We start from the raw sequence: 288,358 nt of genomic DNA on the forward strand, positions 1-288,358 counted from the left end.
TGGTAAAAAATGCTTTTTTTCAAATAAGCTAATGAGCCACCCTCGTTTCATTTGAAAAAATTGAGATATAATTTAAAATACGATTTGGTCATCTTTTAATCGGTCAGTACAAGACACGACAAACATTAGACGATCAAATCTATTTTGCCAAGGCTCCTCGATTAAAAATTAGTGTTTTTAACACAACTATGGCACCCTAGATTGAAATTTAAAATACAATTTTTTAAACGAAAATGTTAAAAGTTGACATATTATATGTCATTCTATTTAGAGTGCCATTTTCTATCGAATAAAGTAAAAAAATACCGAGAGTGCCAATTTAAAATCAAAAGTTGTAGTAATTTCCGGTGAAACAGGAAGTGACCAAAAATACTTGAATACGGCAATCAGTCCTAATTTATGTCACATACCAAATATGGTTTTTTATCTGAAAAAAAAAAGTTATAGGAGTGAACCATTTTTAAGCCGCACCCAGTATAATTAATAAGAGACATCCCATATTTTTCGGACTATCTGTGACAGTCTGTCGTATATCGTAAATTAAGTATTCCTTAAAAGATAGAGTTGGTATTAGGATACTTTTTACCAAAAAATACGTATACATTTTTTTTGTTTAAAGGTAAAGAAATAAACATTAAAGAATCATCTATCCATATGTAAAATATACAAATATGCGATCTATTTATGTGACCTCATCAAGACTTGCTTGTCAAAATTGTTAAGCCTGTATCTTGATGTAGGTCAGTGAAGGACGTACGGATTGCATGGTCCTAATCGCTGTAGTACCATCGGGCTAGGTCACAATCTAAACGATAATTGTTCGTGTTAAAAGAGGACACCCATCGTTCTGAATGGCTCATGTTGACCAATCAACGCGAATTATATTTGCAACCTTTTGTCACGTTTTGCGAGTAAAGTAATAATGGCTTTATTGCGGACGATGCAAAAAGTGCAATTTCCTTTTATAGAACGTCAGTGTTACGCACTTTTACTCCTAAACCTTTATATAAGTGTAAAGATTCTCCGATTATTCATTTAAAATGTGCTTTACTGCTCGTATCGCATCGCGAGCTCTCTTTTAAAAAGTAGAGTGGATTTATTGTTATGGTTTTAATTATTTTGAAATATTTATGTAGTACTTTTGTAAAATAAGGAATCGTAAGTCTAGTGTTACGTAGGGTATTGCGTTCTTTTCAGACATGCAAAATAGGTATTAAATTAACGCTGTGTACTTAATATCGTTATTTTTAATTAATTTTCGATTATACAGGGTGGTCCGAATTGTATTCCGGAAACTTCGGCAACATATTCAGCAGATTAAAATAAGTAAAAAAGTTCGTATAAAAGTATGTCCTAAAATGCTTAGTTTCGGAGATAGAGGGTGTAGAAGTTTTATTTTTTTTTCGATTTTTTCCAAATAATTTCTGAAGTATCGTCAATGTTTGGGTGAAAATTTGAGTCTAGGAGTTTTTTAACATGAGAAATTTGATTTTGATGTCAATATGACTCCTACTAGTAGAGGGCGCCACCTACATATTTTTTAACTGGTTTGAAGAGTAATAACTTTTCGTCTGTACGTGTATAAAACTACTGAATAACAAAATATACATTTAGGACGTTTTTTTACGTGAAAAAGGTCTCTTGGTAAAAACCGATACGAATAATGGTTTTCGAGATATTTGGAATAGAAATTATCAATACCTGTCATCATTGACCTAAATTAAACATGTTGACTAAATAGTTATTAGACTGAAATCATAAATTTGAAATGTTTTTGTTCAATGTTCAACAGAAACTGTTTTATCATCATTTTTTTGCAGAAAAATATATGATTAATTAAAAAAAAATAAAAATTTCGCAAATTTATTATTTCAGTGAAATAAGTTTCTACTCTCGACGTGTTTAATTTTTCGTCAATAATGACATGTATTTACTATTTTTATTCTAAATATCTTAAGAACGGTTGCTCATAGCGATTTTTACAAAGAGATATTTTTACGTAAAAAATCACAGAGATGTATATTTTTTCACTCGGTAGTTTTATACAGGTACGGACAAAAAGTTATTACGCTTCAAAATAGTTAAAACACACGTAGGTGGCGCCCTCTACTAGTAAGAGTCATATTGACATCAAAATTAAATTTCTCAGGTCAAAAAACTTCCAGACACCAATTTTCATCCAAATATTGACGTTACTTCAGAAATTATTTCGAAAAAATCGAAATAAAATTGAAATTTCTACACCCTATATGTCTGAAACTAAGCATTTTAGGACATACATTTATACGAACTTTTTACTTATTTTTATCTGCAGAATATACTGCTAAAGTTTCCGGAATACAGTTCGGACCACCCTGTATATTTCATTGTCTCATCCTCACTCCTGTTAAAACCAAAAGCATAAAAATGTAATATTATCTTATTTAGTGTTTTAAAAAAATTAAATTTATAATAAAGTAGGGAGGCTAACTTTGTAAGAGATATTTTTTTTGTCAATTCTGTGACACGAATGACCGAATTATCTGGAATAACTGGGACCAGCCTATTTGACAGTGCTTGTCATTTGTTCTCTAAATTTTTGTTTATACTTTGATTCAAGTATTTATTATACAGTGTGGTCCTTTGGGTGAGCAACATATAGAATTTGGTTTGGGTCCTCCTCCTCCTAGGTACCTTCTCGGTTAAGGATGGCGATCAATATGCAATATGACTCTCTGCCAAAGCTTGATGGATAAGGGTGTTTCCGTCGGTGTGGGTCCAATCTCTTATATTATGCAGCCATGACTTCTTTTTCCTCCCTATGCTGCGTTTTCCATCGATTTTTCCTTCTATTATCAGCTGTATTTTTATATTCTGAGTGCCGCATTAAGAAGTCTCTTTGATTTTATCTGTGCCTGTTAGGTGTGCCACGAGTTTTAATTTTTTTTAAAACCTCACATTTTGTTGTTTCGGGAGGTCCAACTTATCCTCAGCATCCGTCGGTACATCCACATTTCAAAAGCATTAAGTTGTTTGTTCGCCTGTTTTAGTGTCCATGTACCATCCATATTGAAGCAGGGGTCATATATAGCATTTTAATATTCTTAACCTCGGTGGTATAGCTATTCTCGGATGGAACAAAAACTTGTGCATGTGGAAGGAATCAGCCCTAGCTATTTCGATCCTTCTTCTGATTTCCTTAAATTGGTCTAGCTGGCTGTCTAATTCCCTGACCAGGTGAATATATCTCTGCGTGATTTCCAGTTGGACGCCGTTTATTATTATGTCGGTATTTTCATTGTCTGTTGAAAATCATAGTTTTTGTCCTAATGGTGTTAATCTCTAGACTCATCCCCCCTGATGCTTTCTTCTGTAAGTTTGTCCGTTAAGGTTTGCAGCTGGTCTTCGTATTCTGCTAATACCACGGTGTCGTATGCGTATCTTATATTGTTTATAATTTTTCCGTTTATTTTAGCCCCTTCTGGACAATTTTGAAAAGATATTCGAATTATATATTCGGCGTATACGTTAAACAATATGCATCCCTGTTTAACAACTCTTTGTATGTCTACGTATCTTGTATTGCCTTTTTTCTGTTCTGACACAACCTTTAGGATTCCAGTATGTGTTCCTTATAATGATGATATCACTCTCATCTATCCTACTTTAGTGAGAACTTTTAATTATTTTTCGTGTTGTATTCGATCAAAAGCTTTTTTGCAGTCAACGAAACATACGTACAGCTTTCTTTGGACTTCCATATACCTCTCTGCGATTAGCATTAAACTCAGTTTTGGGTACTCGTATCTAAATAGGAATACTGTCAAAGGTTAGTACATGTGCGATAATCATATCAGCGGAACTTAGAATGACTGCAAGTCAAACAACCTATAGAGTATGCCAAAAATACAAAAATCTTTAAATTATTCCTATTATTCACATGTTGAGATTGAGTTAAGTATCTCCAAAAAAATCCTATATGGGTTTTTCGCCACTTCAAGAAAATCTACAAAATAAAATAGTTATTTTATGTAAACACTTTTGCGTTAATCCCAAACGGAAACTACTTGTCAGAAGTTACGTTTAAAGATATACAAATTTAGGATATAGAATTTTTCTTCCATATAGGATTTTTTTGGAGAGACGAATCCGCCCCATAGATATAGACATTTTTTAGTTAATGAAGTATCTGGCATATGGAAAAAAATATTTTAGAAATTCTAAGCATAAATTAAATCCTTAAAACAGTAATACCATACGTTATGCTAGAAAAAAAACATTATGTATATTATAAGGGCCTAGCTCGGATTGTGGCCGGTCGGGACGTAGCGCCAGCAGTTAGTGTGTCGATCTGCGGGTCTCTCAGCTAGTACGGTCGCTTTATTTATTTAAATAAAAATATTGATTTATATAAATAGAGCGACCAGCGAGCCGCCACTTCAAGGAAGGCAATGGCAAACCCCACCTTGAGTATATTTGCCTTGTACAGCCTCTCAAATAATGCCATTCGGATTCGGCGATAAACTGTAGGTCCCGTGCACATTGGCATAACTACAGGGGAGCCCGGGGGTGCCCCCCCCCTGTCCTGCTGGGCACCTCCCAGATTAATCCTGAATTATGACTCTTGGCTACGTATTAATTTTTATTTGCTTGAGATGTAGTAAAATTTACGTTTTCTAGTTTTATTTAGTTAATATTATTTTGTTGTATTCAAAAAATGTGTTAATTTTTTTTAGAAAATTTATAGGTATTTAAGTAATCTACGGGAACACGGTTTGATAACCAAGTCTATGAAATGTATTGATAGAGAAATTCATGTAAACGTTTTATTCAAAAAATGTGTTTTTTAAAATTATTTTTCATTTTTAAAAAAACAAAAGCCCTAGGCCCCCCCTGGGCTCAACCCCAGGCCCCCCCAGGATAAATTGCTCGTTACGCTAATGCCCGTGCACTTCTGAAACACTAATGACACATATCACAAGTACATGCGAGAGGTAGCCGACGCTCTGTATAAAGTATGGCACTGTAAGAAGAAGCTCGGATTGTCACGGGGTTTCTAACAGGACACTGTCTCCTCAACGAACATCTCAGTAGACTGAAGCTGAGAAACAACAGCGAATGCAGATTCTGTGGGAAAAATGGGGAAGCACCAGAACAACTTATCAATGAGTGCGCCGAGACGACAACCGTTCGTGCCATAAACTTTGGTAAGGTTGATGTCGAAGATGGAGAGCTGGCCTCTGTGGAGCCGTCTCAGATACTGGCTTTTTTTGTCATAGTTTTGAGACTGTATGATGAGTTATAACCCGTTATACATTAGATAGGGAACACACAATAGAGGTCGCGGTGATTAACCCTCCTCCTAAACATTCTACATTCTGATTTTAATAAATTTAATTTAATTTTAACGCAAGTATACGCGGAACATCAAAAAATTGCACTATACGAGAAAGCCTTAAAATTTTATGATAAATTTTCATTTTTCACGTAAGAGGCTGTGAGATTGTTTTTAGGCTTATCTTTTAATCACAAACATCTCTTCTTAATACCAATTTTCAAAATTCTTTCAAATAATGGTATTTTACTCATGAACGGTTTTCTTATTTTTGGTCTACCCTGTAGGTTGTTAGACTTGCAGTTATTAATAAGTACCGCTGATATGGTTATCGGACATGCATTAACTTTTATGATAGGACTTTTATTAAAAAATCCATATGTTGCATACTTAGTGAACGACACAGAAAAATCTGAGGATATCAATTGGATATCCAACGTGCTATAAGCCAACGTGATGTGAGCTGCCAACTGTGGATTATGGCGTCTCAAATTTAATTTATTTAAAATTTAATTTTTGGGGTCATGTTTTTCCGTGAGCTTTTCCGATATTTTAATAGTTGTTCTGAGAGGCTGTTTCATGCCGCAGAAGATAGAGGACTCTTCAATGATAGTCATGGAGATCGCCAACGCCTGAAGACAGACACGGCACCCCAAGAAGAAGAATAGTTGTTCAGCTATTCAGGACGGAGACAAAATCAACAAATCAGAGACCATTAAAATCGGTCCAGCCATACTTAAGTTATAAATTGTGTAACTAACTCGAATTTGTTTTATTTATTTAGTTTAGAACTATTATTTACTCGAAATCATTCTCCAATATACTCCATATTTACTCCAATCAAAGATAACTTTATAATGTTTTATTTCTGAATTTATACCATTAGTTTACTAAACTTCATAAAAGATCTGTTTATTATTAATAACACGTTACTACATTAACAAAATTCTCTATAATAATATAGTTTTTCTAATAACCTACCGCAACACAGAGGTATGGAGCATACACCATAATTTTTTTGTAATTTTAAATTTTTAAATTTAATTTCTATTTCTTTACTATTTAAATATCAATAAAACGCACTAAAATTTTATTAAAAATATAATTTTATTTCTAACAACAATGTACCTACAAATCAATATGATTTAATTAAAAATACTACTTCCTAAAATGTTTGACTAGAAATTTACTCAGAACAAAAATAAATAAATAAATAAAATAAATATTTGGCAACAAAAGGGTTTCACGTTAGGTTTTATAATTAAAAAAATATTTTTTCAGTTGTTTTCACCTTCTTTGCAATACATCTCGTATCCATGGAATATATTCAGAAACTCTGGTATATATTCCAGGCAAGTATGGTCTAGCACACCCAATTCCAGTAGACACGACGCCAACAACCATCATTTGGTCATTTGCATCAATCATTAATGGACCACCACTGTCAGCCTATAAAACAAGAAAAACGATTTAATTGTTATATCTAAGTGACATTAATATAATTGAACTCAGCAAAAGCATCAAAATATTATAGTTCTTTTTATAAAAAAAAAACTTTGACTTCGGCATTTGTTTAATTAACTATTTATTCTTTATCCTTCAATATCTTATTGTATATTTATTATTACCAGTATTAAATATTATTCATTAACAGTTCAGTCCCTTAAAACTTTTCTACAACTTTTTGTTACAAGTCCCAATGAATGCTGGCTCATAGCGAGTTCTCATGTGGGTCTCACTGAAGTGCCCGGTGTTACCAAATGTGTTACCGGTGGTGTAGCCAGATAACATTTTCAGTAAAAATGACCAAACCACAAAATGAAACTTACTTCTATTTTTGTTCATTTAGACTGAACAATGAAATAGTTATCTTCGAATCTACATTATTGTCAAATTATATTTATTGCCATATACATCCCTATTTAACATAAATATCTAAGTATTAAAATTAGACGCCTTTAATACACATCTAATATATCATTGTTAAATTTTTTACGCTTTTTAACCTTCAAAGATAAAATAAATGAGTTATTATTATTATAGGTCTCTAATATTTGATTTTCATTTAACTCACATTAACATTATAAAGTTGATCTTTGCAAAGTAATTATAATAAATATTTTCTTTCAAATGTTTTATTTTATAATGCTCTTGACATATTTTAATACGATTTTCAATAACTTTAAAATGCCTCTTACCCAACAAGCGTCGATGCCACCTTGTTCGTATCCAGCGCATATCTGCCCTTCTTGAATTTTTGTTTTCTTACCCTGTGATTTATACCATGTCCTGCATTTTTCAATTTCTATGACGTTTACCTTAGCTTTCTGCAGGATTTCGGCTCTACCACCTGGAAAAGTTAATGTTTATCTAGTCGTTTTAGGAAATATGTCGTTTTTAGTAGGTACCTTTCCCTCGTTCTTCATTGATCCAACCCCACCCAGCAACTGTGGCTAAATTATTGTCGAATGTAGAATAAGCTTTTTGTTCAGAACCTGCTGGTAAGCAGGCTGGAATAATACTAAAAAATATTGTAATTTGTTTAGTATAGTAATAAAAAGCATTTTACCGTTATTTTTATATTGAAAAACACTATTTTTTTTAAAGTTTAAAATAAAATATTTAGGTATATTAATTGTTTCAGATTTTTGCAAATTTCACATAAACAAAATCATATTGTAATAAACATATTTGGATTATTTTATAATATGCTAAGTACCTCTGAGACCAGATAACTTGCTCGTTCAACTCCAAAATAGCAATGTCGTCTTTAACCTTTTTACATGAGTATCCTGGATGAACTATAATAGATTTTACGTTCACCACTTGAGCATCCGAACTTTCTTTGGTCAGGTCATGTTGGGACAGTGTCACTTTTAAACTGGCTGGTGCTAAGTGGTCATTGCCACTACCACTGAAATCAAATAAGTCTTTTAACTTAATATATCCCAAACTAGAATACAGATATTATTTGGTTCTATTATCTGTGCTATAGAGAATATTGAGTTGGCTTAAAAAATAATAAAGCCTTTTTTACTTTGTTACTTGGATTATTTATTTTAATACACTTTTTATATTCTTTTTATAAAATAAAATTTCCCAAGTTAAGTAAAATATATATTTGCTGGTTTCAAAAGACATTTTAAGAAAGAAAGTTTATAAAAAAATATGTTCTAAAAAGCGTAAATTATAAATAAATTTTAAAATATAATGGTAAACTATCAGTTTCGATTAATATGTGTATTTTTCTTACTATAGTAAGTTTTCTGTGTAAAGCAATCTATTATGTTATCAATCTTAATGTTATTTATATTTAATACTAGCGTGTACCAGCGACTTCGTTCACGTCGAATTAATCATTTGTTATGGTGATGATAAAGCAAAGCAAAATAATTTCCATTAACATACAAACTGGATAAAATTTTCTCACATTTATGTCAGCATGAGAAAAAACAATATGGCGATGTTATATAACTTGGTAATATTTGAGGGGTAGTTTTATCTCGTTGGAATTTGACTTCCGAAAAATCTGTTTGCCAAAAATAAGCTTTTTACGTCAAGCAATTTAAGCAGAATCGTGGTTAAGAAATTACCCAACTTTTTGAAACACCCTGTATGATTTTTTAAAAAATTTAAAAATATGTAAAAAAAATCAAATAAATTGTGCTTGTCCAAGCGTTTTCCCGAAAGACTAACCGTTTTTTAAATAACAAATATTGTAATATTTGAGGGGCGTTTTCACCCTCTTGGAATTTGAGATTCGAGAAACTCCTCCTTATCGAATCTTTACACCCCACAGTCAATCCGTTGCCAAAAATCAGCTTAAAAACGTCAAGCATTTTAAGCAGAATCGTGATTATTCAATGGTCATATTTTATGAAACACCCTGTATTAATTTATAAAAAAATCTTAAAATATGTAAAACAACAAAATAAAACATACGTGTTTAAGAGTTTTTCCGAAAAACTCACCGGTTTTTAAATAATAAATATTTAATATTTGAGGCATAGTTTCACAAGTTTCACCCCCTTAGAATTCGAGTTTCAAAAAATCCCTTCTTATCGAACCTCTACACCCTAAAGTCAATCTGTTTTCCAAAAATCAGCTTTTTACGTCATGCGCTTTAAGCAGGATCATGATTAATCAATGACCAGATTTTTCAAAACATTAATAAACATTAAAAAATCTTAAAATATGTAAAAAAACAAAATAAAATATACGTGTTTAAGCGTTTTTTCGGAAACTTGACCGTTTTTAAATAAAAAAATATTGTAATATTTGAGGGGTGGTTTCACCCTCTTGAAACTGGAATTTCAAAAAATCCCTCTTATCGAACCTCTACATCCTAGAATCAACCTGTATGCCAAAATTGAGCTTCTTAGGTTGAGTGGTTTGAGCAGGATCGTGATTAATCAGTATGTCAGTCACTTAAGGATTTTATATATTAACTGAAAATATTGATACATTAACTGAAAATTAAAAGAGATACTTTTTATGCAGAATTATTGAAGTTAATACAAATCATGGAACAAAATACATAGGCAAAACTGTATTATGCAAAAAGATATATTGCTTATGTTGCTATCTGACCATTTACTGTACATCAGTACCTTTAATAAAATTAAGAAAATTCGTTTGCTTATTCAAACTTTCACTTTCAATTTATTTACCACCCTTTAGTTCAAAATTTACATCTTTTAAAACCAGAAATTTTGAAAATATAGCAAAATATGTTTGAACAAAATGTGGGAATCGAATAATTTATATACACGGTCAGCCAATAGTGCGTCGGGCATGTGTAGCTCCTAGAATAAAAACTTAATAATTTTGTTTAAGTGCAAACCTAAAGTATTACGAGGTGTGCATACTGGATACAGGATGTTTCATTAAAAAAAAAACAAGAAAAAATTAATTTATATTGTCGAAAGTTTGGCGTAGAATTTTGAACACCCTGTATGTTTTAAGATTACGATATTTGTAGCAAAGTAAGTACAGACCATCTGAAGTAGAACTTAATATAGTTTTGCTTTCAGGACAGTTCTTGTATATTTGTAATAATTTTTTTAAGAAAGGTTGAAAAATATATATATTTTATTATTTATTTACTAATACCGTATGATCGAAAAAAACGGCGTCCAGTTGGCTGGGAAATGACGATCGCTGAAATTTTCCATATAATTTTACATATAAAACCTAAAGTATGTATTAGGATGAATTTCAGGAAAATATTTTCACTTCTACAGGGTGGCTCAAAAAAGTTTAAGTGGATCTGGATGATTTTTTTAAACGGAACACCCTGTATATTATTACATTTTTGGCTTCCTTTCAGATCACTTTAATTAACCCTAAGATACGAGTAAATATATTTCGATAGTTTCACAGCTATTAAAAAATATATATTTTTCAGAACTTCTTAAATAAAATATTAAAAATACAAAAACTGTTCTGGAATCAAACTATATTAGGTGTTTACTTTAGATGGTCTGTTCTTACTTTGCTATAAATATGGTAATTGTAAATTATATAGGATGTCCAAAATTCTATGTCAAACTTTCTAGAATAGAGAATAAAATTTCTTTGTTTCTTTTTAATGGAACACACTGTATATTATTTTTGTAATTATAGTATTTTAAAATCTTTAATGGTTTCGCAGATACACGCTGTATTATTTTATATGGCGCTTTCAATGGTAAAATACGAGAGAAAAATCATTGAGTGGCTTTGATAAAAATTTACTGCGGAAAATGCCATATGAAATATAAAACCGCGAATATCTGTGAAACCGTTAAAAATTTTGAAATACTTTAAATATGAAAAATGTCCATTTTTCATTTCACAAAGTGTTATAAATTTACATTTTTCTGCATTTAAAAAAAACGAAGAAAAATTATTTAATATTTTAGAAAGTTTGACGTAGAATTTCGAACATCCTGTATGATTTACGATTTCCATATTTATAGCAAAGTAAATAAAAACCATCTATAAATTAAATACCTAGTATAATTTTCATTTCAGGACAGTTCTAGCATTTTTAATATTTTTTTAAGATAGGCTAAAAATATATATTTTTAATTTATTTATTAATATCTCTGAAACCATCGAAATATATTTACTCATATCGTAAGCTTATATAAAGTGATCTGAAAGGAAGTCAAAAATGCATAATATACGGGGTGTTCCATTTAAAAAAGATAACCCGATCCACTCACACTTTTTTGAGCCTCTCTATAGAATCTAAAATATTTTCCTGAAATACAACCTAGTACAAGCTTTGGGTAATGCACTTAAACAAAATTCCCAAGTTTTTTTATTCTAGGAGCTACCGACGCACTATTGCCGGACTTTGTAGATACATGTGCAAACTTTATAAATACTAAATACTTTCGAAAGGCGGAGAGTTATTGACTTTGTTGCCTTGAATCAGATGTAAAATGTAGAATATATAGTGTGATATAGGTTAATCACTGTGATCCTTCAGATCTATTGTGTCCTCTTTCTTGAGTTATAATACATCATTCAGTCTCAGGGGTTTGACATAAGCCAGTATCTGAGACGGTTTTACAGAGGTTAGTTCTCCATCTCGGGTACCAGTCGTATTGATACCGGAGATTGAATGATTTTATTATCTTATTAATTACTTAGTTTGTTCAGCTTTTTTGGCATTTTTTGACCAACTTCGAATTAATGGTTACTGAGTTGATCGCTTTTAATTCTGCTTGACTATCGGCTAATATGGTTATTTCTTGTTTTTGATAGGTTATATCTAAGATAAATTGTATGCATCTTTCGATAGCATAAATTTCTGTCTGAAATATGCTGTGGTAGATGCCCATTGGTTTGGTGAGGTCCCTGTCCCTGCTTTGGTTTTGGAAGCATCAGTATACCACGTTATGGTATAGTCTTTTATCCGCTGGGCATACGTTTCTCTCTTTCAATCCTTTTTATTGCTCAATACTTCAGTGATGTGTATCTTGAAGTTGTACATTCTTGGTATGCCATCTACTGGGAGTTCTGAATCAGTTATTTAAACAAAAAAATTATATTTCTTTAAAAACTAAAAATTTATTAAATGAATCAAAATTCATATTTTTATTCACAAATTAACTGATACTAATTATAATAATTGTGTTCGAATACACGTTTTTCAATTCTGTCAAAAATGTCGATAAGCCGATTATGAACATGAACTTGTAGACAGCTGTATACGGGCATATGAATAATTCTTTATTCAAATTAAATACCGTACTGATGAGCAAGTTTAATGTCAATGGCAAATCGTAATTAATGCATAGGAAAACAATGAAATGCAGTTTAAATTTGCAATTTAAGGTTTTCAGTCAATAGAATAAAATGAATTAATTACAGTTGTTATATATATTTATTATTTATGTATAATGTGATTTGTAATATTTTTTATACTATGTAACTTATATTTTAATATATTAAAAATAAATATGTTTTGTATAACCGTTATTTGTTAGTTCTTGAATATACTTTTCTATTAAAACATAAAGTTAGGCTGATAAAAATTATTTATCAAACAATTTCATATACAGGGTTCGGTATAGTGCTTCGGTGATTCTAAGAGCTACAGATGCTCCTAGAATAAAAAACCTGAGAATTTTGTTTACATGCAAACCTAAAGTATTTACGAGGATGTATTTTAGGAAAATATTTTAACTTCTACAGGATTGCTCAAAAAGTGTGAGTGGATCGGGATGTTTTTTTTTAAACGGAACACCCTGTATATTATTGCATTTTTGGCTTCATTTATGACCAATTTTCATAATCCTAGAATATGAGTAAATATATATCGATATTTTCAGAGATATTAATAAATAAATAAAAAGTATACATTTTTCAACCTTTCTCTTCTTGTGATAAAATTTTATCCTTGTTTTTTTCAATGGAACACCCTGTATATTATTTTTTAAGGAGATAGAGAATAATTATAAAATGAAAATTTTTTGTATCTAAAGTATTTTCAAAATTTTAATGGTTTCGTATACTATACACGCAGTATTATTTCATATCGCTCTTTCAACGGGAAAAATAAAATACGAGGGAAAAATCATTTGGTGGTTTTGATAAAAATTTACTATGGAAAATGCCACATGAAATATGGCCAAACTAAAACCGCGAATCTGCAAAACCGTCAAAAATTTTGAAATATCCTAAATACAAAAAAAATTAAATTGTCCGTCTATTGAAAATATAATGCAAGGAAACAGAGTGTTCCATTTAAAAAGAACGAAGAAAAATTATGATATATTTTAGAAAGTTTGGGCGTTTGGCGTAGAATTTTGAACATCCTGTATTATTTACGATTACCATATCTAATAGGTTGATATAACGTTTTAACTTAAGCTTATTTAAAACGTTACACTTTGAGAAAATACTAATTACAAAAAATATAGCGATTCTCTTAGCCAGACAATTTGTTACCTTCCTTTGTCGATGAACTTATAAGAACATAACCTTACTCAATATTGTTTTTATTAACAAAGCAAATAATACTTGGTAATAATTTCGGGTTATTATACTTTACGGATATTCATGACATGTCAATATTAAAAAAAAAGTCATGGATACTTTTTTTTTCGTACTAAATTACTGTAGTAGTAGTAATAATAATAAGTAAAGTTTAAATTTTCCATTTTTTTCCAGATCCAATTTTTGTAATAACTTGAGGTAAATATTGCTTTATATCACTTTATAAGACTTATATCTACAAATGCATTAAATAAAAATTAATTTAGTTTTTCTTACGTGCACAAGCAATGTCCTGCTGTCATTACATATTTCTTGTTGATCAGGGTACCGCCACAAAAATGGTTTCCTCGCCTGGTAATTGAGACTATCCATGGAAATTCGGCTTTTGCGGCTGCTTCTCCACCAACAACTTTTGCTTTGCGATCATTTGTTCTTTGACCACACGGTACATCAGCAACTGTTTGAACATATTTAGTAGCGAATGACTAAAGACATTATACCGGGTGTGTCTCAAAAGTGGCTCACCTCTGTAACTTTTTTATTTTTTCAGATAAAAAATCGAGATTTGGTATATATTTGGTAATAAATTAGGATTGATTGACGTATTCAATTGTTTTCCGTCACTTCTTGTTTCACCGGAAATGACTACTACTTTTGATTTTTAAATGGTACCCCAGGTGTTTTGTTGCTTTATTCGATAGAAAATGACACTCTGAATAGAATGACATATCATGTGTCAAAATTTGACATTTTCGAATATGGTTTATTTGAAATTGCAACATGCGATTCATAACGACAATTTGACTCGAAATACCAAGTGTGTGGTACCAAATTATTCGCAAAAAAAATGCTTTTTCCAAATATGCTAATGAGCCACCCTCGTTCTATTTGAAAAAAATGAGATATGATTAAAAATGCGATTTGGGCATTTGGGCGTCTTTTAACCGGCCAGGACAAGACACGAATAACATTAAACGATCAAATATATTTTTCCAAGGCTCCTTGACTAAAAATTAGTGTTTTTAACAACACAGCTGATTGGAATTTAAAATTCAATTTTGTTTTAAGCAAAAATGTCAAAAGTTGACATATGTTATGTCATTCTATTCATTCATTTTCTATCGAATAAAAGAAAAAAAATACCGAAGGTGCCATTTAAAAATCAAAATTTGTTGTCATTTTCGGTGAAACAGGAAGTGGCCGAAAATAATTGAATACTTCATTCACTCATATACTAACATACCAAATCTCGTTTTTTATCTGGTAAAATAAAAAAGTTATAAGGGTGAGCCACTTTTTAGACGCACCTGGTATATTCTAAGACGATATATTTATCGAAACATCCACCAAGCACAAAATAAAAAACCTGTGTTTTATTTTGACTCACATCCAAAGAAATATAAAACGACTTTAAATTACGTATTATCGCAGATATTAACACAGTTAAATCAGAACAATCAATTTATTCTATATGGAATATGATTGTTTGTTCTGATAAAGACTATTAACTATAGTCTTTCCAGTGGAAGAATATATAATTTTGACAAACCTTCAAAAAATGACATAAATAATGAAAATACAATATACTTTTGAATACAATAAGAGGCAACGTCTCTATCTCTTACATGCTTTTTCACTGAATAGACATAATTTTGTATTTGAATGCAAACAACAAGTAAGAAAGGATTGGGATATGACTAGAACGCATACTTCAAAAAGCGACTAAGATCGGAGAGCAAAGTCTGCTGCTTTGGTGGCAAAGTACCGGTGGCAAAGTAATATTCTGTGTAGTAGAATTTCTTAATAAAAAAATAAACGACGAATGATGTTAAGAAAGATGATTTTTACGGGAAATTTTCAGAACGAAAGAATGTCTGAACTAAATTTGCAATAAAGGATACTTTTGTTTTGGGGCTAAAGACATTCAGACATCATCTTCAGAACAAAGGGCATGGGAGTTTATTACCTCTTTTAGTCTCTTCCTCTTCAATCGAAAATGGGATGGAAAGAATGGGGCATAGATGTTAGAAAAGGTATGTTAATCTGGGACAGTCTTAACTTCATTTTTAATATCCAACCTAGAATATAGTATAGGTATATTTCGGGTTAGCACATACAAAGGGTCTGCTATTGTTCTGTGGGACTTTAAGAATGATCTGCGTTCAAGAGATTATAGGAGATCCGGTATAATATACAGATTACTCAAGAAAGTTGAAAACATAGTACCTAAAACAGGAAATAGCTTATCCAAGAATGTTGCAATTTTCCAAAACGGAGATAATGGCAATTCATGAGAAAAAATAACATGGCAGCAAAGAACACACCTTTCAGTTGCCATCTTCACAGATAGCCAAGCAGCGCTAAAGGCACTCGGTTCCAAAAAGATTAATTCTAAAATAGTGTAGAATTCTGTGCAGACTGTCACAATTTGTGTGACATTCTCACAAATGTGGGGTTCATTGTATTGGGCAATGATAAGCCATTGACAAAGACCTACATGAAGAGTTCTCCAAGTTATTAGATTTCTTTAAATTGATGAATGAAACCTAGAGATTCGAAGAGGACCACAATAGATCTGAAAAGGTCGCAGTGGTACAAGCCGATAGCCATCTCAAAGTCTAATCTAATCTAATAGAATATAGAATGAAAATGGTAATGGATAACACTATAGTAGAAGCAAAATTACTCCTAAAAGATTTGAAGTATTATGATTGGATTTTTTCTTAGTTTAATAGAAGACGTAAATTTCTCGAATTAACAACGCTAGTGCAATTTAGTAACCAATAAAGGAAACGTACTGAATATAGTACCACAAAACACGAAAATAGAACATCGAGCGTAGTTTTATTGAAATATTTCAACTACCTAGACTCAGTATTACTTAGATCGGTTACTGAAAAGTGTCTAAATTAAGCAACAAATGGAGATATGTGGTGATTTTCAAATGGAATAAATTTAAACTAAATATCAAAAAATGATAAATAACGAAGTGACAAAGTAGAACAGAAAATATACATTTATTTAAAAAAAATAATTAGTAGGCTTTTTTTCTGTGGTTTTGGTTTAAGAGAAGCAAAATATTTGTGGAGGTTACTTACAGTTATTTAGAGCAAATATTCCATTAATCGTTGATAATATCAAAAGTATGAAGATCATGGTGTTATTTTTATGCTTATTCTACTTGTGATTGTACTAGTGCTACACCAGTCTTCCGGTAGACCCGGTTAGTCTATCGGAAAAGCCGATGGAAGTACGAATGATGATCCCAGGAAATAATTTCCATTATATACAAAAAAAGATGTATGCACCTCGGAACTGACTGGTAGGGACGACACCCTTCGACTCGCCAAGTGTAAATCGTCTCCAAGGGTGCAATATTCAAATATTAACCAGTAGCATATTTAAATTCGGTACTGAATCGTATGGCGGTAATGAATATGTTTCAGCGATAACCTTGTCGCTTCGACAAGGTTCGCATTGTTCAAACACGGAAATGATCCCGGCAAGGTTCTGTCATTATTAATTTTTCGAAATATTATCTCGATTTTCTGTATTCATTTAATTGATAAGAACAATTCTAGGAGAAAATTTTGGAGTCCTTGTTTATGTTTATCACCTTGCTTTCGTTATATTTATGAAGATAATGTGTTAATCTCATTTTACATCATTATTTTACTTAAGTCACCTGATATTTAATTACACACCGATTTTCAAGCAAGGTTCTTAAATATTAAATATTTTCAAATATCATTTCTATTATCTCATATTTATTATTTTTATAGAGAAATTTATTTAATATGATTTTTCATATTGTCTGTTAACAAAACACTATATTGAAATAAAACAAGTAGGTACTAAGAAGTATGTATGGACGATGCACGACGGATGTATAATATCACAGCTGTAAAGTCGTTTTTCAGTGAGAGGGCGTTCTTTGACGAGTTATATCTCATTATAGTATATATTTAATCATCATCACAATCATACATCAAATGATATAGTTCATATTAGTTGATATCATCCATAGTTCCTCTATTTTTCAAGCAACGTTAATATAAAACGTTTTCTGTCATTTCATTGATCTTCTGGAATCGCAGTCAGCTGCGTATATATGCGACATTTCTATCAGCGTTTATGAGTTTTCTGGTTTGGAGTTTAGGTGATTCTTCGTATGTTTATTGATAATTATTTAAATAATTGGTTAATTATCTTTTCATTATTTAAAGACCTTTCCATCCATAGCCGCTAGACTTTTAGGAACACTAAGTACAGGTTCTTGTTCACAAATTATACCTGGTGCGTCTCAAAATAACAACGATAAAAAAAACGAGATTTGGTATGTTAGTATATGACATAAATTAGGATTAATTGACATATTCAATTGTTTTCGGTCACTTCCGGTTTCACCGGAAATGAATACAACTTTTGATTTTTAAATGACACCCTCGGTATTTTTTTACTTTATTCGATAGAAAATGACACTCTGAATAGAATGACATATCATATGTCCACTTTTGACATTTTCGCATATGGCTTATTTGATATTACACCATGCGTAACATTATTACAACCACCCTCGTTCCATTTGAAATAAATGAGATATGATTAAAAATACGATTTGGGCATCTTTGAACCGACCAGGACAAGACACTAAAAACATTAGACGATCAAATCTATTTTTCCAAGGCTCCTTGATTAAAAATTATTTTAACACAGCCATGGCACTCTAGATTGAAATTTAAAATATAATTTTGTTTCAAACGATAATGTCAGAAGTTGACATATGATATGTCATTCGATTCAGAATGTCATTTTCTATCAAATAAAGTAAAAAAATACCGACCGTGCTATTTAAAAATCAAAAGTTGTAGTCATTTCCGGTGAAACAGGAAATGACCAAAAACAATAATTGAATACGTCAATCAATCCTAATTTATGTCATATACTAACATACCAAAACTCGTGTTTTTATCTGAAAATATAAAAAAGTTATAGGGGTTAGTAGTTCAAAGTTATACACTTTTGAGACGCACCCGGTATACTACTTGCATATATGTATATTTCAGCGAAATGTATATACAGTGTCCGGCAATAATGCGTCGGGAATCTGTAGCTCCTATAACAAATAAGTTAGGAATTTTGTTTAAGTGCAGACCTAAAGTATGTAGTTAGGATGTATTTCAGGAAAATATTTTATAGGGTGGCTCAAAAAAGTTTGAGCGGATAGTGATGATTTTTTTTAAATGGAACACCCGTATAATATTCCATTTTTTGCTTCCTTTTTGGTCACTTTACATAAAGCTAAGGTATTATTAAATACGTTATGATAGTTTCGAAGATATTAATAAATAAGAAAAAAAAAATTTTTTCGGCCTTTTTTCAAAAAATTGAAAAAACAAAAAAGAATTGAACATCCTGTATGGCTAAAGATTACGAGATATTTGTAGCAGAGTAAGTACAGACCCACTACAGCAAATACCTAATATAGTTTTGATTTAAGGACATATCTTGTATTTTTAATAATTTTTTCAAAAAAAGATGAATAATAAGTTTTTTTTACTTATTTCTTAATATCTTTTAAACTATCAAAACATATTTAATAATACCTTAGGATTATGTAAAAAGTTCAAAAAAGAAGCAAAAAATGCAATAATATACAGGGTGTTCCATTTAAAAAAAATCATCCGTATCCACTCACAATTTTTTGAGCCACCCTGTAGAGGTTAAATATTTTTCAGGAAAATATATATAAATACATCCTAATACATACTTTAGGTTTGCACTTAAACAAAATTCCTATGTATTTCATCTTAAAAAACTTAAGTACTCAGTACATTTTTCGTTATTGGGATCAAAATTAAACTACATTTCTTTAGTAGCTTGTAATTCGTATATTTAACAATATACAATGGAGATAAACATACATACAATTTTTATTGACTGGACATTTTAACATTTTATTTTACAATGAGCATTCATTCTTTACTTTGTAGTATAACAATTAAAAATCAACATTATAAAGTCGACGCTGTTAAAATCACTATTTTACACCCTGACAGAGTCATTTATTTCTTACGATATATCCCAAAATTATTTGATTTGTCTGACAATTTCATTATTATTATAGCGTCCACTTTAAAATATACAGTTTTCAAATACAGGAATATTCTCATTTTAATTAAAAATGAACCTATTTCCGCATTTGAACAGAGTTGAGTTACATTATTCATTACAATAGACACCAGATTATATTTAGTAATTTATTAATATGTACAATAATTTAAAGAATTCGAAATGCTTAAAAATCATTACAAATACTTAACAAGTTTTGACTTTTTGAATTTTCGTTTTGATATTTGGACCTAGGTTAGGTTAGATCATTTCGACAATCTTGCAAAAAGTTTGATTTGTTGTTTTAGATTTTAGATTATTCAGTCTCATCTGAGCTATTTAGCAAATAAAAATATTACAATAAACATACAAATTCGTGTATAGCCTGGTTTTGAGAATACTTTTAGGAACCGTATACTAAAAAAACAGTAATAAATATATCAATTGTTTTTGACTATAATTCAATCATTAGAAAGAGATCTTGATTTGTTTGATGGTCTATTTCGAATATAGAGTCCAAAACACCACTATCTACGCACGTATTGGCAGATTTCTCAAAAATTTAAAGGCACTTTTTACATTTATTAATAATTATAAAATTATTAGATTTGGCAAAAATGGAAGGTTTAGTTTCACATAACATATTATAGAGCATGCCCTTAATACCATTAATTCAGATGAATCAATTTTTCAATAATCAGAATTCGTGTTAATGACAAGCTCTGTTCTTATTTTACATTATTTACATTTGTTTAGCGTAAACATTTTTTTTCAATATTATTTATAATCTAATGATTATGAATATCACTAGGAATACTGTTAAAATCTGAAGTAGTGAATGACAAATGACATGACTACTCTAATACTACTCGACGATATTACCCTATTTGTCCGATTTAAATAAAAGAAAAATACACTCAGAGAAATATTGCAAATTCTTGAAAAACTATTATTTGAATCTTTAATAATTTTTAATCTCGTTTGATTTTAGTTTAATACCAATTTTCTATATCAATGTTAGTACTCAATTTTATTTTCTGTTTTTATATTTCAGTGCTGAAATAAACCAAGTTATAAACTTGATACAAAGGCATGCAAACTTTTATTATATATTGTTTATATGCCCTTTAGTATTATTATAGATATAGTGCTTTCATTTTATAATGCCCCACATTTAACTGTAACTTTATTATTTAATTAAAAAATCAGATTAAAACATTAAAAACTGTTTAATTTTATAGCACATTTCTGTCTTGTTTTAAAAATATACACATATGAAGTCTAATAGATAGGTGATCTCTGATACCAAAAAAAGTTATCAAACTTCTAATATACAAACAAATATCCACAAAAGTTTGACATTTGACACTCATATCATAGGATTATGTAAAGTGATCTGAAAGGAAACCAAAAATGCAATAATATACATGGTGTTCTATTTAAAAAAAATCATCCCGATCCACTGATACTTTTTTTAGCCACCTTATTAAAATCGAAATATTTTCCTGAAATACATCCTCGTACATATTCCAGGTTTGCACTTAAAATTCTCAAGTTTTTTATTGTTACACATACAGATATATGCAGATGCCCGAGGCACTATTGCCGCACCCTGTATAATATTTTTCACAAAGGTGTTGCATATGATTTACGCGAAGGCGGAGTGATTTACTTTGTATTGTCTCTAATTGGATTCTAAAGACTGCATATTTGCGAATCCTCGACGTAGTCTCTAGGCCGCAATGACTGCATGCCAATGTCGCAGTGTGTAAGAAAGAGACAGAATATTAAAAGTATCTCGTGATTTAATTTAGCCATCAATCAGCCACTGCTGGGCTGTTATGCAAACTCTGGACATTTCTCTCCAATTTAGAGAAAACATAGTATTAGATCATTAGTTAATTAAGAAATAACTATTTTTATTTTATAATTTTGCTAATTTTTGCCTACCCTGTTTTGATTAGTACTGCCCGCTACTGCCTATATATTTTTTTAATTAATATTCTCCAAAAACAAAAAAATTGTTAGTTAAATGTGGTACAAAACAAAATGCATTCCGACATTGATATAAATATTTAGTAAATTGTGTTGTAAAATGAATGCATATTTTGCATATTTTTTACTTCAAGTTCATCGGTAAGTTAGCTGCTATAAGATTTTTCTGAATGCAATAATAACTAATCAAGCGTAAAACAATTAAACAAACAAAATAAATGTAAAATAAAACTTTTATTTTACTAAAAATAAAAAAAACTACACTGAATAAGTCTTACAGTAAAATAATATTAACAAAATTAGGGCAAGAATAATAATTACAAAACTAAAATCATACTGTACAAGAAGTAAGCGAAAAATGTGCAGAATAAAAAAATACATAATGTAAGAAATTTCACATTAACGAATACAATAATGAATTAAACTTTGGTTGTTTGATTGGACTAGTTAAATAACATTTTAATTACAGTGTTAAAATACTTACAAATATACTATATACAAAACAATTAAAATATATCTACACAAAAATATGTTTATTAACAATTAGGTTAATTTAAACAAATAAGACTTTGTCTTCTTTCGAACAAATCACTTAAATTAAATATTATTTGCAAAAATAACAAGTTGTTACTACTAATTTGTTTACTATCTAGGGATCACATAGATATCTTATATCTCAACAACTGATTATCAGTTAGCAAAATTTATTTATAGACAATGTCAATTTCAAATTGACTCTAACATTGAAACATGTCTTAGGTAATTCCTTGAAATTGAGGAAAATAGAAGAAAATATATATATTTAATATTATCTAATTATGCGATTTTTAGACATAAACCCTTTGGAACAAATATTTGGTTAAATTTTTAAAGTATATTGCTTTATATTTTACATTTGTAATATCAGTACAAAAACCCCAAATAAATCAAAATTAAAAAAGGACATTTCAAATTACAATAATTCTTTTAAATTGTAATAACATTTATTTAAATTTTGTAAGAAAATTTCAATATATTTTCTTCTATAAATAGTAAGTTATAATCAGTCTCCAGCAAAGGAGATTATAGATTGTTTTCCATTTATCTTTATTTCAAAATGGTTTCAAATTTATCAATACAACTAAATAAGCTCTAATTTTAAATTTTTGATAATAAATAAATATTAGAATATTGGATAAAGTCATTTTTATAGTCTAATAATTTAAACAATTTTTTCTCAAAACATATAATGATTTGTTGAGAATTGTTTTTGACTAAAACAGTTTAGCTATTTCTGTGTGCATCCAGGGTTAAGAGTTTATGACCAAACATTCCCAGCTTCTAATCATTAGAGCAAATTAGTTGCATATTGAAAATGAATAAAATTTTGACTCTAATAAAATATGTTTAGTAAAGTAAGTACAGAATATTTAATTTTTAAATATTGCCATGTAATTTTATTTTTAATTAACTAAGTCATAATGTAGTAATGCAGTTATTAAGTATTTTCAGAAAATGCGTAGTACATGTTATGTTACCTTAACAGAATAAAAAGGAAACATTAGACGACTAGTTGTTTAATATCTTACCATAATTATCATAAAGAAATGACTACTGTTTGTAGTATTTTGTGGTAGTACTAAATGTTGTATATTTTTGAAAGAATACCTCTCTTAAATGTACAGATGTTCTCTTAAATAAATTTGCAATTCAGTTGAGTTTTGGTTTGGTCAATCAGAGTTTAGCAAAAAAAGTTGAACAAAATTTGTTAAATTGTTATCTTCTAGAAATATTTTTCTGTGAAACAAAATATTTAAATATTAAAATATTTTAGTGTAAGTCCATGAAGACAAACTTCTTTGAAGCTCTTAACTTTAACAGATATTTACCTAACCAACAAAAAAAAACACATTAATCCTCATCAAAAAGAAAAAAATAAATTTATTATTTTAAGTACATAAATCAACTGAGACAAACTAATCTGATGCTCCTTTTACAAATACTTCTGTTAATACTTCTTTATATTTTCTTTCAATTTTATTTCAAGAGGATTGAAGTTATTAACCCACTGTAAAAATATGACAAAATGTACTGCTATAAACTATTTAAAACATATGACAATAAAATTACGTAGCAGTATCTATTAGTATAATATAAAACACATTTTAAATAAATTAATATTTCAATACAATAAATTATGTCAGTACATAAACAGGAGCTCCTCGTATCCAACTTACACATTATTTGAGCTATATATCCGGCATTTATTTTCAGTTTTTGAGCCCGCAGTCACAGTCGTAGTAGATAGGTACACGTACCGAGGTTAGCATACCACATAGGTATCTATACTCATTACCATTTTTACAAAACGTACAAAATGTCGAAACCGTCCCTGTCTCAGACAAGATGTCCCTCCTGCTCGTTGACGCCGTAACCGTTACCGAAACTGGTCAGTTCGCGTTTCTGCGCGAGCGTCTGCGCCTGCAGGATCTGCGCATTCTGGCTGGTGTTGTGCAGGACGTCGGGTGGGGGTACGTGACGCTGGTGACGTAACAGGGAGCCGTTGGAGGGCAGGGGCGGCGTGGCTGGAGTTACGGTGTGCGCTAAATGAGGATGAGCGGGCACCGGGGGCGGGTTCTGGAAGTCCAGTGGCGGGGGATACGAGAGGTAACGGTCGGAAACGTTGTAGTAGCTGCCGTCGGCTGGGGGTGTGGGGGTTGGTGCGCTCACGTATGAAGATTTAGCTAAAAAGAAAGAAGAAAAAAAATAATATAACAAAATAAAAAGTAAAAAAAATCATTATACAGTATGTCCCCGGATTGTTTTTACAAGGGGGGAAATTTCTTTATTATTGACATTTTGAGAAAAATGCATTATTCATAAAAAAATGGATAATAGTTATCGGAAAATATGATACTTTAACAACAGCAAAAAATATAATATCAAAATTAATAATAACTAGCTATCAAAGAATTAAATGGAAATTATATTACCGTAGAATTACCTACTGGTTTTTAGGACTTTCTTTTATAAAAAATTCATTCAAAATAATAAATCATAATAATATTTTTTTTTAATTTTCTCTAAAACGGTATGAAAATTTGAAAAAATATAAACGGTATTAACAACTTTAGAACAATTTTATGAAGAATTATTTTTTTTAAATATCAATAAAAAAGTGTTTCCTCTTGTAAAAACAATCAGAGGATAACTACTACGTATTTTTAGAATCAAAATAAGTTCAATGGACACAATTTAACTCTATATAGAAGTGCTTTGTTTGTCCGGTAGGAGGTGTCAAACATTAAACAAATTTATACGTTTCTTAAGATATTTTAAGAACCGTTATTCCAATTTTGATGAGAATTTGGATGTCTATAAGGTATAGAGTTTGTTGATTTTCATAAAGTGGTGGCTATGGTAAAAAACTTAATGTTAAAATCCAGAACAAAGTCCAAACCGCTTGAAAACAGATGTTCGTTTGACTTTTGTTTATATACATTTTTTTTAATTATGCAAAAATTCTTGGGAATGCAGTTCACATTAAATAATAGACATTATATTATGTCATATTATATTTTTCTAAGTAAAAAATATGACATAGATATAATATCTATTATTTAAACTGTACTGCATTTCCATGAATTTCTGCATAATTTATAAATATTAGAGTTCAAGAAACAAAGCTAAATTAATAATTTTTTTTATTTATAAAGTCAAACGAACAGCTGCTTTTGAGAAAGTGGTTTGGATTTTGTGGAGTTGGCGAATATACTAAAATTTATGTAGGGGTATGGGTTTTCACCCTTCCCGTACTTATTCTTGATTTTTGTGATTGTCAAATGTTACCGCACTTAGCAAAACATGGGCACATAAAATCTCATTCAAACCCGAAAAATGTTTCTCAAAATATCTTAAAAGTTTTATACCTCCCAACGGACAAACAAAGCACTTTTATATAGAGGTACATTGTGTCTCATGAACTTATTTTGATTCCGAAAAATACGTAGCAAAAAACATATATAGTAAAGTGTGTTTTATTTATTTAAAATGTTCTATTGAAAAATAAAGGACAACTCCATAAAATATTTAAAATCAGTTTCACCCGTTTAGTATTTATCAATGACTAAAGAATACAAGGGTCAGTAAGACCCCAGACCAAATTTTTACTGTCTTTTTACAAATTGTCTCCAAACAATTCCATACCACAGGGTTAATATAAAATATGCAGAACTAAATAAAAATTGGAATTTTAATTGTTGTAATTGAACAAATATTTTTGTTCGGATAGTTACAAAATTTAATTTAGTACTTACTGTTACGCTTATTAGACTTATTCAGTTATAAATAATCTATATTTATTTACATTTTTGATACATTTTTCGCCTAGGTCTATGGTGGATTTGCACTGTGTAATAGTCCGTACTAGATTTGTACGGCATACCTATATAACGGTTAGTTGGCATGATATCGCCTAAAGAAGCAGCATTTTTTAGGCCATCATCATCATTATCATCATCATTTTCAGCTTATTCAACCATTTCCAATTATGCTGTAGCCTCCCTCACATATTTAGATACTCTTTTTGTAGCTGGGCCCATTGATGTCTATTGTTGGCTATGCGGGCATAAGTTATCGCTGCTAATTTCCTAATATCATGGTCCCATCTCAGGTTTGGTTTTCCTCTAGTCCTCTTGATTCTCCGTGGGTACCATGCTGAAATTTTTATGGTTCATCTGTTTTCCGTCCTTCTTGCCCGGCATTCTGCTCATTGCCACTTGAGGGATTTAATTCTGTGGATGACATCTATTACCTGTGTCTTTTGTCGTATCCACTCAATTTTTTTACGATCTGTCTTGGTTATTCCCAGTATATTTCGTTCCATTGAGCGTTGTGCGACCTGTAGTTTCCTTATAATGTTCGTTTTATGTGTCCAGGTTTCACGTGCGTAGGTCATGACTGGTAGGCCAAGGATTTCTTTAGATATACTTTAGATAAAGTGGCATACTAGATTTGAATATGATTGAGTTTCTTCAATAAGTGCTGTGCTTTATGTAAACTTAATCCTTCTGTTGATTTCTGGTAGTAGAGATCCCGAGTTGTGTATTAGTTTGGACATATCATAGTATAATATCAGAAAAATTACTATGAAATTCAAAGAAAACGCTAAAAAATGGAGTGGATTGTTTATTTATCTATGACACTTAAACCTGGCTCTTACTTATCGTTGCGGCTTTCACACTAAAGCTGAACAGATCACCATCCTAATAAAATTTCGCTAAAAGTTCGCTACACCACAAACTATTAATAATCGCTAAAATTGTCTCTATTCGCACATCCGTTGTCTCCAAAAAATGGCGTCTAATATCACAACTTTAGCTCCAGCCCCCATATGCGCGTTACGCGTCCTTGTATTCTTTAGTCGTTGGTATTTATGGGTTAGTTAAGCATGCAAAAAACTTAATGATTATGTTGAAAAATCAAAGCAGCGTTAATAGAGAGGCTATGGCGTTAATAGAGGCTGTTAATAATGGTTAAATTCATTAGTTAGCACACACCTGACATGCCCGTGCCAGGACCGTACTGCCCGAGACTTTGGTCGTCGCGCGACCTCGGTCTCGTGTCGTGCATAATATGATGGTGATGGTGATGGGGGTGAGGCAGGGTGTGGGTCTTGTGGGCCATAGACACGGGTCCCATCTGCATCTCGTACACGGGGTACGCACCTGGGGGGTAGTCTACCGGCGGCGGCTGCTCGATTATGTACGAGTTGGGCGCTTGCTTGCTGCGGCTGTCATCCTGAAAGGAAAATAATAGATTAGTTGAGTTACGATTAAGAAAAAAAGTAAATTTGGTTTGGTTCATAGGAAACTTCTCTGAAAAATTAAGTATTTCCTAAGTTATATAATGTATATTATAAGGTTACCGTATAGTATAATAAATAAAAAAGAAAAAAAAAGGGTTCTGAAAAAGCTAATATCAGGTAGCTTGATTAGAAATTGTCACTCGACTCAAATATTTATATCATAAAACATATTTTAAAAATCTCTTCATAGATATTCATGTCGATTAAAAATATTTTTATACTTAAATTGTATTTTTTAGAGAAGGCTGTAAAAAATAAAATATTACTATTTTTGGATTAAATTTTTTGCACATTTAAATCTCTCGTAAAGGTATAAAGTCGAAAATTATTGATGAGTTTTAATTGGAAATATTTTTTGATAATAATACTTTTTAAAACTAACTAGGTATGCTAATTATTATGGCATATTATAACGTCGTTATACATGGGCAACTAGATGTTGAATTTTACTTAACTATTTTAGATGTGATACTCATTATATTATACTATAAACAAACGTAGTTTTAATCCAACTTTATTATTTATATATAACAACTCAAAAAGCCTAAAAGGCTCATGGCTTGATTGGTTATCTTTCTCCATTTGTTTCTGTCTTTCGCCTTTATTCTCCACCCATCCACTCTTATCCTTCTCAGGTCCACTTCAACATGTTTTTTCCATCTGGTTCTCGGTCTACCCCTCCTTCTCTTTCCATGCATTTCACGTTTCATTATCATACTAGAAATTCAGCCATTTTTTCAATGTGTCCCAGCCATCTCAGTCTTTGTGCTCTTGCTACTCCCGTTATACTCGGTGTCCAATATAGTTGCTTTTTTTCTTCATTGGTTCTTCTGGTCCATATGTTGTCTACCTTCTTTCATCCAAACATCTTCCTCAGTAATTTTCTTTACCAACTCTAGCCTCAAACTTTCCGTTGCATTGAATGTCCACGTTTCACATGCATACAGTACTATTGGTGGTATCATTGTTTGATACATTCTTCCAGAGACGTCCTTGTTTCTATTTCTGCCATTATTCTTGCCACAATTTCCTGAGTTACATTTGGTTTCCTTAGAAATACGGTTCCTAGATATGTGAGTGTATTTACTTCCTCAGACTGGTATCGTTTCCCTCTCTGAGAATCTATTTGTAGACATCTTTCCTTCTCAAAATCCCTATCTGGCCACTCCATAAACTTCGTTTTCTTCTCATTAAACACTAAGCTTACTTTTTGCGCTTGATCTTCTGGTCACCGATATCAGCTCTTTCCGATCTCTTGCTAAGATCTATAATAATAAATAATACAGCCCTTATATTATACTAATAATAAAATTTATTAGTTAATTAATATTAAATTCTTGCTTTTGACAATGTAGAAAATTATAATAAATAATAAATCATCTGCAGAGACTAAGCATTGGTGCCTTTTTGTATAGAGAAGGCCCTCTCTGTTGATTCCAGCATCTTTCCGTCCCTGATTATAATTTTTTCCGTTCTTGTCTTGTTTACTTCGACTTCATTTACAGTCGTGGTTATAAAATCCCGTTTAAGGTGGGCTGGTCACGTGTGCAGAATGCAAGAAAACCGCATACCAAAATCTCTGCTTTACGGTGAGCTTGTAGACGGTAAGAGGAGGCCGGGTGGACAACTCAAAAGATACAAGGACAATTTTCCACGAAAACTTAAAGGGGATTAACAGAATGAGGATTAGCAGAATGGGTGGGAAGAAGCAGCTCACAATAGAACTCAATAGAGAAGAATTGTAAACTCAGTTAACAGCGACAACCAAAAAGTAAAGAGGCAACAAAGCAATGAGATTTTTGAATGTCCGGAGTGCGGTAGGCAGATAACATCACGTAGCGGGCTTTTCAGTCACAGAAAAGCTCATGAAGGAAAACGCCTTGCATGACCATCTTCTGATGCGTGTCAAATACTCGTCAACGAGTAATGGCAGTATGTATGTTGACTTCATTTACTGTCTCTTGGAGCGTCAATTTTATCATCTTGGTCAGTTTCTTGCTAACCCCTATTTCTGTTAATGCTCTAAACACCTTCGTCCTTTTAACTTTGTCATAATATTTGACTTGCTCATTTATGATTTGGAAACAATTTTTATTCTAAATCCATGTCATATTTCTTAATTCCTCAAACATAAAGATAATTGAAAAATTAGTTAGATGATTTCTTGATAAAAATCTTTGGTGTGATTTAGGTATTCTGTTTATATACCAAGACATTAAGGCTATTTTAGTATGGTTAGTGTTAAACTGTCATCAAATATTTTCACGGTTTAGCCACGGTTCAGCCACGTTAGACGATGTAAGTAACGTCGGGTAATCGTCAGGAAATTCTATCGTTCTGTTGTTCCATGGCTATATTGTATAATGTATTGATACGCACTGCTCATTTACGCCGTTTAAACGCCGGATAAGATCAGATATCATGTTAGTGTACATCCATATAGACCCGCTGCGGCTTTCCGCTTTCCGGTCGCCGGCTTATATCGCGGCAGGTTTTGGCGCTTTTTTTGAGGTAGCCATTGAAATAGGTAGTGGCTTTTAAAACCGCTTGCGTTAAGCGGAAATGCCATTTGGCATCATGGAACTATCCCGTGGGGATCTATTATGTCTTTTTATTAGCTGGTGCTATGTTCATATTAAACTGATACAATAAAAGTAGTACTCGTGTTTATAAAATTAATCGGTCTCATTTTGAATTTGGTAAATGACCTCATAGCCCACGCTCAAACATTTTAAGAATATTTCCGCATGGAGAAAGAACGGCTGCAGTATATCTTCAACAAAATTGCAAACGGTTGAAAAAAATGCTACAATTTTCAGAATATATAGATGCACACAAGATGGTTATGAGGGGGGCGAGTTGAATGGTTTCAAAAGGGGTAGCGATGATAAAACTGTTCGATATCAACTATAATTCATTCAGCAAAAAGCGGGGAAACAGTTTAAGCCGGTTGAAGCTGGCTGACTGGCCGCACTATGGCTACACATATACAGTTGTTCCTCTATTTTTCACCGCTAGTCTGCAGCGACAAAACGATAAGCGGAAAGCCGGTGCACTATGGACGTACGCTTAGAGTCGATTTAGACACTCGCTAGGACTGCAGTTCGGATAGCCCCAGCAGGAAAAGGAATACTTTAAGTCAACTTTATATTTAAAATTAAATCAGTTTTAATTTGTCAAAGTGTGTAATAAAGTTAATAAATGCTAATTTTTTGATAAACAAAATAGCATTATACAAGTAACCAGTCAATTAAAAAATTACTAATGAAACGTTAGCATTGTAAAGAATTAAAAGGAGTTCTGAGTTCTAATTATGTTTGTCAGAGAAAATTTATTTCTGATTAATTAATTTCGTTAAAAGGTAGCTTAAAACTAAACTACCGTTTAAAAGCTACAGTTTAAAACGGGACCGAGTTGGAGGGAATTATAAATAAAGAGAAATAAATTTCAACTGGACAACTTTTGGGAGTTTCTCAAACAATAAAAACGTCTCGTGGGCGTGGGGATCAATAAAGCTTGAGAACTTATTAATAAACAAGAAAAGAGAAACGAATCTTTAATTAAAAACAACCAGAGAGAATATTATGAAAATTTTAAGGTAATATATTTATAAAGAAATGTCGGAAAATAAATATATTAAAATCGACAGTAAAATGTTTTGGATCTTTCCTTATCTCATTAAAAGGAAAATTTCATATTACAGAATATAAAGAGATTTCTGAGGTTTATATTACAGGTAATTTTTTTTAGTTTCTTTATAAATTTTCCTTTTTGTTATTTATAACGATTACTTCAAGTATACCAACTATGGTGTAGTATTTGTTTTTAAATTTATTTTATTAAAGAAAGACACACATCAATGTAAGTTTCTGAGACTATACTAATTTTCTTGTAAAATCTTGTACTGAAGAAAAAATCGGTATTTTTTTGTATTATAGTAGCTACATACCACGTATTCATTATTGCTACCCTCGTTGGAGTAGGTTTCGCTTTTTTCACTGACAGAAGATAATGTTTCCCCCGTCATTGTGTCATTGTAACTGCTAGGGGCATACATTTCAATTGTGGCCGATTTGCTTGTTTGGTTGTTTTGTTCTGTGAAAAAAAGGAAAAAGAATGAGAATCTCAACAAAATATTTTGGGCAAATATATAATAAAGCTGGAAATGAGTTTTATGATCGAGTGGGCTTTGACTCTGACATATATAAGAAAGTGATGTAATTAAATTTAAAAAAAATACTTCTATCATCATATAAAGCACACTTGGTCATTTTTTTTATCTATGACATTTTTAATATATACTATTTTTACTAAAACTCGTAGAAAATATTTTTTTGTCATTCTTTCATTGAGAAATTATAATTAATGTTGATATTTATGATATCAATCAAAAATTAAAATACTTATAAATACTTTACATTATTCTTACCAAATAGGAATCATAACCGAAAAAATATTTAGCGAAACATTTGAGTTTTCAAAATATTTCGCGCGAAATTACTAAATACACCAGATAAATTCAGTGATTTAGATTTAATATACTTTTTAATATTCATACTATGTTAAATAAATTTTTGTGCATTCTGTAAAATTTATTTCAATTGACTTGTCGGGCTTTGCATTTATCCAGGGTGTCCCAGGCTGAGCGTGCATTAGAAGTTTCTAGAGAACTACAATATCAAGCTCGGAGATTTTTTGCACATCATAGTTTCACATCGAGATCTATCGATTAAAAATATTTTCAATATGGTGGCACTTCCAGAAACACCGGAAGTAGACAGCAACTTTCTTATTTTAAATGGTTGCCCCCATTTTTTATTACATACTTAAATTCTCTGTAAAAATTTATGAATTTTGATATTAAACACTCTATACCTAACATTGACCGTTTTTGAGAAAAAAAATATTTAAAATTTTCAAACGAAAAAAACTGCCTGTTAAAAATATGTGTATATCATAAACGTCAAATTTAGTGATTACCACAGCCACTGTGCCATAAAGAGAAAACATGTGGCTATCTATTTCAAAAATTAAATTGTTCGCATGTCATCTAATAATGGCCGCAGCTGTCATTGAATTGAGCGATTAAAAAATTATCATAAATCATTTTTTTCAAATGGAAACTCACCTTTTTTATGTCATTAGTGAAAAGACTTTTCAATTCGTTACTTTTTGACTATACATGTTCCTCTACCTAAAATAAATCGTTTTTAAGTTATTTAAGATTTAGTTTTAAAGCATATATTTTTCTTGATTTTAACCAGTAGCCTATGACTTTAAACGTCACGTGATGTAAAACAATAGATCTGGCCGTATCATATTGTGACGCTTTGTTCAAAAAGCAGTATCATTTCCGAGCCAACTTTGCGCTGTTTTTTTTCGATCATACGGAATATTATTAATAAAATCAACTACTAGATATAACTAAAGAGCGAAAATACGAGATATATTTTTATAAATACACTTTTTAAACTCTTAAGCAGGCAGTATTTATAATATAGGAAATTCAAATGACTCGTTTTCTGACAGACGGAAATAAATTGTCTGAACGTTTGACACTTAATGTCAAAGGAAGCTAGATAAAATGAAGAAAAATACACGTTTTCAAATTAAATCTTAAAAAACTTAAAAACGATTTATTTTAGGTATAGGAACATGTATAATTAAAAAGTAACGAATTGAAAAACCTTTTCATCAGTGAAATAAAAAAAGTGGGTTTCCATTTGAAAAAAATGATTTATGATAATTTTTTAATCGATCAATTCCATGACAGCTACCGCCAATATTATATGACATTTGAACAATTTAATTTTTGAAATAGGTGTCCACATGTCTTCTCTTTATGTCACAGTGGCTGTGGTAATCATTAAATTTGACTTTTAGGCTATACAAATTTTTTTGATAGGTAGCTTTTTTCGTCCAAAAATTTTAAATATTTTTTTTTCTTAAAAACGGTTAATGTTAGATATGGAGTGTTTAACATCAATATTCATAGAATTTTACAGAGAATTTAAGTATGTAATAAAAAGTGGGGGCACCCATTTAAAATAAGAAAGTTGCTGCTAACTACCGGTATTTCCGGAAGTGCCGCCATATTCAAAATATTTTTAATGGATAGATCTCGTTGCAAAACAATGATGTGCAAAAAATCTCCGATCTAGATATTGTGGTTCTCTCGAAACTCCTAATGCACGCTCAGCCTGGGACACCCTGTATAACCTGCACATAACCTGATATTATGATTTTAGCTCCCATTGAAATTGCCCAGGTCGGGTGTCCCGGTTTACGTTTTTTATACCCCTAAGTAATACTTAGGGCCCACCCCAAAATTTTATTTTAATTTTAGGGCAATTTTTTTATTTTTATTTTTTATGATGTGGCATTAAAAATACATACAACCCTAAATTTTCACCCTTCTACCATCAACCCCTATTTTTTAATAGCGATATTAGTAATTCAATAATTTTCAACCCCGGTCGATAACTGATCAATTGTCACTTGGCCAGTTACCCTGCTAGACGTAATCATAGAAATAATTTATATGGCACAACAAAGTTTGCCGTGTCAGCTGTTTTTTATATAATTTACATGTTCAGAATGTTAGCAAAATAAAACACTAAATCACCACAATACTTCAAAACACTTTTATTTTTACATTGGATGTGCGTTTCGCTAACCATGTTAGCATCATCAGCAGATGATTAAAACTTTCTCCAGTTTTAATCATCTGCTGTTGATACTAACATGGTTAGCAAAACGCGCGTTCAGTGTAAAAGTAAAAGTGTTTTGGAATATTGCGGTGATTTAGTGTTTTGTTTTGCTGTGTAACACTAAAGGTTCTAACCCCCAATAGTAGAGTGCTCAGAGACTGGAATTCAATTACTGTGAATCTATTAATGTGAAACCTTCTGTATTGTGTTTTATAGATAAAATACGAAAATGTTTATCCATTTTTTGTCTTTGCTTTTAATTTTTTATTTTAGTAATTTTAGTAAATTCTTAATTATTTTCTTCTTAATTTTTTTATTTTATTAATTCTTTTTCTAAGTAAATTTATTGAAATAAATTAATCTAATGCATAAGCTATCCCTATTCTGCTTATATTCTAATCACTAAAATTTTGATTGAAATCGAATTAAACAGGGTGGCGCGTCATATACGACGCGGTTTTTGCAAGGAGGACAAAAGTTTGTATTGAAGTGAAATTTTGTGAGCTTATTTAAGTCAATTTAAAGCATTTTCTAAAATTATGTAGAGTTCTACAGGGTGTCCCCAAAAAAAGTTACACATCAAAGTTTATTAATTGATTTTTGGATGAAAAAAATAAAGATTTGTTTCATTAGAAAAGTATATGACTAAAATGTATATACCTACATTCACCGGCACGAAAAATGGGACCTTAGAACTTGGATGAATTTTAAAGGTAAATATATTTTATTTTAATGGGCCGATTTTGATGATTTTTTAAGCAGTGTGTAGCCAAATTATTTGGGTTTTTAGTATCTTTTTCTAAATTAAAAATGAAACTCTCCATCTGTTCATTATACGAGGAAAAACAAAATGTTGATATTTTGGTGAAAGTTTGAAACACCTTGTGGAATATGTTAAAACAGCAAAAAATTTAAAAATCATTTTATTATCTAGATACATCCTTTCTCGATGGTTTGTTTTTTGGTTTATCTCCTTAGCTTTATTTTTGTTGGAAATATTCGCTTTTGAAGAAGACACTAACATTTTTTCGTAATTTTTACATTAAAACCATGTCTTTGCATTTGGGCCTAGTCAACACATCTAGTAAGTTCGGGTCCCGAAGCAGGCCTTCTTGACATAAGATTTGCTTCATTTAATCTTCTTCTTATAGTCCGTTAGTAAATATGTACGTTCCTTAAGGGCAATTCATTATCAATTTGAAAAGCTGGCAAACGGTGGTTTCTTAACGATAAACTTACAATAAGTCGATCGTCTCGAATAGAAGTTCTCATACGAAGGTTCCTGGACGTCTAGATTGACGTACGTGGTCATAATTCAAAAACCACTTAGTATACTCTATGGTATTAAGGTATTTTTGGAACCGGAATTTTATAGCAAATTTACTAAACTAAACAAATATAGATATATATTTGACTCACCTTGTATATCTATAAAAATATTTTTGAAATGTGAACTACCATTAAACACATATTTTTTGAAGGTTTGGAGTGAAAATCTCAAATAGGAATCCTGATACAGAGCTTTTCCGGAATATGGAGCCATCTTGTATGTATGCATTTGTATATGTGTGTTTATTTAAATACTAAAGTGAAAGCAACGAATTTAAATGGGTAAACTTTGTAATATATCTTATTAACAATACAATGCAAAAAGTTTTATGAAAATTCGTTCACAGTAAATGAATTCCGAGGTTTGTATTCCATAAGGGCTTAAAGCACTCCACTACAACTGTAATCTTCAAATTGTTAATCTAGTAGAGCTTTACAAACAATAGTTTTCTTTCAGTAGCGATATCTACAAACATTTGCAGAGCTAACACTGTCAAAACTGTATTGACATTACTTCTAATATATTTACATATATTTTCGTTAATAAATATACCTCAATTTTCTTAATAAATAAATCTTATCTAAAACAACAAACCTCTGATCCTTTTCGCCCTTCTCTTGAGCATGCACCCGGCCACCAGCGCTATATTGATAAACAGCAAAACCACTCCGATCACGGACACGCTAATAATTACGATCCTTGGCAAATCCTGCTTCTCCAGCAAATCTTCGGGTAGGACTTTTTCCACGCGATCGTCGCCGTCGAAAGCTGTCACGAAAGAGGGAGAGAAAAAAACGAAACGGTGAGAATTAATTACCTGAGGAGGGGCGGTGTTTCTTGGCGCGGCGTCTGTGCAGACAGCAGCCGATTAGCAGGACGTTCATGAGGATGAGCAGGGTGCCGACTATCGTGCCGACGATGATGAGGAAGCCGGGGAAGTTTTTCAGGTTGCGCTCGTCCAGGCTGGGACTGGAGTAGGACGGCGGTATCTTGTCTGTGTTAGTCGTGTTAGTAAGAGAGATTAGGGTGAGATGGGGAGAAAGCGTAAAAACGTAGAAAAAAATAGAGAACTGCTTTTTTATTCAGAAACTTTGATTTAGTTAGTTAATTATCTGTTTTTTAAATATAGGTAATATCAGCAAAAAATAGAAATGTGATTTTATCACAGAACTAGTTTTTTATTTATTTCTATTTCTGGTTGATATTGTTTAATCATCATGTTTATACGAGCGATCAACAATAGTTGAAATAGTTGCCATTACTGTGTTATGTTAGAGGATTTTAGGATTAGTGTCGGCACTGACGTTAAAACAAACTATCAATCAAAAAGTTTTAGCAAATTATGTTATTGGATTGTCTTTGATTGTCAACTTTTTGGTTTTTCTTTATTTTCTCGAAAATTTAAACTTTATTTGTGAAATCGACAGAGTTCATTGGCAAACATTACTATTTGTCAATGCCATGCCATGGGCTCATGGCAACTATAGTGTTCAACGTAGAAAAGGAATACTCACATATTACGGCTTATTTCCATCCCAACTTTTAAAATAAAATTAGAAATTGAACTTAATCGGGGTAGTAAATTTTAATCAATAGAGAATCGCTATTTTAAGCACAGTATAATAGTTATCATTTATCAAAAAACATGTCAGGTGTTTCTCAAAAGTGCCTATAACTTTTTTATTTTTTTATATAAAAGACGAGATTTGGTACGTTAGTATATGATACAAATCAGGATTGATTGACGTATTCAATTTTTCTTTGGTTAATTTCGGTATCACCGGAAATGAATACAACATTTGATTTCTAAATGACACCTTCGGTATTTTTTTCCTTTATTCGATCTTTTTATAAGTCAGCGGCGTGCGGTCCATGGAAGCGGGGGAAGCACCGCTTCCCTAAAATTTTTAAAGATAAACAATAAATAATAAACAATAAATAGTTAAACGTTAATAATACTGTTATTTTATAACAAAAGATTAATTTAATTTGTTAAAATTATTTATTTGAAACCTTACATAAACGTAGTAAATTTATTTAGCCTGTCACTGCATGGATGCACGCCTGGAAATCGCCGCCGGTCGCCTATCCCTCCTTCGTGTAGGTGTTATTAGAGAACAACGGCCTACGGTCGAGTCGGCCGCTGCTGGCACATATACGTAGACGTAAAGAATCTTTTACGTGTATAAAAAATAAAAAAATATAAGAAATGCGCATGCGTACGTAAACTTAAACTTCCCCTAGGAGATGCAAGACCTTGTCGTTGGTGGGGAAGCTCCTGGTCAGGTGCTGGGGGGAATCCCCCCTAGCACTTGGCTTGGTCTAAGAAGCATTTCACTCATCGTCTGGTCCCTGACTGTAGTGTCCTGGCCAGGGAATTGCACGAAGACATACAACGATACCGGGCGGTGCTACGGACAGCCTCAACCTTGGGGCACCCCATTGTATTTTACCCCTTACTTCTACATGCGGGGCTCTGTAGAAGTGGATCGACTGTCCCTAGCGACTCATAGGAACACTATGGGATCTGGTAATAATAGTAATAAAAACATCACCGGTGAAGCTGTGGGGAAACCCCCTAGCGACACTGGGAACAGTAACAATGACAGTTCCAAGGGGCCAAAGCCAAATAGAACTACAGGAGAGGTGGCTGACACTTGCGTGAGACCATCCTCCGCAAGTGGCATACAAGCTACCACCTCCTCCAAGGGTCGGAAGCCTACCTCCTACCTCTAAACCCAACAGGCGACACAAGCTACCGTTTCGTCTACCCGGCCTGGGTCGTAGCTCCTCGACTGTGAGGGACACGGGTCTCCGTAGGAAGTCCTGGGACTGTATGATGAGTTATAACTTAAGAAAGGGGGACACAATAGATCTCTAAGGTCGCAGAGATTAACCCCCCTCCCACTTATTCTAAATTCTAATTCTAATGCGTATGTAATAGTTTACGTGTTTTTAGTCTGTGCCGTTGTTCTCTATTGACCTCGAACGCAAACGACAAATTTAAGCCGGAAAATCGCTTGTCTCTAGCCCCAGCAAGGCAACTATTAAGCTTGACCAATCACATTAGAGTTTTTGACAAACGCGGATGCAGAACAGCTGTGGCGTACTATATAATTTATTACAAACAAATAACGAAAATCAATGAATATCTAAAAAACAAATATAAATTTAAGTAAAAACCAACCAACCCCACCAATGAATTGGCACCCTCCAAATAACCACGCTAACCTAAGCTTAAAAGTTGCCTTGCTGGGGCTAGACACAATTGGAAAATCGTGCACAGTTGCTAGCCACGGCAGCGATCTTTCGGCCGCCTTCCGCGACTTTTAATTTATCGGGACTCTTGCGATTTTATAGATAATATTCTATTTTTTCGGATTTAACTTAGTGTTTACTGTTTCGTTTGTAATGGACGGTCAATCTTCTGCTTCTGCTAGGCGTGGACAATAATTTAGACTTTGTTTGTGTTGTATGCGTGTTGATTGATTTTCTAGTCGAAATAGGGTTTTTTACCGATTCGCTTCCCCGCCTATAATTGTCACCGCACGCCGCTGTTATAAGTATTCCATATGACAATCTGAATAGAATGACATATCATATGTCAAAAAAAAATAATAAAAATTAATAATATTGTCTATTTTTAATTAGTTTTGATATATAATAAAATTTATTAAATTTATTTCCAACCAAACGAGTAAAATGATAATAACCAACTATTTCAATCATTATTGATCTCCCCGTTTTAAAATCACATATATCAGGACAGTAAATGAACTTTTAGGATCATAAGTATAAGAGTTTTTGTTATGTGAAATATTATATTATATTCTTAACCACGTATAATACTCATAAGTAATAATTATTATTGAATATTTTGATTATACGGATTTGCTTTTTTTACTTTAGATTTATGATTAGCTACAACAATGCTAAATTCTGATGAAGACTAAGTTTAAAGCATCTTCTTATGACAGCTAAATTCATATAATTAAAATAACTCCGGATTTATTTTTTTAAGATGTTATTTTGTTTAATAATAATATATTAAGAGACATGTATTTGTATGTCTTTTAAATATGATATTGTCATTATTTCATACTCTGAATAATATGGTAAGAAAATTTTCTACGTTGTGATAAGAATATAACTTGTTAGTAGAGGGTATTAATATGAGGAATAATTTTATCAAAATGTTTGGTAATCTCAGTAAAGAATGTTGTGAAATAAACAAAATTATATTAGCGCATTTTATTTTAAAGCGTAGCAATCATTATTTATGTTATATTCAATGAATCTTTGAAATTAAATAAAAAACAAAAATAACAAATATTTACTACATTACTTAAATTTGGGAATACATAATGATTTGTATAAAAGTATGCTCAAAGTAATATTCAATTTCTCTAAAATTTTACAGCATCAATTTGGTCATGTAATAAAACTATAATTTTCATTAGATGATCATTAAAACATCTTTACTGAGATGATTAAAAAATCACGTTTCAAAATTAAAACTCACTTGAAGTTTTTGCCGACAGTAAATCAGGCATGTAGTTACTGCTTCCCAACTTATTTGAGGCCATTATCGAAAAGATATATTGTGTATCAACACTGAGCCCTTTTACAGTGTAAGTCGTTGCATTGCTGGGGACAACATCTTCGTATTTGTAACCATCATCATTAACCTGAAACACGATACAATATAAAATAAAGAGCCGAAAAAGATATTTTGACTTATTTACCTGTCGGTATCTTATCCGGTAAGATGGTTTCCATCCACCATCAAAACCAGGGGTCCAACCCAAAGTAACAGTGTCATGGGTAGAATTTAATACAATTAGCAATGTAGGGGTGTCGGGGGCAGACGTTACTTCTAACCTAGGGGAGACTACTGAAAATCCGAGATCATTCTTTGCCACGCACTCGTAGATGCCGTAATCGGCCGATGTGACGTGGGATATGTAGAGGACGGACTCGGAGGTCAATTCGTCAACCTAAAAAGAAAAGAACATCTTAAGAATTTTATTTAAAAAAATATATCCAGCTAAAAATTCATTGCAATGGGGAGTAATTTTTATAAAAAATAAAATATATAACACAGCATAAGCCTCAAATTGTAAATATTTAATAACTGAAATAAAATGAAGTCAACTGAAAGAATTAAGAAGAGCGAATATTAAGTATTCTTCATTAAAAATAGAAACCCCTCCAGCAAAATTAATTATTATGAATGCGGAAGTAATATTTTGCGAAATTGTCGTAATACAAGAAATATTTAATTTTTAATTCCATAAAATTGTATTTAATTGTCCAAATTCTTTATATAAATTTATAATTACATACTTTAATACAAAAAAATGTGAAAATTTGGCATAAAATATACACTATAAAGTATGTTAAAATAATAATACTGTATTGGATAATAAATAATGTACACACCACTACAATGTATGTTAAAATTAAAATACTGCATTGGATAAGTTGATAGTAATAGGATATCTAGTGACAGTTAACTAATTCAATATCAAAATTCTTTTGACCAGAAATCAAAGAGCAAATTATTGAATACCAACAAATATTAAATGTCCAATAATAATAGTGAAGTAAAATGTGGATTAATTTTACAAACTTTTAGTTAGCATTCTGAGAAAATACATTACGAAACACACATTGCAAGGTAAAATATTGGATTAACAGTGCTGTTTGTGGGTGGCTTCATATGTTTTACACAGTGAAATAAATTGAGAATGGTGAATAGAGCTTTCTGAAATTATTCGCCATTTTGCTTGTCCACACTTTTTGAAGTATCCTGTAAGATATTGGGTACTATTCTTGTGATACAAAATATTCGAATGAATACATAAGTCAGACTAAAAATGTTCTCTTATCTGTATCTTTTAGTATTGGTGTTGTTAATAGGTACTGTAAAATATATTTATATAATATGTATTTAAAACTAGGTACTTTAAATACTTATTTTTTGATGATTATTAAAACTAAGAATTTTCTTGTATTCTAGCAAACAAAAGACGACTAGATTTTATTCATTATCATTAGTAATATGTTGATATAAATATTTTTAGTAGAAATATGTAGTGATTTTTCAAATAGAGAAAACATTGAGAAATTATTTCAACTTATTTTATTATAAGATATTAAAATATTTTTAAGTAAACTTTTTTTTATCATGTTAGACATTAGTGATTTAAACCTTTATTTATAAATGGACTAATGTGATTCTGGTTTTAACAAATAAATTATTATTATTGAATGTACTTTACCTGTCTGTAGGTAGTGTAATATTTCCCTGTTGTGTTAGCACTAATAGAATTTCCATTCCTCGCCCAAGAATATCTTGCCAAAGGAGACGCTCGACTTCTACAAACCATCTTTGCAGTATCACCGGCATCGCTAGCAAACTTCAAAAGAGCTGGTTGTTCATCCATCTCAGGTTTATCTGGAAAATCAATCAATTGAAATATAATTTGGTTAATTTAAATAAAAAAAATCTTACGCTTAACGATCAGCATAACTTCCTTCATTGTGGAATTCCCTACTCCGTTATTTGCTATGCACTGAAAATGACCTAGGTCTTCTTTGGTCACTTGACTGATCCTCAAGTACGACGTTCCATTTTTATCGTACATCACCGACGTTCTAGCGTCAAAGTCCGGAAAGTCTTCTCGTTTCCATGTGATTGTGTCGTCAGCTAGAGGATTACTGTCTACTGTACATGACAATGTAGCATCTTCTTTCGGATTTACTATGACTGCACCGCTTGTTTGGATAATTGTAGCTGGATCTATTAAAATTAATTTATGTAAATATAATATTAAGTATTAAGATGTAATTAGAGTAACTTACATTGCACAGTTATATTTACAGTAGCCATGCTACTTCCCTGAGAATTCAGAGCTTCACAATTATAAGTTCCTGCGTCATGTTTACTTAGACGTGTAATGTTTAAAATTGGACCGTCAGAAATGATACGTTCCATACCATTCGAATTCGAAGATTGCGTTATGGGTAAGCCATCTTTTGTCCAAGTATATGCTATACTTTCGGGGTTACCATCGGCTTTTAAAGAAATCATTAGGGGTTCGTTTTCGATACCGGTGACAGAATTTTCGTTGTTTTTATCGAAAATTGGTTTATCTGAAACAATCATAACAGTGAGTTGAAAGTAGATGAAGCAATATACGAACAAAACTGATAAAAATGCATATAATGCATTAATAATTAGTATAATAATCCCTTTCCAAGAAATGTAGATAAATGCCATTTATGTATTACTCAAAAAAACTTACAAACAACTCAAAAAAACTTACATAAGACTTGCAGTGTTATGGAATCGTGGGTACTCCTTTGTAAGGCCTCGTTTTGAGCTTGACAGGCATACTGAATGCCATTCATGTCTTCGGTTACGTTAACCTTAATTTCGATGGATGATACAGTTCCTCCATGAAGGCCAGGTTTTGAAGTATTTTGTACTCCTTGAACAGGAATTCCTTCTCTCCACCATGACAATTTAGCTGGTGGATTGCTAGAGCTGGCGTCACATATGAGAGTGGCTTCTTCGTTGGGTCTTAGTTCTGCAGGCTCTTGCCGAATTCTGACATGTTCTGGTGGATCTAAAAGTAAATATTGTTTAATATCTCAGTTCATGTAGTGAAATACTATATTTCGTACAATAAACACTCATTGTGATTGTTTCAAATAATGGAATTTCAGTAGCAGAGTTAGCTGCTTCACATCTGTATCGAGCTTCGTTGTCAGTGACGTTTGTAAGTATCGTTATTTCTGCCGTTACTGACTTGTCTGTAGTTTTAACAGGAGAGTGTATCTAAAATAAGAAAAATTAGTTCTGTAATTTAGTTAATAATTTTGGAAATGTATGTACCTTCTTGTCATTTTTATACCACGTAAGAGTTGCCAAAGGATTACCACCAGATGATGTACAAGATATTTTTTGAACTTCACCGGCAGTTACGTGAGTTCCTTGTACGTATCCATGAATAAATGGCTGACTAGGTGGATCTAGTATAAATATTAGATATTAGATAGTGACATATTTCAAACCCTTTATAAACAAACTTACATAAAACATTAATTGTATGTGTCGACACTACATTTTCAGTCAGTTGCATGTTGAGTCCGTGACAAATAACTACTAAACTTCTCCTGTTTGGTTCTACAACAGCAGTAATGTTTGAGGTAGTAATCCAGCCGCCTTCTGGCGAAACTACTGTTCTGGACGTGGCATTGCGAACTTGTCTACCAGCAACCTAAAGTAAAAGTTTTATAATTTCTAATTATTAAGCCCATATTGAAGATTACCATCCATTTAATTTCCGCTGGTGGGTTTGAGTTTGCTGTTGTACATGTCAGTGGTACTGGATCACCGACTCTAGCTTCTGTAGGACCAGAGATTGTGACATGGGACGGAGAAACTAAAATACAAAAAAATAAACTACTTTTGCAAGGATATAAAATAAACATCTTACATAAAACGGTCATATCAATCTCTGCTTTTAACGGACTCTTCGACATTATATTGCTGGCTTCGCATTTGTATCTGGCTTTATTGTCACTAGCATCCGCAGTAAAAGTGTAAACGTTTTCTGACACTCGGCCAGCAGTTCGGTAAGCCATTCTAATTTGTTCTCCATTTTTGTACCAAATTAGTTGAGCTGGAGGATTTCCTCCACGACTTCTACATACTAATTCCACCTGAAAAGGAAATATAATTATAATATAGGTACCGTGCAGCTTTTTTATTGATATATACGCGTATGGGGTTAAAGCTATTTAGCTCATATTCTCATTTATTAGCACTATTAATTAGGGAGGGGTGGTCTGAATTGCATTCGGGAAACTTCGCAGTATATTCTGCAGATAAAAATATGTAAAAAAGTTTCTGTAAATTTATGTTCTAAAATTCTTTGTTTCGGAAATAGAAGGTGCTGAATTTCCTTTTTTATTTCGATTTTTTTCAAAACAATTTCTGAACTAATTGACATTAGTTGAACATTTGGATGAAAATTGGTGTCTGGGTGTTTTTTGACATGAGAAATTTGGATCTACATGTCTATACGATTCCTACTTATAGAGGGCACCACCGACATATTTTTTAACTGGTTTAAAGAGTAATAACTTTTCGTCTGTACCTGTATAAAACCACTGATTAAAAAAATATATTTCTGATATTTCTTTACGTAAAAAAGTTCTCTTGATAAAAATCCCTACAACTAAACGTTCTCAAAATATTTGGAATAAAAATTATCAATAAATATCATCACTGACAAAAATAAACATGTTCTCTCTGGATAGTTATTTGATTGGATTGATAAATTTGAGAACTCTTTATTTTTCTTAAATTAATCATTATTTTTCCTAGAAAAATTATTATGAAACTTTGTTTCTGTTCGAACTTTGGCACAAAAACATTTCAAATTTATGAATTCAGTTTGATAACTATTTTGTCATCATGTTTAATTTTTGCCAATGATAAGGTGTATTGATTATTTCGATACCAAATATCTGGAGAACAGTTACTCGTAGCTTTTAAGCCTAGACTAGCCTAGAGACTTCTTTTACGTAAAAAATGGCGGTAATATATATTTTTTCACTCAGTAGTTAAAGTTATTACTCTTCAAACCAACAGTTAAAAATATATATGTTGCACCCCATCGTTCCTCGTTATAACATCTCAGAATAAATTAAAAGAAGATTAATTAATTGTATTTTAAGTGCCTTCTATTTTTCTTCTTGCCAATATGGACTTCCCTACCTTAGAAAAAGTAAAAAAATCAGAGATCACTCTTGGATTCTATAAAGTGCTGTTTACTTTTACCTTATTTATTTATTCAATCTTTAATTCAAAACAATACTCCAACGAATAGCTTCAACAAAAAATTATGCAAATCGTTGTCAACCCTTTTAGCTCTTCACTTATGGCACTCTCCCTCTCTTACGAGGACAAAAGTTTAATTTCACCCTTACCGCTATTTTGCATAAAGTTAGTCAACCCTCACGCACGCATCCCATTTATCGCGAATCTATAGTTTCGCTTTATTTTACAACTCTAACTTCGTTTAGGTGTTAGTCGGAGGCAATTTTCGCTCGTATCGCGATCTGATAAGTTTTAAATTAACTAGATAGGATGGCTTCGAACTGAGTAGTAGAGCAAACATTTCAGTATACGTGAAATGGAAACCCTTTAATTTGTTTTAACGACATCACATATGAATAAATACATATTTAACAGATTATTCACCGTTTTAGTTTCACGAAATTCAAAATTCATGTTATATTGATTATACCAGCTGCTTACAAACTACCAGAGCACAGTAATCCTACCAAATAAATAGAACAGCTAAGATCAGGTGATAAGAATTTGGCAAAACGATTTCTCTAAGGGACTACAAAACTTTTGAATGCGGATTGCTTCATGCAAAACAAAATTTAGTTAAATTAAAACTAAAGGTTTGAATGATATAGATCCGGCAGAACTGGAACCTGGATGTACGTTCATGAACGTTGATGTAACCCCGAACCCGACTCATTCAAAATACCAGACTACCCATCTCTAGAACAGAGTAACTCTAATCTCTAGAGTAACTCTAATCTTGGGACAGTGTGAGATTAAGTATGATGTAAAATTTGATAAATGTAAATACATAATTCGATTCTCAATGATATTAACACAGCACAAAATTTTGAAAAAAGTATTTAGGAAAAAAAAACTAATTTAAAAATCGACGAATCAAATCGATCTAACTCTTATCTCTGATAAACTGTTTCTTTAACTCGATATAAAACCTAGAATGGGATTGTATGTAATGCTTTAAATATATTGGAAGGAAATAGCAATATATACGTTAAGATGTATCGGAGTACAAGGATCACAAGAGTATCGAAAAGGTAGATAAAGCCAGAGAAGGTTCATCAATGCTGTTCACTGCTGGCTGCAGTATCCATTTGCGGTTGTGCAAAAGCAAAAATAAAAATGACCACAAAACTCTGAGTGGTCAACATATCTCAATGGTGGATAAATTCACCAAGACAAAGGCAAGCAAAACAGTTCTAAGGAGAACACTGGGCAAATTTTAAGGTAGACTGATTAGAAAAGACAGAAAAACTGCCAAAACTACAATGGTTCTACTAACAGAGCATTGTAAACTCAATAGGCATTTTAAGCTGACGGAATTGACAGACACAATGATGTGTAGACTTTGTCAAACAGAAGAAAAAACGCTTTTATTGTCTCAGTGCTATAGTCTTGTTAATGTGAGGTTCTTTGAACTAGGCAATGATAAGCCATAAGCAAAGAACTGGATGGAAAGTTCAGTCTCCAAATCCTGAAATTTTCTTTAAATTACGAACTGGAGGATGTGACTTAGATATAAGAAGATGTCCTCAAGAAATCTGCAAAGCTCGCAGTAGTATTATAGGATAATAGCTAGTTTAGCAATCTGATTTATCTACGAAACCTAGTACTGCATATTTTCTGTTCATTCACTTACCTATTCACTTTGAAAAAATAAAAAGTTTCTATATCTTAAATAAGCTTTATATTCTTTTATATAGAGCATCTCGGTTAAAACTGATCCAAGCCTCTTCTCACTACCGGTATCTGAAGCAACTTACTGTTTGGCCCCGCTTGATTGTTTCGCCCTCCGTATATCCCTCGATATACGGTAATCCTGGCGGATAGAGAACGCTGAGTTGCACCGTCGCCCTCATGGGAATATCTGGAGATAGAGCCTCGTGCCGGGCTTCGCACGTGTACTCTGCGTAATCGTCTTCGGCGGTCGGTTTTAAGGAGATGCGGGAATGGGTGTCGTAGCGGGTGATTCGTTTATTGTTGTTCTTGCCCGGAATTTCGATGGTCTGATCTTCTCTGTTGGCTGCAAAAGAAAGCAAGGAAAAGGTTATCAAAATCGATGTTGTAGAATGTAATTGTATAATCTGTACCTTGCTAGGTAAGGTACACACATATAGGTCTGGTGCATTTTAAATGATTTTAAAAATACATACTGCAGCACTCTCATACGGCATAAATCACAAGTTTTGGGCTCTGTATTCACGCAGTTCCGGTTACATTTCATGTTGATCGCATTAAATAATGTTAAAATCGCGGCTTTGTGTCGCGAAAATTTCAAATGTTAATAAAATTGCCATAGGTACCCGGTGGTGTAGAGGTACAGCTCTCGTCTACCAATACAAAGGTTGTGGGTTCGAATCCCACACCCGGCATTTCATCAGCCGACTATTTTTAATTAAATAAAAATAGTTTGGGTACCTAGGTCGATTCAGCTTTAAATGAGTACTTGAAATTCACAATCCTGAGGTAATAATAGGCGGTTGAAGCGTAATGCTAGCCACGTTACCTTCCTTGTATACCGAACCGCTCTAACATGGCAAGCTGTACCTTGCCTACTCCCAAGGCGTTAAACGCTATATACGGGAGCTTATTATTATTATATAATAAAATTGCCGTAAAAATGTTACACATAACTAATGTAACACATAAAGGGGGGCATAATTACGCGGTTGTTGGGTGCAATACCATTCAATAATTCATCTCTCCCGAAACAACATTTTGTAGCTTCACAGCTTCCCACACCGATTTGATCAAAAGCAAAAATGGGTTCAAGCAGTTCGACAAAACAAGTGAGTAAACAAAGTGCCCATTACGTATTAAAAAAACTGAATAGGCATATTATATGAGGATAAAATATAATTAATCAATACTAATAATATACTTCTTTTTAATCAACTAGTGCTTAATTTTGTTATGAACGTCTAAAATTGTAATTTTGTGCGTTTAAAAAATTTTGTTAGAGCCCAAATAGCCCCAGTTATGTCCCACTAGCAAAACCGGTACGTAAAACTATGCTTCTTAGCTTTTAATAATAAATTATAATGCCAAGTTAGACCTTCTTAATATACCAGTTTATTACTGCTTTTACTAAAAACCCGCTGCTTACACTATTCTCCGATGGTGGCAGCACCGGCGGAGAATGCACCAAGCCTATAGTAGGTACATTAGTACAGTAGTTTTCCTATTGAAAAAAACAAAAAAAATATTTTAGGATAACGGAAGTTGGTGGCTGAAGCACAACCACCAAGAATAATCACCACTAGTTCAAAAATAGTAGTCTTTTTCTAGGATATACAAATACCATTTTTCTCCGATAAGTATAAACTAACAACGTTTTAAAAATTAAAAACTCCGCACTTTGACTTGTCTCAAAATTAATCGGGAATACATGAAAATCATGAAATAAAAAGATTAAGAAAAAAGTATAATGACTATTTTTTCATTAAAGGCGATTTAAACATTATGAACAGTTCTGTTTGACGTTACTATTGACATATTTGAATTTGATTTGAAATTTTGCAGATCTGTCTTCCTTTTCTGAGATTATTTTTGTTATTTGTGATTCATTTTATATTAGGTTTATTATAATTTTACAAATAGCATTTGTTGAAAACATAAACGAAATCAACAACTTACTGAGCCTACCCCCCATTATATTTTATACGTTTCAAATAAAATGATTTGTCAGTGCAAACCGGAATTTAAGTCGGCCATATTTTTAATACTCCAATGCGTTGAGTTTTTTAATATGCTCCTTCTTTAATCTTGTTATTCAAAGAGCAACAGCTCAACTCCGTCTACGGTTCCCAATAGATCACCCAAGTTAGACGATGCGAGTAGATGGACGGGTGACTCTCTGGAAACTCTGCCTTGCTGTTGTTCAATGGCAAAAGTGTAAAATCTATTGACACGCACCGATAATTCATCGCGGTTCGAGGCCGGATGAGATGAGAACGAGATATGTTAATAAAAGTCTATTTAGACACTGGCCAAGTCGATAAGCCACTGACAATGGTATGTCCGAGAACCTCGGTTCAGATTCCGCATAAAAGAAAGTAGGCCCGGCCAGATTAGTCTTAGCAGGAGATGTTAATTTAACTTTTTACATTTACTTTTACTTTTTATTCAAAAAGTCTAAGTTAGAAATTACATACATATTTATCTTCTCGACTTCTTATCTACATTTTGCCTAGTAACCAACGCATTTTCAAATAATATACAGGAATCAAGTATTTTAGATCTAATAATGCAGAGACATATATACAGGGTGAGTCATAAATAAGTGCAAATATTTTTAGGGTTAGTATATTTCGACCCCAGAAACACGATTAAGAGGTTTCTCTCGCAAAAAAAAATTCTAATTATTTTTAGTTTTTAGTTAAAAAATATAATTTGTTTATTATTATTATATGGCAACATAGGTAGCAAATTAAATTTGCAAAAAAGAAAATCCAGAAAAGATCCAGTGGTTCTCAAAATTTTAGCAAAAAAATATTTTTTTTTGGAAATTTTCAAAGTAAAATTATCTCGGTTATTTTAGAATTATTGGAAAAACGGTAAAGAAAAAATATGTTTATTTTATCGAGACCTACCAGCCCTGAAAATATTATACAGCACTTATTTAAGACCCACCCGGTGAAATATATATTTGAGTCCTATCGGAGAAAAAAAAATGTTTAGAAAACCGTTGACTTCTGAAAAATATAAGGAATATTATAAAGAAAACAGTTAATTTATGACGCATATTTTTATAAATATTTTCATTTTCAATAAAAAATATAAAGGTAAAAGAACTACTAATAAATCCCGTATTATTATAAAACCTAAAGGTAAACATAACTATACCATTAAAAATCTCATCACGCTTTGGCGCCTCGCTCGGTTCGTTTCCAGAAACGATACCTCCGACGTCGAAACTGCCACGCAAATAATTGTAAATGCGGCCTTATTTACCATATTTTTTGTTCGAATGTTTAAGGCTTCTAATAAAAGTCATAAAAGTTGCAGTTCTGCAGTCTGAATACCAAAAGGGTTTCTGTTTTGGAACGTTTACCTCGAGTTTTCTGGAAATGTTGGTTTGTTTTGTGGGCGTGCATGTACTGGAATTGCACTTAGATATATATTTTAAAGAAATGCATAGTTAATAGAATGGTGTATAAGACATTAACTTTGGAAATACTCGAAAAAGCAATACTCGGCAGTGATTTAGCTTATACAGTACTTTTAAATATAATTTTCGTTGGCTTTTATTGATTTATTGCATCAACTAAAGTAGTTTCTTAATATTTAAAAGCATAGTATTATCAATAAAAGAAGAGATGCCATGTTTTAAATTTATAAATACATAGAAAATACACTTTTTTACTTTGCTGTAAAAAGTGAAGCTAGTTTTAATTGAATGTAGTCCTACAGGGTTCTAAATAAACGATAATGTCTGGAAAAGTTCAGTTATTGCACCCAACAACCACGTAATTACGCCCTCCTTTACGTGTTAACATTTTATTAACATTTAAAAATGTCACAACACAAAGCGATGTCCAATTCGGTTTTTTTTTTCACTTAATTTTTACTACTCGAAACAACTTTACATTACACAAAAATCGTACTTGAGCATTTTATAGTTTCAATAACTGCACTATTAAAAACCAAAATACTTAAATATAACAAAGCCACGATTTTAATATAATTTCAATGTGATCAACATCGGAATTACATCAAATACAGAACCGAAAACTTCTGATTTCTGCCGTATCGAACGCTACGGTACGAATTTTTAAAATCATCTGAGGTGCACCAAGCCTATACAGGGTGGTCCGAATTGTATTCCGGAAACTTCGGCAGCATATTCTGCAGATAAAAATAAGTAAAAAAGTTCGTATAAATGTATGTCCTAAAATGCTTAGTTTCGGAGATACAGGGTGTAGAAATTTCATTTTTATTTCGATTGTTTCGAAATAATTTCTGAAGTAACGTCAATATTTGGATGAAAATTGCTGTCTGGGAGTTTTTTGATATGAGAAATTTGATTTTGACGTCAATATGACTCCTACTAGTAGAGGGCGCCACCTACATATTTTTTAAATGGTTTGAAGAGTAATAACTTTTTGTCCGTATCTGTATAAAACTCCTGAGTAAAAAAATATACATTTACGACGTTTTCTACGTGAAAAGGGTCTCTTGGTAAAAATCGCTACGAGTAATGGTTTTCGAGATATTTGAAATCGAACTTATCAATACCTGTCATCATTGTCATAAATTAAACATGTCGACTAAATAGTTATTGGATTGAAATTATAAATTTGAAATGTTCTTGTGTTAAAAGTTCAACAGAAACTGTTTTATCATCATTTTTTGCAGAAAAAATTATGATTAATTAAAAAAAAATAAAAATTTCCCAAATTTATTATTTCAGCGAAAAGCTATCAATTCAACGTGTTTATTTTTCGTCAATAATGACATGTATTGACTATTTCCATTCTAAATATCTTAAGAACGGTTGCTCGTAGCGATTTTTACAAAGAGATATTTTTTATGTAAAAAGTGTTGGAAATATGTATTTTTTCGCTCGGTAGTTTTATACAGGTACGAATAAAAAGTTATTACGCTTCAAAACAGTTAAAACACATGTAGGTGGCGCCCTCTACCCGTAGGAGTCATGTTGACATCAAAATCAAATTTCTCATGTCAAAAAACTCCTAAACACCAATTTTCATCCAAATATTGACGTTACTTCAAAAATTATTTGGAAAAAATCGAAATAAAAATGAAAATTCTACACCCTGTATCTCTGAAACTAAGCACTTTAGGACCTACATTTATACGAACTTTTTTACTTATTTTTATCTGCAGAATATGCTGCCGAAGTTTCCGGAATACAATTCGGACCACCCTGTATAGTATTTCTAATCATATGATAATTCATTTTTTTAGCAAACCATAGAAATAAATTCTGTAATAATGATTTGAAATAATTCTGAAACTTTATCTTCTTTTTGTTAAAATTGTTCTTTTTTATTAAAAAAGTATCGAAAGGCTGATTTCCGTTTGAATTTTACCAAAAACAACTTATTTAATTTTTAGATTTTTGTGTCAAACATCCACCACCTTTTTTCAGAATTACACATTATATTGGGTTAAGTGCTAGTGATTTTTAAGCCACATTTCGCTTATTTAATTTTATTAAATAAAGTTATTATTATAATTATTATATATTATATATGTATGTATATGATAATCCCTCTATTTGGAAGACGGTATCTAAAAACGTAACAGTAGTTTCCTAATATGAAAAACATGTATTCTGTAAATAGCTCAAATCATATATAATTAATAATTAATCATACGTAAGGTTATTATTACAACAACTCAAAACTGTTGATGAATTCTCGCTTTCAGTAATATTGAAAGGTTGATTTACGATGTTTAAACAAGCGGAATTTTATTTTTTAGCACAAATTCTATTTTAAATGCATATTAATCAAAAAAAGTGATACCCAATTTTTGAACAACCTTTGATATAAAATTCTTTATATACTTTTTAAACAATGGCTAAAATATCCTTTTTAGAGTTATATTGTTGTCCAATTTAATAATACCTTTAATCCCCTAGACATTTGCTAGTCAATCTATGATAGTAAATGAAAACTATTAATTTTTTTATTTTAAAAATTTTGCTTAAGAGAAAAAACTTTCTTATTGACATTTGCTTGTTAACAACAAAATGTTTAAAATAAACAAAAATTCTTTTGTAAATGAGACGATTCGAGGACACACTGTATATGCATTAATGAAGCATTAATCTGTCAAGCCTAAATATATTTGAAAAATTATTTGACTGAGTTTATAAAATTAATTTGACCTGTTATTAATCGATTATATTAAGTTTATCTTCGTTAATACTAAAACGTTGTATGTCTAATATAGCTATTATGCGTTGTTATAATACTGCTTATTTTAGTTTATTTGCCTATTGCCTAATGGGCAAATTCGTCTCGCAAAAGGCTGATTTGATTTCCCCTTGGGTCTCAAGTACTGTACGGTGGAGCCCCAACTCGTTCTGCGGCCAACGAAGGCATATTCAAGAAGGTGTGAAACTGAAAGCGAGTGTTCCCAGATTAAAATGTGTAATATTTATAATACGTTTTATTGACGAAAATATCTTTGTATGCGGAAAAATCCGCGTTTATGTATTGATAATTTAATCGTGTTAAACATAGAATAAACAAAAATAAAAATCTTTTTATAGGTACTGAATATTTCGTATGATCAAAAAAAGTCGTTTAGTTGGCTTGGAAATGACGACTATTGACATTTATTATAATATTTGACAAACGAAATAACAGCGATCTTCATTTCCAAGCCAACTCTAACGTCTTTGTTTAATTAATTATATAATCTTATATTAAATTTTTTAATGACAGAAAATCCGTATTATTAACCTACTGTACCCAAAAACACTGTCTCCGACAACCATCATAGCTGTCGACTGAAAGCAGAACTACGGCACAGTATTCTTTATCTGCTGCGCTGTAGACGACTATCAGCACGCAGAGCTAAACTAATTCTCGGAGAAGTTGACTAGCAGCGACGGTATCTTCAGCTATATCCCGGACAGGTTTTGTGCCACGAAATCGCCCATAAGGTTGCACATTTTCTTATTTCTTCAATCAACGATATTTCATATTTTGTCAGTAGTTTATTACTTAATATAATTTAAAACTTGAGGCCGTAGAAATGTCGTTTTAATGTTCTTAACTATGTAATTTACAAGTATGTACTACTAGACACAAAAAAAACATGTAAACCTATCTCTAGTCTCAAATTTATTACTATGTACTTACGTATATTTATCTCCACATTTCCTCTGTACCACACGATCTTCGCAGCCGGCTTGGCGTTCCTCACCCGACACTCCAAATGAAACTCCTGGTTCTCCTTTATTTCGATTTTGGAATTGTGACGATGGTCGAGGATTTCCACCGAGGACGGAGGAGCTGAAACGGAAAAATTCACGTCAGAACGATTATTTGGGCGGGGATTTTTTCGCCCGGAAACGCACACAGAAAAAAGGCGTATTTATTTTGTCGGAAAGAATATTTGTCAACGGAGAAAAAATATCTCCAACGGTCCTAAGTCATTTACGGGTTTCTAATTGAATTAGTTGTTTGTGAGAAAAAGAGTAAGCCTAAAATATAATGCCTTTGGCTCGGGAAAAATTTAATGTAGACCAAATACGGAAAACAGTGTCTTAGAGAGGGTAAAGTTGTTTTAATTTTCTGTAAAATGTTAACAGATATTTTTGTGGTATATGTGGTACAACCTACGTAAACCGTAGATGAAGCTAAAAGCAAGGCAGTGTTCTATATAAAATATACATAGTATACCGAAGCGTAAAAAGACCTTTTATCAGACGCAATAAGTCCATCAGATCAGTCTTACGCTTCTGTATATTATGTATATGTTATATGTATAGAACCCTACCTTGCTGTAAGCTCCATCTACGGTTACGTAGGTGAAGCAGGCTTGAATTCCCAGCAGGCCGCTTGTTATATTTAGATAGGTGCGGCTGCCGCTAGATGTCGAAAGCATCTAGCTCTCGCCATTGTAGTAGTACATTTAGTACTCAGATACGATTTCTGTAGTTTTTTTCCGGTCGTTTCCTTCGGTCTCATGAACTTAATGCAGAAGTTGGCATACCTGTAGGGGTTAAGGCATTTTCTATGCTTTTCTATATGTATATAGTACATAAATATAATTAAAGAAATAAAAGATATAAGAGAAAAATATAATTTCATTATATTATCGTTTGCAATATTGTCGGAGATACACTTAACCACAATATTTTTATAGCGTTTAGAACATTACCTATCACGGTGATGAATAAATAATTCCGCAGTAAACAAACTGTTCCCAAAAAGAGCAAAGAATTACAAACCCAGGAAACGCTACAACGAAAGGAAATAAATTATTCCATACAACCAATCTCCGTTCTCTAATTACAAAACATTAAATTCTGCTCAAAGAGAAAGAGGAAAAAAATGAGCAGCTTTGCGTCGGAAACCGCAACGAGCTCTATCGAAACGGGCTGCTCTATATTTACGGCCAAAACTACTAAAAGGATTTAATTCCAGAAATGAAATTTTGCATCTGCACGGTTTTTCTCCCTTTTTAGTAGAATTAAAGTTAGAAAGATTGAAACGTATTAGCGCATTTGGTTCGGTTCATTTTTAACGGAATTAGTTAACAGTATATTTTGCTGGGGTGTTTAAATCCGATATTTTTCATATTACTTAAAAACTTACCTTTTACAATTTTGTGATATTCGATTTTCCAGTATATACTAATTTGTTAAATTCTGTTATAAAATGTGCATCATGTCTCTATCAGTTATGATATTTTCTTTTTTCATACATTAAAAATATTCCTAGGACGATAGTTCTGTGGTCGAACCACTGCTGATAATATGTGTATTTTACATAAATGCAATAAACAGTTGTTGTCAAGCGACTGTTACCTAGTGTTTATCGTGCGTTCAGCTTACCGTGCTTAAGCTATACAAGGTGTCCCAGAAATAAGTGCAAGTATTTTAACTGGTAGTATAGTTCAACCTCAGAAACACGCTTATGCGGTTTTTTCGCGAACATTTTTTTTGATATTTCGGAATTTTTGGAAAAAAATTTTTGGAATTTTTTTTAGTTTTTATTTAAAAACATAATTTCTTGATAATATGGCAACATAGGTAGTAGTATTAGTATTTTAATAAAGCACGCTTTTAGATGTTTCAAAAAACTTTTAATAAGAGTAACTTTAACTCAACATATATGTTTCGGCTTGTTAGGCCTTTTTCAAGAGTTTTTAAGAACTAATCGTCTAACTACACTGTAACTATATATATTTACTATGGGGGTGGGTTCAGAGAGTTTACAATAGGGGTAATAAAAAATGTGTTTAGAAATCCTTGTTGGTCGTTAACATTATTTTCGTTTTTAACAGATTTTAGTATTTCTAACTGTTCAATGTAATTTAAGCGTCTACCTTTTGTTTCTCTGTGTAGTAACTTAATTGAGTTTTCATTAATTTTGTGATTATTTACTATACAATGAGTTGCAAGACCAGAACTATGCTGGAGATTATTAATAGACTTTACATGTTCTTTAATCCTTATATCTAAATTTCTACCTGTTTGGCCTATGTACACGGCATCACAATCATTGCAATCCACCCTATATACACCCGACTTATTTTTGACATTAGTTTTGTCTTTATTATTTAATAAAATTTGACCTAAATTTCTTTTATTTATGTTAATAGTTTTACATCCTATTTTATTGAGATTATTTGATATTTTGTTAGTTAAATTAGGAATGTAGTTTAAAAGTCGATAATTGTTATTGTCTTTAGAATTAGCGGAATAAAAATTTTTCATTAATATTTTCTTTTGTTTTTTCTTTAGCATATTATCAATAAGGGAACACTTATATCCATTGTTGATGGCGATTTGTTTAATAATATTTAACTCTTTTTTAAAATTCTCTGGGCTCAGTGGAAACATTACTAATCTATGAATTAAACTATGAAAGCAAACCCAAATCAAACCCATCTTTCTGTTACCGATGGGTTCCCCAATTTCACCGTTATTCGCAGAAATATTTATGGCAGATTTTGAAAAGAAGCTATTTAAAAACAAGAGTAGTTTAATATCAAAAATAAATTATTGGGCAAGATATGTAGATGACATTTTTTGTATTTGGTCAGACACCGAGAGAAATTTAAACAGTTTTTTAACATTATTAAATTCAATTAACCCGAGAATACAATTTACTATTGAAAAAGGTATTAACACCATCAATTTTCTTGATGTTACAATTATAAAACAGTCTAATAGATTACAATTTGATATTTACAGAAAACCCACTACCACAGACACTGTAATACATAGTCAATCACACCAATCCTGGCAAATCAAAATGTCACCCTTTCATAGTTTAATTCATAGATTAGTAATGTTTCCACTGAGCCCAGAGAATTTTAAAAAAGAGTTAAATATTATTAAACAAATCGCCATCAACAATGGATATAAGTGTTCCCTTATTGATAATATGCTAAAGAAAAATCAAAAGAAAATATTAATAAAAAATTTTTATTCCGCTAATTCTAAAGACAATAACAATTATCGACTTTTAAACTACATTCCTAATTTAACTAACAAAATATCAAATAATCTCAATAAAATAGGATGTAAAACTATTAACATAAATAAAAGAAATTTAGGTCAAATTTTATTAAATAATAAAGACAAAACTAATGTCAAAAATAAGTCGGGTGTATATAGGGTGGATTGCAATGATTGTGATGCCGTGTACATAGGCCAAACAGGTAGAAATTTAGATATAAGGATTAAAGAACATGTAAAGTCTATTAATAATCTCCAGCATAGTTCTGGTCTTGCAACTCATTGTATAGTAAATAATCACAAAATTAATGAAAACTCAATTAAGTTACTACACAGAGAAACAAAAGGTAGACGCTTAAATTACATTGAACAGTTAGAAATACTAAAATCTGTTAAAAACGAAAATAATGTTAACGACCAACAAGGATTTCTAAACACATTTTTATTACCCCTATTGTAAACTCTCTGAACCCACCCCCATAGTAAATATATATAGTTACAGTGTAGTTAGACGATTAGTTCTTAAAAAACTCTTGAAAAAGGCCTAACAAGCCGAAACATATATGTTGAGTTAAAGTTACTCTTATTAAAAGTTTTTTGAAACATCTAAAAGCGTGCTTTATTAAAATACTAATATTTCAACGATGTTTCACAAGGAACCAACCACAGCTTCAGTACAATTTATAGGTAGTAGATTAAATTTACAAAAAAAAATCCAGAAAGGATCCAGTGGTTCTCAAAATTTGGCCAAAAATCATTTTTTTTTTGAAATTTTCAAAGTAAAATAACTCCGTTATTTTGGACTGAAAAACGTTAAAGAGAAAATATATTTGTTTTATCGAGATCTACCACCCCTCAAAATACTTGTACTGTTTTCGGGGACACCCTGTATAGGCTTTCTCCGCCGGTGCTGCCACCATCGGAGAATATCGTAAATATTATATAATATAATAATATACGAAAAACGTATTATACAATTATTTTAAAAGTGTTGGGAAATATAAATATGTGAAAATTCGAAAAATAAAAACAAAAAAGTAAATATATAATAAATATTTGATATCTTGAGAACGTCTAACTTGTATTATAATTTATTATTCAAGCTAATAAAACTTCTTAGATGACTTCAATTACGGTAACTACCATAGTTCTATGCACCGATTTTTAACACTTGTTTCGTCGAGCTGCTTGAATCCATGTTTGCTTTTGATTAAATCGGTGTGAGAAGCTGCGAAACTATAAAATGTTGTTTCGGGAGAGTTGAATATCCGGAAACTTGAGTTATTTAATGTTATTTTACCCAACAACCACTTAATTGCGCCCTCCTTTACGTGTTAACATTTTTAGACAATTTTATTAACATTTGAAACCGTCGCAACACAGAGCGAAGCTATCCGAAACAGCGTTACATCACACAAATCTGAGTGTTTTATAGTTTCAATAACTGTACTATTAAAAACTAAAACACTTAAATATTATGACAAAGCCATGATCTTAATATTATTTCAATACAATCAATATCGAAACTGCGTGAAATACAGAGCCGAAAAATTCCGATTTCTGCCGTGTCGAGCGCTTAGGTCGGAATTTTTAAAATTAACTGAAATGCACGAAGCTTATTCCGCATGCTCTATATACCGCTATTGGAATATATTTCGATATATATAAAATTGCCATAAGAATATTAATTCCTACTTACATCATCGTATCATAATATATTAGTACCAATCCTCATATCTTTACAAGAAAATACACAATATGTTTATTTCGCTTATTTATTCAGTAATAAAAATAAAATAAGATAAACTACTAATTTAATCAAGGCGAAATTATTGTTGTTTGGAAACTCCGAACAAAAGTTGGATTACGACGATAATAAAGTTGATACATAAAATACAGGAATTAAATAATTTTTATAGGTTTTATTTATTTATTACTTTCTGTTATTTATATAGAACAGCAAAATTAATAAAAGTTTATATAAAAGTGTAATTAGAAAAGGAATAAAATACTCAATTACAACCAAAACAAAAAAAAAACAAAGAAGGAAGAATTACAATGTAAAACTTTAGAATTTTCCAAGGAGACCTATTTCCATTAACTGGAAGCTTTCCAGTTGAAAATTCAATTGACTTAATGAAACATTCACACACACATACACATAGGTTTAATTAAAACAGCAGCGTCTCGAACAAAAATAATAATTACCGGAAACAAATATTCATTACCGTTTTCTTGGCGTCTGACACGGAAGGAAAATTGGTCCACAGCTAATTGGGCTCAGCTCTATACGACTGCCAGTAACTATTTGCCCCGAGACGTTTATTGAGATTGTCGCAGATATACCGTTAGTTTAATTGAATATTTAAACTTTACGGCTTTTTTACGGGCCGAATTAATTTTAGTCCAGACATCGGCTGCAAGCTTATTTTGTTGGAGCTGACTTTTCTTATTAGCTATGGTATTTATAAAATGAAACAGGATAAATCTCTTTTATTCGAATTTAATAGTTCGATTTTATTACTCGTAAAACTGTTTCTGTTGTTTAGATTTTGCTCTAAGTATCTTTTAATCTCACCGAGACTCAGTCAGTTTTTAGTAGGTATATTACTTGTGTTGTTTTATACAACGTATACCTATTGCAATTAAGTATTTGGTTAAAAATGTTTTTACTGAGTTTTTTTCTCTTTAGAAATCTTTGTACAGGGTGTCCCATTTTTGTATGATATATAGGGTTTCTCTCATTCTTAAGTAGAGATACAAAGATGCGGTTATCACATCACTGTGATACTTTTTATGAAACTGAAAACGCTACAAACAGCTTTGTCTTTTATAGCCCTCTTAAAACCTTTCCGGAACCGTGCTACAAAAACTTACGTTTCAGGCCGCGTGTGGGGTAACAATGATACTCCACTAAAATATCTCAAAAACTAATAGAATTTATCATCAGTCACTTAGGTAAATTATTAATAGTAACTATTTGTGAAGTTTTATAATGAAACGTCAATAATTTAAAATAATTTAAATAGTTTGTATTTATTTAATTTAAAAAAAAAACATTTAATTTTAAAACTAAACTGTTATTAATGTTCTACACATTAGTTTGGCAGTCAGGGAATAAAAATGGTTTACATTAATTGTGGTGAATATTTAAAATATATTTTCTTACATGTACTACATGACGTTTTTCTGTCACGTGATCTGGTACAAAAGCCGCATTTTCGGTTTGAATTTGGTTGAATCTTTTTAGCAGGATTTTCGGGCATGTGGCATTGCTGTGGCATTGCTTTCGACAAGAAATAAATCTATTGCTGTTTATACAGTTTAAGTGTATAAACATTAAGTGTTACAATCTTCAAATTTTGAATTTTAGGTAGCATTAAACTTATAATGGAAGGAAAAAATTAAAAATCTCGAAATATCCTTATGTATTAAAAGTTAGCTGTTTACCCGCTACAGGTAACTAACTTTCCGGCGATGGTAATAGAAGAACCGGTGATAGGATTGTTTTGAAAATGCGGATTTTTATATAAAGGCACCTGCTTCATCTATCTAAAATATTATCAGCGTTATAGTGTCGCCAGATCATTTGAAAAGTGGTAGCATCTTTGTTATTTTAAATAGAACACCCAGTATTATTACAATCTTGAAAACTAATTTCATATCGGATAATTTTTCTGTTATACTAACCTATACCTATCTCTTAAAGTTTTCGAAATATAATATGTGTAAAATTGACAAAAACATGATTTTGAATAAGCATTGGTAAAATCATGCCTTGAAGATTTTTAAAGTTGAAATTTGGTTTATAACGAAAGTTGGAAATACAAGAAGTTAGAAAACTAGAATTAATCCATTTGATATTATCTGATTTTATACAATAATTCAAAGTTTATGAATTATTGCTAGACAAACTTTTTTAATATTATTTTGAATTATATATTACCTGAGAAAAAAGTAGGAGGATAACCTACAAAAAGAAATGAGATTCCATCAAAAACATAGAATGTAAAAAAATCCAACTCTGGCAATACAATTCTTCCACTATAAAAGGTTGTGAGATCTAATGTAAAACCAAGTCAAATTATTTTATTTAGTTTCTCTTTAAGCACCCATTCGACAATTTCGTTACAAATTGTTAATATCAATATTAGGCATCTTTATTTCTGTAATAATTATATTAAAGAATAACAGTGTTATTCTAATAATAATTCTATAATAGCTATTATTCTGCGTTCATTTTTCGAACAATTATATTCCAGGATACCCATCCAGCCCAAAAAGCTGTATTATACGTTCGAATCCCGCACTCGAACATAAAAATAAATTATTCCGAGATATTCGGCCGATTCCGAGGTTGATTTGTGTTATGTGCCGGGTGAAAAAAGAAGCTTTTAGAAAACCGCAACTGCAAAAACCGGCCCTTAAATCTTCCGAAACTCTTTTGTTCGCATGTAAACGATTCTAATACGACCCCATCGGGGATTCGGTTCACGTAGCCGGGGCGCCTTCGGGATACGTTACACGGGATAAATATAATTCATAAGTGGCTACAAGCAGCCTACGCACGTAGGCTCGCACAGAATAAATCTACATGTGAAAGGTTCCGTCGCATTATGAAATACGGGTCAATCAAGACAGCTGTGTCACATGTGTGTAAAGGATAATAAAATTTGGGTTTGAATTCGGTGTTGTAAGAAGAAACTTTTTCAAAATTTGTAAACCATTTTTCAGCTATTTCTAATAAAACAATTTTTTTTTGGAATCAATTATTATCTAGTAATAATTGTTTTTGTGAAGCTTAACATCACGTAATGTCATTTTAATCTGCTAAAAACTAAGTGTTTTTGAATAGTATTTAGATATTTTAAATAGTTTTTTCTTTTTTTACTTCTGACGACGGAAAGAACGGTTAAGCATTTTGTCAGAAAATTTGTTTTACTATTAAAATACTACTGACAAGCTGGGTTTCATTTGGATTCAACGCAGTGGTGTTCACAAAAAATAACTATTTAAATTTGTAGATTTTATTTAAAGTGGCGAAAGACCCAAACTTTTTTCATGAACACAATATGATATTGTAAAGTAATAGTAGTTATCATTCTCTATACCTATTTCTTATAGTTATCGAGATAAAAAGTAAAAACTGACTAAAACATGATTTTGAATAAGTATTGGTAAAATAATGAATTTTTCATTGGTAAAATCATGAATCATCAACATTTTTAAAGTTGAAATTTGGGTTCTTAGAAAAAAGTTGAAAATAAAAGTCGTTAGAAAACGAGAATTAATCGATTTGATATTATCTGATTTTATATAATAATTCAAAGTTTATGGATTATTGCTAGTCAAACTTCTTTAATTTCGATAGTGATTCACTGACCGTCATTAAAATTCTAAGGAGCTTCTAGATGTTTCACAAATTTCCAGGGCCAGCTAGTATATTATCATAGAAATGTAATACCTGAAATATTATGCAAACTCCATTAATTACGTATAAATTTGTAAAATAAGTTGCTAAAAAATACGCGAAAAAACAAAAACTCGTGTTATATTTCAAGGAATGTTGTCTTTACGTGAAACAAAAGCAAAGAAACTAGTTCGTAGTTTTCTTGGGAAGGACAAATAGACGAAAATAAAATTATAAAGTGGCAACGGGAAAAGCAGTTGTAAAAGTTTTATTCTCTTTCGGTCCTCTTCAGCGCTCAAACTCGATATTATAGTTTTCAGTTACAGAAACTTTCGGTGTCGCAGCGTCGTAATATTAAATATCTTCTTGGGCTATTAATTATAAATTGTCCTTCGTCTGGAATAACTGAAGTTCTAGCGTTCTGGATGGGATGGAAGGAATCCAGTCAAAAAAGAAAAATAGTTTAAAACTCGACAAAATCTAGAAGTCATCTTTTTCTCGTTGACTAGCGAAAAATTCTCTTTTCTGAATTATAAGAAAAAATCACTGTTGCTACAAAAATAAAGACAGATATTTAACACTGGATGTATTTTTTTCTTCACTTTGTTTAGGAGCTGAATGGTAAAATACTATTTTTCATAATGGCTGAAGACTTGTTCAGGATGAATGCATCCAAATTACAATGTACTCAACTTTTATATCAGTATTAACAGGCTAGTACAATACTTTTAGTAGTACAGATCTTCCACTAGAAACTCACTTAATTGAAAACAAATAAAAAGTCAGTGGCCTGTAACACATACTAAGGCTGGAAGATATGTTTGTTCTGAGATATCTGTTGTAAATAATGTTTATATCTTTATGGTTGGTTCATCTCTTGAAAAATAATACACCCTAGTATACGTTAAGCATTTTTTGTTGGTTAGGTTAATTTTTAAGCCAGTTTTTCTTCTGGATTCTACGCAGTTGTAGGTATTGAAAAAAAATATTTTTAATTTTTTATATATTTTTTCAGTGGCGAAATACCCAGGTTTTTCACTTTCACCAGAAATCACTTCTTTTGTGTGTTATCAGTTTCTTAGACTCAATTTGCATCATTGTAGTGCATTTGGTTGACATAAAATGTTGAGATCCCAATATTTTACTTTACAGTTAATTTCGAATATCACAGTTCAAGATGAGTCTAGATAGGGGTGAATTCTGTATTTCTGTTTTGGACACCTGGGTATTTAAGTAGAGTCATTCTAATATATAGGCTAGAGTGACTCTACTGTTAGCTGATATGACCTTAAATGTGACTCTAGTTGAAGATATATGTGACTATATAATATGATATATTTACCAAAATAGAGTAATTCATTATTTCAATTCTTGTTTGAAATTTATAAATATATCGTCAATATTGTTAAGTAATTTTTAAAATTATTACTAAATTGTACCTACCTAACTACTAGTAAGACTTAAATTTAAGCAATTTATTTTTTATAAAAACTTTTAATGCCATAAAACTATGACCTTACTGGGAAACGGAAAAAGAAGTTTTGAAAATATCTAAAAACTAAAAATATACCGCCTACCAAGTACTACCCTGTAAATACGATTCATACATTAGAAAGGCAAAACATCCTCTCAATGTACGATTTAACAAATACAAAATACATATACAAAGATGTGAAACAATGAAGTTAGCTTTTGTAGACTATGTGTGGTCCAAGCAGCACAATATAAAGTGATCGGCGCTCGGGTTGTCCATAAGGAACCTGAATCTCATTAGATAAAACGTCAAATCAACGTTTTATATCAAACAATTACATCTACAGCAACCCAAGTATGGACATTTCCACCATATCGTAACAACTCATCAAACAGACCAATGCTGGTATCTTTAGCGGAAAACCACGTGCTTGCAGCCAACTTTTTCAAGGGTTAATGGATTTCTGTAGTACATGAGCTCAGTAGTTTTAGAATTTAGATTACCTTACACATGAAAATTATGCAAGTTAGTTATATAAGTTAAGTTAAGACAATGAAAGTCCGAAATTCTATTAGTATCAATACTGATCGTTTTCTACCAGATTGCTCGATCGTATATATTGCGTTTTTTTAATCTACAGAAACTTTTGAGGAACTTTAGTATTTCCTTGTGCTTCAATTTAGCGGCATAACTTGACTTATAGTTTTCAGTCACTGAAACTTTCCATTGTCGTCGCGCCGAAATATTAAATAACTTAGATTATTAATTACGATTTGTTCCTCGCTTGGAATAATTAAAATTAGAACGCTCGCGGAGCTGAAAACTGTCGAAAGATGGAAGAGATACTCCCAAGGGAGAGCAAAAAAATATTTCAACAGCCCAGAGCTCGTCATTTGCTAGTCCGTCCTTCTCGTTTCTCGAATTATAATAAAACTCTCTGTTGCTGTCTCGGCTCGAGCTATTAATCTTTGGAAGTTTCAAATTAAATATGAAAGTAAATATTTGCCGATGTCTAAATTTCGATATTAATATTTCTTCGTGTGTGTTGACGAGCTGTTTTCCGCTCGATTTCACTTCTCTATTTGGCAAATTAAATTTCCAGCAATAATAACAAAATTATTTTATTTTTGTATTTTGCTCCCTTTCATTTTTTTTCGTAAAGCTTTCATTTATAAACATTTGTGTATTATCAGCATTTAGACGTAAATATTTGCTACCGGAGTTGAAAAAACTGTTATTTTTAGAAAACCGTTAGAACTCGTACTGTTATTTAAAAATAACAGTTTTGTATTTTTTTTAGATTTTATTGTTAAAGAGTAAAAAAAATAAAAGTAATGAGTATATTTTATAAATATTTTTAATGTGACAGTACAGGCACCAAACTATCTGCATTTTTTTAATTATTTAGAAACAATCGCGCCTGACAATAAGAATAGATAGCAAAAGACAGATAAAAATAAAATAAGTTCACAACCTGCAACAATTACTACTTTAGAACAAAAACTGCAAACCCATATCTGCTACGTGTTATTCTTTTGATGATATAACTGTTATTGACTAAATAACAGCGCTAAAATATTAGATAGTTATTTATATTATACTAGCTGATTCGGCTAACTTGGTACCGCCTATCAGAGAAGTGATTTTTTTGTCATTTTGATCATTCGATTTGACATTTTTTTTATTTAATATCTATATTTTAGTTTAAATTTCAAAGTTCTTTTTATTTATTTCAATATCTTTCTAGATTTGAATATGCTATTTTCTATTTTCTATTTTTTGCTACTCGTATTTTTGTTTATTTATATTACCTAAGCCTTCTTAGCTCCATCTACGGTAACGTGGATGAAGCAAGCATGTTTGTCCAGTAGGCCGCTGGTTTTAATTTTGGCGGTACGATCTGTAATTGCCACAGCTACCGCTAGTTGGCGTAGAGCGTCTAGCACTCTCGCCATAGTAGTACGTTTTGTACTCAAATGCTATTCTCTGCTTTTCGTTGGTCAGATCGAGGGTTACGGCAAAGTCGGCCTGACGATAGAGAAAAATCTCCGAAACCGGTCGTCGAATGGCTGTTCCCTTCGGTCTGATGAACTTAATGCAGAGAATAGAATAATATGTAGGTTTTTTTGGCCCCTTTTTTTCCTACTCGTATTTTTGTTTATTTAAAAATTAATTGTTTGTAGAATTTTTATCTGTTTTTCAATACTTTAATACTTATTCTTTTAAATTCAAGTAGCTAAATAGCTATTAAATTTAAATTCATTCCATATTATGATAAGAATGACTCTAAGCTAAAAGTAGACTAACATCTATGTCAATTTATTTCTGTTATCTCTAAGTTCCGAGAAAGTTTCGAAAGAAAAATTCGCTCCCTTAAGTAAAAAGTTGGCCGTCGTATAAATTTAAATTAAAGCGTCTTCATTTTGTCCCTTCATTTTCTAAACTAGCACAGAGGCCCTTGCCGACATCTCTCTAAACTTAAAATTATTCACTTTCCTTTTCGGGTCCAGACTTTACCAAAGAGGATGGAGTTACTTTGAGACTGCCAGAGAAAGTTTTAAATTATACATGAGTTTAAATATTGACTAACCTTTAAATTTTAATGCGGTATTAACTTCGGCCAAAACTGTTGTGGGGTATCAAACATTTATGGAAGGCGTTAGTTAGTTAATACAAAGGATAATTATAGATTGAAGGAAGTAAGAACCTAAATTGTAAACAGATATTATATTCTTGCGGACTATGCCGACAATTGTTTCTCCTTTTCTTATATTACGCAACTGGTATTGGGGACTCTAGGTCTAGATTGCAAATTAGAGCTTTATGTGTGTCGCTCACTAGACGGAAGCGCGCCGGAGCGCAAGGCAGCGCGGCGAAAAGATTATATATAATCTTTTCTTAATATATTATAATACATAGTTTTAAATGGCAACGCGCTCACTTGGCGGAAACGCAGCGGTCGACAGCAAAACGATTTAAAACTATGTATTATAAAAAATCCTTTTCGCCGCGCTACCGTGCGCTCCGGCGCGCTCCTCTCTAGTGAGCGCCAGCCTTTATGCTCCCATTTGCTCCTTGTATTTTTTTTCCATCTCCAAGTTGTCATCTTATAACTTGGATGCTTTTTGCATATTTTTCCGCAATATTTGTTTCTTCTCTTTTGTGTTGTAACTGGGTTAAGGATATTGTGGCGGGATGTTGTTGGCTACAAAGACCTCGGCCTGCAAAGACCAGAATCCTGGGCTTCTCTAGGTCTAGGCTGCAATTTGAGGCTATATGCTCTTGTGACGAGAATCCCGTTTGCTATTTGTATTTTTCACTTTTCTATCTCCAAGTTGTTTTTTACTTTACAACTTGGATGTACCGTACTGATGAAGACTATAAGACAGAAGTACATGTCTGCGGTTATCACTTTCCTGTTTTTGCCTGTAATTCTTTCTTTTTGCTAATATCTTTTCGTATTTCTTTTTTCTATTATCCTCCTAAATATAATCACAAAGTTGAACTAATTATCTTGTTTTTTTAATATGCCAGTAGTTTCTTTTCTAACACTATACCCAGTCTTTCATAAAGAAAATTTCGCAACCCTCGTAAAGCAGGATAAAAGTCATTTGCTATATAGCTGACAATAATTCAGTTTCTTTCTTCTTTTATTTGTCTCCGAGTCTGTGCCGAAAAAGTTTGGCTTTAAAGGTGCACACATGGTGTTTCCTTTTTACGGGAATAGAATCAAAAGTTGGCCTCTCGCAAAAGTTTAAATCAAATTTCGTTCGACAGCAAATTTGTCTTCTATAAAAGTCAACAGTAATATTTGAACTTTCGCGCGACATTAAGACTTCTCCGTGTAAGGGTATATTTTGTTGTATTCGAAGATTATATTGTTTATTTAGAAAAAACTCAGTCATCATGAGTAAATGTAACAATTATTGGAGTTTTCAAGTTATTTTGATTTCTTAAATTTTTGCTATAAGTTCATTGCAGTTTATTGTTTTCATATATGATTAAAAGCAGTGTACTTTAGTACCTCAGTATCCAAAAACAAATCACTGTACTTTTATCGACAGAAGTCAGTTTTTGTGTCACACATTTCTATAACCTCATTAAGTACAGAGTTGTTCACTATTTGGATCATCGTGATTAGTGATTCTTGAGTAAAGAAAATAATTCGAGTTCGGCAACTTTTAAGGGAAGAGACTTTTGGCTACTATGAATTAATTGTCGAATTGTATAAAAATGTAAAAAGAACAGCAGCGATCAATCGATCTTTAAACTGCCTTTATCTGTTTAATATTCTGTGAAATTCGTCTGTGGAACGATCGAGAGATTAGAACTCCGCTTTCCTTATGCATATCCAAGAACAAATAGAACTAGAACTACGTGTCTATTCGAGAATGACTCGAACGATACTTACTTTGGAGTGGAGTATCCATTTCGGAACAATTTGGAAAATCTTTACCGTCAGCCAGATAGTAAAATCTCGTCGAGAGCTGCGCTCTCAGAACTAACTTTTAGAAACGTTTCTGTTTGAGTTTAGTTGCTTTTTTAAAGTATGTCGAAATTAGGGTGAGTGCCGAGGCGGAGTGTAATCGTGGAAAGTTACAAAAAACTTTACACATCTCGCATTTTAGTTCTATCGAGCGAAAAAAAAACATTAGTTGGCTAATTTCATTTAGTCAATATGTTAGAGAATTGTTTCCTTGTTTCTGTTTATTTTCTAACAAAACTTTGACCTGATTTATAAATGTCACTTTTATAATGATGAAAGAAATGGGGGAGTGTGTACTTAAATATGTCAATATATTCATGAATATGACAAAATAATAAAAGTTAAAACTTTACTGGCTCTACTAACAGGAAATTGCAAGCTCAATATATATCTAAAGTTGATAGAATTCATAGACCAAACCACATGTAGATTTTGCAAACAAACAAAAAAGAAATGTTAGACCAAAATTTATGCCAGTGGGATGGTTTGGCAAAAGTACAATTCTTTGTATTAGGCAATGATAATCCATTGGCAAATGAATATATGGTAGGTCCAATCTTCAAGTTATTAAACATTTTGAAAAGGAAACGACTAGAGAATGTAACCTAGAGGCCAGGTGAAGACCACAATAAATTAGCAAAGGTTGTAGTGGAATAGGCCAATAGGAACCTCAAATAATTGTAGAATATTATCGAAAATAAAACGGTATTAGCCATGGCTACGAAATGAATATCGCTGTAATTTTTATGTAAAATTATATGGGGGAATATAATTGATCGTTATTTGCAACTGGACGCCGTTTTTTTTTCAAACACATGATTTAATCTACACAGTGTGTTCACAGATCATTCGCAGAAATAAATCTGTATAATAACAAAGATCAGGATATCTTTGTAAAGGACTCACAAAAATCGAACCTAACATCAAAATTACACCCGAGAGAAATAAAAAGAACAATAAGGTGTTCTAACCTCTACGATGGGCCTACGATATTAAAAGATATACAGAAAAAAGATGAAATGACTGTGTTTAACTGTAGAACAAAGTTGAAAATTGTGATAATGACGATAATGTCGTTGACAACATCACTGTTTAAGAATTATGGCAATGTTAGTAATCCCTACAAAAATATTGTAGTGTGTTTTTTCTTCTGTGGGAACCTTTGCATAGTCAAGGCTTCTTTAAATATATGCTCTTTCCAGTGAGGGTCCACCTTATGATATAATGATTGGGATATACATGATCTGCAATACCTAACTTTATTGTGTATGTTTTTTTGTGTTTCTTAAGTCATACATTTATTGAAAATTTAGTCTTCCAATGTACAACGCTGTCAGAATATTCCTGGTAGATGCGCCTTTTTATTTTATTGGTGGTCGATAAAGAGAGATAATTTGCATGGAGAAAGACAGATAAAAATTTTGAAGAAGGGAAGATAAAGATATAGGACTTAAATTAGTTCAAGAAACGTTGTGTAAAATTAGAGATAATACCAGTCCAAGATATTTTATTTCATAATTCATCAATGCATAACACTTTCAAAAACAGTTAATAGAGTTTTGGTATAGAGTGTTTAATTGCCAATTCTGTCAAATTTTCCAGTGCCGACTGTTTGAAACATTCTTTTACCTAACTATCTGGTTGTAATATGCTCCAATTTAATTTGTGGTGGTCTGGAAACTTCTAACGAGCATCAGTCAGGGACAGCCCGTATATTAATAATATGTTTCATATAAAAACATGAATCTCTCAAAATTATTCAGTAAATACTCATTTTCCAAAATCTTTAAACAGCCGTATGTTCTATGTATTTCTGACTATAAAATGAGTCATATATCTATTAAAGAGTCTTATAAACCGTCACAAAAAAATACGTTTCCTGTAAACCAGCTATACAGTGCAAACCGATTAATTTTATCCTGGGCTCTTTATCTTCCACCAGAAAAGATTTATTCAACTATCGAGATAGGGCAGAGGGAAGTAGGTGAAAAGCCGTACATTTTAAAAGTGAAAAATGACCGGTTAAAAATCGGCTTCGGACGAACGAAAACAATTGACGTAATGGAAAGTCGAAATTGGGGAACGGGGCCGATAGTTAGCACGTGTCACGCCGGCCCGTGAAAAAAAGTCAATCGGGAAAATGAGTCGGTGGCCGAAAATCGACTAAGATTGATGCGACATTTGCGAAAAGTCATCGCTTCCCGGCTTTTACTTCTGCTTCCGCTATCGCGAACGTCTATCGGGCCTATCGCGGAGAGATTAAAGGTTAAGACGTTCTGTTTCCGATAGTCGAAAAATAAATTGTCTTGTTTCCAATCATCAATTAGACCGTATGGCATTCCGACATGTCTTTTTGTCACTAATCTATAACTAGCATCAATCATAAACTAGACGGTATTGTCAAATACTATAGAGGAAAGTTAATAATAAAATCGATGCATCGTAACCTTTAAACGCAAATATCTTGAAAACCGTCCACGAACCAAACAAACAGCACCTTTTTTTCATTAAAAAATCCTAGCTATTTACGCTATTTGTTAAAATTAATGTCTAATCTAACTCTATATCCTAATGGAAAGTACCGTTTTAGGGCTGTTACGGAATTATACACGATCGCCTTTCGCTTATGAATTATTTTTATTTACCTTTTCGAAACCCGTAACTTCTTCGGGAAGCAAATTAGAGCATATGCTCATAGAAACTTTTTGTTTTATTTTATCTGTAGAATTACCCACCAAAGTTAGTAAACAAAATTCACGAGAACACATTGTAAGTACTATTATTTATTTAAATTTTGTTAGAACAGTTTTAATTACGGTACTGATGTTTAAAACATAAAATATACAAACTGTATTCCGGAAACTTCGGCAGCATATACTGCAGATAAAAATAAGTCAAAAAGTTCGTATAAATGTATGTCCTAAAATGCTTAGTTTCAGAGATACAGGGTGTAGAAATTTCATTTTTATTTCGATTATTTTCTAATAATTTCTAAAGTACCGTCAAAATTTAGATGAAAATTGGAGTCTGGGAGTTTTTTGACATGAGAAATTTGATTTTGAGGTCAATATGACTCCTACTTATAGAGGGCGCCACCTACATATTTTTAGCTGGTTTGAAGATTAATAACTTTTTGTCCGTTCCAGTATAAAACTACCGAGTTTAAAAATATACATTTATAACGTTTTTTATGTAAAAAAGGTCTCTTGGTAAAATTCGCAAGGAGTTGTGGTTCTCGAGATATTTGGAATCGAAATTATCAATAACTACCATCACTGACATAAATTAAACATGTTGACTAAATAGTTATTAGACTGAAATCATAAATTTGAAATGTTTTTGTGACAAAAGTCTAACAGAAACTGTTTTATCATCATTTTTTCGAAGAAAAATTTGTAAATAATTAAAAAAAAATAAAATGTTCCCAAATTTGTCATTTCAGTCAAATAACTATATACTCAACGTGTTATTTTTTGCCGATAATAGGATTTATTGACTATTTCCATTCAAAATATCTTGAAAACGGTTGCTCGTAGCGATTTTTACCAAGAGACATTTGTTACGTAAAAAATCATGGAAACGTATATTTCTTCACTCAATAGTTTTATACAGGTACGGACGAAAATGTATCACTCTTCAAAACAGTTAAAACACATGTAGGTGGCGCCCTCTATAAGTAGGAGTCATGTTGACATCAAAATCAAATTTATCATGTCAAAAAACTCCAGACGCCAATTTTCATCCAAATATTGACGTTACTTCAGAAATTATTTAGAAAAAATCTAAATAAAAATAAAATTTCTACTAAAAGTTCGTATAAATGTATGTCCTAAAATGCTTAGTTGCGGAGATACAGGGTTCTCCGAAACTAAGCATTTTAGGACATACATTTATAAGAACTTTTTTGCTTATTTATATGTGCAGAATATGCTGCCGAAGTTTCCGGGATTCAGTTTGGACCACCCTGTATATTTCTAGTAATATACTACTAGTAAAGTACCAGTAATAGTACTGATATTTATAATATATATGAAATATATTTAATCGTAAATTTTAATTTTTTATAAATTTTACATTCCTTTTGAAACTAATCCTCAATCCTACACAATCGTTTAGAAAATTTAAAAGAGAAATGGAATTCAGCCGAAAAATAACCAATATTCTACATGACTACACCAGAAACCCTTTGCCATCATTCATCCTATCCATACCGGAACAAATACTAAACTAAAATTGGCATTATTTCGTTTCCATATATCTACCCTCATTCCCCTTCGGCGTAAATATCCGTATGCGGCTGTCACTACCGTAAATCCCGAGACAAAAGTGTTGCGTTTTGCAGTTAACAGCATTTTATTTGATTTAATCTGAAATGGGAAACATTTTCGAAGGAACGACTCCGCGCCGCTGCGAAACAAAGATGGGAGTTTTAATATCGCGCGCGCAAATCTTGTTACTCGAACTGTGCCAACAAAATATATATGGCAAGAGCGATTTACAGACGACACGTAGACATATTTCTTTTTCTATTCGAACTGACGGATTTATAGCGATTTTAAACGGTTCCTTCCGGACTTTTTTAGAAAAATACTCGTTCAGTTTTTGCCGGTTTAATCTGATGGTTTCAAGTTGAATTGTCGATATTAGACTTTATCGCCGGACTATCTAAATCGTCTGAGACTAAAACTTTTGTTACAATTGATATTTTTTGCAGGGAAATGAAGGTGGAGAAAACAGTTCAGTAGCAAACGGACGTATATGCCTTTATTAGAGCAGAGAAACCCAAGATAACATAAATAAGTTGAAGATGAAAGACGCTTAAGTTGCAATAACATAAAGTAAGTTTTTGGAAGGTGGAAGCCATATTTAATAATTACCTGAGATTTTTTGTCGTTATGGGGTGGAACCCTAGACTATCAAATCAACAGAAAGGTGAAAGGTAATTAAATTTGAAATGTGGTGCTACAGGCGAATACCTTGGGTAGCTAGATGAACTAATTGTAATATAAAAGCCAAAGCAATAAGACTCTAAGTCTCGGTGTCAACATTATTGGTTGGAAGAATAATGTTGAGACCGAGACTTAGAGTCTTATTGTCAGCTATCCATGGAGCTCAAGACAGTGTAAGTAGCCTGGAAAGGACTTCATCAAACCAAAAAGTATTTTCATAAAAGTCACGATCCCCGGTCACGAAGAGTGATTGGAGAGAGAGTTTTGTCATTTAGATAAAACTAATTAGAATTATAACTATTTACTAAGTAACCATTTATCATTTAGATTATATTTTATGAGGTTGATTTTGGCCTATTTCACTGCGATGGTTTTATGGATCTATCGTGGTCCATTGATATCTAAAATACTTTTACATAGTCTACTAACATTCAAACTGTACTTTCCAAATAAACCATTATCAGCGACTTATCGTCGGCTAGTACGAAAAATCGTACATCTGCCATGCTATTATATTGACATGTTCTGCTAGTTCGTGTCGGACAGAATTTGCACGTAACTTCGTCTCTTAAACCTATCAACTTTAAATGTCTATTGAGATTTAAACGTGCTTCAGTTTGAGAGTTCTCCAGTCTTTGCTTATCAGGTCAAATTTTAGCGAGTGTTTTAGTATGTTAACTCCACCATTCTGGGGATCTGTTGTTAGTCCACTGTTTTTTGTCCATTTCTTATTATTTGTTTGTCAGAATAGCAGAAGAGTCCGTCTGACTAACTGCATCAATAACACTTGTTTGATTATTTCAAGGGAATAATTTCTCATTGGAGAGTTTTTCATAGAGTTTTACACTTTTTGCACACGAATGTCTCTTTAAGATAAGTTGCCCTATCCCAAATTATTTATAATTGTCGATCAGGAAATAAAATTATTAAAAAGAAGTGTAATTTTTGTAATATGTATATGTTTAAAATCATGTTAATTTTAGAATACCTGCAATAGTTTGTTCTTGTAACTAAATATTTACTAGAAATAAAATATGTTAAAAATATTTTTAAGACGCCTCTTTAAATAATACTTAATACAATTTTAAAGCAATATAAGAAAATATTTAGAAGCAATTTTCACGGATTTACAGATACCCAAAAACTTTTTAATTAGAGTTGTTTAAAAAGAACGTTTTCCTAATTTCCGCCTCGTTTCTGTTTTTAGATTTAAATTTTGCTCTCAATCAGAGCATTTATTAATTAATGCTGCTCCTTTTCCCAATTAAATATACATACCTTTTCGTATTTAGCAATTTTATAATAAATTTAGGAACAGTTTAAAAATAAATGGTTCGATTAATTATTTGTTTCTAATTAGTATAAATTAAATTCGGCAATATTTTTACTGTTAATATTGTTACGGATTCCGTGGGTCCACTAATTTAAACTCACGATAAAATACTTAACGAATTTATTTTCTCACTTTATACACAATTACTAACGTATAACACACAACAAACTAACTATTTATAAGATTCCTTCACCAAATTGTCCGATTTTCAATTTTCACGCGGTATATTCAAATTTCAAAAACTGTCTCAGTTGTCGATGGCTCCGGCTTATATACTCTATTGACTGCTTCTCGAAATTTCCCCAATTCTCGGAAAGCGTACTTCTTCATACCAGACAATTCCATTGTCTGATTCCCTTACTTCTCGACTTGACTAAAAGATGGCGCCTGAAAAAGTCTTTTAATTTCTGGCGGATACGTTGCGGTTGTGCAGGCAACCAGTAATACATTTTTAATTTCTGGCGGATACGCCATTTTTCTTGACATTGCCCCTTCTCAAATTTGATCGTCCCGATCAAGGTTTCCTGTCTGGTATCTCTTCAATCGATCCAGATGAACTACTTTCATCTTACTTCTAGGGCTGCGTTGAATCCGGTACACAACATCATTTATCCTCTTGATGACTGTATAAGGACCTTCCCATGCTGGAGTTAACTTTGGGGACCTCCCTTTCTTGCGCTGTGGGTTATATAACCATACCATATCGTCCTGTTGAAATCCCGTAGAATTGGCTCTGAGGTCGTAACGAGCTTTCATCCGGTCACTGGCTAGCGTAATCTTACTTCTTACGGCCTTATGAATTTCCATTAACCTTTCCTTCAGTTCATCCGCGTAGTCCTCTACATTTGTGGTGCCGTCGTCTGGTGATCCGAACACCAAGTCACAAGGCAACCGTAATTCTCGACCAAATAAAATCTTCGATGGTGAAAGTCCGGTGGTGTTGTGAACTGCACTTCTATACGCCATTAGGAACAGCGGTATGTGTTGATCCCAATCTCTTTGATGTTCGGCCACCATTTTCGAGAGGTGTTCTTCAATGGTCTTATTGAATCTTTCGACCATCCCATCAGACTGCGGATGTAAAGCTGTTGTCCTAGTCTTGTGAATACCAAGCAGATCACACATCTTCTGGAACAGTCTTGACTCGAAGTTCCTTCCTTGGTCAGTGTGAAGCTCTAAGGGAATTCCAAATCTACTGAAGACATTATTGACTAATACTTCAGCTACAGTCGATGCTTCTTGGTTTGGAATGGCAAAAACTTCTGGCCATTTACTGAAATAATCCATCGCCACTAAAACGTACTTGTTGCCCTTGTGCGTTTCAGGGAATGGGCCTGCAATGTCAACAGCGATTCTTTCGAATGGCAGTCCAACGTTATATTGTTTCATTTTTCCCCTAGATCGAGTGCTTGGTCCTTGGCTGGCTGCACAAATTTTACATTGTCGACACCATTTCTTGACATCTTCGCAATAATCCACCCAGTAAAAGCGATCTCTCAGCTTGCTCAAGGTCTTGTTTACCCCAAGATGGGCTCCAGTTTTACCACCGTGAATTTCTTCCAATACCTGGGTAACTTTCTTCCTTGGTACCAGTAACTGAGTTGTTACTGTGCTGCCATCCGCACTTTCCCATGTGCGCTTTAACAATCCATTCTCAATAACCAGTGAATTCCACTGAGCCCAGAGAGCTTTGAAAACGAGCCCTCTGTCCGCAATATCCTGCCACGGTGGTCTCTCGCCGTTACCTTCCTTGAGCCGTAGTATTGCTCCGATGTCTGGATCTTCCATTTGATCTTTCCTCAATTGTGTCGTCGTCCACTGTTCATCGGTTCCAAGTTTAAACTCCTTATCATGACAGTGCCTTCACGTTGTTCCGTTTTACAGCAGTGCTTACAATCGGTTTGACAGGGTCTTCTGGATAAACCGTCTGCGTTACCATGCATTTTTCCAGCACGATGTTGGATGGTAAAGTGATACTGTTGGAGCTTCTCGAGCCATCGTGCTATTTGACCTTCAGGTTGTTTCATCTCCATAAGCCACTTGAGAGCCGCATGATCTGTCCTAATTAAAAATTCTTGGCCGTACAGATATTTATGAAAATGATCAACTGCCTTCACAATTGCTAGCAGCTCCTTCCGGGTAACGCAGTAATTCCTTTCTGGTTTGGATAGAACTCGACTGTAATATTCTATCACTCGTTCTTCGCCATCTTGCACTTGTGATAGCACTGCACCTATGCCGATATTGCTGGCGTCGGTATCCAGGATATACCTCCCTTGTTGTTGCGGGTAGGCTAGAATAGGACTTGAACATAAAGCCGCCTTAAGTCTTCCAAAGGCTACATCACAATCGGTGTTCCATTCGTAGCCGACTTCATCACCTGTAAGTCTATGTAAGGGTGCAGCTATATTGGCAAATCCCTTGACAAATCTTCTGTAATAGGTGCATAAACCCAGAAAACTTCTAAGTTCATGTTTGTCGCGAGGTTTAGGCCAATCCTTGATTGCAGCGATTTTCTTCTGGTCAGTGTAAATTCCGTCTGCTGAGACTACATGGCCCAAAAATTCCACTTGTCGCTGGAATAAGCTACACTTCTTCGGGTTCAAGTACAGGTGAGCATTCCGTATGCGGCCGAAGACTTCTTCTAGATTTCGCAAATGCTCCTCAAAAGTTCTTCCCATAACCAATACATCGTCGAGGTAAACCAAGCACGTTTTCCAAGTTAATCCTCTTAACACCACCTCCATGAGACGTTCGAAAGTGGCTGGAGCATTGCATAATCCAAACGGCATGACCTTGAATTGGTATAGTCCGTTTCCTGTAGAAAAAGCCGTCTTTTCTTTGTCTTCCTCGTCCAGACCAACTTGCCAGTATCCACTCTTTAAGTCGAGAGTGGAGAACCAGCACGAACCTGCCAGTGTGGTTAACGTGTCGTCTATACGTGGCAGTGGGTAGCTGTCCTTCTTAGTGACGTCATTGAGCTTCCGATAGTCCACGCAGAATCGTGTACTACCATCTTTCTTCGTCACCAAAACAACAGGAGATGACCATGGACTCGATGATTCTTCGATAACTCCATCTTCTAGCATCTTATCTACCATTGTCTCCATTTCTTGTTGTTTGGAAAGGGGCACCCTTCTAGGACGTTGTCGAATCGGCTGAGCATGACCAGTATTAATCCGGTGCTTCACAAAATCCGTTTCCCACTGTTGTTCTTCTCAAAAAATACTGCCATACTTTAGCAGGAACTGCTTGGCCTTCTGTTTCTCCTCAGGTGTTAGGTGATCCCATGGCTGTTCTAGATGTTTTAGTGTTTCTTGGGATGCCTTTTTGTGTAACAGCTGACGACACTTCATCACATCGGGTGACACTTCTTACAGGTTCGCAGATGGCTATCTTGTCACCTTTTGGATCTTGACACAATTCGGGAAAACATTCGCAATTCTGATCGGTATATTCTTGTCGGTGTTAACCAATGATTTTCCTACTAAGTACCTATCCTGTTTGTTGTCGCTACTTTGTACCAGTCCAACACAGCACCCAGCGATTTTCTCCACTTTACCGAATACGATCTTCTCGGTATTACCAGGTATCACCACAGTTTCCGCTGATCTTACATCCATTCTTCCTGGTCCCTCGTCTGGAGATAACATAAACTCTTCATTTCCGATATTCAGGATATTTCTCTGGTGATCGAACGAAAATCCATGTTGACGAATCACATCCATGCCCAAGATGAAGTCATCTTCAATATCTGCCACTAAGACGCTATGCTGAAACTTCAAATTTCCTAACTTCAGTTCGACGATAGCCTCTCCCCGTACAACGGCCATTTCCCCCGTAACTGTACGTAAACACACTCTTCTTCCCAGAGGCATCAGCTTCAATCCTTGCACTGAGTTAGCCCGTACCAACGATACCATAGCGCCAGTGTCCACAGTCATTCGGATTCCCTTTCCATTGACTTTCCCGTCGATCACCAAACTGTCAGCGGTTCTTCCTAGACTTCTAATGGAAAAAATCCTGGGGGCTCTGTTCTCCCCAGTCAATACTCGCCCCTTAGTATTGACTGATTTTAGTTTTCCTGGTGCCTACGTTCTCTGGATGGTGAACGGGATCGCATTTGAACGCGGCAATCCCGTTTGATGTGGCCATTCCTGCCACATCTATAGCACCTTATGTCCTGGGATCTTCTCTGGTTCTCTGTCTGGTTATTGTTGACTCCCTTGTTTATTAGTAGCTCACATAGTTTGTCGAATTTTCTACACATCTCCTCCAAACTTCTGTGGGTACTCTCGGGCTGTTCCTCTACCGTTACCGATCTTATCTTCGGTCTAGGGATGGCGCTAAAAGCAGCTTCGATTTCCAGCGCCCTGACCAGTGCTTCGCTGCTGGTAGAAAATCGGGATATTTGCAGCGCCCTCTGTAATTCGTTGTCCCTCAGTCCGCTGATAAAGCACTGAGCAGCGAGTTCCTCCCTAAATCCTTCCGGTGCTTCAGGATACGCTAGGTGTACCAGCCGACGTAAGTCTGCTTCAAATCCTGCAGACTCTCTCCGGACCTCTGCAGGCGTGTCTTGATCTGTGCCTGGTAAAGTTGGCGTCGATGTTGGTCGCCATATCTTCTGTCCAGTGCAGCGACCAAAGTTTGGTATTCCTGCTGTTGGGCTGCAGGAATCGTTTGCAACAGTTCCAGGGCAGGGCCACGCAGCGCGATGACAAGTGCCGCTGCTTTCTCCTGGTCAGTCCATCCGTTGGCAGCGGCGGCTGCTTCAAACTGACGGTGGTACATTGTCCATGTCGTTTTTCCATCGTAGGTCGGGGCCTTAAGGTTCGCTGTTCCTTGAACGCCAGGTGTCTTTACTTGTACCTTGGTCTTCTGTAGGTCCATCTCCAATCTTTCTATCTTCTGCTGAAGGCGCTCCTCCAGATCTTCTACAGCTTCTTGGAAGTGGTTCTGTTGTTCCTGGCAACGTACTTCCAACATTGATTGTTGCTTTCTTTCCATTTTTTCGAAACTTTTCTTGATACGGTCCTGCTCTTCAAGCTTTTCTTCTTGTCGACGCACTTCAAAGCCTTGTAAAATTTTCTCGATCCGGTCCTGTTCCTCTTGTCTTTCTTTTTGATGACGCGCCTCTAAGCCTTCCAGAATTTTCTCAAGCCGGTCCTGTTCTTCTTTGTTTTCTTTCTGGCGACGCACTTCTAGATTTTCTACAATTTTCTCCAACCGTTCTTGTCTGATTTCTTGATTCTCCATAAGCATTTTCTGTAGTTGGTCTTGTTCTTCTTGACGTCGTAGTTTTTCCTCTTCTTTTTCTCTTTCCAATCGGGCTCGTTCTTCTTCTCGTTCTTTACGGAGTCTTTCTTGATCTTCTGCTTTTCTTTTCGCAGCCTCTCTTGTTCTTCTGCCTTTTCTCTTCTCATATTCTCCATAAAATCGCCCAATAATTTGCTTACTTCCTCCATTTTCTTCGCTTGCTGTCTCGTACCAACCATAAAAATTCCCAAATTCGGTGTAAAAATCGTCCAATCCACTTAATTTCTTCTTAAAATCCTCTTGAATCCCACTTCTGACACCAATTGTTACGGATTCCGTGGGTCCACTAATTTAAACTCACGATAAAATACTTAACGAATTTATTTTTCTCACTTTATACACAACTACTAACTTATAACACACAACAACTAACTATTTATAAGATTCCTTCACCAAATTGTCCGATTTTCAATTTCCACGCGGTATATTCAAATTTCAAAAAACTGTCTCAGTGGTCGATGGCTCCGGCTTATATACTCTATTGACTGCTTCTCGAAATTTCCCCAATTCTCGGAAAGCGTACTTCTTCATACCAGACAATTCCATTGTCTGATTCCCTTACTTCTCGACTTGACTAAAAGATGGCGCCTGAAAAAGTCTTTTAATTTCTGGCGGATACGTTGCGGTTGTGCAGGCAACCAGTAATACATTTTTAATTTCTGGCGGATACGCCATTTTTCTTGACAATATGAAAGATGTTCGTCGCTGCACATTTCAATCTCTTTCGAATTTTGGATCTTTCGACACTTGAAGACAATCTGCAAAATATTAAAGTTATTTTTGTAAATATCATGGCACTGAATCCAAACGGAAACAATTTTGTTAGTGGTTTTTACAGGTAAAACAAAATATCAATACATCTGTGACGGATTCATCTCTTCAAAGTAACCACTTAAATTAAAATTAATAATTGAAATGTGCTCCAGTTTGACAGTTCTTCTGTTTTTGCTTATCAGGTCTAATTTTAGCGAGTGTTTTAGTTAGTAGCTAACTCCACCATTCTGGGGATCTGTTGATAATCCTCTCTTTTCTGTCCAAAAAATGCTTAGCGTTTCAGGAGGTATATGTGCAGCCCAAAAAACACCCAAAGAAAAACACTATTTAAAATATTTAAATACAGCTTTGCAAAAACACAGTTTTTAGCAGCTATGTTTATTATAAACCAAAAAAGAAAAAAAAATCGAAACCAAACCAAACCAATTTAACGTTAAGCATTTTTTGTCAGTTAGGCAAATTTGTTTTACTAGTAAAATATCACCGTTAACTGGTTTCTGTGTGGATGCAATGCAGTGATGAATACTTGTACTGATTTTAGCTTGTAGATTTTTTTCCTGTGGTGAAAACCCCATAAATGTTTTCAGGAAATGAACCCGTTACAAAGGTATAATGTAATATAATATTAAATAAGACTAGGGTTTTCAAACAGGTATCAAGAAAATCTCGAAAAATTTAGAAGCCCAATCTAAAATAATCAGACTTTATACAGTTTAGTCTTTCTAAGATCATATTTTATTTATACTGAGAAGAACGTCAATATCTAGAAGTTATATTTCCGTGTTTGCTATATTTTATTTGTTGTAAAAAATTGTATTTTTTTACTCACTAAATATGAATGTTAGTTTGTTTTATCTATTTTGATAAAACTCATTTCTTATTTTCATTTTGATATTACTGTTAGTGACTAGTTTTTTTCCGCATAGAATTTGAATTTTATTAATATAGAGTGTAATATGTGTTATAGCACCAAGTGGTAATATTTGAAAGTACCTAATACATGTGTCTAGCTGTAATTGATAGTCTGTGAATACAGAAAGTCGTTTGAGAGAGTTTAACCTAGGCGTGCGTTATAAAATTCAACATTATCGTTATATTTTGGACAATTCACACAATATCTTTATAAATTATAGCCTATGTGTTATTCTGATGTACTAAGGGCTGGCAAAGGTTAGTCTTGGGTCGAGATTTCCGTATGTAAGAAGAGTACAATGCGTTTATAATGTACTGAACAAAGAAAGAACAGTAAACACGTTGCCAAACGCACAAAATAAATCGAGAAACTGCGCACATTGCTAAGAGACGTGGAAGGGGATATAGCAGATTTGTCGCAGTCCACCGGTCGACCCAATCAGTACCACAGTACAACATCAGTGCCTAAAGTTTTAGGGAAAGGTGTACATAATGCGTTCAGTTTCACGATTTAATTACGTCTCGCGATACTTTATTTGTTTATTTATTAACGAGTCGTTGTAATTTTCCCCAGAGCTTGAAAAGTTTTAAGTGCAAGTTAGGAACACTTTTCTCATTTTTGGTCTCTCGCATTTTTGGTAAAAATTAGTGGAATTGAGTTGGTATTCGACAGTGGTTGCGCTATTAGATCTCTGAATTCAAAATGAATCGATATCTCAAAATCTATTAAAAATAATTGATTACCCTGACGATATTCTTATAATTCTATTTCAGATGCTCAGAAACATTTATAATGATTTTATATAGTCATATTTTCGAAAAAAAGTCGTTTAAAAATAAGCGGTTTGCGATCGTGATTTTACTTTACCTGATAGGGAAAGGCGTACCGGCAACGCCGCAACAGCACACCGTGGCCTTTCTCTCATTCCGACTTAATAAGATCCCTATGCGATTTACTTCCACACATGTAAGTTCCGAGCCAAAAGTAACAGTTGACAGCACGGTATAAGCTACATTATTGTAAAATTTCTTTAAAATCCATTCAGCCGTTTTTGCGTGAAATAGTAAGAAACGTCCATACATCCAAGTTTCGGGTTTAAAATATTAGTAAGTTAGATTATATTTCTCATTCTGAGAGTCAATTCCGGGATCCCGGTATCACAGCTTATCCCGGAATTTCAAAACGGGATTCTGATCCCGAAAATTGGAAATGCCAGTATAGACATTATTTATTGTTTGCTATTATTACATGTAATATTTATTGTATGTTGTTATTATTTGTTGAATATGATTTATTCAACAAATCTTGTTATTTTTTTAATAATAAAATCTCAGTTACTGATCTTTTAGATAGTTATACACAAATTTACAATATTCGTGGTTTCTGCATTAATCAGTTGTAATAACCAATATCCTTTTTTTCAAATTTAAACTTACATTCAAATGACACAGTATTCTCATTGGTTCAGTGCTTATTAAACAATCTTTTTCAGTTTAATGACACTTGAATTGGCATTGCGTTCAATCGATTGTACGTTCCGACAAATACGCCAATTCGTACATTCGGCCTTTTAACGGTGTATCAGATCCTCCGGAGAATTCGGGTTCCATTAATCCGTCCGATATAATATTCAAATTTTAATGTGATATTCGGCATTTGCATAAATTATAAATGGGGTTGGGGAATTCGGGGTTGCGGAGGTGGGCGGGACCGCCTCCCTCCAACTAATTTCCTACGGATGCCGGGCCGCGTTGCGGTATTTTCGCATTTAACCGGATTAAAGGCGACTAGTTTTGATCTAGCTTATTCGGCCGATAGCGTTTATCTATTTCGGCGACGGCTTATTCGATACAATGACAATTATTATGGCCACGCTTTAGAAACATTGACGAAATCGCGGTAAAATGTCACACTAAAACGGCACGCACACGATAGAATCTGCTGTACAGTGTTGTCAAAACTGGCCTCTTTAAATATAGAAAACCTATTTCTACTAGATAGATCAAAACCTATTTCTTAGACAAGTTTAATACCGTATACCGCCTGTCAATATTTCCATTGTGAAGCATGATAATAAGTTATTTTTGCATTTTTGACCATTTGTATTTTTTTCTTATTTTACGGAATAATAAAATCTTGTAAAATCATTCTTAAGCACAACCCAGTGGCGTAATCAGTATTTTTCTATTCTTCTTGTCAGACACAACCATTATAATATTTTTTAAATGGAGATCATAATTGTTCAGATTTTCATACATATTTAAATTATTATAGTAGTTTCAGACAATTTGAATAATATTAAAATTTAATAATTGAATGACATCAGTAATTTGACCACGATATGATACAAATCAAATAATAGATGCATGTGATCGTTTCAAGGCCTGCCTCAATGTTTAAAAAACATAATAGTTCCTTCATTTTTGAAAATAGACACCCATCATTTTATGTCGTTGGAAAGGGCTAAATACGGAAATTTTTTGAAGTCTCTTTAGACTTCAAAAAATTTACGATTTCCGTTTAAAACAATAGTATATTATTTTATTAGGAGTGAAAATGGCACTTTTGTGGCGAGGCTGTACGTTTGACATACAGCCGAGGCATTTACTCCGAATAGAACATGTTTTTTTTTTCAAACGGGACAAATAAGTTTTTATACAATTTCAAACGTTCCAAATAATAGATATAAAAATATTTAAAAGTCATACCTTTATATAATAATTATATATCGAGAAACTATGGTTACGACCGTTGAATTTTGACACTTTATGTCAGTTTAGTAATATATTTTCGTACTTTTATGCTTAGGCTTTTTTATGTTGTCAATCACGTCGCAAAAATTAATACTTTTGTGACCTTTAAAAAAAATATTTGTGTATTTCTGTCAAAACGCAAAGTATAGAAAAAACTGATTACACGACTGGCTTGTAATTAAAAAATGTCTTAGGAATTTAATACATTCCTAAAACCTAACCTAACAGAATTTAATTAATCCGCAAAATAAAAATATTACGGGTAAATGTCAAAATGGTCGAAAATTCTAAAAGACCCTGTATCTCGGTTTGCAGTAAAAATGTCGACGGTATATGTCATTAAACATGTCTAAGAAATCGAGTCAATAATATATATGTCGGTTTTGCTCAATCTAGTCAGCAAATAAGTTTTCACTGTTGAACAAAACCCATTTCGATCACACTGTAGAATAATGTATACGGTTCTATCACTTAGACCGTGCACACACGGATCGTCTCAGACTCGAACCAGAAGCATCTCGAACTTTGAACAAATCTCTCTCCACTCTACTTCCTACGTAAATAATAGTAGAGCCACAAACGGGTCGTTTGGCGGTCGACGCGGAGTCGAAGCGATTGTTACTATTATTTACCCACGAAAGTAGAGTGGAGGGAGCAAATGCTCGGAGTTTCAAGGTCATTGTTTCAGAGATAATACAAACCTTTCAAGTTTGTGACAAGACCAACTAATTCAGAAAGCTTTATTTCTATAAAAATACCTTTACCGTATATTCGTTTTCATTTGCTGTCACCCTCTTCACAATTAAGCGAAAACGTATAATAAATTGTTCCGTACGAGGAACGAAACAATTTTTTCTCAACGATCCATAAAATATTCGGTATAATTCGTTTAGCTCTCGAAACAAATTATCCATAAAAATTACGACATTGTTGTTGTGGAATAGGGCAAGGGAGAAAATAAATGGAGCCGGTAACACTTTCATTAGGCGTTGTTGCGCGCAAAACATAACACAAAGCAGAACAAAACGCGCCCGTAAAGGTAAATTTAATAAAGTTTTCGTTCGTTTTCGAAAAGAATCGAGTGAAGACATGAGAACAACTAAATGCGTAGAGATGAAACGATCAGATGCAAGTATCGATACATTTATTTTGTAGATCGATGAAAAAAATATCGATAATTACATGGTACTAGATAGATAATACAATGTGACAAAAAACAAGTATGTTTTGGACGATTATATATATATATATATATATATATATATATATATATATATATATATATATATATATATATATATATATATATATATATATATATATATATATATATATATATATATATATATATATATATATATATATATATATATAATGAATTTCAATGAATAAAAAAGCATGGAAGTACATGCTGCACAAATAACAAATAAACTCTTACTAAAAAACAAACAACTCTTTTTGGAGCCTCTTTTTAAGATTAATATTAATCATGTCTCAATTCAAGTCCGGTCTCTACAGATTTATACATTTTATATATTAAAACTGATTTGTTCAGTTTCAAGTTTTCAAATTCATTTCAAGTCTATAATGTATGTATATAAAAATAGTAATTAACTCTTTTCTCAGACTTTTTATTAAATGTACAATTCTTATTATATGTTATCCAACGGTCATTCAAAAAAAACTTGATCAAAATATTTATAATCTTTTAATTATATATTAAAGTATCATTAAACAGTATAAAACGTTGAACTTGATTCACATTCTGCTGTCTCACTTATTACTATTATTATTACTATTGTTTTTCGAAAAACATCTTGCTGAAAACTATTCATAATATCATGTTATATTTGACATTTTATAAATTAATTAAAAAACATTTAAAAAACAAAAAGATTTCTACACCAGAAGTTCTTGATATCGAAAAAATAGTATTCGCTTGTATTTTTTCCTCTCTACAACCATACACCCTTTCTTGGTTCTCCCTTACGTTTGATCCACCCCGCTCATCGCCGCCTTGTTGCGAAACAAGGTTATTTTTCCTTTCTTTTATTGCTTATTATTATTTTTATTCGGGATTTGAAACAGAGTTCGCTCGTATTGCGCTAGTAATGTCTCGCGAAAAACAACCTTTTAAATAAGGGTTTTATTGCTCGTAGTAGGAAAAGCAACGATAATACTACATTCAAAGGATGAAAGAATAATTTATTGGTACTTGCGACTCTAATGTACTCGTCAGAATTCTGGAAACAAACAAACAGATTTTAAGTTATTTCTTTAAATCGAATATCTTTACATAATTTATTTATTTATACCCTATTGGAAATGCCAGATCGAGAAAGATATATTTTATCTTTCTCGATCACTTTCTTCAGTTATGTATTTCGAAGTATGAAAAGCGTTGTGTAAATATTATAACTTATCTGAATACAATTTATTATACAGTGTCGATCATAGCCTAATAAGTTATGAAATAATATTTTTTAAATGGGAGTCTTGTCTATTACGTCCTAAAAAATTAAAAATATAGTGACGCAATGTCAATAACTAATAAATACTACTACTGCTATTACTCGCTGACGAGTATTTGACACGCATCAGATGGTTACGCAAGGCGTTTTCTTTCATGGGCTTTTTTGTGACTGAAAAGCCCGAAACGTGATATTATCTCTTTTCCACAATCCAAACATTCAAAAATCACATTGCTTTGTTGCCCCTTTGCTTTTTGGTTGTTGCGGTTAACTGAGTTTACAATTCTTCTCCATTGGGTTCTATTGTGCTCTGCTTCTTTCCACTAATTCTGCATGCTTATCCTTTTTAAGTTTTTGTGGAAAATATCTTTGTATCTTTTGAGTTGTCCACCCGATTTCCTCTTACCGTCTACAATTCCACCGTTAAGAAGATATTTTGATAAGCGGTTTTCTTGTATCCTGTATACGTGACCAGCCCATTTTAAGCGAGATTTAGTAATCATGACTTCAATGCTCTAGGAGCTAGATTCTACAAGGACCGATACGTTTGAAACATGGTGGAACCATTTGATTCTTCATAAATATACATAAAATAACTTTTTAAAATTGTTGTCAACACATTGGTAGAAAGCAATCACCAGAAACTCTCTATTGCCGAACACTTTGTAACTTTCCAACTTAATTAATATTAACCCATGAGATGGAATAATTCAGGGAGCAAAGTTCCTTCCAAGATGGAGTCAAAATAAACAGATATTTTCGAGCGAGAACGAGAAACACAAAAGAGGGAGAGCCGAGACTGTAGACGAACGAAGATCCAATTTGAAACTTTTATTTTTAACATTTGACTTCTAGAGGGCGCACCGCTAAACCTATCTAAAAATTCGGAGCTGAATAATAAAAAGGGTGTCACGAGACGATGTTTTAAAGTTTTATGAATCAAGAAATGGAGCGGCATCTATAATTTATAAGACGCACCGGGACGAAATGAAACTTTGTGAACGTTGACGGTAACTGAAACGATGTGAAAGCGTTCTAAGACTGGGAAAGCAAATTGTAAAGCGGACGTGTAGTTAAAAATAATGGGGATGATGTTTATTTATTTAAATATATTACTCCACTTACACGAGCAACGCAGAATAAATTTTGAGAGTAAAAAGTGATAATTATATATTTTGTGCATTTATCATATGTATTTAACCATATCATAAATATTATTTTATTTTATTTATATTTTATCAATACTTTTTATGACAACACTGTGTAGTGGAAAGTACATAATATTGTATGATCGAAAAAAAAACGATGCCAAAGACGGCTGAGGAACGATTGATGATAATTTTAGCGAGGTCAATCTCTGGACGTCATTTACTAAAAACTGACATAAAACTTGTCAAAAATTAAGAGTAATTATAAAAAGATTAAAAAAGGATAGGACATTCGAGATACACAAATCTATTCCCCCAAAAAAATATGTTCTCCAAGTTTTAACTACACCATTTAAAATCATTTATACTCAATATAAAAATAAATTACAGTAACTTGCGAATTGGAATTAGGCGCCATTAAAAAATAAAGAAGAGTACTGGTCAAGTAAATAACATCTAGGGCTTGACCTTGCTAAAATTATTATGGATTGTTATTTCCCAGCCGTCTTTGATGTCGTTTTTTTATTGTTATAATAGTTACATAATGTTGTAGAGTACATTATGTAACTATTATATCTATTATCTATATTACAATAATATGCTATTCTTTAGTGTTCATTTTTTAGTTTCAGTTTAGTGTGTGAAATTTTATAGTTAGTGATTCTGCTAGTTTCTAATTTTAATAATTCTATATACTGTCAAATTGAATATTATTAATATTTGTTTTAGAAGACTCTTAGGCAATTTTCCTAGTCACCTAATTATTTTCATATACTTTTAGTCAAGATATTATTCCTCGTGCTGTCTGCTTACGCAAACGAGTTACTTTCTGAAATCCCCTTTAATATATCTCCTCATATTGATGTAGATGCCATTTGTAAACCAGTTTTAACTCAAAATAAAACTACTGAAATAACTAAACAAAAAAAATACGACACCAAAAAGGTATTTCAAGGACTCCTGTAGATTTTTTACATAAAATGTAAAGAGAGAATATCCGACTTATTGTCAAACAGCAAATTATAACTGATTTTTTCTTCTAAAGGAGCAGTATGTTTAGTTTTGGTCCATCTTATAAAGTAGTTGCGGGTATTAGAATATAGCCTTATTTTTTTTATACTAATACAATAAAGAAAAACTTGTCTGTAGGGTACTGCACTGAAATCATTTAAAATGAAAATATTTTTCTTAAGGACAATAACAACATTTTTAGTTAATCAAGAATGGTTCTGATACAGTCAAAAAAGTTTAACGCTTAAACGTCTCGTGTCTAGATTGTATAGTTTAACAAGTTTATCAAATAAGACGTATATCACATTTAGACTTTCAAGTTAAGGTAAACTATTTCTATTATTACCATAAAACTGAAGATTAGAAAAGGAAATAAAATTGACTGCAACAATGTTACTAATTGCACTATAAATTCTCTAATTTGAAGTCGAGCTAGAATAAGAACTATTTCTCAAACGTTTTCGGAAATAATTACGTCAACAACAAAACTCAATATAGCGCTTAAGTTTCTTGGAGGCGAAAGGCGGTGAGACGTAGACGCGGAGGCAACAACCAAGCATAAAGAGCACAAGTTCCAATAAAATTAAAGTCAATTTATGTTAGTAAAGTCTTTTCGTGTAAACTGTAGGCAGAGACGACTAGGCATACGCTACCGTATTTAATAAAAGGCGTCGTTTCGAGCCGCCGGATGGAGGGAAAGTTTGACATTAAATATCTTTGCTGTTACATATTTCACTCTATTTTGTTCATATTATGCGAATTTTAAACGGAATATAGCATAAAGTTGTTTTGAAAATAAGACCGGCTAAAGCGTGTCCCAGGCAAAGAAGCTTTCCTTCCTCTATGATCTTTTGTGATTTTAATTTCAATCAAAATGGATTCTTGTCTTTTCATAGTATTAAGCAACGTTATTCAGCGAGATGTTGTATAAAATTATAAATTTAAATATTAAAAAAACGTGAGTAAGAACAAAAATCATAGATTTTAGTACTTATTAATATATTTAGATTTTAATAATATAAAAAACTATTTTTAGAAATTGTGTATCATAAAATGATAAGTTATGAATTTATCACATTTTATTCCTATTGCGTTATGTAAATTAATTTAAAAATTTTATAAGTAATTTTATTTTTAATAATTAATAAACTAAATATATTTTGACAAATCTTAGTAATATCATTAAATTATTATTGAATTAATGGTAACTTTGTAAAGATAAATCAACTAAAAGCAATTTTTTAGAGTAAGGAGCGTTTCTTTACTGATTTATATGATTTTAATTTTGATTAATTTTGGTCTGTTCACCAAATTTTACTTTTTCCATGTAAATTTTTAGTTTTTTCTAATTCGTGTTCTTGTTATTTTAAAGCATTAGCTGAAAATTATTGTTTTTAATCAAATACTAAGTTTCAGACACATTAATCAATATATTTATTCTGTCTGTAAGTTTTTTTACAAATAAAATTTTTCCCCCAAAAAAAATAGAAAATTTGAATTTTCAGTTAAAAAACATAAAATCTTTTTAATATATAAAAAATAGGAACGAATACATAGAGAAATCCTGCAGGTCTGAAAATCTATACAAAAAAAGAAAAAAAAAAGTTGCTTTTTTTCAAACGTCACAAAAGTATTAATTTTTGAGACGATATATATTGACAATATAAAAAAGTCATTTTAGGGCCTAGCCATAAAAGTAAAGCACTTTTAGGCCTAAACTTAAAAGTACGAAAACATATTATTAAACTGACATAAACTGTCAAATTCAATGAGCGTAACCATAGTTTCTCGTTATATAAGGTATTTCTTTTAAATCTTTTTATATTATTTGGGACGTTTAAAATTGTTTAAAAAATAATTTGTTGCGTTTGAAAAAAATAGCATGTTTTATTCGGAGTAAAAATGATTTTTTGTCGGACTTGATGTCGGACTCGCTGACGCTCGGCTGTCAAACGTAAAGCCTCGCCACAAAAAGTATCATTTTTATTCCTAATAAAACAATATACTATATTTTAAGTTTTCAAAATAAAATAACTAAAATTGGACATATCTGAAAAAGGACACAGAAAAAATATATTTAATTTATTAAAATTTACCAGCCTTGAAAATATATGCCTTATTTAAGACTCACTCTGAATATGATTACGGATGAAAGCAACAAAAAAATGTTTGATATTTATTCACCGATCCAATTCAAAGCTTGACGATACAAGTGATAAAAAGTAATTCGCCGTGCCCTCCCAACTAGCACGAGCTTACTTAAAAGCGGGAACATTTTAAATCGACTCCTTATCGACCAATATTAGTTTTTCCGCTGCCAAACATCGCACAAAAGAATAGGTCGATTGCCATTTTGCGTTTCAAATAAAGGTCGATATTAACCGGTCTCATTTTTGCATCCAAAAGGAATCAGAATTGAATAAATTTCCAGTTTCTCAATATTCACCGAGGCGATGATGGCCAAAAGGAGGGAAAAAAGATGGGGAGGGTACTAAATTTTCGTCCCCCTTTATCTTTGGCAGCGATGGAATTTATGATTTTTAGAAAGATGTTAAACGGGCCAATTCTAAGTTAAGAAATTGAGTTTGTGTGATGCTACCGGGTATAATTATTCTCTGTATAGTCTTATATATATATATATATATATATATATATATATATATATATATATATATATAGTTATATATATATATATAGATATATATATATATATATATATATATATATATATATATATATGTTATATATATAAAGTATATATATATATATATATATATGCCTGACCTGGTCATTTGATTACCGTGTATAGATTTAACGTGTAAGAGAGAATAATATAAATGACCGGTTGATTATTGTGAGACAGACTAAAAGGCCGGCGAGAAATAAAAGTGACCGATACAGTGTTGCCGGTTTTACGGGTGGGCAAGGTAAAGCATAAGCATGGTGGGAGCAGAACGCATTGAGAGGGCGAAAGTTTATGTTGCTGTTCGTATTCACTATCCGAAAACAAAGGAATGAAATTGGTATATTTGGACAGCAAACCGCATGCGGCCGTTCGCCATTCGGTCTGCTCCATCATCCGTTTTCAGTCGGTATATCAGAGACATTCGCAAACGAATGAAAGTTATAGAACCGCGCGCGAACAAGACTGGACGTTCGCCTGCTGGGATAGTAGCATTCTGCTGTTCGATAGTGAATACGCACCTTTTTATGTAGATGAAAGGTGGGGGAAAGGAAGATCTGAGATCCAAACTATTTTTGCATCATTCTTTCGCCTAGCTGTTTCGGTATGTACGTTAAGTGTTTCAAAATGGCTATTTATACGACCGAAGAGAAGGTGCAAGGTCGTTAAATGGTTTTATTTCGTCTAGTGGAAGAGGTCATTGGGCGTTTTGTGTTCACCTTCAAGATCGCCCTGTGCCTTGTGCCACAACTGTACGCAACATTGTCCATAAATTTGAGCAAACAGGCTGGCGTGCAGAAATTGTGACAATAAGGAAGCGCAGAGAAGGTGATTCCCGACAAGGAAATTAATATTGTGCCGTGGTCGAAACAAGCGAACCTTGTTCAAGCCGAAATATGCAGAACGGTGCGCAGGGTTTTAAAAGCATGGATATAAGTCCTACAAAATCAGTTCACGCAAGAAATTTTTCCCAGATTGTAACAGACGTCTGAGTTTGCGGAAAGCTGTAAGAGAAAGAGCCGATCGAATAATTTATTTTGGAAAATATATTATTCTCAGATGAAAGCTGTTTCCCTTTACATGGCTACCAGCTAACTTTTGAGAGGTATCGTTATTGGTCTCGAGAAAATAAGCACCTTTAGTAGCGGCAATTTGGTGGACACAATATCCACAATAAAAACTAAATGTTTGGGCTGGCATGCTGCAAAATCATATCATTGGGCCTTTTTTATTGATGGTATGTTAACAGCTGCCGCTATTTGATAAAGAACCAAATTGTACCAGCAGTTCGAAATTCTGCTAATCAATTTTGAGGAAGTGTGGTTTCAGCAGGATGGCTGTCCGCGCATAATGCGCGGAACGTAACAGTTCAGAGTTTTATAACTAAATATATATTCTTGTGTCTGATTTAATTTTTTATAATTATTTTGCTAATTGTCCTTTTTAAAGTTGATTTTTAGTCACTTTTAATTGTTTGTTTGAACTTATGCTGAAACAAACAAAAACATGAGCAGTATAGATAAACCGGACGTTTAATTATTTTATTGTTAAAAGATCGTCTCGAGATGTATGGATAACCTTCAAAATCGTAAATATATTGTAGAATGATGCACTCCAACCCCTTTCAAAATCCGACTGATTTGATTTCTGTCTACCGTTCTAGGACTTCGATACTGTCAGTAAGCAGATGAAGTTTCACTTCCTGAAGCCTGGTTGGCACGGTCAATCAACCAACAAAAAATATTCTTTAAAATATTTATCTGATGATACCTTAGAATGCCAAGCTTGAGAAAACAAATTAAATACACACACTAAATTGTGTCCAAAATATGCTTTCTAAAAGGTATTCCTGGATAGAACCTTAATGTTAGGGAATACTCTAGACCCGGCATCTACGGCCATATTCTCTCCCACCACTTGATTTGTCTCACCCCGCCTCTCGAAATGTGGAAGCCATGCATATCTTCGCACGTGTCGCCACCCAAACCAAACCAAACTCTTTGAGTCATAGGGCGTACTAATATTTTATTTTCATTTAGATTTAGTATTACAGCCAATTTTAGTTTAAAAGTTTTGCTTATGAATTCTGTAAATTTAATTTATTAGAATTTTAATAATAATCTTTTATGACAATGTTTAAGATGCAAACAGTGGAACAACGCCTTCACCACGCTGCTTCTTAAGCCCCATACATACTCAATATAAAAACTCATCGACATGATCAAAAGTTTTATGACTGCTGGTTTGTATCAAAATAAAAAACAGATAAACAATTTTCTTATGTAAAACGATCTTTAAAATTTAACATTATAAACATTATGTAACTGTTGGCGGCAATGTTTTTATGATTCTAATTGTGCTACACTTTAAGGGGTGTGAAATAAATTACTTATTTATAATGATACTGAATTTAGTGGGGTGGTATAACTAGTGTTATAACGGTTGTAGCTATAGTATTACGGGCAACCGACGTCCAGCTACGTCGAAACACCGGTTCCCATTAGAACACCGGGAAGGCTTAATGGGCGATACTAGTGGGATAGACGGGTGACCAGTTCGAAACTTGTATCGTTGTTGTCCAAAGGCAAAAGTGTAAAATATTTGACACATCACCATTCACGCCGGTTCAAGGCCGGATGAGATCGATATCCCGTGAGTAAGAGTCGATTTAGACACTTGCCTGGTCATTGACCGAGACCGTCTGGATTCCGCGTAAACAAAAGTAGGCCCCGTCCAAATTAGCCCCAGCAAAAAGGGAGATGTTAACTTCAAATCTTACTTTACTTATAGTATTACATTATAACATTATCATGTCATAATATTATGAAATAATATTTCCTACTACCAATTTTTTTAATATTACAGCAAACTTATCAGTATAAAGTTTTACTTATCTTTTTATCCTTTTTATTGCTATTTATAATTCTGAATACGAGGGATAAGAAATTTTAGTTTTCAGTACCTATGACCGAAAGTTGAACGGTCTACCTCACATCAGCGGCCATAATTACGGAACTAGGATGAGTAATATAAGACCATAAAATTAATAAATTTTGCTGGTCTGCTGTAAACACGTAAAGAAATATTTGCTGATGGATCATATGACAGAGAAGTAATAAAAGGCTGCTTTATGAATAACAAATGGTATTTGAACATCATAATATAATCATATTGAATTGATTAATAGATTACTTATCAGCTATCCGCAGAAAATTGACAATAATAATAAAAACATGACACATGGCAATTAATATAATTCCAAATTAAAAATGGATAAGAGTTTTCATTCATAATAGTAATACAGATATATTTCAAAGAACTTTACTTAAATTAAGTTTTTTAATTTGTACTAGTTTATAGCACTTGGTGGTATAACTTGGACAAAATAATATCAATCATTAAATAAAGCATAAACGAACCAATAAATAAACAAAAAGGTTAATTTATGTAATAAACGTACAACGTACGGCTTTATATGCCGATTGTCAGTGTATTGAAGAATAAAGTCAACGTTTGTTCAGTACAATACGATATACTGAAAGAGAAAAGACTATAAATACGGGAAAAATGAGAAGTTTATTACCTATCCACTTAATCCGATCGTCGACAATAGAATTTGTATATTTACAACATTATGTAATTAATTGATTATCAACCTATTATGTAACTGAGGATGTAATGTAACTAAGCAATAGAGCATTATTTTTTTGTTATTTATTTAATGAAGCGTACACACGGCTTTGGTTGCTGATTCTCAAAATCAACGTGTTCAGTACAATACGATATATTGAGAGAGATGCTGATGCACTATTACGTGACGCGTACATCCTTTGTTGCATAATAAGACAGATAATCTATTAATTCCAAAACGTACTAAAAAGCGCAAATTTGTTGAACAATGCATTTGTAGATTACAGATTAAATAATTATGGAGGTGTATATGAAACATTAAACCATTCACTGTGTTTAAGTTAGTACCACGTAATTTAACAAAAGATCAATCATTTAATGTCTCTATTTCACACTGGCTCAATTCTATTATTATTTAATACTGGATTAGAATGGTCGACAATAGAATTTACAATTACTTTACTACGTAATACAGCATATTTTTTTGGTTAGTTTATTTAATGATATAACGATAATGTACACACGGCTTTGGGTGCCGATTATCGCACAGAGTCTATAGACTCTGTGATTGTATAAATGAACAAAGAGAAAGAGCAAGAATTTTCCTAAGCGTATGAAGTTGAGCTCCGATTATGGATAGGTAATAATTTTCTCTCCCCCGACTTACAAAGATTGCCATAGTTGATTCAATTTCTTTAGACATGTAGGTAACATGACTAAAATAAACGACCCAAGATTTTCTTGCCGACCAGTATATTATCGTAGTCTTAAAGAAATTAGAATAAATAAACTATGTTAAATGTTCATGTATACTACTGAAATGAAGATAATATATTTAAGCCAATGTAATCTATTACAGTTGTAGTAAAATAAGTAACTAATTGTTGAAAATCCAGATCCAACCCTGGGAGCCACATTTAGCAATTCATCATGCGGTTTGAAATTTTGATGCAGTAACGGCACAATGCCTAGAAGAAATGTTCCCACCCATACCCAATCTAGAACTTTTTTTTCTTTAATATTTGATTTGCCATTGGGCTGCCTACATCACTGTCTTACACGTTAAAATCCTATAAGCCAGAGTTGACCTGTCCCGATGTATATATATATATATATATATATATATATATATATATATATATATAAATAAATAATATTTTGTTTTAGTTGTAGTATTTTTCTACTGAAAATCAAGTAGAGAAAAAATTAAAAAAAAATAAAAAGTAAAAGAAAATTGTTTTGCTTGTCGTGCTGGGGAACCAAGCCCCACTCCCACAAACTGGTTTCTGGCCTACCCTTCAGGTGGGCTGTCCAGGGGCTGGTTCTCACCGATACGCAAGCAAAACTTCTTCTATATCTACAGACGATGTCGTAAAGTGTCGGTGAGATATTAGTGCATCTCCGTCGCGACGGTAAAGAGCAAGCTGCCCGCTCAATATAGAATGAACAAAATTTGTTAGTTAGCAAGAGATATCAGTCATTTTTAGTTGCATTTTTTTGCCTGAAAATCGAAAGTAGAGAAAAATTGTGGGCCAAAAGTAAAAAGAAAATTGCGGTTAATGGGACTGCCTTCACTTCCACTGCCAGGTGGCACAGGGCTGTCTCACCGACAGCAAAACTTCTTCTTACTCCACAGTCGGTGGCGATCTCCGTCAAAGAGCGAAGAGCGCTGGCCCGTCATATGAAATGAACAATCTAAGAGCTTTTGCGTATTATCAGTCGGTATTTCTGCCTAGCTGTGTATTTTTACTCGAAATGAAAGTAGAAATTGTGCAAAGAAAATAGCTTGTTTGTTGGGAACTGCCCACCTCCTTCAACAGCTTATTAAAGGGCTGAGTTCACCGATACGGCAGCAAACTTATATTTAGAGACGACAAAGTGTCGGTGAGATATTAGTGCATCTCCCGTCAAAAGATGGTAAAGAGCGTTTTTCATCTGCCCAAATATATGAAATGAACAAAATCTATGCTTTTATAAGCAGTTATTAAATACATTTTCGTTTTAGCTGTGAGTTTTTTTCACTTGAAAACCGAAAGCAGAGTGGCCTGTGTAAAGAGAAGAAGCGCTGTCAACAATCATTTTGCCTACCGGTGGTCTGTGCTGGTTCTTCACCGATACGGCAAGAAGACGATAGTGTCGGTTATAAGAGTGCGTCTCGCCGAAATGAACAAAATCTGTTGTTTTGCGCATATTTTTGCCCAGCTGTGTATTTTTTCTACCTCGAAAATCGAAAGCAGAGAAAATTTGGTGTCGTGCAGCAGTTTGCTTTCAACGCTCACCAGGGCTGTCTCACCGATGTTTCGCGCAAAAACCAGACGATCGTAGTGTCGGTGAGTACCCTCCCGTCAGGCCCGCTCAAATATGAACAAAATCTTAGCTTTTGCGGCTTGCTTTTGCTGTGTATTTTTCTACTGAATGAAAGTAGAGAAAATTCAAAAAAAAAAATAATAAACCCCCTACGACAAGCAAAACAATTTCTTTTTACTTTTATTTTTTTTAATTTTTCTACTTTCGATTTTCGAAATTAGAAAAATACAATAAGCTAAAGGCAAGAAAAATATTATTTATTAATATACACTAAAGCTGTAAGATTTTTGTTCATTTCATATTTGAGCGCCGAAAAACGCTCTTACCATCTTTTGACGGGAGATGCACTATCTCACCGACACTTTACGATGGACGTCTGTAGATAAAGAAGTTTTGCCGGTGAGAACCAGCCCCCTGGAACAGCCCACCTGAAGAAGCGGGTAGGCCCAGAAACCGGTTGTGGGAGGGAGCTTGGTCTCCCTTAACACAAAACAATTTTCTTTTTTACTTTTTATTTTTTTTTTAATTTTTCTCTACTTTCGATTTTTCGAAATTAGAAAAATACACAGCTAAAGGCAAGAAAATATTATTTATTAATATACACTAAAGCTAAGATTTTGTTCATTTCATATTTGAGCGGGCCGAAAACGCTCTTTACCATCTTTTGACGGGAGATGCACTAATATTCACCGACACTTTACGACATCGTCTGTAGATAGAAGAAGTTTTGCTTACCAGAGGCCGGTGAGAACTGGCCCTGACAGCTCCACCTGAAGAAGGGTAGGCCCAGAAGGGTTGTGGGAGGAGCTTGTTCCCTTTACGATTGGGCAAACAATTTTCTTTTTACTTTTTATTTTTTTTAATTTTTCTACTTTCGATTTTTTCGAAATTAGAAAAAATACACAGCTAAATGCAAGAAAAAATATTTATTAATATACATTGTAATTGTTTCACCGATACGGCAAAGGTAACTTAACTTGAGCAGACAAAGTGCTCAGCCTGGCAAAGATAAAGAGTATAGCCTGCCAGTCATATGAATGAACAGGGCTTCCATGTTTAGTGAGTTAAATAATATTTCAGCTTTTTGCTGTGTGAGTTTTTACTGTGTCGAGTAGAGAAAAAATTAAAAAATAATAACCCCCTTACGACAAGCAAAACAATTTTCTTTTACTTTTTATTTTTTTTTTTAATTTTTTCTCTAGCTTCGATTTTTTCGAAATTAGAAAAATACACAGCTAAAGGCAAGAAAATATTATTTATTAATATACACCTGCCAAAGTTGTAAGATTTTTGTTCATTTCATATATTTGAGCGGGCCGAAAAACGCTCTTTACCATCTTTGACGGAGATGCACATTCACCGACACTTTACGACATCGTCTGTAGATATAGCTACTTTGCTTGCCGTATCGGTGAGAACCAGCCCTGGACAGCCCACCTGAAGAAGGGTAGGCCCAGAACCGGTTGTGGGAGGAGCTTGGTTCCCCCCTTACGACAAGCAAAACAATTTCTTTTTACTTTTTATTTTTTTTTTAATTTTTCTACTTTCGATTTTTCGAAATTAGAAAAATACACAGCTAAAGGCAAGAAAATATTATTTATTAATATACACTAAAGCCAAGATTTTTGTTCATTTCATATTTGAGCGCCGGAAACGCTCTTAATACCATCTTTTTGACGGAGATGCACCCAACATTCACCGACACTTTACGACATCGTCTGTAGATAGAAGAAGTTTTGCTTGCCAGAGGCCGGTGAGAACCAGCCCTGACAGCCCACCTGAAGAAGGGAACTGTTGTGGAGTGGAGTTTGGTTCCCCTTTACGACAAGCAAAACAATTTTCTTTTTACTTTTTATTTTTTTTAATTTTTCTACTCGATTTTTCTGAAATTAGAAAAATACACAGCCAAAGGCAAGAAAATATTATTTATTAATATACACTAAAGCTGTAAGATTTTTGTTCATTATATTTGAGCGGGCCGAAAAACGCTCTTTACCATCTTTTGACGGGAGATGCACCAATATCTCACCGACACTTTACGACATCGTCTGTAGATATAGAAGAAGTTTTGCTTTGCCGTATCGGTGAGAACCAGCCCTGGACAGCCCACCGAAGAAGGGTAGGCCCAGAAACCGGTTGTGAGGGAGCGGTTCCCCTTTACGACAAGCAAAATAATTTTCTTTTTATTTTTTTTTAATTTTTTCTACTTTCGATTTTTCGAAATTAGAAAAATACACAGCTAAAGGCAAGAAAATATTATTTATTAATATACACTACAAGATTTTGTTCAATTTATATATATATTTAGGATTAAACGACCACCTGTAAGGAAGTTCAATCCAAATTATACGAAGTTGGACATGTCCTCCTAGATCACCCTGTAGTAATACTTCTGTCACTGTTTTGAGCGCATGTTTAAAGAAAATGATTCACTGCCTCCCATATCACACCACTTTTGTGTCTCATTATACTTCTGAAGCATTCTTGATCGCCGTTGGGTCGGCATGTATCTATCATAGGTCGTTTACCTTTGATAGTGATTCACTTTGTGAGACATGAGTGGTGGTTGATAGATGTGTTCAATTCGTATAATTTGGATTGAACTTCCTTACAGGTAAGTCGTTTAATCCCTAATTATACTTCAGTTGGACACGTCCTCCTAGATCACCCTGTAGATGTTTAAAGAAATTTAAGGCGATCTGCATGTAAATTTGCTGCATTTTAAGAAAAGGCAAAACAAAAATATCTGTTAATTATAATAAGAACTTGATAGTATGTAACATTTATGGCATTTCTCGTTACGCTATTTTTCTTATTATATTATAATAATTATATGAACATAATATGTATAGTAGCTTATTGTTTATATAAATCATACTCTAATAAACTACTATGACAAAACTCATAAGGTTTTTATATTTTAATTTTCTATGTAACGACGAACAATTAACATTAAAGTATACAGGACTTAACAATCTACTTCTTATTTTTTGTTATTAATAATGTCGCTTATGTAATTAGTAAACGACTGCTCTTTCGCACTTATTATTGGTTTGTTATAAAATTTACAAAACGTTAATGATTTTTCGGACCAGCCTGCTGCGTTGCTAATGGTTTCAATGGTTACCCCCATTCGCAACGCCGCAGAAGTCGCGGCATGTCGTGTATTGTGACCTTTAAATTTGTCTACATTTACACCACCTCTTTTAAAACCCTCTTTTATCCACTTACTTAAGGACGGGTGGAGACCCGTCTGTATGGCTTTTTTGTTGTTATAAATAAGTATTGTTCGTTACCCCTAAGGTTTTTGGTACGTTCTATGTAATGCAAAATCGTGGTGGCAGCACAAAGATTGGGGTTTTCAGCAAAAAAAGAAAACTTGAAGCTTCTGCTGTGCAGATTTTGGGGTAGATGTTTTTAACATATATTTAATTTTGATGGTGCAGTCCTTCTTCTCTATGATGTATATTCAACCGTATACTTGATAGAGTTTGAATCCTTTGTGCTGTACATAAGGCCAATAAGATTAATTTTGTTGATAAAAATTTGTCAAGGTCATGTAATGATGCTAGCCTTCAAGCATTACTAACACCGGGTACGGATCCCACTTTCATATTTGGGGAATGATGGTCTACATTTAAATATACCTCTCTATAAGCCTTTCCACTGATTCGCCTCCTGCATCCGTTAAGATGTTAAGGGCTGATCGCTGAGCGTTAAGGGTGTTATACTTTGGAATTATTTTGATATTCTTGACCTAAAAATTTTAAATGTAATGAGTAATTGGGTAGGAAAAATCATGTTTAACTGACAAAAGACCTTACCATTTTTTATATGTTGTATTATACTGTTTGATTGTGCCCAGAGAAATCTGGCAATGGTTTGTTTAGATTGCAGTTAGGCCTAGGCTCCTTTCCTGAAATCATTTCCAAATTTTAGTAGTGATAAAATTACAGAAAAAATTAGTTTTACACCTCCATTCCTATCATATGATATTCTTGGTCTCAAAACCTCTAGCGTTTAAATAATTTATAATAAATAATATATAATAAATACCCTAGCCCGATTTTGATGCATCAATACTAGGTTATTGAAGTACATTTAGGAAGCATGTAGTTTTGACCTGCACATTCTATGTTTCTGAGCCACCAGTCGTAAACTTCAGAAAAAAAACTTGTTGGCGCAAAGAACGCGTTATAATTTTCATTATTTCGCTTAAGGGCTTTGTATTGAGCTTATTCAATTCTCTTAATATCTATAAAGCCAGCTGTACTTATCTGCGGAACAAAAAGAAATTAAAGTGCCTATAAGTTGCGAATAAGCAATATTATATATAGTATGGATACATACTATCTATATTTTTTGGAAAATTTCAACACTAACTTTTTAATCTTAAACTTCTTTTGTCTGTAGGATACATTTCCATTAATTTTGTATTTAAAATAAACTCTAAATATGAAATTTCTTGAGTAGGTATGAAAAGACCGTTTTTTTTAATTTATGTTTCCAGTACATTCCGCTAAATTTTTGTCTAATAAAAGAACATCATCAAGATTCGTAGTCATTCACACAGAATGTTTTTCCTTAAACAGTTAATTACAGTGTTTCAGGGGGTTGAAAAACATATGTTGCAATTGCAAGAAAAATAGCTTAAAATTCATATTTTTCCGTGAATTTGAACCTTACATATATTTATATTTTAAAGGTTTAATTTAAATTCCAGTTTGCTGCAATGAGAGTTTCTCGATAACTATATTGTTTAGGTTAGTCTAAAAATTTTGGGTTTAGGCTCACTAGTTTAGACCTAAAATGTATTTTAATGGCAGCCTTATTTATTATAACCTTTATATAACTTAAAAGAAGTTTGTTATGTGTTATTTCCAACCATTGCCTGTAAATAATCAATTATACCAGCATATTTGTTTGAGAGTTCTAACCTGAATTATTATCTCCAATACATCCTGCCTCTTTGGAATTTTTGCCCCCGCCCCTTGTTCTGTTATAATGGCTCTTCTAGAATTTTCCTCTTATCTTTTCATTATTCTGTCTGTGGACCTTTCACCTGGATCTCAAAGCACCTATTTGTAAGTGTAGTAAGGTTTCTGGGAAATAAGCCTGCTAGTATTTTTTTTTCTGGTATTGTCAAGACTCTTGGTTTTGCAATTTTCACTAAAACTTTACTAAAAGTATTATCATTGCTTATTTGAGTATTGCCACGCTTTTAATTTTACTATTAAAGTGTGAATTTAATAAAAACCTTACGATAGTTCGTACAGTAGGATGCTCCTAACATAACGGTTTCCCTAAATTTATCAGATTTAAGGGTAACTATCTGGCTATTTTCTTTGAAAGTTCCAATTAAAACCTGTAATTGTTTGGTCTAGTGGTGACATTGTTTTTCCTAAACCGTGCTGTAGGTCTATCAAAAAATATATTTCTTACTTTCTGTCGAGTTACATGATTTGGACCTCCAGATTTAACCTCGGTCCTTATAATATACTGCAATTGCTGGAGGATGGGAAAACATTTAGACTGTCTTTTTGTTTGCTATATGGCAAACCAAAAGGCCTCTTTAAATTGCAACCCTGTAAGACAAATCCTAATATAATACTATCTGAATATGTACTTTAATAAAAGCAAAACATTTTTAAGAAAGCGTTTAAAATATTTTTAATAAAATATTTTATAACTCAGCCTAAGCCTTGTATATAAAAAATATATAAACAAGGGCCTAAGGTACATTTGTACAACTTAAAGTTCCTCGTCCCATAGCATATTTAGTTTAAGAACAATTACTTTGCACTTAGTCACGTACTCATTTTGTAAACAATAGTTTTGTGCTTTTATTTTAAACAGATTCAGATTCGTTTTGACCTGTCTAAAAAAATATAGTTCATTATTTCCAATTCAAACGAACAATAAAATATTTACTGCAAAGTGAGCAAAAAGCAATACTAGAAAAGGTAAACAAACACCAATGTTGCGTCACCCTGGTGCTGTAGAAACCATAGAGTTAAGAATTAAAGAAAACCACTCCATTCGGCGTTCTGTGGCTGGTATAATAAATATATAAGTTACCTGTTTTGTACTTTATTTACTGAAAACTGCAAGGCATATTTTCAAATACAGCCACAAAATAAAGGATCCAAGATCAGACTATTTTAATAGTTCTCAGAGTACTAGCATGCATAAGTCAAGTGACTATGTTGGGTTACAATGTTATATGGAGATATGTTTATATCCACAAGGTGGATTACCCATTAGTAAATATTAGACAAAATCATAGTATTTGTCTCACCACTCTCCAAATCTAGCCGGAAAACAGATCATGTTGTTAGTTTTCGGAGACATACGTGCTAAGTCAAGGACTATGCTGGGTTACAAATCAGTTTTCCTTTGCCTATTGATATTTATACGTATATATAATTATATGTGATTAACCCAGTTAGTAAATATTAAACAGAATCATAATATTCGTCTCACTATTATAGATAACCATATACAGGGTTGTCTAAAATAAAAAAAATTATGTTAAGGATAATGGCTTAATTGTATTTCCGAACACATTTTTGTTTTTGGGCTGCCAAGGTGACTTTGGGCTTTGGCCTTTTACCCTAATTTCCTAGGCACATGAATATTTAGCAAGTGCAACTAAGATTTTGAACTGAATATTTAGCAAGTAATCTTAGAGTAGGAATTGACGCTCAATGGGTGTTGCCGGTACTTGGATATTTAGCAAGTACTTTATTAGCACCCTGTAGGTGTTACTGACACTTGAATATTTAGCAAGTGCAACTAAGATTTTGAACTTGAATACGAGCAAGTAATCTTTGTGTATATTGACGCCCAATGGTGTTGCTTTTTCGGTACTGGATATTAGCAAGTACTTTATTAATAGCACCCTGTAGGTGTTACTGACACTTGATTATTTAGCAAGAGTCCACCTTTTTATGCCCAGAATAACGTTTAGGTACCGTTAAATTTTAATATAGGTTTACTTCATCGAGCAGATAAGAAATTGCTTATACTGAATCGACAAAAATTGTTTATTTACCGGATTCGATAGTGCTATGAGTCATGAATGGTATGTTTTAAGGCAGGCACGGCTGCCGTGTCGCCGAAAGCTGCGTCAATATAATTTAGGCAATGTGGGTGTAGAATAATACCACACCCCTAGATCATCTCATAGCATATTTCACTACCCTTTGTTTACTTGTATGAACTAAAAAAAATAATTAGGGAGTTAAAGGTTATTTACTTACTTGATTCATATGTATGAGTTTCTTTCAAGTTTCTTCTTTCTTTTGGCCCATTTCCAAGTGAATTTTGTACAAAATTTTGTCTGCTAAATTTACACTGCTGCTCGTGCCAGCGCAAGAAGTATAATGAGACACAAAAGTGGTGTGATATGGGAGGCGGTGAATCATTTTCTTTAAACATGCGCTCAAAACAGTGACAGAAGTATTACTACAGGGTGATCTAGGAGGACGTGTCCAACTGAAGTATAAATATATATATATATATATAATTTTTTGGTTACAACTTATGATGCTTGTAATTGCTTAATAAGTAACTAAAAGTTCGCTACCTCTTGGAAATAGCCTGGGCAATTTACCACTAAAAAAGAACTCGAGGAAAAAATTGTTTAGCAAACAAAAAATCTTAATAAGGAGTTCATAATTTCATTTGTTTATTAATTAGTTTTTGTTAGCTAGGCAAACTATCTTACGTTTCTGTTTTAATCTGCCCGTAGTGTAGCTGGTTTGCTTTTGAAAGTGGGTTCCGTAACGTGTTAGGGGAGAAGTGAGGGTAGAGGATCCAATGAGCAAATGAGAGATTATTATAACATGTTTTGTTTAAGGATTTGCTTTACAAATAGATACAAGAATACTTAGCTTTACAAATAGTACAAAAGTTCAAATTGTGTCCCTTGAGGATTTTTTTTGAACGATTGTTCTGCAACGTCATTCTTCTTTCATTTTGGACAATAAAATAATTTTTCATCTGCACATGGTACTGGATATTTTTTTTACAGAATACCACAGACATAGAATAAATGGAAGCTTATATTGGCGAGACAGTTTCCAATACTCTAAATATCAGAACTTCTCTTTATGTTGTTTTCACTCTCAGATTTGCTTTTTTGATTCCTGTTTTATTATTTTTACTGTTTCTTTTACTGTTTTTACTATCTATTTAGCTAGTTTGTATTTAAATTTATAGAAGTATAACAGTGGTGAATAAAAGCATACAAAAATATAATAGAACATAGCAAAAAAAGGAAAACAAAACAATAAGAACAATAAAACTGATATCACGTAAAGTAAATATGACAGTAAAACATAGTGAAACAGAAGCAAACTCAGTAAAATTTGCCTGTCACTCATAAAATATAACTCAATAATATTTAATTATTTTATACATAGTATTATCAATTTACAGTTAAATTAAATAATGAGAAAAAACGATGTTATTTATCTGGCTCTATTATATTTATAAAAAAATAAAAAATAATTTGTTATTGAACCAGACGCCTATATTAATTTGCAAATCATACACATTACATATATTGTATGTGTGTATGCATACAAGCAATTTTCATTAACTTTATATCACTATCAAATCAGGAGCTCATAAAAGCAAATCAAACTTTGAAATACCAAAAGCAATTAGGAAATTCAATCTAGGGCCTCATGAAGCAATAATGCAAATAATTATTAAACCCGAGCTAAATAGAAAAATTAAAACGGAAGCATTTCATATTCGTACATATGGAAATTAATTTACCAAACCATATGAAAAATAGTATATCTAGTTTGGTATCCAATTCATGGGCGTTTCTGATTGAAGTATTGTATTTACTGTATAGGAAAAATCAGGGTCAATAGCCAAAACAAAACAAAAATATATTAATAAATTTAGCTGTGAAATTTAGATCAGCAGTTCATGAAACTCGTAACTTTAACAAAGAATATCAAAAATGATCCATATCTACATACTTCTAAGTTTCTGCCTAACCATTTAAGTTGTGTTATACACTTTCAGATATTTTCATCGGTAAAATGCCAGACAAAGATCATTAGGTGGCTTTGATCAAAATTTACTGTTGTAAAGGCCATATATGTAATATAATATCGTGAATATCTGCAAAACCGTTAAACATTTAGGAACACTTTAAACACAAAAAAGTTTTTTTAATTCATCTAAAGAAAAATAATATACAGGGTGTTGTATTTAAAAAATTGAGATATAGCATATTAGGCAATTAAAAATGCGATGTGGGCAACGCTATAAAAACTAGCCTGTATAAGATAATGTAAATTGTTTTTCACGGGTGTATTATGTCATCCTTGGTATTTAGGATAATAATGATTAGGGTTATTAAAGTTTAAATCACTTTTGTTTTTAACTACTCTTCGGAAATAATGTTTTTAACTAAAGTTTCAGTAAGTATAAAATTAGATGGCAACACCGCATAGTGTAGGAAATAAACACAGGTACTATATCCAAAATTTTATGCTGAATCCAAATCTGAATAGAAAGATTTAAAAAAAGTTAAATTTTATTATAACTTTTTTTAAGACATCCTGTAAATAACAATAATATATTCTTAGGACATGCCCCTTTATAAACATCTGTATATTTTTTTTATATCTCCGACAACGACGACGATATTGGACTTCCTCGGAGAAATGGGCCACCCTGTATATTATTTCTTTTTTATAGCTCCTAAATTGTTGTATTTCATTTTTCAAGCCAATTTGTTTACGTGTTCAAAATTCAAAAAAATAACGAAACAATTCTCTCCGTTTTTGTTTTGTTTAAACAAATGTTTCGTTATGTCAAAATGTGTGTATCATGGTACGAGTTAGAAAAATGAAAAATAGAAGAAAATTATCGTGAAAATTTAAAAAAAAAATAAAACCTGAAATCCAACAATTATTTATTGTAATTGGAATATTTATTAACTAATATCTATAGGGAAATTAAAATATCTTCCGTTGCACATCATAATACGACCACCACTAAACTCCATAAGACGACGCATGGTGTCATTGATGACGTGCAACGGAAATTGTTCCAATTTTCCTATATGTATTTTATCTACAGGAGTAAATGTTATACCAGAAAAAAAATATGAAAACTATTATTAATAAGTTAGTTTAGTTTGTTCAGTATGTTTACACTTAATGCGCCCCCGAATCGAAACCAATTAATACTACGCCGGGGCACAGACAAAAGGAAAACAACCGCTCGTTTTCCAAACACTCCGCAAACAAAACACCGTTCAAAAACATACACACACGCGTACGACACACACCCTCAGATCATTGATATTTCGATGTAAATTACGAACCTATTACAAACCCACTCCGTCCCTTTAAAAGCTCGAAACAAAATCGTCAGTTTGACATCATGGCAGAGTCCATACAGAAAACGTTTTCGCCTACCAGCAAGGGCCACTTGAGATGCTGCTGGAGCGGCGGTTTTGTTTGCCGATCCCGCTCCCGTATCGGCTATTGTACGCATTAAACCGGATCGTTTTGAGAAGAGAGAGTTAAGCTGAGATTTTAATCTGCCCGTAGTGTAGCTGGTTTGCTTTTGAAAGTGGGTTCCGTAACGTGTTAGGGGAGAAGTGAGGGTAGAGGATCCAATGAGCAAATGAGAGATTATTATAACATGTTTTGTTTAAGGATTTGCTTTACAAATAGATACAAGAATACTTAGCTTTACAAATAGTACAAAAATTCAAATTGTGTCCCTTGAGGATTTTTTTTGAACGATTGTTCTGCAACGTCATTCTTCTTTCATTTTGGACAATAAAATAATTTTTCATCTGCACATGGTACTGGATATTTTTTTTACAGAATACCACAGACATAGAATAAATGGTAGCTTATATTGGCGAAACAGTTTCCAATACTCTAAATATCAGAACTATGAATCAATACGCGACACTATGGTAGACCGTATAGCAGAACATAATATATGATTATGAAGCAATCAGCAAATGATTTTGTGGTTAGCCAAATAATTAATAAGGAGCAGCACTGCAAAAAATTCAAGGTGATCTACGGTACGTCCCGGATTGTCTTGACGAGAGGAAAACTTATTATTATTGACATTAAGAGGAAAATTCATTCTTAATAAAAAAATTTGTTTGTTCTAAAATGGTTCATTCCGTTTACACTTTTCCAAATTTCCATACCGTTTTAAAGATTATTTAAAAAAAATATCCTATTATCATTAGATCCTAAATCATAGATTTGTCTATAATCCTAAAAATGAAAACAAGCTTTTATGGTAATATAATTTTGTTTTCATTCTTTGATAGATGATTGTTAATAATTTTGATTAACGTCGTATTACTAAAAATTAGTAAAAATTCAACCATATATTCAGTATTTTTTTAATTTTCTCTAAAACGCTATGAGAATTTGTAAAAAGTATAAACGGGATTAACCATTTTAGAACAAGCAAAACATTTTATAAAGAACGCATTTTTCTAAAAATGTCAATAATAAAAAAGTTTTTCCTCTTGCAAAAAGAATCACGGGACATACGATATATGCGCAAGAATCTGAATTTTAGTATCAAGAACATCCACTTAGTCACACACAAGGCATCAACTTTTTCAGTGAATACGCACTTTTAGAAACAATGCCAGTCTGCGAAGATATTATATCGAAGATATCAAAACAGATTCTTTACCTAGTCCAAAATAGCTTATAAATTGGATATCAAAATTTGAAAAAATAAGAATATTAAAAAATTAAGTGGAATATGTAATATATTTTATTAAAGAATTGCCCCTAGTGAAATTATTACTTTGCTATATGTCAATCAAAATAAAACCTATGATAAAAAAAACGCCATAAAGTAGGCTTGGAAATAAAAATCTATGACATTCACCATATAAATTTACAAATAAAATCACAGCAGTTCCCATTTCCAAGTCAACTCTAAGTAGCAGTTTTTCGATCGAATTGTATTTTGAGGTACTCTATATTGAAGCGTTTTTTTTATAAAAAATTGTTGAGTACATCAAAATATTATCAGCTTACAAAAATCAAAATTTAAAAATTCCACCGTTTTTCAGTAATACAACAATAAATTTTTAATAAATTTCATTCCCCGACGGACAATGCTTTTATTGTCGTACATTATCCGATATTGTCGCTATCGGCCCTATACATCGACGGATTGGCAGTAAAAAATCAAACAGGACGTAAAATTTCACTAAACAATAACCAGTTTGTATCGTCCGCAATAGGCCATATCCGCTCTAAATCCAAAAGCTCATATGGTAATTTTTTTTTTTCGATATAGAGAGACAATTTACGAAAATCAGAAAGTTCCGTATCCGATTGAAGACATCGAGTTAATAAAACAAATATTTGCGTCTATTTACCAAAAAAAATGTATGTTTAAACAGTATTACTCATAAAACTATTAAATAGACTAGTATTTTTTGCCAGTTATTTTAAAATATCCACTTTTTGCTTTTCACTAAATAAATATTTTTGTTTTAGCATATTTGGTCCAACTAGCATAATAAAAAAAATATATCTCCAAAATATCTAGGTGACGCTTATTGAAAAAGAATCATGTGTTCATCAATTTTCAAAAAATGAATGAACTAACTAAAGGCTAACGCACTTCATCTAGGAGATGCGAGACCTTGTCGGTTGGTGGGGAAGCTCCTAGTTAGCACTTTGCTCCCCTCTGATACTTTGGCTGAGTTTAAGGAGCATCTCATTGTCTTGTCCCAGACTGTAGTGTCGTGGCCAAGGAATTACACCAAGACGTATAACGATGCCGGATGCTATAACTCAACATGAGCTATAACTCACGAAAGGGGATACAATAGATCCTTAAGGTCGCGGTGATTAACCTCCCCCCTCATACTACTTGTACATTCTACAAAGCCTAAAGTAAGATCTTTGTCAATTTATATGTAAAATTATATATGAATGGCAACGATCGTCTTTTTAAAGCCAACTGTCATGTCCAACATACTTGTAATACTCTGATGGCATACATCAAATATAACTGCCTAGACGTCTACGCTCTGTATAGGTCACAATACTATAATTAGAATAAAAACAGTTATACTGTTATTCGGATGAAGAAGGATTCATAAATCAATAGAACTAAAGAATCTTGTAGAACAAATTCTTGTAGAATATACAGTGTGTCCACGGATTGACTCCCAAAGAGGGAAAACTTTTTTATTCGTGGGTTTATGAAAAAAAGTTATTCTTCATAAAAACTCCTGCTTGAGCTTAAACGACCAACAGGTATATTATTTTTACAAATGTATATACCGAGTGTTAAAAAGTTTAAAAAATATGGAAAACGCTAAGAACAAAGTACTTGTATATGTAAAAATACTATGAAAAGTTATTAATAAAAGTTCTAGGGATTGAAAAACTACACCACGTTACCAAATTTTATCTCACTACCTAAATGTACAGGGATTGGTAAAATATTCCTCTCCATATAAAATACCATTTACTCTAAATTAACTGAATTTTTTTTGAATAACACCTGCTACAACCTGCCTTTAATATCTATTATTTGTTTGCAACATTATTTTATTATTTTTCATTAGTTTTCTAAAAAAAAAAGTTTAATAATTAATCGCGTACGAGTTTTATTTTATAGCCTCCATTGGTTAATTTAAAAAAGGGAAGTAATGAAATTGTGTAAAGGTAAACAAGGATTTAAATGTTATTCAAAAAAATTAAGTTAATTTAGAGTAAATGATATTTTATATGGAGAGGAATCTTTTACCAATTCCTGTACATTTAGGTAGTGAGATAAAATTTAGTAACGTGGTGTAGTTTTTCAATCCCTAGAACTTTTATTAATAACTTTTCATCGTATTTTTACATATACAAGTACTTTTTTCTTAGCGTTTTCCATATTTTTTCAACTTTTTAACACTCGGTATATACATTTGTAAAAATAATATGCCTGTTGGTCGTTTAAGCTCAAGCAGGAGTTTTTATGAAGAATAACTTTTTTTCATAAACCCACGAATAAAAAAGTTTTCCCTCTTTGGGAGTCAATCCGTGAACACACTGTATGTAGAAATTAGATAGATAAAAAAAATATATTAAAAAAAATAGAAAATTTATGCAGAAAAAGGCGATATGTTGGCTTAAAAATAGCGATAAATAATATTCACTATACAGGGTGAGTATTAAATAAGTGCAAATATTTTCAGTGCTGGTAGATTTCGATAAAAGAAACATATTTTATCTCTACCATTTTTCAGATAAGTCCAAAATATCCGACTTATTTAAGTTTGAAAATTTAAAAAATAAATATTTTTTTTTAATTTTGGGAGCCACCGGATTTTTTCTTTATTTGTATCCCTTTTAGTGCCGTAACCATGGAGTAAAGCCATAACTATGGTAATATCAGAGATTAAGAAATTATACCGTGGGAAAATTAGCGGTGAACAGGCAGTTCTAAAAAGTTTTCGAAAAATATACAAGGCAATTAAAAGATAATCCACGACTTTCAACATTTTCTCATAGACGTGTTACTGGGGTCGAAATATACCACCCCTGAAAATATTTGCACTTATTTGAGACTCACCCTGTATAATTTTACATTAACAATGTCGATCGTGTTTTTGAAGCCAACATTGACGCCGTTTTTTTTTTCGATCGTATGGAATTTAATAATTCATTAACGGAAATAATAATATACCATCCGGTATTGATCATGAAAAAGTACAACTTCAACAATGTTCAAGTAATTTCTACTATTTTATTTTCAAGTAAAATAAAAATATGTGCTGGAGTAATGACGATTACTTTCTTAATATCACCTATTAGCTTCACAACCCTACGTCAGAAACTATACACCTTTCAAGTTATCTAAGAAATATATCCTGGTAGATTAAAATATGACGTCTGCCATCTCGCAATGCGTAACTGCTCCTTCTCACAGTACAAGCTTCCCCAAAATATTACGGTAAATACTGTGTAGATTCCCCTTGACAATACGTATTTCGTAGGCTTAGTTGGAAATGTTCTTAGTTCAACATTGCTCCCTTGTAATTCCAGTCTAATTCGCCTCTAAGGTAACATCGTGCCGTAGTTAATTGTTAAGACATTCCGGGGATATTGAAATCCGGGACGTTTGATTTTTTAAGAGGAGGATCTGTCTAACTGGGCTACAAGCGTGTAGTTTTGGAAAACTTGATTATATTGTTAGAAGTGTATATCTCAAGATTTATACCTTATTCCTATTTGAAAACTATTTAAACTTTGGCCAACGAAGAAACACTTGATAGCGACAGTTGTTGTAATTTTAATTCAAAAATAATTATATTGTTTTCTTAGGAGCAATAATAAAAAATACTACTACGTGGCGAGGATGTACGTGTGACATTACAGACGAGGCACAAAGTCATTTTTCTCACTCCCAATAGGTTATGGTATTTTTTTAAAACGTCAACAATAATTTTTTAAACAATAATATAAAAAGATTTAAAAGTAATACCTTGTAAGTAATATATCGAGAAACTATGGCGACATTCGTTGAATTTGACAATTTATGTCAGTTTAATAACATATTTTCATACTTTTTGTAGCGTAGGCGTAAAAATGCTATAACTTTATGCCTAGGTGTCAAAATTACACATTTTAAGTAATTTTTTGGATGCCTTCTGTAAAAACGGTCCCTGTCGCAATAGAATGACTTGACTTAGTAAATATATAGTCCATTCTTTGTTTGATAGGTCATTTCGTTCGTTATTGTATCTTTCTTAAATAATTGTCAAATAATTATTTTTGACATACTCGTATACAATACAAGCAAATATATATACAGTTAAAAATTAAATTTTCAAACATTAACACACATAACATAAACACAATTTCCACTCATTTTACACATTTCAATATTGTATAATTTAAGATATAAATCTAATACAATAATTATTTTTGGTTTAAACTTGGTATATATGTTAATCAAATTAACTATATTTTTTCTATCTTTGTTTTGATCTCACTTGATTTATGATCTTTTAATTTTTTATCAAATAAATAGGTCACATTGTATGCAAAATTAACTTGCATTAAACATTTTCGTTCAATAATCCAGTGGGTGAAATTTCCTGTGAAACCTACGTTCATTAGCATAAATTAATATCTATTCTAATAAAGGCATTTACATTCATGTAGAATAAATCAACAACTGCAACGTAAGATTATTAAGATTATTATCTCCTTCCTAGAGATTTTTACGGATATATTCATTGAAACAACATATTGAACAAGAGTGTGGTTAGCTAAAGCTGAATATCTTAACAACAATAATTTAAAGGATATACTGATACGTATAATGCTTTATTTATTTTAAACTTTTGAAATATTTTTAAATATACAAAATATATCTTTTCATTATTAAGTGTTTTAATATTTTGCTACTAATATTAAACGATATATAAAATTCACAAAAAAGACCAAAATAAAAATGAACTAGTTAACCACAATACACCCAATTGGATTATTTTCATTTCTTGGAAGAGACCTAGCCATCTTATTACGGTTTCAGATGAGAAAAAATGGTTGCAGCTATGGTAAATGATACCATTGAACAGGTATAGGACACATCATACAGTAACAACCCGATTAACGACCTAAAATCACAAGTTAACAAAGCCTCACTAATATCGGGTAGCCTTAGACTCACCTAACAAAACCCCCAGGAAAAGTAGGAAAATATACAAAACCTGCATCCTATCGGTACTAACTTATAGTATCAAGACTTGAACCGATAAAAATAAAACAATAAGAATTTTATGAACAGCAGATAATAAAAACTCTAAAAACCATCACCAGAAAGACAACAGGGTGTGAAATAAGATAACCTGCAAGATGGAAGATACAGTTAGATGGGGAGGAGATATTGGTGAAACCATGTAGGATGAACCAGGACACACTGATATACATCGCTAAGAAGAGAAAACCAAGAACACAACGATCGATAAAAAGACAAACCAATAGATGAATAGACAGCTGGACCTCTCTCCCCAGGAAGGTAAATAAAGTTAAGGTGGCATCAAAATTACCAAATCTTTTAGCTCTTCTAGACGCTTAAAAACATAAAGAAAATGAGTTCAATGACTTTACAATGCACCTAACAGAGAGAATGGCAAGAATGTTTCTAAAGATATGTATATATCATACCTCTACCACTTCAATCGAAGGCATATAAATATCGATCCAAGACTCTTGCTAAGCCTCTCTGTATATTTAGTTTTTTTTTTATATAAGGATATGTGACCTATTTAATTTGTTTTATATGCCTTCTAAGGCAAGGTTCTGGCGCATAACTGCAAAACGCGATAATGGTAGAATTTACGTTTTCAAAACGAAATAAATATATAATATACGACTCGGTGATAAATATCGACCATTTTTCACAAGGATTATGAAAATATACGATGCAAATATACTAAACTATAACATTACCGCCACATTATAGAGTAGCGCCAGTCAAGAAAAATATAATAATCCCGTGATTTATTGCACCCGTCGCCGGTTTCAACGCCGGCTTTCTTCTGGCTCCGTACGACACAGCGCCCTATACCTAATTCGATATCTATTTATTTTTGTAAAATACCGAACAAGAGCTTTCAAACTGCACAAAAAAGAGTTTCGAATAGGAAAAGTTTATGCGATAGATTACTTATTTTTACAACTTTGAATATCAATCATAAACTGATCCTCCAAATGGATAGGCAAAGAAAAAAAAACATAATATATCAAATTGATATATTAAATAGAAAACAAATTTCTTGCAGTATAGGTATATAATAAAATTATATAAGAATTCTTGCCACTTAACTGCTGATATAGAAATTTAATTCTACGCTGTGTTCGTCATAACGTGGATCAACTAGCCCTCACTACCGGTTTTGGAGCCCTACTCCATCATCAGGTGAGCTAGGGCAGATCCACAAAATGACAACCACAGCGCAGAGTAGTTCATTCCGACTTGTCGGAAAATATCGGTTAGACTATGATAGTTGCGCCTCGGTGGTATGAAAGTACTACCATTGCATGCAGGCCGCTATATCCCGTTTGGGACTTATATCTAACCGATACTTTCTAACTAACCTAACCTAACCTTTCCGACAAGTCGGAATTAACTACTCTATTTTATAATTTGGCTTGCCTGAAAAAAAACCTTTTACCATCCTTTTGCTATCGATAGTTGCGTCTCGGTGGTACGAAAGTACTACCATTGCTCGCAGGCCGCTATCTCCCGTTCGGGACTTAATATCTAACCGATACTTTCCGACAAGTCAGAATTAACTACTCTGCGCTGTGGTTGTCATTTTGTGGATCTGCCCAAGCTCACCTGATGATGGAGTAGGGCTCCGAAACCGGTAGTGAGAGCAGGTTGATCCACATTATGACAAAGACAGCGTAGAATTAAATTTCTATATCAGCAGTTAAGTGGCAAGAATTCTTATATAATTTTATTATTGATATTATACTAATAGAGGTATACATTTTATAAATCTATTTTGTAATGACTGTTTGAAGTCAGTGAATAATAATTTGTCTCTTGGTTAACGGGGTATGTAAGAGAAAAAGAGCAACATAAAACACTAATTCACCATAATACACTAAAACACTTTACTTTTGCATTGGACGCGCGTTTCAAAACCAAACCAAACTAAACTATGTTAGCATCATCAGCAGATGATTAAAACTGCACGAGGAAATGAATTAATAATTGGAGTTTGTTTCCTTTCAATCTTAGTTAGAAATACTCTGCAGTATCCTAGATTCTTTCTATTTCTACCTATACATCTGAGACATGAACCCTGAAAACTGCAGATCGAAGAAAAATAGATGCTTTCGAAATGTGGACCTACAGAAGAATTCTGTGAATTTTAAATACAGAACTACGGACCAACGCGCAACGTTTCAATTTCAAGCATTGAAAGTGATCACACGACTTTCAACCAAAATAAACCAGTCATACTTTAGGTACTTTGGACACATTTCGTGAATAAGAGTTGAAGTGGAAAAACTCATCTTCGAAGGAAATTTTAATGGCAAACGACCTCCGGCGTGCTGGGTAAACCAATATATAGAAAGCATTGGCCACGGTTTACAAAAAGCTTCTCTAGTGGCTCAAGATACAGAAGGACATTGAAGAACGATTAATGCAATTGAGACATGATGTCACTTACAATATCATCGAGTGGACAGGCTTGCAAAAAATCGGAAATGTTGGTTCACATAGCTGCAGACTGGAAAAGCCTATGGAAATTTATATTTCAACATCCAATACTAGTTGATATCCACTATAAAAATAAGATGCACACAAAAAAGACCTAATAAAAATTAGCAAATTCAATACAATTTATTTTGAGACTTTTGACAATCCAGCCATGATCCAGCGTTTGAAATAAAGTGCTTTCGTGTATTATGGTAAGTTTGTGTCATTTTGGTACACTCACAGTAACTTTAAAATGCATAAACTAATTTCTATGTAATTTCGGGAATCAGCGTACATATTTACCGCTGCGCCAGAATTATATATTTTTATTTTTAGTAGTTTTTTACATAAAAATATCAATTTGACATTTCATTAATGTTTCTTTTATTAAGAAATCTTTTTGTCTCTAATTCAGGCATGGCTATTTAAGCGTTGACGTCCTGACAGCCATCTTTACCTAATGAAATGTTATCTTTATCTAATAAAAGTCAAAGAATGTCAATGGTTAAATATACTTCTCTATCAGCAAAAGCTAGAGAATTGCTTTGGACATTAAGTGGTTTTTGTTGGTTTAGGAAATTAGATCACTTAATTGAGGCAAGGAATAAGTGAACTTAAAAATCAAATTCATTCATTGTTTAGAAGTTTAGAGGTTCTACAATTTTCTATTTCAACAACTTATTCTCTATCTCTCTATCATTCAGTTTAATTTTATAACATTTTACAAAGGCAAAAAATAAAATTTATAAAAACATAATTAAGACATTTCAAGTTAAAGGGAGTTTCAGTTAACTTTGGTAGACGAGGAAACGAAAAAAAAGGTTTAAATTGAAAGATTTTTTACGCTCGGTTAGAAATTAAGCGATTGTCTGAAAAAAGGGGGCGCTGCTCTTTGCCCCCAGAAAAAAGAAGCGTTCTGTTCGAGCCAGTGCCCTCTGGCGGAGAAAACAATTTTTGTCTTAACCGGGCAATAAATTACTGGAAAAGCGGTTGGTTCCTAAGACGAAATGCAAAAGCTTTTAAATTGAAAGAAATAAAGGGGTCGGCTACGAACAATTAAACTGCGGAGATAGAATTGGAAACATTCGACTATATAACATCTAGACATATCTTTTGGCTGGTATCGTGTAACCAGCATTCTTTAAAAAAAGTCGGATATGCTTAGAAATTCGTCGTCTAATTTACGTTTATATTCCGTTTTTTAAATCGACCGTTGATAAAAAATAATTTGGGATCTTACATAGATATAAAGCCGAATGTTTTTTGTTAAAATGTTTTTCACTCTCTGGTACTAGCTGAAAATGTCTACAAATTTCCGTATTTTACTTAATGCTATCAATATTGTCAAACTTGGGAAAAATCATATTTCAGTAAGGGCCAATTTGATGTAAACCCAAGGGAATTGTTTACGTATACGTCGACCTATAGTTCATATCAAATAAACTTTTACTCACGTGATTAAGCTTGACCGACACAGTGTTGTCCACTTTTACATATTTTCTTTTAATCAAAATATTTTAGGAAACAAAAATAAATTAATTATAAATACAGGGTGAGTTTCCTACGATGTTCTCTATGGGTATCTCGGAAACTACTGGAGATAGAGAGTCGGTTAAATGGGGAGAGAATTGCAGTTTTGTGGGGTCATAAATATGCGCCTTTCAGATTTTTGAAAAAAGTTCATGGCTTACTAAATATTTAAAAAAAAACAAATTTTGGCTATTTTAAAAATTGTCCCTAATTCCATTATAATCTATTTTAGACAAAAAGTTTTCAGATAAAAGCTGTAGATAATCACATCCTTAATGAGATTGTATCTTCTGTTTTTTTTCTAAAGCCTGTCATTTTTGAGATATGACACAAGTATATGTTTTTTTAAAAGCGTCATTTTTTAAGCTTATTAGAGATATAAGCTATAATATGTTTTCTTTGAAAAATTACTGAGTTGTAACCAAATCTTATCATTTTCAAACAATTTCACTTAGTTAGCCATGGAAACAAGTTCAATCGCCGTTGCTCTCAGAAATGTGAAGATGTCACATCCAAACTTTGTAAATTAAAATAAACAAAGATTGTAAATATGATTTTTTCAAATGAAGAAAAGCGTGTAGGATCATTGGTTCAACTTTTCTTGGCCATACATTTTCGAGGATACGGTTATACGATTTTTATTTTTGTGTTATACGGTTCGGTTAGTCAGCCCGGCGCCGAATATGTTCATGGTTGGCAACAATAAATTTAAAAATCGCACCCTCGATTACTTAACTAAAAGTTCAATTGGTATCAAGAATAGATGACCTTTATAATGTTTATTATAAAACATTATTAATTAAAACAATTAAAATCAGGTCGATGTAACGTGATAATTCAAGATATAGTTTGTTGCATACATCGGCAGTAGAAATATTCAACGAGGAGAGTCAATAGACAGTTAATAGTCAGTTGATAAGTAAGACACAGTCAGTGGATAGTAAGTGAAGACAGCAGAGCGAGCATGTTTCCGATGTAACGAATTCAGTATTTGAAGTATAATTTTCTATCTCTAAATTTAATTCTTTTTTAAATAGTTAGTGCCAGGTAGTGCAGACTATTTTAGAAAGAAAGTCACATCAAAATAATCCTTAAAAGAAAAAAAAAATGTAGCCTTAGTAAACCATTAGGCACCACAATTTTCAGAGAGATACTTTAATTACTTTACTCTTCAACGGAAATCGAATACTATCATACGGAAAACCGCGGCATTCTCCAGGCCCATTCGACCCCTTGATATGGCTAATAGAGTGGACAGAGCAACGTCGCGAATGGTCAGATACGTGACTAAAGTTAATACCGGGAGAATCCGGCGAGAGGGCGCTTATCAGTCAGAGAAATGGGAGAGGGAGCAATGAATAGGAAGGGGGAAGGGCAGTTCCGGAAGCGTTATGGCGGGAAAACGCCTTGTCGGGGACCCAATCGTTTCTGGTTTGATGTTCCATTAATTCTGATTGAAAATTGAATGGAGGTGGCATTTCATAGGAATTGATGATGCCACGGGTTAATTATCAGATAATTGACATGTTAGGGTGTTATTGTATTTGTTTCATTAGAGTAATAGGCATTTTAGAATACTAATAATCTGCGATATTTCTAAAAAGAGGTAATATAAAGTTAGAAATTTTTGGAGGGTTTTTTAATACAACCAAATAAAAATAAATATAATACTCAAGCATGTGTCGATGTTCAATCAACATTACATTTATAAATATTAATCAGAATCGTATATGAAACTTTTTCACCTGTCGCTGATCTGGTATACATTTAAAGTGTTTAAATAGTGTTTCTTTGATCCCCTTTTCGATAATCTCCCTAAACAATTTGTTTAAGAGTAAAAAGCTACGGACAGGATGGTTTTCTTTTGTAACCTACGCAGTGACATTTTGCAAAAAAAAAACAAATTTATTTTTTAGTTTCAGTGGCAAAATACCCAATAATTTTTCAAGAAACGCTTTTTCTTTTTACCTAATCTAGAAGTATATTAAATTCTATGAAATCGAAATGCCATTACGTGTCTTTAATTATACGTACCTGCCATCAAACGTCACATTTTCGTCTAACGCCCAATTACATATCGCCAAATTAAGTTTTCCACCTGTGACGTTATCGCTACAGATCTAAAGCAACGCCTTGACCAACCCTTAATCATGCAAATGCAAATTGCGGGGGCGGCAAATCGTTTCCGTTTTTTCAACGTCCTAAAAGCCGTCAGTCAGCCGGACTTAATCTCATTTTCCACTTGCTCTTGCTGCACGTGTGTGCGGAGAGGTTCTCTGTGGACAGGGTCTAATTTTTCTGCCCTCTGTGCCCTGCGACGGCCCGACACCGCACGAATTAAAATGGCCATTAGCAACATGGCCGGCGGTCAATTAAGACTGGTCACCGACATTACCATATAAAACCTGCCGCCGCACCTCGCTTTAATGCGACTATAATTGATTGAATTGGCGCCCTAGGTGGATAGGTAGAAACTCTTTAGAAGGGGGGAGTGGGAAGAGAAGTAATTGATGGATAGTAAGCGTAAATCAGGGTATCGGCAGAAAGAAAAAATCCTGGCTCCGAAACATTAGAGAGTGGACAAATCTTGGCGTTGGAGAATTGTTCCATGTTGCAAAAGACAGAGAAGAATTTAGAAAAGTGGTCGCCAACCTTCTATGAGAAGACGGCATGGAAAGAAGAAGAAGAAGCGTAATCAAACGAGAAAATTCTTTCGAAAATACGCAGAATAAGAGGAATGTTTACATTCCCTTAATGTTTCCTCTTGATTCGAAAAAAAGGACTTCTTTTTCTCCTTCTTCTTTGTTACCCCTAAGGAGGCGATTTCAATCTATTAGAATGTTGTTCAACCATTTCTGGGGTCTTCCAATGCTCCTGCGTTCGTATTAGTGATTGCGTCCCTTGTGATCTTTACTTACTGCCATTACTCGCTGACGAGTATTTGACCGCATCAGATGATGGTTACGCAAGGCGTTTTCCTTCATGAGCTTTTCTGTGACTGAAAAGCCCGATACTTGATGCGATCTCTCTTCTGCACTCCGGACATTCAAAAATCTAATTACTTTGTTGTCTCTTTACTTTTTGGTTGTCGTTGTTAACTGAGTTTACAATTCTTCCCCATTGCGTTATATTGTGCGCTGCTTCCTCCTACTGATTCAGCATGCTTATTCCTTTAAGTTTTCATGGAAAATATCCTTTTATGTTTTGAGTTGTCCAACCGGTTTCCTCTTACCCTCTTCAAGCTCACCGTAAAGAAGAGATTTCGGTAGGCGGTATTCTTGCATGTTGCATACGTGACCAGCCCATCTTAAGGGGGATTAATTAATCATGAATTCAAAGCTTTCGCAGCTAGCTTTTTGAAGGACTGATACGCTTGAGACATGGTGATACCATTGTGATCTTTATTATTCTATCATCGGTCATGCGGCTGATGTATTCGTTCCATATTTCGCAATATTTACTCATTCGTGTTATCGACTTTACACGTTGTTTTGATACCCATGTTCCTTCTTCGATCCAGTTAGTGTCTTTCCAGTTATTTTGCGTATTACTTCCATCTCTTTTGTTTTAAGTATTTGCTTTGCTTTTGAAGTTTCTGGCCTGGTTTCTGCTCTTATATGTTTGTTATATGTATGTTTATTGTTCCAAATGATGAGACATTCAGGCTGTTCTTGCTACTTTTAGGCCTGTTTACCTCACCTCTGCTGCAATATCTGCGAAACCGGATATTTCTATGCCTAGATATTTGAACTTCATTTCGTGTATAATTGTACAACAGAGGTGTTCAGGATTTAGTCATCCCCATTTAGTTTTTGTCGCTGGTAATTTTAAACTTTTTGTTGTCTTTCTCACTTATGTTAAACTGATGCCTTTGCGAATCGTCTTCTCTGTCATCTAATTAATACTGCGTCGGCGTCGTCCGCGTAATAAAATATTATTTGCATATTTACTTTTTGGCATTTTTTTCATTGTTAAATTGAAATAGGTTTGACGGAATTTTTGTGTTATTTATCTAAATGGTGCATATTTTTAAGCTCCGTATTTGTCGTATAATTTCCGTCCTATATATTCGATATTATTATCTACCGTACTAGCAGCAGTGTTCAAAGTGTTTTATATTTATTCAAAATTATTTCTTTAAAACTAATAATATCAAAATTTGCTCCCAGGATTATTACATTATAAAAACACAGGTCTCGATATATTCTTTTCTTTTTAAAAATTAGATATTTTGCAAGCCTTGTAAAAACGATTATCAGAACGATTAGCTTTTATCCACTCTCCAGATAAAGGTTTTAAAACGTCTTTTAAGTTTTGAGGCTTTAAAACGGAATTAAGGGACACCAAACTCTAGAGGGGCGTCATTCTACTATCCAGATAATAACGGACCCTTGCACATTCCCCCGGAAAACGTTGCTCCGCAATATGGGAACGGCTCCGGAGATTAAAGATAAAAGTTTTTAATCATATTTTTTGAGTGGAAATCATGCCGAATGGATTTATCAGTTAAAATGAGGAAACAAATCAAATGATATATACTGCCTGAAATGTATGAACGACTATGAAAATACAGATGTGATTTGAATGCCATAAAAATGGCTTTTAAATTGTAAACAGAGAAGAAACACCTCCACTGGAAAGGTCGGGCATTTATAAAATTTCATGTAAAGATTGCAATCAGAAATATGTTGGAGAACTAGATCAGTATTAACTAGATTTAAAGAACATATGGCTCAGATAAGATATGGTAGACCGGATAAATTTTGCGTTGCTCAACATATCGTTGCTAAAGAATATTACATAGATATTAATACTTTAAAATTAATAAAACAAGTCTCAAGTTACCGGCAAATAGATGCACATGAGAGCGTCAAAATTAATAAGTGTATATATAGTATGAACAGAAACAGTGGTCCAATTCATTCAAGATCTCTTTTCATACTGCTCTAGTATTCGGTAATTTACGCTCGGTTGGTTTTGAATCGCTTGACTAGATTTTGCCACGCCTACTCGGTGCCAATTGAGCGAGTATATAAACGCTCAATTTGTAGATATTAGTTTAGTTTTAATGAGTTTAATCATCAGCTAATGATGCTAATATGATTAGCAAAACGCGCGTCCAGTGCAAAGTTAAATGTGTTTTGGGATATTGTGGTGAATTGGTGTTTTATTTTGCTACACATGTTTTAGTTTTGGAGATTATTGGACACTTTAAATTACTATTGTTTCTAAAAATGGCATTTATTTCCGAAAATCTGGTAATTTTTGCCAACGTCGTACCTATAAGAGTTATCAGAAGAATTATATTTATTCCAATCGAAAAGGGCACAATAAATAAAAGGATACAATTCCATGTATCCTTTTCCTTCCCATAATTTGGTAAACTTTCTAAGAAGAATTATCAGAACAATTAGCCTTGCTCCTATCCGCAGATAAAGCGTTTAAGACGTCTTCTAAGTCTTCGGCTTTGAAACGAAATTAAGGCAAACCAAATCCCAGATGGGGCGCCGTCCTCTACCATCGAGATAATCAGGGACGCGCTTACGCAATTCCGTTGCTCCGGATCCAGGCGCAACGCTCCGGAATATGGGAACGGCTCCGGAGATTAAAGATAAGAGTTTTTAATCATATTTTTCGAGGGTAAATCATGCCGTACGGATTTATGGCTAAAAAGGGGAAACAAATCAAACTGAGGACGGGAAAATATTGCGGCCCTGCCGAAACAAAAGGGCTACGGCGCGGCGCGTTATCGCCGACATGGAAAACATCTCGTAAAACTTCTTTAATTCGTTTTGCGGAAATATTAAGGCAATTATTTGCGATTCGCTCGTTCTCGTCAGCATAAATTGTGGAAGGATTTATAGCGACATCTTTGTTTTGGGGTTATTCTTTTCGAAGGTATTTTTCGCTTTCGAAAATCAGTAAAGATTACCTGCGGTAAAATAAATAAACTGGTAAATTATGCATCTAAAAAAAGATATTCTTTGTGTTGACTTAATAAATTATTGCAGAGTAGAACGAAGAAACAGAAAACCACTAAAAATACAATTATTACAGGATGAATCCACACGACATCTATACCAAACAAGACTTGACCAGAAACTCATAGAATTTAGATACGATGATAACATGGAAGACACATACCAGCACATCAAAGAAAGTATGCTACAGGCAGGGATGGAAGCCCTCGGAGAAGTAGAAGGAAAACAACGACCTTTCGAATACAATCTTAGTGAAACGACGATTAACGAAATTAAATGTAAAAAACAACTGTACAATAAATGGCTGAGTACCAGGAATGAAGATGACTACAAAAAATATAGAGAAAAAAAAACAGAGACGTTAAAGGGATTGTAAACAGAGAGAAAAACGAAAATTGGGCTGCCAGAACTTGGACCAATATATCGGTGGAGCTAGAAGATCAGAAGCATGGAGAGTGATTAAGGAATTGAGATCCGATAGGAAAGAAAGATCATACATATCATACATTGAACCTGAGAAGTGGAAAGATCACTACAAAGATTTACTCACGGAAACAAGACAAAAATTTATAGAGGAAAGACAAGAAGAAGAGGGACAACCTAGAGCACAACATATACCTATAACAATAGAAGATATACGAAAGGCAATTAAAACAATAAAAACAAAAAAGCAGGAGGACCAGGGGACATCGCACCAGAGCTCATAAAATGCGGCACAGAAAAATTATTCAGAATCATACATGGAATGTTTGGGAAAGCAATAAATGGACATAACATACCAGACGAATGGAAGGAAGCACAGCTAACATCGATTTTCAAAAAAGGAGATAGAAGACAGTGCGATAACTATCGAGGGATCAGTGTCATAGCAACCATGGGGAGGCTATATGGTAGAGTACTGAGAGACAAATTAGAACAGAACATACAAGGAAAAATCGGAGAAGAACAAGCAGGTTTTACAGCAGGGAGATCATGCATAGATCATATTTACACGATCCAACAATTATTGGAGAAAAAAAAAAGCAAAGAACAAACCAGTACACTTAGCATTCATCGATTTAAAGAAGGCCTATGACACTGTACCCAGGAAAGAACTATGGAAAGCGATGGAAAGACTGGACATACCGATAACACTCACAAATGCAATGAAGACTTTATATAGGAACAACAAAATACACATAAAAGTAGGGAACAAGATAGTAAACAGCTTAACAACATCGAAGGGGCTGCTCCAGGGATGTCCAACATCGCCAACATTATTTAAAATATTTCTGGAACATGCACTGACAACCTGGAAACGCAAATGTGAAGGTATGGGAATCCCTCTAAGAAATGAAGATCTTTACACGCTCTGCTTTGCAGATGACCAGGTGGTGATGGCCCAGGATGAGGAAGATCTAAGTTATATGCTCAGGAAGCTAAATGAAGAGTATGAAAAAGTAGGACTAGAAATAAACCTGAAGAAAACCATGTACATGACAACAGAGGAAGATACAGCTGATTTACAAATAGAAGACCACCTGGAAATAAAGGGAACCAATAACTTTAAATACCTGGGATTTACACTATCGAAAAACGCAACTACGGAAGAAGATATAAATGTCAGCCGTTATCTGGGATAGAAATATCAGGAAAAAGACTAAAACATTGATATATGAAACAATTATTCAGAGTATCATGACATATGCAGCAGAAGTATGTATGGTACGGTCATGTTAGAAGGGCGGAAAATAGATGGATTAACAGAGTGACAGAGTGGAGCCCGATTGGAAGAAGAAAGCGAGGGCGGCCAAGAAGATCATGGCGAGATGAAGTGGACGAGTCTATGCATCGGAGAGGACTACGAGAGGGAACATGGGATGATCGAGACGAATGGAGGACCCGGTTGATGGAAGGAAGGCAGCCAGAGCTGTAGAATCCTTTATATATATATATATATATATATATATATATATATATATATATATATATATATATATATATATATATATATATATAGAACGAAGAATGTTTGGGTGGAGGGTTAATCACCGGGACCTTACTTGTGTCTCTTTCTTGAGTTATAATATAAGCCATCATACAGTATCAGAGCTTTGACAAATGCAAGTATCTGAATCGGCTTCACAAAGACTAGTTCTCCATCTCCGATATAAGTCGTACCAAAGCATGAATGGTTGTCGTCACGGCGCTGGCGCACTTAGTGATGAGGTGTTCTGGTGTTTCGCTATTTTCCCCTAGAATCTGCATTCGCCGTTGTTTCTTAGCTTCAATCTATTGAGGTGTTCGTTGAGGACACAGTGTCCTGTTAAAAACCCCGAGACAATCCTAAGATTGTTCTTACTTTATTGGAGAGTGAAATTCAATTTTCTTTTAGCTTTATCATACTTAAGAGTCAAATACTATCTTTATTTTTATACATTAAATATTTCGTTTCAAGAGTCCATTTTTGTCACAGTTTTGTTAGAATTTCATCTTGACAAGTTTGAATCTTTGCGAATGTGGTGTGTTTTTCTATGATTATTTCGTATTTCCGATTTTTTATTTGTTTTTCTTTTCCAGTGGCGAAAAATCGTTGACTCTTTGAAGAAATGAACCAGGCGAAAGCTATATGCATTATTAAGAGTTCTTATGTTAATTACATTAATATATTTTGAGATTGGTTGGTTAATTCGCAAGATATCGTATTGAGTTGTGTTTTTAACATTGGTAAACTGTGTACTATCTTGGAAAAACAATACTTTTTTTGAATCAAATTATTTAAATATTATTCAAGTGAACGGTCATCTAAATGTAGATAATGCAATAATGCACAATACGCAGCCATATTCAAATCTCACAATAATACCCAATTAAAATCGTTAAAACTATACATAATTCACTAATTTAAATAACAAGTGGAGCACAAAATGGTAAATCTCTAACATGCACTTATATTTTATCAATTTGCTCATTACTTGATGAGGCTCATATGTGCCGTAAAACAGTCATAGCGGATACTCTTTAGTTTTCTTACAAAAATATAGTAGCAATTACTATCAATTCACCCAGCCCCATTAGTACATTAGCATATATAAACATGGCTGAATATAAATCACCCGACGCCGACAATCGAATGCATATTTCAGATGCTTATTGGTTCTCTCTGTCTTTCTGTCTATAAGCCGACTCACGTCAGATATTTTCTAGAACTCGTAATATATAAACAATCGGTTAGGCTCTTTTTGAACAGTAAATAAATAACTATAATAAATCAAAAGGGCTTTAATGAATCTGAATAATGAATATTAATTTCATGGTAATGAATTTGAAAATAAATGTCTCGTATGCAGTTCTGTAACAAATGTCACATATTTTCCCCGGTGTCAGAAGTACATAGCGAAATGTTAAACCAATTATCTAACTAATAATCTTTATGCATAATGTTCGTTAAATTAAATGAAAACATGTACACTTTCTATTATCATTAAATAAAACACTCTATTATAAATTATAAATTAAATATAAGAATTAATCTTCTGGAATCAATTTAAATTATATCAAAACTTCTAATTTAAGTTATAAGTACCGTATGATCGAATAAAAACGGCGTCCAGTTGGCTTGGAAATGACGATCGATGACATTTCCCATATAAATTTACATATAAAATGACAGCGATCTTCATTTCATAGCCATCGCTGACGCCGTTTTTATTCGATCATACGGTACTACTAGTAACAATTTAACAGAAAATACTAAATAAAAATTTTCTAGACTCCGCTGACTGATATCGTAACCTTAAGGGTTGTTGATAGCTATTAGTACCTTAATGAAAATAAAAATCTCGACAGATATGAACAAATTGTAATACAGCCATTTAAGTACCTACTTTTAAACTATATACGAGATGCTACGAGCTCTTTATTGGACGCCGTTTTAAAAATTTATAGACTACTGTCCATAACATCTTCTTATGCCGATTAATGACTTTTAGTTATAGGGAATGTATATTTTGGACCCTTGCTACAAAGTCTGCAGAAAAAGCATTAATATCGTCTAGTTAAATTTGAGATTTAAACAAATATCTCTCTGGAACTAAACAAAAAAGATATAAATGTTCTGATTATCATATTTTTAGTAGTGCTATGCCCAGAAGCTTCATGAAATAAGTATGCTTGAAAGACATTGGCACTACATACTTATTATATTATAATGTTTCCATTAACTGAAATATTAGCAATTAACAAAAAAATATTCCTTCCCATCTTTAAAACAGAAACAAAAGAATGAAAATATTAATTGTATACTAGTAATTTTTATTTATTTGAAATACTAGTAAAATATTTAGTAAGATACCTAGAATAATTCTCTAGAAATAGCTTGGTATATATCATTTATTCCTGATGTTAATCCTCAAGTCTAACGCTAAAAAAATAATGCTAATAATTAAAGTGGACTTGTTTAATTTCAGATGACGTTTGTAATATTTTTCAGAAAGAGCCTTTGAATTTTATTTCTATTTAACTCGAGATATGTCTTCAGTAAGACAAATTCATTCGACTGTCAGTCGGAATTGCTGACAGTCGTATGGCAGTCAACTATAATTAAATGGCAGACATATATAGACAGTCTTCTTCGCAGTCATTGGCAGTCGCTTGGCAGTATAATATTTTGGCAGCACATGTACATTTTTTAACCAAGTGAGGCAACCTTTCATTTAACTGAACTAAACAAAATAAATTCGTATTAATAAAATTTGTGAAATTGGCGTATCCTATTTCTTGTGATAATCAGTAAATAAATGCAAAAATAAAAACATAAATAGTAAAATCTATACGAATTTCTAAATTAATTGGTTTACTACTCCTAACATTATGGTATACAATTATTCTTATTTACTAGTGAAAACCTGTTATTTAAATATTTGTCTTAAAATAATCACACACTCCACAAATAACTATGTTTGAAGTATTTCTCAGTAATCTCTCTAATATTCGAGTCTTGATACAATGTTTTCTAGATTTATTCACTGTGAATAAAAGAAGTAACATAAAATGAACTAAGAAAACACAACAAACCCGTAAAAATTGAAACCAAACTAGCAAAACTGAACAAAGATGATGTCGCCTCAGTTTCTAATACATGAATGAAAAAATATATTGGATTCGTTCGTAAGCTTGTTTCTTGAAAATTAACAAGCGAAATGAATTTACTAAAAAAGTGCGAAAGTATGATCCTTTCACAGAGCAACTTTGAGAGACGAATAATTATTCACAATATTTTCTCAGCCCTCCAAAGAAAAAGAAATGGATAAAACCAGATTTTTGTCGGATGACGGTCTCATTTTTGAGTAAAATTTATTTAACCCCGATTGGATGTTATTCTTTTTATAGAACGGTTAAGAAAGGAAATAAAACGAAAGATATAAAATAAGAACAGAAACGTAATAAGCCTAGGGGCATTTCCCATTTTCCTTCACTGGCAGGATTTTTTGTGCCGGAATAGCCTTAATTTTATTTCGTAATTTTTTCCTTTAAATTAAATTTGGCGAATAGCTATGGGGAACGTGATCTCCGTACGTAGTGCAGCGCAGCGCCAGACGTTCTATATTTTTCTACTCGAGTTTAGAGCGGCACTAGCTTGTAATGGTGGGCTAGGTCGCGCAAATTTTATATATTTAAGATTATTAGTTCGTGTTGTTCGGTTTAATGAAAAGCTGATGCTACCGACAAGCTGTAATGCTTTTATTATTAGATTCCTTGCCGAATACGAAGCCGGAATTTCTAAATAATTGTTAATATCGCTCTATTTGCTGTAATTTGGTATTGCCGGTTGTTTGGCTTTTCCTGAAATATTATATTCCAAGATACTATTGTTTGAGTTGAGAACTACTATTTGAGTACCATAATTAAAACGCAAATCTACAAGCATATTCATCGTTACTTGAAATATTGGCTAGCTCATTTCAAAATGGTAACTAATTATGTTCCCGTGTTGTGCTCTAGCTTATACAGATTATTTTAAAATACATTATTTTAAAAATTAATTATTACAGTTATTGCTCTTTTAATTTCGATTATATCTTTCTTATAGATCTCCCCAGATGATTTTATGCAAAAGTTGTATTAGCCTTTGGGAAGAGGGGTTAAAGTTGTATATTCGTCTAGAATTTCTTTTTACTTGGAATAGGCATTTAAAGGATATTTGCAAAAATCTACGTTCAAAATACTAAAATTTTATAATACGGCCCAGAGAAAACTACAATTAAAATACCAGCAAAAATATGATTTTATCATTGTCAAATTCGATGTCACATTTTGTTTCCAATAATTTAAGTGGTTTGGTTATTTTTTTTTCTAAATGAAAATGACTATCTACAAAAGAATTAGTTGAGTTGAGAATAAATAGTGTTCGCGGTGTATGATTTCTTTGCTATTCATCACTCAATCACTCTCGTGGCCTCGCTCATACCACATACATCCACAATAATTCAAATAAGAAAAATATAACTCAAAAAATTGTAAAATACACATTTGTAACTCAAGGAACTATATTAGAAAACTATACTAATTGAAACTAGTACTAATGAAAGATCAGATACCTAGCAGACAAATTAATGGTGTGATATAGCTCAATTACGTTTCCTTTGAACAAATCCTGCAAAATTTTTATAATTATAAGGAATTGTGCAGGACAGCAGCCACTGGAATCCAGATCTCCTGGTCTTCATGGATAACTTTTTCTAAAGCCCCCCAATTCCTTCGTAAGTGTCCGAAGCATAGTAATGTGGTCTTTTCCTGCCGCCTCCCCCCAGCAGAGCCAATGTTTTCTTTTCTTCAAAATGGAGAAGAATTATCAAATAATTCTTTTCCTCCTGTTCATTATTTTTATCTTCATATTTACATTTCCTTTCCAAATCTCTGGATTATTCTTTGAACTGTTGATTATTCGGTAATGTCTGTCCCAAGATTGGCCTGCAAACATATTTAACGCAGAAGGGATATTATTTCCAGCAAAATGCTATTTAACTATATTAACCAAAAGGCCATTTAACCTTTTTTGGAAGTTGTAAAAATCATATTTTATACTAAATTATTCTATTTGGTACCTTCAAATCCATGTAAAGAAAATATGACATCGAATTTGAAAATGACAAAATCACATTTTGCTGGTATTTTAATTATTCTCTATCTATGTCAGTGAGTTAAGAAGCTCTTAACTCACGCATTTTGAGTGAGTTAAGAGCTTCTTAACTCACGCATTTTCATTACCGCACTCCTTGTTTAGATGACTACGAAAGAGAAAAAAATATTTTGTAAAACATTTATTTTGCACTAAATAGGTACCTACTAAATACAAATAAACTGTCCTATTGATAATAATTATAAAAACATGAAAACTTATTTATTATAATATATTATTAAACTGACATAAAGTGTCAAATTCAACGAGCCCCCATAACCATAGTTTCTCGATATATGTATAATTACCTGCAATGTATATTTATTGTTTTATTTTAGTTAAAAATATTTTTAAAATTTATTGTGTGTTTTTATAGTTAGACGTAGATAAAATATTGTACAATACACGCGAGTTAACTCCATTAAGATACTTGTGTGGTTACACAACTCGTGCTACGCACTTGTTGTGCAACTTTCACACGCGTATCTTAATGATGCTGTTAACTCACTTGTATCGTAAATATCTATTAATTATGCTTTCTCTGGGCCGTATTATAAAATTTTAGTAATTTGAAGGTAGATTTTTGCAAATATCATTTAAATTCCGATACCAAATGAAACGAAATTCTAGATGAAAGTACAACTTTAACGCCCCTTCAAAAAACTCTAATACAACTTTTCCATAAAATTACTTGGGGGATAATATTTGACCTTTTCAAAATTTAAATGAAATTTTCTATGTCCCGTGTTCTGATGCACCACGTGGTTATAGCAAATCTATCATAATAGCAAATCAAATTCAGCAAATGAAATATCAAGACCAGGATCTAATAAGTGGTCTTGGTCTTGGCCTTGCCCGTTCTGCTGCTGCCTCTAGTTACTCCAAAAAACCACACCCTAAAGTTTTGTAGCGTCCGTTTACCAGTGCCGGAGAATGACACAGCAGGTGCTCCAAAAAATCTTCCGTATAACGAGGTTTACCACGGTTTCCATTAACAACACCCACTATTATACGTAAAAGGTTCTTTCTGTGCTCTAGTAGTTAAAAAAGGATTAAATCTGTGGTTAAGTCAAACCGTTAATAAACAAACGGTTTGTTTATATTTTGTTTTATACGATGATTAAAAAAAAATGTATGTAAATTGATTGGAGTTTTTTATACATGTGATAATATTTGAGAGAGATTAGAATTCTTCTCTTTCTCTATATTCTCACGCCATACAATGCCACCTGCTATTTCCTTTTAGATCGCATTCTGCATACGTAAAAATAAAAAAAAGGAACAGGAACACAAAACGGAAAAACAAGTAAATGCCGTTGAAATTGCGCAGTTTAAGAACGTAACAAAACGAAAACGTAGATTTAGTATAGAGCGGCGGCAATCTGCCTGCAAACTCGATTAAAAAATTAGTTTAGAATGAATGGAGCGATGAAAATTATATGTGTTAAAACATGTAGCGGCTAAAATTATCATTTTCTAGCTTAGAGCGCGACCGACCGACCGACACGAGCGGCGGTGGTGAATTTTAAAGCGCGAGTAAACTTTAGTCGAGTCTTATATACGTATTTTAATTTTTAAGCGAAAAGAGATTTTCGCTGAAAAATTGGTCGTATGGAATTTTTATTACTACCTGTTAAAATATGCTTTAGATTAGCTCAGCGAATGTAAAAATGTAAAAAGTAAATGAAAATTGAGAAAAAGGGTGAAAAATGTTAATCTCAACACATACTAGAACTAACAAAAAGCTATTTAGAAAATCGAGAACAAAAATGTTGCATGAAAAATATTGAAAGCAGGACTACCATGGCACAATATAGAATACCGCAAGGAGGAAATCCACCACCTTTCTTGTATATCCTTTGTACAGGGTGTCCCATTTTGATTGAAATCATACGGTATCTCCGTTATTCGTGAAGATAGAAGGGTTCGGTTTACACAAACCTGTGTCACTTTTTTGCCAAGCGGAAGATGTCGTAAACAAAATTTTCATAGCTCAAAAACGAAGATTCTGAGCTACAGGGTCTCTTTGAAAATTTTGCAATGAATGGGAGTTCTCCAACGGTCTGAGACACTCGAACAAGTTCCTCAGAACTTCCGACTGAGAAAAATCCTTAATAAAGATAAAATAAAGATTTTCCTTAATTTAAGTAAAAACAATCTTCGGATTGTCACGGGGTTTCTAACATGAAACTAACATATTTCTTCAACGAATAGCTCAGTAAGCTGAAGCTGAGGAACAACGGCGAATGCAGATTCTGTGGGGGAAAATGGGGAAACACCAGAACACCTTATCACCGAGACGACTATCGTTCGTGCCATAAACTTTGGTACGGCTGATATCGCGTATGGAGAGCTGGCCTCTGTAGAGCCGTTTCAAATACTACTTTTGTTAAAGCCCTGAGACTGAAACTGAAGAAGGGGAAACACTGGAAACACACAATAGATCTGTATGGTCGCGGTGATTAACTCCCTCCTAAACATTCTACAGTAAACATTAAAAATAATACATTTAGAAAAAAGTAAACTAATTTTAACAGAAACCTAACGTAATTTTAAGGTGTATTTTTATTTCGCTAATTGCCCCTATAATTTCCTGAATATAAAAATGTTTAAACGACGCCTCTCATAACCTTGGTGAAATATATTACATCTTCTGATTTATCCAATTAACTCAATTAAGTATTGACCTGTAATAATCTCAGGTCTTGAAATATATATTTCAAAGAAGCTTGTAGAGGAAAGGAAGTTGTTACGACAAGAAAATTGCTAATCTCCGTAAATTTGTTACCTGGTCCGTCGCAACACCTGATAATCATCACCAGAGAAAAAAAAAATAAGGAAAATAAATAAAAAAGAAACTCTATAAACTTGATTTCAGAGGTTCTCATTATAACTGAAGCAGAGGAGAATCTGAGAAATAACGTCCATTAGAGAGATCTATATTTAATATCTGTCTCCTATTAGGAAGAAACTTTTTCTAAAAAACAAATAAAAAAATTAAAGTAGACAGATATGGAACCATGACTCCAGCATAATCGGCTTATCCACAAGCAATTACTATTAGAAATAACATTAAACCAATTGTGGTACTCTTTATTTGAAGCGGTTCTCACTAATTACTGACCGAAGATGTAGTTATTTGTTGTGACCAGGTAGTGCTTAGTGAACTGGTTTGAAAATGGTTTAAAACAGGTAAATTTACATATTTGATTTGCAACTACAAGTTAATTTATGGTGGAATTGGAAGTAATATAAAACGAAATTGTAATTCCAATTATAATAATAATAATAATAATAATAATAATAATATTTATTTATTTCCAAATTATGTTACAAAAAAAAACATAAAGAGAAATATCGTCAAACATCAAAATAAATATTCCAAAGCATATTACACATATTTTACAAAAATTAGATAAGTCTACTTACATAAACGGGAAAATATATAGAAAAAAAATAAACCTAAAATTTACAATATTGGATATAATTCAACAATATTTCCTTAATCCTAATTAACCATTGAAATTAAAAAATTCTGGCAAGCTATAAGGCTCTATATTTAATAAATAATTTTTTAACTTAAATTTAAATTCGCTTAACTTTCCACAGAGTCTAAGTGTTAAGGGCAGTTCATTATAAAACTTTAAACACATATACAAAGGGCTTTTTTCCGTAATCGCAAGTTTATGAGCGGGATAGTTTAGTAAATTCTTTCTAGTATTGTACTGATGTATTATGTTACTCTCAAAACATTCTCTATTCATGTAAAAATAAACTAAACATTCTAAATTATAAGTTTTTATTTTCCAATGTTTAAAACATATAGGGTGGTACAAAAAATTAAAAGCCTTAAAAAGATTATTTCAGTGCTTTGAATCAAGTTAGTACATCGTCAAGTTACGGTGTATTAAAGATATATACGGGGTGAGTCTTAAATAAGTGGAATATATTATTAGGGGTAGTATATTTCGACCCCAGAAATACTTTATTTTTGAGAAACTTGGAAACTTGAAAGGAGTTTTTGAAAAAAATTGTTTAACTTTTAGTTAAAAACACAATATCTTCATAATATGGCACATAGATAGTAGATTAAATTTACAAGAGAGAAAATCCAGAAAAAATCCAGTGGTTCACAAAATCTAAGCGAAAAATCAATTTTTTTGTCATTTTCAAAGTAAAATCTCGGTTATTTTGGACTTGATTGAAAAACGGTAAATAGAAAATGTTTCCTTTATCGATATCTACCGGCCCTGAAAATATTTGCACGTATTTATGCCTCATCCTATATATATATTCTAAAATAACTTTTTAACACAAATATTTTTTTACGAACTGGTGACCAATGTTTATAAATATTGTTAATTTTCGATGTATATAGGGTGACTCAGGTTCCGAAAAAGCTCTATATTAGGTTTTTAGATTCAATTTTTATTTCATTTTTTTACGTAATGTGAGGGCAACGTTAACGCACATTTTGAAAATATTTTTTACGAATAGGGTGATTCAAACACGTTTTCAAAGTATATTTTTTAGCTCAGTGAATTTTCCATTAGATTCTCATTCTAAAAATACCATAACGTATCATCTGCTATACCGAGTGATTTTTGAAATATAACAGTTTTTAAACTAAATTTACTGCTTATTGAAAGCACACACAAAATTCTAAATTCGAAGAATTTTACAATTTATTATAGGAAATACTGTATAATAGTGTATTCTTTAAAATACTGTTATCCAAAATTTGCAATTTTGTTTAATATATACAGGGTAAGTTAAAACTAAATGTTGTATATTTCTCGACTATTTTAATGGAACACCCTGTATTTTGTATTATGATCGAACAGAGTTTTGTTTAATATTTTTGTTTCATTAAGCACTTCTTATATCTAAAATAGATTTAAAAAGATTAAAACTAAATTAGTTTCGGACTTCCATTATCTATTTACTTTACTTACACAACGTTTCGGTCAGAAGTATCACTGACCGTTATCAAGTGTGAACTGTTATTAGTTAACTGTTAACTGACCGTTATCATTTCACACTTGATGACGGTCAGTGATACTTCTGACCGAAATGTTGTGTAAGAAAAATAAATAAAGACAATGGAAGTCCGAATCTCTTTTAGTTTTAATACTGAATCATTGTCTGCCACATTCAATCTAAAATTAATATTTTATGAGCAAATGCTGCTTTTTGAAAATATGAGACAAGGTTGTAAACTTTCGCTCTATCAATAATAGGCCTTTATCAATAAAAATGTCATACCTATCTACTACAGTGTGCGCTTTCTGTGAGATAATAATAAATATTACGTTTATTTACTAATCCGTTACATTTAAAGGCAGCATCATCGGGAAATAAGATTTTAGTTAAATCCCCCATTTTCATCAATTGTAATTAAGCATAATATGTATTGAAAAAATTAATTCTATTGATAAAGTCATTCAGATCTTAATGTAGTTCTAATTAATAGGACGAAATTTATGTGTTTTTATAGTTCTATTAATACCACTCTAAGAGACGTTTTTTAGTCGATATTTCTGGAGAGGAAGAATTGGGATATTCTTCTTCTAATAATGGTAATACATTCAGGTTACTCTCTACTTTTCTAAAATGTCTAACATGGTTTTTTCTTTGATAAATTCTGATACTTTGATCATTATGATGATTATTTGTGACATTCGTATCATTAACGATTCCCTAGTTACAGCCGACGCGACGTCCTCTACTACTGAACCACCGTCTTTTGAAGTTTATTGACAAAATAGAATGCCTCTTTCGTAACCGTTTAGGAAACCGACTGTTGCTAATCCATATCTAATCTACCAATTTCGCTCCATTTTGAACCGTATCTAACTGAAATATCAAGAAACTCCGAGCATATTCTTTTGTCGTGCGTTTATAAGCGTGAATTTGTCACACAATACACCCGAAATTGCTACTAAACTTGCATCTCGTTAAGCAGGATTCACGGTAGACGGACGAAGCCAATTTCCCTTCGCTTTGGCTCGCCATTGTGTCTGCACGTCTAAAAAGAAAACTGGGAGAAACCCGACTTTTTTAATTCTTCGAAATTAACTCGAATTTCCTTCCAGCGTTAATTGGAGAAAAGTTACGGTGCTTATTGTAAGTTTTTCAGGTACCGCGGGGCGATGGCGAAAATTAAAAACGAAATTGTTTCGTTAACAAAAAAGGGGAGAAAAAAATTCAATATGTTCGATGGAGCATACTTAACCGGTTCCTTTTCGAAAAGATTTGGTGAAAAAGAGTTTATTTGGAAATATTTTCGTTTGAACTCGGGAGTGTTTTAGTCTTCCGTGCGATCTAACAAAATAAAATTTAATTTGATTTTGTCTGCCAAAGGATTTTGATTGATATTTTAACAGTTTCTCAATTCCCATTTTTTAACCTCTACAGAAAATTTTTAAATTCAAATAAATACTTTAGGTTTGATTCAATATATTGTGTAGTGTAACTTTGGTACGGCTGATGTTGAAGATGGAGGGCTAACCTCTGTGAAGCCGTCTCAGATACTGGTTTTTGTCAAAGCCCTGAGACTTTATGATGAGTTATAACCCCCTATAACTCAAGAACGGGGAGAAATCCCGTTAAAAACCCCGTAACAATCCGAAGATTGTTCTTACTTAAATGAAGGAATATATTTTATTTTTTTCGGTCGTAAGTTTTGAGGAATTTTTTTGAGTGTCTTAGACCATTGGAGGACGTTGGTCAGACATACTTGCTACTGAACCATGGCTGGTCACTCCATAATAAATTATGTATATTTAAAAATAATGAATTCGATTTAAAATAAAATAGTAAGTTCCCGCTTGATTTGTGTATAGGTTATTATATCCATTACTTGGTTTACACTTCTTTTAGAATCTAAATAATTTTGTTACAAAAAAAGGTATCTCATAAAAATTCAGGTAACAATAATAAAATACTTTCAATTATTCTTTAGAAATATTTTAATAAACAGATGTCAAACATGATTGTAGTGATTTTTTTACAATTATTGTTCTTTTCAAACAGAAACGTTTCAGGCACAAAAATGACACTTCAATTCCCTGCTATTGAAACGAAAAACACCAGTTTCTCATACCAAAAAAAGAGTACTCCACAATATACGTTGCGTGCGAAGAGACACTCCTGCATTTAGGTCCTTTCGTGCGTTTAAACGGCGGTCGACAGAAGGGCTATGATTTAGACGTTCCATGGTCGAACCACAAGTCGAACGTTAAAAATAAGGTTATTTTAATCGAGACAAATTACTTTTAGTGCCGTTATGAAGCGATAAAAAATCTCGAAGTTCGTTCCGAGAAATTAGGGAATTTATTCGACTCCGATTTAAAAGGCATTTTCTTTATAGTTTTTATTTTAATAAATTAAAGAGAAGATTAAAGATATGCTAAAAGGTATCGTAAATATATATATAATATGCATAATTCTTCATTCAGTTGCAATGGAGAAACCTACAAAAATGTGCCGCAATCCATCAAAGAATTTTTATTTTAGCCTCCGGATGCATATTTTGCTAACCCTGTTTGCATCATTAATAAATGATTGAAACTATCTTTTCTAGATCTTATATATCTTTATCAGATTTTTATTAGTATTATTTCAACAGCAATATCAATTTTTCAGAAGCCTTACAATTCGATTCAGAAAACCGGTTTGGCGGTTTTCCTAAATCGTACTGGTACAAATTGAGCAATTGAGCAACCTGTTTAGGCAACATCCTTGAAAAGAACAAAACAAATTATTTAACGGTCTTTTTAGAAATAAGTTGATGTTTTTCCATGTGGAATGTAACGAAATTTTCTTTAGTTTGAGAAAAAAATACTTCATCTTCAATTACATTCCCTCAAGCCATAAGTCATCGAAATATTGGAGAACAGATACAGTGAATCTTTGATATGTATTATACACCGATATCTCAACAGTTATTAATACGACTTAGGATTTTGTTAAATGGTTGTAAAGAAAAATCAACGAGTTATTCAGTGATGTGTAGGTAGGTTCACGTTAGAAAATAACTAAAGTGGTAAACCTCTACGAAGTGAGGCAAGGTATTAGATTTTTAGTCCCCTCCAATTCCCTGATATGTATTTAACATCTTCGTCATAATATCTTTTGTATAAAAGAAATTTCATAAGGCTATTTTTAAAATTTTCACTTTGTATGATGTTTATTCCATATTTTTTTGAAATATGGTATAACCATTTATTAGTAATTCTTATGTGGCATTATGTGGTCTTATATAGTATTAATTTGGTCTTAACGGTCTATTAATTATTCAATGCGCTTTAGGACCTTTACTTTAACGAGGCCAAGTTTAGTAGGCACTGTAAAGTAATACCGTCCAGGTATAACATTAAATGACTCTATGTCGTCGATCCAGATCTAGATTTAAATTTACTGTTTAGGTTTGTGTGAACGTTGTTTAGGGAATTTAACCTGCTGTTTCAGTTGTTTGTAAAAAATATTTATTATATATTTTTACTTTCATATATGACCATTTGTATTGTTGAATCTAACTGCCCAAAATCCCCTTTTCCAAACATGTCTTATTAAAGTCTCTTAAATCTGCATAAATGCATTATTTTTTTTAATATTTTAAACTTGGATCACACTTTGTTTGTTAAAATATCCTCAAATTTTCCAATTGCTCAATATCAGTTACTAGAATAGGACATAGTTCTCCTAATTTTTTGATATACTTTTTAAATATTACCTACAATGCACTGGCAGTACGAGGGGATGGGTTAGAGTCAACTAAAAATGTTACGCTTCTTTTTCATTAAAAATACGACCGGCTACATTGTAAATCAGATTCCGTTTGAAAATACAATATCCTTCGTCTAATTTAATAAACTTTGAAACGTTGCGACTGTTAAGTTAGCGTAAATCCGCGAAATCTGCACCATCGACCGTCCAGTAATTATTTCGGGGCTCTATCTGCGGCAATCTTCTCTAACTGCCGCTCTATCTTTATCCGTCCGGCCGCTATCTCTATCTGCTCCCTCTGTTCTTCTTCGTGTAAAGTCCACCACACACGCTCACTTATTTCAGTTTTGCTCCCCTAGGTGAAATAGTCAGAATGTTGCGAAATAATGTATCCCAGATAAGTTGCAAGTTGTATTAGACATTTACGAAGAGGCGTTAAATTTGTTTGTTCTTCGTCGTTTTAATTTCGTCTAGATTTTCATTTTATTTGGAATCGGCATTTAAATGTTAGTCGCAAAAATCTGCGAAAATTTCAAATTTCTAAAATTTTTTAATACGATCCGCAGAAATCTACAATTAAAATACTAGCAAAAATGTAATTTTGTCATTGTCAAATTTGGGAATTTTGCATAAAATATGATTTTCACAACTTCTGAAGAAGTTATGATGGTTAAATGGCATTTTGCTGGGAGTAGTATTTCTGCTGTGTTAGATATATTCGCAGCTTTGTCTCCGGATTGACATTACCGAATAATCAACAGTTCAAAGAATAATCCAGAGATTTGAAACAAATGTAAGTTTAAAAATAAAAATAATGAACAATAATAAAACAATGATTTGAATATTCCTCTTCATGAAAATGAATTAAAGAAAATAAAAACATTTGCTCCTGTCTGCCAGGAGAGGTAGTAAGAAAATACAACATCACTATTCTTGGGACAGTTATGAAGAAACTAGGTGGGGTTTAAAAAAGTCCTCAATGAAGATCAGAAGATCTGGATTCCAGTAGATGGTTGTCGTGTACATTCCCATATTTTCAGGATGCGTTCAAAGGAAACGTACCACTAATTTCGAGGTTCTAAATAAAGCTTTAGTCAAAAAAAGTCAGATTAGTCAAAATACAAATTAGTCCAGAAAACTGCCGATAAATATCGTCGTCCATGGCGACCTTAAGCCTGGAGACACAACGACGCAGTTTTTCATTTTTCGGCCCCGAATGCAGCCGGCATTTATAGCGCTGATTTATGGAATCGATCGGCGAATCTATAGAACATGCTGCGATACAGGAACAAAAATGAGAAAAAATAGGTCGGGACCTGTATTGTTGCATCAAAACTACGTTTTTTACTACGCCGTTCTTTTAATGTTGTATGTATTCTTCTTTCTGTTTTAGAACTTTATGAAATATCTTTTAGAATCTGATTGTAGCAAATTCAAAAGGGAATGGTGTACTGTATATTGTCCATATTTATCATCAGTGGTAACACAAGTGAACATAATCTATGATTATCGGGAAAAATAAGCAAATAAGAGTGAAGATTTTTCAAAATTTATGGTTAATTGATATTGCACAAGAGATATTTTGTCAGAAAATCTACTTTGAATGTATTCTGTTCTAAAACCAGATTAACCAGGTTGCGTAAAGCCATTCCCCCGTGCAGTACAACGCCTAGTTGTTCCATTAACCATTAACCATACATTTTTTTAACCGATAACTACGGTAAGAATCGGTTCATGAAAAATATCGATAAAATACGGAACAGTTGGACAAATTAAAAGAAATGACGAATATTAATATTTTCTAACTTATTATAGAACTTTTATTCCATGCTTTAATGCATTCAACTTTTAAATGGTATTTAATATTGATGATAGTTTTTCCAGAAAAACATATATAATGACACTTAGAACCAGAAAAAAATCTTCTTCCCCTGGTTAATTTGGTGATAATGATGAAAAATATTTTTGAGGAACTGTGTTTCATAATAATAAAAATTTCAGAAAAAAAAATAGAAACGAAACAGAAAACCATAGCCTAGGAAAGAAATGGGATACAGCCTTTATTAATAATAACATCATTATCCTCATATAATAACAAAATTATTAATATAATTGTCATACAGATTGGAATTAAAGAATTAAATAACACGCATTTTTATTTATATATTAAAAATTATTGGTTTCCTTAATTTTAAGTTCGCCAAAAAGAAAAGGCAAGTGGTTGTTGAACCACACTGACATTTTATCTTTCATTTGATTGGAGATAAAGCGCCCTTAATTGATGTTACGTTGATAGGCGGCAAATAATTTTTACTTAATGAGCACAAAACAGGCCTAAATTAACTGGAAAAGACGGGGAATTAACGTTTAATCGCGAACCGTTTTCGCTTAAATCTTTAAATGAGTTTAACTGTAAAATTTTATGTCGTTGTCTTGTTGATTTCTTAATTAATATATGTTACTGTGTGCATGGGAAATCTTTAGATAAAATATAGAAAGTAGCATATATGATTTAAAATAAAAATATTTATAAATAACTGTTTGTTTGCCGGAATGCCGGAATGCGTTACTATAGTGATCATAGCGCTGTTTAATGATAATAAATATAGTTAAGGTTCAGTATATCATAGGAAAGATAAAAATGTGTACTATGTTTATTTATCTAGATTAAATTAGATTTTTCAAGTGGCAATTGGTCTGTTCCGCTGCGGGATATTCAGATCTATTGAGGTCATCTTCTGATCTCGTGGTTACACTCTCCAGTCCTATACATTTCAAAAAGTCTAACAACTTAAAGATTGAATCATTCATAGAGCTCTTTCCAATGTCTTATCATTGCCTAATACAAAGAACTGTCCTTTTGTCAGGTTGTCGCTGTTGTTTCTTCTTCAGATTGAGAAAGACTGGGCATGCCTTCATTCGGCAGTATTTTTGGGCCATTCTTGTGACTGCTCTAGCGGGCTCGCAGAAGTGTTCTGGGCATATGATAATGAATATCTATTTATCTAGCCCAAATTTAAAATTTTCCTAATATTTCTGGATTTGCAAATAAATATTGCATAACTTTTTAGTATTAGTGTATATTTTTTAGACCTTCATATTCTTTAAACACAAATAAAAAAAATAAATTAAACCTTACACTAATTTATAAAAATATCAAAAAATATGCCAAAAAAATACTAATTTATTTTAAAGCAAATTTTTTCTTGTGTAAAATATGACAGCAAATTTTTTAAAATGGAAACACTTTTTAAAATTGAACGACATGTGTTCTACCAATAGTTTATAATAACGTTTTTTAATTAAAACTGTAAACCATATTCATGTTTTGTTTTTAGCTGAAAATAATTATTGTTGCCGATATGTTTTATAAAAGTTATTAGTTGCCCATTTGTAAACAGAAAAAAATAGTCAAATTGGAATGTCATATTTTGTTTCAATAATACGAGAATTTTGGGTGGTAATTATGAAGTGTATACGTTTTTTTTTTCAATTAATGTCTAGTATTACAAATAAAGGTTGGCACTGCCAAACATACGAATTTTAAAACAGCGCGTTTTTTTATTTATGTAATCCATTTTTAATATTTGTTACGCACTGGTTTATTTTTTGCCAATAAATATTTGTATTTTATAAAAAAAAATTACAATATACCTACAATTTTACCACCTAAACATTAGGCTTTTTTTTAATCTTAGACATTTTCTTTGAAGTGTACCTATATCACAAGCGTTCCTTTGGTAATATTTATGTCAATGAGGAAAATGCATGTTTTTAAATAATGGTTTTAAAAAATAGTTCATATAATTACAAATTGAACAAAAAAAATCGTTGATATCGGTTAAGAAATGCCTCTAATATAAAATCATTAAATATTGTTAATTTAAATGGCCGGGCAAACGGTCTCTACCGCGCCTTGCCGCTGTGACGTCACCCGCCGTTCTTCTGGTTGAGTGGAGCCAGACGCGTGTTTACTTTAGACAGTTTGCTTTTAAACGCTGTTGAATCCGAGTCAAAATTTTAATTATTTGTGTTAATTAATACATAATTAGTAATTAGTGATATTTATAAATAGTAATGGATGAACGAAAACAGAAAAAAATGGTCCAAGGCCATGAGAAGAGATGAAAAGAAAAACATTAAATTATCCTCTATTTTTACGATTTATTGTTGTGAAGATCATTTTGATGTAAGTTCATATATTTATAAACAAAAATACGAGTAGCGGAAAAAGAGGCCAAAAAGTCATATATTTATGTATATTGTCTTACATAGGTATATGAAATTTGAATGTACAGGGTTATTCATTATATTTTGACACCCACATACAGCCTTAACTGCAAGTTTTAGAAGAAATCATTAAATAAAAAAGTCGCATGGTTTTTCATATACTCTCTTTTAAAATTAATTCTAGTTATACAGGGTGTCTTAAAAAAGGTGGTCCAGAAAATTGTAGGTATTTTTCGCTTTTCAACTGTCAATATTTCGTAAACATTTGAAGATAGGTATAGAATATTATACATGAAATATATCTAGAATATCTAGAAATCTGCGAAGAACCCAAAAATATATAGGGTGTTTCAAAAAGTAACTTATTTTTGGCGTTTGCTTATGGGACACCTTGTATAATATTTTCATTCCTTGAATTTCATAAACGGAACACGTCTGGCTGCTGCTGGCCATCGCGCGTCGTCGAGAACGGCGGGTGACGTCAGACCAATAGAATATCGTTTCAATTCGCAATATCGTTTCAATTCGCGAGGCGTCGTTTGCGTTATCCATAGTATTTTAATGGTCCGTTTTATGAAATTGTGGTATTGCTTTCAAGAAAGAAGTTATTTTTTGCATCTATACATATTTATTCTAATAAATTGAACAGTTTCTGGCGAAAAATAAAATATATGCATCTTCCTCATTATCGTAAATAAAGTAATATCTATTAAAAACATATTTCTAAGTAATTTTCTGTTCAACTTAAGGTTTTGTTTATTATAATAATCAAGTTATGTACTTTTATACCGAATACGTTTCTTAACTCATCTTATTTTCAAACCCAGCTTGCACAAAACCAACAAGAACATTACTTGGGTTCATTGTTGAAATAGACACAGGCAGGATAAAGAGTTCATAGTAGAACACTTACCAACGTTTACGACAGACCTGATAAGCAAAGATAGAAAACTAAAAATATCCATTTATAATTGATGGTATTAACGAAGCCATATCCACATTTTATCAAGCAAATCAGGAAACGACAAAACAAATTCTTCGTCAGGTAGTAGCTCGGAAATGCGTGTTTTTTGCACAAAACGATATTAAATCATTGGAAAAGAGCTATATGGAAGCTTCAGTCCTCAAATTTTTATTGAGAAAGTAATGTAGAGATGGACAGGAACGTAGTAGATATGAAAGTGTTGTAGAATGTCACCTTATAGAATCTATCTCTCTATGATATAAAAGAATATCTATATGTATTAGGTGCAGTGAACTGAAATATGTCTAATAAAAAATAATATCAATCAAACTTGATATTTCTAAGTAACTCTATTAAGCTAATTTTCAAATAGCAAGCTAAGTCTGTAAACTAAGAAATTCCTCAAACTTAGTTCGAATAAAACTGACACGAGCGTTTGTTTTGCGTCGTAGTTGCCAACGTCGAACGTCATTTAAGCCTGTTAGTACCCAAGACTTAAGCCGCTATTCCCAAAACAGCTAAACGCTTCCGCTAATTATCCTTTCATTTCGATTTAATAGATTCATATTCGTAAGCAGCGGCATTAGGCCCTGTTTGCCATCTAATCTATTACCTACCTGTACGTGCGGGCATAACATGTGTAATCTCCTTGGCAGCCGCATCGGATTCCCTCGAAATCGACTAGGGGATTAATTATTATCAGGGAAACGCCGACGTTACCCTGCACCGTTATTATACCGTGCTGTGCTGCGGTGACGCTAGCTAGGTATAAAATGAAGGAAGAGGTGATGGAAATTTGAAGGGAGACGATATTTGCTCCAGGCGTTTTGAGAAAAATCAAATTATGGTGCCACCTGTATTGATTCTTATAGTATTAATAATATTTGCTGTTATTTCTTGGTGTTTCCCAATATCATCCCAATCTTCTACTTCTGTCTTTTGCACTGGTGCGGCCTGTCCAAACGTAGTAGGAATATTGTTGTAGAAAAAATGTACCCTGCCACAAATGAAAAGCAGACCGTTTTTGCACCAGTTGTTTAAGAAAAAAATACATTTTGGCACAAAATCATATTTGCTTTTTCTTCTGGTTTGCTATATTTTTGACCTTTATCTAGACTGCTTTTTACAGCAGAACTTTGCTCTAGTGCATACATTACTTTTTCATCTGAATATCCATTTTTATTTAATTTATCCCAATCTTCTCCTTCTTTCTTCTGCACTGGTGCTTTCTGTCAAAAGCAATAAAAATAGTGGAAAAAGTATACTCTACGTCAGATAGTTATCCTATAGTTAAAAATATGTAAATGCTAAATAAAAATGTTTGTTCTTCCGAATGAAAAGAGCTTTAAGAAAGAGCGATTATAAGTAATCGATTTATTTAACGTATTAGCTTGTTGTATCACAATTTTAAAAATATGACCTTAGAACATTAAAGTATTATTCAGAGAAAATAACTCAGTAAATATTTGATATAAATTAATCAAGAAAAAGATTGGATAAAATAATGAGATACAAGGAAAAAAATATTTTTACATCACTGAAATTAAAATCATTAGCATCGTAATTCATACAAAACTAATATTTCCATGCACCAACAGTAAATTTAAGTTTTGTTATTTATATTTTGCCTGACATCACAAAAATATTTTTCTATTATTTGACTTTTTAAGTGGTTGGCTCTGTTTTCATAAACTTTGTTTTTCACTCAGTATTATCGGGACACTTTTTTATCAAATTTTTATCACATTTTATATCACACACATAAACACAGGCTTCCAATTAGACGACCAAAAAAGCAACCTGACGTTAAAATCCCTCCTTTGGGATTATCTCATCTTCCACCGCAAAACATCTTTCCCCAACAAATTATAAAGTTTTGACTGGGGCAAATCCTTTCCATTTTTTATAAAATCTCGTTTCTTTTGTTCTCACATGTTCTCCCTCCTTTGTCTATCTCACGAAGAAAATATATTTGCATTATTATACCGTGCTGGCAACTGATACTTTTGGGTCGGCATGTGAGAGAAGTGCGTCAGTGTGTTGTTGCGGCGTTGCCGGTACGCCTTTCCCTACCAAGTAAAGTAAAATCACGATCGCAAACCGCTTATTTTTAAAAGACTTTTTTTTCAAGAGATAACTAGATAAAATCATTAGACATGTTTCTGAGCATCTGAAATGGAATTATAAGGATATCGTTAGGGTGTCATTTTTTTTTATAACGCAAAAACGTCAGTAATCGCGATAATTTACTCAACTTTTTAACACATAACAGGTACGTGCATAACTCAAGAACCACTTTAGATATTAAAACTTTTTTTATTTTCAAGATCGGATATTTTACAATATGTTTACATAAGAAAAATTTGATAAGGTTGTTTTTTCTATTCAAGTATTGTAAACGATCCATCCATTTACTTTTAGAGCATAGCAATTTTCAGCAATCGTGTATTTTTTTTATTGATAACGATTTTCACATACTGTCTACAAAGAAAATACAGCAGAAATATTAACAAAGTTCTTGAAAAAACTACAATCTATTATTTCTAATAGATTTCGAGATATCGATTTTTGAATTCAGAGTTCTTATAGCTCGACCACTATCAAACACCCACTCAATTCCACTTATTTTTACCAAAAAATGCAAGTGTTTCTAGCTTGCACTTAAAAAATTCAAGCTATAGGGAAAATTACGACTAGTTAATAAATAAACAAATTAAGTATCACGGGACGTAATTAAATCGTAAAGCTGAACGCATGACGTACACCTTTCCCTAGAACTTTAAGTACTGACAGAGGTATTGATTGGGTCGACAGGCCAACTGCGACAAATCACTTGTATCTAGCCCTAGCAGGCAACTATTAAGCCCGACCAATCACGTTAGAGTTTTTGACAAACACAAATGAATTAACACACTCAAAATAACCACGCTAACCAACCTGATTGGTCAAGCTTAATAGTTGACTGCTAGAGCTAGACACTTCTCGACAAATCTGCTATATCCTTTCCACATCTCTTAGCGATGTGCACAGTTTCTCGGTTTATTTCATACGTTTGGCAACGTGTTTACTGTCCTCTCTTTGTTCGGTACATTATAAACCTATTGTACTCTTCTTACATATGGAAATCTCGACCCATGACTAACATTTGCCAGCCCTTAGTAGAAACTATTTTGATATTAAATTAAACAGGCATACCAAAACATAAAGCATTATTAGTATTTTACCTGTTGGGCAAAAAAGTATTGTTTAAAATTGAAAACCGTTAAAAAAAGGCTCTAATTTTCAAAATATATAGATGTACACAAGTTGGTTATGATTAAAATCGATTAATTTTTAATAAATTTGTAAGTAAATAGCTTGAATTGTGCTAAAGCAAATTCAGAGTTGTTGTTTGTCGGTTGCTTTGCGCCTCCACGCGTTAGATTGAGACGCAATTGAATTTTACTCGAAGATCTCTAAATTATTTCCAATATTTTAAATAATAATCAGGCGGCTTAATCGCCCCAGGATAGCCCTTAGTGTGGTTGACTGGTCAGCGATGTTTTTACTGTGGAGTTTTCAATGCATCCCACAAGCCTATTTTTTAATGTAGTTTTTATCAAGGTCTTTTTTATCACGTTGATGTCCTGAGGATGGAATAAATAAATTCCGAAATATTGACAATTAACAAAGTGTATTAATTCTATTTCAAATCCTTCCGACTGCAACCCCACTAGTTCCTAGATTTTCTCAACAACTGTATATTATATTTTAGAAATCTGCCTAAGACTTAGTCCGATCCTGTCGTGTTAAGCCGCACCCAAAATTCCACACACACGTGTTTTGATTAAGGCTTGATTAAGGTTTGCACAGCTTCAGCATTTGCCATAACATAGAGAGCAATTTGTTACAAAACCATTTAAATTATATATCGCTGTAATCACAAAACTTCAATCTATTTCCGTGTTGTAACGGAATTTTAAATTATGTCTTTATTTTTGAGAAAATTAAGTCCAAACATAAGGAATATTTTGTTGATTTTGTTTGATCTATTTGATTTTTTTTGATCAAATACTTAAAAATAAAGAAGTTGTCTAAAATGTGCTACAATAATACGGATATAGTATAACCCTTTATCTTTAATTTCCTTTTTCATTTGTTTAAAAATACCTTGCCAGTTTTACATAAAACGTTAAATGCCGAACGCTTATTTTTCTACTTTTTCGGACAAGTGAAATGGACTCTTAAAGTTTAATAATTATTAAGAGCAAAATATTAATAAGTTAAATATAATATTTTGTCCCTCGTCATTGAAAAATCGAGATAAAAACCATCATGTACGTATTAAATCACTGCTAATATCCGATTCGTTCTTTCTAATAATACGACTTTACATTCAGTTTTGTAATCCTATTTTATAAAATATATTTCCGCTTCCCCAACAAATTATAAAGTTTTGACTGATACAAATCCCATCCAAACATTTTTTCATAAAATCTACCTCCCGTCTCTCTCAAACACTCTCTCCCTCTCATTCTCTCTCGTACTTACAAGTGACGTTGAGCCTGGCGTTGGCCCTGATGGCCTTGTTGAGTTTGGCGGGCCCCACTTGGCACTGATACTCGGCGTCGTCCTCCAGGGAGGCGTTGCTGATCCGCAAGTTGTAGACCCCGTGCCTCCTGTCGCCGATAACCGAGTATCGGGGGAATCCGGGGATGACCGACGAAAAACCTGCAAAGGAAAAGAGGGTAGGTTAGAAGTTGAAAGGTGGGGAAAAAGGTGTAGCTGAGTTTGTTCCTTGTTTAAGGTCGTGTGTAAAACTTTTGGCTGTAAATTGGAATTTCTATGTTTTAAATTTTTATTTACGCAATTCATTTTCGCAATTCAATTTCATTTCGTGTGTCCCAAATTCGATGTTGACCAATGCGCAGAGATATGATTTATTTCAGATACAAGTATTTGAAATACATATATAAGGTACAAAATACGTATTTTCATCTTATATTTGAAATACTTTATTTAATTTCATCTTGTATCTTGTATTTAGATTTATTTTTTAGTATCTTAGTATTTTATAAATACTTAGTTTGCTAAAATACATTTACTAATTATTACCTGTGCATAATACCAAATATAATATCCCGATTGTGACGAAATATCCGTAGATGAATAAAAAAATCCGTATTTATTACTTAATATATTAAGTAACATCAAACTTTTTAATTAACATTAAATCTAAAATAGAACAAAAAATTCACAGTCCTTTACAAAGATGCAACCGGGGGGGCATTGAAAATGATGAATAAAAACGTAAAAATATGATTAGTGTTAATATGAGTGTATTACATACATATGTTTAAATAACGAACTTAACAAAAAAACAACAGATTTACAGATTCACTGAAAAAGTAGTAGTGTTAACATTAAATAAAACATTATCAATAATAATTATGCGATCGCACCTTATCCGTAAAACAAGCAAGCAAAAAAACCTCGAAAAAAACAAAATAACATACAAAACATCAGGTTAACATGATGACAGATCATGATCAATGACAGATAAAGAATTCTTACGGAAAGTTACACTTTACGATATAATTTTTTAACTGTTAAAGGCAAACCCCATTTAAACACTTAACTTTTAATACCTACTACTGTATCTAAAAGACTTTTTTTAAATTACTAAATTCTTAGCCACGCTTCTGTTTTTCTTGGCTGTTGTGCGTCACGTCAAAGATTAACAGGCCCACGTTTGCACCACAAGGCGATGCTGCAGACCACTAGGTAGACCGGTCGTAGAAATTTATGTTATACAACTTGTAGTCAATCTACACAAATATTATCAAAAACTTTTTTTCTTTTAAAATGTGTTCAGATTTTGTAAAAAGTATAAGTCAAAATCGCAAAACTTAAATTTGATATGAGTTTCTTAGTTTTTAACTAATATAGTGGCGAATTACAAAAATTCCTTTTCAATGAAAATTAATGAGTTAAATAAAATAATTTAATAAATTACTAGCTTTTTCTCGCAACTACGTTCGCGTTACACCTCGAATCGTTTATGCATTGATTTAAATGATTTTTTACTTCTTTATAGAGAGCTAGTGAACATATAGATGTTTTTTATTTTTCATCTTTTTTTTATTTATTAAGAGCACTAATACTCTCTTTATAGGTTATTTTTTATTCTTTGAAGGATAATTGAGGAAGATATATTTCCTTATGATGTCACTAAATAAACCCTTGTATAAAATTTTATACTGTCTGGTTTATAATGTTATAGTATTGCATTTTCGTACAGCAAACTTTCATTCCCTATTTTACTCCCTAAGGGTATAAATTTCATAAATTCGCTTTACCTTTGTGCCAATTTTTATGTGTATAATCCAGACGTCACCAAGTTTTATATAAATTTTTACTAACTTTACCCATTTGGTTGATGAATTTCAAAAATTTCTTCTAATTCTTTTTGTAGGATTTCATTCTTCTAGACGAAATAGTAAGGAATTTTCATACAACAAACTGTTCCGAGATAATTTTACTCTCTAAGAGGATGAATTTCCTAAAATCGCTTTGTGTAGCTAATTCACTAATGTCGTTTAAACGAACCTTTGTGCTAATATTTATGTATCTAAAGCTGGCGGCATCAACTCACTCTAAAATATCTAAAAACGTAATATATAATCTAACTGACACACCACTGACAATGACAACTAATTTATTTCTGGAGGTATTGTGTGTAGGTGTTTTCAGGTATGTTTTAGTATTTAGTCGTTTTACACAAAGAAATAGCCATTAAGCACTATAAAAATACTTCATAACAAATCTACACATATATACCTTTCATTTAAAAAAAGAATCATCAAGATTGGTAAAGCGCTTTCGGCGGGATGGATGCAACAAAAAAACCCTTTGAGCTTTTATATATGTATGGACTAATTATTTTTCCAACATATTTTACTTTGCAAATTTTTATAAATATTCAGACTCGCCAATATCGTACTCCACCGTGTCCAGCCTGTTTAGCCAAACGTAGGCCGATTCCTCTTCGGCGGCGTCGTGACCCTGGCCGAAGGAAGAGTCTTGAAGACGCTCATCCGCGCATAGGAATAAGTTGACTGCGTAGCGTATTGCGTATTAATCGATTCTGAAACTTTCTATCTCGTGTATAACATGTTACGCAAGTTTATTATTTTAATCTCGATTTTAATAGATAAATGTGTGAAATGCCACCTGAATATCTTCCGCCATGACATGTTTTTACTTTTTTGTTATGGTAAAGTGATTTGTATAAACTTTATTCAATAACGTATATTTTCCTCCATTTGTGATTTTTTAATTTTAAGCGAAAATTAAGTATAACATTTTAGGAAAAAGAAACACTGTAATATTTAAAAGAATAAGAAGAAATTAGTCTTATTTTGAAAGGAAAATATAGAAAAAACTCTTTCTATAGAAAAAGTCTTTATACTAACCAGAATCCGGTGACATATACGCGGTCTCACCGGAAACATTACTTATTACTTCGCATAACTTGAAGAATATCTACTTTTAATAATGAACACTTCAGAAATACACCAGTAAAAACATTTATTATTTGAGATTAAAACTCGAATTAAATTATAAATATTAGTTACCTATGTTGTTATAGCTTTTATAGGCCTGTTTAACGACTTAATAAGTTACCTAGCGAAAAAATCTGTGCGCGTACCTACCACTATTGTTACAGGTTAATTCGTTAAAGAAATATGTTACACAAGTTAAAAACGCTAAAATTTTAATGGTATTACTTGTGCATTATTGGCCTTATAATGTAATTTGTTGGAATTATATCTTCTTTAAATATAATTAGACTTTTTAACGACTTTTAAGTTACCTAGGAAAAAATCTGTGCACGTACCTACCAGTATTGTTACAGGTTAATTCGTGAAACAAATGTGTTACATATTATTCGTGGTATTAGTGGTATTATATTGGAATCAGCTTGGCATTAGTGGGGCATTATATGAGAAATTTTGGTATTTAATTTGTATTTTTGGCATTACTTTGGCATTAGTATACAGACATTTGTCAGCGGTTTACTCCTTGTAGATAATCAAAAAGTTTTTTGATAAAATTTGCTTTTTATGTCAGATCATTTCTATGAAAAATTACATTAGATTTTTATTAAAGACGCTGGGTAATTAAAACATTGACTAATAAAGCTTGTCCACTTTAAATAAGGGGTCACGAAATATCCTCCTTGGAGTGTTTGGGTTAAGGGGTGTATAATAAATTAATCGTTGTTTTATAATAAAAACCATAAAACATTTATTTGTGAGTAAAATAATGCAATGGTTGGATATCTCTCCTTTATAATTAGGTGACTAAAAATACACTAAAATAATTAGAAAAAAAATCTTGTACTTATTTAGTAATTACGTCAATATTAATTAATTGACTTTCTAGTCTATTTTATTTTATGTACAAATATATTATTAAATTTTAAGCATTAAGTAATAAAACACTTTGTGCCCTCTTATATCGTAAGAGGTTACGAAATATACTCCTGGTTACACCCCTTACAGAAAACAGTGTAAGGGGTGTAAATAAATTGTATAATCACTGTTTTTTATAATAAAAACTATAAAACATTTCTTATTTGTGAGATTAAAAAAACAAAACAATGCATTGGTTAAAATAAGTACATTCAATACATATGTGTTATAACATAATATAGCCATTACTATTATACTATTATTATTAAAATAATATGTGTGTAACATATTTCTTTAACGAATTAACCTGTAACATTTATATGCCCAGTATATTTTTGTTTAACAAACCAATCAGGAAAAATCCAAAACCTACCGTTATAGGAGGTAAAAGATGATTAAATTTATACAATGACAACTACTTATCGGATAAAAAATTAATTACTACTGTCAGCTAGTTCAGCTACTGTCTAGGTAGAATATACCTGGAGTACCTACACCTGCCTATGATGTAGGTAGATTAAAGCTTATTTTGACGTTACCTCTCACTTCGGTGTCACAAGCTGAATTCTTCAGGGATGGAAGTACGGTACATGATATGGGGACCCTTATTCCGAAAGTAGTACAAAATTAGACCGGGTAAAAGGGCACTATCATCAAAAATCGATATATTAATACCACCGTATAGAGAAAACAAATACTTATTTTTTGATCCAATACACAATAAAGTCTTCGTAGGAAGTAATTTTTTATAATTATTTACAAAAAAAAATTTCCATTAGTGCTTATGACCAAAAAAAACTTTAAACATGAATAATCATTTCAATCATGCGAAAATTTGGTTTAAAAATAGATTTTTTCAATATAACTTTCATTTAACGAAAAACGAAGGCCTAAATGAAAAAAAGAAACAATTTAAAAGTTTCGCTTATGTCTTGACAAGGTATCAAAGCAAACCCCATATTTTTTGCTTTTAAACTAATAAAGATATATCAATAAACAATTAGCGATGTAATGGTTTTTGCGCGCGCTGGCCGACTGCGCCGAGATTTCCTATACCCTTGTATATATGACGTCATGGTGTGGCAAATGTAGCATTTTAATTCGATTTGGGCTCCCTTATATAGGATAACAGAAACATTTTCAATGTTAATAAACATTCTAAAAATTACAACATTTTTATTCTTCTGTATCTATCTAGTATTATTAAATGAATTAAAGTAAAACACCCATTTCATTCTTTAAAAAGGAATGGATGCCAAAGTCATTAAAGAACATAACAAAGGTCTTGTTCTGACTGAAACACGTAAAATTAATCAGTACGAAAAACAGAAATTGGACACTTTAAACAATAATGGTGAATACGCGAAAAGAAAACCAAACCAAACCAGACCAATCTTATTACATGTTTTTAGAGGACTCTGATTCCTTTGTGTGCAAGCAGTGATAACTACTGACTGTCTACTGCCAGCACCGCTGGCTAGAAACACTACAATTTAAGTAATAAAGACAATCTCAGATTTACACGATTCTTGTTCATAATCTATACTAATATATAAAATCCTTAAGTGACTGACATACTGATTAATCACGATCCTGCTCAAACCACTCAACGTAAGAAGCTCAATTTTGGCATAAGGTTGATTCTAGGGTGTAGAGGTTCGATAAGAAGGGATTTTTCGAAATTCCAGTTCCAAGAGGGTGAAACCACCCCTCAAATATTACAATATTTTTTATTTAAAAAACGGTCAAGTTTCCAAAAAAAAACGCTTAAACACGTATATTTTATTTTGTTTTTTACATATTTTAAGTTTTTTTTATAAATTTATACAGGGTGTTTCATAAAATATGACCATTGCGAGTAATCACGATTCTGCTTAAACTGCTTGACGTTTAAAGCTGATTTTTGGCAAACGGATTGACTGTGGGGTGTAGAGGTTCGATAAGGAGGGGTTTCTCGAATCTCAAATTCCAAGAGGGTGAAAACGCCCCTCAAATATTATTATATTTGTTATTTAAAAAACGGTTAGTCTTTCGGGAAAACGTTTGGACAAGCATAACTTATTTGGTTTGTTCACATATTTTGAATTTTTTTAAAAAATCATACAGGGTGTTCCAAAAAATTGGGTAATTTCTTAACCGCGATTCTGCTTAAACTGCTTGACGTAAAAAGCATATTTTTGGCAAACGGATTTTTCGAATATCAAATTCCAACGAGATGAAACTACCCCTCAAATATTACCAAGTTATATAATAATATTGCCATATTGTTTTTTTCTCATGCTGACATAAATGTGAAAATTTTTTATCCAGTTTGTATGTTAATGGAAATTCTTGCTTTGTTTTATCATCACCATTACAAATGACTAATTCGAGGCGAACGAAGTCGCTGGTACACGCTAGTTATTATTAATGTAATAAGCTAAATAACTTTAAAAATAAAATAAAAATCTTTCAAAAAGTATTTTATTTTAATAAAAGTCCTAATAAAAGAAAATACGTATTTTATATCTAGTATCTTAAATACCCTCTTCAAAAGTATTTTGTAACTAATATTTCAAATACTTTGCTTAAAAGTCTTGTAACTTATATTTCAGATACTCCTTATAAGGTATCTTGTATATCTCTGCCAATAGGGTCTGGAAAACTATAAGATATACGGTAAAAATTAAATTGTAGCAAACTTGCGCAATATACAGGGTGTTTTATGCCAAATTAGAAAAAAATTAAGAAGGGTTGGTATCCTGTTGTATTTTGTTAAAAATAAAAGTTTGTTGGTTATTCAATCTTTGGTCAAAACTCATCCATTTGGGACAGTAAAGTATTTTAAACTTCTCCTTTACGCTGCTAAGAGTAACCTGGACGGGAATTTGTTTACGCGGAAACCGAACCGCGTTCCTCGGCTATATCATTTTTCATTGGCCCACCGACTTGGCAAGTGTCTAAATCGACTCTTACTCACAAGATACTCGATCTCATCCAGCTTCTTAACAGGCGCGACGCGGCGAGAATGAGCAGTGTGTGTCAATAGATTTTCCAATCTTACCATAGAAAAAACGAAAACCTGGAAAATTTGTTGCCAGTTTGTCCTGAATTTATATATCATATCCAACGTATATTCCCTATATCCAGCGTGCTCGTTATTCTAAATTATCGTCACATACTTCTTTTTTTCGATAATAATTAAGAATGTGCCAAATTAGTAAATGCTTTAAATTATTCTAAACACTCCCAAAAAAATATTTTTTTTAAGTAAATCAATTCTTTGTAAAAAAATGTAGACTTATCTGCTAAACATGCATTTGAATTTAAAGAAAATCTCCCCCATGGAAAAAACTGAATATCTCTAACCTTTTTTTAATCAGGCATAGACTGTCATATATATATTTAGTTTTATTCATATTGTATTTTTTCATGTGCCAAAAAAGATCCTAATATTCAAAACGTTTACCGTAAAGATATTTTCAAACAGAGAGTTTATTTATTTTGAAAATAGAAAAAGAAAGAGGGAAGTTCAAAAGAAACAATTTTTCTGAAATGGAAATAAAATATTAAACTACGTTTTTTTCCAACTCAATATATTTTATCTTGTCATAGGGAAATTTATGTCGGGCGTAAAACTTTTTTGTTGTGTTAAAAATATATACATATTTTATATTTTATATATTTTTTATTGTTATATCCCAGCAGTGTTTATTATTTATAAAAAAGGAAAATATGACAACTAAAATTAAAGTTTAGGTGTTTGCTTCTTCTCTATAATTCGCGCCATTAAGAGACAGAGAAAGTTACATATTATACACTCACCGGCACGAAAAACGGGCATCTTAAAATTTGGTGTATTTTTGAAGCTTAATATATTTTGTTCTAGTGGGCCGACTTTGATGATTTTTTAAGTAATATGTAGCTAAATTATTGGATTTTTTAGTATCTCTTTCTAAATTATAAATGAAAGTTCCCATCTGTCAATTATACGAGGAAAAATAAAACGTTGATATTTTGATAAAAGTTTAAATCACCCTGTGGAATATGTAAGACAGCAAGGGATTTAAAAATCACTATATCATCTAGGTATATTCTTTCTCGATAGATTGTTTTTTAAACATCTCAATAGCTTTATTTTTGTTGGAGATCTTCGCTTTTAAAGAAGATACTAATATTTTTTTGCTAATTTTTACATTAAAACCTTTGTTAAAACTATGCATTTGCTGGTGGTAATAACGAGGATAATTAACTATTTATTAACACAAATGTTACTGCCATGACACTCTGAGATACACATCATTGCAATTTTCTTGCACCATGAGCCATTTTATTTCAATGTTTTTTGCAGAATTTCAAGAAATATTTATGAAACCCTTGTCTTCCAAATTTAGATTTCATTGCTGGAACATTTCTGACCACACCCTCATTAATAGAATTATCACTATATTGATGACATTTTTTCCTAATTTTGAGAGATGTTGAAAAAAAAATTCCTTGGATAAATTTAGGTTAGTCATACCTATCCCGCGTAAAATGTTTTGCACTATCTGACTAGTTTTCATTAGGAATTTTAAAGAATGACTGAAAACAAGCGGTCATTTTGCAGAAATGAACAGCAAATATCATCGTTGTTTAATACGCCTAATTCTGATTAGCCATATTACAAAGCGACTGAAAACAGACTTTTTTGTTGAAAATGCTTGCCATTTTGCAAAATGCCAAATTATTAGATACGCCTGCGACATATACATCGACTAATATTGTTATTTATTGTACCAAAAAAACAGTTTTAAGTAATATAGATTTTTTATTCAATTACATTTTTACATATTCTTTACGTCTACTTGTCTTTTGTCTTTACAAATGTACTTGATACTTCAAGGGCAGAGGTGGGGTTAACTAAGAACCGCCATCAATAAGCCCAAGTGTGCCAAATGGTCAATCTTAGAAGTCGAGTGCAATGAGCCGAACAGGACGATTCACTTTGGGTAATCCACTAAAAGCCCCTTTATTAGTCGTATAATGATTATTGCTGGCCTGCGTTATAGCAAGCCGACTAAACCGCGTTGCCAAATTATGGCTAATTCGATAAGAAGCGGGTAATTTATTTAGGATACGTTCTCCGCTAAGAACGAAAGTAATGTGACTAATGTCACACGGTTAGTATAATGGCAGTAGAACTCTGAATATTACTTCACGTTTGGCTGCTTAATTTTGCCAAAGTGTGAATTAATTGTCTGCTATTTTTTGTTTCAATATATTTTATTTATTTTCTAATGTAGAATCCAAACGGAAACCAGTCTCTCATTTTAGATATTTTGCGATGTTTTACAATTAGTCTTTTTGTTTTCTCATACATCTGGTAATTTTATCGTTTGTTACGTTTTCTACCCATGATATTCGATGGATGGTTCTGTACAATTACATTCCGCAAAGGCTTCCAAATTTCTTTCTAGAGTAGGGTATTCAACTTTTACAACCATAGAGCAGAGAGAACTATAAAAAAAATATATCTACGATACATACAATCATACATATAAGTACGTCTGAGTTAAGGTCTGATCTTGTGAACATGTTCTATTCTGGATCTTATTTCTTTTTTCTCGTCAATCTGAGTGTTTATCAGTGTGCTTCGTTAGTAAGAGGTTACTAGTTGTATTATAGCACCTTTAATTAGTAGGTCGGGTTTGATGATAATTTTTGACAAAACAAGCACCTTGGTCTTATCAATATTTACCCGCAAATAGATACCCTCACTATGTCCAATGACAATGTTTGATAATTAACAAGATTTAATTTATTACCCCTAAAATTAAATTAATTTTCAACGTTGAATACGGCGTAAATATACCAGACCACCCATATAGATCACAATAATCCATTCCATATTCATAATCCTTTAATATAGACCATTTTTTCATATTTTCAAATTAATTTTCCTCGTAAAACTACCTTCAATCTGAGTAAGTATTCCATAAAGTTTTTACTAGACCAGCAGAAAAAAAATAAGAAAATAATTAATCGTTGTAAGAATTCAAACTGCTTTAATCATCCATTAAATGGGGTTAATAATTGGAGTCGATATTCGTAGCAAACTGAAACGGTTAAGCCGGAGAATACGTGTAATTTGAGAGAAACTTCTATGGGAACGGGAAAGTTTTCAATTGTAGGCTGGAAAATGGAATTCTAATTTGATTAAGCTGATAGCAAAACATCGAGCAGCTCTCAATTCGCGATTGGAGTATCATTGTTTGTGTTTCTGTTGTGTTTGTCAACAAAAACAAGACAAGTTTGTATTTATTAATTTAAATAATGGTATTCTCCATCGGATGAAATTCTAACAGAGGCTCCACACGTGTGTATACGAATATTAGGAAATTGTGTTAATATTTATTTCTAAATAATTAAGTCTATAGAAATATTTTCTTTAAAAACAATCCTTATATACCACTCTTTAATATTTTATAACGTTTTGCATTTTTGAACAAAAGAAAATAGTGATACCAATCCTTATGTTTTCAAAAGCCAACTACGATTTAAAAGTTACGACTGTTAACTCTAAGGCTAAAACAAACGGTTATGACTATTTTATAATATCTGCGTATTGATTTTTTTTGCCTTCTATTACTAGAAAGGTTTTAACTTAGTCAAAATAAAAATAACATAGCAAGTTTGATATTATCTAAAAGCTAGTTGACACTTAGAGAAAATTATATTTACCTAACGCAAACCCGTCCTTTGTCCATTGAACTTGTCCAACTAAATTGGCCACCTCGCATTCCAACATGGCCTCTCCTCCTTCTTGAACTTTGACATCGTGAGGCTGTACCCTAAAATATTGTTGTTGGCCGGCAGAAACTCCAAGGAAGATTGAGATGAGGAGAGCTGGAATAAAAATATAATTATTAGTTTTGTCATTATTTAATTTAAAGTAGATAAATCATATTCGTGTAAATGTGAAGTTTTTAATTTTTAATCGATATTGATATTGTCTCCTATTTTTTGGTATATGTTAAAATCAAATATTTTGTTTACTAATGTTTATATACTAGAGTTTTGAAATATGAATACTGTAGTAAAAAAAATTGAAAAAAGTGATATGAAATCCTTGAAAATCGCACAAATGCCCAAATCTATAAGATAAAGGCAAAAAATGGGGTGCCTAATGAGAGAAAAACCATTTGAAGTAAAAAAAAAATATGTCATAAATTTAGGAGTTGTAAGAAAGTATTTATTAGATTCATTAGATTTACCTATTAATGGAATAATAACTTATAAATTAAATTAAAGTTCAGATACCCGATTTCAAAAAGGGAATCACAAAAGCTTTCTTAACAAGTTTAGAAATATCATATCATAAGTATGTCTATCCAGTGAATTTAATAATAAAATATTGATATAAATTATTAAGTGACTCTGGGAAGATTTTGACAGAAGACATACGACAGACATCATTGTCAGATAACCTATGGTTTACAGATATTTATAATTAGAAAAATATATCTAAACAAATTTCAAGAAATTGCATATCAATCACTGCTTGTAGAGAATATAACAAGATCATAAAATATACATCCAGATTATTAATATTGATATAGGGTGCTCTAGGTAAAATATGGTTGCCATTACTTGTCATAGTAGGTACGTTTTATACAAAATTATATTTTTAAAATTTTAGTATCTAAATGATATCTGAAAAAATGTACGGTGGACCAAGATCAAAGAGCATTTCCTTTATGCAATACGAAAAAATACTGGAAATAAGTGAATTTCATAAACATTTTACGTTAAAAAGTTTATTTATCATATTTTTTACTCAATAGTTACTGAGAAAATTTATATCTCACTGAGAATAGATACTTTAATGCATCCACTATGGAAATTTTAGTCAGTCATACCGAGTCAGTTTACGATTAATTACATGGAATTTTTTTTAATTTTTATGTATAGATGGGAAACGCCATTAAGGTCGGAGTGTGGGGATCTTCCTCTCTACTCTACACAGAGGGCCTACCTACTAAAAACTCATCTTTTCCTAACCTCAGTCTCCATATCGGAACCACCCGAGGCATTACTTCAAGGCAGAGGGTTGTCTTATGTGTGCATCCTACGTATCAACCGTTGTGCCAACTCTTCCTGAAATTTGGTCTTCATCAAAACCCTTAAGCATTTTGGCAACATTAATTGCCCCGACGTTATCCAGCGTGACCTTTGTGCCGCGCCTTGCCTCTCCCATGTCCCTATATTCCGTCCATCTTCCACCCTTGAATAGAGGGTGCGCAGGAGTATCCTGCTCCTCACAGTACACACAGCGATCGCTATCTCTTTTGCCCATCCTTTTTAGGTATGTGCCAAAACACCCATGACCTGTGATAGCTTGAGTAAGAAAGTGGTCTACCTCCACCCATCCATTCTTGTGCCACTTTTCCACATTTTCAATATATTTTTTGCCCAGAATTGAATGATTGCGTAAGTATATAGATATTTTTTTTTACCTTATGTTATGTAACAACTCAGTTACTGGGCTCCATTGAAGCCTCCGTATATAAAAACTATCGGGACTGATGTTCACTGCCTGCTGGTAAAAGCGGGTAAAAACAAGCAGGAATTCAAAAATTTGCGAAGTCGACTGGCTGTCCAATGAATAGGCTGTGCTCTTAAATCTCCACAAGAGTAGCCGTTAAAGTATCAGTACTGACCGTGTTGTAAAAATGAAATATTGGACATAAACATATTATGTTTATGTAAATATAAAGCCCTAATGTTATACGATCATAAAAAAGGAGAGAAATTTCTGACAATTCCACCCCTAACGTGCTTATCTAAACTAATTAACATTCATACATTTTGATTTAGCGTATGAGTTTCAATGTAAAAACCGAACAAAAAATGTTCTTTGTGTAAAACAAACAACTAATTTTTCCGGATACGTGACTGCACCTAAACACTGCAGGAAAAAAGATCCGACGATATAACGGTGGGGGTGAGAAGAAATGGAAACGGGTAAAATTTAATTATTATCTTCGTAAAAAAATGAAAAACACTTTATCATACGAATTAGGGGCAGAAGCTCTTGTTTGCTTTCAGATGAAGAACTCCTTTATTTATTTACCGCGGCATCGAAATAAATTACATTTCCTTTGGCCGGTCTATTGTACTTTGGTTAGAAGCCTCGTTAGCGTACTATGTTGAAATGCCACAGTTCTTTATTTTAAGAGTCGTTTTTTATTCAGTTTTGTTCAATTCAGGGAAAAAATATCTTGTTGGGAAAACAGACGAATTTTGAACAAGAAATTAGTTGCTTAGAATATAATATGCTTATCAGAAAAATATCTACATATTTGCTATTTTTTAATTGTACTAAGGCAAAAGTTATGTGTTCTAATTTAATTATTAGAAGCTGTAAGAAAGTATTAGTTAGATTTACATGAAAAAAAAAATAATTTGTGAGTTAAATGAATAATTATTTGCATATCAAAATCAACGCTTTTTGTCTGAACCACGAGGTACCTACGACTAAAAAGAGTTCTTATGAAATTTGAAAACTTCGAAACAAAGGCACAGTTCATACCAAATAAACTTTTAGTCACGTGATTAAGCTTGACCGGCATCGGCACAGCGTTGCCCACTTTTATTTATTTTAATCAAATTTATTTGTTTATAGTTGTTTGGTTTGGTTAGGTTTAGAACTAGAAAACAGTTTTTATCATATGGAAAGTAGACGAATATTGAGTAGGAAATTAGTTGGTTGTAGTGTATGCTTGAAAAAATACTCATTTTTAGTTAAAGAGCTTCGAGAAATATTTTTTTTGTAATAAATTATATGATTGATGTTGATCGATGTTGACTGATGCAACGATTGTGCAGTAGTGATGGGAATGACGATTCTTCTTAACAATGGATTTCAATAGCTTCCAAATTTCTTCCTAGAGCAGAGTTAAATGTCCACAATTCACCACCATAAAAGAGAAAAAGAGAAGAAAATACATAATCTATATCTACGTATACTAACTTCCAGGTCAAGTTCTGACCTTGTGACAAGCTTTTCATTTGGGTAAACACTTTCTAGCTTGTTCTATTCTGGATCTTTTTTTTTTCTTATCAATATGAGTGTTTATCATTGTGCCCAAGTACTTGTGAAGGCGCATTCTCACGACTCGTGTACTTGGCAAGTTTTTTTTAGGGCCACCAGGGTCTGGCGGGAGTGCGGCGCCGGCGTAGCTCTTATAATAAATAACTTAGAAATTCTGTATAGATTCCCGACGCACCGTGTATACCCTGTATGCCAATTACAAATGTTTGTCAAGTACAGGAGCCGTGAGAATGCGTCTTAAAAGGTAAATATATGTTTATTGTAAATAACTTTCTTATGCCTTGCATTTTATGCCCAAGATGTTTATTTAGTGCTTATGTTGCAGTCTTTGGATAATATTATATTCTCAATAATAGAAACATATTTTCTCTATACCGTTTTTCAATTAAGTCCAAATTAACCGAGTTATTTTACTTTGAAAATTTCCAAAAAATATGTTTTTTGCTTAAATTTTGACTACCCCTAAAAATATTTGCATTTATATAAGCTTCACCCTGTATCAACACGTGGTCTTCATATACATGCGGTAAATTAAAGTTTATTTTATTACTAATATATAAAATTAGTATAGAACAAAAAACAGAAAATAAAATAACCTAATAGAACATAAAATATTAATATAATCAGATACAACAAATACACAACAAGAAAAACGGGAAATTCTTAAGGTTTTAATTAAAACATTACGAAAAAGAACTGCTATGAAATATTGTTTATTAAAGAAAAATGAAATATTATATTTTTCGCGTACATGAAAAATGACATATACCGCTTTATTCTGCCTAGTCATTGAATTATTATCAAAAATCAATAAGTTATATAAAAGAAAAAGCTCATAGACATTGGAAAATTTCATATATTAATTCCGTGCAGTTATAATTCACACTGCCAGCTAATTTTTCAATTAACTTTTTACTAAATTCTTAATCGATAAATGCATTGCATTTATTTTTTCGTATCAATTGCATTAAAGGAAACAAAAACGGGTATCCAAGTTTACCATAACAATCTTAATCATGCGAATAGAAAAGTGAGCATAATTTACTGTTAAAGGATATGAAATTATTGCACAACCAAAAGGTAGTAGCTGGGATTGTTTAATAGTGCAAAAATCTGGTTTATAATGATTAATTCTTTTGTTCTTAGTATGTGATTGTTTTGTGCATGAGTAAGTAATCTGGCATTATAAAATAATTTAATGCCGTTTTTTCTTTAAATGATTTATTAATGATCTATAAGCATTAGTGAGACAAATAACAATCTGTAATTATGATTATTGTAAATGCACATGCTGTAGGTTAAAAATGTAAAATATAATGTAATTGTAATATTGATATGAACATTAAATATTTTTATTTACATTTTTCGAGACAGCAATTTAATTACTTAACGTAATGATTTATTGGTTAGTACTGTTAATTTTAGTAATTGCCGTTTAATGGATTTTTATTACTGAAGATATTGAGCATAATCATTAAAAGTTTGTAAAATAAGCTGTAAATTAAATCGAAAGTAATAATTTCTGCTGTAAGTAGTTTCAAATTAATAGAATCCACAATAATTTTTTACTTGAATCCACAATACAAGAACTGCAATTTCAAAAAAAATAGGTTCAGATATATTATAAGTACTAAGAAAAAGTCGTCAAGTTAGATTGAACATGACGATCAACGGCATTCATCATACAGGGTAAGTCTTAAATAAGTGCAAATGTTTTCAGGGCTGGTAGATCTTGATAAAAGAAACATATTTTCTCTTTACCATTTTTCCAATAAGTCCAAAATAACGGAGATATTTTACTTAGAAGATTTCAAAAAAATATAATTTTTGGCTTAAATTTTGAGAACTACTGGATCTTTTCTGGGTTTTCTTGCTCGTAAATTTAATTTATCTATGTTGTCATATTATTATGAAGATGTTATGTTTTTAACTAAAATTAAAATAAATTACAAAAAAAAATTCAAAAAATTCTAAATTTTCAATTTTTTTTTGAGAAAGAAAATTGTTTCTGGGGTCGAAATATACTACCCCTAAATATATTTGCACTTATTTAAGACTCATCCTGTATACATTGTGCATATAAAATAACGCCCTCTTTATTTCCAAGCAAAGGTAGGTTAGTCCAGAAGTTGATCTCTGCCATTTTCAATTAAAGCAACAATAACCAATACAGCTTCTGGCTTCAAACAGCTTAAAACTACTTCTGTTAGTAACTGATAACAAACCATAATACTACAGGGTGAGTCTAAAATAAGTGCAAATATTTTTAGGGGAAGTATATTTCGACCCCAGAAACACAAGAGTTTTTTTCGCGAACAAAAAATTTTGAAAAAAAATGATTTTTTTTTAATTTTTAGTTAAAAATGTAATTTCTCGATAATATGGCAACAGAGGTCGTAGATTCATTTTACAAGAAAGAAAAACCAGAGAAGGTCCAGTGCTTCTCAAAATTTAAGCAAAAAAAATAATTTTCATTGGAAATTTTCAAAGTAAAATAACTCGGATATTATTCTTGGGACTTATTTCAAAAACGGAAAAGAAAAAATATGTTTCTTTTATCGAGATCTACCAGCCCTGAAAATATTTACACTTATTTAAGACTGAGCCTGTATAACTTTTCAACGACAGTGATATTACAAAGACAATAAAAACTATTGACTGACAGAGCAAAAGCATGCTTTTAAGCTAAAATTGTTAGTAATCATTATTGTCTTCTTCAAAAGCAAATATCTCCAACAAAAATAAATCTTCGTATGAAACAAAAAATAAACTAAAATGAGATGCACCTTGAAATTAAAGTGGTTTTTAAATTCCTTACTTTGGAAAGCTATTACCCAGGCTGTTTGACACTTTCATCAAAATGTTTTTGTTTAACAAATTTGTTTTCTCTAGTATAATAGACAGATGGGGATATCATTTTTTTATTTAATAAGAGACCAAATGAGTAAAATAATTCTGCTACAAATTACTCAAAAAACCATCAAACTCGGCCCATTAGAACAAAATGTATTAACACTTTCATGAAAATTTTAAAGTGTTCGCGTTTTTCGAACCGGTCAGTGAATATGATTTTTCTAAATAGGAGTCTCGTCTTATTTTTTAACACCCGGTGTACGGTACAATATATTTTGGGAAAATAATAAGAATCTGAATGTATTCAGATACAAACGTATAGAGCGTAATACACCGCGGCAAAATATTATCCTTATATTCTACGGTGTAACGCCTTTACATGACATAATGCCGGCTAATGGTTTTTGGACCGAGTCCAACGCAGAGTTACCAGATCAAATTTCTAGATAATTTAAACATACATTTGCTTAATGTACTCGGGACTGCCATCTAGGCGCACAGCTTCGACACTATCTCCTGTTAATTTAGCTAAGTTGAGTGTACAGGTACGTTTTCATATAATTAAACTAATACAATCGTCCATTGGTGTTAAATCAGACGTAGGAATTTGCACGATTATCGGTTTCAACCGAACGGCTTTGTCTAGAAGAATCTTGATGGAACTCAATTAAGATTAATTTCTGCATTAAATATTAGGATAACGCATGTAAATAATCTCCTGTAAGCCCATAAAGAATTTTAATTCAAGTATTAATCATATTCTCAAAATGACATGTGTATGTTTTCAGATATTATCAGCATATTTTAAAAAAAGCCAGCGTATGTACACAATATACAACATACATATAGCACTAGAAGTGTATTGCTTGCAAATTTTTTTTAAATTATAATACCCAAGTCTCTTTTTATTAATTATATTTAATTTTAAAAAATATCTCCCATGTGATTTCATTTTAAAAGTTATATATAAATTTGATAAAAATATGCAGTGTTTCCAATATAAGAATAAACAACGTCATGTTTTGAAATCTAAACTTCTAAAGATATTGCAAAGAAAACGAATTTTTCCGATTGAATTTTTACCTTTTTTCCGTCTCTGTTTGAAAAGATACAATACAAATTTCACATTCTCATTACCACTTTTCCTGCTCTTTGTCTACCCCAGACAAAATCATAAAATATTATTTCATATCATTACAGTTGGGCGTTGAAACCTTTGGTGTTACAACAGCAAAGTAAAACACTAATTACCACAATACACGAAAACACTTTTACTTTTTTAATTACTATGATATAGTCTAAGAGCTGGCTACATAAAAAACCTTATCATCGTTACATGGCTAATTTTTCTTGTGAACTATCCTTTTTTGTAGCCATTATGAAATAGTCATGTCTACCAGCGCGATCCCGGGGCTTAAAGCGGGGGCGGCCAATCGAAAGGGTGAAATTTTGACACTAAAAATATTATAAGGTACACGAGTTATAATTGCGAAAATAGCTTTTATTTACATTAAGAAATGTGGAAAATTGTTGACAGACATTTTTCTCGTCACTCAAGTGCCGGCAGACAACGCGAAAGAGGGATAAAATTTTGAAAAAAAAATTATGACATACATGCATGCCAATTGATGGAATGTCATATTTATTTATTTTAAAAGCCGTATGCAAAAGTGCTTACAAAAAGATCGTGGCTAAATCAGCGGCAGACAGTTATCAGAAGGCGATATTACTCTAGCGCTTTCATGGAACGCTCGCTCGCCGCCTCATCAATTTAAGTATAGATAAATCATATTATACGATTGTATGCCATCATTTTTTTAAATTTCATCCCTCTTTCGCATTGTCTGTCTGCATTTTAGCGACGAGAAAAATGTCTGCCAAGAATTTATAGTAATAATAATAGCTCCCGTATGTAGCGTTTAACGCCTTGGGAGTAGCAAGGTACAGCTTGCTATGCTAGAGCCGTTCGGTATACAAGGAAGGTAATGTGTCTAGCACTACGCTTCAACCGCCTATTTATTACATCAGAATTGTGAATCCCAAGTACTCATTTAAGGCTGAGTCGACCTAGGTACCCAAACTATTTTTATTTTAATAAAAATAGTTGGCTGAACAAATGCCAGGTGTGGGATTCGAACCCCTGAACACACTACCTTGAGATTGGTAGTCGAGAGCCTGTACCTCTATGCCACCGGGCACCTACTGCGAACAATTTTCCCCGTTTCTTAATAATAAATAAAAGCTATTTTCGCAATTATAACTCGTGTACCCTATAATATTTTTAGTATCAAAATTACACCGTTTCAATTGGCCGCCCCCACTTTAAGCCCCGGAATCGCGCTGGCAGACATGACAATTTCATAATGGCTACACAAAAGAATACCTCACAAGAAAAATTTGCCATGTAACAATGATAATTTTTTTATATGGCCAGATCTCTAATACTCTTATATACTCGTCTAATACTCTTATTTTATTATTTTGCCAATTTTTGGATACCCTGCTTTGATTTGCACTGCACGCCACTGCCTAGTACGAAATGGAAAAGTGCAATAATAAATTCGAAAATGGAAATGAAAAATGTAATCAATAAAGGTTATCTCGGGAACAAAATGTAAGATTGAAAATCTACCAACGTCAACTTGTAGAGCATGTGGGATCGAAAAAATAAAAACAAAATCGGTAAAATTTGTAATTACCGAAATATCTTCAGAACTTTCCTCAAATTTAACTGACCGTATCCTCTTGCTATTTCTGAGAGACCTATGCTGTTCATTCTTATCTGGGATACGTTATATAAAAGTAGACTCTAACTTCGATATAAAAATAATACCCTACATATCCAATTAATCTATAAGCATATTGATATTTATTTAAAAAATGCAAAATATGCAAAAAAGAAAATCAATATGGATATGTATAAAATCATATGAATATTTTTGAAGATAATTTAAAATGTATATATATATATCATACATAATATTTTTCATGTGTTCACTGAATTGAATGAAATATTTTAGTATAAACTAGTACAACAATTTCATTATTTATTCTAATTTGTAAATAATTTATTTACTTCAGCTTAAATTTTTGTAGCCCAGAGGTGAAAATAAAATTAAACTTAACGATATTCCAAATAAAACAACATACTGCAATCGGTTTTTATTACATATTTTGTTGGTTTCGAATCGCCGTATTTTATATCTGATAAATTATGTATGCATTAAAACAGCGGATTTCAAAGACAAAGTTGAATTTGGTCAAATTCCATTACCTTTTTAATAAGTTAATTATTGGAATATGCTCACAAATTATATATATTTGAACAGTCGAATATTTTCGCCATTGACCATATATATCTGGGGATATAAATTATGTAATATAGTATTAAAATGCAAATGGCAAAAAACAGCGTCGAACTACAAATGATTTATTTGTAATTTGCAACTAAATTGAGAGTGCGGTTAACGGTATATCGATGGAACATTCTTAAAACCAGTGCAGTGCAAATCATCATATACAATATGATGCATATTGTTTTGTTATATGTGATATACGTATGTACCGGGTGCGTCTCAAAAGTGGCTCACCCCTATAACCTTTTTATTTTTTCAGATTAAAAGTCGAGATTAATATATGACATAAATTAGGATTGATTGACGTATTCAATTGTTATCTGTCACTTCCTGTTTCACCGGAAATGACTACAACTTTTGATTTTAAACGGTACCCTGGGTGTTTTGTTGCTTTATTCGATAGAAAATGACAGTCTGAATAGAATGACATATCATTTGTCAACTTTTGACATTTTCGAATATGGTTTATTTGAAATTGTAACATGCGATTTTTAACGACAATTTGACTCGAAATACCAAGTGTGCGGTATCAAATTATTTGTAAAAAAATGCTTTTTCCAAATATGATAATGAGCCATCGTTCCATTTGAAAAAAATTAGGTATGATTAAAAATACGATTTGAGCATTTTTTAACTGGCCAGGAAAATACACTAAAAACATTAGACGATCCATGGCACTCTAGACTGAATTTTAAAATACGAGCGATATTAAGCGCGAATGTCAAAAGTTGACCTCTATTATGTCATTCTATTTAGAATGTCATTTTCTATCGAATAAGGTCAAAAAATACTGAGGGTGCCATTTAAAAATCAAAAGTTGTAGTCATTTCCGGTGAAACAGGAAGTGACCAAAAACACTTGAATACGTCAATCAATCCTAATTTATGTCTTATAGGAACATACCAAATCTCGTATTTTTATCTGAAAAAATAAAAAAAGTTATAGGGGTGAGCCACTTTTGAGACGCACCCGGTATAGAGATTTAGATATTTACGTTATGTCCGGTAAATAAAGTTTTACAGTATGTAATTTAATTAAAAAAAAATCCGATCGCAGCGCTCAATACGGCAGAAATCAGAAGTTTTCGCTCTGTATTTGACACCGCCCCAGTTACAGTTCATGTTGATCGAATTAAAATAATATTGAAATCGTGGCTTTGTGATAGAATTTAAGTATTTTAGTTTTTTGGTAGTGCAGTTATTGAAACTATAAAACACTCGAGTACGAGCTTTGTGTAATATAACGCTATTTCGGGTTCTAAAAATTAAGTGAAAAAGAACTCAAACTGTGGGCTTCGCGTTGTGTTGTGGCAATTTCAAATGTTAGTAATATTGCCAAAAAAATGTTAATGCGTAAGGGAGGGCGTAATTACGTGGTTGTTGGGTGCAATGACATTCAATAACCCAACTTTCCCGGATGCTCAACTCTCCCGAAACAACATTTTAATGCTTCACAACTCCTCACACCGATTTGATCAAAATCAAAAATGGATTCGAGCAGTTCGACGAAACAAGTGAGTAAACAGTATAATGGGCACTTTACATAATTACAAAATTAAATAGATATAGGTATACTATAAGAGAATAAAATATAACTGGCAATATTAATTGTATACTCATTTTAATTAATTAGTGTCAACATTTTTTTATGAATATCTTCAAAATTATAATTATGAACCTTTAAAAAATTTCTTCCTTCGGTTAGGAAGAAATTTTTTAAGCTAACCCAAGTTATGTCGTCATTAGCAAAACCGGTGCGTAAAACTATGCTCGCTGAAAATACTTGCACCTATTTTGGGACACCCTGTATATTAATAAATAAAATATGTTTATTCGTTATGGTCATTTTGTTTTTGTGGATTCGGGCCGGTTGCCTGTTATTCCCGGGCCGGTTTCCACTTCCCCATCCACCCCTGATACACAGTGAAGGGTTCTAGTCTGTTTTGAAAAAAACAAAATCTGTATACAGATATTATAGAACACACGAATTGGTTCGTAATGAAATATTTGAACAATATATCCCGGTGTTTGGCCCGGCCACTGTTATTATGAATCAACTTTAATAAACAATCAGCATCAGCAATATGCGCGTATTTTGACGTTAAATACGTCGTACGCCGATGATTTTGACCGGTCGCTCGCTGGCTTGCTCGTTTGTTTGATTAACCCTATTTACAGTTTACCGGTTCTAAAACATTTAATTTACAGCGCACTAATTATCAATTAATAATACAGTTTAAATTTGACTAAGTTAAGGTTGTGACTGCTGCGCTTGTACACAGCAACCTCGTTTTAACGAATTGGATGCACTATTTTTGTCTTTCTACAATTTCATTTATTAGGGATGTGTTGGAGTTGCAATTTTTGATTTTATTACGTTTACGTTGTTTCGAATATTGACTGGTGTACTAATAACTAAAATAAATTAATAGATATAAATTAATACATAATTATAAACATCTATTGGAATACTGGATATTAATAATCATTAATATGAGAATTTATTAGTTGATATTTATTATAAACAGAAAATGTGTGCTGATAGGAAAACATTCAAATTCAATTGAATTTCAGTATGATTTTCTAGATCGTATTGAGTATACATATAAATCAGTATTAATTTAAGTCTAACAGATTCAAAGATACGACGATTTTTGATACGGAGAAATTTTTGGTCAAATTTGGAGTGTTATATTTTTGTTATTTTTAGCTCTATTTCTATAATTTTTTTAGCAAGCTGTATATAATTATATAAACTTTAATTCGTAAACTCAGTGTTTTATAAACTTTAGTATGTATTTGGCATATTATACAGTGTTAAACGAGGTTTTGTTTTTTTACCTTAACTTTAAAACACCCTGTGCAATAATTTCGTCTGTAAATTTTTCTAAAATATAATTTTACGGTTAGAACTATGTCTCCTGAGCATTTTGTTTTTTGGATCATGTCAATACATGCCTTGTTTAAATTTTAAGAGCGAAATGAACTTGCCACCAACAATTTGCAATTTTTTCAATTATCATTTCTTTTGAAGTTATTTTTCAATATGACGAGGCAGCTTTGGTGATTATTGTGAACTATATACTACTATAAACTGCCCATCATGCTCAGAACGTAATAATGATATATGCAGCCTCAATGACAGTATGAACGGACGTATACAGGCAGTTGTAGCAACCAAGGGAGGTAATACAAAGTATTAGGGTATTTTTTGCAATTTTTTTTTCTGTTTGCATACTTGAGTATTACAGATGTTTCCTTTAATATGGTTAGTTCGGTTATTGTTATGAATGTTTACTAAAACCAGGACTGTATCGTTAGTCTTTAACGTTGTTTTTTAATTTAGTATAGAGTATCCAATGCAGCGGAATATAGCGTTACGACAATGGTCACCAAAACCATCTCGCCATATCAAAAAACATCAAAAAGTAATGATAATTGAAAAAATTGCAAATTGTTGGTAGCAAGTTCCTTTCACTCTTAAAAATTAACCAAGGCATGTACTGACATGATCCAAAAATAAAATGCTCAGGACACATGGTTCTAACCGTAAAATTATATTTTAGGAAAATTTACACACTAAATTATTGCACAGGGTGTTTTAAAGTTGAGGTAAAAAAACAACCCCACGATTAACCCTGTATAATATGCCAAATACTAAAATTTATAAAAAAAACTTAGTTTACGAATCAAAGTTGATATAATTATATACAGTTTGGTAAAAAAATCATGAAAATAGGGCTAAAAATAACAAAAATATAACACTTTAAATTTGACCAAAATTTTCTCCGTTGCGTTTTTTTTTTATCTGACTGTAATTAGCAGGAATAAGTAATGTGAATCATATTTTTCATATCAATATAAGTCCGATTCTGATTTGTTTCGTAACTACAGGGTGTTAAAGTCTTAATAATTTTTCGATTTATTATGCTAAAAAAGTGTCGATAAATTCATCAGAGACGTGCATATGTGTTATCCCTGGAATATTTTTCAAAAAAAAACATGTGCGCCACTGACTTTTTTCGTTTGATATGAAAATTATGTAGGCCGTTTAATTCCTATTAAAAGTTCTCTTGATATTTTGTCGAATTCGGCCTCCTTGATGAGATAAACGCAATTTTATTAATCACAAAAAATAAAATAAAAATAAAAATTCAATTAATAAATTATATATTTTACCCAATCTAACTATTAGTTATTATTACTATTAGTCCAACATACAGCAGTTTCAAATAAAAATATAATGGTATTTAAGATAATTACAAAAAAAACAATTTTAAAAAGTTTTAACATCTTGTAACTCTAAACCTATGCATTTCCATACCCATGTTTATAGGATTTTTTTTCATATTTTTTGATGAGGAATCAACGAGTACTTATTTAAAACTTTCGCAAGTTAATGATAATAACATTTTTAAAAGGTTGCATTACACTTGGACCAAGGCCAATTAATAAAATTGCGTTTAACTCATCAAGGAGGCCAAAATCGACAAAATATAAAGAGACAACTTTTAATCGGCATTAAACAGCTTACACTATTTTGCTAACGAAGAAAAAATTCAGTGGCGTACATGCTTTTTTTTTGGAAAAATATTCCAGTGCTAACCCACGTAATGCACGTCTCTGGTGAATATGTCGAAACTTTTTTAGCTTTAAAATATGTCGCATTTATAACAACTTTTACCCTCAAAATTTCATTCGAAACTATAAAAGTTCTTGGAAGAAAATTATAAGAATCGAAAAAATATTAAAACTTTAACGCCCTGTGGCTACGAAACAAAGTAGCATCGGACCTATGTTGATATGAAAAATAAATCTTATGTTTACATGAGGAATCATCCGAGAGATGGAACATGTTTTTTGAAGCACCCTGTATAAATAAATATTCTTTATCATGTAACTAAACATATAATGTTTTCGTGTAATAAAAAGGGGCTTATATCTGTGAAGTTATTACCTAAAATTTATGAATTTATGAACAGGCCCAATCCTAACTGCCGCTTCTCCACTCAACGTCACTGATAGATATTTTGAAACTGATGTCGAGTTGATTAGACCAAAAAGTGCGTATTCGGCCAGCAAATGTTACGATTAAATTGATTCCGATTAGTTACTACTTACCGGTTTGGAAATGATTGAAGCTGTTCATTGTTTCACTTAAAATTTAATTTAGTGTGGTTTCATAAGGTCGTCGTGATTATTTATCAAATTACGCGGCTTTTTAAATGCCAAATCTTGTTTTAAACCCCAATAAATTAAATATGATTATTTTTTATTTTATAAAAAAATATACAGGCATTATTATATTGTATTACTTAAAACACATGTTTAGTGATTTTTGTTTAGAATATAACTATTCGACAAACCCTGATATTAACATAAATACCAATTGTGCCTTATTAAACCGTATATTATTTATTGAAAATTATTGTTTAGCAAGCTGCATACAATAACCGCCACTTAGTTCGAGACATTTGTATGTAAATTGGAACATATGGATAAAGCGAATAGTCAAGAAGCTAGACAGGTGATGGTTCGATACTGTGCACCTGCATATCCAGTAATGAGGTTTTGTTGATGGTTTTTAGTAAAAGCACTATTGAGCTGGCTTTTATAAAGACACGTGGTTTTGGTCTTTACTAAAGGCAGTTTCGTAGTAAAATTTATATAAACTTTTTTATTAAAAATTTAGAATACTGAAACTAAGCATATACAGTATGTCCCCGGATTGTCTTTACAAGAGGAAAAACATTTTTATTATTGACATTTTCAGAAAAATGAATTCTTCAGAAAAAAATTTGCTTCTTTTAAAATGGATAACCGTTTTAAAGAAAAATATGAAATTATGGTTGAATGTTCAATATTTTTTTTAACTTTCAAGCTTGAATAATTCGGTTATTTTGGACTTAAGTAGGTAAGGTAAATATATTACTTTTATCGAGATCTAGCAGCCCTGAAAAATATTTGCACTTATTTGAGACTCTAAGAAAATTTAAGACAAAAATATTATGTCTTTCTTTAAAGTTTCATTTGAATTAAAGTCTTTTTATTATAATATTTTCTCTGTAGAGAGCGCCTCTAGTAAAAATCAACTTGCACGAGTCTTGCAGCAACACCAAGACCAAGACTGAACCCTGCAAGACCGAGACCAAGACCGAGACCAGGTCTTGTATTTGCTCATCACCAGTTCAGAATAGTCCTGGTAGCAGAGGAAAGGTTAATTAATAATAAATAATAGGTAGTCCTGGTAGCAGAGGAAAGGTTAATTAATTAAAAATAAAGGTTAGATACTGATTTTTGAAAAACTTAGAATTCTTCTAATATTTTAAATTGCATTGTTTCTCTAGGTATTTAATAAGAGTCTCGGTACTGAAATTGATTTAGTTGCCTTGGTAATAATCAATTTTCTCAATTTGAACAATGTTTTTGGTAGGTACTACTTAACAGATAAAATTTTCGCAATATATTTTTAATTTAACTTTACTAATTTGTATATTTTTATAGCCATTACAGATATTATTGAAAGAGTTCTTGTTTGTCAGAACAAGTTTTTAACATTTTGACAATACACAACAGAAATACAATTACCTTTATGCAGAAAATATTTGTAGAATCTCCCAATAATTCCTTTCAATTTATTATATATCACAAATGCTTCAGCAAATGGAAATTAACAGGGCAAAATATTTTCCTGCAGTCTGGCAAGGAAAGCTACTGCTGGCGCGACAAAGGGAAAACATAAAAAGTATCTGGTCCGCAGTAAACACGTTACAAATTAATTAGATGTGTGTGCGGCCAGAGCGGCGCGGCCGAAGCCATCCAACAATCCTCCGAATGAAAATATGGCGCATTAAAGTAAATAGAGGCTATATATTTCTCACAACGCTAAACGGCAAGAAAATGGAAGAGCAGTGGAATTTGCCAGAACGCGCTATTCTTAATAATAGAGAATTTATACTTTTTTTAACTCTACATTTAAATTGAAAATATTTTTGGAGAACGATCTTGGAAAAAAAATTGGTAACCTAAGACTTGTAGAATGTAGAATTCTACAAGCTACAACCTAGGACTCGGACACGAAACTTGAAAAATATATTATTCAAAATTTAAATTTCAATTTTTTTTTATTTTACTTATGAACCAAGCGATATATTGGGAAGGATAAATCATAAATTTCGTGGCAAATGTTAATTGCTGTTATAAGACATTGAAGAAAAAGTCTTCTAGCACAAGATTATAATTTCAAATTGAAATGCTAGTAAATTTACTAAAGTAGATCTAGAGCACACAATAAAAACGAGTGTAATTTAAAGTTACTGGTTCGATACGTGAACCAGTTACAGTAAACTGCATAGTTTATTTATGTCCGGCAATATATATCTGTTGAACCATCATTAAGCAAGCTTGTACCAGGAGTTATCTCGCGAAGGGCGTTTCAGCTTTTTATTTCCCCCCAGTCTGAATTACATCGGCTCCATATCTACGGCCTCCTGCCAACGAATATGCTGGTGTTCGCCTCATGTTAAATTTATGATGGACCGTTGCCGATGCTGCGCGCAGGGATGTTACGATTTTCTGATTATGTAACACCTGCTACATACGACGTAATAACTACGTAGTCAATTGCTATAGGGACTTATCAATTGCTGGACTAAGCATTTCATGTTAGTAATACTACTATTGTAATTATGATGACACACGTTAGATTTACGATGAATCGTTGCTGATGCTACACGGCTAAGCGCAGGGTCGTACTTTTATTTAATTATGTCTCATAATATATAGGGGCAGGTAATTCTTTTTATTTTTTTTTTGTGTGTGGTGATGGAGAAAAATCTTACATAAGACATCCAGAAAAAAAAATGTTTTACCCGAGAGATGGCCATTTATTGTTTACTTGATGATGAGGAAGATATGGAAGTCCAATACGAGGAAGATATTAATACCCTTTCTGAAGTAGATGAACCAAACGTGTAGGTTGTGGAAAATACTACACACGAAAAAGGAAGATTGGTTGCAGTGTAATAATTGCAGTGTAAATAATTGGTTGTAATATGTAAGTAGTGGTTCCATGAAAATTGTTCTTTCTATCTAAAGACTTGCCAAAATTGTGACAAAAATGCTCTTAAAAAAATCAAAATAGGTATTAAGAACTTTTTTATTTCGTTCTCATAAAATGTTTATCGTTTTCAATTTTTTCTATTTTACTTTGATTTATATTAAATAGCAAACTCTCCCTTATTGCATTGGCCAACTAACCCTGCCGTGCGGGGACAGATGGACACATGCAGCTTATTTTTATATAAACAATAATAGGGTAGAAACTTTTTTACTATTATAAGTATTTGGATTTTAATCAGTTTCCTATCAGTATGGATGATAATTGGTCTATGTTAAACAGATAAGTTATAAAGGCTAAAAACAAAAACAACACAGGTGTCTTCTATACAAAACAATGGTCATCTCACCGACTTTATCATACCGTATTATATCAAGTATTAAATTCTAAATTTGCTATTCACCCAACCCTGGCCACGCGCTGCGTACAAGAGCAGATCAATAAATTGGACTGTACCGGTATTTATTTTATCTGCGGATTAATGAAATATTCATATTTTGCGGGCTCCGGGGTAGGTTTTCGGCGTTCTTCGCCTGATGGAAGCTCCGGTTTTTCTCCGGCGCGCCTTCCCGCAATGTCGATGTCAGTTTTATGCTGATGCCGGGCCGGCCGAGATTTTTATTTGTAAAAATTTAAATAAATCGATAAATAATGGCTTTCTGTTGCATCCGGCTTATCCCATCTTTGGCGATTTTAATGGCATAAAATCGCGAGGATGGCAGTGTGAGATATGATTTATTTATAAGAAAGTTTTAAAGTACGATAAAAAAAAGTCTTTCTCTCTTTCTTCGGGATTTGTTCGTCCTCTCCTGGACCCACCCCTCTCTCGGTTTATGTAATCCCCTTTACTTTGTGTTCCTTATATCACTCTGGTAGCACCTTTCGCCTAAGAGAAACATGCTATCAGAGTGAATAATAATGTATATGATGTTACTTTACAAAGACTGAACTCTTTATATAGCTCCTTTATTGCCTAGGATAAAGAACCCACATTTGCCAGGATGTCTTATTCTTCTTCTTTTACTTATTTGAGATCTTTCGATGTTTCTGTTAATTTTAAGGTTGCCTCTGTAGGAGTTCTTGGGATATGGACTGCCAACTGTCTTTCCATCTTGTTGGAGGTCTTCCCGGCTGTCTCTTATCCATGGGTTTCCCATGGGTTTATACATTTGAGGCTGGAAGCTGCCAGGATGTCATTGATATAAAATATCTTCTGTCGTTTCTTCCTCAAATTGACAAAATCTACACTTGGTTTTGTCCATCAATCCCATCAGCCTTACATGCCTGTTAAGCTTACAATGTTGTCAGTATACTCATTACAGCTTTGACAGTCTTTCTGTCTTTGTTTTTCAGGTCTTCTGTAAGCTTTGGCTAATGTACTGCTATAAAGTATTTCGCCTCTCTCTGCCTTGATAAATTTCTCCACCGTTCCAGAGATTTAATACTGTTATCTTAATTCTGCTAGTTTCTTTGAGAATGAAACAATTAGATAGTTTACCATTAACTCTACAAACTAAAAAAAATGTACAATGCTATTCGTAATAAATGGAAACATTGGCTACTAGGAGTTTGCTTCTTTGGTTGAAAATAAATTTATGAAATTTGAATATTGATCACCTGTTAACACTAACTTCGAAACAAACCAAAAAGCAAATAATAGATTTCCTTTTTTTTCGTAATATTTAAATTACTTTTCCATAGCAGTCAGTCAATCAGTCAATTAATCTCTCTTGTCATATCAAAAAATAATAATTTTTAAATAATTAGATGTAATAGAAAATAATGTGGATTTTGCAAATAGTGCAAAAGCGAAAATTTGTTAATTAACACAATTTGATAACATTTTTCGATGGATAATAGTTTTATCGCCAGAGTCAATCACTAATCCTTTCTATAATCAATTAATGATATATTTTAAACAATTTCAATTATTGTGGATCGATCCACACTTTCGCTTCACTCTATTAATCTAGACGACACAGAAATGTATCAAAGATAAAGTTCATTTTAGCTTCAGTAAGCTAACATTTCCTCGCATGTCTTATTTACAAAGTTTTGACACACCAACATTATATACACGTCCTGAAGATTAACAAGAACAGTTCCAAGTCATATATTCTTGTCCGCAAAAACGATTCATCATATATTTGATTGTGTCGGGTCTTTTAGGCAAACAAATGTAACTTAGTTATGTGCCTCCCATTTAATTTATGTCAGTTAAAATATATTATCTTGGATGCAGCGCTGTCCTGTGTTGGCATTGCACTCGCTTGAAGGAGAATAACTTTTTTGTTAAGTTGAATCTGAAATATATAATAGAGTGACTTAATACTGATTGCCAAGCTATTTTAACATATATTATTAAATTAAAATTAATAAATGGAAAGTTGCTCTTTTGTTATTAATTTAGCAAAAAGAATTTTCGTTCATAATATTTAAGGATATGATATACATAGTTTCGAATTTTGGATTTTATTTCTATGAGTGGCTTTTTACTTGTTTTATTTTACGTAGTGGAGAAAATAACTAATATTTTTGAACAACGCTTATTTAACGAAAAAATATGTATGTATCCAATAAAAACAAAGCCCCTCGGTTTGTTATTTCAATGTACTTGTTTCCTATAGGAACTATTTATAAAACAAAAAATAAAATTGTATTATTCATATCGAATTTAAATATAAAAGGCAGATAGGGGATATTCAAAAACAGATGTAAAAGTGCAGTAGAAAACAATAAAATATATTTATAAGTTAATAATGGAACATATTATCTTTCTGGAAAATATATGTAATTTAATATCATGTTTAGAAGTAGTCATTTTTTATTTTAATATAGTTTAGCAGAAACAGATTGATATACATAATTTTATATTTTTACTATGTCCATTCGGTATCCTATTTACAGCATGTCTATCCGTTCTGTAGCTTCTCACGTTCATTGTTCGTCCAGTAACAGTGGACCAGTCACACTGTTTCAGTAAGAATGACATGTGAGAACCCCCCATTACCTTATTTATAATTATTTTTTTACGTTTAATCATAACGGCTCCTCAGCTACAGTTGACGTACGTTGGTATTTCTTTATAGTATGGAAGGTTGGAAAGTAATTGCCACTAAGAAACTGGAGACTTTCGATGTGGAAGAATCCCTAAGTTATCTAAGAGGGCTAGGCTAACAGATTTTTTTTGACGTGGAAGTCGTGTAAACGAATGGTTGTCATTTCGGTGTACTCAGTGAGTATTGTTTCCCCATTCGAGAGTCTCCATTCGCCGTGTGTACAGTAGTTAAGAGACAGACATTAGTTAGTGAAATCAACAGGCATTTATACATCAAAATTCCATACCGGGTTTCACTTTAATGTCCTTTTTCACTGAATTTCGTATACTCGTACCATATAACAATTTTCTTTTGAAGAAACCCAAACAAATTTCGGTCGCTTTGTAGCAATTTTCACCCCCTGTTAATTAGCCCTATGAAATTAAACGTTTTCTTCATCGAAACATCAAACAAAACGTCTCCCTAATTTACGAACGCGAAATTAATTAAAATCGTCATGCTTATTTATAAACGTATCGCGTTCACGGTGTTTGGCGACAGACGACGCCAAATCCTTAAATAGACATTCCTCCCCTTTCGTACATCTTTTTGTGTATCGGACAAAGGGCTAGGTGGTAAAAGTGCAAAGGGGTAGATAAAAGATGATATAATATTTCAAAGTCAAGAGGAAACGTTTTTCGGCATCCAAAAAGAAAGTATCCTCTGTTTTACGACGAAAGTAAGATTTCGACAAACGATGGTAGAAAAAAAGGCAGATAACGTCCATACAAATTCATTTATTTCACTTAATTTCAAGGTAAGTATGGATGGGTTTACATATAAATCCGTCACGGGTCGTCTCTTGTTCTTGTTAACGAGTTTTATTGGTTTATACAAAAAATGACACATCATATTTTAATATTATTGGAATGACGGAACGTTAAACAACGCACGGAAGCAGAACGTATGAACTCGACTTAAGATTTTTCAGACTTCCGTTGACTTGTCAATATCAAACTCTTGCCAAATTATAGGCTATAATTTGTGTCAAATTATGTCAAATAAATCGGCGTCCTGGAAAATTATAAATATTTTGCCTTGTATATTTTGTGTTTTTGTATATTATGGCTTTGTATGTTTTGTGTTTTTCAAAGTTAAGTGGAGAAAAACGGAGGGAAAATTAAGTGTAGACCCAATGTACAGTTTATAGTTAATATTCGATGCCCAAGAGTTTAGTATTAAGTATTAGCCCCCAATAAAGTTTCTATACTGTCTCGTATATGGTACTAAAAACTGGAGTAGCTATAAAATAACATCACATGATAGTTGTGAGAAAAAAAAATATTTTAGCACTGCAGAGAGATAATGTCAAAATGTACTGATTTAAAAATTAAGAGTATAAGTAAGTTAACTAACTTTTAAGGTATAAAATTCAGTAAGTTTTATTCATAATAAAATATATTGTTTTATTTATGTTGCGTTTATTTATTCCTGTGCAATATTATTATCTTTTTATTTGTACATAAGTTATATTGATAAATATAATAACAAATGCAGGAAGTTTCTCGAAGTTTGAAAGTAAGAAATAGTTTTTATAGATTTTTTTACGGGTTTTTTTGTTTAACATACACCCTTGTTTGTTTTGTATTAACAAAGGTCGTATTTTCTTTTAAGTAAAATAACTCGATTAGATTTTTTCAGTTTTTCAGTTTTTCTCTCATCATATTTTGAAGTAATCACTTGTCACTAAAATTTCCTGCTAAGCGTTCCAATTGTATGAATTTATTTCTTTGTAAAATAAAATAAACTACTTTAAACTTAAAACGCTAGACACATATATCACTGTCAAGGATTTGTCGTTGGAAAAACTATATCATTCAAATAGGTCAGTTTTTTTTGGTGCCCTAACTCTAAAGCATCAGACTTCTTTTATCCACTATACAAATAAAAACCACCATTAGTTTAATTAATATAATTTAGTCAAAATAAAAATTTTTACGTAAACTTATTATAGTAATTTTTATTTATTCATTTATCTATCTAAAAAAATAAAATAGAACTAAGAACACAAAAAGTAAGTGATTATTTTTTAAATCCTTGGAAATAAAAATAATATGTACTTAAAATAAAGCAGAAAAATAATAAATTTTATCAACTGTAAAATATATTTTTTAAATATTAGGTTATTTATTAAAGTGAATGGAATTTGTTTTATTTACTTAGCTCTTTATTAGTGAATTTAAATTTTAAAATCCCCATATTTATGTTTTTATTTCAGTAAACTTTATCCAACCATCACTTTTTATTTCAATTAAGCAATTGTATCTAGCTAAACAAACATTAAACTTCAAACAGTAATAATTTTTAAGTTTCCAGATGTTCTGAAAAAATATACAACATATAAATTCATATTTTACTCCTCTTTACACGTCAATTTGTAAATAAAAACAGCGTTAAGTAGCTCTAGGAATTATAATTTATTGCTGCTAACGGCTTGTTTCTGGAAAACATCATATTTTCATTAAAATAATATTGTAGTACTTTGCCTCTGAGCATGACCAAACAAGTAGGAAGGTAAGTGGGAAATTAATAAATAAAAAAGTTAATAAGTAACAAAAAGGACGTAGTGTAATGAACAGAGAAAAATATAGATACAACTTAATAAACACTGCAAATCTGCTTAATTCATTACTAAATATGTTTGGTATTTTTCTGTCATCACAAATTTAACGCACATTATATTTAAATAGATAGGTAAATAAGCCTGTATTTTAAAATTTTAAAACCCATAATTTTACCATTTAATCCATACACTAATTAGTCCATACCTCCAAGGAAGAGACTATATATCGTAAAACAATTTTTTAAAGGTTTCAGTACCTCAAAGTAAAGAAAATGGTCTAAAACAAAATGCTCTTCTGAAATGTCCTTTTTTCATTCATCTAAATTAAGGTTAACTTAATAACTAACAGAGAAGGTGGAAATGTTTTTTGAAAGAAGAAAAAAGGGTTGTCTGTTCCATTTTACGCTGTTGACAGAATACGAAAATAAAGCTCAAACAAAACAATTTCAGTATGTCGGGTGGAGCTGACGTTAAAACACCTGGAAAGTTAAAATATTAATTAACGTTTTAAACATTATAAACTTTGTTATAGAAGTCTACACATAAAATAGCTTAAAGCTTTAAAATATATATATAAAAAAATATTTATGTTAATCTACTCTCTATCGTAAGTTTACTGCAAAAAATCAGCATTTAAGTAAAAAGGGTCAGCAGAAAAGTCAAAATTAAAACTTCTTTATCTTATATTTAGATATTGATCCGATATTTTTTCGTACAAAACACTTATTTTTATTTATTTGATGATAATATAATAATACAATAAAGTTGTCTAGGTCAAGTATCATTCCAAAATCTAGGTAATAGAATGAAAAAATCATACTATAACCTATCAACAAATGCAAAATAAAACACCAATTTACCACAATACACCAAAACATTTAACTTTTTGCACTAGATACGCGGTTCGCTAACCATCCATCATCAACAGCTGATAAAAACTAAAACTGCTGATGATGCTAATGTATTGTTAGCGAAACGCGCGTCCAGTGTAAAAGTAAAATGTTTTGGTGTAATGTGGTAAATTAGTGTTTTATTTTGCTGTTCTAACACCAAAGGTTCCAACCCCCAACTGTAATCAACAAATTGCTTGTATTTTAAAATATTATACTTATTTTAAATTATAAATTGTACATTTAAACTTAAGGACGAAAATACTTATGTAAGCATTTACCTTAAAACGTTCAACAACATCCTCATTACTATAATAATTTATTGCAAATTTTTTCGTCTCGAGAGGAAGACGATATTTTAAAACAAAAGTTAAAGTTAACTCAAAGCAAAGAATAATGACGCTAAACGAAATGTTTACGTCAAACTGTTTGCTTTTATCTCTCCTAAATAAACGTTAATTTAATAATTAGCACGAAGGAAAGGGGCAGGAACGTTCTCAAAAGGATGAAAAAGGGTTGGTTGTCTGGTGTTTCGTTCTCTGACGATGACAGAACGAAAAGAGGACGAGTTACGCGGGAAAATATTTTCAGGGTGTCGCGTTCAGCGCAAAGCATTAAAAATGCTTTGAAAGTCGGGAAATTAATTGAAGGTCTTCGTTAATATATAAACAGCAAAGAAGCCCATCAAAGAAAGGTTCGTAAAAGTCAAGAATTTTTAATTTCGTATTAAAAATTTCGTAAATAAGATCCTAATAAAAAATTAATTAGAATATACGCCTATTTTGGCATTTCTGTAACATTCTGTATTCCATTTATATTCATAAATATTGATGTTGATTCATTTTTTAATGATAATGGCAAATAATTTTCCTTCAATCTATCTTTGACTTTTCATAGACTACGGCTGTCAAACAAAATAAATACGTCAAAGTTTTTCGCCACAAATAAGATATTTATTTTTGTAAACATCGCTGCGTTAAGTTCAAACGGAAAACAGCTTTTCAGTGGCTTTGTACTAGTAAAAGAAATTCCTAACCCAAAAACATATGCCTAACCCAAAAACATATGCCTAAAGTGGTGCTTAAAGTTTGAAGATGTATATCTCCTCCCGTCGCCAGAAGCAAAAGAACAAACAGAAAAAACAAAAAACTATTTAAAATACCGAAACACAATATGATCGAAGAAAACGGCATCAGAGATGGCTATGAAATGAAGATTGTAGTCATTTTGTTAGTAAAATATGTATATGGGGAATGCCACTGATATTCATTTCCAGACCAAATAGATTACACCGTTTTTTTTCGATCATACAGTTCAACTATTCAAGAACACTTAACAGATAAATCTATTATCAACAGATGCCATTCCGTCCTGTCAATATAAACATGTGTCTGCTAAAACTAAAGTGTATACTATACAGATAAGCAAGCGCACAATAAGGGAGCGACAATGAAATTGTCTAATTTCGAACATTAGTAAGGTAGACTCAATAATTTTTACGTCTGGTTTTATCAAAATATTATTAGTTATTAAAATTGTTAGAAAATATATATTTCTCATAAATAAATAAGTTAGTATAATTGTTTTATAAAAAATAAGAGATACCCTTCCCAAACAATTATGTCAATCTGATGTATTTTAATTATTTTGACAAGTAGTAAGTGAATGCGAAAATGTAAGAACATAATGCGTATGTAAGTGAGTTTCATAATTGATATGTTTACTACTCCAGACATATTATGTAATTACTTACTAGAGAAAAATGTCCATAACTGTTATGATTTTTTATGCGAAAACGCTACCACGCTACACAAGCAACTATTTTTGAAGCTTCATTCTAAAATTCACAATAACCTCATTATAACTAAAGTTATGACAGTGTCTTTCCAAATTTGCACACTTTGCATCAAACTAATTATAAAATAAATAAGAAAAAATATATAATAAACTCATAAAAGTCCAATAAATCCACATGAATTCAAAACAAATTTCAGTGTACAAAGAGAAACGTTAAATAAAACTATAATCACAAATAACTTCAATTCATTATCTAATGCATAAATTAAAAAAATAGTATTACATTTCTTCCATACTTTAATATCATCTCATAATCGGTTACGATACGTACATTCTATAATAATTTAAAGTGAAAAACATTGAAATTAAAAAGTAATATAGTAGATATTTTTGCAGTTCTTGTATAAGAAACAAAACAAATATATTAGATTTTTAGAATTAAAAAAATACCGGAGAAACAAAGGATTTATCTAGTTATCGTAGACATAAAGAAATGTAAATCAAATGACCATTAATTGATAAATTGCCGTTCAGTGGTCGAACATACGTATATTTGCTCCCAGGATAAATCATTCTCCTTAACTACTCCCATGGCTGTTTTAGACGGAACCCATTAAAATAATTTATTTCGTCCAATTATTAAAATCAAAACCCGTTAATTAACTTATTGAATGTCAAAGTCACCTTTTCTTTAAAAACTACTTTTATTTTTGAATGAATTACATTTAAGTTTTATTTAATTATATAAAAACTAAAAAATTGACATCTGTTTTAAAAACTAACTAGCTTGAAGAGCTCGTGCGACAGAGTGTAAAAATAGAATCTGTACTTGGAAAAATGCTAGTCTATTGTTGTCTATTCAGCACTTATACACACACACACACACATTAAAGCTCAATATATTTTCTTCTATTTGTGCTAAATTATTGGACTTTTTAGTCTCAGTAGTTATCAACAGATCATTTACAAACTAAAATATCTGTTTGGTATTAATGGATATAAAGGTTTCAGAATTATTAATTATACAAAAAGACGCATTAAACTAATTATAAAAAATACATTGGTCTGTATCGTCTTCCTGTAAGATAAAAAATGAACTTCAATAAAAATACTACATTAAAACTCTTTCTCCTAATTTTTAAGCAAAATTTAAGTTATTTTCTCCTCAGTTAAAAAATATAATCAAAATGCAACGAGTGTCGAATAAGAAAATTGAGTTATATTTTCGCGAAATAACTTAAAAACATTTCTCTTAGCACCCTAAATAAATCATTTTCTTACTCCTTGAAACATTTCTCATTTTTAAATAACGTTTGAATTGGCATTCTCGCGGGTACTCTTTATTGAAAAATTTCCTTTTGCTCTAATTCCTTCACGGCTTCCTATAGTAACTTGTCTTCGATGTCTTCCACCCCGTAATCGCCATTTTTATCCTTCATTTATCCTGGAAAATCGATGGAAAACCAACTGCCGGAAACAACAGTAACTGAGCTCTTTCATATTGTTTGGAAAATTCTAACACCGTATGTTCAATACTATGAATAAAAAGTACTTGATTCGTTTTATAATAAAAGTCCTGTCAGATAACTTTTCGGGTTTTGGGTGTTCGTGCTTCTGACTAAGGGATGAGATATATCTGAAAGGTAACCAACTGAAAGGTAAATTTATTGTACTACTAAAAAGCCTAATAATAATATTTCAACGATGCTTCACAAAGAACCAACTGCAGACTCAGTACTATTTATTTAAAAATAAAAGATGAAACCAAAGCAATCAAATTCATTCTGTATTTCATGCCGCGCAATACCGGTTACAGTTCATGTTGATTACATTAAAATAATATTGAAATCGTGGCTTTGTCATAATATCTAAGTTAGTTTTAGTTAGTTTTACTGTGATGTTCCTGAAAGTAGAACATTCTCATGTATGAAAGTTTTGTGATGTAGGTACCGCTGTTTAGGATGGTTAGGTGTGAGCTAAGTGAAAAAGAACCCGAACTGAACAACGCATTGTGTTGTGACAATGTCAAATGATAAGAAATTGGCCCCAAAATTGCAACACTGAGAGCATTATTGTGCGTTTATCGGGTCAATAACACTCAACACAACACTCCAGGAACAACACTTTTCAGCTTCCCAGCTATATCACACCGATTGGATCAAAAGCAAAAATGGATTCAGGCAGTTCGACGAATAAAGTGAGTAAACAACTGCCTATTATATAATAAAGAAATTAAATAAACATATACTATGAGAGGATAAAATATAATTTGGAATATTAATGGTATTCTTTATTTAATCAACTAGTGCTTATTTTTTTATGAACATCTAAAATTATAATTATGTACCTTTAAAAACTTCTTTACAGCCCAAATAGCCCCAGTTAGTCCCTACTAGAAAAACTGGTGCGTAAAATTATACTCGCTACTGTAGATGAACTCATCTAAAAAGTTTTATTAGCTTGAAAATAATCAATTATAATATATAAATATTATAAGATAGAACTTGTAGTTTTTTGTTTAGAATTTTCACAACTTATACTTGGTAATACTTTTAGAATAATTATACAGGGTGGCGCACCTCATTCGCCTCGGTTGATTATACGAAAACGGAAAGATGTAGAAACAAAATATTTTATGGGCACACGTAGGGAGGCAAAGTGTACAAATTAAAATTATTTTGAAATATACAGGGTGTTACAGAACTAAGATCCATACCAAAGTTAAATTTTTTCTTATGGAACACACCCAGTATTTTATTTCATTTTTGGATTATTGAGCCCAAAAAAAAGGCGTTTATTATAAGGGTTAAATATGTTTAAAATCTTTGGTTTTGAGATATTTAAAGATATTTAAATTTGCATGCTACAATAGAATAGATTATTAACACCCTGTGCATTACATTCCGGAATTAATAATTCTTGTGCTAAGTTTAAAGGTAGAGAAATAAACTTTACTGCAAAATGTTATTGCTTCCTTAAATTTATACAGGGTATCAAAATTACTGATCTATTTTAAGGATTTATTTTTACATAAAAACTCGTTATTTCAAATACAACACCCTGTATTTTTTTAAATAAATCGAAGAAGATTTAAATGCTCTTTCAAACTATATTAGGGTTACCTGTACCTATCTAGCTCAGATTTTTGAATAAAAAACGATTTAATTAAAATTGCAATCAAGGTGGCTGGTGTCGCCATGGCAATTTTCTAGTGACAGTTAGTAACTATTTTTAAAAAGTCGACAATAGTTTATGGACTTAATTTAAAATTATTTAAATTTATAGCAGTTTACTTTTATTTAATTTATCTTCAATAGTTTAATAAGTAATATTTATTAAATATGTATTTATTATTCTACCAAGAAAAACGAAGAAGTAGTCTTTGATTTATTTTACAATGACTTGTAGATATATGGATTTTCTTTAAAGAGCCAATTACGGCAAATTCATCTTCTTCACTTCCAATGACAGGTTTCTGCCTAATAAGTTGTTTATAAACCACACTACCAGCTCTGCGATATAGGACAAGTAGTTTTTCAAAAGAACGCTTATCAGGAAGACTTCTATTTGGAAGGATATCTTTGAGCATGTATAAGCCCTTGAGGCCAAAAAGCAATTTTCCTTACAAAATAAAATCACTAGTAACATATCCATTCGTTCCGCCAGCAGATACTGCTTTATTTTTCTTGATAAAATAGTGAATACTTACTTATATGAAACTATTGTAGGTAAATTTAAGTAAACTGTTATAAATTATAAATAATAATGTCCATAAACTAATGTCGACTTTCCAAATAGTTACTAACTCTCACTAGAAAATTGCCATGGCGACGCGACACCAGCCACCTTGATTGCAATTTTATTTAAAAATCGTTTTTTTATTCAAAATCTGAGCTAGATAGGTATAGGAAACCCTAATATAGTTTGAAAGAACATTGGAATCTGCTTCGATTTATTTTAAAAAAAATATAGGATGTTGTATTTGAAATAACGAAGTTTTTATCTAAAATAAATCTTTAAAATAGATCAGCAATTTTTGATACCCCTGTATAAATTTAAGGAAGGAATACCATTTTTCAGTGAAGTTTCTCTCTCAACCTTTAAACATAGCACAAGAATTAATTTGGAAATGTAATGTGCAGGTGTTAATAATCTGTGTCTATTGTTGCATATTATTTAAATATCTTTAAATATCTCAAAAACCAAAGATTTTAAACATATTTAAACTCTTATAAATACTGGGTGTTCCATAAGAAAAAATATAACTTTGGTATGGATTTTAGTTCTGAAACACCCTGTATATTTCAAAATAATTTTAAATTGTGCACATTGCCTCTCCACATATACCCATAAAATATTTTGTTTCTACATCTTTCCGTTTTCGTATAACCAACCGAGGCGAATGAGGTGCACCATTCTGTATAATAAATTTTTCGTGTACTCGCTATTTAAACCCAGGTACCTGGGTTTAAATAGCGAGTACACGAAAAATTTATTATACAGAATGGTGTATATACCGGTTGTTTACAATATTCTCCGATGGTGACAGCACCGGCGCGGCGGATTCCTCTTCCTTACGGAAACCCCCGTAGTTACAGAACGGATCGACGTATTGTAACTCTTTTCGGTTATTTAAATACTGAGATAAATCCTATTGTAATAAGCAACAAAAATTCACTTTTTAGAATTTATTCCACACCCGATAAAGCCCCTACGATGCTATAAATTATACTCTGTGTCATAAAATGTCAACGGAACTCTAATGCTTACCAGCTCGTATTATTTCCACCAAGAAAACAACCCTTGACGTAACGTCATGTAAATTAAATAGTGCCTTTTATTTTTGACCCTTATATTGCGCTGCGTCGAAAACTTTGAGTTTCTACTGCATCGAGGGCAAAGCTCAAGCCCTTAATTCAGGGGTCGTGTCGATAGTTACGGAACAAAATAACTCGGAAAATCATGTTTTCAATCGATAGTTTGACGGTAAAAAAGAGACATTGTGGTCCAGAAAAGGGCGTAGGGAGGTTACTATAGAAAATCATAGATGAATTAAAGAGATGAGATTCTGGAACTAATGAGATTCTGGAGGTAGAGAACTAAAAACTGATGAGATTCTGGACAAAGCGTTTATAAACAAAAAACGTATTATAATATTTAGAATGGAGATTTTATTTTATATTAACAAAACAATTCAAAATTATTGTTTTGATAGTTAGTTTGGATACTAGATTATTTTTTAAAAGGTTTTCTCATAGACATATTAGAGATTCATTTGGAAAGGACAAGACGTCGAAACTAACTTTGTCCCAAGCTATTAAAACGTAAAAACTAATCTTTTTGTCTATATTCTAGAAAAAAATAAAAATTTCAACTCTAGCGCAGAGAGTTCTGCAAAGATAAATAAACCTCTTGATAAAAGATACGTTTTTGATTAGAAAAGGTATATATTATCGAACCTCTTGATATTCTTAAACATATTAAGTTTGCATATAGCTACATATTTATCCTCACATGTGTCAGGCGCTTAACAACATTGTCAACGTTCATGTAAAGAGTCCCTTAAAGTTCTAGACTAAAAAAAATCTAGTTGGTGGTGGCTAGATAGTGGCGGCGCATGGTTCAATACTTCGGAGGTCCACAACCTTAGTAAAAAAATTGTGTGTACAGTATGTGCGCATATTTGAAGTGATACTTCTTCTTACTTTCGTCTGTCTGTCTGTCCGTCTAAGGACTCAGTTCGGGTACCTCTATCCATGTGCCGAGTTTGGTTCCAATCGACCTATAATTATGAAAAATCCCGATGATTTCATCCATTTAAAGGCATCGGTTCGAAACGTCGACAGCGTCATCTTGTAGCCCGTCCCCAATTATGCCGAAATCGACTCACATTTTTTTTTCAACATCAAATCTTTAGTCCCACCCTGATGAAGATGTAAACGAAACGTCGTATCCAACTTTGCAGGATGGGATCGTGTGCACCAATGCTCAAATAGCCTATCCACCAAATTTGATCGCAATCGGGCGACATCCACAAAGAAAGATAATAAAGATATAAAGAAAAACAATTTTGAACGCTGGAAATATATAGTAAACTAAAGAAACAACTACGCAAGTACTTTTATCGGTGTAAACTTACGATTTACGTTAAAATAGAAATCGACAGCTTTTATTGGATGAATTGTCAGCGAATGCAGATATCGTAAACAAAACAACAAAATGTCGAGCACTTGCCGTGGAATCGGTCGTATTTCGAGACTGAAAGGCGGTCAAACGTCCGTGCCATCCAAAAACCGTTCACACCGATCCGAACAAATACAACGAAAATAAAACAACCTTCTCTCTCACTCGAAAGCAAATTCCGACTGGAGCAGGGCTTTATACACTTCGCATCCGTAAAGCGGAAATCGAACTGTCTATCGGAGACGATCGAGTTGATATTCGCGTTATCTCTATTGACTAGAAGATTGAAAAAAGGTTATAAAATGTACGACTCTCAAAAAAAAATGTCGATATGAAATGCATTGGTAAGATAATTTCTGTTCTGTTCCATTTTTTTTTAATTTTTTTGCCATAATTTGAAAAATATTGTAGATTAGATTTTTGAGGTGGTTCTCGACCCGTTCCACTGCTTCTTTGACTCTCTCTGTATCTTTGATACCTTTCAGACCTATTGTGGTCTCTTCTGATCTGTAGGTTACATTATCCAGTTCTATTCTTTTTAGTTTAAGTCTAATTGGGCTATCGTTGTCTAGTACAAAGAACCATACATTTGCTAACGTATTGACATAAAATATGTTCTCTTTTTCCTTCTTCAGATTGACAAAATCAGCACATAGCTTCGTCCGATAATCCTATCAGCTTTAAATGCCTATAAGCTTACGAGGCCCTATTAATAGACCAACTACAGCTCGGACAGTCTTCCTGTTTGTGCTTATCAGCTCTGTCGTGAATTTTGGCTAATGTTCTACACCATTCTAGAGATTTGTTGGCCATCCACTGTTTTGTGGTAATTCTTGTGACTGATTTTGTGGCATCACAGAAAGGTTCTAGACCCATGAATGACGTTGATTAAAAATACCACATGGTTCTTTCTTTAAACTCTTGTGGCTAACTTTTTAGCTTCAGGTAGTAAAATCGTCTAGTAGCTGAATAAAATTGTAAGATTAACGTAAGTCAAACATGTTACTGATCAAATTTTAAATTAAATATATAATAAAACGATTTTTTTTTATAAAAATGAATAAATGTTTAAAAAGATAATTCTTGAAAAAAGTAAAAATCATGTAACATGACATCATGTTAATTATTACGCAACAAAATATATAACAAAATTGGAATTTCAGACCTGTACTCGTATGATTGCAATGTAGGAACAGGAAATTTCCTGCACACGTATGTAATTATTTAAATGTCACATAGTCAAATAGTGCAAATTAGAGATCTTCTATTACACATATTTAATCCTTTTGATGGTTTTAAGGGTACATTTACATAGCCATCGAAATATTTATAGAACATCAAACTCGTTTAATTATAAGTAAATTAGTAAAAACGAAAACAACTATATAGAATTTCTATCTAATTGTTAATAATACATTTCCGCATTTTTCGGTTAGAGATAAACTAAAATTTAGCAGTCTGCTAGTTGAGTTAATTTAAATATGCTCATTGATATGTCAGTATATTTAGTTAAAACTGCTATTTTTAACATTCTCTTACAAAAATGTTTACAAAAGAATATCTTCTCCATCATAGAACTGAAGTAAAATTTTCATGTATGTAATTATATAACATTAAGAAAACGTGTATCATGTACTAGCAAGTTATGTTAATATGTTATTAAAATATACTATATCAAATAGAAATTGACATCTTGTTCGCTGAATTCACTCTATATCCAACTACTTTAGTATTCATTTAGTCTCTAACTATTCTCAACAACTATACTAAACTAGTTCCTTAATACAAATTCATTTGCTGGTAACTATTAAAGTTATTAAATTTCAATTTCAATTGAAATGCAAATTAATAATTCTAATTATTGTGCGTTTCTAAATAAAAATTAATAAAATTTTGTGAAGACGTTGACTGACTTCGTCCTCAATTAACTCTATAAAAATCCATAGCCAATATACAAAATTCATTCGATATTTATAATTAATAACTAATCAATATTTAACTGTAACAGATACAGAACTGTTGGAGTTGATAAAGGAAGAAAAGGATAAAACGGTGAATAAAATATAGCAAAGCATCTGCCGGCAAAATGGCCCTACTTCGAAATGCAAATATTCTCCAGGTCGATGAGTTCTCAAGAAAGAAAAGAAAACTGGAAGAAAAAGAAACCGAAAAGTATATTTACAGTAAAAAGCACCTGTAAACTCCATATCGGCCTCGCTGATGATTATTTATGCAGAAGGTTTGCTCTAAAGCATTTTTTTTTGCTTTAATTAGGTCCGTACAGTGTTATTCTTAAGAGCAAAGTAAACACATTAACACAATTAAATTAATATCCATTGCGAGTTCACTTTTAGCAGGGGCTTTTTTATTATTTAGGTTTCGATGGCACACTCAAAAAATACGAAAATGATTTAAAAATGAAATTTATAATTCTTAGAAGATATAAAATAGGTCTTTACAAAGAAGAATTCTAGTCAAATGATATTAATAAGTCAAAAATTTATTAATTAGATTTTTTTTAATTGAACTGTCTTTTGCATGTAGACAGATGGTATTAGATATTATATTTTGATGTTATGTCCTTGAACTTCTATTTGTGTAATTCCTTTTTATTTTACTATTTGTTTAATACCTTTGGCGTAAATATAGTTTTTTTTCTGTTTTTATGAAGATTCTGAAACTACACCAATCATGTCATATCTTTTGAAAAATTTTTTATGAATCTCTGGTAAAATGACCTAACCTAATCTAACCAATCCAAACTCTAAATGTACAACAGACTTGTTTACGCTTTGCTTGTATATTTTGAGTCAACAAAAAATTAAAAGAATACAGGATTTTCAGAGATATTTACTGTTATTCCTGGCTTACCTTAGTGTAAGTAGTAATAAACTTTAAAGGTTGTAGCTACACCACAAGAAAGTGAGATAAAAATAACAAAAAAAACGACCAAAAAGTTAAGAAAAATTATAATTTTACATTTTATACTACGAAATATTTCTGAAAAGCATATGCAGGCACTGAAAAAATGTCTAGAAAAAATTTAATAAGTTAAATTGAAAAATAAAATATATTGATTAAAATAAATTAATTCAAAAACAGTAGGTACACGCAAATATCGACAAATTGAAAAAATCTATTAGAATGTGGTCATAAATTTGTCTTAGCTTTCTGACTGTATTTTGTTTATTTTTATTTCACTGTCTGGCAGTTGAGGTAAAACCTTCCAGCTACTACACTTAAGTTTTTTCCTACCTTCAATAGATAAGGTTAAACGATATACAGGGTGGTCCGAATTGTATTCCGGAAACTTCGGGAGCATATTCTTCAGATAAAAATAAGTGAAAAAGTTCGTATAAATGTATCACCTAAAATGGTTAGTTTCGGAGATACAGGGTGTAAAAGTTTCACTTTTATTTCGAGTTTTTCCAAATAATTTCTGAATTAACGTCAATATTTGGATGAAAATTGGTGTCTGGGAGTTTTTTTACATGAGAAATTTGATTTTGATGTCAATATGACTCTTACTTGTAGAGGGCGCCACCTGCATATTTTTTAACTGGTTTGAAAAGTAATAACTTTTCGTCCGTACCTGTGACTACTGGGTAAATAAATATACAATTACGATGTTTTTTATTTATAAAATGTTTCTTGGTAAAAATCGCTACGAGTAATGGTTCTCGAGTTATTTGGAATCGAAATTATCAATACTGCCATCATTGACATAAATTATACAGGTTGACTAAGTAGTTATTAGACTGAAATCATAAATTTGAAATCTTTTTGTGCTAAAAGTTTAACAGAAACTATTTTATCATCATTTTTTCGAAGAAAAATTTATGATTCATTTAAAAAAATAAAAAGTTCCCAAATTTATCATTTCAGTCAAATAACTCAATACGTTCATTTTTTGTCAATAATGACATGTATTGACTATTTCCATTCTAAATATCTTGAGAACTGTTGTTTGTAGAGATTTTCACGAAGAGACATTTTTTACGTAAAAAATCACGGAAATGTATATTTTTTTACTCAGTAGTTTTATACAGGTATGGACGAAAAGTTATTACTTTTCAAAACAATTAACACACATGTAGGTGGCGCCCCCTACAAATAGGAGTCCTATTGACATCAAAATCAAATTTCTCATGTCAAAAAACTCCCAGACACCAATTTTCATTAAAATATTGACGCCACTTCAGAAATTATTTGGAAAAAATCGAAATAAAAATGAAACTTCTACACCCTGCATCTCCGAAACAAATCATTTTATGGCATACATTTATACGAACTTTTTTACCTATTTTTATCTGCAGAATATGTTGCAGAAGTTTCCGGAATACAATTCGGACCACCCTGTATATATTATGATATTAATAATTTAAAAAGATAGGTAAAAATCGGATAAAACAATTTAATAGACAATGAACAGGGTTATAGATAATTAACACATTATTATATACAGGGTGTTTTATTCAAATTAAACAAGTTATTGCCGTTTAAAGCTAGTAATTATTTAATATAAAATTTTGGACATTCTCTATAAGGTAGGTAATATTTTGTTTTTGCTCACAATATCTGATCAATAAACAAACTTCAGTAAATATTTAGTACCTATTAAAAACTTTGATACCCTTGGAGAAATGAAGCCTTAAAATTGTTACTGCAATTTCTTCCCCTAGGAGATGCAAGACCTTGTCGTTGGTGGGGAAGCTCCTTGTCAGGTGCTGGCAGAATCTCCTCTAGCACTTTGGCTCGGTCCAGATAGAGGACTAGCCATTACTGGTCTCAACCTTGGGGCATCAGGGGGCACCCCATTGTATTTACCCCTTACTTCTACATGCGGAGCTCTGTAGAAGTGGACTGACTATCCCTAGCGACTCGTGGGAACACTATGAGATCCAGAAATAACAGTAAAAACACCACCGGAGAAGCTGTGGGGAAACCCCCTAGCGACACTGGGAACAGGAACAATGAAAGTTCCAAGGAGTCAAACCCCCCAAAGAAAACTACAGGAGAGGTGGCTGACACTTGCGCGGGACCGTCCTGCGCTAGTGGCACTCAAGCTTCCACCTCCTTTAGCAAGGGTCGGGAGCTTACCTCTAAACCCAACATCCTTTCTTCCTCCTACCTCATGAGCGAAAACATTTAAACGACATTAAGGCGTTTCAACGCTCGTTAAAGAAAAGCGTACGTACGCAAAGACAAAGCCTAATTAGAAGCGACTTAAATAGTTTCTCGAGTGGGATAAACATTCTAAGGCAAACAGTTATTCGCGACTGCTGCGAAAGGTTTACAGGTGTGTTTTCCGAGGAATACGCTTTTTGTTTTCCATTGCACCGTCGAGTTTTTCTTTTTCTCGGAATTTATCGAGCCAGACTAAATTTGCATCTTGAAGTACACTATTTTCTACGAAGTCTTTATTTGTTAACGTTCTCTGTCGTTGCAAGAAATAAAATTTAGTTCATGCTTTTTAATTTAGCCGGTATAAAATGATTTAAATGTGGCTAGTTTTATATACAGGGTGTCCCAATATTCCGTGGACATAGAACTACTGCGTATTTTTGGATTCAAAATAAGTTCATTGGACACAATTTACCTCTATATAAAAGTGCTTCGTTTGTCTGCTAGAGGGCATCAAACTTTAAAAATAAACCCCATTTTTCAGATATTTTAAGAACCGTTAATCCGTTTCGAATAAAATAAGTTAATTGCACATAATTTACCTTTACACAAAAGTGCTTCATTTGTCCGTTAGAAGGCATCAATCAAAAATAAACCGGAACGTTAATTAATTTAAAATTTATTAATTTCTTTAAGCTTTTTATGATTATATTAAAGAAATGTTAAAAAGAAATCTAAATTAATGATAACATAACAAGAGAAACAATATTTACAAAATAACAAATTAAAATTTCAAAAATAATATGATCTTGAGTCAATGAATTTTATTTCGCAAAGTGATGACTTATGGCTGCTACTTAAGATCAGTCATGTAGAAAAATATAAAATTTCGTTTTAGATTTATCATCAAATAAATAAATTCCAAATATATTTAATATGCCTTATTCTTTTTCCATTACTTCTTATTCCGTATGAAAAAATCGAAGAGACACTTGAATAAAAGTGGATTTTCGAAAGGTATTTTCATATATTTTCGACGTTTTTCCAGAATATATCTGATTCTCTTAAAGTCCTTTCAAAAATCCGAGGTTTCGAATCTCCGTGAAACGATTTAAATATATTTTCTTGTTTTTCGCATCAATGAAAAGAAAAAGGATATTAGGAACAGGTTAAAAAATCCGGATCTTGATATTTTGTTTTGAAATTTGACGAATTTAATGGGACCTGACAGATCTAATAACTCGCATATATTTTTTTCTCTAATGTTATATTAAATCCTTTTGATGTTATATTAATTTTGTGTGAATATAAATATGTACATATAGTAGAATAATTCCTAATTTTTTTGTTTGTTTATTTCTATAAGTATATATCACTATAACAAAGACTTAATAAAAACATCATATTTGTAAAACTGTTGACGTCCTATAAATCAAGGACAAACGTCTTAATAGCTGTTAATTTAGAAAATTGTGTCTTCTTCTCGAGATACGAGCACTGGAGACATGAACTTGATGTGATGCGTATTATCATTTCTTTAAAAATACACCAGACATTCATTTTATCGAGCCCACTTGATCATAAAACTTTTTAATCATACGGCATCGACCCAAGAATAAAAAGAAAAATAAATACGTACAATATGACATTGACAAATAAGAACAACGTTGTTGTCCTCTATTTTCTGATCGATTTTATCGATTTTGACTTTTTGTTTGAGCCTGAATTCCACTCAATTTTTCCCTATAAAATACTTTTTAAATTAACTGTTTAATTTGTTCATTTGAAAATACAATTCGAGTTCTTAATTTGTCTATTTCCAGACTGTTCTTTATATTTTAATCTTTCCTTTGTGTATCTTTTAAAATGTTGGCGATGTTTCGAATGATTTATTGTCGGCCGTTAGCAGTGTTCCCTCTAATTTTAATTAAATTCGCGGAAGACAAATATGTCGGAGAGTAAAATTGACTTAATAATCCAGACTATATACATTTTCTTTGTCTGCGCTTTTAAAACGACTTTAACGATATAAATACCTTCTGGAATATGAAGTTGTTGATTTTGAAGTAATTTGGAATATAAAATTTTAATTAAATAATTTTGAATAAAATGAGAAAGGGTATTAAAAGAAATTGTTTAGTTTATATTTTGGTTCTACTTTATGTTACAGGAAGGACTTACTTAAACTTTATTCTAACAACGTATTTGCAACCATTATAATAATTTTTCAGCTTACTAATTTATACTAACTAAGATATGTATGGAAGTAGGATGGGGCTATGAATTTAATTATATACATAATTTAGGTTCATTCGATTAATATTTTACCAAAGTGCAAAAACTTATTGACCGACTTTCTAATTACAGTAAATTGATTCCTGTGCTATTAACTACTAGGTCATCAATTTTATTACTTTATACAAATCATGTGAATTTATCAGATTAGCGTTTCAGTATTAATCTAGAAGTGTTTAGGTACTGAAAAAACAATTGTAAACATACCAGCTTGACAGAAATGAAAGCAGGTTTTGACCTAAACAAGCTATAAGTAATATTTTAGTAATGCAAATAATATATTTACTATGGAAATAAATAATTTGTGAAACTTTCAAACATCCATCGACATAATTTTTAAAGCTACCCCATCATGTATTTCATCATTTAATAAATAAGATCAAAATATCCTTCAAAGCTGAGAAAATTGAGAATGATTGATCATATGCCTTTATCAGAATTATTTTGAATATAGTTAAAATCGAACATGACAAGCAAATGCTCTTAAAAGAAAGTGCCTTGTTTAGCAGGTGTTTATTTCTCTACTATACGATGGATATTATTTATTAGTATTATTATACGTAGCTCTTTTCATATTCATATTAACCCTATATTTAAAAAAAAAGTAATACAATATTTTTCTCGTAATAATATGAACGGGTTTCTGAAAAGAAATTGGAAAATCCTAGCAAATATATACCAGCTATACACCAGCTGTCTAAGGGGAAAAATATACCGGAAGACTGGAATAGCGCCAACATAATTCTAATTCATAAGAGAGGCAGTAAAGGAGCAAGAATCAGAAACTATAGACCAATAAGCCAAAAAAAAAGGAGTACGGCAGGGAGACGCGATATCCTCAAATCTGTTTACAGCAACACTAGAAGAAATCTTCCGTCAACTAGACTGGACCAACAAAGGATTAGAAATAGACAGAGCATCTTAACTATCTAAGATTTACTGATAACATAGTCCTAATTGCGTATAGTTCTGGAAACTGCAAACAAAAATTAACGAACTAAATACACCCAGAAATAAAGTAGGTCTCAAAATGAATTTAGCAAAAGTTAAAGTTATGTACGCCGAACTAGTAGACAGAAAATTAATTTTAACAGATAACACAAAAATGGAAATTGCAGAAGAAAACATATATTTGGGACAACTAATACACAGCTCGGGATCTCTACTACCAGAAATTAACCGAAGAATTAAGTTAGCATGGAGTACTTATGGAAGAAACTCAATTATATTCAAATCTAGAATGCTACTTTTTCTAAAGAATAAAACATTCGAACTGTATGTACTACCAGTCATGACCTATGCATGAGAAACCTGGACACTTAAAACGGACATTATAAGGAAACTGCAGGTCACACAACGCGCAATGGAACAAAATATGCTGGGAATAACCAAGAAAGACAGTAAAAGGACAGAGTGGATACGACAAAAGATCCAGGTGTCATCCACAGAATCAAATTCCTCAAGTGGCAACAAGTAGGACATCTGGCACAAAAGATGGACAACCTGACGGACAAAAGATGGGCCACACAAATGACAGCATGGTACCCACAAGGAACTAAGACACCTGAAGGAAGACCAAACGTCCATAATATTAGACTATAGAGATTGGACTGAATTGGCTAATATTAGGAAATTAGCAGGAATAACTTGGGATGATCATTTCATGATCAACAATAGACAACAATGGACCCAACCACAAAGAGAGTATTCAAATATATGAGGGGGGCTACACCATAATTGGAAATGGTTGAATAAGCTGAGAATGATGATGATGAATATGAACGGGTAATAAAATAGGGAATAATTTAGTGCAAAATCGTACAGAATAAAAAATCTTGTTCTAAAAGAAAATTAAAAATATAATGAATTTGTATATTAACGCTAATACAGAAAAATAGTAGTTGATATCGGAACCGTGTATATTTTTTTTTTCTTTGTTAACCTCAGTTCTGGTAAAAAATTAAAAAAAAAATCAGAAAATTATTCTGACATGTGACATCTTCTGACATCGAAAGAGTGAGATGCAGACTCATTATTTGTGGTTAAAGAGTTCAGAGATTTTCAAATCTTACAGCATAAATGTTATAAAAGTATTCAATTTACATAAACCTGCTCAGTCTAATCAATGAAAAGGGATACTAATTTGAAAACAATTTTCAAACAATAATAATTTATCTGTTGTTACTATCTATAGATATGGAATTCAAAATTTTGCATTTTGAATTCCGATCTTATGAATATATTGTTAAATTTTTGAGCTAAACAATAAATTTATTTCATAGTAAAGCAAGGAAATGGAAACAACAAGGCAACTTCGAGACTTTGTGAAGAGCAATAGTATGATGGTAAAATCTAAGCATAATAAGCTTTAAAACATTGCAGTCTTGTATGGAGGCAAAAAGTAAGAGAGTAAAAAATAACAAAAAATGTTTAATCTCTAATAATCTGGTATCTAAGTCCACTGTGCTACGTCCACAAATTAAAACATCGGACCAAATTTATTTCGTTTGCTCGACGAGTTCGGAGTCGGAAACGGTAGTAACATGCAAAATTACTACCGCATATTTACTTAGCAACTGCAACAAGCCACTTCTTTAAATTAAACCGGCACCGTAAAATATTTAACGGGAATAACATTCTGTGCCGCTTGGTGGCGTTCCGTTCGCTTGCCACGCTCAGCTCTGCCGCATGCAAATATTTGTGGAGTTATTCGCGACGTGGCGGAACTTGCTTTCTACTAATGTATAGGCGCTTTAGTTTTTCTTGGGAATATTATAAATTAATTCAGTTTCATAAACAGCTTAAAGATATAAAGGTTATACGGTTCCGGAATTTCTTCCGGAAGTCCGTTATTCCATATTTTACACCTTCCAATTAGTTAATATCAATAATGTCATCAAAATCGATATCTTGGCGAAAATCGCCAACTTTCATGTTTATACAGGGTGAACTTAAAGAAGTACCAATATTTTCAGGGCTTTTAGATCTCGATAAAAGAAACATGTTTTCTATTTACCGTTTTACAAATAATTCCAAAATAACCGAGTAATTTTACTTTGAAAATTGAAGTGAAATCTCATCACTTCTCATAATTGTATCTCTGGGGTCGAAATATACTACCCCTAAAAATATTTGAACTTTTTTAAGACTCACCCTGTATATATTTTTCCATGCACATAATATATGTATATAATGGCGAAAATATGTTTGTTTTTGACTAAAATTTATATACTTTCAACGTGTACCAGCACTTAAGTGCTTAAAAGCTGTGATTTTGTAAGAAAATTGAATTTTTCAAACTTCAACAGAAAACTATCTATCAAAAACTAAACTAATTATCAAACAAAAGTTTTTATTGCAATTCGACGTAACTCAAATAGGTTCTTTATTGTGGGCTGCAATAGCCAATAGAAATAGAAAAAGAGCAAACCAGTAACAGAAAGTTCTAGAACAAAAATTCATATCTTAAATTTCCTAAGAATATTACAGTTCGGGGTTAATTATTTAATTAGTTACAATTAATGGCATAAATTAGTGGTTCAATTAGCGTAGAAGTTTGTTCCTCTAATTTGAATGTAAGCATTCAGAACGTCAAGATTCGTGGAAATTAGTGGAAAAAGTTACCAAACTTTTAACTTTTCCACTAATTATACTTCAAAATTTGCGAGTGGTGTCATTTTCGCCTTTGATTATCATCCGTCAATAGAAAATGTGGCTAGAAATCAAAAGTTTATAAGCTAAATATTAGGCTTTCTCTATGGATACAACTGATTACCGCGAGCGATTACCGTGTTGCTAGGATATTCTATTAATTTTAATTGTATTTTTTAGATACTGTGAATGATCGTAAACTAAAAAGTATAAAGTGTAGTTGAAACCACTAATTTATTCAACTAATTGCGAGGTTCTCAATGAAGCTTAATGTTTTATTTTGACTTTTCGATATTATCCTGCTAACCTTCAAAACTAAAGAAACATAAATAAATTTTGCCAATTTGGATCTTATCGTTCGTTTCATAGAATTTGTTCAACAAAGATACTAAAAACTTTTTTAACGTTGGTACCCTATCAGATATTAAAGAAGCTGTAGAAAGAGCAGAAGCTAAAGTAATGAGAGAAGACGAGTGAGTGAAGTAAATGGGTGAGGTAAATGGAAGAAAGAAGTAAAGGTAGATAATGTGACTTCCAAAAATTTAAAAAGTGAGTAGTTTCAACACCACATTATGCTTGTAACTAATATATTTTAAAAATTTAATTTTGATACTGTTATTAAATAAAATGAAATTTGTTAACATAATCTGTTATTTAGTGGAAGCTAAACAAGTAATTTTTGGGTATTTTGCGAAATATTTTTATTAATATTTTCAATCTTCAAACACTTTTGTGATTACAACTTCATAGTAAAAAATTAAAAACATGTAATAACGTAGTTATAGTTTTAGATTGAACATTGGATTTTAATTAAGAAACTCAAACTCCATTAAAAATCCAATCTGAATAAAGTCGAAGAACGAATGTAACAAAACATACCCTACAGGAATATAAATAAAAATATAGCAGAGCCAACAAATTCTTCTAAAAGGGATCGTTATAGAGCAGAAATCGTGGCGCCACTTAACTCCTCTCATTAATGGAAACAGCCTATAAAAGAAGAGTTTAATTGCAACTAAACAATTTATGGGGACTTTTAACGTTCCCCTTTTAATTTCCGTCGGACGGGGATAAAAACGATGAGGGGCGGGGGAATGGAACCGTTTCCACCAACCCCGTCAGTTCTTTCTCAGCACAAAGAGCGGCTGAGGTTTCGCTCGGATACTTCAACCTTCTCCAGGGAATGGCCGGAGATTAAAGTGCAAATATGAGACATTGTTGAGCTTCGTAGTTTGTTTTTTCTCTGCAGTGTCGACGGCCACGGCACTTCAAAAGTTTTCGGTTCTCAAAGGGTTTGCATTATACGATTTTTTTTTACTTCAGTCGGTAAAGCTGTATGAAGGATTTCAGATTTCAGACAGTGGTGACTCGTGATTTACATTTACCACTAAATATTGAGTTAATGATATACAAGAATATTAACAGCATTAAGTGTATTATACCGACTGCAACATCTATAATTTTGTAGCGGGTTTATTGATGAAAAAATTAGATTTCCCGCAAATTCCAAGTTCATAACAAAGGTTTTCTTCGTCGTACAATAATTTTCAGCAAGTACAACGAAAAAGAACACTTAAATATCGTTTTGAGCCATTTAAGAAATCATTTATTTTAAACTTTGGGAATTCTGATGATGATATTAATATGGATTGGTTAACCATGTTAATATCATCATCAAATGATTAAATCTACATTATAACTGTCAAATTGAGCATCCGTTTGTTACCAACCGTAACAAAATCGACGTTTTTAACCAAACTAATTGGGCGAAATAACACATTACTGAAGCAATAAGAATAGGAACATAGAACTCTGTTCATATTGTCTTTATAATGATATTTATATTGATTTGATTTATATTGATCTTGAAATTCTCATAAATTCCTAACTGTCTGGAAACGAAAGCATTAATTTAAATTGTCAATAGCATTATTTTTATGATTTTTTTGAGAAATGCATGGTTTTCTTTGAATGTAGTTGTAATTTATCGTCTAGTCTCTTCTAGAGTATCACCAGCCGATGAAGGGCGAAGATAGTATAACTTGGAGGTATGAAAAATAAAATGTATAAACAAAAAATATTGTATCTCTTAAAAAATGGAATAAACATGTAATATAAATTAAGTAAATCAAAATATTCCGGATTTTTTTTTTAATTTTTCGAAGAGCTGGCCTTTGAAGCATTTTTTGAATCTCTAAAGAAGGTATCTGCACCTCCCTGTAATCCTCCCCCCAGTTAGTGATGCCCTTGAGTCTGTCCACCTTATTTCTAATTAAAATCGTGACAAGATATGTCATAAATATGTAGTAGTTATAGACGGAGAGCTGGCTACATAAAAAACCTTATCATCATTTACATGGCCATTTTTTTTTGTGAAGTATCCTTTTGTGTTGCCATTATGAAAAAGTCATGTCTGCCAGCGCGATCCCGTGGCTTAAAGCTGGGGCGGCCAATTGAAAGGGTGAAATTTTGATACTAAAAATATTATAAGGTACACGAGTTATAATTACCAAATAGCTTTTATTTATTATTAAGAAACGTGAAAAATTGTTGGCAGACATTTTTCTCGTGGCTAAAATGCCAACAGACAACACGAATGAGGCATGAAATGTTTTCCAAAGGCCATAATTTTTAAAACAAATTAAGGCATACATGCATGCCGATTGATGGAATGTCATATTTATTAATGGTAACAAAACGAGTATCGTTTTGTGTTGCCATTAATAAAGAAAAATTAGCCATGTAACGATGATAAGGTTTTTTATGTAGCCAGCTCTTAGACTATTATATCTATACCGATCTAATACCTAGTTGCTGTAATATATAACTAGTGTTAGACACGTGCTTAAGATTGGCTTTGAAGGAGTATAATCATTATACATAGCTGTATTGTTAGTTACGAGCAAATAAGGGAAATAAAATTATACTGGATAAGAAATACTTCTATGATGTGATATAGTTAACACAAAATATATTTAAAAAACTGTTACCTAGATAGAATACCAATCTCTTACAATTATTGTTGCCAAAGTAAAAGGACTATAACAAATTCTTTCGAAATAGTAAGCTTATACCAAAGCGTTTTTACTAATAAAGGAGAATAATCACTACAAAAAGCTACATTATTAGTTATTAGCAAATAAGGAAAATAATGAAAAAATCACTCTCTTAAAATTGTTATCTCATCATAAAAGAACTACTACTACAAACAAAACTTTCACCTCTTTGAACAATAATTTATAAAAACTGTTCAGTATATTACAATGTGTAGATAAAATCAGTGCATTTTGTGGGTAGATAATAGAAGAACTGGTAAAGACGAACTATATCTCTTAAAGCTACTTCAAATAAGAAAAGACTATTGAAAGTGCTTTTGACCAATGATATCGGTAATAGACAGCGGTAAAAATTTAGAGCATCATAAAATCAGTTATATTTTTCCGATATTTAAAAGTTTTATGGGTTATCGTATTAAAGGTATGATTTAGAACTCTATCTGGCTTTTTTAATAAGAATTTTTAGTTCCCTTTTTCCTGATCGCTTACGTAATATTATTTTGCTAATTAAATTTTGATTTATGCAATTTAATAAGCTTACGTAATGCTTCATATTATACAAATTGTATACAGTTTAATGCTTAATTAAAGGAGTAGATATACAGTTGAAGGTGAAACCTTTAGCGCCACATAGCAAAATAAGACACTACCTATTTTACAGTAACACTTTACTTCGAACACTGGATCCGAGTTAGACAACTAGAAGAAATTGGGTAATTTAAGATCTGTATGAAAATATGTTCTTCAACACAAGCTTTATCTGCTCTACAATGTTCAATCGAGACATGTGCTCTTTAAATCTAGTTATAATTGAACTTCTAAACTACTATACTAGTTTACTCTAGTCTCCTCAAAATCTTATGTAGTAATACTAGGAACATCTATGGTATCCATGATAATAATAATAAATACTGGACCTTTCTAGTAGAGGCGATTTGTTTTTAGGACAACTTAATACTTGCTCTAATTTATACCTAGCCTGTTAACTGTAACTGTAAACAGTATTAAAAGTAATACAAGAACAGGTATAAGAAGCTGTTGTGTTTGATTTTGAAAATCTCTCACTTTACTGGCCATTTTTCTTGACAGTCTAGATCGGATAACAAAATAGAAAAAATAACAGAAACACGATTTAGAGCCAGACTGGAAGAGGAGGAACAAAAACATATTTTTCAAAACAAACTAATTTAAAAGTTTACCGTTAAAATTCTCTTATCTGGGTAAATTTTCCGAGGAATTTTATATACCTTCTCCGGAGGATAAGCGTAATTTAAACAGGATAAAGTTAACTACAAGCAAGAAACTCGGTAGACTTTGCTCTGTTTATGGCGTGGAAGAAAGTAATATTAAGGGCAGGCACAATCCTGAATTTAAAGTATCCGGACTGTAAAACTTCTTCGGAAGTCTTACTCTTTCGCTGTTCAATAAAATTTGCTGATATCGACAAATAGTTATATCGTCACGTTCTGCGCTACGAATTTATTTTATTACCTAAGCATGTCTAGGACAAAGGAAAAGCTGAGTTGAGACTAAGTTTTTTTAGATATAAAACGTTTTCTCAAATTTTTTAATGTACTATAAAGTGTGCACAGCGCAATAAGATATATCTTAGTATGTAGAATGTTTTAATGGGAATTCATGAAAAGTGTATACTTTTCAATGACACCTTATATAAAAAGCTCGTCTAAGATGGCAAAATAGTCAAGTTAAAAGCAATTATATTATTGAGTTGATATCGAAACTGTACAAGATAAATTGATTAAGATAGCCGTGAAATGGAGGTTTCAGACAATTATTTGAAAAAAATAGATATTAACGTTATAAGTCGGGCAATGAAGTGATATACCAGAATTTCGAACCGATTACTGTAAAAGTTAAGTGCAGATGAATGGGCGTAGAGTGTTTTATTTCATACTATTTGGATAAAACATTCAAGTCATTACAATAATTTATTGCTATTTGTTTTAAGAACTATCGGGAACAAGAAATAATCATCTAATTTAATAGTCAAGCAGCGTTCAAACCGATCAACTCAATATCAATGAATTATTTGAAGTTGGTCAAAGAATACCTAGAAAGCTGAACAAATTCTACAAAGAAAACAAAGTCCTCCTACTCTGGGTGCCACCACCATGAGATAGAAGGTAATGAGAAAGCAGAAATCTAGCTAGAAAAGGAGCGAACACTCCACTAGCTGGAGCAGAACCGTTCTGCTTTCCAAGTGGAAACTAACTAAAAGCGGAACTCAAGAACTTGGGATACTCCATCCGTAAATGGACTGGGAGTCCTACAACGCTCTAAGACTCGAAGAAGTTTCTAAGTACTTACGACCCAGATAAATCAAGGATTTCCTGTTTTGTGTTCCCAACTGGTGTGAAGTAAGAACAATCTTCGGATTGTCACGGTTTTTTTAACAGGACACTCTCTCCTCAATGAAGACCTCAGTAGATAGAAGCTAAGAAAAAACAGCGAATGCAGACTCTATGAGGAAAGTGGGGAAATACCAAAACACCTCATCACTGAGTGCGCCGAGACGAACAAACATTTGTGCCATAACGAATCGTTTTGTGGCATAAACAACGTGAAAGCGAACAAACATTTGTGCCATAAACATTTGGTACGACTGATATCGGACAGAACTACCCTCTGTAAAACCGTCTCAGATACTGGCTTTTCTCAGGGTCCTGAAACTGAATAATGAGTTCTAACTCAAGAAAGGGGGCACAATAACTCTGTAAGTTTGCGGTGATAAAGCCCCCTCCCATTCATTTTACATTCTATTTGTTTTGCAGTAAAATAAGTAAAAAAGTTCCTCTTCATAGGCCTAGTCTGGTAAAGTTTCCAGGCCTACTTTGGTAAAAGAAATTTAACAGACTTATTACTGTAAAGCGTGTTTTACGATATAACATAATATAAATATAATTATCAGAATTTTTAAACAGCTACAACGAATGTAAAAATTTCCCACAATCGCACGAATCAGATAAGGAGACCCAATTTCCTCTAAAACTGTTCACAGCAACTTTGGAGTTTGAGAAATATCTTTAGCATATTAGAAAATGATGGTATTGTTTCTTTGGTTGTTACAAGCAAAATATCCATTCTAGGTTGGTTTCAAGTGGTCACACAATTTTAGTTATTAAATTACTCAACAGAGCAAAATTTTATAAATCCACTTCGTGATGATAAAATTCGAAATTTTTCACTCCCTTGTGCCCAGAATAAATTACGGAATTAGCGTTGGAATGTCCAAAATCAATTAACGCACCCTCCTCAATATCGCGGGACTAAAAAATATCCCTCTTTTTTCAACCCTAAACGTCTGTTTTACTGGTACACTTTTTTTCTTTTATTTACAACCGTTCCAATATTTCATACCTCACCTTTTCTAGACCCTTTTTATGACCATTGTAAATTTTACTACTTTTTCTTGATTACATTTCCAACGGGTGTGAAATAAAAAGTTGACAGTATAATTAGAATAGAAAGGGTGCAAAATGGTCGAGCTCGAAAAAAGTATGGAAAAAATTTAATAAAAGCACGGCCTGCGGTTTTTGTTCTTGACAAATTGGCGGAGGAATAATTTAAATATATGAAACCTACGTAAAATCCTTGTATATAAACATGGGTAAAATTAAATATACGGCCGTTGAATATTTATAATGTAATGTTAAATATATATTTAATTAATTAATTAATTTTGACCCAGTAATATAGGGTGTTGTTTATAAAGCAGTTAGGTTATGTGTTAAAAATGTTTATTTTATAAACTCGTTTAGTTTCGAACATTGGTGAGCTAAGTTGCTCATTAAGCTCCAAGAGAAACAAATATTTCTGCATATTTTTTTGAATGTACATAAATTAATTCATTGGTTGTTAATTAACAGTTATTAGTTAATGAATGGATACATTAATTATGAGTTGTTAATTTATAATTATTAATGTATCAATTTTTAATATATTTTTTTTTAATTATTTATTATCATTCTACGTGATTTGTCACCTTATATTGAGAATTGAGTGTGAATTGATCAACATCAATATCAGATAAGAACCTAAACCGCAGTTTAATAAATTAGTCTTTAGTTAATATTCGGTGCTTAGGTCTATACTCTTTGAACATAATTAAATTATTGTAAAAAAATATATGTACTCAAAGCTACAAAGTATGTTATTCTTCGATATATACTAACGTGGCAAGGTTCTGTTTTCTCTATTATTATTACCCTGATGGATATGTTGCGTGGTAAAAATTGGTTTGTTTCAAAGTTTTTGTTTGCTCAGACCATGTTATAGAAATTATAGAAATTAAGTCTTGAAAGTGTCAATTATGTGTAATTTGTCCTAGTATATCAAGTTAAAAAAATAGTTATTATTGACTTTCAACGTAGAAATGTCAAGGAAAGTTTCAGAGGATATTTTTATATCCATACTTTTAACAGACCATAACTTTTTTATCTTTTGAGATAGAACATTCAATTACAAATGTTTGTTTCTACTTGATATTTTCTGTATATAGTCTAACTATTGTAAGTTATTTTGGTAACATAGCTTCTAAAATACTTTGCAAAACTGATCCACTAAAACACCGTGACGTCGCAAAATTGCCCAAAGTTTCGTTTGTTTGTCCCTGTTCATCCCCCTTTCAACTTGCCACCCTCAAACCGAGTTTCAAACCTATACCCCTGGGTCCCAAAGTCCCTTTGCTTACATATCCTCGTTTTCTATTCCCCCTGCTTAAACTAGCTTTATATATAATTCCTTTCCAGGCTCTAAGCGAACATCTGAAGTCTTGCTTGAAGATACTTTACGTCTTATTTTTTGTATCTCACCTGAGGTTGTATTTTCCTAAGTGGGATAGATAACGAATTTCTTAATTTATGTTGGTAGGAGTCGATTACAAATACGTAGATTATAATAATAGAAAAAGAATATAACGATGCTTTTTTCCATTAATGGCATTAAGTCGAACTAACGTACAGCCCGTGGTTCAATATTTTTAGGCTACACAACAATTAATCATTTTAAGCTATAAAATCCTCAATCTAGTGAATGCTGTGTCCTCAATGAGACGTGCAGGCTTTGTAGTTCGTGAAATCAGAAGAGCCAATATGACGCTGATAATTCTCATGGCTTCACTTTCTTTTTTAATATACAAATTATGTTAAGTCATTCAAAAATATGTTGGTATTTGTAATTTGTAATTGTATTGGTAATTTCCTTAAAAAACACTAGTTTTACATTTCATTTAAGTTCAAAATAAGTTGTTCATATACCAAATATTACTAACATAGGTTTAAAAATAACAGGGTAATCAGGAAATAACTTCATAAAAGAACTTTCGTGTTTCTCAAAACTACGTTATGTAACTTTGCATAGTGTGTTTCTGGGGTACAGATATAGATCTTATCTTAGATTAGCACTAAGCTGCATTGATAGCTGACATTTATTGCCCGAATAAACCCGAATGAAGAAATGATAAAATTTAAATTATTTTTTCTTAAGAAGCGGCATTAAATTTGGGGCTTATGACATGCCCATGTGCACTTATTGAGGAACAGCCACTGATTAAAAGATTAAACTGTTTTTGCTAGAGTCACTTTTAGAGTTATTTCTAATTATATTTCACACACTTTTTCCAGACCCACTCCACAATTTGATTAACACAATTAAAATATGAGAGCAGAGACATTATTAGATTTTACGCTCATAAAACTCATGAAAAATGTCAGAGTATGGGCAATACAACACATAATTTATAACCATTAAACAGAGTTCGAGACAATTTAATTCAGTCCTGTCTGAAGCACTAGACTGAATATAATTGAATAAAAGACTGATGAAAAAAGTGAAGAGAAATAGTTCTAAGGATAAATAGAAAAAAGTAACAGGATTTAATATGGTGTTTTTTTTGCAGTCTCTGAATCTCTCGAATGTGAGAAATGCTTTGATCTGCAGGAATCGATTTTGTAATAAAAGAGCGTATAGAGGGAGAATGTATATCAAAGAATAGTTTGTATCTTAGCCTTTTAAATTTATTTTTTGGTATTGGATTATAAATCAGTTAACGAGTTCAAAATTTACAGATCTAGAAACGAAAAAACAAAACTCTCAAAATATTTTATTTTTTTCTTGTTATAATTTAACTTGTATGATTTCTAATAGAACCGTGAAGAATTATGAATAATAACGGATCCCACATTAGCCCGGTTGACATGGTACAAGGGACGACAACTTGAATCAAGCAACTTGTAGGTATAAGTATACTCGGCCCAAGTTGGTTTCCAGTGTTATGTGACAAATAGTCACATGTCGGATTTGGTGTTTCAAGATGTGGGACTAGATGCAGGTATTCTTATTCAGGAATTTGAATTGCATAAAGAACTTAAATAACTTTTGGTAAAAAAAGCAGAGATTTTTGACTCGGACATGGATCCTTAAGCGTAAGGCCACTTAGAGCGCCTAATTTTCTTCTTGAAGTAATAATTTAGTAATACAGAAACTTACAAGATTATATATAAATAATATCGATCCAAACATGTGACTTACTTTTTCTGCAAACCTGAAGTTAGAAATGACTTTTTCTAAACGCAACTTGTCATTCTCCAACTTATGTTCTCGCTATCAATCCATATACTATTTTTTACGGATTTCATTGAATTTGCACTTGAAGCCATTTTTATATTTAATAAATAATTTTACATTTGGACAAAGTAAGTTGGCAGACAGCCTACTAACTTGGATTCTACGAAGTTTTCCAACTCGTTTTGGATAAAACAGTTGATACGATCCAAGAAGCGTACAAGTGTATTTGATTTCAGTACAAATATACCGGAGCATCCGGGTTTTACAACAGCATTTGAAACGTTTGGCGGTTTTTCAATTACATGGTCGCAACCAGACCTAAAATTTAGGAAATGATGGTACATAAGCAATAATATACATATGTAATAATGATGTAATAGCACTGGCAACATTACAGTTTTGTTGAAAGACGTTGCCTATATTCGAAGAAAATCCAGAGTCAAATTACCTTTTTTCTTTCTAAAATAAGGTAAATTTAAATTTTACAATATATTGTGCGAATTCTATAGAAAATGGGTGTAAAAACTGCTGGAAATTATATTTCTCACATTTTTTCCAAGCCCACTTTACAACTTAATTAACAAAGCGTCGATGAAAAACCCGAAACACAGACATTATTAGATTTTACGGTCATGAGCCCCTTTAAAAATGTCACAGGATCGGTAATAACAGCTAATTTATAATCATTAAACAGGGTCGTTAAAGAAAATGTAATCAAGACTTACTTTGAATGCTAGATTGGACAAAGCTTTAGTAAAAAGAATATGCTAATGAAAATAAAATGCTTCTTAGGGAATAACACAGTGCTGGTATATTATTCTTTTTATAATATTTTAATCTCTCAAATAAGAAAATTGCTTTCAAGAGTAAAATGATGGTAAGGAAGTCAAAAGGAATAATTTATATAAGTACATATTTTTTATAAAACCGTCCCAGATTTTGGGGGGATTTGTCAAAGCCCTGGGACTGTATGATGAGTTATGATTCAAGAAAGGGGGACACAATGGATCTGTAAGGTCGAAGTGATTAACCCCCCTCCCACTCATTCTAAATTCTAAATTCTAAGTACATATTTGTCTTTCTAATTTATGTGCATATAGTGTGATATTTAAAGAAGAAACTTTATCTCACTATTTTTCGCTTTATCTAAGAAAGAAAATATTTGACCAATGTGTACTACCAATGATGACCTATGCATGCGAAACCTAGACACTTATACAGATATCATAAAGAAACTGCAAATCACACAGCGCTCAGTGGAAGAGAGACCATAAAAGAATAGAGGGGATACAACAAGGTAATAGATGTCATTCACGGAGTGAATCCCTCAAGTGGCAATGGGTAGTGCACCTGGCAAGAAGGACGGACAACAAATGGACCACAAAAATTATAGAATGGTATCCACGAGGAACTAAGAGACCTAAAAGAAGACCGAACCTGAGATAGGATCATGCTATTAGATAATTAGCAGGGATAACTTGGGCCCGCATAGCCAGCAATAGAAAACAATGGCGCCAACTACAAAGAGAGTATCTAAATATGGAAGGGTGAATACACCATAATTGGAAATGGTTGAATAAGCTGAAAATGATGACGATGACACGTAAAAAATCAAATTCTATTTTTTTTTATTTTTACTTTATTTGGATACCCGACCAAACCCTTTGCATATATAAAGGTTTTTGTAATTTTCTGACATGACATGATATCTCAAAATATGCATTTTATTATTGGCCAAACTAAAGTAATTAACTAAGTAGTATTTTCAAAAATTATATTTAAATATTTTTGTAGATTTTATGCATAACAACGAAGTTAAAACATTATTAGATCTATTTAATGATCATAAACTGTGTGGAAAATGTTACAGGATTGGTAATAGTAGCTAATTTACAATCATTAAACATTGCCGTTCTAGAAAATCTAATCCAATCTTCCTGTGAAGCACTAAATTTGAGAAAAAAGTGAAGAGTTAAAAGATAAACGGAATAGTTCTTGAGATAACAAACAGGTTTTTGGATGTTGTTCAGATTGTAGCCTTTGAATTACTTGAATGTAAAAAATGTTCCTTCTTCAGACTGAAGAAGTCGTTTTTGTAATATAGATGTGTACAGTGGCCCTATGATTTTTTTAACACTGATTTATTTACAATATTGATTTATTTGTAATATTGCCTGATATAATCTGAAAATATAATTATGAAAATAGGTAAAATATATCATTATAACATTTCTTAGAGAAATGATAAAATTTGAACAATTTACAACTTCAGTACTTATATAAAAAGCAAATTGTAAGTAGTACTCAGTACTAGTAGTTTTACAGTTATCTGCGTGTCCATAAAAATGTTCAATAACTGCTAAAATGTCGCTATAGGTGCTAATTAAAGTAACTGTTTGTTTAGCCTCTTATACTCGGAAAATGTTAGTAGGTTTATCGATAATCGTAAATGTATTGAGATATGGCTGGCATTAAAACTAACAACATATTTTTGAATAAAACATAAGTTTTTCTTCGACAGATGATATACTAAAGATTTTATTAATGTCAAACATATTTTGTAAGCATAGAGACCATGGTTTAAATTAAAATATATAAATAAAATGGTATACAATATTATTTACTATTATTAGTATTATTACTATTTTTTACCTTTGTAATTAGTCTGTAACTAACTTTTATTTGTGATCATAGCTTATAGTTTAGTTGAGTCCGTTTTTACATAAAAAAAGGCTGTACAATTATATTTAGTGACGGTTAAGTAAGAAATTTTTAAAAATCTAATTTAAGTCTACTTCTGTTATCTTTAAAACCTGTGTTCAAGTTCTGGATTATAGATTCATTGTTTTGTCGGGCAGTCCAGGGAATTCTGAGCAATACATCCCAGTTGCGTCAATTTGTTTTTGAAAATGATAGGACTAGAGAATGTAATCTACAGATCAGAAAAGAACCAGAGTAGATCTGTAAAAAACGCAGCGAAATAAGCCGATAGCCACCTGATGTACACAATCTCAGCTTATAGAAAGCAGACATTTATTTTTATCATTATAAAATAATACACTAGAAGATTTATATAATACATTGCTTTTCTAACAGGGTTATTATCAGCAGATGATGGTCAGTATTATAGTGGACTTAGATATTTAATTTTCTATTTTTGTATTAAATATTTTAACCAAAATTTTATATTTGAAAGATCTTTCTAAAATGTATTGTTATTTCACGTAACATAGAAACTATGTAGAAAAAGTTAAGGAACATGACAGTAACTACAATATACACGATGTTTCATATACCATAGTATATAATAAGTATAAATAATTGAACAGTTTTGATAATAAAATTAATTAAAAAAAAGAAACAGTCCAACTACAAATATAAGCAATACGATTCTGTTTTCGTGAATTTAATCGAGGAGAAACAGAAAGAGAAAATCCTCTAAAAGGAAAAAAAACAAACGCAAAAGTATTTTTGCCTCTTAGAGGATGCTGTAATCAAGTTAATAAATATAATGCGAACCTGTCCTTTCATCTTCTCGCTCCGCACAAAAAATACGCCAATTTCTGAAATTACACAGGAAAAAATAAATTTTCTTTCTCTTATTAGATTATACCAAATGACATAGAGATATTCGAGCTTTGTATTATATTTGTATAAGAGCAAACATTCATTGAATAGCATATATAAAATTCTTTATCATGGCCATTTTATGCCATAGCAAGTATAAGAATTTATGATAAAAAAAACAGGTAATATAGCTTTCCAGTTCTATTGAAGAAAGTACCTATAATATATTATATTATTATATTATAGACTCACCGGCAAGAAAAACCGGCCACTAAAAACTAGTCCCAATTTCAATGTTGGATTTCTCGCGAACCACTCATTAGATTTTGATGATTTTTTTTTAAATTGTAAATTAATTCCTTCTTAACGGATGCTACATCAGACATTTTTATTCCGAATTTATTTTGAGCATATACAGGGCACAACAATAAGACGCAGTTTTTTGCCCGAACTTTGTAACACCCTGTAGGGCGCAGCAGCTGTAGTAGCTATTGCTAAATCAAATCATATTGTAGCCTCAATTTTTGTGAGCATTCTGTTTTTTTAGCATTTTTCCGAGACGTTGGTTTTAAAGCAGCGTATCTCCAATACAAACAGAGATAATGTCGTGATTAAAAAAAAACAAAATGCTCACAAAAGATGAGGCTACAATGTGATTTAATTTAGCAATAGCTACTACAGCTGCTGCACCCTACAGAGTGTCACAAAATTCGAGCAAAAAACTTCGTCTTATTGTTGTGCCCTGTATATGCTCAAAATAAATTCGGAATAAAAATTTCTGACGTAGCATCCGTTAAAAAGGAATTCATTTACATCTTTAAAAAAAATCATCAAAATCTAATGAGTGGTTCGCGAGAAATCCAACTGTGAAATTGGGACTAGTTTTTAGTGGCCGGTTTTTTTTGCCGGTGAGTGTATATGTACCTATATAATATATAATTTTTTTGTTGATGTTATCAATGAGAAAATTAAACAAAAAAAGGTAAAAACTGTATTTTCTTGTTTTACATCCAATTCATATTAATGGCATTTTCTAGACAGAGACAGAGAACAATTTTTTTGTAAGAGCTTGCCAGAAATTCATCAATAATCAGTGCGATACATCATTGATTTGGAAGACTTAGAAGTTCTTAAAATTTGTAATAAAAAATCTAGAGCCATATTTAAAAAAATGAAAGTTGATGATGGTCACTCAAAAACGGTATCGGTTTGAAAATCAGAAAACACCATCATGTAGAACAAAAGAAGTAAGTTGCAACGAGAATGTGCAATTTATTATTGTATATCTATATAGGTAGAGTCGTAAAAGAACAAAATTTTAAACTTTTGAGGTGACTTTTACGTCAGAATTAAATTGCACAATTTTTCCTGCATTTAACCGACCCCGTATCTTTTCTAGGTTCCGAGATCCCAATGACGAGGCTCGAATTTGGGACGCCCTGTACATTAAAATACACTGAGCATAATATTGTAGGAATGCCTCTAAAAATAAACTAAAATTTGCATTCGTAATTTAATTTTATCATGTTGTAGACAGAAATAAAATAGGTTTATGAAGCTCACATTTAAAAACTAAATTATGATAATAGTATTTTTTTTAACTCAATTTTAAAACGAGACATTTTATTTCCTGTATAATGTCGGTCTTTGTAGAAGAGTACCCGACAATGGTCCACAAAAACACCTTAATAGCTGGACAGCTTCATCCTAATTGCCAATTATAAAAACAGAGATAAAGAGAAAGTAGTCGTTACAAAAATTTAATTTCGTTAGGAATTAAGTTGTTTCGAGCTTTATTACATCACGAGACGAGAGACAGAGTTCTTTTATTTAGTTTCAGACTAAATTGAAAAATTGGTGTGTAGCTAAGAGCCTTTATAGCTTTGAGAACAGGGTACTGCTTGAATAAAGTAATATAGAACTTTGATTAAAGTATATCCAAAGAGAGGATACATGATAGTTATAGCTTTTCATTTTAATTCATAGACAAAATGTATTTCAACTATTATCTTTTGGATGTCGTCTGTCGAAATCATCCCTGACTCGTTGGACAGAGTTATCATTCCATTTAAAACATTTTATTAGTGATGGAATAATTTATAAGTCAATGATTATTTACTACATGAACTCAATAAAATAGAAATATGTGTCTAAAGAATTTCAATATTAGATTATATTACTATTTTTGGGGATACTAATCATATATTCTACATAAATTGCGTTTAATTTTAAACCAATCTCTTAGCCTTATTGATATTCCATCTCTAGCAACTCAAATATCGTTTATCGAGTAATTTGGAAAACATTGTGTGTTTGGTGCATTGTTGTGTTTCTTGTTTTTGTTTTAAGCACCATTCTCTCTGTGTACGATAAAGCAATGATGTTTAACGTTAAACAAACAGACAACCATTCCTGTGCAAATTAACTGTTATGAATGGTATACGGTATATTCCGGCAGGGCTTTTATATTTGCCATGGCAAACATTACGTATAAACGGCCACTGCACAATTACCATTATTTACGTAATATCTGCTTATTTTAATTGCGGAAAAACAGTTACCTTAGAGAAGAATATGCTCTAATGCCGGACTGGAAAAGAAATGTTTTTGAAGATATTAAGGTAAATACTGTGTTACAGAACTTAACCAATATTTCGTTAACCATGTTAGTACCATACAAAGATAATTAATATTTACTTATTGCAATCGTTATTACCAATCCATTCAGATTGTTAATATTTTTAAAGTCTCCTTAGCTGGAGACATAATAAATAGTCTAGTCTGTTACAGTGGTGCACATTGAGATTGTGGCTGAAAGGGGTAGTGGTAATATTTAAATCAAGTACTAAATTTAAATTAAATATTTGCTGAAAGGTATTGTGGGTGCGGAACAAAATATAATTGGACTGGTTTGGTTCAGTCTATGTTCTTTTCTATTTCGTTCAGTACTATAAACTTCTTCTGTGACAATTTTATTTTATACCTCATTTTACTTTATTTATAAATTTCTTCCTAAAGGCGGAATAATTATCCATATTAGCCCGGGGGCATATGGATATGCGCCATTTTTTAGGGTTAAATCAGGTTAACCATTAGAATTTCATAAAAATTCGCCCGGGAGATCAGGGCATTGCAGAGGTTAAAAAGTCTTGTCGCAGCTCTGCAAACTGGAAGGCAGCTTAATAAAGTTTGTCAAAATATAATTCGAGAACAGACGATCCTTCAAAACTTTTGCGAGGGATAGAACCGATTCGGAATTATCCGGGCAAATAAAGAACAATCTCCCGAGATGAGGGCGGATTTTCGGAAATTATTGTTTGTCGTCCGACATTGTTTAATTGAAAAATGAACCGGTTAATGAAATTTCCAACCCCCATCCTTCCTGTCGGAGATGAAATTTGCGAAATTCGAAGTCGACTGTCATCGGCAGCGGTGACCCAGTTGGCTTCGCTTTTTTTCCGAAATATTAAATTGTCATTTTTGTGCCTCTTGTCATTTCATCAATTTTATAATTGGTTGAGAAATATAGATCAATAATAATTCTTATCGAGAATATTCTAAAAATAATGTCAAATAAGACCCGTTTCATGTGGGTCATATGAATCTGCCAATTCAATACCTGTTACAAATTGCAGCTCTTTTTTCCAATTTCATTGTTTTGCTAGAGAATTAATAATCTATTTATTTGATTTTACTTTTTTTTTATTTCATTAGTAAAACTCCATCAACCTTGCTGGAAAAGTTATAATATACAGGGTGGTCCGAACTGTATTCCGGAAACTTCAGCGGGATATTCTGAAGATAAAAATAAGTAAAAAAGTTCGTTTAAATGTTTGTCCTAAAATTCTTAGTTTTCGAGGTACACCGTGCAGGAGATTCGTTTTTATTTCGATTTTTCCAAATAATTTCCGAAGTAACGTTAATATTTGGATGAAAATTGTTGTCTGGGACTTTTTTGACAGAAGAAATTTGATTTTGATGACATTATGGCTCCTACTTATAGAGGGCGCCACCTACCTATTTTTTAACTGGGTTGAAATGTAATAAATGTTCGTCCTTACCTGTATAAAACTACCGAGTAAAAAAATATAACTTTACGTAAAAAAAGTATCTTGGTAAAAATCACTACGAGTAACGGTTCTCGAGATACTTAGAATCGAAATTATCAATACCTGTCATGATTGACACAAATTAAACATAAATTTAAAATGTTTTTGTGCCAAAAGTTCAACAGTAATTGTTTTCTCATCATTTTTTCGAAGAAAAATAAAAAGTTCCCAAATTTATCATTTCAGTTAAATTAATAACTAGCTACTCAACATGTTTATTTTTAGTCAATAATGACATGTATTGACCATTTCCATTCTAAATAGATTTAGAACGGTTGCTCGTAGCGATTTACATCAAGAGACATTTTTAAAAAATCCTGGAAATGTATATTTTTTGACTCAGTAGTTTTATACAGGTACGGACGAAAAGTTATTACTCTTCAAAACAGTTAAAACACATGTAAGTGGCGCTCCCTACAAATAAAAGTCAAATTGACATCTAAATCAAATTTCTCATGTCAAAAAACTTCCAGACACCAATTTTCATCCAAATATTGACGTTACTTAAGAAATTATTCAGAAAAAATCGAAATAAAAATGAAACTTCTACACCCTGTATCTCCAAAACTAAGCATTTTCGGACATACATTAATACGAACTTTTTTTACATATTTTTATCTGCAGAATATGTTGCCGAAGTTTCCGGAATACAGTTCGGACCACTCTGTATATAAATACCTTCAAATCTAATAAGCTGTTCTTGTTTCTTCTGTTGTTGAAAAAGGTGTATCAATTTAAATATGAAAATAAAGACCCATAAATATCTAGTTCGTATTAAGTTTTCTGTTTCAGTATTCGGACTCACAATAAAATTGGTGAGTTAGGTTGGGTTATAAAAATTCGCTCGAGTACTCGATTATTGAAATAACCGATATCGCTCGATTATGAACGAGCGATGCAAGTGACGAGCGAAGAACGCAAGCGATCCTAGAATGAAATAAATTGAAATCCGATTTTAATGTGACATACTCGATAAAAAGCCGAGCAAATTTTCTACATTCATTGCAAGTAGTAAATTTATACGACGCCGTATATATATTAATCCGTTGCGTATCTGAGGGACAAAATTTTACCACCTACATCGACAACGCTTTGAAATAAACTAAATCAAGCGATCAAGCGAATCGCTCGTCTCTTGCTACTTGCCATTCATTACCGAAAGAATATGTGCCCTGCGCACGCAACTTACTGCTTGGCGCTTGGCGTTATCGAGTACTTACAACAAGCGACGGACGAAAAACCGTATTTGTAAATACGAGCGATCGCTCGGTTATTGCAATCGCTTGAGACTCGATTACTCGATTATTGGAATTAATCGGTTTTTCCCATCACTAGTATTTACCAAATTAGTGATCTCTCATATTCAACATTTATGCATATCTACATTTTAACAGAGGACACCATAAGTGGGATGTGTAAACATATTTTATAGTGAACATAAATAATATAAAGTTAATTAAGATATCTTGCTGATTTGGATAGAAATCGACCATATAATATTTTTTCATCTCCTTTTTTACCGTTCTAATATCACATGCCGCTGTTGCCTACCAATCCCGTAGGTGTCGATAAAGTTGTACCAATATTTCTAATGGGCTCTTGTCATTGACATATTGATTTGTGACGCCCGTGTTTTTTCCTTTTCTCGAGAAGCGAACGATATCTTGCAAGAAAATGCGTATGGTCCTTTCACGCGTGGGATCACTTCAATGTCGTTAGCTGAAGATTTATAAATGGCTCGTTTTAAAGTGATGAAAGTACAAAGACGAAGGCTTCTTTTTAACTACAGGATATTATTTAAGAGAAACATTTTATCGAGGTGATAAAATATTGGGCGTAAATATTATGTAAAGTGTGTGACAGAATAATTACAGGAAGTTACACATGTTTCAAAGGAGTTTTAACGGGTTAAGTATTAATTAAAGGAAGTTATGTTTATAGGAGGTTATTAAAGGATATTTAAAATTAATATTTTACGTCATGTTATAATCTACTTTTTGTTATATTGTGTTTGATGTTACAGGGAAATAAGTTAGTGCCTGTGGTTTCACTGAAGGAACTATGCAAAATTTCAGACCTCTATAACATAGTTTACATCTAATTTTTTACGTAATAAATTTTCTATCAATTCTATTGTCAACATTTTCGCAGTTTGAAATATAGCCCTACGCACTGTCGCCAATTTGAATTAACTGAGCTTTTTGTGACTTGACCAGTTCACTTGAAAACGCGTCATAGAGCCTAGAGGTATATAGATAGATCTCATTTAAATATAAATATATTGTTATTTTTTCTTAATTATTTTGTTATGAAATCTTGAATCAATCAAAGACATACCACATTTTAAAAGAGAGAATCTAGAAATAATAAACGGGGGTAGAATTATTGTTAACAAATATATATTTGGTGCTCTTTCTATATGACAATTATAAAAGTTGGTGATTAGCAGATCTGGAATAATAAATATAACAATGACTGTTAAAATTTTATTAAAAATAACGAAGCCGTTTCAACCAATTATATAACTAAACAGTTTAAAATTTATATGCAGGAATTGTCACCGTATTATTCGGAACATTTATTTTCTAGGTGAATTCCTATTAATTAAATTAAAAATATGGTATCGAGTTTCCCGTAAATCTTTAATTAAAAACGTTATTTGTTAACTGCGAACGTTTTTATTATGTTTGCGTTTAATTAACAATTTATTTTTATTACTAAATATATTTTAACGACAAAATAACACATTTAAAACGCACAGAGTTTTCCCGAACAGTCGGCATTATTTTTTATTCATTAACGGAATCGTATTTTCGTTTTTAATTTATAATTATTTACATAAAATTAATGTGGAATTGTGGCTTGTATGGAAATAAAACCTATTATTATTTAAATTTATATGGTCATTAACTGCAAGAAGGATTCAAAAGCATGTTTTTGAATATTGCGTGTAGTTATTAAGTATATAATTGTTATTTTTTTGTATTCACTAACTATTTATGATATATTTGTATTATAGCAGAATTTTTTGTTTCTTTATTTCTGCCTAAAACTAATGAAAAACATTTGAAAGGTGTTAAATAACTCTGTTGAAACTTTGCAATATAAGTTATAATAGATGCTTTTGATCGATATAGCATGTCCTCGTACTTCCAGGTTCTTCAGTATTTCAAAAAATAATAGTTCTATTATACTTTTGGTTCAAGAATTTTATGTAAATTAAACTTATACTTATAACAAAGTAACTGATACTTATAAAGGTTCTTAAATAGAAAAAGTATAATAAAGTTATTATTATATTTAAATCGTTCTATTACAGAAACTTAAGATTTAGATACGGGAACATGAAATCTATATCATGTTCTAATATAGTATAGCTTTTGATTTTTTAAATAATACTTAATAGTTAAAATAACAAAGATTTCAGCAATCTTATAACAAACGCAAATAAATATACACAGCTCATACCAAATAAACTTCTAGTCACGTGATTCGCTTTACCGGCACAGCGTTCCCCACTTTTATGTGTTTTCTTTTAATCAAAATATTTTAGGAAACAGCACACTTAAGGAACATAAAGGGCCATTACTACCCCTTTCCCGTTCAAGATATTCAATTAAAGTTGCGATGAGTTTTTTACGGCTATTAAGCTATCTTGTACTAAGTGGTAAGCTTCGCACTAAAAGAGGTTCTAAAAAGAACAATGTTCGACTGCAAGGTCTGCTAGTAAACATTTTAAGCTTAAAGTATCACTATTTTTTAACCCAAGAACTCGTAATACAAAACTAAAGTGTCAAAACGAATGAATGAATAAATAAATGTGGCAACTTGACATTTTTTACAGCAGAGCTACCACCTGAATCCCCAGCGCGAAACGTAAATTCCAGATAGTCAGCACGGCGCCAAATATGTCCATGGTTGGCAACAATAAATTTAAAAATCGCGCCCTCGAATTGCTTTAGATAGATAGAATCTATCGGTTTTCCTTAACCTATAACTCAAATTTTAACTTACAATTTACAATATGCTAAATTCATTATTTTAAAAATATTTATTCAATATCAAATCAATTCTACACATTTTTTCATTTTTATCTCGAAAACTATTAAAATCAAATATACGATAGTATAATAAAAAAATGAGAAATATAAGTAGATTCCAAAAATGTAACAATATTCCGGGTGTTTCGTTGTTTTCTTTTCAAATAAAGTGGCAACACTGTAATGCTGAAAATAATTTAGAGAGATAGAGAAGGTGTCCTTATGTAAAAATACAAATATTCAAAAAAATTCTACCACCGATTGTTAATAAACCTAACCCACCATCATCGCGAATCACTCTACCTATATAAAGTATCTAATCTTGCAAAATTTCAATATTCAAAAGTCTGTTATTTGTTGTATGAAATATACATAAACTCAAAAAAAATTGTTTTCAAAAAACTTTTTTGAATTTTGCTAATTGTTAAATATCCATATAAATTAAAAAAAAATAGATTATACGTATTTCGATATGACAGGATTCCATTCTAATTATATGTCCAATATTGCAACTAAATTTCAAGTAACAACACCAGTAAATGCCCGCCAATTTCAAGACCTTTAAATTATATCAAAAGGAAACAAAGCAGGGACAAGGGAAGTCGAATATTATTTCTTGTTCGTCCTTTTTCTTAATAAAGGCCGAAAAGCCACCTCGTTAACCTCAAGAAGAAGACCGTTTTTTTATACACTGTAATATAAAAAGAGTCCGTATCCGGTGGTTTTCTGTTTCACCTGCTGCACTTGTAAGGGGTTTGGATTTTTAGGGGATATCAGTCACGGTTTAAAGCTGTCTCTACCTGAAGTGGGTTTATTATTTCTTCTGTTGCTCTCTCTACCCACATCCGGTGTTTGTTGGGGCTAAAGTTGACGTAGGAAATTCAATTGGGGCTTATCGTTCACGATACTTATAATCCCTTTGTTTTATACAAATTGTTGATCCACCGTTCTTTATAATGTATAATGCATATAATATTTCTTATTACTATTTGTTATCTAGGCTAAACTAAAAAAAGTTTTTCTGAATAATCCTTGTATCTTCATACTAACCTATCTTCATACTTAACCGGCGTTGGTTTGGTTTGGTAACAAATTGTTTAATAACATTCGTATTTGTCGGCCAAACTACGTGCGTCGTCTAGTAGCTGCCTATGGTGGTGGTACCTATCGGATGTTGAGTCGACTTCGATCTATTATCGCATCAAACGCCGTTAGTGTAATGATATCAATTTAGTGACTATGTCTAAGAAATTAAAGGTGGTTAAAGCCACAGATCCTAACTTTGAAGAAACGATGTTGAGATGGTTTAATGAAAGTGAGGAAATTTTTTCTGAACACGATGGAGAACCTGAGAGCCATGTTACAAGATAAAATGTTATCACAAGTGATCACGACATGGCGAGTGAGATGTCTGCCAATGAATCTGACGATGAAAATGAGATGGTGTTTGAAATTACTGAAACTATAGAGAACACTTCTCAATTTTTTGCAATTTTACATTAGGGGTGGTTGTATGGTCTTTTTTGTAGTTCTTATCTTGGTGAACACGTTTTTCAATGTTTTTTGTTTATATTTTTCTTTTTGTAAAATACGATGAAAAGTAGCGTAATGTTCATTTTGTACAAACTGTATTACGCTATGTAAGATGAAACAGATATTTTAGTGATTTTTTTTTATTATTTTTTGATATTTGTGTGTTAAAAAACATCTAATAATATTATGTTTGAGGCCATTTGAATAAGTTCAATTCTACCGAAAAAGAGGATCGGGTTAAGAAAATAAAATAGATCGAGACGCGCCGTGATTGGTTGTTTGTTTTTTATTGTTAATCTCGGTTAACAATAAAAAACAAACAACCAATCACGGTAGGTCTCGATCTATTTCAGGAAACGTGGAAAAAAATAATTTTTATAACACGGGCTTATATTAATCGTACTATTCCCAGAAATGTTTTGCGAAATGTTTCACCAAATATTTCCGGAAATATTTCGTAAAACATTTCGGGGATAGTGTAGAGACTGTTTAAAACTAAAGAAAATTGACACTTACAAAAGCAGTTTTTCTTACAAAGCGATTTTGAAGTTTCATACTTTCGATTTAGGCTCGACTACACAAGTTAAGCAAGGTCCTACTACATAGTGCAAAAATTCGTTGTAACAGTTGTTGATTCTCACGGTAAGCAGACCGAATGAAGGTCGAATATCTCTATAGTCGATTTATATAGTTGCAATGTCTGTAAGTCACCTGAAAGAAAAATTCTGGTGGCAAATATGACGTTAATGTATGTATAAAAATAAAGAAAATATCGAACTAGATCACAAGAAAGACAAGACTGTCTCTATGCCTACTCTCTTAGGCGTAAAAAGATCATGTCAGTTTAAGCTTGACCATGTCTATTGTTGGAGATCTTAACAGTGACAACTGATGCCATTTAATTGCCATTTAATTGGAGAGCTAACTGCCATTTAATTGGAAAGATCTTACTAACTGCCATCCTACCAAACCAAATCAAACCAAAATAACAATTTAAATTTTTTTTGTGGGTTAGAGATTTAACTAAGACTTCAAATAATTACATATGAATATTTTCCCAATACTTTCCAATAATTATACCATCTGTTTTCCACCTTCTGTATAAATCTCGTCTATGAAAATATATCGACAAAAGGCTACCCAAAAACAAGACCAGTTCCTAATTCATCGCCACTCCGTGAAAGTTCATTAGCATAAGGGTCTTTACATTTGATATTTATATTTCATGATAAATAAGAGGATTGCTACTTGGTACGTTTTTGGTATTTCTCAAAGAGAAAATTAATTCCTGTCTTGAAAATTTACTCCTCAGATAGGATGTAGAAAATCATTTCAGTAAAGAGCTTCATAAACCTTTGAAACTTCTAATTTTAAGACTGTAAAAGCAGTATAACTTATATATTAACAGTATCTAACTTTTATATCTACGAGTATTATATCTGGGAAATATTTAAATGAAAGCAATTGGGCTTTATATTACTTATTAACTTTTTATTTAATTAAATTTATATAATATAAAGCGTACCAGTTCATAGAGCGAAAAATTAGCAATACCCAAAAAATATACTATGAGGTGACATTGTACTTGTATTATAATGTAGATTTATTAATTAGAAAAAAAAATGCCTCAGCACACTTGGTGATGCTAATACATAATATAAATAAAAATAAGAGTATTATACTTTGATACAGTTTTAAACTGTAATTATTAAGTATGAACACCAGAACCGTATGATTGTCATTGCTCCACAAAACAGCAAACTTCTTCTATGTATTCTAATATTCTAATCAACAAAAATACTTGACATCTTATAGAGTTCATCTCACTCCGTCGACGGGTCCGTCGTAAGAAAACCAAGTATATAAAAAATTTGCAGTAAGAAACATATCAGGAAATGGTTAAAATGTTTAAAGCAGTGATCTTCATATTTGTATTACTAAATTCGTTTAAATTATTCTTATTCCTATAAACTTCTATATTTTCGTAATTCAATTTTATATCCAGAAAAGTCTTTTAAGTAGCTGGCTTAAATAGTTTTTGCTGTTATCAAAAAGGGACTACGAAAATAAAGATTATCCTGATTAGAGTTCAATCGCCCAGGCCCAGTTAGTGCCCCGGGGAACGAGCGAGGTTAGAAAGTTGACGTTCTGTCATAATGGCGACTCCGGCGGAGTTTTTAGTTTAGTCGAGAGAAGTTTTATGGAAATAAGCGGGGAACTTTTGCCCCGGGGACAGACGTTAGAAAACTTTTTACTACTCTTTAATAAAAGCCATTGGAGGCTGCCTCTGAGCGCGGTATTAATTTAGAGATGTATTAAAAGAAAAACAACCATATATCACCATTATTACTTTCGTTATGAGTTGGAGAAAAAACGCGCTGGCACGACAACCATTGGCGTTAGTCGGTTAAAACTTGGCGCACCATGATTTACGGATGTCATTTAAAACTTAAACTATTTTGAAAATAAGAAAATATTGTTTTTTGTATTGTGAATATCCTGAAAGAATGCGGTTTGTAAGCTAATTGGAAGGACATGAAGTGATAATAGAAGGAAGAGTAGGATTGTGTGCGTGCTCTAAATACATTAGGTGAGCGTAGGAATGTTACCTTAACTTGAGGCACGAAGATAACAAAAAAGCAGATGAAATGGTCAAACAAGGTTCATCAATGCTATTCATAGGCCATAACCCTTCTGCGGCGCTACAAAAGCAGTCATAAGAATGCACACAAAACAGTAAGTGGCCAACAAATATCTAAACAAATACAGGAAAACTGTTAAAGTTTTAGTAGGTCTACTAAGGGTGGCTGCAACGACGTCCCGTAATCCTTCTGTTAAAACATAACAGCTGGTTTTTATATATAAAATTCAATTGTTTTGTTTTAACAGCAGGATTACGGGAGGTCGTTGCAGCCACCCTAACAAGGCTTTTTAAGCTCTAAATTAATGGGATTGACGAACGAAGCCATAGGCAATTAGATGCATACGAGAGCGTTAATTAATAAATGTACAGATATTATGAACAGAGATAATAACCCAATTCCATCTAGTTTTCTATTCCCTATTGCGCTAGTCTCGATAATTAACTGTTACGTTCGGTTGGTTCTGAGTCGTTTCGCTAGTTTTGCCATGCTTTGTCAGTGCCTACTGAGCGCTTATATAAACGCTGAATTTGTAGATATTAGTTAAGTTTTAATCATCTGCTGATGATGCTGACATGGTTAGCGAAACACGCGTTCAGTGCAAAAGTAAAGTGTTTTGGTGTATTGTCGTGAATTAGTGTTTTATTTTGCCAACATTGTTAACTTCAAGGCTACACAAAAACTCTGTAAATTACTTAGTAATAGAATAAGTTTCTCTTCTTTCTTTTAACAAAAAGAAGCAAATCAAGTATACCTAATCATTAATTATATTATTTTCAGATAGTGGTCCAATTTAAAATGCTACATTCTAAGTAAATATTTATCAATTTTCTTCGCTTCGCAGCATAAATGTTCCGTTTTCTCATATTTTTATTACAAAATGATACAGCGGCTGAAAAATCTTCCGGCGACCTCGGAGTCTTTTTGATCAGCCGCAAAAATCTTTGAGAAATGTGTAGGAAACCTTAAGGGAAATCTGCGAAAACGCTGAGTGTTTGCTAAGTTTGCTGTATACAATTTTGTTTTTTCCTCCCTTCTTTTTCCGTCACTTTTTCACAAAATTTATGGCCGGCAATCCATAACGATTATTTGTTTGTTATCTTTAGGACCGAGTCAAAAAGTTTTATTGTTTTTTGAGAGAGACGCTAACTAGGATATTTTTTGTACCAATTTTTTTTTGATAATACTTTTACGAACCATTAATTTTACAGCCAAAACACTCAAAAGAAACGAATTTTATATTTTATACTCTTTTTTAATATGACAGTACAAATCTGAAATACGAAAATTACTATACTAGATTATTATGAAGAACGTTGATTCCTTTTTTATTAACACACTAATTATTTTATTTCTAAAAAAACTAGTTTAAATTTTATTGATCAGTCACCATAAACAAGTCACAGATGCCTGAACGGTATATATACAGATGGAAAAATGAATTTATTTTAACATTTTACTGTGTATCCCTACAGGTACTGCGAATCAAAATTTTAAATTTTATACCGAAATATTGGCAAAACTGTTAATTGCTAACAAAATTAAACCCGCATACAGAAATGTCGGGCTTACATTGAAATAATAATTTTGAAATAACAAATACTATTGTTTACATATATAGAGTCATGTTTTGTTTGTTAAGTAAAATAGTGATGTGAGAATATACTTAATAAATATAAAAACTAAACCCAGTTCCATAAAGCTATCATTAAAAAATACTGAGTATAGAGAATAAATTATCAAGATACAAACTCTATATAGAAAGAAAATTATTCAAGTTCATCTTCTATGTAGAGGTTTAGTAAACACTTGAGCTATTTTTAACTTAAATGGTGTACTCATTCAAGCTGAAGCAACTTTTGCCAACCTGGTGAGATATCTTAAGAACGTCTGAAGGTGTAGGAGCTGGAATAGTAGGGCTGAAATAAGGGATAGCTTTCCCCGGAAGCCTATCCAAGGATGCCAAAATTTTCCAGGCGGAAATATCTGTAACTTGATCGGTAATACCTTATTGTGTAGAAGAACTGATGAGGCAGGAAAGAACGCATTGTTATATATCAGTTGCCATCTTTACAGAGAGCCAAAAGCATCTCTAAAGGCACTCGGTTCCACAGAGGTCAATTCTAAACTAAAGTGAAATTGTATGAATGCTCTAAATACACAGGGTAAGCGTTGCAATGTTACGTTAGTCATGGCACAAAAGTTACAAGGACAACAAAAAGGCAGATGAAGTGACTATGGAAGGTTTGTGAATGCCAGAAGGTTTATGAAAGCCATGCACTGGAACAGGCCGATGGCCACCTTAAAAATATAATCTAATATTCTCTAATCTACTTTTAACTTACTATTTTAATTAGGTTAAGTAAAATATGGCACTTTAGTAATAGTTTTTCTTTTAAATCCACTTTAATCTTGCCCTTTCTTCTAAATTATATTAAATTATTAATAAATATTATACCACTTGGTTTAGCCTAATTTAAATATCTAACTTAATGAATACCCTATTCAAATATCGTAAGTAAATTTATCAATTAAATCACTCTTGTAACGTGATACAAGTAGTATAATGCTGAGTTATTTCACGAAAGAACTAGACCATAAAATTCTCGCCTTCAACAACAGTTTTTATGCACCGTGAACAGATGAGATTGCACTGAATTTTTAATTGAATTATGCCTTACTCAATTTCGCTTTCATTCATTAAACAATTCACTTTTTTTACTCGGATCTAAAATTGTAATTTATTTATGAACTGATATAATTCAGAAGTAATTATTATTTATGAAATAGGTATTTGCACAATAACCGATTTATTAGTCAATCTATTAAGTAATTCGATATAGCATAATTTGGTTTATTTGAATATAAATAACTGTTTAGTATATGCTACTAATTATTATTCTTGATATTGCGTTGTGAAAATCATTTTGATAGAAACTTTAATTTTATATTAACGTTCTCAACATAAATTCGAAATTGTTAATTTCAAAACCTTGCCAAATTAAAGAAAGTCGACAATTGGCAATCAGTGAAAAATTAAAAAAAATAATAATAACCTAACTAATTTTTTTTTATCTAAATAATTCGTTTTAATATGTAAAAAATATCATACGACCGAAAAAAAAAATACGTCAGGGACGGCTTGAGAATGAAGATCGCTGTCATTTTGTATGTAAGATTGGACGAGGATCTTAGGAATTTTTAAGGATGCAGAAATGCAGAGCTATTTTAGTATTAAAATGTAAAAAATAAGTAATAATAACATGGTATAAACAATTATAAATATTATAATACCCTTTATTTGTTAATTGAGCAGTATTTAGTATTTAAATAAATAGTGTTGTAATACTTTAAGCTTAAAAATGTTTTTGTTGTCTTTTTAGAACCTTTTTTAGTGCAAAGTGTACAAGATAGCTTAATAGTCGTAAAAAAGTCATCGCAACTTTATTAGAATATTTTGAACGGGTAAGCGGTAGCAATGGCCCTTTATATCTCATAAGTGCTGTTAAGAAGGTGAGTTTTGTTTATGTAAATAATAACTGTTTATAAAAGTGGGCAACGCTGTGGCTGTCAAGCTTAATCACGCGACTAAAAGTTTATTTGATATAAACTGTAATACACATTTTTATTCTTGTAACTATTCGTTGTACCGATCATATTCAGCTATTAGATAAAAATTTGAATGTCCGGAGTGCGGTAGACAGATAACATCACGTATCGGACCTTTCAGTAACAGAAAAGCTCATGAAAGAAAACGCCTAACCATCTTCTGATGCGTTTCATATACTCGTCAGCGCGTAATGGCAGTATGTATGTATTAGATAAAAAAGTATTATCGATAAACAAAAATATATTTCAAGAAAGAATTTGAGAGTTTCTAATAGTTTAGGTTATAAATAGTCCAGCTACATCGGAACACATTTTCCTGATCGACCGCCGAAGTTAAGAGATGTTAGATGATGCAGATATTTGGACGGGTGGAAGTTTGGGAAACTCCTTCATGCGATTCCAAGTTAAGAGTGTAAAATCTATTAAGAGTCAATGCTCATTCAAAGAGAAATGAAATCAGATATCTCGTAAGAGTCGATTTAGACATTCGCTAAGTCGGTAGGCCATTATATGGCTAAAGTTCGTAGTTCTGTCAAGCAAAAATGTTAACTTAAAATATTGTAATATTAAAGGGATTGTTTTAACAGAAGCAATTGTATCCGATAATGTATCTAAACCAAAAATTGGTATATGACAGATATAATTATATCTAAGTAGGCCATTATATGGCTAAAGTTCGTAGTTCTGTCAAGCAAAAATGTTAACTTAAAATATTGTAATATTAAAGGGATTGTTTTAACAGAAGCAATTGTATCCGATAATGTATCTAAACCAAAAATTGGTATATGACAGATATAATTAGATCTAAGTAGGCCATTATATGGCTAAAGTTCGTAGTTCTGGCAAGGAGAAATGTTAACTTAAAATATTGTAATATTAAAGGGATTGTTTTAACAGAAGCAGTTGTATCTGATAATGTATCTAAACCAAAAATTGGTATATGACAGATATAATTAGATCTAAGTTTAAAATAATGTTTCAACGTTGTTCCAAGTTTGATAAGAAATACTGATTTGCAGTTTTGCGAATAGAGAACAATTCCATAAATAAAAAAAGAACAGAAATCTACATCTGAAAACAATCGTAACGACCTAAATTAATTAATTTTACAGTAAAAACGCCAACCTGAATTTAAATCGAGCACTAAAAGGCGAAATTGAAATATCAACATGTTTTGGTTTCGTTTCTCGAACTCCCTGCGACAGTCAATTAAATCGAAAACTGGTATTTTCCGAAGGATCGCAAACTATTTCGAAATAAAGACGCAACATCGTAAAATGACGAAAGTTATTGCTAATGAACGTTGGAGATTATAGTCGAAGTTATATAGTCTTTGTGGATGTTCTCGAGATAATCCGATCGATAGCTTTGTAGGGTAAAAGCATGAAATTGGATCAAAAATTGTCAGTTTAATGAACAGACTCGCGACGAATCGTAGGTTCGACAGTAAAATCAACTCGGTAATAAATTTTTTGCTGTTAAAGTTGATTAACTGCCGAAAGTGATGGTAAATAGAAAGTTTAGGCGTAAACATGTTCAGTAATTAGAGTTAAATGTGTTTAATTTATCGATAATCTTCGAAAGGGAGTAAAAGAGAAAGAAAAATTAAAAGTTCGTATGATTTTTTTTTCTTTCTCCTTTATGATCATCATCATTCATCATTCATCAGCTTATTCAACCATTTCCAATTATGGTGTAGCCTCCCTGACATATTTAGATCCCCTCTTTGTAGTTGGGCTCATTGTTGTCTATTGTTGGCTATATGGGCCCAAGTTATCCCTGCTAAATATCATGGTCCTTTCTAGGTCTCTTAATTTCTCCTGGGTACCTACTATGCATTACAGATGGACCACACAAATTATGTGCGGTCCATCTATTGTCCGTCCTTCTTGCCAGGTATTCTACCCATTGCCACTTGAGCGATTTGATTCTGTTGATGAGATCTAGTACCTGGATCTTTTGTTGTATCCACTCTATTCTTTTACGGTCTTTCTTGATTATTCCCAGCTTATAGAGCTCATTCCATCGAGCGTTGTGCGACCTGCAGTTTCCTTATAATGTCCGTTTTAAGTGGTTTGGCATTCATAGGTCATGACTGGTGTTACTGATTGATCGAATGTTTTCTTCTTTAGATAAAGTGGATTCTAGATTTGAATATGATTGAGTTTCTTACATAAGTAATCCATGCTAATATTTCGGTTGATTTCTGGTAGTGGAGATCTCGAGCTGTGTATTAGTTTTCCCAAATATATATATTCTTCTACTATTTCCAGTTTTGTGTTATTTATTAGAATACCTTTTCTGTCTCCTAGTTCGTTGTACACTTTTCGATTACTCTCCTTTATGCTTATTACTTAATATACTATTACCTTAAATATTTTCATAAAAAGCAGGATTTAAACAATTAATACAATTAAAAATTGACGGTAAGTCATTTATCTTGCGCGTAAAATGAGCAAAATCCTGTTGGGAATTTCTGTTCAAACTGTTGTTCATTGTTGTTCCCCATCAAACATTCAAAATGTTTTGGGATAGGAGTCTCTGGAGATTCGAAATCGGGGGTCTATGGTTCTTTAATTTAAGTGTCACTTCCTTTAACGAGGGTTTAATCCTTGATGCAAGCTAAAGGGAATTTAATAAAAAAAATATCAACAAACTGAATAAGGCTACCCCAAAAATGTCAAGAAATTAAGGAAATTGAAAATGAAAAACTGGGACAGGGAAAATTAAAAAGTTTTATAAACTAGATTTAATGGGATTTAGAAATGGAGCCCGAATATATCTTTTAGTTAATAAATTAATCTAGAACTAATAAATTATTTAGTCTAAAAACTGATTTACGTCTTCTATGTTACTGTTTAAAAAGAATTCAATTCGGTTTTAAAAATTTACTGACCTAGGTAAACTAGGATAACACAAAAATAAGATTGAATACAAAATACAAAAGAATTAAATGAATGATCAGAAACATAAAGACACATAAACTTTACCAGAAACGGTTATCAAGGAAATAGTTAGCGAACCAATTCATGATGGATTTCTATTAGAATTCTGGGAAAGTCTAACGAATAGATTTCCTACTCTACATAGTTATAAGTTATAAACATTAAAATGGAAGAAAATCCATTTCAGTTTCTAACATAGAGTTTGACAAGAAATGAAACAAATAATCAGATTTCTCTAGATACCAAACCGTCTCATTGTACGATTGAGACTAAAATTCTTAATGTCGCTTTGGAAGATTTAATAAAAAAACTGGAAGGAAAATGTCTTGCGCCGCGCCGGTGGAAATTGCGCCCGAACCGCGGAAATTGAAAGAAAATGGAAATGTTCCAATAGGAATTTTAAAATTTCATTTTTAAGTCCATTAAACTCTCTTAAATATAAAACAGAATTAGTCGATAAAAGTTCTTTGTCTTTTTCTCTCAATTTTTTCGTGGTGAAATTACAAAAAAATGTTTTAAGATTATTAAATTGAATTAACTTCTGCTGGTAAAAAGTGAAATAAAAATGTTTAAATTGCGTTTTCAACAGTACGCAAATAAGAGAAATCAGGTTATTGTAAAATATATATTTTTTTTCTGAATGTATTTCTTGTTCTGTACAAAATTATTATAAATAGATCAAGAATTATTCAATTTAATTTGATTTATTTTGATACAGTCAGTCTTAATTAGGTATCATATATAAGTTACTTTATATAACATGCAATTTGTAGTAATAGTTTAATAAATATAATAATATTTCATTAAAGATTTAGTTTTAAATCAAAGTAGTTAGCATAAATTTTAATGTTGCAAAAATCAGGAAAAACCTTGTGAATTATTGATAAGAAAACAATCTCTTTTATTAGTTATTAAATTAAATAAATAGATAATAAATTTAATTTATTAAAAATTTATAATGTATGAGCTAGGGAACTTACTATTGAATTTATTAAAAATACTTGAGTAGTGGAATTGTTAAATTTACTTAATTGCTAAAACATAGTTGTGGTTAATTGTCTTGATAATTTTGCTGTCGTGTTATATCACTTTGTAAGGGACAAACTAATAGTTTAATGAAATAATTGAATTGTTAGTAACAATTAATTCCTAAAGAGTTAAAATATTTCTAGAAAATTAGTTACCTATAACCGAAATTTGTTTGGTTGTAATTAAACTTTATACTTAAACGTTTTGGGATCACATCACAATGTTTAAAAAATACTATTAAAATTAATAGAATATCCTAGCAACAGCTAGCGGTAGACAGTTGTATCCCTAGAGAATACCTAATAATTAGCTTTTTCATTTCTAACCTTTCAATACACCTTTCATTTCTAACCAAAATTTCTCTTGACGCATGATAATCAGAAGCCAAAAGTCTCATTCGGAACCTCGAAATTAGTGGTATAAATTAGTGGTTCCATTTAAACTTTATACTTAAAGTTTACGATCGTTCACAATGTCTAAAAAAATACAATTATTAAAATTAATAGAATATCCTAGCAACAGCTTGCGATAGTCTGTTGTATCCATAGAGAAAGCCTAATAATTAGCTTATAAAACAATAAACTTTTCATTTCTAACCACAATTTTTCTTGAAGGATGATCAAAAGCCAAAGTGATATTACACAAATACATTACGCAAATTTTGCAGTATAATTAGTGGCAAAAGTTAAAAGTTTGATAACTTTTTCTACTAATTGAGAAGTACTACCACTAATTTTACGTTCTGAATGCTTACATTGAAATTAAATCAACAAGTTTCTACGCTAATTTAAACCACTAATATAATTTATTCCTCTAATTGCAAGTTTCGGAATGAAGCTAAAATAACATTACTTACAAATTTTGAAGTATAATTAGTGGAAAAAATTGAAAATTTGTTAACTCTTCCGACTAACTGGAAATTAGTACCACTAATTTGGACGTTCTGAATGCTTATATTGAAACTAGAAGAACAAAGTTCTATGCTAATGGAAACCACTAATTTCGAGGTTCTGAATGAAGTCTAAATGATTGTTAAGTTTTCTACTAATTGAAAATTACAAATACTAATTTTGACGTTCTAAAGGCTTACATTGAAATTAGATGAACAAACTTCTACGGTAATTGAAATCACTAATTCTGTTTGAAACTGTGGCTACTACTACTATTATTATTATTACTAAGCATTTTATTTAGTTATAGTAGAATATTCAAAACAACAGCATTTTGATTAATGCATTATGTTAGTTATTATTATTAATTAATTTGTATGTGAAAATGTTGTATTTTTGCACGATATCCAAAAACATCTTAATTATTTTATCACATATACCTGTATATTCAATTAATTTTTAAAATTAGTATTTTGTGATAGACAAAGCCTGTCGAGTTTTGCCAAACCACGGGTAAAACTAAAATAAATTTATAATTCACATTATTCGGTTCTTCTGTATCCTATTCTCTAAATAACAATCTAAATAACAATAAAGAAAACGAATAATCCTGTTTATAATAATGTTTTTCGAGTCAAATAAATTGAAAAAAAATATTATATTTTAATTACTCTTCGCTAATTAAAATATACCTACTACAACACAGCTTCGGCATTAAATATAATAAGTAAATATGGAACATAAAAAAATATAAAAATTCACTTAAATTTCATTTTATTTTATGATATTTTTTAAGATTAAATGAGTTCTAAAGTGCATCAGACTGTTAATTATGTTTATGTAAAGTCTAAGCTTAAGTGGCCCAAGTAATCGCTTAGAGTTATTCAAGAACGCTTAAATGGAGATTGCGTTGGAGTCGAGAAATAAGAGAAATCGTTTCTTTTTCTTTGCCGTCGGTCGCAAAACAAACTACGAGAACGACTAATATTCTTGTTATTCCAATAACAATAAATTATCGGGTTGCATAGGAAAAATATCTTAACGCAAGCTACATCAAGTTAGCATACCTGTCATTTGACCCACCTATTGCAGCAGTTCGACTAAATACGAAGGTTAAAGATTGAACAGATTGTTGTTAGCTAAGTATTTGCACTGAATTTTGAGTCAAAGACCTCGTAATAATAAAAAAATGTTAATAACCTCTTAATCACACAAACTTGATTTCATAGATAATTATATTATTAATCGTAATTGCTAAATCACTAAGTTAAGGCCAAGTTCGACCTACTCCATTACTAATTAAACCAGTGGCGGTTTATTAAGGTTTATTAAAATTTATTAAAAAACTAATTGTCAGACTATAAATTAATACACAAAAACTTCGGCAAATTTATTATCTGGCGTTAGACTACGCAACTCACACCTACCTTTCTAAGCAAAACTCTCAATCGCTATATGCTGATGAATACACGTAACCTGCCAATTCTTTACACGTTGTCACGTTTTATCAGATTTTTTCTACCGCTCATCAGAATATTACGTCTAATTACCCAATCTATGCCGCCTGCACCCTTTGTCCTCCTCGACACTCGATGTCGCTAGATTAAGCTAGCTCGTGTGCACAAGTTATCCGTGCACTTGCTGCTCACCATTGCAATTAGCAGCATCGGATTGGCATTTCTGATTTCACAAATCACAAAATTCATATTAGAGTGCAATAGTACAAAAAAGGTATTTGTTGGGCGTGGTCGCCACACACTTTTTTGTAAGGTTTTGCACCGCCAACAAACTGGATCACTCGCAGACACTGAATGAAATCTACATTTTGTCAATCTTGTAAATTACAGATACCAGAAGTTAAGATGGTTTTGGAACGAATCATTAATTATTAAGAATATAATTCCATTAAGAATAAACAATAACAATGTTAATATTCTATTGAATACAATCAGTCTTAATTAGATATAAATAAAAACAGTCATGCTTAAATATATATTAATATCACTATTAATACTCACAATAGTCGTTTAAAAAACTAAATACAGAACAGACAGAAAGAGATCCATGCGAAGAATATAATTCAAACCAATAAAAGTATCAACCAAACTTTTAGTAACAAACGGTTAGTTACAAGATAAGAACACTGCGAAAGAACTTTTAAATTTCATAATCCTATTCTTCAATTTAGCTACTTTTGAGGTTAGCTACATCGGACATATAATAAGTGGCACCAAATATTATATTCCTCCTTTGATCATTCAAGGAAAAGTCGAAGGTAGAAGATGGGTAGGTCGAAAGAAACTGTCATGGCTGAGAAATATACGGAACTGGACCGGTCTGGGGGTGGAGAGGCTGTTTCGTGCAGCACAAGATAGAGAAATCTTCAACGAAATAGTCATAGAGATCGCCAACGCCTGAAGACAGGCACGGCACCGCAAGAAGAAGAAGATTCTCCAATTATAATAAATGCAAGTATCAATGCTGAAGAACAGAAATAAATAATACAGATTTTCTTTTTCTTTTAAAGTCTTCACATATTATTAGAGCTACTTTGTGTTTAATTATTCAAATTTAAAGTTCTCCATCTTCTAAATAATATGTCTATTATTTTACACCAAATTTTATTTTAATCTAATTATATTGAAAAGAGATCACAATTATATTAAGATATTGCTGAATCTGATCACCTTTTAATTTGTTTATGCTTTAAATTGTATTCATACGCTAACCATTAATAAGCTCTCACAAAAAACCTTGCATCTTTAGAGAAGAAATTTGAATTATACAAATTTACTTGTAAAGAACGTTAAGAAATCCATGGTAAAAAATAATCCAATCGGGAAAACAAATAAGAAACACAAAATAGTTAAATAACTACAATTACTGAAACATAACAAGTACTCCTCAATGATGACACTTTATTCGAGACCCGAGTGTTTGTAGCCACCGCAACAATAACAATTAAAAATATTCTAGAATCTAAACAATTGAGCGAAAATTCAACGCATCTCCTAAAAAATCTTGCCAAACACTATAAATCGAATCAACAAAAGCTTCTGGAGAAACAAAAACTGAAAACTTCGAATTTCGTTTCGAATTCTTAATTGAAGAAGAAAATTAAGATTAACTTACAATTTTGCTTGTGACAAACACGAAGAGATCCATACCAAAAAAATAATTTAATCCAAAATAAAACACGCCTAATGAAATTACAAAATGTCTATACCTCTTTGCTTTTGAATCGATAATTAAATTAGTAAGAGCAAAACAAAATCAACAATAATGCTCAGAAATAATTATTATATTTTTTTCTAAAATTGTTCATACAGTATGAAACTTACTTTATCGCTTATAGTTCAGATTTAAAAGTTGCTATTCACTCTAGTGGGAGTACTAGATATATGATTCTCATGTAACATACATATTACACAAAGCAGATCATATTTCAAGGTTTATCCGTGATAGTGGATTACAGTTAAAAACCAATTATTAATAAAAGAAAATTTTTATAAAATAGAAAAGAACACCGCAAATAATTTCTGGTGAATGCAATTCTTGATGATGACATTAATAATGAATACACTAATAGTCAGTAGTAGCTCATTTTTTAAAAAATCTCTGATGAAGAACAGAGCCAGACAATACAATTTTTCCTCTTTTTGTTTAAAACTTTCATATATTATAAAGTTGTTTATAAAGTTAACGTGAAATTTAGTAGTTGTTCAGTTTCTAGATGGTGTGGCACACATTTAGTTTTCATCTTATGTTCTAAATCACGTTGAAGCTATGTCGTTGAAGGGAGTAATAAGTCATAAGTTATTGATGAAATAAATTAAATGGAAGCAGACAATATTTATGTGAAGATACTGCTGAATCTAGTAAGTCTTTAATTAGACCAAAATTCAAATTAATTCATATTGGCCAAAAAAAGATTATCAAAACTTACTTGTAATGAACGACAAGAGATCCATATCGAAAAGATAATCCAATCCAAAAAATGAACAAACAAAATAAAACTGTTACAAATCACTAAACAATTATTCAAACCATAACAAGTACTCCTTCACTGACGACTTTTCACTCGCGAGAACTGAGTCTTCGCAGCCACCGCATCAACAACAACAACGTTCCGGAATCAAATCCTCTCAGCGAAAAATCCACACATCGCGTAAACAAATCCTGCGAAGAATCGGGTCAACGCCAGTAGCAGCGACTTTGCGAAAAACAACAACTGGAACTGTGCGACTTTCGTCCGTGGAAAAAAAGGGAGAGACTATGTCTACGGTCCGGGATCGAGAGAGACCCGCCCGGAATTCAAAGCTTTGGCTCCGGCGTCGTAAAAGCTCTGCATGGGACTGATGTTCATTCACGTGCAGGCTCCAGTACGCCAGATCTCGACCGGAGCCGAACGCCGTTCGGGCGCTCTTCGTGCGCCATCACCTGTTATGCCGTTCTTGAGGCGCTGCTGGTAGAGCTGCTGCTGCCCGTGTACGAGGTGGTAGTGTGCATGTGTGTATGTGCAGCAGGAGAAAGTAATATATTTCGGTTTGAAGGGAATCGCGATAAGGGTATTCGTACAGGTTGCGGCAAAAGTTATATAAAATAAGTTTGGGGAATTACGGTCATCAACATATTGATCTAAAAATATCTCTCAATTTGTATGAGACTCATGACAGGTTAAGTCGGTGGTGTAGGCTCTGTAACTAGGTATGAGGATAATTAGATACATAGAGTCGCATGGAGATAATGGATAGACGACGTAAAGACACAAGCCTTCTTCTGAGGGTGCCTATCAGGTTCAGGATGTGGAGGATAAGCAAAGCAGTTCGAACTTTACCGACTGCTGTACTAAATAACCCTCGTGTAGACAGGGTCAACGAAGTTCTAATTTTTTTCAACCCAGAAAGTCTGCGTCTTCCAAGTCCTCTTCTGCCTAAGGATCTTTCCTTGAAGTCCAATTTGGATATTTTTCTTTCGATTTCGTGCTTTCGATTTCAAAAACATGCCTAAATTATATGTTGTTTTATTTTTATAATTTTCATCAATAAATTAATTGTAATATTTTACAGTAAATTTCTAGATATTAATTTTTACTTCTTCATTATTTTTATGACACTTTTAAAACATACCAACCAGCATCTACTATGCACCAGGTGGCACCCCATTGTATTCTCGTCTCCCTTATTTATATATGCGGAGCTCTGTAGAACTGACCCGACTAAGTCTTGGGGTGTATCACTAGCTTTGCTAGAACTCCAATGTAAGGACATCGAGTTGGCGAGTCATAAATTCGAGGGAGTAAGGTCCTCACAATAGGAATTGGCCTCAACTCCAAGGAGGCAATAGAGAAAGAGAGATATCTTCTTTCTTATAGGTCCGGGACTACACTGGTATCAGATCTAAGGAAAGACCAAGTTAAAGAGGTGGAGAAAACCGAGACAGGTCCAGTCTCCACCTCACTGTTACCTAAGTTGGAGACAAGCTCCTCGATAGTGAAAGGCAAGTAGGGCCAAACCCGAACGTGGAAGGGTGTATACACTCGTAAGAGGTAGATGTCCACTACTTGGAGGATGTTCAGTTGTTGTCTTGAGGAGAATGGGAAATACCCTGCTCCCCCTAGAACAGGAAGATCCCGATGTATGATGATTTATAGACTGTATGATGAGTTATAACTCAAGAAAGGAGGACACAATAGATGTTTAAGGTCGCGGTGATTAACCACCCTTCCACTCATTCTACATTGTACTATGCTTCTTAAAACTCTATTTTTTTGGTTTGAATTGGTTTACACTTGGAGGTAGCTTTTGGCAGAGCATCTTTATAGATATACACCATAGTATGTTCATGTTGTTTTTGACACTTATTTATATCATAACAACTTATTTTGTACCAACCTATTTTCCTCACAACTGAGACGTTTTTTCGAATTTTGTACATGTTTTCTCTAAGTTAGGTACTCATTATTTACACCAAAAAAGTTTCTCCTAAGGAAAAATTACATCCATCCATACTTTTGATGATCCTCTTCGTGGCCTCTTTCAATTGTAATTTCAAGTTTACAAATCGGTTTTCATCCATTAGGTCGACATATCTACTTTGTATTCTTCTGTGTCGTGTCCATCTTATAGGCAAACTTTATTGGTTTAAGGGTTCTCCTAATCAAATTTTATCAAGTGTTTTTGGTTCCAATAATTTTATTTCTAATGCACGATATTCATATTTTTGGGTCTGGCTAAATTGCCTGAGTATATTTTTCTAGATTAATCTTCTCTTTATTATAATAGAAATTGTTGGACATCGAACAATTTTAATTACTGCTATACCATCTCCTTTTTAACAGAACAGACCTAGTTTTGTTCTACAACTTGGTAAATGGAATTACTTTACGCAACAAAATCATCTACGCTAACAATATTTGACTAAAAATCGGTGCCTCGACTATACTATATCTAATACAGACAAAACAATATTAAATTGTAATTTCAAGTTTACAAATCGGTTTTCATCCATTAGGTCGACATATCTACTTTGTATTCTTCTGTGTCGTGTCCATCTTATAGGCAAACTTTATTGGTTTAAGGGTTCTTCTAATCAAATTTTATCAAGTGTTTTTAGTTCCAATAATTTTATTTCTAATGCACGATATTCATATTTTTGGGTCTGGCTAAACTGCCTGAGTATATTTTTCTAGATTAATCTTCTCTTTATTATAATAGAAATTGTTGGACATCGAACAATTTTAATTACTGCTATACCATCTCCTTTTTAACAGAACAGACCTAGTTTTGTTCTACAACTTGGTAAATGGAATTACTTTACGCAACAAAATCATCTACGCTAACAATATTTTACTAAAAATCGGTGCCTCGACTATACTATATCTAATACAGACAAAACAATATTAAATTGTAATTTCAAGTTTACAAATCGGTTTTCATCCATTAGGTCGACATATCTACTTTGTATTCTTCTGTGTCGTGTCCATCTTATAGGCAAACTTTATTGGTTTAAGGGTTCTTCTAATCAAATTTTATCAAGTGTTTTTGGTTCCAATAATTTTATTTCTAATATATGCACGATATTCATACTTTTGGGTCTGGCTAAATTGCCTGAGTATATTTTTCTAGATTAATCTTCTCTTGCAGTGAAACTTTATTATAATAGAAATTGTTGGACATCGAACAATTTTAATTACTGCTATACCATCTCCTTTTTAACAGAACAGACCTAGTTTTGTTCTACAACTTGGTAAATTGAATTACTTTACGCAACAAAATCATCTACGCTAACAATATTTGACTAAAAATCGGTGCCTCGACTTTACTATATCTAATACAGACAAAACAATATTAAATTGGTATGAAATTGAACTTTTGTTAGGCCGGTATCGAGGCGTTGAACTGTAAAAAGTGGGGTTTTAGACTTAAATACGAACAAAAAGCGGCGGCAGCAGTATCGACAGAATGGCAATAAGTCAGAAATTTGCATTAGATCCAAAACGGTCGGCGTGGCGGTGTGGGAATCGCAGTAAATAAAAAGAGCTCGATTCGAAGTCCTTTCCGTCGATAGATTTAACTGTACCAAGAAATTGAAGTTGACGTAACGCAATATCTTTTTATGAACTTTGATTGAAATCGATTGTATGTGTCTAGTTCTCTTGTTTCTGAAATATCAATCTAAAGTATGTTGAATTATTTATAATAATTGTGTTAAGGATAATATCCTTATAGTTATGATAAATTACTTTTAAATGTTTAAATTGGTTATTATATTTTATGGCCAACTGGCAAAGGAGTCCGAGATATCCCCAATGCTGTTTACAGCAACATTAGAAGAAATTTTTCGTCAACTGTAGTGGACCAACAACAGATTAAAAATAGATGGAAAATATCTTAACCATCTAAGATTCACTGATGACATAGTCCTAATTGCCAATAGTCCCGAAGAACTACAAGCACAAATTAATGAACTAAATACAGCCAGCAATAAAGTGGGTCTCAAAATTAATTTAGCAAAAACTAAAGTAATGTACAGTGAACTAGTGAAAAAAAAAGACACTCTAATAAATAACACAACACTGGAAATAGTAGAAGAATATAAATATTAGGGATAACTAATACACAGCGTGGGATCTCTACTACCAGAAATCAACAAATGAATTAAGTTAGCATGGAGTACTTATCGAAGAAACTCATCATATTCAAATCTAGAATGCCACTTTATCTAAAGAAGAAAACATTCGACCAATGTGTACTACCAGTCATGACCTATGCATGCGAAACCTGGACACTTAAAACGGACATCATAAGGGAACTGCAGGTCGCACAGCGCTCATGTAACGAAATATGCTGGGAATACCCAAGAGAGACCGTAATAGAATAGAGTGGATACAACAAAAGACCCATACCCCGTAATAGATGTCATCCATAGTGTCAAATCCCTCAATTGGCAATGGGCAGGACACCTGGCAAGAAGGACGGACAACAGATGGACCTCAAAAATTACAGAATGGTACCTACGAGGAATTAAGAGACCTAGAAGAAAACTGAACCCTGAGATGGGACCATGATATTAGGAAATTAGCGGGGATAACTTGGTTTGGTTTGGGGGGGGGGCAACTACAAATAGAGTATGTGAGAGAGGCTACACCATAATTGGAAATGGTTGAATAAGCTGAAAATGATGATGATAATGATGATAAATTTCATAAATTTGTTTATTGATTACCAACGACCATTCGATAAAGTCATATATGATTTACTTTTGACAAGACTACGGGAAATTGGAGTAGTTGAAAAGGACATCCAAATCATAAAACAACTAGATTGCAACCTGACAGCCGAAGTGAAGATAAATGAGAGAGCCTCGACCGAAGCGTTTGAAGCAACCAAAGGAGTAGGACAAGGATGTATTCTGTTACATATGCTTTTTAAAAACCATGTCGATAAAATATTCCAGCTTGCTGTCGAAAATGAGTCCAGGGGTATTAAGGTCAATGGAAAATCCATTAATAATATTCGATATGCGGACGATACCGTTTTATTGGTTCCCACTATGGAACATCTTCAAGAACAAATGAATAAGATAAATAGTGTGGGACAACAGTACGGGCTACATATTAAACCTCAAAAATCATCATGGTGATTAGTCGGCAAGTCCAAAATGTTAACCTTACTCTATACGGCGAGATCATCGAACAAGTGGATAGAATTAAGTATCTCGGCCGTGTTTTTAATAACAAATGAGACTGCGACGAAAAAGTTAAAATTCGAATCGGCATGGCCAAAACAGCGTTTAGAGGGCTTCAAAATATGCTCCTACAACAACGCTTACCATTCCGACCAAGAGTAAATATGGCTGGTCCTGTTATATGGTGCGGAAACATGGTCAATCAAAGTAAAGTCACTAAATGGTATCAAAGCATTTGAGATGTGGACTCTCCGCAGACTATTTAAGATCTCGTATACCGATCAAACAGAACCGAGAGGGCAAAACTAGGAACTATAAATTGTGATAAATGGTTTAAGTTTAAAGGATATTTGAAAATTTAACAAAGAGAATTGAAAATTAGGACATAGTATTGAAATAGCAAATTGAGCCGATGGTGCATGAGAGACATTATACCTAATAAACTGTGTAAATTAATAATAGAACTAGTACGAAATATTCAAGAACTGAACATTTCTGGAGAATTTCGCACTAGAAATAAGTCTCTTAGGCCCATTTCTGGAGCATTTCATAATAGTCCTATGCTCTAGAAATGAGTCTAATAAGAAACTGTTCTTAAATTGATACTGTACCTACTCGTAAAATCGTGTATTCCATCGATTTTTCAAAATTGTAATTGCTATATGTGCCATTAACAAAACTGTCATGAGAGTAGAGATGAAGCGTTAAAGATCTGCTAGGTCTTGCTGAGGTCGATAAAACGGCAGTAATATTTTAGTCTACAAGAAAAGGCTATTAAATTCTGAAACATTGATATTGGGATAAAGGATCCTTGTCAGCATGACATAAGTTATTATGAAGCAAATGTCAAATATAATATGTATGATATACAGGGTGAGTTTCCTACGATGTTCTCTGTGGGTATCTCGGAAACTACTGGAGATAGAGAGTCGGTTAAATGGGGAAAGAATTGCAGTTTTGTGGGGTCACAGATATGCGCCTTTCAGATTTTTGAAAAAGTTCATGGCTTACTAGATATTTCGAAAAAAACAAATTTCGGCTATTTTAAAAATTGTTCCTAATTCCATTATAAGCTATTTTAGACAAAAAGTTTTCAGATAAAAGTTGTAGATAATCATATCCTTTATGAGAATGTGTCCTCCGTTTTCTTCTAAAGCCTGTCATTTTTGACATATGACACAAACATATGTTTTTTTAAATGGAAACCATAGTTGGCCATGACTTCATAAAAAGCGCCATTTTTTAAGCTTTTCAGCGATATAAGCTATAATATGTTTTTATCTATCTATATATTTTATAGTTGTATCCAATACTTATCATTTTAAACAGTTTCACTTAGTTAGCCATGGAAACAAGTTTAATCACCTTTGCTCTAAGAAATGTGAAGCTGTCACATCCAAACTTCGTAAATTAAAATAAGCAAAAATTGTAAATATGAATTTTTCAAATGAAGAAAAGCGTATAGGATTATTGGTTCAACTTTTCTTGACCATACATTTTCGAGGATACGTTGACCGGTGAATGTTACGTTTTTTAGAGAACGGTTTTCAAGACATGTTAGGAAAGTTAAATTTAGTTATAGCCAATTCTTATCTTTTTTGACTAATTTCAATTAGATTGCATGGTATTCTAATTCTGTTATGATTTATAACTTATAAAAAGTCACAATATATTACTAAACGGTTCCTTACAATTTACATTGAACAAACTAAAACTTAAAATAATAATATCACTGCATACACTTTAAGTTATTTTAGAAAATGTTCCGCCATTGTTTTGAGTTGTATTTTTTTAAAACTGAATTACTACCTATTTTCATAAAAGGACCGGTCGACTAATTAAACTTCTCTAGTACCGTCACGCGCGAACAACGACGATTGAACTAACTTCCATGGCTAACTAAGTGAAATTGTTTAAAAACGATAAGAATTGGCTATTAATTCCATTATAATTCCATTTAGAAAAATATATGTTTGTGTCATATGTCAAAAATGACAGGCTATAGAAGAAAACGGAGGACACAGTCTCATAAAGAATGTGATTATCTACACCTTTTATCTGAAAACTTTTTGTCTAAAATAGCTTATAATGGAATCAGGGACAAATTTTAAAATAGCCGAAATTTGTTTTTTTCGAAATATCTAGTAAGCCATGAACTTTTTCAAAAATTTTAAAGGTGCATATTTATGACTCCACAAAACTGCAATTCTTTCCCCATTTAATTTCTCTATCTCCAGTAGTTTCCGAAATATAGAGAACATCGTAGGAAACTCACCCTGTATAACTTTGGAGAGATGTTGCCATAAGCTAACTAACTGTGAAGACACATTACGATATAAGGTGCATAAAAGCATAGGAGATGCTCAATGGTAGGTTAGGAACTAGTTAACCTAGCAGCTGAATAACTCCATGTAAAAAAATCTACAAGTTAGCTGTTAAATATATAGAAAACCTCTCCAACATAAAACTGCTGCGGCAGTTCTACTTCTGGTCAACAAACCTCTGACAAATCTAAAAGAATAGAGTGAAAAGATAGATATCTAATTTTAACTTAAACCAAGATTTTAAGTGATGTACAACAAAAAATTTGAAAAATGAGTAGTATTGAAGTAATGCACACCACAACTCCCAGATACTATAGCCAAAATAGCACTATAGTGTTGGTAAGTAAGATAGAGAACTCGTTTGATAATGGCTGATAAAACTGAAATTATTTCTGCAATATATGTTTTTTTCAGAAATGGAAAAAGAAAATTAGCACAGTTTAAAAACATCACCAACAAAGTTTAACTTTCATCACCTCTTCTGAAGCATATCCCTGAAAACTTACCTGTCCTGTCTTGAAAGGTAGACATATTTAAAATTACAAACACGCCATGAAACCATATAATAAAAAGAATACATTTGTAGTCTGTAACAAAATCACTTGTTGTAATCGCATCTTTTGATAGAGCTATCCAGTTTACTAAGTATTTTTCTAAATTTAATTATTTGAATTATCAAATAATGCTTAACCATTTTGAAACAAAATATGTTGTTATCCAGTAGTAGGTGACAATTGATAAATCACAGGTATTATAGTTATTTTGCTTACGGAAAATTGCTTTATGTCGTGTTAAATGGTATTGACTGCCGACAGCTTTGTATTTAGGCCCATTATGCTTCCGCGAAAACATGAAACCAATACACAATACACAGTAGAACTCAACTACGTTATACCTTACTATGGGTATATAAAGTAATCACGTGTATCACGAGTTATCGGAACACGGAACATTTTACAGAATTATATCACATTGTAAATAAGATATTTTGTTGTATTTTGGTTATATAAATTGTTAAAGAAAGAAAAATAAAAGGTACAAGAAATAATTATAATACTTTTTAAATGCAAAATAAACCTCAGCATCAAAAACATTTCAATATAAAAAGCCAATATTGATTTAAATTGTTCAAACTTTTTTTTAACTTTTTTTTCGTTCCTTAACAATACAACAACCTGAAACACAATAAGGCATTTGAAATGCTATTTTCTTGTAACTTTTTTTTCCATTTCTTTCGTTGCTTATAACTTTTACATCGAAAAAGGCAACCAGCAGAAAAAAACTCAGGCATCACATCTTCCTCCTTACCTAAACCCACCAGAGCTTTTAAAACATTTTCGGATTAAAATTCCATAAAAATAAGAGAGCGCCTTTTAAAGAGAGTATCATAATTTTCTCCTTCCTCAGGACGAGACGAAAGATATAAATGAAAGCGTAAAATTGAATTTTGTGGGTGCACGTACCTCGCATAAGACGATGACTCATTTAGGATGGAACTTAATTCCGCTAAATAAGTTTAAAAAAATGCAAGAAAAATCTCAACAGAAACAGTTGCATTTTGAAAGATCTTAGTAGGAATTAATAGGCTTACAGCATCTACTCTTAACCTACGTTAGCAAGGACTAAAAAACTAGATTTAAAACGTTTATACCGTGTTGTGCATCAGCTTTGAAAACATAAGAAATCCCATGCAAAATTTGAACTATCTAAATACCTGTACAGACTCAATTTAAAAATAGATTTTTTTAACAGACTTTTTTAATTTAGTTAAAATCAGCTTGTTCAAATTTGGCACGTGTAATGAGCATACGGAGACCTTTAAAGAATTATTTACGACTTCGCTATAAAATCAACAGGGTAGACAATATATGGACAGTTCTAAATTTGCATGGGATTTCCAATGTTTCCAGCGCCGATGCACCACCTATTTTTAAAAACCCTTTTATTGAACGCAAAAAATCATATTTTTGATAAAGATCTAGTTTTACGCAAAATAGTGTACAAGCATCAAATAAAAGTTTTCATTATTCTCTAAAGACTCAGTTCATCTCCCGACAGTAATTTGAAACACTTCCTTATTTGGGGTGTAATATGAGTATAACTTAGTTCATATGTAATATGAGTATAATACTAGTTAGTGCCAGTTAAGCCAATTGAAGTTGAGCCATCTTTTTATGATATTTTGATGACGCTTTGTGCACTGTGAAACTCCATCATCAATGGCGAAAAAATCTTTCGATTTAAATGAAATTTTGTATTTGGATAGATTGGACCAAGATCAACTTGACCGTGTATGACACATGTCACTGTAAATGTTAGTGTTTTACGTAAGAAACTTCAAAAGTTGATGTCGTCCGATCGCGACCAAATTTAGTGGGTAGACTATGTGAGCAACGGTGCAGACTCTCCTACCCTGCAAAGTTAGTTACGATGTTTCGTTTCATCTTCATCAGTGTGGAACTTCTTACAGTGCCATACTCTATACAGAGCGTCGGCTACCTCTCGCATGTACCTGTGATGTGTGTCATCAGTGTTTCACAAGTACACGGGACCTGCAGTTTATCGCCAAATCCGAACGGCACTATTTAAGAGGCTGTACAATGCAAATATACTCAAGGTGGTTTGCCATTGCCTTCCTTGAGATGGCGTCTCGCTGGTCGCTCTATTTAGATTAATCAATATTTTTATTTAAATAAATATAGCGACTGTACTGGCTGAGAATCGAAACCAGTATCATCCCATCTCTCGCACTGTAGATCGACACACTACTGCTTGCGCTACGGCCGCGCCGGGCCGGCCACAGGGTGGAACTAAGGACCTGACACCGAAGAAAAATGTGGGTCGATTGCAGCATAATTGAGGATAGGCTACAGGATGCCCTCGATGTTTCTAACCGATGCCTCTAAATGTACGAAATCATCAGGATTTCTCTTAACTATTGGTCGATTGTACTCGGCACGTGGATAGAGATACCCGAATGGAGTACTCAGACGGATAGACGGTCATTTTAATACAAATTTTGTGAAAGTGAATCAAATTGTTTATTTATTTTTAATTTATTACCTTTTCAACATTTCAAACTACACTTTTCCAAAGACCAGTACCGGCGTTGACCAGTACCAAAGACCAGTAACAATACAGGGGTTGTAGGGGAGACAGGGTATTTCCCATCCTCCTCCCAACAGCTGTGCATCCTCGGAGGAGTGGGCATCTATCTCCTACGGTTATACACCCTTTAGCGGTTGGGGTTTAGCCCTCCATGCCTTCCACAGTCGAGGAGCTTGTCTCCGGCTGATGTACCTGTGAGTTGGAGGCTGGAGGATCTGTCTCCAGTTTCTCCACCTCTTTAACTTGGTCTCTCCTTATATACTGGTGTTGTCCCGAATCTATAATAGAGGATATATCCTTCTTTCTCTATTGCCTTCTTGGATTTGAGGTCAATTACATCGCAAGGTTTAGTTTGTCCACTTCTACAGAGCGCCGCATGTAGAAGTAAGGGATACGAGAATACAATAAGTTGTTACATTAAGATCAAACTTGAATAAGTTAAGTATAAAATAAAAGTGTCAGGATTTTAGTATTCTTGAAGATTTAAGTAAAATATTTCATTAAAAATGAACAAAATTAACACAATGATAATTGAAAGAGTATAAACAAACAGTCTAGTATAACGTAATGAGATCATTAACATCTTATATTTAAAAGTTTCAAAAACCCTGTAATAAAAATTAAATTAAAGCTATTTTATAATTAATACTGTTGCGTTATAGCTTCTGTTTTATGCAGAAACATTACAATATATACTGCTTTAGTACTGTTAATCTCAAATTATATAGTCCTACTTCCTTTCTCATTATCTATCTCTTTCTTTGTAACGGTAAAACCCACCATTCAGACGCTGTAATTCATAATTGCAGATATCAATGATCGTAATGGCGAAAAAACTTGGACGCTTTGCATAATTAAATCATAAGAAACCTGAGGCTGCGAGACTTATACCGCTCTCCACGAGGAATAAAGAACTTTTGCGTAATACAACAATTAAAAAGTTTTATAAACGCTGTGTTCCGTATTATATGCTTCTTTCGTTTATCTGTAGCGGTGAAGAGACTGAAATATAATTCTATTTTGGCAGGTAAAACCACCCACTGCATTTTCCTTATATTGTAGTGGGTAGCAATATTACTTTTGTTAAAAAATATTAGCATTATATATATGGCAAACCCTGGACTGATCTAGCGAAAATAAAACATACACATTTATTCTTAATTTTGATAAAAATAATAAAAGAAGATATAGACACTACTGAGTATTTGAAATCATGGAGTTATACTAAAAAAAAATTATTATCATTATTAAAATTAAGAATAAATGTGTATGTTATTTTTGCTAGTTAAGTCCTGTAATTATACAGATATTTCCAAACATAATGAGTTAGTAATTAAAAAAAAGAACGGGTAAATACAATATGATTTTGGAGACCAAATAGGATTGGACTTGCATTACAAATCCTATATCGAAAAGAAGTACAATTAAAATTAAAACACTTATTTTTTCTCAGACTTGCCTGACTTGTATAAACATTACCGACTTCATCTACTCATTATGCTGAGTTCGCTTAAATACAGCCATTCATAACTTTTTGACTTTCCAGCATGTACCTGCGAGGTCGTTCATTTTCTCTGTTCTCTGCTCCAAAAATCCTGGATCTACTCTCGGTACAATCTACAAGCCTGAGCATCGCAGTTACAAAGAATTTTTCTTTTTGTTTCTGGTTCTTTGAAACAGTCTCCAATAAAATTTTAAATTCAGAATATTATAGAAATTAGAGAAATTAAAATTTAAGATATGCAATGATTCATGAACAATCTATGTGTCTGATAGTTATTTCATTAATTTTAAGGCAAGATTCCCGATAGATCACTACAGTTAAGTGACGTTAGGCGATACGAGTGGATGGACGGGTGACACTCAGGAAACTTTGTCGTGCTGTTGTTTCATGGTAAAAGTGTAAAATCTATTGACACACATTGCTCAATCATGTCGGTTCGAGGCCGGATGAAAACAGATATCTGTTATTAATAAGAGTCGATTTAAACTATCACAAAGTCGGTAGGCTATTGACAATGATATGGCCGAGGACCGCTGTTCGGTTTCTTCGTAATCAAAGAAGGCCCCGACCAGATTAGCCTTAGAAAAAGGAGACGTTAACTTAAAATACTTTTGTTTACTTTATTAATTATAATTTTCCTAATACCCTTTACAACGTCTACAACTAACGTGTCTACAATGTCAGCTTCTCAAAAGGATATTTTTAAAAATGGAATCAAACATGTATAGCTGAAAATTGTCAACTATATATAAAAATAACCAGTATGCAAAAAATCATGATTAAAAAAACATAAAATAAACGTTTTTTTTATTTTAATCAGATTTTTTTGACTTTAATCAATTTCCTATTTAAAGTCCTATCCTAAATGGTTAAATCTTTGTAACTTTGCCCGATATTGACAGTATTAACATTTCTATGGTGCGTGTCGTTTTTCCACATCTGTCATTGATATATTTTATTCTCTAAACTTTGCCAATACCCCTATTTCCGCAAAAAAAATCGGCCGGTTAGATAAAAGGTATTTTTGTGGAAATCGTCATGACTGTCGTAAGTCGGGAATAAAATTAGTACCATCTGATGTTCAAAGTGCAAAGTACTGATTGCAGAACAAATTGTCGGTAGAAATTTGGAATCAACTAAAAGATAAATTAGGGAAGGCGAAAGTTAGCTTGATCAACGTTCAGCTGTTTCAAAAAAGGTATAAAACAGCCTTGACTCCAGCTTATCTTTTGACATTGATTAGATGATTAGTCCTCGGGAACAAAAAATATAACCGGACATCAGAAGAAACTAGTTCGATGCACTGAGTTTGCAAATGAAATGTATTCAAATACCGGATTTCTGGCACTTCTTAATGTCAAAACAAATCTCTGCTATTTAGAAATGTAATGAATTCACACGAAATAACTTCAAAAATCGGTGCAACATTTTAATAGATGAATAGAAATTAGAGATATGTTATATTTTTTACAATAATTATTTTTCGATCTATTAAAGTATTTAAATGTTACAACAGCAAGTGTAACTTAGTACTTATTGGATGAATAGATATAGGGTATAGTTGATATTGGAATACTTTTTTATAGCTTTTTAGGAAAAATTTTTATAATTTTTAGTTATCTTTCGACTTATCATAAGTTTTTAAATAAATTGATTTTTTTAATTTAAATCGATGATTAAAATATAAAAATCCGTCAAGTTGATTTAAATCATTGCACCCTCAAAATAACAGAAATGATTTCATTAGAACTAATTTTCATAAGAACCAACAACTGAATTATGTCAATCATAAGCCAAAATTGACTGACATAAGCCAGACTGACCAATATTGAAATGACAAATTTTATTTTAAAATTTTGCAAAAATAAGTGCGAGTGAGTGTCCATTTTTGGATAAATATTTCCTTCAATATAAATAATTCAGTTCCATTCAAATGTATTCTGCAGAGACTTGTATTATTATAAACTACATAATATTTTAATAAAATAGTAAAGTAAAGTAAGAAACAAAAAATATATAGCGTTAAAACCAGTCAGAATACAATATATTTAAAATAGCAGATTTATTATGATATCGCAAAGTCTCTTCATCGAATTCATATACGCGTCTTTTATAATTTACGATCAGTAGTTCAGATTTGCTTCCTTTTAATCATACGTAGAATACGGTGGTAGCTTAAATAATAGTATTATAATGACTTTTAGTTGTTTGCGGGCTGACAGATGGAATTATCGTTCTAACTTCTAGGGAAACCTTTACGCGGAATTTGTATTAAAGCGTAATAAACCCATCATGAGTGAGCAATAATCTCATCAAGGAACTTCACAAAATAAAACGAAACCGTATGTACATCTGTCGGTGTTATAGCCGGAGACTATAAGCTCCCAGATGGTTTTAACAAAAATAATAAAAGCGTTAGAATATATGGCCAAAGGACTAAAGTTATTTATGTGCTGATTATATTATATTTATTTATTATTTTATATTTATTTATTATTTTATATTATTTTGTTATATACTATGCTTCATTTCATGATTGCATGATACTTTATTGAAGCATTATTATAATATATACTCCAATTAGATATACATTAATTTTTTGCATGGCGGTATTTAATTTACACTTTTAATTTTTTATTAATCTCGTTTTTTTTTGAGGTGTAAAATACCTTTATACGTATAGAGCGTGGCACTCAATCTCTCCTTAAGCTGACTGGAGGACAATACCCACTAAACATCACCCCCTCGTTTATGCCACGTCTACCTGGACCAGCTGGACGCATCTCCTCAAGTAGACGCCGCACTGTTATATTTGTTTGTTTACCCCTGCTCTTCGCTGTATTTTGCCTCTAGTATATTTTGGACCAGTTTTGAGATGGTTTCAAGGTTTCCTCTTCTTTCTGTTACCGATTTTAAGAAAGTGTCTGTGGAGATGTTGCCTCCAATTGTCATGCGTGCCTCACATCTTTCCTGTTCCCATCTTGGACAGACAAACATTGTGTGTTTTGGGTTCAGCACAGTATCGGCATTGTACTTCATCCTTGGAGAAAGAGCCGTCCCCTTTCTCTTGAGAGAAGATGCAGGGGCACCAGACCCGATATCATCAAGGCAGCTTCAGTTGAATCTCGTATTTGCTATTACCCTTAGCTTTACGTTTTATTTAGAATTAACGTAGACGTTTGTTACTCTAATGTCAATGTTCAATTCAGAACGCCAAAAGTAGTGGTAGTAATTTTCAATTAGTAGAAAAAGCTAACAAACTTTTAACTTCTTCCACTAACTGTGCATAATAAAAGCATCCTTAAGTATCGTAACTAAACAATAAAAAAGGCGAAAGTTAACATGAATCTTCATAACAGTTGACTTTATAATCAAAAATATTTTTCAAAATTTCTTCAAAAGACATTAGTTAGTGCAATTTATAAAATTCATCCCCCTAAGAGTGGCTGCAACGACCTCCCGTAATCCTGCTGTTAAAACATGACAGGTGGTTTTTATATATAAAAATCAATTGTTTTGTTCACAGCCACCCGAAGGAATAAAATGGAAAAAAAGTTTCTATGAAAATTTGTTACTATCTGGTCTAGAATGAAATTTTACACATTAATTATTGGTGTGCCATTAGTAAGAAACACGAATTTTCTGTTTCGAAAATCAACTTTTTTTTATCCCATTAAGAGATAAAAGAGGAGGTAAAAATTTACTTAAAAATTGTTACATTTTGAATTTAGAAATGTGAAATATTAAAGTATGACCTTCATAATTTTTGGTTTTAATAATCCAAATCAACCACGATTTTGTGATAGCCAAAAAAAATAATGATGTAGGTAGGTATAGCTGTGTTTTTAATAACTTAATAACACGAATAAGTTTTTTTTATTCTTGCAGTTAACCCGATGATAATATGATAGTATCTAGGCACACATATAAAATAATGTTTAAACTTTAAAAATATATACACATTCGACACTTCTTCGAAAGAATACATCGAGCACAATATCTTAATGTCGTTCTTTCTGCAGTAGCTTCTGTTTGACGCGTATCCAGACAATAAAAAAGCTTTATCGCTATTTTTTAGGATCGCGGCCTCGAGTCTCCATGTCTCACCGACGACACTAACAACACATGTAAATTCCCCAGTTTGATGTGTAACACAATATTTCGTTAGTCTCCCGCTGCTCGTCTGGAGCCCCCAGCTTCGTATCTGGTTTATTTTTAATCTAAACAACGCCGAAGAGAGAAGAATATAGGGTTGTGCACGTAGCAAATTAAAATTGTATTAAGTACGTAGCGCGCTACGGCATCGATTTGATTTGTACAATATTAAATTAATTTTTGTTTGGGTTCTTCACAATTGATTTGTTTCTATATTTTTTTTCCTTTTCATGCATTTATGATTATAGTTAGTTGAAGTGTATTCTGTGGGTCAAAATAGATCTAAGTGTATGTATGTATGTATTTTGTAGTTCAAACAACTGTTTTTACTTCCTTTCTTATCATGAAGGAAAATGCCTTTTATATTATATGGAGTTACTAGTTGTGTCTCTCTCTCCAATCGTTCCTCATAGCTGAGGGTCGTGACTTCTATGAGAATACGTTTTATAAGATCTTTCCAGGTTAATCTGTGTTCAGCTCGATGGATAGCTGAGTGTAGGGGTAGACCCGTTGTTTGTCTTACTTGATCGATCTTGTTGGGGACCGACCTCTACATCTTTTTCCTTGGACATCCCCAGTTATAATAATTTTTCTATGTTGTCGGAAGGTTTTCGAGCAAAGGTTCCAAATTACTCGAGGATGCGTTTCAGACAGATAGCCGACAGTCGGGTGCTTATGTTGAGGTCATTAGTTATTGACAGATTAGTTCTTCTAGTTGTCCAAGTTATTCTCAGCACTACATTTCAAAGCTGTCTATCATGCGCCTTTCCGATGCTTTGATGGTCCAGGATTCCATTCCATAAAGAAATATTGAGAAGACAATTGTATGCAGCAAATTCCTTTTTGTGTGTGTTGTTATGCTCTGCTCTGCCATATTCTTGTAAGACGCGTTGTGGCAGTTTTTGATAACTGTATTCTGCGTCTAATTTCTATTTTACTAGTTGTATATTGTGTCTTTAATGTGTATATTTTTCCTGTGACATGAATTTTGTATCTTATTTAATGTTTTATCGATGAAAGATGGGGGTAGTAGTGTTTTATTGTTTTATGTAGGTACGTGAGTATGGTACAATCGTTTAATAAGTTATTGTTTAAACATATTGTATAACCCTATCATGTAAAATTTTAAACACAACAACTCTTGTACACTTATAGTGTGTAATAATAATTCAGGTATTAGTGTGTGAATATAGTTCCTTCATAACATCTTTAATATATTTCATCATCATTATTTTCAGCTTATTCTACTCTTTCCAATTATGTATAGCTTCCCTCACATATTTAGTTACTCTACACTTTGTAGTTAGGCCCATTGTTGTCTATTGTTGGCTATTATTGGGCCCAAGTTATCCCTGCTAATTTAATAATATCATGGTTCCATCTCAGGTTCGTCCTTCTTCTAGGTCTCTTAATTCCTCGTGGGTACCATGCTGTAATATGTGTGGTCCATCTGTTAATATGGCATGACAAGATGTTTAATTTATGTCAATGATGACAGGTATTGATAATTTCAATCATTTCAATTCCTAATATCTCGAGAACCTCTACTCGTATCGATTTTAACCAAGAGACCTTTTATACGTAAAAAAGTCGTAAATGTATATTTTCTTAGTATTTTTCTACAAGTACGGACGAAAAGTTATTACCCTTCAAACCAGTTAAAAAATATGTACGTGGCGCTCTCTACAAGGAGGAGTCATATTGATATAAAAATCAAATTTCTCATGTCAAAAAACTCCCAGACACCAATTATTTCGAAAAAATCGAAATAAAAATGAAACTTCTACACTGTATCGATAGTAACTAAGTAGTATATATATATCACTCGATAGTAACTAAGTATTTTAGGACATTCATTTATACGAACTTTTTTACTTTGTTTTATCTGCAGAATATGCTGTATATCAGAATAGAAAACTGTTATTTCTTCTATTTAAACTTTTAATAGTTTTATTTTTTAAATTCTTATGATTAGGTATTTAAAAAATTCTTCAATTTTTTTTACACAATTTTATTTTCTATGCTAACTTTCACTGGCTTCAGCACTTGTATGAAATTGTGAATTAAATTGTATTATTTTGTTACTTATGATCCAAATAAAAATATTCTATTTAATAAATATGCAGATTATTATGTAATAAAAAGTTATCAATAAAATTAATTTATTCAATAATTCTACGTATTATTTAAAATCAGAAAATATATAATTAAATTTCTGTAACAACTTACAAAAAAGTCGAAAATAATTTCAATCTTTGAATAAAATTAATGTAAAAAATTATATATTGTAGTGTATTTTTTATTAAAATCTAATAAATAATTCTGGTAAAATAATTTATTAGTAATACCGTTAATGTTTGTTTTTTGGTCACTCGTAAAAAATTATTATTTAACCTAACATATGTAATTAACGAACCATTATTTATTATCTGCTGATGCTAGCGAAACACCTATCCAGTATTTAAAGCAAACTATCTGTAGTAGATATAATTGCGGTGTATCATGGAGGGGAGGGGAGGATTGAGTTGTTTAATTCCCACTATTTATATACCCATCCCTGGATTCAAACACTACTTGTCTAAAATGAGCACTCACCTAAACAAGCAGCCGATTTTATTACGTGTAATAATGGGCCCCTTTTGTTTATTGTCAGCGTCGTCGACGAACCTAGAACGGGTGGGTATTAAATGTTCAAATTTTTTTAAGTGTACACGTGTCAGGCCGAGGGGTACAAAACGTCCGCGTGCATGTTTATACGCACACACGCGCAGGTACTTTTTTGTGCCGGCTGGGAAGCTTTCGCAACTTTTCCCTCAGGCTCGTCGAAAAACAGTTGAAAAGAAGACGCGGATGACCACTCTGGAATTAATAGCCGTTTCCATTTTGAAAGCCCTGGATTTAGAGATTTATTTTTGTTTTTATTTTATTTTCAGTGATGGAATGCAATTTTCGTAATTTTAAAAATTCGTTAACTGACGCGAATATTCGCTATTAAATCGGTATAGATGTGGCTTTATGTATTTACATCGTTTGGTTTGGTTTGAACCATAATAATAATTGGTAATAATAGTTTTTATAAAGAGATAATATGTATAATTACGATTTCCAATACGATTTCTATTATTTTTTTTCTATTTTGAAGGTAGTTTTATTTCAGCTGTGACCAATGATATTTATAAGAGTGACAAAAAAACTTGTTAGATTTTATATGTTGTAGTTTTAGAGGAATCAATTATTTTCGTTTCGAAAAGTAAAATCAGGCTAGAGAAACAACGAAACAATAAACAAACTCCAGGTGTCCATTCCATATGATCATTACTCATGTATGATGTCTGTGAGAGCATTGCATCCTGTGACCTGTGACTCATTGATTAAACAAGTAAACTTTATATCTCTTCTACACTATGCATCTATAGGATGTACTTAAAAAAAGAATATAAGTAGAAAGTGAGTAAATTTTCGTTAAATATTGCCTCCGGATATCTCAGCAAGATTAAGGCTTATGGTAAACAATGAGGATAATTTGAGTGTGAACCAAAATGTCTGGATACTCTAATACTCTGCTCACCCACCTAACCCCTTAGAGTTTTTTTATGCGATCCTATATTTTAGCAATTTTCCGAAAAAATTGTATTTCATTTTCGCTCAGACAAAACAGGCTCAAATACACACTGGGGAAGCCTATGCGCTCCTCTCATACTCGATATTTATTTGAGATCTACTGCGTAGCCTTTTAAATGTAAGTAAATTATACATCAGAAGCTATGACTGGTCAGGGGGCTTTGGTTCATACCTACAAAGAATAAAAAACAGTAGAATGCATATTGGTTTTGTGCAGAAGATACTCCTGAACACACATTGTTTGTATGTCCAAAGTTTGAAGCACGCAGGGTACAAACGTACAAAGAGAGAGGGCAAGTCCTCCTACGAGGTGAGAAAAGAGTCCTCCTACGAAGTGGAAAAGTTTGAGCAGACTAATGACGAATATAGCGAAGGAAAAGATAGAGGAGGAAAAGTATAGGTATAGACAATAGATGATACTTTGTGGGGTTGAAGTAATGCTTAGGGAAGTTCCAACCGCTCTTCAGAGAGAAATCAGGGGAAAGGGTTTTTGTCGGTCGCTAAAAGCAAACTCGACACAATCCCCGCCGCTAGATCAACAGTTGGGGACAGTCTGCTAGCAGATTTTTTAAATGCCTTAAAAAAAGACCAAGACCAAGGAAGTCTTGGTGCTGCATTGCTTCATTACTTATTCTCACATTCGTAGAGATCAATATTTGCCCTTGTATTATTAACAAAGCTAAGACAACTCGTCCCATTGCTGCCAAATGTTATAGTCACTTTTTATTACTTCCGAGAAAAATGCGTCTAAAGATGAATTGCATTGCATAAAGATGTTATAGTTAGTAACTATTCGGTTTTAAAATAAAACATAAATAGCCAGAAATCTTAGTTAATTACTTTTGCAATCGATTCTCTGCTTCAAAACATAGTTAGTGATTGAATTTGGTTGTTCGGAAAAATGTTAGTTAGTGACTTTTGCCAGCAATAGGACGAACTATTCATATTCATCTTTGTTGTGGACTAAATTAGGATCAGGATCAAGTTTCAAGTGTTTAGTAACTCTGTAAAGGACATTGGATGATATAGTCCGCGGAACTTGGTGATATGGTCATCAATCTTTCAGATATCATCAGGCTTTCAGTCATCTAGGAATATGAGAAGGTTGGAATACAAAAAAAAACACTAAAATACAAAGAAAATTCATCCTTGTCAATTAAAACCTGCCTGTGTCGAGAAGAAACAATTTTGACAGATTACATCCCAAAATTGACACAAAATATTTACTTTCTATTTCGCAACTGTATCAGAAATCACTGATATTCATCCTCTCATTCTCATTGGACATACCATAGATAATGATACCTAGTGCTAATTGGCTAACTCAGCTTCTGTAATAATCATATATGTTTAAGAAATAAACACCACTGAATTAATTTAAACCTCTCGTATATTGTTGGTCGTACCCCAAGTTCTGCCATCGACATTTTCGTAATCGTAATCCACTTGTGACCGTAGTCGTCGTCGCTTGTGTGTACCTGCGGCCCACCTGCGTTTGGCCAACAAACGTTGAAGCGTAGGCAGGCACCGATCGGGCACACCGTCCCGCTTAAAAAGATTTATTGTAAACGATTCCTTCGCTAAAGCTAGTTTCGAAATAGGTAAACGGACTTTTTCTTGAAGGTGTATCATAATGAATAAGCTGTTAACGTTGAGGGGATTTTTTCGTTAGTATTTGGGTAGGTCGCTGGCGAAGGATCGAATCACACTTACATATATAATTTTAGTTAGGTTATAATTGTTAAATTGAGATCTATCCGTTAAGAACTTTAGTATGACAAAGTGTAAGTATAGGCTACAATAAAAACTGGGTCATAATATTAACCAAGTACTTGGTTAATATTATGATTAGAAATATATTGACCTACTACTCAAAAAATCGGACAAGTGCAAGTCGAACTTGCCCACCAAGGGTTCTGTACAAATTTTGTAGGTACATATTATAAATAGACTACAAGCATGTTTCCGGATTGTCTTTATAAGAAGAAAAACATTTTTGTAATTGACATTTTGAAAAAAATACAACAATTTATGCTTTTCCAAATTTCCATACCGTTTTAGAGAAAATTAGAAAAATATGGTTCTATTTTTTAAAAGTTCTAAAAGGCAAAAGGCGTTTCTGTGATAACATAATTTCGATTTGATTCTTTGATAGATGGTTGTTATTAATTTTGATTAACTTCATATATTTTGCTGTAGACTTGAGTATAATTATTATCACCATTTCCGTAGCATTGTTCCGTAGCACCAATTAAATTTAGTGCTTTTTAACATTATAAAGCAGTAAAAAATATGACCTTAATTAAATTTGGAAAATCTATAAAAGGCAAACTATAGAACAATCAAAAAATGTCTATACCTATGTGGCGGATTCATCTCTCCAAAAAATCCTATATGAGTTTTTCGCCAATGTAAGAAAATATAAAAAATTAAATATATAATATTATAGAATATTTTAAATAGTTCTTTTCTTTATTCTTTGTATTTTTTTTGCTTCCGACGACGGAAAGAGATAAACTTTCCGGAACGTTAAGCATTTTTTTGTTTGTTAGGCAAATTTATATATCTTTAAACCTAACTTCTGACAAGTAGTTTCCGTTTGAGATTAACGCAGAAGTGTTTACATAAAATAACTATTTTATTTTGTAGATTTTCTTGCAGTGGCGAAAAACCCATATAGATTTTTGGAAAATGCATTTTTCTCAAAATGTCAATAATAAAAAGTTTCCTTCTTGTAAAGACAATCCGGGGACATACTGTATATTTTTTATGATTTAATTACAAATGTATAGTTTTCAGATTTTTCCATATACTTGTAGTATAAGACGATGTTACTTACCAAATTTTATAGTTCTTGGTCAACGGAAAATACCCTATACCTATAAATTTTAAATATTTATACGTTTTTTGAGGCACAAACGGCCGTATCTTTTTTTGCTTTAACTTAGATGTTTGATTTTTTCACAGTTTCAAGGGACTGTAGACCTGTGTATATAATTTTAATTTCAACTCAATACCTTCACGAGTTCCCGAAATAAAGGGTCTTGGCAGATAGACAGACAACAAAATGATCCTATAATAATAAAGGTTCCGTTTTTTTCCTTTTGAGCTACGGAATCCTAAAAATAAAGTTAAGCACTGAACTGCTTGGTCTATGTAGAAATCTTCTACGTATCATAAAATATGTTGCAAGGAATACTACTACTATCAGCAACGTACTGGTTGGAAGAACAAATACATAGCTCAAACCAAAACCAGAACCAGAACCTGGAACCAACTAAGAATAATATGGTGGTAGTAAGTTAGTATTAAAGCGACTGTAATGATACTAATGATGAATAGGTACATCAGAAAAAATAAAATCGTTTCATGTGTTGATGAAAATGAAAACATGAAATCTTTTGAATCAGAATTCAGACTCATTTGCATTTTTATTTCCAAACTTCTACAGAAATTGAGTTCTAACTAGCATAACTTACATACTTAGTAGTTTCTTTTCATTCTTAAAACTAGTTTGGTTACAAAAAAGTTTGGTTTGGTTTGTTGTCTCTTAAAGTATCGTGTCCGTAAGAATTAACATCGGTATAAATAGTTGACTTAGGGTGGCTGCAACGACGTCCCGTAATCCTGCTGTTAAAACAAAACAATTGGTTTTTATATATAAAAACCAGCTGGTATGTTTTAACCGCAGGATTACGGGACGTCGTGGCAGCCACCCTTATATGTTTTTTTTGACACTGACCTAATATTTTATCTATAAAAATCTTGAATTTTCTTTAATTTTTTAAATGCCGTCTGTCAGAAACTTCCCTGACTCGTTGCACAGACTTCAGCTCACGCTAATTGTATATGCAACGGGTAGAATGTATAATGTAAAATATTTAGGAGGAGGGTTAATCACCGCGACCTTACAGATTTATTGTGTGTTCCCCTTTCTTGAGTTATAACGAGTTATAACTCATCATACAGTCTCAGGGCTATAACAGAAGCTAGTATCTGAGACGACTCCGCAGAGGCCAGCTCTCCATCCTCGACATCAGCCATACCAAAGTTCATGGCACGAAGGGTCGTCCTCTCGGCGTACCTAGTGATAAGGTGTTCTGGTGTTTCCCCATTTTCCCTACAGAATCTGCATTCGCCAGACAATAACAGGAACTAAAATTTACAAAAAATGACAACTCTTACTGTCCAGTATTCTCCTTCTCCGAAAAACTATACATAAATAAATTCGTAACTTATTTTTGGACGAAATCCGGATTTTATCCGGATTTCAGAGCTTACTTGTCCGAAATTTCCAAAAACTAGTATGGAATTGCTATTTGCATCATAGTTATACATTATAGAAATTTATATTCTTCAATATAACCAATTATTAATGCTCCTATTATAATTCATCAAACAGCTGAAAAAATATTGACTTACTGACTTGAAGTAAACCGACGATGTATTATTATATAATATTTTGCCAGTCATTTGCATATACGTACCTATTTGTCAATCACTTAATACATTTAAAAAATTCAACGTCTGCATAAATTGACATTTTCAACTTTATATAAAATCCGACTTGACCTCAGAACTGAAACGTGTTTTCTAGAGCCTGTAATAAGACGATTTAATTACTGATCGTAAATTTTGCAGACTCTCCTTCAAACATTGAATAAATAATATATGTATGTATTGCTTTTGCCCTTTCACTAATCGTGGAGTACGAGCATACTGCATAGTGTTAGATATAAATTAAGTCTTCATGTTTAAGCTTACATAAAATAAAGTGTAGATTTTATTACACTATCTATTATACTACCTATTATGTATATTTATATTTGTAACTAGCTTCTTCACAATATAAAATTTAGATTTCAAAAAATAATAAATATAGATTCGTTTAATATAACCATAATCGTCTTATACATACAGTTAACGCCTACGTTGCCTACTATTGCACACCTCGGCATCTCACCAATAAACGGAATGTGTCTATTTAACGTGTAATTGTGACTTATTGGTAAACATTCAGCCCACTGATATGTTCAAACTTATTAAGTTAATGTCACTAAAATATGAATTGTTTCTTTGATAAATTCGAAGACACGGTGGCAGACGTGAGCAATTGATATTCAATTTTTAACATATTTTACATACAATATATTGATGTGGAAAATTTTATTATTTCGATAATTTTCTTATATTGTATTATTCATCCAGACAATTCTTCTTCAAGTGTCATGTTCCTAGTGAACGTTTACGACTGCCATGTTAACAACATCTCTGTATCGCTCTCGATCTTGCGCTACATGGAGTAATTCATCCGCACTCAAGCCTGTCCATTGCCGCAAGTTCCTCAACCACGAAAGCCTCATGCGCCCAATCCACTTCTTTCCCACGATTTTTCCGTTAAGGATCAGTCGGAGAAATTGATATCGAAGTCCTCTGGTTATATGGCCAAGATATTCAAGTTTTCGTCGCTTGATAATTTTCAGAAGTTGTCTGTAGTGTTCCATTCTTCGAAGAACTTATTAATTTCTGGTGGTCCAAGATATTCTAAGCATTCTTCTGTATGTCCACATTTCAAATGCTTCGATTTTATTAAGTGTATCCAGACATTAACATGTTTTAAACTTACTTTTTTATCTTTTATTACTCATGTTAATACATATATGATACATGGTGTTTCTCCCACAAAAGGCCTATAAAATTACAGATTAAAAAACTGTATATTTTTGAAATAGAAAACTATAAAAAATCGATTAATTTTTCTTTCACGTTTACTTATAGCGATTTTATGCATTATTAAATTTTCAGTATTATACGAGGGGTAAACAGCTAACCCAAATTCTGTACACTAAACCTCCTAATAGCTAAAGAATTCCTGAATACCTCCTGGGAATTCATGAATACCTCCTGGGAATTCATGAATACCTCCTGGGAAATCCCATATATATTTTTTTGGGAATTCCTTATACTATTGAGCATACGAAATTTGTAATTAGTTTCAAACTTTACAGAAAGTTGTAAAAAGTATCCAAAATCGACTCGATAAAAAAGAGTTTGGGTTGGTTTGGTTTGCTCATTAGTTTGGTAGATTCCTATTCTTAAATCGTCTATCTCTTCCTCTTGATTTTCAAAAATACTTTCTTCGGCTATTTGCGAATCATCAATGACAGATTCATTTTCATCGCTTACTGTAGATTGTTCTTCTGAATTTTTTGGTATAGTGGTCGAGTTCCATGAAAAATTTTCAACTTGCATTCCCAGCTTTTCAGTTACAGCAACTGCTTCCTGCAAAGAGTCCATCACAATATTCTCAATATATTGATCAGTAAATACATTTTCAATATCTTTCACCTCATCATTTGCACTCTGCGCTTCAATTTGTGCATCGTTTTGGCCCTTAGAACGAACTCTTTCAAATCTTTTCTGCTCTCTTGGGAAACGTATTATAGCTCTTAAATCATGGGTAATATTATTAATCGATCTAATTCTGTCCAATCGTTGTAGTATGTCTTTAATACTATAATTTACTACCGTAGATTGTGTTGTTGTCATGGACCTTATTGCTCGGAATATTTTCTCACAGCTTTGACTGCTAAAAAGCCAAGGAAGGAACATACCCTCTGTGAGGTTTGGATTTTCTCGAAAATGTATAATTAAATTAATCAGAGCATGAGCGTTCAACTCGATGCATATGCATGTGTAACAGTTACTTGAAATAAAATGTTCTCCAATTTTCTTATTATTCATTATTAACCATTTACGCCAAATACGTAAAAAACACACAATACCATAAATTATTTACCTTCTTTTTAAATCCAAATTTTCTTCCAAATAGGAACATATATAACTAAGTTCATCATTCTTAAATTTATTGTTATTTTATCTATTCCTTGGTTCCTGCACCCTCAGCAACAATATTAAATAATTCAAGGACTTCATTGGAACATATTTTTTGAGCTGCCTTAAAATTCATTCTATCTTCCAATCTGAAATCAGTCCTAGACCGTAGCAGTTCAGTCGAGAGTTCATGTTATTTTGCTTTCAGATAATAAGCTTCTTAATTTCTGTATTTTTGTATAAAAAAAACAATACACAGAGTAATACACCAAATATTGTAATCCTCGCCAAACTAATTCAAACAGAATCAAAAGCGCGGGAACCATTATGACGTCACTGGATACTAATGGCATCTGTTATATGTCATTATTATTAATGAAATGTCTATATCAACTTTGATTTTAGAACCCACCGACGCATCAAAATACACACGTCATCAAATAATGACAGGAAAACGACGCGTTTGCAGTAAAAACATGCATTTTTTAATCGCTTATATTTCCGATAGATTTTTTTTTAAATTTCTTCTTGTCTGTGGGGCTTTTATAATTAATTATTTGTAAGCTTCATTCAGAACCTCGCAATTAGTGGAATAAATTAGTAGTTTCAATTAGCGTAGAAGTTTATTCCTCTAATTTGAATGTAAGCTTTCAGAACGTCAAAATTAGTGGTAGACATTTTCAATTAGTAGGAAAAGTTATCAAACTTTTAACTTTTCCACTAATTATACTTCAAAATTTGCGAGAAATGTCATTTTGGTCTTTCATAATCTTCCAAGAGAAATTGTTGTTAGAAATCAAAAGTTGATTGTTTTATAAGCTAAATATCTGGCTTTTTCAGCATATTCAATTAATTTTAATTGTGAATGATCGTAAACTAAAAAGTATAAAGCGTAATTGAAACAACTAATTTATTCCACTAATTGTGAGGTTCTGTATGAAGCTGTAAGTGTTTTAATTCAAATTTATTTGTTAAGCACTGAGCCTATTGTGTGATTTTAATCAAAATGAGGTCAATACTCGTGATTTGATGCGAGCTATCTCATCCTAGATCCCCTCCATACCTCCTGGAATTCCATCATAAATCCTGGGAAATCCTGTATACTTCCTGGGAAATCCTGTATACCTCCTGGGAAATCCATCTTCCTGGTACTTCCTAGGAATTCCCGCGTACTTCCTTTCCAATGTACACCTACCTCCTGCAGCCTGTTCACCCCTCGGTATTATATTAAGTATCTAATAAATTAATATTACCAATGTTTTTCATGAAATATAATGACCATAACGTTGACATTTATTTGATAAATGCATGTAGGTCTCTGAAGTAAAATTTATTAATAGTAAAGCTCAATTAATAAAATAATTCAACACTTCATTTATATTTTGCAAAAAAACTAAATTATTGAAGTGAGTCTTAAAAAAGTGCAAGTATTTTCAGGGCTGGTAGATCTCGATAAAAGAAACTTATTTCCTCTTTACCGTTTTTCAAATAAGTCCAAGAAATAACCGAATTATTTTACTTCAAAAATTAAAAAAAAATTAATTAAATTTTGAGAAAAACTGGATCTTTTCTGTTTTTTTTTTGTAATTTTAATCTACTACCTATGTTGTCATATTACCAAGATAGTATGTTTTTAGACTTAAAATGAAAAAAATTTCCATTTTTTAAAAATCCAAATTAAAAAAAAAATAAAAAAAAAGGTTCGAAATATATTACCCCTAAAATATTTGCATTTATTGAAGACACACCCCGTATATAGTAAAATCTGGCAATACATATCTAGCACCTTAAAATTTATTTTGGGATTATAATGTTGTCGTTTTAAAAACGTGAAACTTTTGAACCCTTTTTTGAAATCCATTGACTTTTAAATGTTTAATCCATTTCAGTATTTTGACCTAGATCATTTAATATTTTTGAGCTGCGTATATTTTTCTTCGTCTGTGTAAATTATACTGGAAGTGCTTAGGTTTTATTAATGGAGTTTTTTAAAGAATTAATTTTGCTACCTATTGCAGTACTGATGACTCGTATGATATAATTAAGCATACATTTGAAATTTTACCAACATCTGCCAAATAGTTGGGCTAAAATTTTATGAAATGGCAAGGAACACATGTCATTTGATCTATTAATAGGCCCAGAAAAATATTATCATGATTGTGTGAAATGTCTAATAGATCTGAAAATTAAAATTATAGTTCACTTAAGTATTCATATTTTTAATAATTATTCCTTAAAATGCTAAATAAAGTTACAATAATATTACTATTATTTTTATTACTAAATTAATTAATGACAAAGTTGAAATACTAAATAATTTTTTTCAATACCTATATAATTCCTCTATTGCTTTAATTCCTTCTTGAGTATAAATATGCTGACTCAGAGATGCTTTATACAAGGTTGTTCACCACATACGACACGGAGTATTGTAGCTAAACGATCAGATTTTTACAAATTGTAAGTTTTGGGTTCGTTGAAGGACTATTAGAGCTCCAATTTAAAAATATTTTTACAAGATACAGAGTGTCCCAAATAAAAAATATCAAAGTTGTATTTTTTAAAATGGAACACCCTGTATATTATTACATTTTTAGTTTCTACGATTAAAATAAAGGTAAATTTGATTAAGGTTTATCACACTTAAACCTTACCGTTTTTGAAATGTTTAGGTTTTTGTCAAAATGCTGTAATAATTTTAATGCTTCATTTCTCTAAGTCTATTTAAGTTTTTAAAACCAAATATTGTACTGAAGTATTTCTATTTACTGAATTTTGTGTTGCAATAATAAAAATTATACTACCTTATACAGAGTGTCTAAAAATTTATTTTAAATAATTACTAGCTTTAAACTACAATAACTTGTTTAATTTAAATAGAACACCTTGTATATTTTAAGAGAATCAGATGCACAATATAATTGTCTATAAAATTGTATTATACCATCTTTTACCTATCTCTTCAAGTTTCCGTAGGAAATGACTATAACTTTTGATTTTTAAATAACAACCTCGGTATTTTTTTACTTCAATTGATAGAAAATAAAATTCTAAATAGAATGACACATTATATGTCAACTTTTGACATTTTCAATTTAAAAAAAAATAGAATTTGAATTTAGAGTGCCATGGCCTTTAATGTCACGACAATTTGACTGGAAATACCAAGTGTGTGGTACCAAATTATTCGTAAAAAAATGCTTTTTCCAAATATGCTAATGAACCACCTTCGTTCCATTTGAAAAAATTGAGTTATTATTAAAAATACGATTTGGGCATCTTTGAACCGGCCAGAACAAGACAGGAAAAACATTAGACGATCAAATCTATTCTTCCATGGCTACTTGATTAAAAATTATGGTTTTTAACACATGCAGCCACTAGATTGAAATTTAAAATACAATTTTTTTAAGGAAGAATGACAAAAGTTCACGTTATCATATTATGTCATTATCTATCGAATAAAGTAAAAAAAAATAGGCGAAACCTGATTCAAAGTCAATCCTGATTTATGTCATATACGTTTATTTATCTGTAATAATTTTGTGTAAAAAAGAAAAGTTACAGGGGACTGTTCAGAAACACCCGGTATCTTATTTATTCAAAAATGGCATAAAAATTAGTCAAAAAGTTTCCAGAAACAAAGAATCTACTTTCAAAAAATATTTTTACAGGAAGGATAGATTGTGCGTATCATCGATCGAAAAATGCTCATATAATTTTTTTTACTTTTTCTATTTAATTATTAATTTTTTAAACTATTTTTCTCATCTGTCAAAATATTACATTTTCTTACTATACAAATTAAATATGTTTTATAGGTTTGTACGTTTATACGTGTATACGTATACTATGTACAGGGTGGGTCAAATTCGACGCTTTTAAATGGAAACCAAAAATCAAACCCTTTTCTATAGGAGATAGACGAAAACTAATATCGGTGTCTGGAGCTCAATTTTCATCAAAAACGTGATGGTGAAAACGCTATTCACCCAATACATTTATCTATTCCACCCAATTATAGGACGATTAGGCCCAATACAGACACTCAACCATAAAGAAGAAGACCTGGACTACCCTTCCAAGGCACACGACGAATATTCAAGAGAAACGACCCCGAGTCGGACGCTTTCACTAGCTTTTCTTGTCTTAGAACGAAGAAAAAGCAAACCAACCAACTAATCAAGAAAGAAAGACTGTCGCCATTTTGAATCAACTAGCAGAAGCTTTTTGATTTCAAATGCGTAAACAAGGAATCTTCTTTCATTTTTTTTGTCAAATTTTGAGTTCTAAAATTAGATACACATCGATTTACGGGGATTTGACTTTCGAACTCTATTAAAAAGAGTCGTCCGGTCCGGTCGTTGGCATGCAGAGCCAATAAATACAAGTCGTTCTTAATTATTTGAAAAGACGACGGACGGGACGGGCTTTTGTAGAACTCGTTCTGTTTCGAGTAGCGGAACAGATGTCGACCAGGCACCGGCAGGTGCATTCCACCATGTTCAGTGGATTTTTTCCGTATCGTGTCGTCAGATATACATTGTGTAACCAACGTATTATTATAAGTTTAATAAAGTTATTTAACTCAATAAAAATTAACTAATAAGCGAAGAGACAGTATTCAGCATAATCAATATTATTTCTAAGTATATATTAGTATCTTCAAAAAAATCCTTTGGGTATTCGTCACTTCTGTTGTAAGAAAATTTGTCAGCGGTATTTTACTAACAAAACAAATTTGCCTAATGGATAAAAAGTGCTTAACGTTTCGAAAAGTATATCTCTTTCCGTCGCCGGAAGCAAAAAAAACAAACAAAAAAAAAACTCTGACAAATTTTCTTACAGTGCAAGTAGCAAAGTACTCACAGTTTGTTTTGAAGATATGTATACGCCACAGAGGTAAATATATTTTTTACTATATTTTTAGTACTTTCGTATTCATCTTTTTTGTAATCATCTTTTTTGTATTTATCATTTTTTTGTGTTCCTCAAAACGGTTTGTGTTCTTCGCCACCGGAAGAGAAATCTACAAAATAAAAAAGGTTTTTTTTGTCAACATCCAAATGGAAATCGGCTTGTGAGTAGCTTTTTACGGATCGTCCGTCGTGTTTTTTCAAGATAGCCGTCAGACAAACTCCGTCGAACGGAGCATACACGCCCATGTGGAACTGTTCATATAAATTCATGGTACTTGCTCGAAGTAGCGGACGGTCCGTCGCGGACGCTCCGCTCCATCTGAAAGCGCTGTTACTATAAGCTATTTTTTGTTCGTTTTTAATTTATACTTGTTGTTTATCAGCGCTTTCAGATGGAGCGGATCGTACGCGCGGAGCGTCCGCGCGGATGTTTTTTCAATATAGCTCATCCGGACGGAGCATACACGACCCATGTGAAATCGTTCATATAAACTAATGGCACTTGCTCGAAGTCGCGGACGCTCCGCTCCATCTGAAAACGCTATATTTATGCTATTTGGTGTTCTAGATAAAAAATATATAATGAAATGAATTAAAATAATAATTAAATTTCTTTTTTGAAGAAATAACCCATCACAAAGGTATAGGCATTATTATTTTTGTTGGTTAATTTTTAACTGGTGACACTAACAGTGGTTGTGTGAGTGGTGATATACTGACTACAACTACAACTAACGCATAATAATGGAGTAATGGATGTGTTAAATCCTTAAAAAGCACAATTTTTTTTTAAAAATATAACCATAATTTACAAAATTTATTGTGTCAAAAGTAAAAAAGTATATATTGTTTCTGTTTAACGATTCATAAATATAACAATAAAAAATTAACTCCAAATTATGCAGATTATTAATGTATTTTTATTTCATGAAGAAACAATAATGAAATAATTTGAATGCTAAAAAGTAATGAACTCGTATATTAGTATTTCAGCAAAAAATCGATAATGTGTTTAGAGTTATATATATAAAACATTGCCTCTATAATCCTGCAATTTTACTATGTTGGGTGAGTCCCAAAAAGTACAAATATTTTTAGGGGTAGTAAAGACAGAATTTATTGATAATAATATGACTCGAAATACCAAGTAAGTGTGTGGTATCAAATTATTCGTAAAAAATGTTTTTTCCAAATATGCTAATTGGTTCTGTTTGTTGTTTTTTCCAAATATCCATCCTGGTTCCATTTGAAAAAATTAATTACATACTTAATTGTGTTCTTTAATAAATTATTATAAATAAATGTGGATTTGAGTCAGAAATCAATATAATAATAAGTTATCAAATTAAAGTCTCTGTTGTTATAAATAAGCATTTATTAAAAAATGAAATATCATTTTTATGGTGTTACTTTTTATCACACTGTCTAATGCCCATACAAAATTCAGTTTTTTAGTATTTGGTTTGGTTTGGTTTGGTTTGGTTTGGTTTGACTCAAATCCACATTTATTTATAATAATTTATTAAAGAACACAATTAAGTATGTAATTAATTAGTATATGGGCGGAAATAATGGTGTTATATTTAATTAATGGTATACTCTTTTATAAAGATTTAAATAGTTTTCTTTTTGCATACAAATGGGCTAGTAATATTATCGTTTTGCTAAAAACCCATGGACTGCTACCCATTTGCTAAAAACGATAATATTACTAGTCTGTACATTTTGTACATTTGTTGCTTTAAAAACAATCTAAAATGTCAATATTCCATGGATATATTGATAAATGAGGTCTAAATTATAAAAAAATAAAAATGCATTTTCTACGAAAACTTGAAGGGATAGGTAAAAAATGGTATAATACAATTTGATAGACAATTTAATTGTGCATCTGAGTCTCCTAAAATATACAGGGCATTCTATTTAAATTAAAGAAGTTATTGCTGTTTGAAGCTAATAATTATTTAAAATACATTTTTAGACACTCTGTATAAGGTAGTATTATTTTTATTATTGCAACACAATAACTGATCAATAAATAAGCTTCATTAAATATTTAGTATTAAAAACATTGATACCCTTGGAGAAATGAAGCTTTAAAATTTTTACTGCAATTTCACAAAATTGAAAATATTTCAAAAACAGTAAGGTTTAAGTATAATAAACCCTAATCAAATTTACCTTTATTTTAATCGTAGAAACTAAAAATGTAATAATATACAGGGTGTTCCATTTAAAAAAATACAACTTTGATATTTTTTATTTATTTGGGACACTCTGTATCTTGTAAAAATATTTTTAAATTGTAGCTCTAATAGTCCTTCAACGAACCCCAAACTTACAATTTGTAAAAATCTCATCGTTTAGCTACAATACTCCGTGTCGTATGTGGTGAACAACCCTGTATATATATTTCTTTTATCGAGATCGAACCCTGAAAATATTTGCAATTATTTGAGATTCACCCTGCATAATTATGAAAACAGCAATGCATTCAACATTTTCCTATACAGAAGAATGTATAATAATAGAATCTTTACACATATATTACAAGTATTTCTAAGTTTTCCTTGTTTAAAAAATCATCTGCCACATATTTCAAACGTTAATTTTAGACTCACTATAGATTACACATTGCTGGTGATTACCTACAGGATATATATCATCACCTGTATAGTTTCCGTTCTCAATAATGTCACTCTTTACTTCATCAAATTAATTTAAATACTTTTTTCTCTCAAATTCCCGATCAAATATCTACATTATTGAATCTGGGTATAATGAAAAGTTATTTTGGTTAGACTTATCATGATCTGTTTTCTCTGAGGCCCCAAAATGACTAGAAAGGCACTACAAATTGCAAAGCCTTCTAACGTCGTGATATACTCTATCAATTAAAGAAAAATACAGGTGTATGACAAATCCTCGTGTCACCAATTGAAAGTTGGATTAAGCTACAAAATTATCCAATAAGGCGGATCTTTTTCTGATATAACATTCACTTTATTCTCTTTCTCAGAAGAAGAATAAAACAATATAATACAATAGTAATAGCAAAAAAAATAGTAACAAACAATATAATACAATACATAACTTAAGACATCTAAATACAATCGTTGTCAGGTCTTGAAAACAAACTGAAATAATCAACTAAAATTTATGAGTACAGAATTGCTAAGTGGATGTTTAAGTCTCGGTTTAAGTACTGCATGGCCAAATCTTATATCCCACATTTATGTTTTATAAAATAATATATCTGTCTATAAATTAACTAATAAATTAATAGGTTTTATTTTTATTCAGTATTTGTTATTTCCTAATCCTTTCCTTAATACTTTCTCAGTATTGTGGAGGTATCGTCTATTTTTCTCCCATAAGAAAAACAATAAAAGTGACTAATGATTATGTAATTTAAGACAGAGCTTAAAAGATTTATAAATAATCACGGTCATTGTCAGCTGCTCAAAAGATATGTGAAGTAAAAAACTTAAACGTACTCACTATTTCTTATAGACAATAATGTATCATGCTTGTACAATTATTATTCTAATTACATGCTTGATCAAAGATTTTTTTGGATATTTATAATGTATTATATAATAGAGAGATGTTTAAATATTTTGACAAAAATCTTAGGCCAGTCGTATTTGATATACAGGGTGAGTCTCAAATAAGTGCAAATAAGGGGTAGTATAATTTGACCCCGGAAACACGACTATAAGTTTTTTTTCCGCCATAAAAAATGGAATTTTTTGAGAAAAATTTTTGGATTTTTTTAATTTTTGGTTAAAAAATATAATATTTTGATAATATGGCAACATAGGTAGTATATTAAATTTACAAGAAATAAAATCCAGAAAAGATCTAGTTGATCACAAAATTTGAACAAAAAATATACTTCTTTAATCTTCAAAATAACTCGGTTATTTTGCACTTATATTTGAAAAACGGTAAAGAGGAAATATTGTTTTTTTATAGAGAACTCGAGATCTACCAGACCTGAAAATATTTGCACTTATTTAAGACTAACCCTGTATATATTATTTTTCTAGAAATGATTAATTAAAACAATTAGCGATTCTAAAAATTAGTTTCTAATCTATTTGAGAAAATCATTTTTGTCAACTAAATAGAAAATATACCAGTAAACCGTTAGAGGCCTAGAGAGCCAATATTCAAGTTTGAAGCACTGCATACAAACTAATCTCATTATTGCTCTAAATAGAGTGTAAACTTTCCTAACTTTGAACAAACATTTTTTTTGTCTGTTAAAACGATTAAAAAACTACAATTAGGTATGTCAAACTTTGTTTAAAACAAATATGGTATGAATTTAAATATGAATTTTGCGCAAATGTTTTTTGTTGTAGTAGGGTTTGCACAATTTTTGTATAGTATGCATAATCTATTATGCATAGGGTGTTTGAATATTTTGCCAAAAATCTTAGGACAGGCATATTTAATTTGATACATATATATTTTATATTTTCTAGCTATAATATTAATTAAAACAATAACGATTCTAAACATTAGTTTGCCTCAAATCTATTTGAGAAAATCATTTTTGTCGACTAATTAAAAATATACCTGTAAATTGTTAGGCCTAGAGAACCAATATTAAAGTTTGAGGCACTGCATTCAAATTAATCTCATTATTGCCTCTAAATGAACTTTTAACTTTTCTAATTTTCAACAATTTTTTTGGTTGAAACTGCTTGTTCGACTAAAAAAAACAAATATTGTAAGAATTTAAATATGAATCTTGCGTTAACCGCCATTCGGTCCCTAATAATAAGATTCGCTATAAATTATATTAAATATAATTATTTAAAGAGAAGCATAGATTGCGTATGTCTCATTATTATTTTTTATATATTTTACAAACATTTATTTTATCCTCTATCAGACTATAAAAATGTTAAAACATTTAATATGTCATGTTTTAATCAACATATATACAAACCACTCACTTTAATCATAATTTCACTCTCTTGTCAGTGTTCGATGTTTCTAACTTTATACTTTAAAATTAATGTTGATCCCCAACAAACAAATTAGATTAAGCTCTTTTTTTGCCATTCGGCACAGACGTATTTTAAAGGACCTTTTCGGAACTTGTATACATTTTCCGGTGGGTGTTGTTAACCTTTGACCTTTTGTTCGCTAGGGATATTTTTTAGATAAATCAGCAACTTTAGTTAGCTCTGGGGAATTCCTTTAGGTAGTATCTAAATTTTTTATTCATATTTATTAAAGTGAGTGTTTGATTTATAAACTCAATCATCAGTAGTTGACCACTAGTTGTGCCAACAAAAAAAAATATACATATAGAAAATATTTCTGGAAAACAACTACATATTCAGAAAAAAACTGATAAATATGTGTTGCTAACTTAAAATGCGTGTTGTTAACTAACTGAATTTCGAACCTCTGTCTTTAGTCAGCATCTCCTCAATTTGTCAATCATATTGGCATGTATCTGTGTGGCATTCCTCTCCAAAAATCTTAATCGTTTCTTCCTTCTGTAGCTCTCTAGTTGCAGCTTGTTCTATCTTGTAGGTGTCGAACGTAGCGTAAACACGATATGCAGCGACCAAGCATCACTTAAATGCGTAACAAAATAATATTATAACCAATTTTCTTCACAATCGTTACTCTAAGGAGCTGATAAGGTAAATTCTAATTGAAGACATGAGTGGAAAAGGTGTCATGTCCCATTTTTAAGGTTTTGAGTAAATCAAGAAAACACGTCTAAAAATTATTGATGGTGTATGTGACAGGACACCTTTATAACCGAGGATATTCTATATGGTATCGTCTGTCTCTTGCACTTGTGCATTAATGGTTGACTCAAAAGGGAAAGAGATTATTGCTGGCATGACGCGCATGAATTTTTGCTAGCTGATTCGTTAGCTAACTTCAAAATAATTTTAAAAGAATGTGTTTACGTACAAAATAAATATCCCCTTTTTTGAGTAATCTAATAATCGATATCCCTACATTAGGTAAGGTTAAGTTAGGTTGCTGGGGTTTGGGATCCTGTTTGATCCCTTACTCAGAGGCCTTAGGCCAATTACGATACCTCTGTATTATTGTACCAACGCTCCGTCTCATTCTTTATTTGCTGATGAAATGGCGTTAGCAGGTTTTAGTTTTTTTTTAAATTGCCGACGTTTCGACCGTGTATTTTCGTCTTTATCAATAATATTCGTCGAAAATAGCCTTGATAAAGACGAAACTACACGTCGAAACGTCGGTAATTTAAAAAAGGTTGTTTAATTCATGGTTCTACACCTGCTAACGCCATTTCATCTATAACATATGGACGCAAATCTACCATGTTATTCCTTCTTTGCGTTAAAGCACTTCCAGCTCTTTGCAAAATTCCCGATAACGCTGATGTTAGCATCTGCTGCTTCCTCTAGTCCCTCCGAAAAACCGTGCCCTAAAGTTTTAAAGCATCGGTATCGGTATTCCTGTGCCGGACAATGGCACAGCAGGTGCCTTATGGTTTCCTCTTCCTTTCGCCATTCTATGCAGTAGTCGTCGTTGGAATTCTTCCATCTCACCAGGTTTACACCCGTGGGGCAGTTTCGAGACATTATGCGTACTAGGTTCATTACCTACATTATGCGTACTAGGTTCGTAGTAGTTGTGCTCTAGTAGTTGTTTTGTCTTTTTGCTATCTACCACTGGCCACAATTGTCGAGCTGTGGCGCAAGTTGTTGCCACGTCTCTTGCTGCATGATGGCTTTGATGGTAGTTCCCATAGCTTCCTTCAGTCTCTGAATCATCACGAGTGGTGGGTCTTCTGCCACGGCCTCTCCCCTGGACCCCTCTATAGCGAGTCCGTCCGTTTCATGGTTGCCCAACACATTGCTACTGGCCTGGTACCCAGCACCTGGCTGTGAAACCCACAGTGCTTCTTGGCAGTCCATCACAGTTTTTGATCTCACTGATTGCATGGTGATGCTTATTAAACCGCCAAAGCTGTCAGAATATATCCCGATATCTCCTATTGGTCTATCAGCGATTTTCCCTGGTATACAACTGACCGCTTCTTTTATAGCGTAAACCTCTGCTTGTAGAACATTACAGCCATCCGATAACCTTATAGATCGTCGGATGTCTAGTTTGTCTGAGAAGATATATACCTGAACCTCTTGAAGTCACGGTAACATCTGCGTAGATTCCTATCTCTTGAGTGTTCATATCCATATATTACTAACATCTTCAAATGCATGAGTAATAAATGTTCTATATTTGTTTGAACTGGAGAAAATAGCACCCATTCTTGGTGTAAGGACAAATTATACAAACTTTGTCCTCAAAAAAAACCTGAAAGGATTCCAATATCAGGAGAAATAAATTTCATTACACATTTTTCCGACACATTTAGTTTGAAAAAATCTTCTTAACTTAAAATACAGAAACGGTTTTCAAGAAATAACATGTTCAATATAAGTTTAATGCGAAACCGGAAAGCCTTAAAACATTTCTCAAAGAAAACAGAAACGTCACATAAAATACAATTATAAGAAACTTTTTGGAGCGCGTGATAATCGCATTTAAGCCCAATTTTTAAATATGGCGTCGGTCTGAAACCTCGGAAAAATCCCCACTTTCTTTTGCTCCGCAATTTTATATTTATTTTGGCGTGGAACAGGAAAGAGGATTAAACGAAAATAAAAACGGCTTTTAAAGATGTCATTATGAAAATTATTTTTCCCTTTTCGCTAGAATGGAAAAGTCCTAATTTAATTTCTTGGAATAAATTAGGATATTTTATTATTCTTAATTTTTTTATCGTACATTTTCATTATTGAAATATGTACCCGTGTTTCGAAAAAAAGAGTGTTGGTTTAAAATAATAAAATACTTGAAAAATAGAATACTGAAAGAAAATTTCTAAATTAAATGGAAAAAGCGGAGTTCCTTCTTTAATTGAACATTTTACATATTAAGATGACTGACAATATAGAGTGACCCAATATTCCACGAACATAAAACGAAAAAGTTAATTGGGCCCAATTTATCTCTATTCTAAATTGCTTGGGAGGGGGGGGGAAGTTAATAACCTTATAGATCAATCCCTCTTTCTTGAGTTATAACTCATCATACAGTATTAGGGCTTTGACAAAAGCTTCGACAAAAATATCTTAGACGGTTTTATAGAGGTTCGTTCTATTATGGCACGAGTGGTTGTGGTCTCGGCACGCTCAGTGATGAAGTATTTTGGTGTTTTTCTATTTTCCCCACAGAACTGCATTCGTCGTTATTTCTTCAATGTACTGAGGTGCTCATTGAGGAGGCAGTATTTTGTTAAAAAAACCGTGACAATCTGAAGATTGTTCTTACTTAAATCAAGGAAACTCTTTGATTTTTATCGGTCGTAAGTCTGGATAAATTTCTTTAAGCGTCTTAAGGTACATTCAGGCTGAGAGCGTCGAGCGTCGCGTCGCGTTTGCGTCGCGTCGGCCCCATTGAACTCGAACCCCGACGCTCAGCGGACGCTAGCGCAACACCAAACGCGACGCTGTCTGCCTGAACGGTCTAATTTAAGTTAAGTGAATTGATTCCATTTCGACACGCGGACGCGACGCAAATGCGACGCGACTCTCGACGCTCTCAGCCTGAATGTACCTTTAGACCTTTGGAGGATTGCCATTTCAGGTTACGGATAGAGTCTTCCAAGTTCTTGAGTTCTACTTGACTTTTTTTGCTTAACCTCGGGATGTTACCCAGCAACATCTCGGACATTATTTGTATCATAAATACTTCCATTATATTGCGCCCATCTCCTTTTTCCTTTCAATCAACAGTATAGGCATTCGGCATGTAATGGTGTGTGTGTTTCCTCGTTGTACTAAATATATTTATTTAATTATGGATGTTTATATGTAATTTCTGTTCAAATTTATGGTAACTTAATTTTAATGTATTCAGTGTGAAATGTTTTTTCATGGGTGAACTGTGGGGTTGAAATTAAAGACTATCAAGATAAAGGCAATTAGGTATAAAGTAATCTAGAAAAAAAAAATAGAATTATCATGGAAAGAAGTAATAATAACAAAATAATATGACATTTATTTTTCTCTGATTTATGAATTCACAATCACTACACCTATGCGAAACAGAAAGGAATCAGAAATGCTACCCTTGACATTTCGATGAGTTACAATAACCGATAACATTATCTAATATGTGTTAAAGGACTATTTTTAGAATTAGACAAAATGCAAAATAAGTTAGAAGTAAATTATATTATACTGTTACTTTCAGCAAATTTATGTATTTTATTATTAATGAACCATTATGATTAAGTATGAACTATAAATTCAATTAAAAAATGAAGGCATCTAAGCTGAATTAGTTGAAAATTATCAGTCTACAGAAATATATCAACCAACCAAACACATTTTTTACTCTACTTTTTACTTTTAAGTTAAAAGTCCGGTAAATCAACTTCTGTAGTATGAGTGAGATTTTTATTCAGAAGAGATTTTTGAAAATTCCGTAAGAGTTAATTTAAAACGAACAACAAACAATATTTTATTTCATACTGTTTGTTTTTAAATAATTGACGATTCTTCAATCTATTAACAGAAAATTTGAATTTGGTGTTCGAGATATTCATGCAACGCAAGTGTTCTAGTATTGAAAATAAAAGGATTTAGGACTTCCAGTGTTTTAATTTATTTTTATTTTGATTAACATTTCGGTCAGAAGGATCACTGACCGTTATCAAGTGTATCAGTTTACACTTGATAACAGTCAGCTAACAAAGGAATAATATACAGTGTATTCCATTTAGAAAAAATATTTTCTATTTTATAATGTTTGGACACCCTGTAGACATAAAATTTTGAGCACACTGTATGGTTTAAGATTATGATATTTATAGAATCTAGGAATATATAAAGTGATCAGAAAGAGAGCCAAAAATGCAATAATATACCGGGTGTTCCATTTAAAATATAATCCCGACCCACTCACACTTTTTTGAGTCATCCTGGAGAAGTTAAAATATTTCCCTGAAACACATCCTATGACGTACTTTAGGTCTTTAAGGGTACACTCACACGGACGACTTTTCAGCGACTTTTGAAACACAATAATGTGGTCGCCTCTGGAGAGTAACGATTTTAAATGGAAATCCGGTGAAGCGCTCACACGGGCGACAAACTGCAGTCGGTTTCGGCGACTGTCGCCGTGCGTGGTCGATACCGTCCACAAAATTGTCGCCCGCCTGTAGTGAATCCAACTCACACGGACGTTTTTCCGACGACAGCGATGCGACAGCAACAACACAACCGGACCAGATGATGACCAGACCGACTTATTATAGTAAATTATATTATAGTATCTTACCTATATATGATACCGACTCCAGTCATACCTTTGCATTACCTCTGTTGCCTGTGTATTGAACGCTTCTTCTTAAAAAATGGATGAAGATTTCAACACGGAATAGAGGAAATCCGCCTTCTTCCTTGCATTTGGGACTATACAAAAGATACATACAGCAATAGAATTGAAAAATCCAAGGCATGGGCTAATACTAACCTAAGTTAAAGTTTTTCCTAAGTTTTTTATTATAAGAGCTACATATGCCCGATGCACTATTGCCGGACCTGTATAAAGTCTTTTGTACTACTGTTTGGAACCGTAGCAACCCCTATTTCCTACAATTTTTTTCATACGCAACCTTATAACATCATGCACAGAGTAAAAATTGTTTTAATTTGATGTATACATGATCAATGAACGCAATATCGTCTCCAAAATCAATTATTATTTTTATTAAAATAAAACACTATTTCACCACAACATACAAAAAACACTTTACTTTTGCACTAGACGCGCGTTTTCCTAACCATGTTCATCGGATGATTAAAACTTTATGAGCTAACTATTATGAGCTTCAGCATGTGAAAGACCATACCATAACGTGGTTACTAATGCTTCCAAAACCAAAGAAGGGCCAGGGATAGGAGTATTTAGGCCGAAAACTAAATACTTCCAACCAATGGGCACCTACCCCAGCATCCTTCAGGCAGAAATTTACGCTATCGAAAGATGCGTACAATTTATCTTACATAGGAACTATGGAAAACACAAAATAGCCATCTTATCCGATAGTCAAGCAGCACTAAACGCGATCAACTCAGTAACCATCAATTCGAAGTTAGTCAAAGAATGCACAGAGAAGCTCAACAAATTAGACAAAGAAAATAAAGTCCTCTTACTCTGGGTGCCTGCTCACCAAGTGATAGAAGGTAATGAAAAAGTAAATGATCTAGCTAGAAAAGGAGCGAACACTCCACTAACTGGACCAGAACCGTTCTGTTTTCCGGCTTGGAAAAACCAAACCAAACCAACTGAAAGCGGAACTGAAGAATCTGGAAGACTCCGTAATCTCTCATCCGTAACCTGAGATGGGTGTCCTCCAACGGTCTAAGACACTCGAAAATGGGGAAGCATCAGAACACCTTATCACTGAGTGTGCCGAGACGACGACCGTTCGTGCGTGACACATTCTCTGTAGATCCGCCTCAGATAGTGGCTTTTGTTAAAGCCCTGAGACTGTATGATGAGTTATAACTCGTTATAACTCAAGAAAGGGGAACATACAATATATCTGTAAGGTCGCGGTGATTAACTCCACTCCTAAACATTCTACATTCTACTATTTTGAGCTTTAATAATCTGGTGCCGATGCTAACATTGTTAGCGAAAAGCGTGTACAGTGCAGAAGTAAAGAGTTTTTGGTGTATTGTAGTCAATTGTTTTTTCTTGCTGTTGTAACACGAAAGGTTCTAAGCCCCAACTGTAATTATTATTATTAATTAAATATATTGGCAGCAATTTTTTGATTGATACCCTGATAAAAGTATATTTCCCTATTAATAAAAATATACGGTAAAAATTAGGTTTTGATTAACAACATGGCGAGAGTAATAATCCTGCAGTCGGATCCTGTACTATAACTAACCTACACAAAATTATAAATGGAAACTATCCGTAATGATATCCTGAAGCTCTGGTTATAAAACAGATTTTTTCTTGTCCTCGGGCACGTAGTACGTTTTCACCGTAAACAACATTCGCCCGCCGACCGACCGATTATTTTGGTTCTTCGAGGCACCTGTAATCTTTTCTCTTGCAACGGCCGGCCAGTGGTTGGAAGCGGCAGGTGCATCGAGGAACAATTAAATTTTAAGTCGTCGTAACCTGCCCAGGTCAGCTTGTACCATCCACCGACTCGTATGTATTCAAGCTGACGGTGTATGGACGAAAAGACAACGTAAAAACGGAGAGGTAAAAATCCTTTTCTGTTTTTTATTTAAAGTCTTGTAGTTAATTATATAGAGCTTTACCGATATAGTCTGAATAATTATATTAATATCTTTTTAATAAACTGTTTAATATATGAATTTTTATTTTAGGAGAGTTTTCAGCATTACCATGGAAATGAACACAACATCAGGAGAGGAATTTAATGAGAAAAATATACAGGGTGGTCGGAACTGTACTCCGGAAAGTTCGGCAGCTTATTGTGCAGATAAAAATATGTAAAAAAATCGCATAAATGTATGACCTAAAATGCTTAGTTTCGGAGATACAGGGTCTAGAAGTTTCATTTTTATTTCGATTTTTTCCAAATAATTTCTGAAGTAATGTCAATATTTGGATGAAAATTGGTGTCTGGGAGTTTTTTGACATGAGAAATTTGATTTTGATGTCAATATGACTCCTATTTGTAAGGGGCACCACCTACATGTGTTTTAACTGGTTTAAAGAGTTATAACTTTTCATCCGTACCTGCATAAAACTACTGAGTGAAAAAATGTACGATACCGTAATTTTTACGCAAAAACCGTCTCTTGGTAAAAATCGTTACGAGCAACCGTTCTCAAGATATTTAGAATGGAAATAGTCAATACATGTCATTATTGACAAAAAATAAATACGTTGAGTAGAGATAATTATTTCCCTGAAATAATAAATTTTTATTTTATTAAATTAATCATACATTTTTCTGCGCAGAAATGATGATAAACAGTTTCTGTTAAACTTTTGACACAAAAACATTTCAAATTAATGATTTCAATCTGATAACTACTTCGTCAACATGTTTAATTTATGTCAATGATGAGAGGTATTGATAATTTTGATTCGAAATATCTCAAAAACCATTACTCGTAGCGATTTTTACCAAGAGACCTTTTTTACGTAAAAAACGTCGTAAATGTATATTTTCTTCTCAGTAGTTTTATACCTACAGGTACGGACGAATAGTTATTAGCTTTCAAACCAGTTAAAAACATGTAGATGACACCCTCTACAAGTAGGAGTCATATTGACATCAAAATCAAATTTCTCATGTTAAAAAACTCCCAGACACCAACTTTCATCCAAATATTGACGTTACTTCAGAAATTATTTGGAAAAAATCGAAATAAAAATGAAACTTCTACAACCTGTATCTCCGAAACTAAGCATTTACAGACATATATTTATACGAACTTTTTTACTTATTTTTATCATTAAAAACATATTATGTAATTGCAAAAAGTCTTTATCGCATCAAATTATAAATACAATAAAAACGGGTACCCCAAAGATTATATATTCAACTATTAAGAAAATTGACAACCAAAGAGCATCCATAAAGCAAGGCACCCATAAAGAGACTGCATCTATTTCCTGCTCTGCATCCTTACTATAAAAGAATCAGTAACAAAATAAAGAAATTGCGGCAGTTAGTAGACCATTTAAAGCATTCCTCTGATATTCACAACATTAAGGAGTATTTTAAGCAAAAACAAATGGAATATCAACAACTTAGACATACCACAG

General features: G+C 32.1%; 2 protein-coding genes across 4 annotated transcripts; both read right to left on the minus strand.

Moving 5' to 3' along the window:
• Positions 1-6,449: 6,449 nt before the first annotated feature.
• Positions 6,450-17,264, minus strand: LOC115880787 (trypsin-1-like). The gene is made up of 6 exons (XM_030898073.1): positions 16,906-17,264; positions 14,084-14,264; positions 8,034-8,228; positions 7,723-7,835; positions 7,513-7,664; positions 6,450-6,763 (listed from the first exon to the last, which is right to left on the minus strand). Exons 1-6 carry the CDS (start codon positions 16,961-16,963, stop codon positions 6,602-6,604), a joined length of 861 nt encoding a protein of 286 aa, XP_030753933.1. The 5' UTR covers positions 16,964-17,264; the 3' UTR covers positions 6,450-6,601.
• Positions 17,265-22,186: 4,922 nt separating this feature from the next.
• Positions 22,187-243,183, minus strand: LOC115880775 (nephrin). Of its 3 annotated transcripts, none has more exons than XM_030898060.1 (20): positions 242,785-243,183; positions 161,533-161,697; positions 150,905-151,084; positions 54,528-54,680; positions 47,451-47,710; positions 44,306-44,531; positions 44,139-44,251; positions 43,900-44,086; positions 43,702-43,838; positions 43,491-43,644; positions 43,130-43,432; positions 42,666-42,956; positions 42,316-42,603; positions 42,083-42,258; positions 40,544-40,795; positions 40,321-40,486; positions 36,616-36,792; positions 31,708-31,853; positions 27,619-27,691; positions 22,187-24,636 (listed from the first exon to the last, which is right to left on the minus strand). In XM_030898060.1, the coding sequence occupies exons 1-20, from the start codon at positions 242,807-242,809 to the stop codon at positions 24,290-24,292; spliced, it is 3,819 nt and encodes a 1,272-aa protein (XP_030753920.1). In that variant the 5' UTR covers positions 242,810-243,183; the 3' UTR covers positions 22,187-24,289. The 3 variants fall into 3 exon arrangements, with proteins under 3 accessions (XP_030753920.1, XP_030753918.1, XP_030753919.1); XM_030898058.1 differs by having other exon boundaries at positions 27,451-27,691; XM_030898059.1 differs by lacking the exon at positions 36,616-36,792 and adding an exon at positions 36,393-36,566 and having other exon boundaries at positions 24,290-24,636; positions 27,451-27,691.
• Positions 243,184-288,358: the final 45,175 nt, after the last annotated feature.

The sequence above is a fragment of the Sitophilus oryzae genome, unplaced genomic scaffold, assembly GCF_002938485.1.
Source record: "Sitophilus oryzae breed Bouriz unplaced genomic scaffold, Soryzae_2.0 scaffold_1658_pilon_pilon, whole genome shotgun sequence".
NCBI lineage: Eukaryota > Metazoa > Arthropoda > Insecta > Coleoptera > Curculionidae > Sitophilus > Sitophilus oryzae.

Bases quoted from the DNA above. Each gene is read 5' to 3' on its own strand.
- LOC115880787 (XM_030898073.1), bottom strand. From the start codon at position 16,963: ATGATCTTCATACTTTTGATATTATCAACGATTAATGGAATATTTGCT. The intron at 7,836-8,033 runs GTACTTAGCATA...AATATTTTTTAG, and splicing joins CAAGTTATCTGGTCTCAGAG to TATTATTCCAGCCTGCTTAC. The intron at 6,764-7,512 runs GTAAGAGGCATT...CTTGTTTTATAG, and splicing joins GTGGCATCGACGCTTGTTGG to GCTGACAGTGGTGGTCCATT.
- LOC115880775 (XM_030898058.1), bottom strand. From the start codon at position 242,809: ATGGATCTCTTGTCGTTCATTACAA. The intron at 161,698-242,784 runs GTAAGTTTTGAT...TTTTTATTCCAG, and splicing joins TCTCTTGTCGTTCATTACAA to CTCTCCTCATCTCAATCTTC. The intron at 54,681-150,904 runs GTAAGTACGAGA...TTTCCGTTTCAG, and splicing joins CGCCAGGCTCAACGTCACTT to CTCCTCCGTCCTCGGTGGAA.